The 288,358-nt window shown below is 36.8% G+C and overlaps 13 protein-coding genes across 23 annotated transcripts; 7 read left to right on the top strand and 6 right to left on the bottom strand.

Moving 5' to 3' along the window:
• Positions 1 to 14,032: 14,032 nt before the first annotated feature.
• Positions 14,033 to 43,950, top strand: LOC127804823 (uncharacterized). Of its 2 annotated transcripts, none has more exons than XM_052341856.1 (15): positions 14,033 to 14,194; positions 14,904 to 15,026; positions 15,156 to 15,267; positions 15,346 to 15,465; positions 17,767 to 17,871; positions 18,644 to 18,727; positions 18,821 to 18,936; positions 19,208 to 19,309; positions 19,404 to 19,517; positions 20,071 to 20,127; positions 21,847 to 21,913; positions 22,084 to 22,137; positions 23,396 to 23,470; positions 43,296 to 43,331; positions 43,518 to 43,950. In XM_052341856.1, exons 2-15 carry the CDS (start codon positions 15,007 to 15,009, stop codon positions 43,611 to 43,613), a joined length of 1,158 nt encoding a protein of 385 aa, XP_052197816.1. In that variant the 5' UTR covers positions 14,033 to 14,194; positions 14,904 to 15,006; the 3' UTR covers positions 43,614 to 43,950. The 2 variants fall into 2 exon arrangements, with proteins under 2 accessions (XP_052197816.1, XP_052197825.1); XM_052341865.1 differs by having other exon boundaries at positions 14,048 to 14,194; positions 14,943 to 15,026.
• A 1,845-nt stretch (positions 43,951 to 45,795) lies between these two features.
• On the top strand, positions 45,796 to 48,159 carry LOC127797074 (UDP-xylose transporter 1). Its single transcript, XM_052329583.1, has 8 exons — positions 45,796 to 46,045; positions 46,344 to 46,470; positions 46,660 to 46,844; positions 46,928 to 46,995; positions 47,088 to 47,220; positions 47,354 to 47,515; positions 47,634 to 47,906; positions 47,998 to 48,159. The coding sequence occupies exons 2-8, from the start codon at positions 46,344 to 46,346 to the stop codon at positions 48,091 to 48,093; spliced, it is 1,044 nt and encodes a 347-aa protein (XP_052185543.1). The 5' UTR covers positions 45,796 to 46,045; the 3' UTR covers positions 48,094 to 48,159.
• Positions 48,160 to 58,298: 10,139 nt separating this feature from the next.
• LOC127790507 (protein ENHANCED DISEASE RESISTANCE 2) lies at positions 58,299 to 67,733 on the top strand. 2 transcript variants are annotated; one of them, XM_052320053.1, is made up of 21 exons: positions 58,299 to 58,784; positions 60,614 to 60,688; positions 60,822 to 60,875; positions 60,955 to 61,020; positions 61,096 to 61,154; positions 61,368 to 61,498; positions 61,568 to 61,614; positions 61,688 to 61,785; positions 62,559 to 62,654; positions 62,756 to 62,820; positions 62,902 to 62,973; positions 63,490 to 63,636; positions 63,733 to 64,040; positions 64,570 to 64,636; positions 64,762 to 64,937; positions 65,695 to 65,796; positions 65,934 to 65,984; positions 66,070 to 66,213; positions 66,781 to 66,876; positions 67,083 to 67,184; positions 67,383 to 67,733. In XM_052320053.1, the coding sequence occupies exons 1-21, from the start codon at positions 58,632 to 58,634 to the stop codon at positions 67,473 to 67,475; spliced, it is 2,202 nt and encodes a 733-aa protein (XP_052176013.1). In that variant the 5' UTR covers positions 58,299 to 58,631; the 3' UTR covers positions 67,476 to 67,733. The 2 variants fall into 2 exon arrangements, with proteins under 2 accessions (XP_052176013.1, XP_052176020.1); XM_052320060.1 differs by lacking the exon at positions 60,614 to 60,688.
• A 5,059-nt stretch (positions 67,734 to 72,792) lies between these two features.
• On the top strand, positions 72,793 to 102,029 carry LOC127789979 (protein-tyrosine sulfotransferase). Of its 7 annotated transcripts, XR_008020708.1 has the most exons (15): positions 72,794 to 72,940; positions 80,728 to 80,818; positions 81,550 to 81,727; positions 81,861 to 81,932; positions 82,883 to 83,171; positions 89,774 to 89,914; positions 93,770 to 93,874; positions 93,986 to 94,133; positions 94,215 to 94,250; positions 96,682 to 96,731; positions 96,817 to 96,879; positions 96,983 to 97,102; positions 100,567 to 100,701; positions 101,342 to 101,430; positions 101,541 to 101,679. XR_008020708.1 is itself a non-coding variant. In XM_052319146.1 (14 exons), the coding sequence occupies exons 2-14, from the start codon at positions 80,770 to 80,772 to the stop codon at positions 101,682 to 101,684; spliced, it is 1,530 nt and encodes a 509-aa protein (XP_052175106.1). In that variant the 5' UTR covers positions 72,793 to 72,940; positions 80,738 to 80,769; the 3' UTR covers positions 101,685 to 102,029. The 7 variants fall into 7 exon arrangements, 6 of the variants coding, with proteins under 6 accessions (XP_052175106.1, XP_052175096.1, XP_052175144.1 ...); XM_052319146.1 differs by lacking the exon at positions 101,342 to 101,430 and having other exon boundaries at positions 72,793 to 72,940; positions 80,738 to 80,818; positions 101,541 to 102,029; XM_052319136.1 differs by lacking the exon at positions 101,342 to 101,430 and having other exon boundaries at positions 101,541 to 102,029.
• A 5,723-nt stretch (positions 102,030 to 107,752) lies between these two features.
• LOC127789975 (auxin response factor 18) lies at positions 107,753 to 112,085 on the top strand. The gene is made up of 4 exons (XM_052319128.1): positions 107,753 to 109,213; positions 110,520 to 111,328; positions 111,477 to 111,542; positions 111,753 to 112,085. The coding sequence occupies exons 1-4, from the start codon at positions 108,155 to 108,157 to the stop codon at positions 111,832 to 111,834; spliced, it is 2,016 nt and encodes a 671-aa protein (XP_052175088.1). The 5' UTR covers positions 107,753 to 108,154; the 3' UTR covers positions 111,835 to 112,085.
• A 2,740-nt stretch (positions 112,086 to 114,825) lies between these two features.
• LOC127807768 (ubiquitin-like protein 5) lies at positions 114,826 to 132,884 on the bottom strand. Its single transcript, XM_052345842.1, has 2 exons — positions 132,522 to 132,884; positions 114,826 to 115,085 (listed from the first exon to the last, which is right to left on the bottom strand). The coding sequence occupies exon 1, from the start codon at positions 132,770 to 132,772 to the stop codon at positions 132,551 to 132,553; it is 222 nt and encodes a 73-aa protein (XP_052201802.1). The 5' UTR covers positions 132,773 to 132,884; the 3' UTR covers positions 114,826 to 115,085; positions 132,522 to 132,550.
• Positions 132,885 to 135,586: 2,702 nt separating this feature from the next.
• On the bottom strand, positions 135,587 to 160,753 carry LOC127805995 (uncharacterized). The gene is made up of 19 exons (XM_052342913.1): positions 160,325 to 160,753; positions 157,602 to 157,705; positions 157,349 to 157,435; positions 157,179 to 157,254; positions 157,010 to 157,084; positions 156,816 to 156,869; positions 147,643 to 147,702; positions 147,364 to 147,480; positions 146,605 to 146,696; positions 146,290 to 146,495; positions 145,097 to 145,194; positions 144,685 to 144,788; positions 144,377 to 144,542; positions 142,811 to 142,933; positions 141,842 to 141,924; positions 140,502 to 140,643; positions 140,374 to 140,403; positions 140,149 to 140,219; positions 135,587 to 136,598 (listed from the first exon to the last, which is right to left on the bottom strand). Exons 1-19 carry the CDS (start codon positions 160,361 to 160,363, stop codon positions 135,782 to 135,784), a joined length of 2,544 nt encoding a protein of 847 aa, XP_052198873.1. The 5' UTR covers positions 160,364 to 160,753; the 3' UTR covers positions 135,587 to 135,781.
• Positions 160,754 to 170,230: 9,477 nt separating this feature from the next.
• Positions 170,231 to 185,024, top strand: LOC127809819 (CASP-like protein 5A2). The gene is made up of 3 exons (XM_052348949.1): positions 170,231 to 170,768; positions 182,696 to 182,828; positions 184,616 to 185,024. The coding sequence occupies exons 1-3, from the start codon at positions 170,551 to 170,553 to the stop codon at positions 184,805 to 184,807; spliced, it is 543 nt and encodes a 180-aa protein (XP_052204909.1). The 5' UTR covers positions 170,231 to 170,550; the 3' UTR covers positions 184,808 to 185,024.
• A 2,720-nt stretch (positions 185,025 to 187,744) lies between these two features.
• Positions 187,745 to 202,445, bottom strand: LOC127804601 (homeobox-leucine zipper protein REVOLUTA). Of its 3 annotated transcripts, none has more exons than XM_052341493.1 (18): positions 201,344 to 202,445; positions 200,904 to 201,063; positions 200,333 to 200,415; positions 200,123 to 200,213; positions 199,881 to 199,979; positions 199,644 to 199,757; positions 199,469 to 199,552; positions 198,880 to 199,035; positions 198,719 to 198,793; positions 198,511 to 198,617; positions 194,332 to 194,515; positions 193,684 to 193,866; positions 193,341 to 193,421; positions 193,069 to 193,236; positions 192,111 to 192,442; positions 191,047 to 191,152; positions 190,169 to 190,318; positions 187,745 to 188,136 (listed from the first exon to the last, which is right to left on the bottom strand). In XM_052341493.1, the coding sequence occupies exons 1-18, from the start codon at positions 201,574 to 201,576 to the stop codon at positions 187,984 to 187,986; spliced, it is 2,559 nt and encodes an 852-aa protein (XP_052197453.1). In that variant the 5' UTR covers positions 201,577 to 202,445; the 3' UTR covers positions 187,745 to 187,983. The 3 variants fall into 3 exon arrangements, with proteins under 3 accessions (XP_052197453.1, XP_052197438.1, XP_052197445.1); XM_052341478.1 differs by having other exon boundaries at positions 193,102 to 193,236; XM_052341485.1 differs by lacking the exons at positions 200,904 to 201,063; positions 201,344 to 202,445 and having other exon boundaries at positions 193,102 to 193,236; positions 200,315 to 200,415.
• Positions 202,446 to 207,995: 5,550 nt separating this feature from the next.
• On the bottom strand, positions 207,996 to 215,056 carry LOC127804592 (double-stranded RNA-binding protein 2). Its single transcript, XM_052341468.1, has 3 exons — positions 214,519 to 215,056; positions 209,869 to 210,088; positions 207,996 to 209,039 (listed from the first exon to the last, which is right to left on the bottom strand). Exons 1-3 carry the CDS (start codon positions 214,762 to 214,764, stop codon positions 208,321 to 208,323), a joined length of 1,185 nt encoding a protein of 394 aa, XP_052197428.1. The 5' UTR covers positions 214,765 to 215,056; the 3' UTR covers positions 207,996 to 208,320.
• A 1,232-nt stretch (positions 215,057 to 216,288) lies between these two features.
• Positions 216,289 to 267,406, bottom strand: LOC127804582 (vacuolar fusion protein MON1 homolog). Its single transcript, XM_052341457.1, has 14 exons — positions 266,656 to 267,406; positions 254,610 to 254,689; positions 254,392 to 254,463; positions 254,227 to 254,266; positions 229,794 to 229,895; positions 229,024 to 229,145; positions 226,035 to 226,167; positions 225,850 to 225,941; positions 218,995 to 219,076; positions 218,727 to 218,791; positions 218,222 to 218,503; positions 218,028 to 218,119; positions 217,080 to 217,144; positions 216,289 to 216,521 (listed from the first exon to the last, which is right to left on the bottom strand). The coding sequence occupies exons 1-14, from the start codon at positions 267,199 to 267,201 to the stop codon at positions 216,426 to 216,428; spliced, it is 1,869 nt and encodes a 622-aa protein (XP_052197417.1). The 5' UTR covers positions 267,202 to 267,406; the 3' UTR covers positions 216,289 to 216,425.
• Positions 267,407 to 273,523: 6,117 nt separating this feature from the next.
• Positions 273,524 to 274,387, bottom strand: LOC127795121 (uncharacterized). Its single transcript, XM_052326583.1, has one exon. The coding sequence runs from the start codon at positions 274,256 to 274,258 to the stop codon at positions 273,797 to 273,799; it is 462 nt and encodes a 153-aa protein (XP_052182543.1). The 5' UTR covers positions 274,259 to 274,387; the 3' UTR covers positions 273,524 to 273,796.
• Positions 274,388 to 282,066: 7,679 nt separating this feature from the next.
• On the top strand, positions 282,067 to 282,834 carry LOC127794111 (60S ribosomal protein L12). The gene has a single exon (XM_052325048.1). The coding sequence runs from the start codon at positions 282,140 to 282,142 to the stop codon at positions 282,638 to 282,640; it is 501 nt and encodes a 166-aa protein (XP_052181008.1). The 5' UTR covers positions 282,067 to 282,139; the 3' UTR covers positions 282,641 to 282,834.
• The last annotated feature ends 5,524 nt before the right edge of the window (positions 282,835 to 288,358 follow it).

Below are 288,358 nucleotides of genomic sequence, written 5' to 3'. Positions count from 1 at the left end.
TTTCCAAATAAAAACCCATCACAAAAACCATTCCCCGAAGATCCCGTTACACCTTCTCAGTATATCAACTATGAACCATCAATAAACTAAGATAGGTTCACCAACACAAATACGAAAACTAGATCGAAACCTTAACAGGTCATAACCGAAACCACTTTATTTATAATATAAAGTCAAACCAACATTTACAAGACGTCCTCAAAATAAACAACATTATTGAAAGCGACATATTACAAGCTATCAACTAATCGTCGTCACTCCTCGGCAATTCTCTTTCCTTTCGCACCGCTGCCTTTACTTGGAACGTTTGAATATTCTAGGGATATAGTCCAAATTAGATGATGAATCATCTAAGTGAGAGTTCAAAACACATTTTTCATGAATGAATACAAGACATGAAATAAACCAATACACCCGGTAAGCCCTAGCCCAAGAGAATCCCCAGCGTTTAACCCTACCACGGGAAAAGAGCAATCTCTCTAAAAGCTACGCCATCATATCAACTCGACGACACGACGCGATTCTAGCTTAAATGGGGCTGCCAACACATCTCACCAGATTATGTTGCCACCTTAAGAATCCAGGAAACACCATATAATCCCAACTCCAAAATTTCACATGGACCACCTAGTCATCCTAGTGCAACTTCCCTGGCCAAACGGCCTGACACGAAAACCAAGGCAGTTATCTTGACATGCACACTAGCATCAGATACCCCTATTATTCCGCCATGCCCTTGGAGAATTACAACTACACTATCCAGACAACATCCTAGACTGACATCCCACATGAACAACACAGTATGGACCACCTGGCTGTCCTAGTGCAACTTCCCTGACCAAACGATCTGGCACGGAAACCAATGCGGTTATCCTGACATGCATACCAGCATCAGATACCCCTTTTATTCCGTCACGTCCTTAGAGAATTATGGCTACACTATCCAGACAACATCCGAGGCTGACATTTCATACGTACACAAAAACGCAAGACAATGTCACATTTCACAATTCAAAGCATCATATAAACAACATTTTATAAAATGCAATGCACAAGTTCAAAACGTTTAGGGATGAACCTCCTTCATAAAACCAACCGTCACCGGTTACCGTTTCAATGCACAAAGCCATTTTGCATGAAATCTCCACATGTTTAGATAGAACAAGCACAACAAATCAAGTTTTGGGGGCAAACACTCACCTCAAACGCCTCAAATCTTGTGTCGAACCTCGATTTTTGTGCAACTCCTCAAGTATTTTGACCAAACCACCTTCTTACATGCCCTCACGTGCTGCCCAAGTGCTCTACGCATGTGATGCTTCGTGTATGCTTAAAAAGCCCTCTATCCACTAAACCAAAGCACTCTTGTCTAGCACGAACTTCTCACAATTTCGAATGAGAAACCTTTAGCCATGAACCTCTATTTATAGGTTTTGGAAACTTAGCCACCAAGAAACATATATTTTGCAATCATTTCAAATTTTCCAAAATCTTTTCAATCATTCCAAATCTTCTAAGATCTTCTGCAATAATTGTAAATCTTCCAAGATATTATATAATTATTATCAAATCTTCTAAGATATTCTGCAATCATTCTAAATCTTCTAAGATATTATAAAATCATTACCAAATCTTCTAAGATATTCTGCAATCATTGTTATCCGAATCAAATCTTATTCAAATCAAATTTTTATCCAAATCAAATCATATCCAACAAAATCATATCCAATCAAATCTTATCCAAATCTTATCCTTAGAGTCATCATTAGCTTTCATCTTATTTCTAACGTTATCATAAGGCTTCATCTTATCTCTAACGTTATCATGAGACTTAATCCTTATCTCTAAAGTCATTTATGAAGCTTTTCTTGAATCTCCCAAACGCACCTAGTAAAAAGGTTTCAAAAATTATATTTTGGCCTGAACTTTTGGATAATTACACTTAGACCCTTTTCAACATGGTCCCCGGGCTAATTTTTATTTGCATTTTAGTCCTTGAAAAATAGACTAATTACGCTAATGCCCCTAATTTTTAGGTAAATTACATTTTTACCCGAACATCAAAAATTACAATTTTGCCTCTGGCTCAAAAATTGAACTTTTATCTCTAAACATCCACAATCCCTTAAAACATTCTATTTCTTCAAGTATCTAAATCTAAAAACCTCAAGTATTACATCCCTTACGTTCATTCGATTTTCTCAACCTGGTAGATAGTTGTACTGAAAATTATTCCTGATCCAACTTCTTTTGATGCCTAAAATCATAACTCGTATTACTCGTCATTACCATATTATTTTCCTTGGCTATCTAGGGTCCGGGGTACTCCATTTGTCTAATTCGGCAATTAGTTAAATAAATTCTCAAATTGATTTTCAGTTCCTTGAACTTACTTGACATTTTGCAATATGGGGTATTACAACTAATGTAACATCCCGCATCGAACAATAGGAATGATCGGAACAACTTACCTTAATCGGCCTACGCGAACTTCCCAGATGGGTCACTCATCTTTGGATTTCTCCAAGTCAAGCACGCTTAACTTGGGAGTTCATTGCCTGCATTCAGCCCAAAAGATATCCAGCTGGTGTTGTTTTCTTCCTTACTTATCCTCGATATATACTACTCTTCTCTGGGCTCTTGAGGTATTACATTCTCTCCCCCTTGAGCACATGACGTCCTCGTCATGCGACCTTACAACTGGTCCCAAATCTCCCCAATTTGCATGGTCGTTGTGGAATTTGCCTAAGGTGCCTACACGCACCCCCCTTAGGGACTCAGCGTCCTTGCTGAGGTTTGCCTTACCACCGGGCTCAGAGGCTCGGGGGTCGACTCTGATACCACCTGTAACATCTCGCATCGAGCGATAGGAAGGACCGAAACAACTTACCCTAATGGGCCTACGTGAACTTCCCAGGAGGGTCACCCATCTTTGGATTTCCCTGGTCAAGCACGCTTAACTTGGGAGTTCCTTGCCTGCATTCAGCCCAAAAGGTATCCAACTGGTGTTGTTTCCTTTCTTACTTATCCTCGATATATACTACTCTTCTCTGGGCTCTTGGGGTATTACAACTAAGTACCCCATCATTCATTAATCTTTTAATTCTCTCTATGGAGATATATCCTAATCTCCGATACCATAATGAAGAGGAGTCCTCATTAATAATACACCATTTAGTACCAGTATGAACATGCATTGAATTGTAAGTGGCATTGTCTTGTAAATTAATAAGATAAAGACCATCAAACAAAATACCATTCCCAACACAATTCGTATGATAAAATAAACTGAATGATGTGTTTGAAAAATTTAAGGAATATCCCAAAGGTACAAGTCTGAAAACTGAAATCAAGTTTTATGAAAAACTTGAAACATAGAAGGTCCTTTTCAATTTTAAAACAAAACCATTACTTAAAGTCAAAACACACATCCCTATAGCCTCCACATGTGAGCCCATTTTGTTTCCAGATAAGATGTTTTGCTCACTTCCCACTGGTTTCCTTAGGTTTTGCATACCCTGTAAAGAGTTTATAACATGGATTGTAGAACCAGAGTCAATCCACCAGGTGTTAAAATTAACATTAACCATATTAGATCCATAACAAACAAACGAGGTTGGATTACTTTTATCCTCAATCCATTTCTTGAATTTAGTGCAGTCCTTCTTCATGTGTCTCTTCTTTTTACAGAAGAAACACTTGCACTCCTTCTTGATATTAGCCTGGGGTGGTATATTACCTTTTCCCTTATGATTGGCATGAGGTTTGCCTTTTCCCTGTGTTGTAGTCAACATTACATTTTCACCATGCTCCATCATAAGCCTCCCTCCCTCTTAAACACACATGGTTATTAATTCATTGATTGACCATTTATCCTTATGTGTGTTTTACGAGATTTTGAATGGCCCGTATTGTGGTGGAAGAGTGTTCAGGATATAGTGCACCAAAAAGGAATCAAACATTGTAACCTCGAGTTTCTTAAGTTGAGCTGCAATGTCCCTCTTCTGCATGATGTGCTCACACACACCTTTCACGCTAGTAAGCCTTAAGGATAAGAATTTCATAATTAGGGTGTTTGCCAGTGCCTTATCTGAAGTGATGAATTGATCATCAATGGATTTCAGCCAATCCCGGACCTTTTCATGCTGATCGACAGAACCACGTATACCAACCAAAATTTTAGTCTTAATGAACATCACGCTGAGGCGATTAGATCGCTCTCATCGTTCATAAAACGCGATGTCCGCTGCAGTGCTGGTATCAGTGATTGCTAGTGGCTCGTCTTTCCTAATAGCATAATCAATGTCCATCCACCCTAAATGGAGAAGAATTCTCTCCTTCCATATCTTAAAGTTATCACTCGTTAATTCAGGAATATAGCAACGAATAACAGAGAAATTAGCAAGTTATGAAGCTGCATAAATATCATAAATGCTTATGTCAAAATTTGAGATCTAATTAAATAAATTATATGTTTTACCAATGTAAATCATACATGATTGAATCTAATGACATAAAAATTGCATGTGGGCTAAATTTTTAATTCAAGCAGATTCATTTGCTTATTATGATAGAATTATCAAATTATGTACTTAATTCAAGATTTATAGGTACATTAATTCTATCAAAAAAAACTTTATGATAAAACCATTAAATTATATATTATCTCATAATTCTTGCGGAAATATTATGAGAATAATTTGATATTTTATCCTAATTAATTATATAAATAAATATAATAAAAGTTCATGTGGGATAAAATTTATTATATTAAGTGTAATTAATTACAATTAATGTCTATGAATCTTCATGTAATCCCAAATATATAATTTTATTTAATTAAGGGTGTTGTGGTTAATCCTTAATTATTTAAAATTATATGGATCACTAGACATTTAAATATTATGCATAAAACTAAATTTTATGCAAATAATCTAAATTGCATGATTTAACTATGCACAATATGTTATCTCATGCATAAAAATAATATTGTATAATTAAATCATAATATTATGCACATATTATTTTAATAAATTTATTCAACATATTGCATAAATTAATATAGAATGAATAAATTTAACTCATGCAAATAGGTTGAAGCAAATAATCACAAAGTTCCTGTAAATTTTTTTTATAACAGAAATGGGCCAGCAGTTATTCTCAATTTTGCAGGCCTAATAATGGATTAAACATACAACCCAATATTTAAAACATTAAATGGCCCATGAATGAAATAGGTTCAAATTGAACCGCCGGTTCCGGTTCATGAACCGCCGGTTCCGGTTCAAGAAATCTTTGAACCTGAACCGAACCGCCCAAGGGCGGTTTGGGACGGTTCAATTCCGGTTCCGGTTCGTGCCAGTTCGGTCAACGGTTTGGACCGATTCGGTCAACAGTTTGAGCCGGTTCGGTCAACGGTTCCGGTTCAAATCGAATTTTTTTAATTTTTTTTAAATATTGTTGTATTCAATTTTGGTCCTTGTTCCGTTGTTCGGTTCGGTTTGGTTTCGATTTTTAATTGTTAAATGTAATTGTAAATATAAATATTCTCAACCATATTTTTAATAAAAAAACACTACTAAAAATTGAAGAAATATAAGTAATAATTTCATTAAAAATAATTAAAACAACTAAACAAGTATGTAATACAAGTAATTAATTTTTACAAATGTGAAAAATAAAAAATAAAAAATAGAATTAGACTTAATTTCATTAAAAAATAATTACAACAAAAATGTAATACAAGAAATTAATTTTTACAAATGTGAAAAAAAATAAAATATGGACTTGGATGAGTTGGATCCTACGCATCTTCATTGGAGTCGGAAGTCGCCGTTGTTGAACCATCATTAACCCATTCGTCAGATGATGATGAATGGATAAGTTCTTCTTGACGTCGCATGTTAGCTCTTTCCCAATCATCGAGGCAAACTTGAGCTTCCAATGATTCTGGAGCCAATCTTGATCTTCTTTCGTCCAAAATGTTGCCTCCACTACTGAATGTTTGTTCAACGGCTACAGTTGAAGCTGGAACTGCAAGAAGTTGACTTGCAATAATTGCAAGAGTTGGAAATGTCTCCTTGTGCCTTTTCCACCACTCCAAAATTTCAAAATTTAAACCTGTATCATCACCAAACTCAAAAACTGTGGTTTGATAAGTTTCGAGCTCCGAATGTGAGCTCGATCTAGGTTTTTTCCTCCTTTGATCTAAAAATTTATGACCCCATTTCATTGGTTGGGAGGAAGAGGAATGCGAAGCCATGGATGGAAATGATTATTCACTACTAGGAGCAATAACATATGCTTCATATAATTGATTGCATAAAGTTCTAACCTTAGAAATTATAATATTCACATCAATTTCTTCATTATTTTCTAATCCTAACAACGAATAATAGTTAGACAAACACTCAATTAAACCATCAAATTTACACCTAGGATCAAATACCATAGTAACAAGAGAAATTTCAGGAATAAATTGATAATAACGTAACCATTTTTCTCTCATTTCTAAAACAGCATGACAAATTTCTTCAACATTAATTCCTTCAATTAATACACCGGCCACATTCATTGCTTCTATTAAAAATTGATGTGAAGTTGGTTTATAAACACTACTAAGTGTATGAGTAGCATCATTAAAAATTCGTAAAATATTCAAAATTGAACTACAAACATTCCACATAGTTGGAAAAATAGGATATTGTGGAATATAATTTGCTACAAAAGAACACAATAAATCTTTATATTCAAAAGATTGATTAAGTAATTTAAAAGTTGAGTTCCAACGAGTAGGGACATCTTTTGAAAAACGTTTTGGGGTTTGACCATTGGAGGTGCAAAAATGTGCCCATGCTTTTGCAGTTCGAGGGTGTACCCAAATATAAGAAATAACATTTCTAATTGGATCTAAATAAGAATTAAGTGACTTAATACCATCTTGAACACATAAATTTAAAACATGGCATGCACATCTAACATGAAAAAATCTTCCACCAAAATTTGGTTGGCAAATTCTTTTCAATTCATTAATAGAAGCAGTATTAGCCGATGCATTATCAAAAGAAATTGAAAAAATTCTATTAACTAATCTATATTCTTGTAAAATTTGTTGAATTAATCTACAAATATTTTCAGCATTATGACTTTCATCAAAACATCGATACGCAAGAATTCTTTTTTGTAAAACATAATTTTCATCAACCCAATGACAAGTAATACCTATATATGAATGAGTTTGCCAATGATCACTACAAATAGAAACATTAATATTATTGTTTTGAAAATATGTTATCAATTCAATTTTTGAGTTTTTAAACAATTTTAACAAATTCATTTTCAAAGTATTTCTAGGAATTGATTTAAAACTAGGATTAACAAAGTTTTGACAAAATCGAGTAAAACCTAATTTTTCACCAAAACTAAAAGATAAATGATCAATTGCTACCATTTCAGCTAAATCAGACCTACAATTAGCTTCATTATAATGAAATAATTGAGGAGAGTTTGAAGAGGTAGCAAACCCGGATATTTGTGTTTGATCGCGGCTCAATCCAACCTTGAGCGGGTGCTTTGTTTGCAAATGTCGGGCGAAAGTACTATATCCACCTCCTTGCTTGAATTTGTATACCTGATTACAATAATTACAAGATACATCAAATTTACCATCTCCTTTTGGTGTTTTCTTGAAATGAATATTAAAAATATCAGAAGTAGAAATTTTTTCACCTCCCTTTTGTTGAGTTTCACTCTCTTGTGTTTGAAAATTTTGAGCTTCAAACTCAACATTTTCAACATTTTCAAAATTTCTACCTTCACTTGCCATTTTTTTGAAAAAAGTATGATAATAAAAAAATATAATAATGATAAAATAATATAGTAACAAGTAATAAATAATTAACAATATAATTGAATAAATTGATAAATAACAAAATGAGAAGATTGAAGAAATTGAAATTGAAATATTAAATGAGAGACAAAATTGAGAGAATAATAGCTTGAGACTTGAGAGAGAGAGAGAGAGAGAGAAAGTGTGAAAAATGAGTGGGGGAGGGAAGGGTATATATAGATAGGAATTATAAAATTAAAAAAAAAATTAATAAAATTGGCTTGGGGGGGTGGCAGCCAACGGTCCAATTTTGGACCGTTGGGGGAGGGGGGGCACGGCGGGGGGGTTTTCCGGTTCCACGGAACCGGAACCGCGGAACCTTGAACCGAAACCGAACCGAATTTCACCGGTTCAGTTCGGTTCCGATTCCGGTTCCGGTTCGGCCGGTTCCGGCCGGTCCGGTTCAATTTTGGCCATGTCTAGGTTCAATAATAGAGCAAACCCAATAGTTAATTAAAACAGCTCACTCAATTGTTAAATTAAAACATGAGTCCATGAAAAAAAAACAAGCCCATTGAAATAAAACACCAGCCCATGAAATGTAGGTCTATTGAATTAAAACACCAACAGTGTACAGTGTCGTCTTCAACCTCCAGCCGGGTCATTTTGACCTGTTTTGAAAACCCAGTTAAATCTCATGATTTCAGCCATAAAAATTGATGATTTAAATTGTAGATTGCTCACAAAACAACTTCTCAAATATTTCTAAACTTAAATCATCAAAATATGTCACAACCATGTAGATTTAATCAAAACGTTAACATATATTCTTGCTGGAAAAAATTTCAAAATATTGAAAATGTCATGGCAAGGGCTAACAATGGCTCTGATACCAACTGTTAGATATTTATATATAGATGATCTAACATGCTACAAACACCAAAAATAATATTTAGATTAATGGGAAAAATAAATGAAAGTTATCTCCAGCCATTGTTGTTTTCTTCAGTTCTAGTATTGGCTATTCCAAGCTCTCAAACACCCCAAGTGATGGTGTATGATGAAGAGAATGGATAATAAGCTTAGGGACCAAAACCATGGATTTATACAATGTTCTTCCATCAAGAACGTGCACCCATTACCACCTTTAATCAATGAGAAAACGTAATCATGAGAGCTTATGGGCCAAAAGTAATCAAGAGATTACTTTACAGCCTATAGCATTATATACGTTTGGGCCACAACTAAGGAACTTTACAGGCAATGGTTAATGCTAGTTTACTGGAAAGCCTCAGCTTCGTAGAGAGACTTATCAAGGAATCAGAATGGCAAAAATGTTCTCTTGCCTGTAATCTTCAATCTCTTCTCTTTCTCTTTCCTAGGTTGCCGCCCCAACAAGCTCTAGCACTCGCTCTCACCTTCCTCGCACCAACCGTCGCTGGAGCTTATTGTCGTTGTAAGCTCTAGCACGCCTTCCTCGCACAGAAGACGGCAGCAAGTGCTGGAGCTTGTTGGAGGCGACGAGCATAGGAAAGGGAAAGAAATGAGAGAGAAGGTTACAGGCAAGCAAGTAAGAGAGTTTTTTTGTTATTTTGGTCATTCTCGATAAGTCTTTATGTGAGGCTCTCGGGTAAAGTAGCCAGGTTGTTGGAGAGTTTGAGCCTCGTAGAGAGACTTATTGAGAGGAGTCAAAATGAAAAAAATGTTCCTTGCCTGCAATCTTCTTTATTTTCTCTCTCTTCTTTTCATAACCGTCACCTCCAGCAAGTTCAAGCACTCGCTATCGTCTTTCTCACATCGATTATCACTACATCAACGAGAGGCGACACAAGAAAGGCAACGATAGGTGCTAGAGTTTGCCGGAGACAACAGTAATGGGAAGGGAAGAGAAATAAGAGAAGATATTGCAGGTAAACAGGTTAGGGGGTATTTTTATCATTTTTGTCCCTCTCAATAAGTTTTTATGTGAGGCTCTCGAGCAAAGTAGTCAGGCAATACACCTCACCAGCTAACGAAAGACAATGATGAGATGACCACCTTATAAAATCGAAACCAAACATAAACTTCATTCTAAAATTAAAATTTTTTAAAAGACTTTACATCTAAATAAAAAGAAAATTATATGTAAATAAAATAAAATAAAACTATTTAAATTGAAGACCTTATACCTGCCTTTGGTTAGGAATTTTTTTTTCATGCCTTTAGTTGAAAGACTAACTTACTAATCAAGATATTAATCATTATCACTATTTTAAAGGTCACGTAATTCTCATTTTTTTAACACTTTAAGTGGTAATGTAATTTTCATTTTAGATCGAATGCGACCCATCACCCAAAACTTTGATTTTGTGATTAATCTTACTTTTGTGTTCTTTTTATTCAATTTTTTTAATAAAATAAACATATAAAAGTGATAGATAAGAGTAAACATATGAGAAGAGTGACAAAAAATTGTTAACCAATTTAATATTTTTAATGAATAAAAATAAGCCAAATCCATAAATTTTCCCTTAAATTTTACATAAAAAGTCTACCATTATCCTAAACTTCAAATTTGATCTATTAAATATTTAATCTTTATAATTTATATCTATTGACTACATAATCTACTTTAAATTAATACGTGAGTTACACACAATGTGAGATGAAAAAAATAAAAATAGAAGAAAAATCGACCAAACCTACCCTTCCTTTTGCCTTTGACCGTCATCTTCATTCCCGTCTCCTGTCTCTCTTGTATACCCAAATAGAAGAATTGAATCTTTGGCCAGCTATCACCGTCTCGACCGATCTCGATAGTTACATGCGATGCGAGCCAGGGAAAAGAAAAACTAAAGAAAGGAAAAACAAAAGAAGAATTGACCAAACAGATATTTCATTTTGTCTTCGATTGTCGTCTTTGCTCTTATTTCCCATATCTCGTCAACCCGAATGGAAGGAGCTAGTTTCTCATCGGTTGCCGCCATCTTGATCGATCCTAACCCTTTCTTTTTTTTCCAACCGACGACCTGTGAGTCACAACCGACCCATCTTTCCTCTTTTTCTACCAGCAACTCGTGACCAACCCACCATTCTTCTTTCTCTTTGCTTCAACCAGCGACCCTTGATTGACCTATATAAATCTCTATCCTCTTTGTTCCAACCAACGACACACAACTTATCTATTGGTGAGTTTGTAATATGGTGGTTACTAAACATAGTGTTTTACTACTTTATTTTTACGTATTTAATGACATGTCTATTACACATTCAATATTAATTATAAATTAGGTAGTCAATATAAATAAATTATAAAAATCAAACATTTAATAGGTCAAATTTAAAATCAAAGAAATGATAAAGTTTTCATATAAAATTTGAGACAAAAATATGAAGTTGCGATTAAAAATATAACTTCATTTTGAATTGCAACCATCAATGGCATGGGGCCGTTGGACCCCATAGATGTACCTCAAAGTTAAAGCACTTGGTATAAAAGTGAATTCTACTTTTGAATTGTATTATTAATAAAAGTAAAAAAAAAAAAAAAACTCAAAAACAATTTATAATTATTATTATTTAATATATTAGTAATCTATTTATTTTTTTAAGTAACGTTCGTTAAAATAAACAAGATAAGGGATTATTAAAATAAAATTAGAATACTTTTTGGACTAAAATATGAAATGATTAAAATAAAGTTGTAAAATATTTCAAAATTTCTATGTTTGTTAAATTTTTAAAAATTTATTGAGAATTATTTTTTTTCTATTTGCTTGTTAAATGCATATGATAAGTATCGAAATAATATTTTTTGCTAAAATATCTCTATTATCAAATTCATTTAAAATTGTATGTTAATATCAATAATAAATTTATAATTGAAATAGTGTTTTATTATCGATGTGAATTGCCAAAAAAAATTAAAATTAAAAATAGTGTTTTATTTTCTAAATTCATGTTCAAAAATAAATTATAAAAAGATTTCAAAAATATAAATAATTATTGGTAGAATTATAATAATTCTGCTTAGATAATTAAAAATTGCTAAAACATATTTTCATAATAAATAATAAAATATAAATTGAATAAAATAATTTAAAAAATTGATGAAAGAAATTTGTATTAGATAATAAAATATATAGAGAGAGAGCAATTTAAAATTTAAAAATATATTAAATGATATTAATTATTCTACAAGGATATATGAGTAATTTGGATTTATTTATAAAATATTAAATAAATTTATTTATATAAAATCAAATAAGAAGTTATCGGATAATTTTTTTAAAAAAATTAATAAATTTAATAAATATATTACAAATAATAATTATTTCTAATATTTTTTATATCTAACATTTTTTATCTTATATCTTACAGCATCTTACTCTAAAAGATATATACACTTGTCACCTGGTTGGAGGCCTGAAGCCTGTGTGGTAAAGTCCAAAAGTGCTCAAGGGCCAACCGCGAAAAGGCCTGGCCACCAAAGGGACAGGCTGTCCAAAATGGCCGGCTGGCCAGATCAGCTATGGTGCCACCGCGTGGTTGGGAGTATATCAAAACAGTAAACTGTTTCATCATTTCCAAACGGAATTAATTTAGGACTCCTCGCCCATTCTTCAATTACAGGTGAGCCATCGCAATTGCACCGCCCCGGATCAACTAAAATTTAAGTTCAGCTAAAAAATATATAGAGAGAGAGAGAAACAAATTAGTTCTTTATTGACATGTTTTACCCCTGACAAAATTAAGGTACATATATATTAGTTATTTATTTATTTAAATAAATAAATTAAAACTAAATTATAATAGTCAAATGCCATCGAGAAAATAATTTATTTGACTGTTTTATTTGTTTATTTATATAGCACAATTTAGGTTCGCTATTAGAGACCATAATAAATTTGATTTATGTACTCATTAAATAATTTATTCAGTTATATAAAAATATAATTTTATTTTAAATTATCTATCAAAATTTAACATGCATATGATATAGCAAGGAAATATAAAAAATAATAGGCTAAAGTCATACTCAACCCTCTTAATTTTCACCATTTAACCATTTTTCCCTCTTAACTTAAATAAGGATATAATAACCCCCTCAATTTTCAATTTTGAACATGTTATGCACTTTTAACTATCATTTTTGTAATGATTACATACTTTAGCACAGTCATTAGTTATACACATGGTTTGATGTGGGCCCCACATTGACCAAGTCAATGAGAGTGCGTCACGTGTTTCGCTCTACCAAAGAGTAAGGGGACTACCAGGCAGCCACCAATGAATAGTTGCCTGAAATGATCGAGGAAGAAGACCATTGTCGGTGACGAGACGACCGCCCACTTCGCTGCCCACCCACCTCTTAGCTGCTGGACGGACCTATGCCACCGCATCGTTGCTCGCCCAATCAAATCAAAGCCATCATCGGTTCCCCCAACCCCAATCAAGGCCATCGCGACCCAGATCTACCCACCAACCCCCTCAACTCCGACCAACATTATTTCAATCGTTGCCATCATTGGCCCCCTCGACTCCAATCGACGCCATCGTCAGCCTTTCCGACCCCATATCTGTCTAGATTTGCCCCCCATGCCATTGCCATCCTTCCAAGTCGTCGACCTCAGATCTGTCCGCCCACACCCAATTGCTACTATCGACGGCCCCCGACCTTGGTAGACACCTTTTATGCCATTAGCGACCACCGATAGAGAGAGCACGCGAGAGAGAATCAAAGAGCAGGAGGTCGCCCACGACAAGGAAGGCCAGGAAAGAAGAATAATGAAAAAAAATATGATGATGTTGCGCGCATCTCAATCGCATGTGTAACACACACGCTAACTCAAGTGTCTAACATGTTCAAAATTGAAAGTTGAGAAGGCTAATAGATTCTTATTTCAGTCAAAGAAGAAAATGATTAAAAGGTGAAAAGTGACGGGCTGGGTATGCCTTTAACCAAAATAATATAACAAATTCAAACAATATTTTAAATTACATAAATCTATAAAGCATAAAACATTTTTAAAGAAAACAAAGTTATTGTACATATAAATATACAAAAGATTAGGGTTTTGTAGCTTTTGTTTTTAATTTTGATTCATTTGGCTTTTATAATTTTTTTAACTTTACCTTTTCATATATATATATATATATTGTTTTTGTTAACATGATTTCACACCCTAAAATGGGTGTTTGCGTGTTATATTAGAATAGATGGTAAAAGGCGTTGATTTCATCATGAGAAGATAGAAATGAAGGGGCAATAAGGTCTGGAAATGTACACAAATTTACAGTTTTTGGGCGCAATAAGACCCATCGGCACCGATCCCCTGGGAAGGAAACACAAACACCCCTCTCTCTCTCTCTCCCTCGTCGAAATCTGTAAGCTTCTGACCTTTCTCTGTTCTTGGACTTAAATCGATCTCTACAATGTTATTTAGAAGATTATTACAGGTTTATCGATTTATATGTATTTATATTTGTTGAACAACAGAATTCGGGGTGTTCAAGAATTGTGATTCGTCTGCAATAAATTTAGTGTCTCTATTCGCCGTTGATTTCTTTCTATCTGACCTTTCTTCTTGTTCTCTAGATTTTCCCCCGAAAATTGAATTCCGTATAGTTTGAACTTTAAACTTCACTATAATACCGGAAGAATTCTAGATCACCTGATTACCTTTCCATAAGCAGTAGAATGCTATATATTCTGGTAAATGGTTACTGCGACGTCTTGGCTAATCCTTCTTGCTCCAGACGCAAATCCAAACTACTTTGGGGTTCTGTTATTAAGTTCTTAATTTGCTGAATCGCAAGATCAGAGTATCATTGCTTGCTAAGAGGAAAGAAAGAAGTGAAAAAGTACTAGTTCAATGGTCTTAGTGCCGAGATTTTAGTTACTGAGAAGAGAGAAGAAGAAAAGATAAAAATACAAGGAAATATTGTTATTGGGTTTTTAGGGTTTTCCTTTTCTTTTCTGTCTCTTTATTAAGGGAGAGGAAAGGAAACCAATTAACTTTCTGCACTACTTGGCCATCTCAGACAAATTAACGATGGTATGTGGGTTTGATTATTAGTATTGGTGTAATTGCAGTTACTTTCCTGGGACTGAAGCATGTTATATATTCTTCAGAAGTTAATCAAGGAATAGGTTTTTGCCCAGTGCATGACCTGTTGAGTTGAGTGACTTTACTAGGATGGGGATCACACACCGCAGGTTTGTACTGGTGGATTATCCCAAACTTCTATACTGAGTTGCTCATTGAATTATAACTTGGCTTGAGTGCTCAAGTATGGTAGCTCTATGTAAAACTGTTGAGCATTGGTTTTCTCATTCTTTTTGCAGTGGAGTCTCTAAGAAATCAAATGACAGAACCAGACTTATGGTTACAACTATTATGGGAATGGTCTTTGGATATCTTGTTGGAGTTTCATTTCCATCCTCTTCTTTAACCAAGGTAATGCTGACTTATTGAAAATGGACCTTTTTTGCACCAATACCTATCATCCATTTGATTCATTGTCAAATTTCGCAGATTAACTTACCATCAAGCCTTATATCATCTCTTGATGTAGCCTTCCACGACGATCATCATAGAACTGTTAGTAACCACATGCCTGAAACTCGTGCTTCAACTGATACAGAGCCACCAAAGGTATCTCTTGTTTTGTGAGTTAATTCTTAGTTCACTTACAGTGCTCGTGTCATTTTCTGGAGACAGCTTTAATTTATAGGACCTATTATTACTATTTTTTGTTACATGAGATGATGTTGTTTTCCTAGCATGATATAAACTGTGAGTTAGGATACTTTCCAAAGTTGGTACCTAATTCAAACTGATGCATGAACTGATTTTCTGTACATGATGTTACACTCCTTGCGCTTCTGAATTATATTTATTAGGCACAGTCACACACATTATTCCAACAGAAAAAAATGCTATTATTTTCATATGAATGTGATTTTAGATTTATTCTTGATGTTTCATTAAGTAGCAAATTGTTGTTTTTTTTATTTGTTCAGTTTACCCAATATTGAGTAAAAAGTATAATGTTTGGCTGATGGTTGACTTATTGTTCTGTTAGATTAAAATGTATTTCAACAGTTTGATTGTGTAGTGCAAGACTACAATGCGGCCTTATTTTGTTGTTACCTTGAAAAGGACAAAAGTGCATTTAGAAGCCTTCTGGTGGAAGTAAATACAACAACAATTTCAAGCCTTAATATCACTAGATGGGGTCAGTCACATGACTTCTAAACCTCGATGAAACTTTATCCATGGCCATATCCTCTGTGAGCCTAGTATATCCCTAGTATATCCCTTTCCATGTCTAAGGATTTCCCACCAATTTTTCTTTGGTCTTGCTATTTTTGTTATGAATTTCATTCACTTGCCTCACAATTTCTATTAGTCTTCTTTTCACATGTCCAAACCATCTTACTTGTGATTCCGCATCTTATCTTCAATTCCAATAGAAATAAATGTTCCTAGAAATATCAACTGTATAAAACTTATGAAGATGAGAACTTATTCAGAATAATTTCATAATCTTTGGTAAGATCATAATGAGCTTGCCAAATTGGAAATATTTGGTGTAAATTGGTTATGGATTCACTTTTTTACAGGTATGATAGCATGATATGGAACAATACCACAAAGCTAATCCCTCGTCACATTTCCAGTTCATGCTTCTCCCTTATTGCTAACACTACGATCAACTTTATCCTAACACCTTTATTTCTACATGGTATCTCCTTAACTGACTTAAATGCGTATAGCATTTGATTAAAAAAGGAATGTGGAGATTTCATGTGTGACATTTTTTTCTATATTCCCAATGTATTATAGGACCTTATTTCGTATAGATCACTTATAAGTTCTTCTTTATGGTGGTCTTATCATTTCTCATACCCCATATTTGTCCTTACATTGAAACATCTTTGTCAATCATAGACTATTTATGTTGGGAAGGGCTGTGCAATCTTAGGCATTTTTGTTGGCAGGGGGCTTATGCTGGACATAAAACACTTTGAGTTTCATGCTAGTGGGCTATGAGGGAATACAACTAGGGAATGTTTGATAACCTGAATGCTTCATGTTACATGCTAGTGGACAAAAAGGGATATGACCTGGGTTTTCTGTGATAATCTGAGAATGTAGTAATAAGAAAACCTTATCGTGGTGTGGTATTAAAATATCCTGTATCGTTTTCTTCATATTGAAAGTTAAAGAAACTTAAAATTAAGATTCTTTATCAGAATTGTTTAAAATACCATATGCTGAGTGTGTCTAGCATGCAGTGGGAATTGATATCCCTAACTTAAAATTAGGAAACATTAGCATAGGTTTTCAATTTTGAGGTCAGGCTAATATTCACATTACAGCAACACGACACAGGCATGAGGTGCAATGGCATAAGGCTAATATTCAATTTTGGAAATACTGTGAATAGCTCTTTCTAGGGAGCTCTATTCATAAATGAATTGTATGTTTTGTGCTTCTTTCTTAAAACTGGTAAGATAAAGGTGTATAAATTCATATTGTTTTTGCCATCTTATTGAATCTAAAAGTACTTGAAACTTGTTATATGTGTTTTAAGGAATGGATACATATGTTACCCCTAATTGTCCCACAATCTGAAATAGAGAAGGCACTTTTGGAGACATGATTTTTCTTTGCTTCATGGCTATTTAATTATTTCATTTTCTGAAATCTTGTGGAAACAGCCTCTTTGCAAAGCAGGGGGTAAGGATCTGTATAAAAAGTGACCCTGCCCCAACTCTTGCTTGGAAGCCTTGTGTACCAAGGACATCCTCTTTTGGAATCTCGCATAACTTACATGGAATGCTGTTCATGTATTTTCTTGGTTGATGCCGTACCACATTATATCTCCAGCAAACTAGAGTTCATGTCCAATATGTGTTGCCAACTTTCTCTTTTTTGGTTTCCATCCAGATATACGTTCAATCAAATCCTCGTGGTGCTGAGACATTACCTCCAGGAATCATAGTCTCAGAGTCTGATTTTTATTTGCGGAGGTTATGGGGTGAACCTAGAGAGGTAAATGGTTTAACAAAGAATAACTGCGTTGCAGTGCTGGACATTGCATTTAGTTACTTTCTAGATTCTGAAGTTGACTATATGTGTTGTATTCTTTTTTTGTTTCTTCTTAGCTCTTGAGGTAGTTCTCATAAATATGACATTTTAGCCCTTAAAATAGTAGTTATTACATATTTAGCATCATATCATAGACTAGTTAGTAAATTGGCTTTACAATATTTTTCTCATGGGTTAGATGTTCTTTCTCTTTCCAGATAAGTCTCGTGTTTAGATATTCTTGTCAAAGTTTAAGCTCCATTGGCCTTTTTAAAGATTGTTTATAATTTTTTTTGTATTAACCTGTAGTTTTCAGGTTTTTGTTTTTTTCTGTCATATGTGATGCGTGGATTTGTTAAGAGAGGCAGGGGAGGGAGATTGGCTGTTGGCTGTTAGTGGGTTTATCATTGTTGATAATAAGAGTGATGGCCCTTTCCATGCTGAAAAGATTTTGCTGCATGCATTTTGAGGTTGCTGGTATAAGTTAAAGGAAAAGAGACATCATGCATAAAATTCAATAATATTAAAATAATTGCATGTGCGAAATACTCTTACCCTTCAAAAGAAAAAGAAAAGAGAGAGGGAGAAAGTGGTACGTACCACATTATATCTCCAGAAAAAAGATAGGAAAAACTAAATGTCTCCTATTGTGACTTTTTGACTCATTTTGCCACGTGCATTTGTTGTAACCCTTGTGACTCAATGTTTCTGATGAAGAATGTTCAAACACCTTCAGGATTTGAAAAAGAAGCCAAAATATTTGGTAACATTCACAGTTGGATGGGATCAGAAGAACAATATTGATGCAGCAGTCAAAAAGGTTATAAAAATGGACCATTTTGATACATGTATTTGTTCTTTTATGATGTTGGAGTATTACTAAAAGTGGTATGCTAATTCTGCTTTTTTATAGTTTTCCGATGATTTCCAAATTTTGCTCTTTCACTATGATGGTCGGACAAGTGAATGGGATCAATTTGAGTGGTCGCGGAATGCAGTTCATGTCAGTGCAAGAAAACAAACAAAATGGTAAGAATGTTTAGCACTTTACGTAGTTAGCATGTGCTACCACTGTAGCATGTTCAAAATGACAATTCATAAAACAGAAATGTCATTATACAATTCTGCAAGAAAAGAAGATGTTATAAAACAGAGAGTGCCTATTTTTTGGTTAATATTGCGTCCTTTTGTAAATTCAAGTGACTGAACTTTAAGATCAGTTCTCATTTATGTTTGTGTGTGTTCCTTACTGACTTGAGAAGTCTGGCTTCTTACATCTGTAAATTTTTATCTTGTACAGGTGGTATGCAAAGAGGTTTCTGCATCCTGATATTGTTGCAGCTTATGACTACATTTTCATCTGGGACGAAGATCTGGGAGTTGAACACTTCAATGCTGATAAGTAAATTTTCCTCTTCCTTTTTTCAAGTCATTCTATTTTAACTATCATGTTGCCATGGTCAAAATTTACATGTTTTCTCCTTGCAATCTACTAGGTACATTCAACTGGTTAAGAAACATGGTCTGGAGATTTCTCAACCAGGACTTGAGCCAAACAATGGGCTAACATGGCAGATGACAAAAAGGAGGGGTGACAGAGAAGTTCACAAGTAGGCTTTATTGTTTTTGCTCTGAAGCTCCCACCAACACCCCCACACCCCCAGGAAAAAAGTAAAAGAAAAAATGAAAATGATTATAACAATAATAAATTTGTGATATTGAATGTTGCATGGACTCCTGAAAGCATGATCTATGCATATGCTGGCCTCATTACTTTGGGCGCCAAATGAATTGTTTTTGACATTTCATATTGGATGTAGACCTTTCTAGGATGCCTTGTGATTCATTTCATGGTGTAATGGTACATAGACCTCTTCATCGTTGTTTTTATATATGACACAGTTGGTTGCTTCCAAGTGAGTGAGGCACCCATGGTGAATATCTTTTATGTACATGAAAGTAATGTTTTTATTAGCTTCCTTGGTCATGATGTTTTGTGCTTTGTGAACTTGATAAATTTTTATGCTTGGATGCATGCCTACATCTGAGCATATCCTCAAGTCCATGAAACAATTGACATTGCTGTGTCATATGTAACACTTTCTCCGTAGTCACCCAATTTAATCAATGTCTGAAGTTCTCCATGTCTGGATTGGTGAATAGGGATACAGAAGAAAAACCAGGCTGGTGCAGGGACCCACACTTGCCCCCATGTGCTGCGTAAGCTCTCTCTCTCTCTCTCTCTCTCACACACACACACACACAAACTCTGGAAGGCCTACCTGCCTGCAGAGTTGGTTCAATATGTTATTATCTTCTCTTGTTCTCATAGGACAAATGTCTTTATGAAATAAATACGTACGGGTTGCATTGCTTTTAAGCAATGGCTGTCTCCTTTTTAGTTTAAAAAATTCTTAAAAGGATAAGTTTGATATCCGACCTCTTTTTTGTTCTTGCATCAAGACTGTCAAGTGTGTCAAAGCTTAAATTTCTGCTCCAATGCTATCTTGAGTTGCTTCTGGATTAATAGTCAAATATAGACTGTTCAAGCTATACATGGGGAGAATGAAGATTGAGAAGTAGTTTCTTTATGCATTATCTGATGGTCCTGTTTCCTTGAATTATTTTGCCTTTCTTTTCCTGAAATTCTTCATCTTATTTTTATCAAATGAGATTACTGTTGCTCATGGAAGAAGCAAAATGTTTTGGCAGATACTGCAGTTCAATTGTGTCTCTTGTTGAAATTTGTTGCAGTAATGGATTTATCTATTCTATTTTCCTTTTCAAGTTCTCAATTGCAATCATGATCCTGGTTGATGGTTATGTTATAAGTTAATTGTGGGTGTTTACAGTACTGCTTCTGACTGGATTGGAATGATTTGGTGTATTGATTCAAATGCCTAGTATGTCTACATATTGTGTTGAAAGGATACAAGTGTAGAACTATGGAAATTACTGAAGATACTCGATAGTTACCTTACATGTTAGCTCCTTAGAATTGAGGGTCTGTATGCATTACCTGATGGTTGAAAATTTGAAAACAGAAGAAATTTTGGCCAGAGCTTTTAGGTCCATACAGGCACCAGTTAAGAGATCAACTAGCCTCCTAGGACACCAGTTAGGAGTTCAACTGCCTTGTAGGGTGCCAGTTAAGAGATTAACCTGCATTCTCCATGCTTTCTTGACTGCATGTATTTTTTTTTTTAATTACACCATTCATCTACTTTCTTTATAAACCTAATTATTTAGGCATTCAACTGTTCCCAACCTGTATCTGTCCATGCTGAGGGGTGAACTGATACCAGTTTGAAGCTGCATGTGGAAAATACTAATTGGTTATTGCTGCATTGGTTTGTGTCACAATAGTTATGGGGTTACATTTCTGCTTTTTGGAGTTCAAGCTGATAGCCAATTAGTGTTTTCCACATGCAGAAATATAACCCCATAACTATTGTGACACAAACCATAACTATTCTGACATAACTATTGGGAGAGAATGTTTCAGTTTAAGAATGCTAATAAACATGCACCGTTGCTGTTGGAACAGTATATGTTGTCCTGGTTAAAGGAAATGTTGTCCATTTGGAAATATATTATCACAGTCAAACCATGCGCAATCTAGCTTTCCCTGTTGGATCAAACTAGCAAGTGTGATGTACTTAGAAGTCCTGTTCCACATGCCAAAGCAATCTACCATCTATGGAACATTGGATGTGTTAGGCAAAGTAAAATTGGAGACTTTGGGCATTAAATTTGGGCAAATTTCGTAAGTAACATTCTAATGATCTGTCGTTGTCTATGAACATGCTAATGATGTGTCTAATACTTAAATTTCTTGATAAAACACCTGCTTCATAATTCATGTATGATAGAGGTGGACCTCACATTGACCATTAGCTAATTCTTTTTTTCTTTTTCTACGTTGTTGCATTTATTCAGATTTGTGGAGATCATGGCCCCTGTGTTTTCTCGGCAAGCATGGCGCTGTGTTTGGCACATGATTCAGGTGTTATTTTAGGTTTTAGGACTTAATATGTGAATCATGTATCTATATTTTCATATACATTGAACTCTCCCTTCCAAGCGTTTTCAAGTTTTCCAGCTGAAAAAAACAAAATCTTCCTTTCCTAACTTATTTAGTATACTGATTTGTCTGCTTGTATTATGCTTTTGTAGAATGATTTGGTGCACGGGTGGGGGTTGGATTTTGCCCTTAGAAGATGTGTTGAGGTAGTTTTCTCCTGACTTGTCATTGCTGATAAATGCAAATGTTTTACCCGCATCTACATTTTCATCAATGACATGTGCTCTTCCAGTTTCTTTATCTTCCCCATTGTAGATATGCGGAATAACATTCATATCTTCGGTATGAAATATAATATCACATTCACTTTTGTAAAAAAATAACTAAAACATGAAACTTAGTTTGGAACAATTTTCTGTGTTCTGATTCAGACCTATAAAAAAATACAGTTCCTCAGGTGGGAAATTTTATTTAATCAAAATAACTGTTTGGGGCTTTGATGCACGGCCGTTTCGGCATTTCCAAAAGGTTTCCTATCCCAAAATGCTAAGAAACACCAAAAAAAACTTTTTCGGTCCCTTTTCATGATTTGAAAACGTTTTAGAGCCGTTTCACAATATTGGGAAAATATTGGAAACACTTTTCCAATTTGGAAATGTGTTTAAACATGTTTCCTGTCCCAACGACCATGTTCCTATTCTGATTTGGAAATGTTTTTCATCTTCTCATCTGTATGTAAATATATTCATGTTCCTAACTTTTCCCAGGTAGATTGTGAATGTGTTAGTTAAGCATGTATATAGCTGTGACTGAATGTATTTACATATACAGCTGTGATCCTGTGAATGTATGTATATATGTAGAGAAAGAGAATGATGATAAAGTGGAGGAACTTTCATAAATTGTATTATGTTTGATTATTTTCTTTCTTCAGATTTATTGTTTGTTTTTAATTATTAAGTCATGATTCATGGATAATAGGACTTGTGTTTATGTTTGTTGAATGGATGATGGAATTTATGTTTATATTTGATTGAATAACTATTTTCTTTATAATTTTCTATATTAAAAATTATATTTACAAAAGGGCCCCCTATATTTCTTTTATTTACACGTTTCCATTTCTTACTTTTTTGGAAAATGTCATTTTCTTGTTTCCGTTTTGTATTGTATCCGTTTCTTGTTTCCATTTCCGTGCAGCCTAGGTTTGGGGCTCCTTTGAATGCTTTCTAGTTTCTACTAAAACAACATTGCATTTTGTACAACATCCTGGACTTGTTTTCACTGATATTGTCTGAGCCAAAATATTTGATTGGATATTTAGGCCCTTGAGTGTGACTGTGCGTGTGTGTGCGCAACACATCTTCTATGTAATATTCCATGTTGGCTTCAGCCAGCCTCTTCTTTTTGTCATTAAAATCATAACTGTCTGACAGTAACTGAATATCTTGTTTTCCTCTGCAGCCTGCACATGAGAAAATTGGCGTGGTTGATTCACAATGGATTATCCATCAAGTAATTCCATCACTTGGGAACCAGGTGAGTTGTCATGAACTTGAACTTTTAAAGACAAATTTCCTCGGTCTTTCTGCTGTATCAAGTAAAGTTTAGTTGTACAGCTATTGTTGGTCTAGTTTCTTTTATGTTTCTCTTTTTTCATTCTTTGGGTAGATGATGTTTGCACGGATGAAAGGATAGGGAGCATAAGGGAGACTGAAAACATAAGAAAAACAATAAATCGTGAAAAGGGAAAGAAAGAGCTAGACTGCTACTAGTTACTATGAATGCTCCTCTCTATTTACTATTACTTGTACATGTATATTTCAGTTTAACCATTCACTAAGACAACCATTCCTCCATCTTTCCTGAAGTGATTGTATATGTATTATAGTTGATCTTTAAACTATACTCAATTTTCTTTTTCATCCCATGAATATTGCCTCTGATTGTTAGAGAATGTTCTCCTATGCAATTCCATCCTTATTCATCATGCCGCCTTTTTTCTTCTAAACAAGCTTCCTGCTTCCCTTATGTAATTTTCTGTTTTTATCAAGTATGGTGGTCACCAAGGTAATGCCTACAAAATTTATTTCATTGTGATAAATGACTTAGAGAAATACCAAAACCCATAGGTCTACATTTCAAAGAAGTACTTATTGAAAAGTACGAGCACAAGAAAGTAAATAAATTTGAACATGAAGTCGAAACTACACATTAGGTTGGATCTTGGGCATCTATTTCTAATGTGTTTAGCTACTTGGATGATTGGAAACATTTAAGAACATATGATGTGGAAAGCTGTGTCATGAAGATAAAAGTGGGGGCTTAAGTAATGGTGTTCATTGCCATACATTAATTTTGGTAAGATTGATGGTTTTTTCAGGAAAATGCAGGCCTTAAAGTTTGAACTTGGAGGTCATCATTATGGAAATTCATTCAACTATGGCTAGTTGAAAAACATTGGGAAGAGGGGATTGAACCTTTGGCGTTTGAACCTTGTTTAGTAAACCTCAGGTAGAACATTAAGATAGCAGCACCAGTGCACCACCAAGAATTTTCAGTAAGAGATGGATGTAAGATGTAGATATTATATTTCTTCGGTGGCTAAACCAAACATTTTTACTTTACACGTGATTATGAGATCATTAATTTTAGTTTGAAGATAATTGGTTGCTATTATGTAATGAGCTTCTTCCTTTATTTTACACCAAACTTGAGCACTTGTTTTTCCTTTTCCTTTGTACTTCTTTTTTGGGGGGTTGTTGTTTGGGGGGGCTGAATTTATGTAGCAATGTTCTGAAAATTAGACCAGGGTATCAACCTAGAAAGTGGAAAGAGTCAAGGATCAATGATTTGAGTCAGGGCTGGGTTTTAAATATTAAATAATTAAATAATTATAACTTTGAAGTTTGATCTAAAGGTAAAAATATATATATATATATTGTGTAATAAACTTAGAATTTCATTAAGTAACATTCTCCTACTCTTAAAAAATAATCATACAACAATGTCCACATAAAGCTTATAAAGAAAATTTAAAAAAAAAAAAAACACTCAAGATTTCATTACAAATCAGTAATTATACAAAATTGCCCATGCATCTAAAACAAGTTTATGGGTTAATTCCATTATCATCATAATTGCTTCCATTGTGCTGTCCTTCATTTCCAATAAAATTTGCAAAAGAAAAAGAAAATAAATGACCAAAGCAGGTTGACCAGGCCTTTTTTGCAGCCACCCAGATTGGTCTAACAATTGGTTGCTGGCTAATTGGATCTGACTGGCTGATCTGGTCAAGTTTCCCAACAATTGCCATGTAGAGGGGCAGGAACCAAGACATATATATACTGTGCGGTTATCTATTATATATGATAAACTTTAACTTACACATGTTTTTAACTTTTAACCAGGAAAAAAGAGGCCTGGAAGGCTTTTGGTTGTAAACTTTGTGCTATTTGAAGAGTGTATGATATATGATGGGAACTTCCCCAATGAATGCTTAGCACTCTAAAATAGATATGATGTTCGTATTGTTAATTCTCAAATTTGAGACTTGAGCAATTCGGTAAATATAGTAGTCGTAGGAATTTGAATTGAGAGAGGGAGAGAGAATTAGAAATGGGAGAGAGAATTGAGAGAGAGAATAGGAGGGAAAAGAGTTTGAGAGGGAAAGAATTATGTTCAATTCATTCATAATTCCCATCCTCAAGTGCCCGATTCCTTTTATAGGCTGCCTTTGGTTGTAACCGACAATGTACAAGCGGCCCACAACTATAACCACTAAGTACAACAGTAGCTTATTACATGTATTCAGCTAATTACAACCTTACCCCCAGCTCTACTTATTACAATTGTACCCCTATCCACCCTTAGGGTCGTGACAAATTCCCCCCCCCCTCCGGCCTTTCTTGTCCCTAAGAAAGGATAGAAGATGAGCTGATCAGGGGTACTATCTCAGTAAATCCAGAAGGTACTCCCAGATAGTGTTGTTCAGGTGTAGGTGGCTCCCTTAAACAAGTACCTCTGTTCATTGCTGTGTGTCTTTGTAAGTAATCCTCCGGTCCACGATAGCTTAAGGGCTCCATAGTCATGTCTTGGTCCTCATCTACTGTGGGGAGGTTTTGGCTGGTAGTGGCTACAAGTTCCACTGCCTTTTTAAGCAGTGATACGTGGAACACCAGGTGAGTAGTGTTCCCCTTTGACAATTGTAGCTGGTATGCTACCTTGGCCAATATTGTATAGGGCCCAAAATACTTAGGGCTTAGTTTAGATACTAGGGTTGTTGAGAAAGAATGCTAGAGAAACCTCTTAACCTTCAGGTAGACCTTGTCTCCCACATTGAACTCTCGGTCACTTCTTCTTCTATTAGCCACTTGCTTCATTTTGTTTTGAGCCATGGCAAGCTCCTTCTTCAGTAACTGTATCATATTTTGGCGTCGTTGTAGATAATCCTCTACTGTAGATACTGTAGTAGGGGCATTCATCAAGGCAAGCAGGGTAGGAGCCTTGTAACCAAATAATGCTTCGAATGGGGACTTCTTTAGGGCACTATGGTAGCTAGAATTGTACCACCATTGTACCATAGACAACTATCGATTCCAACTTTTGGGCTTGGCAAAGCACATACACCTTAGATAGGACTCCAAGCACTGATTTACTCTTTCCGTTTGTCCATTGGTCTTCGGGTGGTAGGCCGTGGACATATACAGCCCTACTCCCAATCCTTTAAACAACTCCTGGCAAAAGTGGCTTGTGAAAATCTTGTCTCGGTCAGACACTATTGATTTGGGAACCCCGTGTATCTTTGCCACAACATCTAGGAACTGTCTAGCCACCTCTTGAGCCGTTAATGGGTGAGTAAGGCTCACAAAGTGAGAATCTGTCCACAGTCACCAGTGTTATGTCCTTGCCCTCTGACTTAGGTAGCCCTTCGATAAAATCCATAGATTTCCCTTCCCAAGCCTGTTCTGGAATGGCCAATGGTTGTAACAAGCCTGGTAAGGCCACGTGTTCATGCTTGCATCTCTGGCAGGTAAGGCAAGCTAATACAAACTCCACTACTTCCTTCTTTAGTCCTAGCCAAAAAAAGAGTTGTCTTACCTTGTGATAAGGAGCTCTAATTCTCGAATGGCCCCCTAGGGGTGAATCATGGAAGGATTGTAGGATTCTTCTTCTCACCCCTTGATCATTTCCCACCACTATTCTGCCCTTGTATCTGATCAATCTGTTTGATAGTATGTATCCTCTATTCCCCGTTGGCTCCATAGCCAATTGCTCTTGCAACTCCTTAAGCCACTCGGTGTATCAGTGATCTCCTTCACCCAATTTAGTATCACGACAGTGATGGCATTACAATAGACCCCTCCTTCCCTCCTGGAGAGTGCATCAACCACTTTGTTCTCTTTCCCTTGTCGGTAGTGGATTGTGTAATCCAACTCAAGAAGCTTGGATACCCCTTTCTTCTGCAGTTGGGTATGTAGCATTTGCTGTAACAAGTACCCAAGGCTTTCATGGTCAGTCTTTATTATGAAATTGTTACCCTTCAGGTAGTGCCTCCACTTATCTACTGCCACCAAAATTGCCAGTAACTCCTTATCAATTACACTTAGTTCCAAAAGGTTGTAATTAGTGCCTCTCGGGTAAGAGGGGTGCTTATGTAATAAAGATATACTATGAGTAGAAGATAGTATATTAGGAGTTTGCATTAAAAGGTTGTAATTAGTTTGTTGCTGCTTTGGGAGTAGTACATTCCCAGCAACGGCATTCTGTTACGCACATGGGCGTTGGTGGCTGGCTTTATAAGCAGCTGTCTAACTCGTGAATAGGCATGAATGAATGAATATTCTTAGAAGTTTCTATTCTCCCTCTTCCTTTCTCTCTTCTCCCTACTGATTCTCTCTTCCCTAAACCATTCGTATCATTCTATCGGAAATTCATAGTCAGCTCCTCGGAAGCTAACATTTGGTATCAGAGCGGTCTTCTTGGGCGCAAGCAAAGGCAGAGAAGAATATCCATATGGCCGAAGGGACGAGGATGAAGCAGATGGAGTCTCAATTACAGCAAGTGGCTACAACAGTGGCGGAGGTGCAGACGAGAATGGGAACTCTCGAATCTTCAATTGGAGCAGGGGTAGATGCTCGGATTGATCAGGCCATGGAGAGGTGGCAGGATGAGAATCGAGAACAGAATGCTCGGTTCCATGAGCAAGTAATGGAACAGATGCAGCAGATTATGCGAATGTTCTCAACTCAACAACCGGTGAGACTTTCCGCTGATTTTCCGCAAAGGGAGCGGTCGGAACCCATTCTTCAAGGGGTAGGAATGGAGCGCCGACCAGTGGGAATGTCGGAGATGGAATTCGAGCCGGAAGGGACTGGCGATAACATAAGGGAGAGAAGAGCGAGAGCTCAGGGAGATCGTTATCAACCAAACTTTCCGGTACCCAGAGATTTCGCTCTTCGATGGAGAAAATTCTAGATGGTGGGTAAGGAGGTGCGAACGGATGTTCGCCTTGTATCAGGTGCAGGAACAGCAGAAGGTCACCCTGGCCTCTGCCTACCTGAACGACATGGCTGATGCATGGTACCAGGGGTGGCTGGCGGAGAAAGAAGGCAGCCCATGGAACGAGTTCGCGGATGACTTGTGTGAAAGATTCGGAGATCGGAGTATGCGGGATATAGTTGAAGAGTTTAACAAGCTCAAGCAACTTGGAACGGTACAGAATTACCAGCTCAAGTTTGACGAGCTGAGATCCTTAATGATGATACACAATCCCCATCTATCAGAAGAGTATTTTGTATCGAGTTTTATTAGTGGCTTGGGAGATGAAGTAAGACCCATGGTGAAAATGATGCAGCCAACAACAGTAAGGTTGGCCGCCGAGAGTGCAAAGTTGCAGGAAATGATGATTGAAGCACTGTTAAAAAAGTAGCGCAATCAAGTGAAGGGAGTGATCACTGGGGGTTGGCAGACTGGTAGCAGGACTCAAGGACGAGATGCGGTGCACAGTGGTAAGGGGGTCCTGGCATTACCTCCTGCAGCCCCTAATCCGACGACTGGAGGAGGGTTAATGGAGCAGAGACGCCAAGCTAACCTATGTTATTGGTGCGGGGATAAATACTTTCCGGGACACAGATGCAAACGATAAATCTTGTTGCTGGAAGTGGAGGACGAGGAAGGACTCATGGAGGAAACTCCAGGAATGGAAGAAAGGTGATCAAGGAGAAATCTCCCTACACGCCCTAAAAGGGGTGGCACATAGCAAGATCATCAAGGTGGAAGGGCGAGCTCACCAATGTTCGCTAATGGTACTCATTGATAGCGGAAGCACCCACAGCTTCCTGGATGAAGGCATGGCGAAGAAGTTGGGATGTGAAGTCTCAGATGCCCACCCTCTCTCGGTAACAGTCGCAAACGGAAACAAGGTACTTAGTCAATCCTTGTGTTTGGGATTCTGTTGGGAGATGAATGGGGAAGCATTTGTGGTAGATTTGAGGCTGTTGAAATTGGGGGGTTGTGATGTGGTACTTGGGGTTGATTGGATGAGGGGTGTGAGTCCCATCAGCTTCGATTTCAACAAGATGGAGGTGACCTTTGAGAAGGATGGAAAAAAAAGGGTGCTCAAGGGCAGCCAGGAAGCAGGTATGTGCAAAATGATAACGGGAAAGAGACTTCAACGGTTGCTCAAAAGCAAGTTCTCCCAAGTAGTGCAGCTGTTTTCTATCCAGGCTTTGGAAGTGTTCGAGAAAGAACCAGAACAGGGAGGAGAATTGGCAATTACAGTGAGTAGCCACACACATGACCAGTTAAAGGTGCGCGAAACTAACGCTCTTAACATGCTATTATTTGAGTTCGAAGACCTCTTTTCCGAACCTAGCTCATTGCCTCCAAAAAGGCCCTGTGACCATACCATCCACCTCAAACCCAATTCAAAACCAGTGAACGTTAGGTCCTATCGTTATCCTCCCAAACAGAAAACTGAGATAGAGAAACTCATCCAAGACATGTTGCAAAAGTCGATTATCCAACACAGCCATAGCCCTTTCGCATCTCCCGTACTCCTTGTCAAAAAGAAAGATGGTTCATGGAGATTTTGTGTGGACTATAGGCAACTCAATGCCATAACCATCAAAGACAAGTTTCCCATACCCATTGTAGAAGACTTGCTTGATGAATTGAAGCACGCTTCAGTTTTCACTAAGCTGGATCTTAGAGCAGGGTACCACCAAATTCGGGTACCACCAAATTCGAATGGAACCTCGGGATATCCCTAAAACTGCTTTTAAAACTCATCAAGGGCACTACGAATTCAAGGTAATGCCCTTTGGACTCACTAACGCCCCAGCCACTTTTCAAGCATTAATGAACCAAATATGTGAGCCCTACTTGCGTGTATTCATTCTAGTCTTTTTCGATGACATTCTGATCTATAGTTCCACTTTCATTGAACACCTAGCCCACTTGAGAACTACCCTCGAGGTCCTTTGACTCAATAAACTATATGTTAAGAAGTCTAAGTGCTCCTTTGCACAAAGTCATGTGGAGTATTTAGGCCATATAATATCTCATGCAGGAGTCAGCACCGATCCTAGCAAGGTAGCAGCCATGGTGGAGTGGCCGAGGCCTCAAAATGTCAAAGGCTTACGGGGATTTCTAGGCTTAACTGGCTATTATCGCCGGTTTGTCAAGGATTATGGAGTTGTCAGTAGGCCACTAACGGAATTGCTGAAAAAGGATGGCTTCCAATGGAATGACCGGGCTGAGGAGGCTTTTGTTAAACTAAAGGGGGCTATGAGCGAAGTACCAATATTGGGCTTGCCGGATTTTGACAAGCCATTTGTATTGGAGACAAACACTAGCGCTGTTGGAATTGGAGCTGTCCTGGTACAAGGAGATAGACCCTTGGCCTTTCTTAGTAAGGCATTGGCTCCTCGGCATCTCGGGTTGAGCATTTACGAGAAGGAGCTGTTAGCGGTGCTAATGGCGGTAGAAAAGTGGAGGCATTACTTAGAAGGCAGTAAATTTGTGATCAAAACCGACCATGAAAGTCTGAAATTCCTACTTCAACAGAAATTACATACACAATTGCAACGAAAGGGGATGACTAAGTTGATGGGATTGGATTATGTTATCCAATACCGGAAGGGAAAAGAAAACTTAGCTGCAGATGCCTTGTCAAGGTGTCATGAGGAAGGGCATTCTGCTGCTCTTACGGTGATGGTTCCAGACTGGCACAGGGAAGTGGCCTCGAGTTATGAAAATGATGAGAGTATGCGAGAGCTACTACAACAACTGGTGGTGGATCCTAGTGCTAAACCAGGTTACACCTTGACTAATGGACTTATCAGAAACAGAGGGAGGCTGGTAATAGGAGATGATGAGAATTTGAGGAAAAAAATTGTGGAGACGCTGCACAGTTCTCCAATAGGGGGCCACTCCGGAATAGTTGCTACCTATCACAAAGTTAAGCAACACTTTCATTGGCCCGGGCTAAAAAAATATGTGATGGACTGGGTGTTGAGTTGTGATGTTTGTAAACGGTGTAAATCAGAATCGGTGGCCCACCCCGGGTTATTGCAGCCACTAAGTATTCCAGGAGGGCCTTGGGAAAGTATCTCAATGGACCTCATTGAGGGTCTACCCAAATCGGAGGGGCGAGATTGCATAATGGTGATAGTGGACAGATTCACCAAGTATGCCCATTTCATCGGATTGGCACATCCCTACACAGCTCAAGAGGTAGCAAAAGTGTTCCTAGACCAAGTGGTGAAGTTACATGGAACCCCTAAGACTATAGTGTCGGACAGGGACAGAATTTTTACGAGCCTCTTGTGGAAGGAATTGACTGGAATATTGGGAATTCAACTCAGCATGTCAACGGCCTATCATCCCGAATCCGATGGTCAGACCGAGCGAGTAAACCAATGTTTGGAGACCTACTTAAGATGTGCTTGCTTCTTACAGCCGAGGACTTGGCATAAGTGGCTCGCATTGGCACAATGGTGGTATAATTCTAACTACCACAACTCCATAAAGAGGTCCCCGTTTGAAGCCCTATATGGTTATAAACCGACCTTACTGCCAGACCTAGGAAGTTCTTCGACAGTGGCAGCCTTGGATACTTACCTTCAACAGAGACAACAAGCCTTCCAGTCAATCAAAACGGAATTGGCCAGCGCTAGGAATCGTATGAAACAATTTGCTGATAGAAGGAGAAGTGAACGAGAATTTCAAGTGGGAGAGTGGGTGTATCTTAAGCTTCAGCCAGGCCATCTGAAAGCTCTACTTGGGAAGCCCAGTTCAAAGCTCAATCCGAGGTATTATGGCCCTTTCCTGGTGTTAGCTTGAGTTGGGAATGTGGCTTATCGTTTACAGCTGCCGGAAAATTCCAATATACATCCGGTTTTTCATGTGTCCTTGCTAAAAAAGGCAATTGGGCAGCAAGCGGTCAATCCAGAGCTACCTCGCCTTCCAGATTCAAATGACAGCCCAAAGGAACCTATAGCGATACTTGACAGGAGAGTGATATACAACCAAGGAGCTCCCATCATCCAGGTGCTAGTGCAGTGGTCTAATCTACATTTCGACAACAACACTTGGGAATACCTTCCAGATATTCTCAAACAATTTCCCAAGGCAGCGGGACTTCTCACCATTTCTTGAGGACAAGAAGAATTTAAAGGGAGCGGAGATTGTCATGTGTCTCGGGTAAGAGGGGTGCTTATGTAATAAAGATATACTATGAGTAGAAGATAGTATATTAGGAGTTTGCATTAAAAGGTTGTAATTAGTTTGTTGCCGCTTTGGGAGTAGTACATTCCTAGCAACGACATTCTGTTACGCACATGGGCGCTGGTGGCTGGCTTTATAAGCAGCTGTCCAACTCGTGAATAGGCATGAATGAATGAATATTCTTAGAAGTTTCTATTCTCTCTCTTCCTTTCTCTCTTCTCCCTACTGATTCTCTCTTCCCTAAACCATTCGTATCATTCTATCGGAAATTCATAGTCAGCTCCTCGAAAGTTGACACCTAGCTGATGTATGCTAAGGGTCTTCCCTCTTTTATGAGCAATGCACCTACCCCCAAATCACCAGCATCAGTTTCCCCCACAATTTTTTTTGAGAAATTAGGCAGGGCTAAAACTGGTGCTTGAGCCTTGGCCTCTTTCAGTGTTGTGACCGATGTTTTTGCCTTGGGGTTCCACTGAAATTTATCTTTCTTTAGCAATTCTGTAGGGGTTTATTGATTACCCCATAGTGAGAGACAAACCTCTGATAATACCTTGTCAATCCCAAGAAACCCCTCAATTCCCTCACCATGGAAGGCCTAGGTCGCTATGCCATGGCAAATATCTTCTTTGGGTCTGTACTAACAGCTTCACTCGAGATCACATGCCCCAAGTATTCCACCACCTCCTTGGTAAATAAGCACTTAGACATTTTAAGATACAGTTAATTGATTTTAAGGATCTCAAAAGCTATCCTTAGGTGGTTTAAGTGTAGCTCAAGGTTAGGGCTATAGATGAGTATGTCATCAAAGAACACCAATATGAATTTCCTTAGGTAGGGTGCAAACAGTTGGTTCATTAGGGATTGGAAAGTGGTAAGGGCATTGGTAAGTTCGAAGGGCATTACCAAAATTCGTAGAGGCCCTGATGGGTACGGAAGGCTGTTTTTGGGATAACAATGGGGTGCATGCAGATTTGATGGTACCCCAATCTCAAGTCTAGTATAGAAAAAATGGTTGCTCCATGTAACTCATCCATCAAGACTTCTATGATAAGTATGGGGAATTTGTTCTTGATGGTGAGGTCATTTAGTTGGCGATAATTCACATAAAAATGCCACGTCCCATCCTTTTTCTTTACTAATAGGACTAGTGAGGCAAATGGACTCTGGTTGGGTTGAATAATGGAGGTTGAGAGCATTTGTTTCACTTGTTTTTCGATTTCAAATTTTTGCATAGGTGAATAACGGTATGGCCTAACATTAACTGGTTTAGAATTGGGTTTAAGAGTAATAGAGTGGTCTAAGGTTCGAGTAGGAGGGAGCGAGGTAGGCTTAGCAAATAGATCCGTAAACTTTGTCAAGAGTACATTGAGGGAGTCTAGTGTGGTTACCTCATCTTGGGGCAATGTGGATACTGATGTTTGCTTCCCCTTGTCACTTTTAGCCGTGCATTCTCCTTCCTCTACCTCTATGGCTTGAATGGAGAATAGTTGAGAGATTTGAACCTTCCTCTTTTTCCACAACTTTTGTAGTCGTTTCCTTGAAATAAGCTTGCACTCCCCTGTTTCCAGACTCCCCACCAAGGTTAGTTTTTCATTAGCCACATTCATTGTAACTTCCAACTTGTTGAAATCAAATGTCAGAGGACTGACCGTTCTCATCCAATCGACCCCCAAGACAATATCACATCCTCCCAACTCTAGGACCCTTAAATCCAGTGAGAATTCTTTCCCCTGCATAAACCACGTGAAGTCAGAACACCTATAGTGGTTGTACATGCGATTACCATTGGCTACACTGACCAACAATGGGGTAATGGCCTTCACTTCACACTTTTGATCAGTGGCAATGGCCTCATTTATGAAGCTATGTGTGTTGTCACTATCTATAAGGACCATCGACCTCCTTTTCCCTGCTTGTCCCCTCATTTTAATGATCTTCCCTGTGGATTCCCCCCTTAGTGCATGGAAGGATATCTCCCCTCCTTCATCTTCCACTTCTACTTCCTCTGCCATCTCTACAACCCCTTCATTGTCTTCCCCTTCTTCATCATCATCCTCCTTTTCTTTGCCTTCCATTTTCAATAGTTGTCGTTCACACTAGTGGCTTGGACCAAACATATCACCACATTTGTAGCAAAGCCCCAACTGCCTTCCCTACTCCATTGTAGCCCAGTTCATTCCATTATAATTGGTCCTAGGGGCTCCCAGTGCTAACCCAACATTCATCCCCTTCGAATTCATCCCCATAGGTTGTGGAGGGTTCATGCTACTCTAAGGCCATGCCTTGCCTTTACCAAAAATGGCTTCTAATGTCAATTCCTATAACATGGCCTTTTCTGCCGCCTACCTAACAATGGTAGGCATCATCATTTTGACCATAGATTGTAGTTCTCCCTTCAGGCCACTCACAAAATTAGATACGAAGTGTTGTTCCATGAGATATGGATGTGCATTCCACATTAAGGCCCCCAATTCTTCAAACTTACCAAAGTATTCAACCACTGATCGCGTCTGCTTCAACATCTTGAACTCTTCAACCACATTAGACATGTTCTTCTCCCCAAACCTCACACATAGCTCTTTCGCAAAATCATTCCATCCAACCTCCACCTCTCTTGCCTTGGTCCACCCTTGATACCAGGAGCCGGCAGTATCACTGAGATACGTCGCTGCCATGGTGACCCTCTGCACCTCGGGTACATTATACAGTTGAAAAAGCCTCTCACACCAACGAATCCACCACCTAGGCTTGGATCTGTCAAACAGGGGAATATCCAAATGAAGCATAGGGGTGCGGACAATAATGTGCGAATTCAAGCCTCTTACCAACGCTCTGGTGTCCGCCTCCGACGATTCACTTGGTTCCTCTAATCCTTTTGGTCGTGGAAGTATCCCATGGCCGAAGTGATTGAGATCCGTCATTGACTAGGGTGGGAATTCAGTTGGTAGCCTGAATTGTGGAAGGGCAGAAAGCATATTGAATATATTGTGAATTCTCTGCCCGTATTGATCGATAGTCTCTCGTTGTTTTTCTAATTCCCGTTGCATAGCTTCTTTGGCAACGGCTTGATCTTCCCTTCCTTGAGCAATTGCCTCGTGAGTCTGATTCATTCTGAACTCCAGTGCCTCCATGCACGTTGTCACGACCCTAGGGAATAGTGTGTAATATTGTAAAATGTTAGGGTTTAAATGAGGAAATAAAGGAGTTAGTAGAAATGTTGTGAATAGCTCATTGAAGCCGTTGGGTAGTTAGAAGGTAGTTGATGTAGCTAGAGGTCCTATAAACATGGACCTACGACACTTTGAGGGATATCTTGGAAGTGAATAATCAATTTCTCTCTCTCTTGATTCTCTCTCTCTCTCCTTCTTCTTTATTTATGTTCTCTTTCTTTCTATCAATTCTCAAGTTCATATATTACCAAATTGCAAGCCCTAATTCAACGGGGCTTGACAAAGTGGTATCAGAGCCGGTTGGTCTGGCAGTGACAATAGCGAAAAGAACAAACGTAGCCCAGTGCAATCGAGGATCAAGAAGCAATGGCTGAAGGGACACGCCTGAGGCAACTGGAGGTGAGGTTGGAAACCATGGAATTCAGCATGAATAACACCCAAGAGGCTCTATGCCAAACGAGGGAAGAATTGACTGAGTGGAAGGAGCTCATGCAAGCGGCCTCAAAAAAGCAACAAGAAACAGTTGAAAGATGCCAAGAATCGGTCCAAAGGTGTCAAGAAATTGTTGAACAACAAGGGCAGAGGATCAACAATATGTTAAATATGTTAGCCTCTCTGCCCCAATTCCAGCTATCACCGAAATTTCCTCCAAGACAGGCATCAATATCGATCTTGCCGCACCACGGTGATCGATGGAGGAGGTGGAGCAGCAGTTAGTTCAAGAAAACCTGGGAAGAACTGTGCAACCGATGGTGCACGACCATGCACCCATGTCGAAGTTGGAAATACTATTGTTTGAGGGAAAGAGCCCAAGTTGGTGGCTAAGGCAATGCAAACAATTCTTCCAGCTCTATCAGACGACTGAGGATCAAAAAGTGACTCTAGCGGCAGCCTATTTGAACGAAGTAACAGATTCTTGGTACTAGGGGTGGGTCTAGGATGGAGGGTTGCAAGGGGGGTGGAGAGCTTTCGCGGATGGCCTTTTGCGAACGCTTTGGAGAGAAGAAAATGACGGATGTGATTGAAGAATTTAGTAAACTAAAGCAAAAAGGTACTATAATGGAGTACCTTGTCCGTTTTGAAGAATTGAGATCATTGGTATTTACCATTCAACCCGGACTTACCGAACAGTATGTGGTATCAATTTTTATGAGTGGGTTGAAGGAGGAACTATAGCCCATGGTAAATATGATGACTCCGACAACAATGGGTCAGGCGGCAGAAAAGGCGAGGCTTCAAGAAATGACCTTGGAGGCCATTTTCAAGAAACACAAGATCCCTTATAAGCCAAGTATCTTGGCTAGACAGTATGGGGGAGGGAGCTCTAGACCCTTGATAACATGGCCAAACCAATCAGCGACCAAGCCAGTAGTAAACAACAATGGAGGGAAGGGAAGTCTAATGGAACAAAGGAGGCAATTGGGGTTGTGCTTCAAGTGTGGCAACAAATACGGGCCTGGTCATCAGTGTAAAAGACAACTGATGAAGCTAGAGGGAATGGATGAAGAGGAAGAAGTGGCAGAAGGAAAAGGATTGCTAGAAGATGAAGAAAATGTGCAAAGGGAGGAAGGAGGGGAGATCTCATTTCATGCGTTAAAAGGCAGTCCAATGGGACAGATAATCAAAGTAAAGGGCCAGATGGGAAAAAGGAAGTAAATGGTGTTGATTGACAGTAGAAGCACCCATAGCTTCCTTAGCGAAGCAACAGCTACAGACCTAAAGTGCCCTTTGATAGCCACGACTCCCTTGTCTGTCACTGTAACTAATGGCAGTTGAATGTTCAGTCACTACAAATGCTTGGGATTCACATGGATTATGCAAGGGCAGGAATTTGTGGCAGATTTAAGAACTATGGAATTAGGAGGGTGTGACATCGTTCTTGGTGTGGATTGGATGAGGACAGTGAGTCCCCTCACTTTTTACTCCAATAAATTAGAAGTGACGGTGGTAATTGTAGGTAAGAAATTGACCTTACTGGGCATGGGCAGCCTAGAATAGGGAGAATTCAAGCTCATTAAAAGGAAAAGGCTGTAGAAGATGATGGGGAAGAAATGAGGGAAGATAGCACAACTCTATTCCATAAGAGCTGTAGAATTGGAAGATGACAGCCAGCCCAAAGAGGGGACCCCACCTATAGACTCTCTAGAGGCACATATCGCAAAGAAGGTACAATTTTTGGATAGCTTACATTCAATTTTGGTTGAGTTTAAGGATTTATTTGCGGAACCAAATTCCTTGCCTCCCCAAAGACCCTTGAACCATGCAATTCATCTCAAACCTAACTTAGCTCCTGTTAACATTCGAGCATATAGGTACCCCCCTATTCAAAAAACAGAAATTGAGAAATAAGTGAAAATCATGTTAGACTCAACTATCATTCAGCTAAGTCAAAGCCCCTATGCTTCTCCAGTTCTCCTTGTCAAAAAGAAGGATGGAACTTAGAGGGTTTGCATAGATTATAGGCAACTCAATTCTAATACAATAAAGAACAAGTTCCCCATACCTTTGATTGATGACCTATTGGATGAGTTGTTTAGTGCAAAAATATTCTCCAAGCTGGATTTTAGGTCTGGTTACCACCAAATTCGAATGGCACCATCTGACATACCTAAAACAGCTTTTAGAACTCATCAAGGCCTATACGAATTCATTGTTATGCCATTTGGCTCAACCAACGCCCCTGCAACTTTTCAAGCCTTGATGAACCAGATTTTCTTACCCCATTTGAGGAAGTTCATCCTAGTTTTTTTTTATGACGTCCTCGTTTGTAGTTCCACTTTTGACCAGCACTTATCACACCTTCGCACCACATTTGAGATCCTTAAGTCTCACTAATTGTTTGTTAAGCTCTCCAAATGTACTTTTGCTGCCAAGGAAGTTGAGTATTTGGGCCATATCATTTGTGATGATGGAGTGAGAACGGATCCTAAGAAAGTAGAAGCTATGAGAGAGTGGCCTAGGCAACAGTAAAGGAGTTGAAAGGATTTTTGGGCCTAACCAGTTATTATTGGAAATTTGTTCAGCACTACGGTATGATCAGCAAGTCACTTACTGAGCTACTCAAGAATGAGGGTTTTCAGTGGAATCCAAGTGCAAAAGCAACTTTCATTGCCCTCAAGAAATCCATGTCTATGGCCCTGGTCCTTGCTTTACCAAATTTCTCCAAGTCTTTTATAGTGGAGACGGATGCGTGTGAATCGGGGATTGGGGTTGTTTTGGTACAACAAGGGCGACCCTTGGCCTTTATAAGCCGAGCCCTTTCCCAAAAACACTTGGGCTTAAGTGTTTATGACAAAGAACTATTAGTGGTGCTAAGAGTTGTCGATAAGTGGTGTCATGACCTAGAAGGGAGTCCATTTGTGATCAAAGCAGACCACGAGAGCTTGCAATTTTTAGTTCAACAGAAGCTGCACAAGCATCTCTAGCGAAAGGGAGTTTCGAAACTTATGGGTGTGGATTTTACTATTCAGTACAGAAGGGGTAAAGAGAATGTAGTGGTCGATGCCCTTTCGAGATGATATGAGAATGTAGCTTGTCAGTCTATTACAGTTGTAGTGCTGGAGTGGATGAAGGAGTTGAAAGAAAGCTATGAGAAAACTGAGTGGCTCAAAGAGATTTTGGCGCAACTGGTAGTTAATCCTACTGCAGTCTGTGATTATACCTTGGCTAATGGGTTGGTGAGATACAAAGGACGATTGGTGGTGGGAGATGACACTACCCTAAAAGAGAAGATTCTTAAAGCTCTGCATTGTTCTCCCATAAGTGGTCATTCAGGAATTCATGCCACTTATCAAAAGGTAAAGCAACTGTTCTTTTGGCCAAGACAGAAAACTTAAGTATTGAAGTTTGTAATGGCATGTGCAGTATGCCAGCAATGTAAACACGAGTAGGTCCCATATCCTGAGTTACTACAACCTCTGGAAATATCAATGTTATTAAAGGCGCGCAAGCTTAGTGCCTAGAAACAAACTAGGCGGCCGAGATTTGCCCAGGCGTGCCTGGGCGCACCCAGGCCCTCAGGCGCAGCCTTGCGCTCATAGATGTTAAAGGCACCTAGGCGCACGTCATGAAATTAGCTGTCAAGCAACCCACCGCCCACCGAAACCAGTTGCCATTCTTGGTTCCAGCCTCCCCTCTTCTCAGTTCCAGCATGTATACATTATAACATATTTACATTTCTTTAATTTATGTATTTACTTTAATACAAAAATGTAAATAAGAAAGTACCTCCCATTTGGATTCAATAAAAATATCTAAAAAATCAAAATCCATAATAATAAGAAAATAAAATTTTGGTTTTAGTACAAACTTGGGATTTAGCGATTTTACCCTCCCCCCTCCCCCCCCCAAAAAAAAAAAATACATACTTACTATTTCTTGAAAAATTCATTAAAAATCATTTTAACAACAATGAATATTAGCTATCAAAATACCGAGAGATAGTTTTTCAAAATGAAAATATTTTCTTATATGTTTCCTTATAATGTGGTAATCTTCCAGACTTAGAAAAATAGCATTTTTCAAAATGAAAATATTTTCTTGATTGTGGATTTGTAGTGTTTATTGATTGTGGACTTAGTGTTTATGTGTTTGTTTAGAACTTTGCATGATGATTGGTACCTGTTTGAGTTTGAGTATTATCTCTTTGTTTTTCTGATGGTCTTTAGAGTGGTATTGTTGTTGACATGTTGTGAATCTTGCAAGAATAAAAAATTTAAAATGTCATCCAACACTATTGATCCTAATCCTGATAGTAGCTTTGCTGATAGAAGAAAATATCTAGCATGGAAATATCATAGTTAACATATGTTGAATTTTATATTTTTTTTATAACATGTCTGTTAAAATATTATTAGAAGTTAGGACCTATTTTATACATTTTTCTTCAACTAGGATATATATTTTTATTTATTTATTTTTTATTAACTTGCGCTTAGTTCCACCAGGCTCGTGTCTCGCCTTGTGCCTCAGGCTCTAAGACCCTTGTGCGCCTTGGGCCTTTAATAACACTTGGAAATACCACAGCAAACATGGGAAAGCATTTCTATGGACTTTGTAGAAGGCCTTCCTAAATCAGAAGGTAAGGATGTGATTATGGTGATAGTCGATCGACTGACTAAGTTTGGGCATTTCCTTAGCTTATCTCATCCATTTACGGCCCGAGAAGTGGCCAGGACATTTTTGGACAGAGTGGCCAGCTTCCATGGTATCCCTAAACCATTGTTTTGGATAGAGATAAGGTTTTCACAAGTTCATTTTGGTAGGAGTTATTCAAGAAGTTAGGAGTGGAATTATGTATGTCAACAGCCTACCACCCTCAAACGAATGACCAAACAGAACAAGTGAACTAGTGTTTGGAGGCGTATTTGAGGTGTATGCGCTTCAACCACCCCAAGAGTTGGAATAAGTGACTATCGTTAGCACAATGGTGGTATAATTCCACTTATCAGAGTGCCATCAAAAGAAGTCCTTTCGAAGCTATGTTTGGATACAAACCTACTTTACTACCTGCACTATCAAGGTTTCAACCTACTATGGCTAATGTGGAGCATTACTTCCAACAGCTACTAAAGGTCCTAAAAAGAGAATTAGCTACTGCCCGTAACAGGATGAAACAAGCAGCAGACAGAAAACGCAGTGAGAGGACTTTTGAGGTAGGAGATATGGTCTACCTCAAGGTATGATAGTTCTTACAGTAGCCCTACACTTCTATACCAATTTCTAAACTAAGTCCAAAGTATTTTGGACCTTATCAGATTGTAGCCAGGGTAGGTCCAGTGGCATACAGGTTGTTGCTACCTGAAGGGGTGAATCAACATCCTATATTCCATGCATCTTTGCTCAAAATGGCAAAGGGAGTGGTTGTTTTTGCTAGACAGGACTTACCCTCTAGTGCATAAGAGGAGATAATTGAACCTCGCGGGGTGTTGGAGAAACGGGTACAATACCAAGGGCAACTACCTCTAGTTCAAGTGAGGGTGCAGTGGTCTTATTTACCACCAGACAACACTACATGGGAGTATCTCTCAGATCTCATGAAGAAGTTTCCCCGAGTTATAGGCCTTCTTTGAATTCTTGGGGATAAGAATGATTTGAAGGGGTGGGGATTTGTCACTGCCTGTCGTTGTGGGCACCGGGCTGCAGAGCGTGGTGGTATGTTACGGTCCACTGCAAGGTATGAGGATTGTCCCATGTTGGAAATTCAGACTTCTAGTGTGGGGTTTATAACTTCTTGGGCACCCTCCCCTTAATAGCTAGCTTTTTAAGGGTGAATTCTACCTGAGAGTTGTAACACACATCTCCAACTGCTTCATGCGTGTGCCTTCTGCCATTGATCTTGCTCGAGTTGATGCCACCTTCAATCTCCGAGGACAATCGGCTCTAATACCAAAGTGTTAAAGTCTCATATCTGAGACTTGAGCAATTCGATAAATATAATAGCCATAGGAATTTGAATTGAGAGAGGGAGAGAGAACTAGAAATGGGAGGGAGAATTAAGAGAGAGAATAGGAGGGAAAAGAGTTTGAGAGTGAAAAAGTTATGTTCAATTCATTCATAATCCCCATCCTCAGGCCTGATTTCTTTTATAGGCTGCCTTTGGCTGTAACCAACAATGTACAAGTGGCCCACAGCTATAACCTCTAAGTACAACAGTAGCTTATTACATGTATTCAGCTAATTACAGCCTTACCACCAGCTCTACTTATTACAATTATACCCGTCCCCCCTTAGGGTTGTGACACATATCAAATTCACATTGGACAGACATATTCATTGGATATGTCAAACTACATGTTGCATGGCTTATCCACTTGCGGCAATTTCTTGGACACATGAACACACAGCATACACCGTCTCATGTATTGAGTGACAATGACTTTGTTAAAATTTGGTCTACTTGAAAGTTAGAATGCTATTATGGGTGTGATTTTGGACACTTGTGTTGGTACCTTTCAAATTTTGACTGTCTGATTTTGATGGATAAATGATTGACTACTTAAATCTTAATTTGTCTGTATTTATGGTACAATCGTATATGATTAATGAAACTGCTACTTTTAGATTTTGAATTGAATTATTGTTCTATTTTCAATATTTTTTGGTGATTAATGCATATTATTTTTGTAGATGCAAATAAGAAATACATAATTGTATATTTTTTATCACACCTGCTCTTTATGTATCCCTATTTTCTCAAATTATCATATCTCGTATTTGTATTCTTGTCTGTTTCGGTGTCTCCTTGTGTGTCCTAGACTTATTTTTTTATCTTTCATCTTGTTTTTTCTTTTCTTTTTTTCCCTGCCCAAAGTATAGTGCTTTTTCAGTTAGACTTGTTACTATCTATCTATAAGGCCGTATTGATATTTAAATGTTGTTAGCATTTTTATCTTATTATAAACTGGGGAACCTACTTTTAAGTTATCATTGTCGTTAATCTGAAACTTTTCCGTGAAATTCAGGGAAACAGCGAGAATGGGAAAGCTCCATGGCAAGGGGTATGTTGTAATGTACATTTTAGAGAGCTGTGTCCTGCTTTATTTTTTTCTTGCAAATTAGTCGGCAGAAGATTTGCCTTTATTTTTTATCTCCTGTCGGTGTTGCTAGAGTTTGAACTTGCTGATGCATATCTTTATGCATTTTAACAGCAAGATCATCACAACCATGTTTAATCTTAATGTCAGGTGAGAGAAAGGTGCAGAAGCGAGTGGGCTATGTTCCAGGACCGGCTTGCTGACGCAGACAAGGCATACCTTGCGCAGTTGGGAAGGAGGGGTTAACCTTCACAGGTTCCCTCCGGGATGTGAAGTGTGTCCTGTACATTGCTTTTGTTTTTCTCTCCACTGCTATCGTCTTCTTCAGAGGAGGGGTTTTTCGAAGCCCAATTCTTTTACGTTATGCGCTGTATTTTTGGTAGGAGATGCAGTAGCCATATTTGCGGGTAGCCGTAGAAATACTCACAATCAGACGTGACAAAAGTTTTCACATTTTGTGCAGATAAGCTTAGATTTAGTTGTAATAGTTTTGTGTATTCTATGGTGGTTTCTTGTGTGCTTGATCCCTGTACCTGTACTGTCACGTCCTTAACTGCTATTCAATGATTTTCTACTTTTATTATTCTTTTAGGCAAATGTGAGGTTCTTGTTCCAGCCCCATGTCTAAAAGAAGAGGGTATGCCAAAGACTCTCTTGGGCCATGCTTGCAACAAGGATGGATGGATTGTTCATCAAAATGGAAATTTAAATTTTCGTGTGTATAATGAATTTTTTCTCTTTTCCTTTTCATGCATCATAGTTCCCCTAACAAGATGGTGCGTTTGAAGCCAAATGGCCTGAGCAATCACCCACGCTATGTGAAGTGTTGTACAAGTAGTCAAACAGCCAAGTAAGGGTGTTCGAACTGGCTGAGAGGTTTTCAATTTGAGTTCTTGTAAGTTATTTCACCTGTCTCAAGTACCCAGTGTGGATGGCTTACTGCAAACAAACTTATAAGGAATTATTAGATGGTTGAAGTCCCTTTGGCGGCCTGTTGGTTTTTCTTGTGTATCGAATTTTTCCTTTCCTTTTGGAGGAAAAAAAAAAAAGGGATCTACAAGTGGCTTTGCCCTGCAGCTCATGAGCCGCCCTCCCGCCTAGGCATGGTCCCAATTTGGGCCTCTTATTTGGGTTCCCTTTCCGCCAATTCTGGGGGGGCATGTGTGAACCCAGGGGCCATTGACAAATATATTTCCATAAATATCCACAAAATGTCAATCAACAGTTGGAATGTCACTGGAAGGCGAGTGAGATCAAAATGATTAATTATAAGACAAAGAGGGAGTCAAACAATCGTCTTATTCACTAATAATTATCACAATTATTAACTTAAAAACATATTGAGCATTCAGGCCAGTGGTGAAGTTGACCTCATGGTGTTGACAGACGACAATAATAAGGCGTTGATCGCCTGAGCTTTCATAGCCAACAACTCTAATCATCCATCCCCTTCCCTCCCAAGGAAAGTTCCGGCCGCCCAACCCAGCGGCCAAGTGAACGTCGCCAATGTTTCCTTAATCATCATCGTCATGGCATAAAAAAATGCCCAGCAGCTTGAGCCTCCTGGTCAGGCCATGTGGCAAATTCTTCTTTTCAATATATCCAAAAAAAAAATGTAACTAATAATCAAAAATTCCCTTTTCCTTTGGACCACCCGTGAACTGAACCACCCAACTGCTTCGTGATGCTTGGCTCGTGATGTTGACAGCAAAACAGCAAATCCAACCAAGGGTTCTGATCAATCCAATCCATGCGTCTCAGAGAGTGAGATTGAAGTTTGTTATAATTTTCTCACTCACCGAACACCCGAGAGAGTTTGTGGGTCTCTTTCGCTTCAATTGCCAGCCAATTCCCCCATATCACATAAATTAAACGTTTATTTCTCACCTTCCTGCCTTCTGTCCCAAGCTTTGACAATTAATTAATTTTTATTATCATCCCCGTCAAACTCTCTACCACGCAAGTAAACTAGTTTAAACTAAGTACTACAGTGAGAATTCAGATGAACTTTTGGACCAAAACGCCCTTTGCTAGACACCCTTAATATTCAGTATTAATACAGGAAACACCGAACGCACTTGTCAAAAATTACACTGAACACATTTATGGTTTAAAAAAGTTATATCAGATTATTATACTTGCATTACCCAGAACACCCTTAAAGTTTTATAAAAAAATTAAAAAAAAAATAGTACTATTTACTGTAATTTTCAGGATGTCAAGGGTACAGTTAAAATTTAATAAAAACTTCAGGGGTGTCGGACGAAATTTATCCTTGAAACTATGACCGTTCTTAAGGAGGAGGATTAAATAAAATAAATTGACGGCCATGTGAACCTCCCCTTTGCTTCTGCAGGCCGTCAACTTCCCCCTCCCTCCTGGCAGTACCAATAAAACCAACGACCGCGGGAACCGACGACAGCTTGAACTAACGCCGTTATTGACCAACAACCCCTCAGAATTTAAAAGAGACCCTGATGATCAACATTCTCACACAAGCCGCTGTTCTCTCTTCCCCTCTCTTTCTCTCTCTCTGAGAGTAGCTTCATCGCCGGCCGGCGATACCTCACCATTTCTTTGATTTTGGTAGATTGAAGATAGTTTTGGGTTTCTTTTCGGACTTTCTCAGGCTCCCACGTCGCAGCAACACTCCTGCGGTGTCGCCAAATTCTTTCAAGGTACCTACCAGTATTCATTTATATTGTATTTTTCATTCTGTAAACGAAGCGGATAAGCGTGTGCGATGTCCTCCTTTATCTAATTTTTATATAAAAAAATGATTTTTAAATTATATAGACGTGATATCAGCATGTTCTCTTTTCAAATTAATTAATTGTTAATTTAATTAGCTCCATTGTTCAATGCTGGCTGCTGAATGATTTCACAATTAGTCATGGCTACGTATTATCTAATAATAATCATGGGTTAATTTGGTTTCTTCATCCTTTGGGTTTGGGTTTCATTCGTGGACTTTAGATGGGAGAAATGGCATCGGGAGGCTTCCAGTTGGGTGTTATCGGCGCCCTATTTCTTTCGGTCGCATCATCCGTTTCCATTGTCATCTGCAACAAAGCCTTGATGAGCAATCTGGGCTTCCCATTTGGTAACTTAAAACTTTTTTTTTTTTCTCTTTTTTAAGGTTTTTGTCGATGCGTGTTCATGATCGTCGTCTTATCAACTTTTCTAATTTGTAATTTCAATTGTTTAAGAGCAGTGAAAGAGTAACTCAAACTTCAACTCCAAATCTAATGATCGCTTAATTAATCAATTAATTTGTTTTTTGGGCACACAGCTACCACACTGACTAGTTGGCATCTAATGGTAACATATTGCACTCTGCATGTGGCGCATCGCCTCAACTTTTTCGAGAACAAGCCGATCGATCTCAAGACTGTCATTCTCTTCGGCATTCTTAATGGTGTTTCCATAGGCTTCCTCAACTTAAGCCTCGGATTTAACTCCATTGGCTTCTACCAGGTCCACTAATTAATTAATTACATGTTTACCCAGTTCATTAATTGGCAAAATATTTCATCCTGGTTTGTTAATCAATTTTGCAGATGACCAAACTTGCAATCATACCCTTCACTGTACTGCTGGAAACCATTTTCTTGAAAAAGCAATTCAGGTTCATTAACTACTTTGAGAAACCTTTTATTAATAATTACTAGTATTTTCAGCTGAAATTGATTACCGAGAGTGGTTAATTAATTAATGCAGCCAAAATATTAAATTCTCTCTCTTACTCTTACTTGTCGGAGTTGGCATCGCTTCTGTGACTGATCTTCAACTCAATTTTGTGGGCACAATCCTTTCTCTTCTAGCCATAGTCACAACCTGTGTTGGCCAAATTGTATCCTTTTTCTATAATTATTGTCTCCTTCCATTATTACTTTTCTTGTTAATTATTTGTCCTTAAAATTCATTACAACTAGTGGCTCATCATCAATTTTAGTCTTTGCTTAATCCCTAATTAATATATTTAGCTGACAAACACAATACAAAAGAGGCTGAATGTGTCTTCCACCCAGTTGCTGTATCAGTCTGCGCCATTTCAAGCTGCCATTCTCTTTGTCTCCGGCCCCTTGGTGGACAAGTGCCTCACCAAGCAAAATGTCTTTGCATACAGATACTCTACTATTGTGTTGGTACGTTTTCTTATCTTTTTTTAACTTTTTGTTGATGACAACCCACAAACAATCATTACCCATATTTTGTCCTTGTGAATTGAGTACCTACGGTGAATGATTTACTTATATAATGCAGGGATTCATCATCCTGTCATGCTTGATAGCAGTATCAGTGAATTTCAGCACATTTCTGGTGATTGGGAAGACATCACCAGTGACATATCAAGTGTTGGGCCATCTAAAGACATGCCTTGTGCTTGCATTCGGGTATACATTGTTGCATGACCCATTCACATACAGAAACATCATTGGCATACTGGTGGCCATCCTTGGAATGCTCGTCTACTCTTATTTTTGCACCCAAGAGAACAAAAAGAAGCAACTAGGGGACCTCTCTGCTGCCTCTCAGGTACCCCACCCTCAAAATTAAGGGCTAAGGGTTTAAAATGTGAAAGTAATGTCCTTGTGAATTTATGATGGTTTTGAGTTGGATTTTTCAGGTTAAGGAGAAGGAGGCGGCGGCACTTTTGGTGGGGCAAGAGAAAGATGGGCATCATCATGAGGTGAAGAAATCAGCCAAAGACTCCCTCGTTTAATTTGATGTGTAAATCAATCAGTCTGAATTTTTTGAAATAAAAATTAAGCAATTATTTCTTGATTCAGTTGGCACTACTCTCCCATATACACACATGCTGCTACGCTATGTACTCCAATTTGTTAGCCAATGGGGCAGACAACACTTATACTTCTCACATTTTCATATCATAATGCAGTTGAAGAACTGACTTCATTTAATATACCACACAATCTTCGGTACAGTACAGACCAAGCAATCCAACTCTTGATTCTGTGGGCTGGGGTTTGGCCTACTCCCTTGGGGGTTGGCTGTGGCACAGCCTGGTCCCAACTACAATGAGATTAGTTGTTAGAGCCAATATTAATAGAGAAAACACAGTATTTCTCAATCCTTACAGGAATTCCATAAAATATAAGATAATAAAATACAGAAAAAAGATTAGCATGGAATATCAAATAAAAATCCTTTTATATATATTAAAAATAAGTGTTTTCAAATAAATATTATTTATACCAAGTTATAATTAAGGTAGAGTGATTACATATAAAATTGCTAGTCATAACATAACATATAGTTAACCAACCAATATCATCTTAATTTAGTAACACTCCAAAACTTTTTATAATGCCTAAAGAAGGAAAAGAAATCTCCATTCTTTCTAATACTATAATAGAACAAATATAATAAAATTATTTGGTAATTTAAGCTGCTTTTCATCTTACATTATTATTTATAATAATCAATTTAAATTACCCTATTACTCTTTAACATACTAATGCTGATAAACAATAGCAAATCTCATGAAGTTTCTACAGTCTGAAAGTAACTATTTATTTCAAGAATTATCAATGATTTGGGAGGACTTCTTGTTTGATCATTTTTGAAATGTGATTTATTTATATGTGTTTAGTATTTAGTATTAATCGATTATATATAATATGTATATTGCTTAATAGATACGAAATTATATATTTTAAACAGACCATTTTTAATATCTTGGTCATCGAATGGTGGAACCCACGAAATACAAAAGACTGTGGGATGATGGGGCGTTGGGCCGCACCCTTGGTGAAATTGGTGGCAGGGCATCGCCGAATTAAATGCTTAAACAGACGAAAGATGTAATCTCCTACACCAAGATCAAGATGCGTGTGGAGAGTTTGTTTGGATGGTGGGAAAATTACAAATTATGCGATGTCATCGGGGGAAAGAGCAAGTGGACCCACCATTGAAAGAAATATGAGTTAGCTCTGCTCTGCTAATCTAAATGACCGCCTCCAACCAGGGATGGAATCAGAATTTTAATTCAGTGATATAAAAAATAATAATAATAAAATAAAATTATAATGATAATAGTAAAATAAAAAAAATTATAATTATTTCTTATAACTTTTCATATTATAAATTATAATTATTTAAGAAAATTATCTTGATTATTTGAATTTTTAAATTCATTATGGGTGAAAGGTTAGTTATTGTCCTAGAAGAAGCCGAACACAATCAATTGATACATTCAGACGAATTCGATAATCATACAATATTTATTCTAATTGCTTGATGAAAACTGTCTTAATATTTTGCTCTTGATTCATTAAAGTTTCACAGTTGTTTCGAGCTTAACTGTGTGCACTATCAGCATCTCCAATATGAACTTAAAATCTATCTTCTTCTTTTTTTTTTAATTATTAAATCATTCTTTCACAAAAGAATCACAATTTCCTTGTTCTTCATTATTTGTTTTAAAAAGATAACGATATAAGCAAAATACGACATATTTCCTTATACTATATTCCAACCAATCACCAAATTCATTAAACCAAGTTATAATGAATCGTCTTGATTTTGAGACTGATACAAACCTCTTTGCAAGTAGGCTCTTCTAATTTGGTCTTGAAAATTAATATTGTAATTCTTAGCTTGGGATCCATAGAAAATTGTGCAACATCAATTTACTTAATTCTTGCTTTGTTAATTTGTTCATTTTCTTCAATATAAATTTCCTCCATACTTGTTTTCTTTGCTTCATAATTTTCTTCAATACTTAGTTTTATTTGCATCATCATTGTAAAAAAATAAAATTATGAGCAAATTATAAAAAATGTTGTGATGGTTACTACTGGACCATTATATACTTACTTTCTTCCATACTTACTTTTTTTTATTTCTAATAGTAAAATATAATATAATATTTTTATGTCTAATAATAAATCATTGTAAAAAATAAATTTTTTAAAAAAAAATCTAGCTAAGTGGGGGCAGTTGCCCCTACTGGGCCTCACGTGGCTCCGCCCCTACCTCCAACAAAGATTCATATTAGATTTTATGTGTTGTATTGTTTTAGTTAGTGGTTAGATATTAGAGTTTGTTGTTGTTAGTGTTGCAGTTTGTTAGTGGCATTTTTGTAAATTATACTTATAGTTTTGGTTTACTATTTAAGTTGAGATCTATATTGAATAAAGGGATTGATGAGGCATTTGCATTTTTGTCTTACAATATGGTATCAGAGCGCTCTCAAAAGTCCTAAGGTTTCAATCTTCGACATCGTGCCCTAGGTTTCCTTTTGTCTAATTCGTTTGATAACTTTCATTGATTTTGACGTCGTCTCTTTCTTTTTTGGTGATTGGTACGAATCTTCTTTGTTCGGAGATCGATTATCGTCTCTGGCGTTCTTCTCTGTTTTGAGTAATTTTATTTCTTTATCTCCAATAGGTTTTCAATGACTTGCTCGAATCGTGTTTACCTTCTTTCTTTATAACCGATTGTTCGTCGTTTATTTTGTTCAATGGCGACTGTAAATCCAAATCTGTCGTCTGCGTAGATGAACAATTCTGCCATCGACGACGGATTGAATCCTTACTTCTTGCATCATTCCAGTAGTCTTGGTCTTCTACTGGTATCTCAGCCATTGACATGGGACTATTATGTCTCATGGAGTCGATCAATGACAATAGCCTTGTCCGTGAAAAACAAGTTGGGTTCATAGATAGTTCGATACAACGTCCAACAAGTGATCAATTTATTCTTAATGCTTGGATTAGGAATAACAATATCGTTATTTCATGGATTCTTAACTCTGTTTCCAAGGAAATTTTGACAAGTATCGTATATTTTGAATCAACTCAAGATATATGGATTGATCTCAATGAGTGGTACCAACAAAGCAATGGACTTAATATTTTTCAGTTGAAGCGAGATCTAATGAATCTTACTCAAGGTTCTTTATCTGTAAATGTATACTTTTCCAAACTTAAAATTGTTTGGGATGAACTCGAGAATATTAGGCATGCTTGTAGTTGTAGCAATTGTTCTTGTGGTGGTATTAAGGCTTTGGTAGAACACCACCAAATGGAGTATGTCATGTCTTTTCTAATGGGGTTGAAAGAGTCATTTGCTCAAGTAAGAGGTTAGTTACTGCTAATGGATCATCTTCCTCCTATTAACAAGGTAGTTACTTTAATTTCTCAAGAAGAAAATCAAAGGAATGTTGTGCTTAATGCTAGTAATCATGTGTTTTTCACTATTAAACATGATGTGCATAAGGCTAGTCAAAATAGGTTTCAGAAGAATAAACCTATATGTACACATTGTGGTTTTTATGGCCATACTATTGAAAAATGCTACAAGTTACATGGTTATCCTCCCAAGTATAAGGTCAAACAAAGGAATCCTAACAATAGTATTCCTAATCACCTAAACTGTAATCAACTAAGCTCAAATATTATGAGTCAAGTTTCAGAGAGCCATCATACTCTTTCTAGCAATCAAGGAATGGGGGATTTTATGCATTCCTTGAGTCCTACACGGTACCAATAGCTGTTGAGTATACATCTTGATGTAATGAAGATCAAGACAAAACCTTATGCTCATTAAGATTAAGCATCAGGTATATGTTTCTATGTTTTGGACATGTCAATTTTTAATCAACCTAGGTACTGGATAATAGACTCAAGGGCCACGAGTCATGTGTGTTTTGATAAAACCTTCTCTCATCAATTAAGGTCAGTTGGGGATGTTTTTGTTACCTTATCATATCAATCTCAGGTGTATGTGCCTTGTGTAAAGATTGTGATACTTAATCCATTTTTGGTGCTGGAAAATGTTTTATATGTGCTTGGTTTCAAATTTAACTTGCTTCTATGAGTGCACTAGTAGGAAAGAATTATGTAAGCCTTTGTTTTTCTCCTTATTCATGTGATATTCAGGTTACCCATCTTTCAAAGATGATTGGCAGAGGTAGGCTTCATGAAGGCCTATATGTGATTGATGTTGAATCTTTGGTTTGTAATTCAAAATCTATTGCTATTGTTGCATATGTTGTAAGTAAACAAACTTGGCACAATAGATTTGGCCATATTTCTTTTCAAAAATTGGATTGAGATATAAAGATGATAGAGATATTCCTTGTACTGTATGTGCTTTAGCTAAACAAATGAGGTTATCTTTTGTCTCTAATAATCATCTTTTTGAGCATGCATTTGATTTAATTCATTGTGATACTTGGGGCCCTTATCATGTTCATACTCATGCTGGTTACAAGTATTTTCTTATTCTGGTTGATGATTGCACACATTTTACTTGGATATTCTTAATGAGACAAAAATCAGAGGCTAGAGATATAATTCACAAGTTCTTTTCTATGGTTGAGACACAGTTTAACATACAGGTGAAGAAGTTTAGGTCAGATAATGCACCTGAACTAAGGTTTTATGATTTCTTTGGTTTTAAAGGGGTGGTCCATCAGTTTTCTTGTGTGGAAATAGCTGAACAAAATTCTGTGGTAAAACGTAAACATCAACACCTTCTTAGTGTAACTAGGACATTGTTATTCCAATCTCATGTACCTATTCAATTTCGGGGTGACTTTATTTTAATTGCAGCTTTCCTAATCAACAAGACTCATGTTCCTATTTTGAATCATCAGTCTCCTTATCAACTCCTTTATTACTCACCAGTGGATTATAACTCTTTTAAGATTGTTGAGCCAACTCGCTCATATTAATTAAGTTTTGATGATTAACAAAAATATTTTTATGATATAAATGTTTTCTCTTATTCATACAAAAAGTAAATTTATTTTGAATTAAAAGATAACTGCTTTTAGACATGTTTTCTTGTTTTAATCATTTATGTCTCAAAAGCTTATATTTGAATTTTTAAATTTTAAATTAAAGAAGAATTATTTTTAGATATGTTTTCTCTTACTCATACAAAAAGTAAATTTATTTTGAATTAAAGGAGATTATTTTTAGACATGTTTTCTTATTTTAATCATTTATGTCTCAAAAACTTATATTTGAATTTTCAAATCTTGATTTCTCATGTAAAAAGTAAATTTATTTTGAATTAAAAGTGAGACATATTTTCTTATTGTTTGAGAAAGTCTAAACATTTTTTGAATTTCAAACTTCATATTAATCCTTTCTTTAGTGGTTAAAATGCTTATAAATACCTCCCAAACTCATTTTTTAAGTATCCAAGTGTTTCCATTGCATATCCAAAGCACCCGAATGCTCTCAAATGCTCTCAAGCAAAGCATTCAAGCAATCCGAGACTCTCAAAATATTATTGCACATCCACCAAAGAGCCACAAGGCAAGAGGAGAAAAGTTCTTCAAGTCTCTTACGACAAATCTGAACTTCTCCATTTGAGGTTACAAATTTATTTATTTATTTAAATATTATTATCTTGTATAATTTGTTCTTAATTATTTATTTGTGTCCAAGTGTGAATAAATTATTTGTAACATTTAAATTACTATTGTGGATTGTATAGGTTTCCTAGAACCATTAAAATCTAGATGAATCTAGTTTCCAAGGTAAGGTAGGAAAAAAACTATGGTGTAGTAGTTGCCTAGAACCCATTGTAATCTAGGTATGTATCTAGTTTCCAATGTGAGCTAGTGTGGAAACCTTGGTGAAATTATTTTAGTGGAACTCTAAGGATGGTTAAATCTTGGGAAAGTGGACTAGGTGTGTGTGAAGACACTGAACCACTATAAATTGTGTTGTGCCTCATTGTATTTATTTTTGTTATATCTTGTGGCATACATTTATTATCAATCTCAAATATAATTTATTATATTTATCAAATATATATTTTACAATAAAATCATTAATCAAGAATATTTATTAAAATTGAGAAAAATTTTAATCACTCAATTCACCCCCCCTCTTGAGTGGTCATACCCTAAGGGACCAACAAATGTGTTTGGTACACTTTGCTTTGCTTCCACCTTGCCTTCCCATTGGTCAAAATTCACTCCTAGAGCTATAGCTTGTGTTTTCGTTGGATATATAATGGTATAAAAATGTTACAAGCTTTATGACATAGCCTCACAAAAATTCTTTGTTTCCTATGATGGTTTCATGAAGATAATTTTCCCTTTCACTCTATTATTTCTAAAGATGCAGTTGTGGATCCTTTTCTTGATTTGGTCTTGCCCAAACCTATTCCTAATATGAATTTTTCTACTACAACTGCACATGATTCTATACCCTCAATTGAACATTCCTCTCTTGTTAATCCTGGCCCTTGTCCCAACAATCATGCTCCTTCTCTTCGTAAATCTACTAGGATTACCAGACCTCCTTCTTATCTTCAAGAGTTTCATTGTTATTTGCTAACTCAGATGCCATTTTCTCCTACATCTTCTTCATATCCTTTAGATAATTTTATTTCACATTCTACTTTGTCACTTGTTCACAGATAGTTCATTCTCAATGTTTCTTCCAATTTTAAACCCCAATTTTATCATCAGTCAGTGCACTGTACTCACTAGAGGGATGCCATAAATGTTGAACTAGAGGCTATGCATCTCAATGGTACTTGGATTGTTACTCTCTTACCTCGAGACAAACATTCCAGTGGGTGTATAATATTAAATACAAGTCAAATGGGTCCATATAGAGGCATAAGGCTTGTTTAATGGCTAAGGAATACACATAGCAAGAAGGTTTGGATTTCTTGGACACGTTTTCCCTCGTAGCCAAGCTAGTTACAGTTAAAGTCCTCTTAACTCTATCTTCTGCTCATAAGTGGCCTCTTGTCCAGCTTGATGTAAATAACATCTTCCTTAATGGAGATCTTTTTAAGGAGGTTTATATGGATTTTCCTCTTGAGTATAAGTCTTAGGTTGCTATTGCTTAGGGGGAACGATTGGTGTGTCAGCTTCATAAGTCCATCTATAGCCTGAAACAAGCCTCAAGGCAATGGTTTTCCAAGTTTTCTACTGCCTTGATTAAGTATGGTTGTCTTCAATCCAAATCAGATTATTCTCTTTTTGCTAAGGGTGTTGGTTTAATTTTGCGATCTTGCTAGTGTATGTTGATGATATCACCATCACAGGTTCAGATAATGTTGTTATAGCCTCACTTAAGGTATTTCTCCATAGTCATTTCAAGCTTAAGGACCTTGGACGCTTATGGTACTTTCTTGGACTTGAGATTACTCGGTCTCATAAAGGTATTTTTCTTTCACAAAGACACTATACTCTAGAGCTCCTTGAGGTTAATCTACTATTAAGTAATAACCAAGGTTTATTATTAAAACAAAGACACTATACTCTCAAAGATTTATTATTAAGTATTATATATGTTTCTTAGATCCGTTAAAATCTAAGTGAATCTAGTTTTCAAGATAAGATAGGGAGAAAATCTTAGTGTAGTGGTTGCCTATAACTCATTGTAATCTATGTGTGTATCTAGTTTCCAATGTGAATTAGTGTAGAAACCTTGGTGATTTTGATTTAGTGGAACTCCAATGGTGGTTAGACATTGGGAAAGTGGACTAGGTGTATGTAAAGACACTGAACCACTATAAATTGTGTTGTGCCTCATTGTATTTATTTTTGTTATATCTTATGACTTACATTTATTATTAATCTCAAATATAATTTATTATATTTATCAAATATATATTTTTTAATAAAATCATTAATCAATAATATTTATTAAAATTGAGAACAAATTTAATCACTCAATTCACCTCCCTTCTTGAGTGACCATATCCTAAGGGACCAACAGTATTCAATAAGTTACCTAAATTTTATTTAAAATTAGCATCTAATTATTGAATAAATGGGTGAGTGGTTAAAATAATCCCTTATCAAAATGAAAAAACAATTTAAGAAAGAATCATGTTAGATGTACATCATTTTTGTACATCTTGGACTACACAAAAAGATATTATGACCAAAATACCTCTCGCATTCATGCGCCTTATGAGAGACATTTTTGTCATTGATACACCTTTGTGTAGTCTAAAGTGCATACAAAGCTGTACCAATAGCATTATTCTTTAAGAAACATTCTTTTTTAACTATTTTTATGGATCGAAACGCTTTTGTATTTAATTTAACTAATTATCAACTTATTCAGTTTATTTTTAAAATATCGCATATTTTAAAAGTGCAACATCTACTTGTTTGTTACCGTAGGTGAGAGCAATTTCGAAGGTGATCACTTTAAAAGAACAAAAATATATACAAATAACATTCATATGAGAATTCATAAATTAGTATATGATATAAATATTGGAGAGGAAATAAAAATATGTGTATATATATATATATAATTTTTACCATTAATGAGAATTCACAAGTACTAATTTTGTATTGAGTAAATTTATCGAACAAATGTAATAATCCCCAAAGAAATTATTTAACATAATAGGGATACATGTTGCTGATATAATATTACTTTATAATATATTATGTGTATTATTATTCACTAATATTTTAAGATTTACGTAACTAACTCCACTTAATGAAATTAAGGACAAATTTTAAGGTACCAATACCTATTCTCTCTGCACTTGCATTGCACCTCACCCTTCTCATGTTGCGCGGCACCCTCTTCCGGGTTGTACCATATCCCCTTTCAATGGTACCTCGAGCTCTTCAGAGTAATTTTACCCTTTGACTGTCCTAAAAACTCATAAGATTGAAACTTTTGGTTGCTATTAAATTAAGAAAAATCCCATATTCAAACTAAAAACAGAGGCAAATAAGGTTGGGTAAATGTTTTGTGCATGAAGTGGCACGTGTTGACTCTAAACATGCAAGTCCTCTACCATTTGCAAAGAACGAAAGAAGGCTGGGCCATGGCCGCTGCATGTCTCATGATGTAGCTTAATTAGGAAGAAGTAAAGAACAAAGGTTGGTGTTATCATATGCAATCGGTTGGTGACAGTAAGCAGCATCAGATTATAGTTGGGACAATATTATTGAGTTAGCTCACCCACACCAATCATGCCAAATTTCTTGCCAATTCTCATCATTCTTTCATAGTCCAGCATTTTTTTTTTTTATCTTTAATAAAGAAATATTCAAATGACTAAAGATACAACACTCTACTTTCCATTCTAGTTTGGCAAAGTATCATCTCCTTTCTAATTCATAAATTAGTACGTTTTGTAATGAGCAATCTCATAAATAATTGAAAGGCATATGACACGATTTTGAGACAATATTTTCTTCTTTAGATGGTTGGATGGTTTATATCAAGGTAACGTTTGTTAAAATAAATAAAATAAGATTGTATCAAAATAAGGTTTGAATGATGTTCAAACTAAGATATAAAATGGCAAAATAAGTTTAGAAAATATTATAATATTTTTATTAAACTGTTTATTAACTTTTTTTAGAATGCATTAGAAGACATATGTATCATTTTTTTTTATCTGTAAGGTTTAATATATATTTATCTTGAAAAAATGAGAAATAAACATATATAGAAAATAATAAATAACAAGTCACGTAACTTCTTTTTTTTAAAATTGTTTAGTAAATTTAATAAATATATTAAAAAAAAAATCTTAAATATTTTTTATATCTTATATTTTTTTATCTATATATTAATTAACAAACACTACAAAAGGTACTTATTAAATTTAATAATAATTTTTCTAATTTTGCCCGTAATCAAATGAATGGTGCAGGGGCAAAATAGTAAAAATACCTCATCAACCTCACACTTTGATGCCTTATATCATTATTCTCTCAAAAAATATGTTTAGCTTTAATTTGTTTATTTATAATTTAAGAAGAATGAGTTTGAATAAATGCACCCCCAAATTTGTTTCACATATTGGCACCGAAAAGGAAAAATGGGGAGAGGGCAAAAGAGTCAATTGACGTCCATGAGTTGGATTGTAGTGTACGCCCGCTGGCGATGTTTTTGTCCCACAATAAGTAGCGATTCTCAGTTGAGTTACTTGGCCAGAGAGCAACTGAGCAACAGAGCCACAGCCAAAAGGAGACAAAAAAAGAGAAAGAAAGAAGGAAAGAAGAAAGAAACAGAAATTAAAGAGCCGCGGCGTCACCTGAAATTCCGAAGAGTCTTTTTCTTTTGATTCTCTGATTCCCCTTTGACCGGGCCCGAACCCAGCAGCCTCTGTGAATTCATTGAATTTATCGGTGGGCCTAATACTGAAAAACTGACCAAAAGTACTGAAAATATATATGCATTTGTATGTATGAAATTGCTTTGAGCGAGCGTCTGATGAGCCAAATTTGAGGAATCTGGGAGGTGGGTTTCTCACTTTCTTGACATTTCTCAAATGGGTGTCTCCCAGAACGATGGCAAGATGGAAGGTTGGCTGTATCTCATTCGTTCCAACCGGTTTGGTCTGCAATACCCGCGAAAGCGCTACTTTGTTCTCCAAGATCACCATCTCAAGAGCTTCAAATCAGTTCCTGCCTCGAACAACGAGGTCCATTCTTGATTTTGGTCCATTCCGTGCTTTCCTAATTTTTGGGTGGATATCTGCCACTTCATTTTGTTGTGCAAATTGTTTCTCTTTAGTGTTCTTGTTTGTTTTACCCATTGATTTACCTACAATGAATGTTCCAAGAAACAATCCTTGCTTTCTTTCTGGTTCGATGGGAAGGTCTATCAGCAAAAATTTTCATCATCCATTATATGATGTGTATATATAGATAATATCCCAATACGCCGTGTTTGTCCGTGTAAAGGAATTTTACCCTTTTGCAACTTCTGTTAATGGAATGGTTAATGGTTCTAGCTGGATTTTTGGTTCTGATTGTCGGCTATTTTTCTTCTTTTTGCCTTCCCATCTTTAATATGGTACTTCTGGTGCATTAGAAGTTTTAACATGCTTTAATTTCAGGTTATTGGGATTCTTTCGTTTGTGAATCATGCTTAAAGAGTCTTCTTTTGTGTACTGCAAGGAATATCCAGGGTAACAGATAAAAAGACAGATACTTCCAAATAGTTGATTTGGTCGTACTTGTCTTGCTAGGAATTGATTCTTGTCTAGTCCATCTGAACCTCACAAAAAGTGAGAAGCATTAGTAGTGTCGTTAGCTTTTCCTTCTTCATCCACCTCTGCCTTTTTCTCCCCCGCTTTTTCTTGCTTCTGTTCCTTTTCCAAAGTGTTCTTTTTTATGCTGCCTACCAGATTTTTGTGGTGTCTTTATTTGGATTCAGATATTGACAAACAAAGGCATAAAAAGGATGATGTAGATCCTGCAACTGGATGGGTAGATCAAGAGTTTTTCTTTTTCCCTTACAGGCTTACACTATGTTCCTTAACACCAAAAATTAATGCAAAAACAAGTGAAAACTTTTCTAAAAAAGAAGTTTTGGGCATGTTATATTGCAGAAAGAATTGATTGTGAAAATAGAATAATAGAAATGCAGTTCATCAGTATCTAATATGGTGTTTGGAGATTATGGGGAAATTTTAGTGATAGAAGATAAGGTCCTAACCTTTTCTTGTTCTCTCTGCCTCGTTCCATTTTATTTATCCAAGAGTCCTAGCAGTGTTTCTTTATTGCTGTTGAGGTGTGTCAGTCTTTTGTGGTGTGATTGTTCTAGCCTCACTATATTTACTTAAAAGGAGTTCCTGTCTTCAAAATGTGATGTTTGTTAAGTATCAGTAGGAATTAGTTGTGAGGTTATTTTGGACTTTGGTCTTGACCATCTTCTGGAGCCCGGTTTGTTGTCATTACACATTGGTTGGTAGAGGTATAAGTCTATAGAGGAGATAGAACACGTGCAGTGTACATTAATTCATGGTAAGTACTGCAAAATAAAGAAAAAAAATTATAATTTCTGCATTTTCATGTGCTAAGCTCATGCTTGACTTGTGTGAAAATCTTTGCTTCACATTTGAAATCTTTCTGTGGGAAAATACATAATTCAACACATGTTCATGGAAACTCAGGACACTAACTGGCATCATCAGAGATATAATTGGTTTCATAGCTCATTTTTATTTGATTTGCACCGGAATCAAGTCCAAGGGCAGGCTGAAATATTACGCTGCTGCCAAGAAAGAGCATATTAGTGTTGGCTTTGTCGAAGTGTTACTATCATGTCACAGTATGGACTCAAGATAATAAGTGGAAAAAATGAATTGTAAAGCATCTTTGCATGAGCACTCGTTAAAATATTTCATGCCATTCATTTGAAATGGGCATACAGCTTTTGCAACTTTGTCTCTTGGACTTCCACATTTTTCAAGTGCACAAAAATTTCAGAATATTAGCTTAATTGGTAATGCTGCTTTTATGCCAGGATCCTATTAGAAGTGCAATTATAGACTCTTGTGTTCGGGTGACAGACAATGGGAGAGAAAGCATTCAAAGAAAAGTATAATGTTGAACCATTTTTCTCTGGGGGCAACCATATATTCTGGTTTAATTTTCTGATTAGTTTGTTCCAAGTTGTGTTTTCCACTCTTTTGTTATTGACTGTCATGGAAATCTAATGTGCAAACTTGCAGGAATTCTTCATTTTCACACTCTACAATACTTCTAATCACAATGATCAACTGAAGGTGGGGTAAATTTCTTGTTGAATATTGCATGATTCAATAGACAACCTAGATGCTTGATTTATGAAAACTATGCTTGTAGCTAGGAGCAAGTAGCCCAGAAGAAGCTGCTCGATGGATTCATTCCTTGCAGGAAGCAGCATTAAAGGTATCAAGCTACTCATTTTTGTTAATCTGGTGAGTTATTGCAAACAAAGAAACTAACTATTATGTGCATGTGCAGGCAGACCAGAACCCAGCAGATGTTCTGGGTGGCCCCAAGAGTGAGAGGCACTCCTGGAGGTAAATTGTATACTTAAAAATGTAATTATCATATTTGAAAAGCATATAGCTTTTCATTATGCCTTACTTTTTGGTAATTGGCATAGATATCTTTTTCTACTAAGAAAATTAGTGGAAATTTTGGAAAAAAATATGGTACCAGCATAAGTTTGTCAGTTTGAGCTGATTTCTTTCTATTCATTGTTACTTTGTTGTATCTCCTGTTGTTCACAGCTTGAAGCATTCTAAAAGGGCACATTGTATGAACTCCATTGACTGGACTCTGTGTTCATCCAGACACATGGATCCAGTATCATCTGATGTTATTGCACCTTCACCTTGGACAATCTTTGGTTGTCAGAATGGTAAGTTCAGGAAAATATCTGCCTTTAAATTCGGCTGAAATTGTGTATTTAATACTGGGTGTTGTACAGGTCTTCGACTATTTAAAGAAGCAAAAGATAATGAATCTAATGGAAAGGTTAGCGGCATCTTAATATGCTACCAAGGTTTTTCAAGAGCAATCATGTTAAACATGCTCCTAATTCATGCAGTGGGATGATCATCCTGCAATAATGGCCGTTGGTGTAGTTGATGGAACTTCAGAGGCCATCTTTAAAACACTCATGTCTCTTGGTCCTTCAAGATCAGAGTGAGTTTACAAAATATCCCTTTATATTTCTGTATTGAAGCATTTATATCCTTAAAATCTTTCAGAATAGTCTGGTTGGGGTGTGATGCCTTACTGTTCACCTTTGAGCCATGCAAAGATGTGACCATAGGTCAGACATCACTATGATAAAAAAATACAGAAAGGAAGAGACTAGATATAAATAGATGACCATAGTGCATCAATAGTACAACTTATGCCGATACATGTTATGCTAGTAATTTGGATCAAAAGCTCAAACTGACAATAGATGTGTTTTTAATGTAATTTATTTGATTAATTTTCTGATTGTGATGGACAATTAGTTGTAATTAATCAAAATGCTTATAATTTTATCTATTGATTCATGTAAGCCTTGTAGCAATTCTAGAATACTCCTACGCTGCTTCTGTCCCATCTGTGTATCACATAACACTAGCTTCACATGCTGAGCATATCTGCTCATGTTTGTGCCTTATGCACCCATAGTAATGAATGCCTCACTTTAGTAGTGATAAGTCTGGCTTTGTTTGGTCTTTGAGGTGTGAATTCTTCTCTGACTCATTTAATGGCATGTCTCAGTATCAATTATGGTATAATAAACCCTGAAAGTAGAAGCCAAGAAGTTGTGAAACTACACTATACCATAGCATAATATTTCTGTGTTCTAAGTTTTTGTTTTCTTGGAATTGTCTACCTTCATATTCATGTCACATTTTGAATTCCGTCTATCATTTTGTGTCCTTTTCCAATGGTAACTATTCTTTGTCTTGCAGATGGGATTTCTGTTTCTACAAAGGCAGTGTGATTGAGCACCTTGATGGTCACACTGATATTGTGCACAAGCTATTAAAAAAAGATTGGTTACCTTGGTATGATTCAAGTCGTACCTTGTAGCAAATGTTTATGATGCTTTTATTCAAGAGCCCATATGTGTAATATAGACCTTTTATTGATTGATCATTGTTTGCAGGGCAATGAAGCGAAGAGATCTATTGTTACGGCGTTATTGGAGAAGGGAGGATGATGGCACATATGGTACTAATATTTTAAAATGCAACTTAGAAGACAACGCATTTATCATCTGAAAATAACTTCTCCATGTGTATTCTCTTGCAGTTATACTCTACCATTCAGTGTTCCATAAGAAGTGTCCACCTCAGAAGCGCTACATCCGTGCTTGCCTTAAAAGTAATGTATGCTTAAAATTCAGCAGTAGGAGAAGATTTTATTTGACATTTTTGAGTTTCTTGTATTGTGTGTCCTCCAAATAAATATGCATACTTGATGCCTGCTGCTATCTCGATCTTTATGCAAGGAACTAGATATCTATGGCTCTTGAATTTATGTGTGTATTCAATGTATTTACACATGCTTGTGACAGTGCGTTATCCACTTTGGAGCAGCTGGTCTGATATGAATTATGCTGGTTGGCTTATTATTCCATTTCTTTTCTGGTTCTAATATTTGTTATTGTGGCTGCTGTCGGGGTTCTGTCCTTTGTGGTATCCGACTTGTACTTTATTTAAAGCTCTCTGGTGTGTTTTCTTTTTAATCCAATGATGGTGTTCCAGTTGTGCTTGATACTGCCTAGCTTGAACAGTACAATAAAAAGCAATATTGCCTTTTCAATAAAGCTCTCTGGAATTTTCTTTTCAATAATCTATCAAGAGAAGAAAAAAAGATAACCTTTTCCTGCTCTTTCAGGTGGAGGATATGTAATATCTCCTGCGAATCAAGGGAAACAATCAGTTGTGAAACACATGCTTGCCATTGATTGGAAATTCTGGAAATCCTATCTACATGCATCTTCAGCTAGAAATATAACGATCCGTATGCTTGGGAGGGTTGCTGGTATTCTTCTTCATGTGCATGCCTTTATTCTGGGCTCTTTTCAAATGTTTAGTTTTTTCCAATACTGAATAGATATTTCCATATTTTCATTTGCAGCATTGCGAGAATATTTTAGAGCTAAAGTAGGAGATTACCCCCCCTCTGATTCTTCATCAGGTGAGTTGACAACAGATAATAGGTTGGCTCAAAATGAAGATGTTATGGTTAAGGTTCAAACAAGAGCGGAGATTGGGAAGGATAAGGAGGATATGGAGGAAGAAGTTATCAAATCACCTTCAGAACAAGCTAGCCTCATGGGATTGGATGATGAAGCAGATGAGTTCTTTGATGTCTCCGAACCACTAGATTACAATCATTTAGAGAATGATTGGTGTTCCGATATGGGTGCAGAAGCATATTCTCAGGTACTTATAGTAGTTCCCAGTGGGATAGAGTACTATGATGTGCCGTTTCAGTTTTGTTGCATAAGATCAACTAGTCAAAGTGTTATTTTTTTAACTAACCTGTGTGTGGTGTTTAGAGCATGATTTGATGATAAGGATAAACTGATTGTGTTTCAAATTCCTCTTATGATATTTGATGATTTAATTGTGGTGTTTTCTTCACTAGCATGTAACTGCATTTGAATGTCTGTTCCAATCATATTGTTAAACCAATTCCTTGGCTTAATGGATAGTCTGCATCAGCATCGTGTGTGTTTTTAGTCCCCTAGATGTAGGCGATGCAATCTACATTCTGAAGCCAAAGGCACTCAGATCCCACTATTTTGTTCTTCTGCCTAGCTCATCCTGGTCAAGTTTTCCCTTGTAAACATAAACACTAGGTGACAAATAATTGTACAGTTTGTTCAGTCATATGTGGGAATGCTGTGTTCTTCTAGGTGTTTCTTGTTTTACCGTACTCACTTTCCTTCTTGGGTGTTGAGAATGACAGGATATCCACCATCCACCAAGATTATCAACTGCTGCCAGTTTTGTGAAAAAATTGCATGATCTTGCAGGTGAGTCGAATTTTACAAAACTCAATTTACTGACTGGTGGTTCTCTTTCTCCCCCTTCACTACTCTCTAGTAGTTTTTGTTCTTTCTGTAAAATGCTGCTTGACTTGGGCTTCTGCTTGCCACAGTCCAAAAGAGGGGTTATATAGACTTACAGGAGATGGCCAGGGAAGATGCTTTCTCATGTTACTACGGTTCCACTCTCCCGAAGGATCCAACTTGCAATATGCCTTGCAGTTGGACAGAAGCAGATTCGTCAACATTTCTAATTCGTGGAAAGACTTACTTAGAGGACCATAAGAAGGTGTGGCGAATATTTTATCTTAATTATCAAACCTCAAAGATTTCATAAACATGCTTTTTGAAGAATGTTATGCTGCATCCATCAAAGCTCAGGATCCTATCATCAGCAGCAATTCCATTATTTCTTCAGCATGATAAAAGTTTTCTGGGGGAAACTTCTTTGGATAGTCCACAGTATGTTCACTATGCCAAGGAACGGAAGTTGCAAGAAGAATATTGCTTGTCCTGCAATGTCTGATAGCTATTGGACTAGATGTGCCCTGTTTCACATCTTGCTTCTGAAATTAGATTTTCCACATTTAAAAACTTGATGGGAAACTATTTGGCATGATATGAGATATAATGGCTTTACAGAGAATCTGGTATCAGGTAGAGATGATTGAGGAACTACAATACATGTAGCCAACCCCACCTGGTGGAATTAAGGCTTGGTATTTTGTTAGTTTTTCTTTCTTCATTTGTCAATAGGTAGAGAAAACCATCTCAACTGATTGAAAACTTTCTGGCTTTCTCTGCATCATGCCTAAAAGTGTTTTGATATGTACTTTTATCTCTCTTGAGATTTTTCAATTAGTAAATTTGTTTCAGTTTTATTTAAAATTGAGCCGTATGTTCCGCATATAATTTAATGATCTCCTGCCTTTATGAAATATACTTTCATTTGTGAAATGCCCCCCCAAAATTACAGTCTTCCTATAAGATATGAACTTTCATGTGCTGCTATTCACTTCATTGTACTGCATTTTTTTTTTTTTCAGTTCAAGGCAAAAAGCACTCTAATGCAAATGGTTGCGGCTGATTGGCTGAGATCTGACAAGCGAGAAGACAACCTTGGAAGCCGTCATGGGAGCATAGTCCAGGCAAGTCTGCCTTTCACATTAACTCTTATTTTAAACCAATATTTTATGCCTCAACTCAGTTCTTGCAGATCTCAGTCGTTGCAATAACTGGATATATATGGTTGAATATAGTTTTAACTACTAGGATCTTTGTGCAGAAATTTGCAGCAAAGGGTGGCCCCGAATTCTTTTTCATTGTAAACATACAGGTGAAACTGGTCCTACCTTGTTGATCTATTTCTGGATAGAACTGAAAGTCAAAATCATTTACCATGAAACATTACAATGAACCAGGTTCCAGGTTCAACAACATATAGCCTTGCTCTGTATTATATGATAAACACTCCCATACAAGACATTCCTCTGCTGGAGAGCTTCGTCAGAGGGGATGATGCATATAGAAATTCAAGGTTTAAGCTCATACCCTACATATCTAAGGTTAGTATGTCACATAACTGTCAATTTGGCATTCAATTGCATGCCTAACAAGGTTGATCTTGTTCTATGTTTTGTTTCGGGAATAGATACAATTAAACGTGTAGGAGTGAGTCTTGTGATTGTTGTTGTTGTTACACAATTTTTGCGCCCCCCCCCCCCCCCCCTTTCCGGGGGGTGAAAGCGGCCAAAAACAAAGGAAAACAAGCTTTATAAAGCATAAGAAATGTAAAATCCATGCTTCATGATGTTTAATGGTCTCGGGTACTAGTGTATTAATAAATGTCTCTTCTTCTCAACCTTGTTTGATGGAAAAGAAATGAATAGAGCCAACACTTTCTATGACATCCCTGCTAAAGAACTTTGGGCATTTTTCTTTGAATGTCTAGTATCACGTCCGTGAAGTTTATGCCCACCAGATGGTTCTTGAAGGAAGAGTGGTTATCTATATATATTAGCTTTTTGCGTTTCGCTTGCAATCTGACTAAAGAATTTGCAACTTGTTGCATAAACTGAATTTATTATCATGTATGGTTCGTACATCACTAGTCCGCTCTTTTTACTTCTCAGGGTTCGTGGATAGTCAAGCAGAGTGTTGGCAAGAAAGCATGCTTGGTGGGTCAAGCGCTTGAAATAAATTATTTTCATGGGAAGAACTACTTAGAGGTAAGGAAGGCACAGGAGTGATCATCACTGTAAAGTATGAACCATGAGTAACTGGTATTAGCGCTGCCAACTTCTTCATCTTTCTTTGCATGCCAGCAAAAAGAGCTCTTGTTAACTACATTGTTAAATGCTCAAAGAGCTCTTGTATTAATATGGCGCTTCATGTTACATAAAGCTAATTCCACAATAATAAATTGTGCTTTCAGCTCGGCATCGATATTGGGTCGTCTACAGTGGCAAGGGGTGTGGTCAGCCTTGTCCTTGGCTACCTTGACAATTTGGTCATTGAAATGGCATTCCTAATACAGGTAAAAGAACTCTACTTTCTGCCAAACAGAGTAAATTTGTCATTCACTTGGTCCATGTTAAGTTCTTAAAACAGGACCCAGCCTACTTTATGAATGGTCATAAGACTCTGTCTAATATTTGAGTATTCTCCTACCACTATAGTCAATCCCGCTAGAGAGATATATCTGTTAATATGAGCTGTCATTTTCTCTTGGCAGGCTAATACGCGAGGGGAGCTCCCGGAGCATCTGCTCGGGACCTGCCGCCTGAACCATCTGGATGCCTCTAAAGCAGTTTGGGTGAATCCATGAAAGTCTGCTCGCTTCTCTGCAGGCCTGCACTGCAAGCATCTGGAATTTGCTCAATGGAACATAATATATGGTTATGCCAACTGAAAATATGCTTTTGTGGAAGATCAATTTGTCAACTCATTCTTAGAACTCGGCAACTTCAAATGGGCAGAGTAAAGGGTGGTGCCATATATGGTGGTTTTTAGTAGGGATGGCCCATGGCCATACTTCACATGGCAGGGACTCTTTGAACTACATTTAATAGATTGAATGTTCTAATATTTCTCTGCTTATAAGTTGCAATATTAAGCACCTATGCATTGTCTTACATAAACAAATTCTGTAATAACCAATTTTAGCATAGTTGACAAAAAACACCAAATGACTAACGATCATCAATTTAATTATAAACATGCAACTAAAAATGATAAGATTGTGACAGTATTATATGCAGTGCACAAGATCCTGACTCTAATATGATTTGATGATATATTTTAGCAAACAAAAATAAATGATAAATTTAAGATGATAAAAAGTAATCAAAAGATATTTAATCACTAAACAAAAAAATCACAATGGAAAATTTAAAAATTAAAGACATATACAAAATAAATAAATTGAAACAAAACTAAGATTTATCTCAGTGCATCGAATTTTTTAAAACATAAAGGTAATAAGTGCAATTTAAACAAATTTTATGAAGAATATATAAAATTTTACCTAATTTTAAAATATATTTAAAATGTATCATCTATTTTTCAATTGTACATTATAAAAAAAATCAAATATCATGTTAGAGTTATTTTATCAACGCATCTTGTATTTATGCTAAAAGGATATTCAACTTATATAATATTTGTTAAAATTAATAAGATAAGATTGTATTAATATAAAATTAAAATATATTTCGCACGAATATATGAAATGGTCGAGATAAGAATGATAAATATTTTAAATTTTTTATCAAATTATTTGTTTAATTTTTTAGAATGCATTGAGGGTATATAGGTTTTTTTTTTTTTATCTATAAGATTCAAAATAAATTTATCTGAACGGATGAGAGATAAATTTATTTGAAAAATCTCAAATAAGAAGTTACGTGTTTTCTTTTCAATGATTGTCAAATAAATTTAATAAATATAATAAAAACCACTTTTGTCCAAACTATTTTTTATATATCACTTTTTTTTTACTCATATATTGGTTAACAAACACTATTTTTTAATATAAATGACTAAAAACATGTTTTTGCCCTTTAGCTCTCACCATTTAATCACTTATGTCCTTTAATTTGAGGGGGATCTATTATGCCCCCATCAACTTGTAGAAAGGGATTTATTACTCCTTAAATCCCAAAGTCCTGCGTGTGACATATACGCAATTGGACCAAAAATTATATTAATATAATATATATGTTAATAGATTATACATAATTATTTTATCATTAAATGTTAATAAATTATACACAATGATTTATCAAAATTTTATATTAATACATACATACATACACATGATGTATAATAACTGTTAAATAAATATATATATATATATACACACACAACGCACAATGATGGGGCGGGCGCCAACAATGGAGGCGTGGGCGATGGACAACAGCGACGAAAAAGCTGTGTGCGACGAAGAAAATTGATGAAACTTGACGACAACGACGGAGAACGGGTTTCACCCATTTTTTTTGTTGAGCCAATTTGTTCATATTGATTAAGTTTTAATAATTAACAAAAATATTTTTATGATATAAATATATTTATTTTTTATATAAAAAAATAAATTTATTTTAAATTAAAAGTTAGTATAAAGAGTAAATTTATTTTGAATTAAAGGTGGATTATCTTTAAACATGTTTCCTTTTTTTAATCATTTATATCTCAAAAATTTATATTTAAATTTTTATTTATTGATAAATGATTTTATTACTTATACAAAAAGTATATTTATTTTGAATTAAATAATAATTACTTTTAAGCATGTTTTATTTTTTTCATACAAAAAATAAATTCATTTTGAATTAAAGAGAATTAGTTTTATACATGTTTTCTTTTACTCATGCAAAAAATAAATTTATTTTAAATTAAATAAAATTATTTTTAGACATGTTTTATTATTTTAATAATTTATGTCTCAAAAGTTTATATTTGAATTTTCAAATCTTGATTTTTTATGTAAAAAATAAATTTATTTTGAATTAAAAATGAAACATGTTTTTGAGAAAGTCTAAATATTTTTTGAATTTCAAATTTCATATTAATCATTTATTTAGTGGTTAAAATGCTTATAAATACTCACAAACTCATTTTTTGAATATCTATTGCACAAATTGTACATCCAAAACTCCCAAAGTCTCTCAAACTAATTTCCAAGCATTCAAAGACTCTCAAAGATTTATTGTTCATTCATCGAAGAGCCACAAGGCAAGAGGAGAAAAGTTTTCCAAGTCTTTTATGACAAATCTGAACTTCTCCATTTGAGATTATAAATTTATTTATTTATTTAAATATTATTATCTTGTATAATTTGTTTTTAATTACTTATTTGTATCCAAGTGTGGACAAATTATTTGTAAACATTTAAATTATTATTGAGGGTTGTATAGGTTTTATAGATCCATTAAAATTTAGGTGAATTTAGTTTCCAAGGTAAGTTAGGAAGAAAATATTGATATAGTAGTTGCCTAAAACCCATTGTAATCTAGGTGTGTATATAGTTTTCAAGATGAACTAGTGTGAAAATCTTTGTGATTTTGATTTACTGGAACCCCAATGGTGGTTAGATTTGGGAGAGTGGACTAGGTATATGTGAAGACACCGAACCACTATAAATTGTCTTGCGTCTTATTGTATTTATTTTTGTTATATTTTGTGGCTTACATTTACATTTATCAAATATATATTTTTCAATCAAATCATTAATCAATAATATTTATTAAAATTGAGAAAAATTTTAATCACTAATTCACCTCCCTCATGAGTGGCCATACCTTAAGGGACCATCAATTCGTCACACACAACTTTTCCATCGTTGTTGTCCACCACCTCCTCCATTGCCGACGTCCTTATCCTCATCGCTATTTGTGTGTATATATATTTAACGACCACTTTTATATATATCAAAATGTTATATTAATACAATATATATATATATATTGACGTCTAATTGATAAAAATTTATCATTAGATGTTGCCTAAGATTGGTGTTTGGCTGCCATGAGGAGATGGGGCGCTGACAGTAACAAAAAAACTAGGAATGAGTTTGGAGAGAGAAAATACATAGAGAGGAAATACCAATTTCATGTCTCATCTTTCTCAATTGTGCATTATTTCAAGCATGGTGTTTGCTAGACAATAAGGTGCATGATAGATCAAAAATTGAAACTTGGTGTAATGTAACAACTTGAAGGGTACAATATATTTCACATTGAGTTAAGGGAGTTAAATGATTAAAATAAAATTTAGGGGTATGAATGTGTTTTTAACGAATATAAAATGCTGCTGCTTGCTTGCCAACTAGATGATGAATTGGTCTTTGAGAGGACTATTTTTAAACCAACAAGAAAAGTTAGCCAATACAATTTATTCTTAAAATATGTTAAATTAAATTGGGTTTTTTTAGAATATATTATACAATTGATATCAAAATTAATAAGAGTTATTAAACAGCAAAGAGGACATCTAATTGAATTTATCATTAAAGATAAAAAAAATGATACATTAATATGTGTGATATGCAATGATAAAATTATTAAATTTAAATTAAAATCAATTTTGCATAATAGGTATTGAACCAACAATTCTGGCAAAGAACAAAATATTTTTGTTAATTGAACTAAAACGTGGTTGACAAATGAGATTATATATGAAAAATATTTTTAATATTTTTTGAAATTATTTGCTGCAATTTTAATTATCAAAATTAATAAGAATAAAAAAAAACAACATTTATGTTGTAATGATTTTTATTTATTTAAATACGTATAATTTTTAATATTAAATAAAATTTAAAATAAAACCTTACTGGTATCAGCCCAGCTCGTGAATAGGTTGGCCTAAGGCTATATTCAACGCAATCGCCAAATTGCTTGCCAAGTCAAGTTATAACGAGTTAATTGGATTTGTCCACCTCCAATGTTGCTCGCCATCCCCAAATATGCTTGGTAAATTTTTGGTGAAATCAAGCCACCATCGCCATCTCTTCCCTGGCCATCTTAACATTGGAAAAAAATAGACTAGACGTGATTAAAGACAAACTTAACTAGAGAAAACAAGGTGCAAACACATCGATAAGTAGATCTGGATAAGACAAGTTACAGATGTGATGGAAGATGAAATCAGGGCGACGACCACCAAATTTGATGGTAACAACGTCCAACGAAAGCAACTACAGTGATGAACAGCAACAACGATGACGAATAGAATGAGCCGCAGTGTCTTGTTTGGTGATGAGTAGATTGAGCACAAAGCTGAGCTGTGATTTTGGAGAATTTTTTATTTATTTTTGTGTTGAATGGGTGATATTGTGTATTTGGTTATTAATTTCATGTATGTGTATATTTGATTATTTTGTATATTTAATTATTGATTTTGTGTATACATGTATCTGATAATTTTATATATTTGATTATTAATTTTTTGTATGTGTGTATTTGATTATTTTATGTATTTGATGATTGATTTTGTGAAAATAAATAATAAATTTTTATAATAGTAAAAATTATAAGTAAGATAAATAAATAAAATTAAAATTTATTAATAAATAAATAAAAATAGTAAGTAAAATAGGGAAATAATAGAGGGTGCTTCGAACCAACATCATTTTTAAGATAAAATTAAAATAAGAAATAAATTATTTATAATAATATAGTAAGAGTTGCATTAGACATATCCTAATTGCCAAGGTCGGATTGTGAGTTGGGCAGGCTTCCATCGTTCCAAGTTCCAACTAGGGACCCGACCTTGATCCATGGGCGTTGCTATAAAATCGCTTCATTGAGGCAGATAGGGTTTGGAAAACCCTTGGATTGCCGTTCACTCACCTTTTCCCGTCTTGTCCGATAGGCGGTGGCGTTCGCCGCCGGCCACCATCTCCTCCTCCTTCCGGCCAGCGCGACGTCGGAAGGCTACCGCGATACAGCCATTATCGCTCACAACTGACTGGCGCATGACCGCCGCGTAGCACCACACGGGACCTCGCCCCTCCGTTTTCTCTCCGGTACCTGCCTCCGTCATATTCCACTCGTGAACCACCGCCCGACCACCATCTGTGTCGACGGACAGCATCGCGAAGCGACCACCGCTTATGTGCGTCCCAGATAACTTGCCACCGTCCCCTATCATCATCCCCAGCCATCATATCTGCCGCTGTCGCCCCTCTGTCGTGTGCCGCCGGTCTCTGTTGCGGGTAATCGTGAAGCGATCGGCTTCTGTCACCAACCGTCCGGGCTGACCTGTCACCGCCATCGATCTCTACTTTAGGTAACATGCTTCGCTTATTATATGTATAATAAATATTAGATAATATATAAATAGATAGATATTATAAGGATAGAGTAAGTGAATATATATACTTGTGTTTTCAAGAGACATTATCATTTGGTCTAAATTTAAAAGACATGTTTTGTTAATTTTAAAAAGATATGTACTTTAGTTTTAAAAGTTATGTTGTGGGTAAATCATACCAAATGTCACAAAACTTTTGTGTCCTTTTCAATTTGGTCACTAAACTTCAATTCTTTGTAAAGTAATAACAAAACTTTAAAATATTTTGCAATATGGTCATTAAAGTGATTTTTGGATAATTTCTCACTAAAATTGCTGACGTGGCAATGGCCACATCATCGCCACGTCAGCAATTTCAGCTAGAAATCATCAAAAAATCACTTTAGTGACCACATTACAAAACATTTTAAACTTTTGTTATCACTTTGCAAGAAATTGAAGTTTAGTGACCAAATTGAAAAGAACACCAAAGTTTTGTGACCTTTAGTGTGATTTACCCATTATGTTGTTCTTGAAAGTTTTTAACGCTCTTTAGGACACATCCATCTTAAAAGACATGATATTTTCAAAGATACATTCAGAGAACATGAACCCTACCAATTTCCCACTAATCAAACCACACAAATTAGATTAATAGAAAAACGAGAAACTCCTCTGGTTTCTCACTCATTAGTTTATAAACCCCTTCTCCGAATTTCATTAAGAGTGAAGAATCAGATTTGTCAATTTATTTCCATTGTTAGAAATTGGGAGCACTGGTAACCTTTAAACACACCCAAGAAACCAATCAAACACCACTCATCACACTCACAACTCACCGGCCAACACACCACAACACAAACATATAATAAAGAACAGAACAAGAAATGAAACACGCAAACCACATGAGGAGACACCGGTTTTTATCCTAATTCATGCCACGTGAATGGCATTACATCTAGCCTTGAAACCACCACCGAGCAGCCTTCTTTATTGATGGATAAAAATACAGGATTTTTCCTCTCCCACAATACAAGCTTGCCCAAGAATGTACAAGACTATTCTAACTCACAATTTTCTCACTCTCTTGGCTCTCATGAAAATAGAAAGAGAACATGTGATTCTTAGAACCTCAGCCCCCTGCCCTATTTATGGAAAATAGGGTGATATTTCCTAGGGTCGGTTATGACATTATTGGATTTGCCCTCCACTAATAACTAATATTACAAGAGTGCCACCCCGCCTGTCAACTACCCCGTAACCGCATACAAAACACTGCACATAATCCTATCACTAACTTGAGACAATCTTTAACATCCATAAAAATGTTACATAACAGGTCTATGAAAGAGACGAGAATTGAGTTGGGGGATGAAATTGGGCAACCTGTGTTTGGTTTCAAGATCTCATGCTCATAAATGCCCTTAACTTGTGTTGGGTCTCCACTAGACAAAGCTTGCAATCGGAGAGGATTGTCAAGACCCTAGGGCTATAACAGTAATTGCAGCTCATTGCAATTACTGCATAATATTTTTTTCTATTACAACTTGTAACCTTTTCAGTTTACAGTTACAACTGAAAGCAACTAGTAACCTTCAGTTACAACTTCTTGTAACTTTCAGTTACAATTGTAACTGAAAGCTAGAAGTTCTATAAATAGGCCACTAATTGGAGAATGGAGGATTGTGATGTGAAAATAACAAGAATTCATTCTCTCTATCTTCTCTCTCTCTCTTTCATATTTCTCTCTGTTTTCTCCGTCATCTTTCTCTCCGTTCTTCTTGATTTCTCTCTCTTTCATATTTCTCTCTGTTTTCTCCATCATCTTTCTCTCCGTTCTTCTTGATTTCTCTCTCTTTCTTGCTAATTACCTTGTAAACCTTAGGTCAGGTCTAGGAACTTGACAATTGGTATCAGAGCAGCCGATCTTCGATTGTTGAATTTAGATTCTGGTGATTATTGGAGGCTGTTTCAGAGGAAGATCCAGGCGATTCTTAGAGGAAGTGTCAGAGGCGAGTAGTGAAGATGGCCGAAGGAAATCGGATGAAACAATTGGAAGCAAGGGTGGACAATCTGGAACTAGGCTTACAGCAGATTCTGGAGAAGGGTGAGTTGCTGTTGAGCAGAAAATGCTGTAACAAGAGAAAGTGTGCAGCCAATAGAGAAAGGAATCGCTGAAGATTTTGCTAATCTTGGCCAAAAGCTGGATGAATTTTTGAATAAGTTCTCAAAGATGCTTCAAGCTAGTCTACTAGTGGATTTTCCTCCAAGATCCACCGCAGAACCAATTCTAGCAGGAGCTGGAATTCTACCCAATATCCACGATTTGCAAAAAGCTAAGGAATTACCTGTCTTGGATTAGGCAATTCCGACTGAAAGATCATTCATCCGTGCGAATATTGGTGCTATAGTGAATGAGGCTACAAAATGTGTTTAGTCTTACAAGAATGGAAATATTGGGTTTTCATTTGAAGAGCTTTTAAGGATAATGAAAACCCTTCAGGCGATCTTCGTCTTTTCAGTTTCAACCCATTGAGGTGCTTAAAAGAATATCACAACTGTGCTGGAATCCTTCCTCAAACTTCTGACTTACAGGAAGCTGAGGAACAATCTGAATTGAATCAGTCATTTGTAACTCAAGATTTTGGTGATTGTGATTTCTTGGTAAAAAACACTGGTTCATTAGATATTTTGGCTATAAATCATGTCAGATATGAAGGTCGCGATGAAGAAATCTTTCATGCATCTGATGAGTGTTGTGTACCTAGGGTTTAGCCTAGGGTTGGATTGGAAATTGAGAGAAATTAGAGGGAAATTAGACAGAGAGGGAGGAAAATGCAACAAGAAATGGGGGAAGGATTACAGAGGAACAACAAGGAGAGGGAATTGTAATAGAGAAGGGAAGAAATTAGAGAGAGCAGAGGGAACGAGAGGGAGATTGGGAGAGAATTCTAGAGAGAGAAATCAGAGCTTCATTTATCAATTCAAAACATGCTTACCCTCCTACAGCAGTGGCTTATTTATAGCCTCCCCCTGCACTCATGTGCAATACAACCGTTTGTCCTTAGCTCATGCACCCATGTGCAGTACAACTGTAATCCTAACAAATTGAAAAATACCTCTTAACAACTATTATATCCCTATTACAATATTGCTTCTCTATTGCTCCTAGGGACATGACAATGAGATGTGTGCCTTTGGCATCTATTCTAGGTTGGATCAAGTTTTTGATGCTCCACAATCCACATGCAGCCAAAGAAGTTCTGATTGGGCAATTTGGGCTGGAACACTCTTATATTGGTTCCCAGGAAACTGATTCTAGGGCTGATGAGGTCCTAAGATCAGAAATTTTGGACCTTTGGACTCCAGAAAATCATTACAGATGGTCTAAATCTTGATATGGAGGTCATGTTTCAGCCATTGCGGAACCTGTGGAACATTTTCGTCTCTTCCTATGCAATCAGGATGTTGGGGAAATTGAGAGGCTTAGGTCCAGAAAAAAAGAACTTGATGAAAATATTGAAGTCCTAGATGGACGTTTGAAGTTTCTTCAGATTGAAATAAGACATGCAGAGGATGAAGCAGCTAAACTTCTCAGGTGACGCGGGAAGTTTATCAATATTGTACAACTTGAGAAGAGAAAATGGCCATAGAAAACCATGTTAATCAAAGGAAGAGAAAGAGGCATGCAGAATCAATTGCTATAATCACTCCAGAACTTTACTGTGATTTCTTGGGGACCAGAAATCTTTTAAAGAGGGAGGATTGTCAAGACCCTACGGCTATAACAGTAATTGCAGCTTGTTGCAATTATTGCATTGTATTTTTTCTGTTACAACTTGTAACTTTTTCAGTTTACAGTTACAACTGAAAGCAACTAGAACCTTCAGTCACAGCAACTTGTAACTGAAAGCTAGAAGGCCTATAAATAGGCCACTAATTGGAGAATGGAGGTTTATGATGTGAAAATAACAAGAATTCATTCTCTCTAATTCTCTCTGTCTTTTCTCTCTCGGCCCTCTGTCTGTTTTCTCGCTCATCTTTCTCTCTTTCTCTTTGTTCTCCCTAATTTCTCTCTCTCTCTCATGATTTCTTCCTAATTACCTTATAAACCCTAGGTCAGGTCTGGGAACCTGACAAGGGGCCCACAGCTGCCACTGGTTGAAGCATGTAGACTGCCCTAATTTCTCTTTCTCACCAATCCACTCTCTTATATGCCTTAACCTCCAAATTTTTTTCAGAAAATCTGAATCCTAGTGAGAAAAGTAACAGATTAAACATGCATACAATGGATGAGAACATCTGGCGACTTACAATGGCAAAATGGTAAATAATGTTCTTTTTTGACAAGTGCTTCGACCACTATAGAAGACTGACTACTTAAATACTGTATCATAAGTTTTCTTTTTTATTTTTTTCTTAGTAACGACTGTCATGACCCAAAGGGCAGTAGCTGTAATTGTACTAGAGTTTGTTAGTTTGTAGTTACTTGAGTTTGTTAGTGTGTTAGTTGATTACTTTGGTAATAACCACAAGCATGTAAACAGCCTATAAATAACCTGTTGAATAGAGAATAGGTAGCTACGAATTGAATGAAATCAATTGGTTTCCCTCTCTCTCATCTCCCTCTCTCTTCATCCAAACCCTTACCTTCTCTTCTCAAATTTTTCTTCTTTCCGTTCTGTCTTCTTCCTCCAAAATTCCATTCCAAACCCTAGGAAACCTAGGGTTGTGACAATGACTTCCACGATATGTATTAGATTAGTATCCAAGGATAAATAATATATTCTCCATCTATCTATTATATGTAATGAAGCCGAAGAAGGGGTTTATAAACTAATGAGTGGGAAATCAGAGAAGGGGTTTTCATTTTTCCATTAATCTAATTAGTGTGGCTTAATTATTGAAAAATTGGAAAGGGTTTTTGTTCTTTGATTCTCTCTTTGAAAAAGATGTATCCATTGAAAAGATCATGTCTTTTAGGATGGATGTGTCTTAAAGAACAATTATAATCTTTCAGGAACAACATAATTTTTAAAAGTAAAGTACATGTTTCTTTAAATTTAACAGAACATGTTTTTTAAATTTAAACCGAAGGACATGTCTCTTGGAAACAATAGTATATATATTCACTAGCTCCTTTCCTTTTAATATCTATCTATCTATCTATTACCTAACATTGAAGATTGAAAGTTTTGTTGTTGGTTTTGCTCTGTCTAACTATGAGCAGTCAATTTATAATTTGATTTCTTTCCTGTTCACCATAATCAATTATAACTCATTATCTATGAATTGTAACCGATTTTAAATAAAAAGTGTTATTACTTATTATTGCATTGATAGAATAATTCACTGCATTTAAATACTTATTTATATAAACACCTATAGGTTATGGAAAGAATTCATGATCATATTAAGTGTGGCTTCATGATCTAGTATTGTTGATGCTTGAAATTTATGTTTAATCATAAATTAGATTTTGTAATTTAATTTATTTTATAGTAATTATTAAAATTTTAATTTAGTCCCTCATTAAAAAATTCATCAAAAAAATTATGATGTGCCAAATACATAAAATGAAAAAAATAAAAAGCATAGAAGTAGTGATTGCCAGCGTTTGTCACTACTCACTAGTAGTCATTGCTATAGACCCAATGGAAGAATCCATCATGGGTTCTTTCTTCTTCTTTAGAAATGTGTTATGTTTTATTTTTAATTTCTCAAAAAACCCTTGCCAAATTTTTTATTTTTCTTTATTTTATATATTTGCAACATGATAATTTTATAGAGCCTAAGAAATTGTTGAAAAGGGATTAAATTGTAACGAAATTAAAAGTTTATTGGTTGTTATAAGACAAACTGAAATAAAAGGACTATTTTGTTAGAGCGCATAAAGTTAAGGGACCAATTGTGTTATTTACTTGTTTAATAAAATTTACAAATTATTTTGTGTATGAGAAATTATATTATTTTTTATTTAATTTTAAAAGATAAATTTGACATAACACTTCTGAAGTTGGTCTAAATTTCATTAATCACCCATGTGTTTTTAAAAATACCACCAACCCCCCTTGAGGTTAGTTATTGTGCATCGCATACCCTTTCTGGGTTAATTTTATTAAAAATTCCAAAATGACTTTGTAATTAAAAAACAAAAAAATGTATTAATGGTGGTTGACTGATGAAATCCCCGAAGAACCCATATTAACTTTGGAGAGAGATTGAATTTGGAACCAATATCTCTGTTTTGGGTTCTTTGAACCTAAAGTTGATATGGGGTCAAAGAACTCAAAATCGTCTAGGTTTGTGTTGTTCTTCGAACCCCAAAATAGAGGGAGATTGAATCTAGGTTTTTCAAACCTATATATCTGTTATGGGTTTTTTGAACCTAGATCTAATATAGATTTGAAAATAAATCTAGATCAATTTGGGTGTTCTTTAAACTTGTAGAGAGAGGGAAAGAGAATTGCTGGTCATAAATAGTAGCTGGTTTGTGGGAGAGGAGAAAGAAAGAAAGATGAGATGGGATGAGGGAGCAAGCGGGAGTAGATAATAGAGAGAGAAATATGGTTTGTATATAGGGGTAAAGTGGTCAATTTATTTTCTCTATTAAGTGGAAGGGAGTTGAGCGACATTTTTGAAAACATAAAGGTAATAAGTGCAATTTAAACAAACTTTAAATTTTAAAATATATTTAAAGTGTATCATCTATATTGCAGTTGTACTTTATAAAAAAAAATGAAATAATCATTTTATCAATACGTTTTTTCTTTATGCTAAAAGGATGTTGAACTTAGAATATAAAATATTCATGCATGCTTACCAACAAGATGTCTCTTAGAAACAGAAGTATATATATTCACTTGCTCTTTCCTTATAATATCAAATATCTATCTATTGTCTATTATCTAACTCTGAAGATTGAATGTTTTCAAAGAGACAATTAGAGAACATGAACCCTTCCAATTTTTCACTAATTAAGCCACACTAATTAGATTGATAGAAAAATAAGAAACTCATTCTTCGGTTTCTCATTCATTAGTTTATAAACCCCTTCGTCGGCTTAATTATAAATAATAGCTACGTAGATAATAGATTATTTATCCTTTATTACAAGTCGTTACTTTAGAAAAATTAAAAAAGAAAAGTTCTGATATAGTATTTAAGTAGTTAATATTCAATTGTGGCAGGAGCACTTGTCAAAAAAGAACATTATTTGCCCTTGCAAGTCGCTAGCTGTTCCTGCCCATTGTATGTATGTTTAATCTGTTACTTTTCTCCCTAGGGTTCATTTTTTTGGGGAAAATTTTGGAGGTGCAGGCATATAAAAGAGAGGATTGGTGAGAAAGAGAAATTAGGGCAGTCTAGATGCTTCGATAGGTGGTGGCTGTGAACCCCTCTCTGATTGCGAGCTTTGTCTAGTGGAGACCCAACATGACCTAATGGAATTTTTGAGTACGAGATCTCAAAGGCCTACACAAGTTGCCCATTTTCATCTCCCAACTCAATTCCAGTCCCTTTTGTAGATCTGTTATGCAACATTTTATGGACATAGATTGACAAATCTGTTTCTTCACTCTTTCTCTTATCTTCAGTTCCTTTAGGCTCTCTTTGGTATGTTACTCTGGACATCAGAACTTAGATATTCAAAGTAGTCTGGAAGTTCCGATATTCAACACTTAAAAGTCTCAAAAACTTCATTGATTTAGATTTTTTCCTCTGTATCTGCTGTTGTTTTTTATCTGGTTAGATTGAATCTGATAGTAACATATTTGCTTTTCTAGTCATTTTCAGGAATTGGAGTAATTAGAGCCAAACCGAGCTGGATGGATCATGTTCCTAAGTTGGCTGTGTTGCTCTTGCTCCTTGGATATGGTATGTTACATTGAGAGAACTGCTATTTTTCTTATTTAGGTTTAGAGGAGCTATGGTAAATAGTGCACCATTCTTCTTGCGACTTTTTGGTAGTTTGTGTGGGAATGTTAGGTTACTAGATACATTAGCAGCCAAATTTGTACAGAACGTTTTGTTACTAAAATGTAATTGACAGCCTTACACTTGCCTTTCATTGCTGGCTGTACAATTGCCTTCACATGAAATGTGTTGGAGTTCATCCTCTGTTAGTGGCCCTCATTTCTTAATGTCTTTGATGAACTCCCAGATTTCCCCATGAAATTTCACTTTACCACTGCCAACTGCACTTATAAATTGGATGCCACATAGTGCGATTTACACTTGTGACAGATACTGGTGAATGACCACATCAGCACTGACATTGGGATGTTCATTAATCTTGATCTTATGTTCCATGAATTTGGAGCAACACAGCTGATCTTTTTAACATTTTGCCATATGTGATAGGAATCGATGTCCCTGCACAAAATGGAAAGATGATTTGAAAGTGCACAATAATTTTTTTAAAGCAAATTGGATAAATGCAGTTAATGTTTAACACACACCAAGGCAAACGATTTTGACAGCTATGATATATATAGGAGTGAAAATTTAGGATAACTACTTGGCTAATAGTGTTCTCTGCATGTTTGTGCTTCAGCTTTTCTATTATTGTTTGATTTATCCTGTTAGTCTTCTTAATATTGTCCCAGTTTCTTTCACAATAAGTGCCTTGCGTGGCAATGATGATTATGAACATTGCAAACATACTGTCAAAAAGTGGGCTTCTTCTTCTGTTGACATAGAACCCAAAGAAGACAAGCATATACTACAGGATTTGCTGTTTTTCCTTCACATACCAAGAACTGGTGGGCGAACATACTTCCATTGGTAATTATTGATTGAGATAAAATCTAGATTTCTTTATGTTATTTCTGCTTCCCTGCCTCCTCTCTCTATTCTTTCAATTGCTAGTTTGATGCATAGTAGAACACTTGCTCATTTAAATGGTACATACTTGCAGTTTCTTGAAAAGATTGTATGCTAGCTCTTTCGAATGTCCTCGTTCTTATGACAAGTTGCGGTTTGATCCAAGGTAATTTCTTTTCTTGTTATGCTGGACATTTTATTATCATGAAAAGAAGGGACAACTACCTTTGTATCTTTTGCATATGTTAATAACTAAAGCCATATAAACTGATACAGAGGTAGGCTATACATTATCAGGCATAATTCTGAGTTACTCCAACCAAAATTACACTGCATTTGAACAATTTGGACTTGATTTTAGGTGGCAGTTCTGATCCTTTTAGGATAAGATAGAAGCATCCAGTTAGTAGATATCCCATCTGTTAGTGGGGAGGTCATCCCCATCCCATTCTTTCCTGAAGTCAGTAATTACTGGATGGGTCCCCCTGCACTGCCAGCTGGTAGTGGATCTTATTTTCTGAGTTCATTTTTGTTTTGTTTGTTTTTGCCTTACAGATGATGAGTCTATAGATATAAATGACTAATTGACCCCACAAGCACATAGCGGGATAAAGTTAAGGCTTGATATGTTGTTATTTTTTGTTTTGTTTGTTTAATTTTTCTTTTTTCATGACATTCTGATTTGTGCAGAAATATCAGCCCTCAAATCATTTTCTTGCTATTTTTTTATATCATTGGAGTAAAGCTGTTACTTGTTTGGTCTTCTATACTAGGACCCATAAGTAAGAGCTGATGACATGAAGCTAGATGAATTCATTTATTTGTTTCTCCTTTCCAGATGGAGAGCTATGAGTTACAATGAAGCAAAAGCATACGACTGCCTTGCTTAGCTAGTAAACATTTGTATTTGATTATTTAAGAAAATGATTACCGTATGAATTTTCTTAATAGTATACAGTTAACAAATTTGTTGTTTAACAAATTAGGATGAAATAAAGACCACAATGGAAACTTAATTAGCAAACTTCTTTTCTAAAATTGTATACCAAATAATATGTGCTTAATAATTTTGCTATATTGGTTATTCTCAATGAGATGTTTTTTTGTTTTGTGCAGCAAATCAAATTGCAGATTATTGGTTAGCCACGATGACTATGGCATCATGTCGAAACTTCTAAGGGAAAGAACTTCAGTGGTGACCATACTTAGGAATCCTATTGACCGTGTCTTTAGTACTTATGAATTTTCAATAGAGGTAGCAGCTAGGTTTTTGGTGCATCCTAACCTAACATCTGCCACACAAATGGCTGGACGCCTGCGTTCAAAGACCAAAGGAGTAAGTACACTGGATATTTGGCCATGGAAGTATCTGGTTCCATGGATGAGAGAGGACCTATTTGCTCGGGTATGTTTTCTCAAAGTTTTCATGTGGATGCTTCTCATTGATTATTCTTATTTGGTTTCTGTTTCCTTATGCTAACTGTTATGTGCTTGTTTTTTGTAAATATCCACTTAGTAGATACAATCTCGAAAAAGGTAGGCAAATTTCCCCAAGCTTGGCTATATATCCTAGTTTCTCACGGAGGTGTCCTTTCTTAAGATGCACCTACTCCAGCCTTATCCTCATCTTCCTAAGGAGTTAGTGTCAGAAAATAAAAATTAACTGCAGTACTCCTTATTGATTCCAAGATCTTCTTTTAGAACTCCCTGATATGGGATTTGCATTTTAAACCAAACATAGTTTAAAGAGTATTGGTCAATTAAGAACAAACAGTTTATAAAATAACTATAGTGAGATGCATTACAAACTAGGTGAGGTAGGGTTGAGAATAAACAGATAAAATGATAAAGTAGTATCTGTCAAATATAAAGAGAGAGAATCAGTTGAGATGGCTTAAGCTTGTATATTAAGGCTAATGGATGTTATAGAAGTGGCAATATCCACATTGAGGATAATGCTAGGGATGCGAAAAACAGAAATTAACTTGCATTCGTATCATAAAAAAAGATGCACCTTTAGCTGAAAATATTTGCCTTGATAGACATAATTGAGAAAGAGGATATATATAGCTGTTAACCTTAGGACTCTTAGATTACAACCTTAGGCGAGAAAACCCTCTTAAACACTCTCGGATGCAATGTAAATGTAAGAACATAAAACTGAACAACAGAAAAGAAAATAACTGAATTTAAAAGATCAAACCAAACAGCATTAGGTGCAGATTTATCCTGGTTCGGAATGCCTTTGGCAATCTTACATCCAGCCTTCAAACACCCACCAAGAGCAGCCTTTTATTAGGATGAAACTGATCAGTACAAAGCCCAAGCCCTCTCTCAACCCTATTGCTCAAGTACAACCCTTGTTCACTCCAAGAAAACTCAAGAACACAATACACATGCCTCACTTTCTCTAGAACAAAGAATACTCACAATAGAAACAGAGAACTTGACAAGAGAGAGGAGTTATTAGACTGCTGCCTTGCCCTCTTATTTATAGAGGAGGCAGACACACTTGGGCAACTAACTAACTTAGGGAAATTACATATTAACCCCAACAAAATGTACTAATTACACTTAACCCCTAGCTGCCTAATTTCTTCAGCCAAAACTACTCTTTTATACTCCTTCTGGTTCCGCTATCTTCTAGGACAAAACTCGAGGCAAACTTCAACAAATCTCCACCATTTGCCTTGAGTTCTTCACCTGATAGCCAACTCCTGCTTTCTCCATGGATGATGAACAAACCTGATCATATCAAACACAAACACATCAAAGAAAACATATCAATGCTGTAAAACATAATAATGGACCACTCTTTGGATAAATTCCAGCTGCAATAACTAACCTGCAACTCTCATTAAAAAATTATCCTCCTCAAGGGTTTTCCTAATGAATAACTTTTCCTAACATCAATATGATTGATATACTCCATGGTGGGACTAAAGACTAAGCCAAATGGACTGTCCATTGGCTGTTTCAACTCCTCCTACCTAGACTATATTTTAGGGTTCCTGTTGCATACAAAATGCAACATATACACCCTAAATGCATAACTTCCAGCTAGGCACACTCCACCATAAACCAAATCCATATATGATGTTACTCATTAATCCCAAAGGGTCTAAACTTTTACACAGCATTTCAACACCAGTGAACCTCTCCCGGAATTGAACTTAACATTGCTAGACTTCCTCCTAGCTTCCAAAACCGGCCTTTTTAGGATTTACCACTGCCTTTTCCTTTATGTTTGCTTCAAAACAAGACTGCTAGACCTCTTTTCTTAACTCTCCTCTATTTCCAGCTTAACAAAGGTATAATTAAGATTTGGGTATTCCTAGGCTGCCATGAGCTGTCCTATTCCTATTCCAACCTCTATGCCTTATCTTTCCAGCTTCCCCTCCTTCCAACAATCTCAAACACTGAACTACCACCTCAGCTACACCTTGAGATTCCCATTGGATAACTATCAATGAAGCTGCCTTACTTTTCCTAGGCATACCATTGAAATTGACACAGCTTTCCTATGCACTCAATTTACCCCTTTAACCTAAGGGATTTTCCACCTGAGTCCAAGACTCTCCCCAAATTTTCATGGCTCCATGCCATTCATTTGGTCATGAGTGCAACCCTCTTTTATACAAGGGGCTCTATATCCCATCCTATCCTTAGCACTCAAACCTGAGCCTAAGCATCTTATAAACCCAAATTTCCATACCTCACTGGAAACTAACTTAAGACCTATCACTACCCATCCTAGGCAGCACTCTAAACCTTCTATTCCCTTGCTCATTTCCTACAAGATGATTCTCCTTCCCTTTCCTTGCTTAATCTGGACTTTTGATCAATAATGGCTACACCATACAAGGAAACACTTGCACACACCATTTCTCCTCACTGTTCACAAGGACCCTCACTGCAAGAGCCAAAGCTATATTAAATACTAGCTTCTTCCCTCTCACAATCTAGCCCAAGCTTACACAATGAATTTGACCAAAATATTTTCCAGATTTCCCTATTGATATACCCTGGTTCATAGGTTAGATCCAGACATCCAAAGGATTTTCCTTACTGGCCAGCATTCCAAATTTCATCCCTTGGCCTTGGAATCAACTAATTCCATGTCCTATTATTAGAGTTTTCCCTCATAGGTAAGAACCCTAGTTTTTGAAAGACCTAGGCATACCTATTCCACAACTCTACTACACTTAACCTTTCACACCAGAAGCAATTTACAGCAAGCTAATACTTAATTCCAGCAAGCTCATATACGCTTGGGAATTCCTTAGGGACACACCATCACCACTAGGTTCACCTCACCTAGTTCCACCATGAGACAAGACCTAGATAGGTTCCCAAAACATCCTAGAAACTGATTTCTAATGGGATTTACTGATTTTGGAGACTTCTACATATGGAGACCTAGTCAAAACTACATGGATTCTATTCCTATACACCTGCAAATTTTCCCCTCCCCTAATATCCCTAGCTTTAGATACCTTTCCTAGTCCTTGCTCACCATTGTGAGCCATCCTCAAGAAATGAGCTAACCTAACTTATCATAGGCTATCCTTAGTGGCTGCAGCTTATCCACAAAACCTGCAAGCATGCACCACATATCCTCTATTCTTGAGGGTTGCTACCATCTCTCTAAGAGATCCTTACAACTTCTTAGGACTCCAATTCTCACTATCTAATTATTCCTAAGGACATTAGGCTTTCTATTAGAACAGAGACATATTTTACAGCTTCTAATATTCTGGAACAGCTCCACCATGCTTCCTATTCTCACATCTCCAATTATCTTGACCTTAGATTGATGCCTAGACAAACCATTTCCCCCTCCACCATGTCTCTATGGGTAAATACCCATTTCCTATGAGAAGTACACCCTAAACCTAGGATCTATGCTACTATACCTGCATACCTAGGAAAAACTATAGGACATCCGCACTCTCATAGACCACACATGGTGCTAGAGCATTCGGGGCTGGTTTTCTCCTAGGTTTCTTTCTTCTTATTTGGGCAGTTTCTCTTGATGTGGCCCTCCTCATGACACAAGAAACACCTAATAGATCTCCTACTATTTCTAGACTTAGATCTTCCCCTACCCTTATTTCTTTGATCCCCCTTTTCCGGCCTAGACCCAGCTGCTAGGGCATCTCCAGGAGAACTATTTACCTCTACCTTTTGTTGCAATTCCTTGGAGTTTAAAGCTCCAATTACATCATCAAATGAAAGGTTTTCCCTGCCATGCTTTAGTATGTCAACAAAGGTCTCATAGGTCTTAGGCAAAGAATGCAAGAGAACGAGAGCCTTGTCCTCATCATCATACTTGATATCTATGTTCTCTAGGTCCAAACACAGCTTTGTAAAATCATCAATATGTTCATGTATTTTCTGACCTTCTCCCATTCTAAATGAGAAGAAGCGGGTTTTCAAGAACAATCGAGTAGAAAGGGTCTTGGTTAGATATAGAGTCTCTAACCTATTCCATAGGGATAAGGCGGTGGTCATCTTGGATACTTCTCTTAAAACCTTATCACCAAGGCTAAGAATCAACGTATTAAAGGCCTTCTCATCAATTTCCTCTTTCTGTTTTAACCTTTCTTGTTTCTGTTCTGCCGAGAGAGTTTCAGGCAATTTTCCTTCCTCTTCTAAGGCTGATTTCAATCCTAAGTTCCCTAGTAAAGCTTCCATTTTAATCCTCCAAAGGCCAAAATCATTATGGCCAGTGAATTTCTCTACATCATATCTTGTTGTAGCCATGGCCGAAGACAGTAGGTAGATTAAATCAACAAGAAATATAAAGAAACCTTGCAAGAAAGCAGTTCTTGATCTTAGGGGAGGCTCTGATACCAAATTGTTAACCTTAGGACTCTTAGATTACAACCTTAGGCGAGAAAACCCTCTTAAACACTCTCAGGTGCAATGTAAATGCAAGAACAAAAAACTGAACAACAGAAAAGAAAATAACTGAATTTAAAAGATCAAACCAAACAGCATTAGGCGCAGATTTATCCTGGTTCGGAATGCCTTTGGCAATCCTACATCTAGCCTTCAAACACCCACCAAGAGCAGCCTTTTATTAGGATGAAACTGATCAGTACAAAGCCCAAGCCCTCTCTCAACCCTATTGCTCAAGTACAACCCTTGTTCACTCCAAGAAAACTCAAGAACACAATACACATGCCTCACTTTCTCTAGAACAAAGAATACTCACAATAGAAACAGAGAACTTGACAAGAGAGAGGAGTTATTAGACTGCTGCCTTGCCCTCTTATTTATAGAGGAGGCAGACACACTTGGGCAACTAACTAACTTAGGGAAATTACATATTAACCCCAACAAAATGTACTAATTACACTTAACCCCTAGCTACCTAATTTCTTCAGCCAAAACTACTCTTTTATACTCCTTTCGGTTCTGCTATCTTTTAGGACAAAACTCGAGGCAAACTTCAACAATAGCTAACCCCAAGTAGTTAGGAAAAAATGATTAGCTGTGTGAGTCTGAATATTTGAAAATTTCATAAAATGTTCTTTAAATGTTTACTTATTAAGAAAATAAATAAATAGAATAAAATAAACACTGTTTCTTGCCCTACTTCTATTTATTATTTGAGTTTTCTAGGAATTTTTACAGTTGTCTTTATTTTAAATCATATCTTGTTAAATCTAAGATAATCATCTCCTTTCTAGCCATCTCAACCTGTCTTGGCAATTAGTTGGATTTTTTTATTGTATCTTTAATTAGTCTGGCTTTATTGTATCATCCTGGTTGTTTTTCGTTTTCTTACTTTAGAAGCAATCACTTATGCATGATAGCTTGTGCAGATACCAGTATTACCCTTTTTCCCATGGGCATTAGCATGTTTGTCCTCCATCCTATGAATCTGTAAAAATCTTCAATTTTGTCCCTAAAAACTCTTCATTACCTAAAATGCTAAAACCCCAAGGATTGTGAATCCTATGCAGACTTCGTATTACCTCTGTTCTATAGTTTCTGGAAAATCTACAATTTGTTTTCCTTCTAAGCTATTAAGTTCCTAAGTTCCTTGGCTGATTTATATTAAATAACTTTTGAAGTAACTTTTCCATTTTGGTTGTTTTCAGTTTTCACTAGTGCTTACTAATGCCAGCTATGATGCTCCTAATTCACTTTGAGTCTATTTTTGTTCTCCTTTACATTAGCAAGTTAATCTGTATCTTTATTCCTATCTTTTATGTTTAATTTAATAGAAACCAAAATAAATATGCACATACGCATGGAGTTTGACTGACGGAAGGGAAGGAGTTTCCTCAATATTTTCCTCAGCTTGGTTTATGTTGAATTGTTAACCAATATCTCATCTAAAAGCTTAACCTGTTAGACAAATGGTTAACTTTATCTTTTATGTTATTATTTTTACTCTCAAATAGGTGCCCTCAAGTGTAGCTAGACTTCACTGCATAATTCGTCCAAACTCGTGCAATAATTTAAATATTGTGTTGGCAGTGACATTTAAACTTAGGGCCTTTACCTACTTTGGTACCAAGTTGAATGGTTAACTACCATCTCATTTAAAAGCTTAAGTTGTTTGATAGAGGGTTAATTTTATTTTTCATATTATTAATTTTACTCTCAACATGGACGTGTGGTTGTACTTAATTGCATAACTCGTCCAAATATGTGTGCAACAAATTAAATATTGGGTTGGCTGTGAGGTTTGAACTCAAGACTTTGCCTGCTTTGATACCATATTGAATTGTTAACCGGCATCTCATAATTTCTACTCTCAACAGTTTCAAAGTCAAATTGTCAAGGAAGGGACTGGTTGTTGCTGTTCTATGGGCAAAGACAATTAAAGAAAAGTTCTTTAACAACAACATTTGTCAATTTTAATACTCACATCCCTGTATGATAATTAATGATTTTTATCCTTTTCTCATACTACATGGTTCAATGCTTTATTATTAACTCGCATTATTTCATCTAATGAGTCTTTCCTCCATCTATTTCATGGGACAGAGAGATGTCAGAGTGCAAAGAGGCCCAACTTATGCTAAGAACGTTAACTCATATAATATGGGGGACATTGTGATGCCATTACATGAATACATTAATGATCCTATAGCTCGGGATATCATCCACAATGGAGCCACATTTCAGGTATTGTAGGATATCACTATCTGCAATTAGGACCTGCTATTTAATTTAAATCTAAGTTCTGGTCTGTACATTAGAAATTTTGCTTTTAAAAACAATGGAGCCACATTTCAGGTCCTGTAGCCCATCACTATCTGCAATCTGGACCTGTTATTTACTTTAATCTTTGTTCTGGTCTGTACATTAGAAACTTTGCTTTTAAAACAACAAAATCTTTGACTAAGGTCCCTTGAACTCAATGGAATTGTTATGGCCAGACTAATGATGCTTTTTTACTGCCTTTAGAACTGAGGAAAATGTGAAGAAGAAAAAAAAAAAAGGTGAACTAGGGAAAAAGAAAAGAAGAAAAATGTTGAAGGTTGAGATTGGGAATGTTGCCCATGCGGCTATGCCTATAAAAGCTGTTCCACTCTTTCTCTTGGTGCCCCTGTGATTAGGTGAGGCAATGTTTTATCCATAGTAGGAAAGTGTCAGGACCCTAGATTTCAAATCTAGGATTTCTAGTTGACAATCATGAAAGAAGAAAGAAAGAAAGAGAGGGAGAAATGAGAAGATTTAGGGCGAAAACAGGGAGAAGAACAGGTGGAAACAGAGAATAGAGAGAAATGGGAGAATTTAAGGAGAAAATAGAGAGAAGAACAGAGGGAAACAGAGAATAGATAGAGGGAAAAATGAGATAACTTCAATATAATTGCTTGATTCCTCCGTAAACTGTGGTATAGCTTTCTATAGGGCTATCCCAGCAGTTACCATTACTACACAATTGTAAAATAACACCCCACTACCACATAACTATAAAAATGACAACCCACTACACATAATTGCTCTGCTTATCTCCTAATTCCTCTCCTAATTCTTTGATTCCCAACAAAAAGTTGGATTATGTTTGCAGCTCACAATATGGATATTCTATGAGACAAATCACCTTCAGTCGAATTGCATAAATTGTTCACGTGAAGCTAAAAATGGATTATATGATTTACATTTGCCTTCCAGGTCAAGCACGCTTAACCCTGGAGTTCTTTGTCTGTATTCAGCCCAAAAGGCATCCAGCTGATGTTGTTTCCTTCCTTACCTATCCTCGATATATACTATAATCTTCTGGGCTCTCGGAGTATTATATTCTCCTCCCTTGAGCACGTGACGTTCTTGTCATGCGACCTTAACTGGTCCCAGATCTTGTTCTCTTGGGGGTTGCCATCCTAGAAGCCTGCCAGAAGTCGCTCCTTGTACAGGCCCTTGAGCCTCGGCGCCACTCCCCGCCCTCATCGGATCGCCTTCGCCAAGGGTCGGCTCTGATACCATCTGTAAAATAAGATTGAACTAGGAGAGGGAAGGGTGTTTAGGATTCCCCATTCAAGGGTACCAAGTGGTGGTAGAAGGCTCAAGAGATTAGCCCAAGCTAGTGGCTTAGCACTCCTTTATGTGATGTCTCAAAGGTATTATGATAACTAATCTGGTTGCTTGGCCAGCGGTGGACTTGTTAAGCTATGTTGATGTACCAGCTGGTTTCTATTAGGATTGCCAGCCGTGGCTAGATTGCTCTGCAGGGAATGTTTTATGGGGTAATGGCAGCACCTCTTATGTCCAAGGCAGGTTGAGAATCCACTCAGTGCTCACACAACCAAGGGGTAATGTCAATGCTGATTAGTTTCTTAGCTACTGATTCAACACAATTTGGCATCTCAGTGCCAACAACAGGGCTCCTAATTGGCAGCATAACAAATAAAAATTGTAATAAAAGCTTCCTCATGAGTTTTTATAACTTCCAGATATCATTTCATTCTCAGGACAACTTTTAGCAGGTATTTCAGTACACTTGGAAAACCTCAATGGGGACTTGTGACTAAAGCAGTTCCTAAAACTTTTGTAGGCCTTTTTGACAATACCCCTCTTCCCCACCCTCTTCCTCCCTCCCAAATAAGAAAACAAGCTAATCCTTGTTATTTTTTGGATATATTTATATACACAAAGAATGCCTTAGATTGGGAAAACCAGTATAAGTTCACCTCTATGTGCAGTTAAGAACTAAAATGTTATTGATGAAATGTAGAATGGAGGAGAAACAAGGAGAGTTCATGTTCACACAAGAAAGAGAGAAGAAACAGTATTCCCTTTAAACAAAAAAGAGAAAATGATGCCTCTATGCCCTCATAAGCTCTCTCTTGTTTCTCTCACACCATATAGACTATAAAACTGAAAAGGAAACAGTGTGGGTAGCCATTTATAATCTGTCTGCAACCACACAAAATGAATCCAAAACTGAGACTAGCATACCCCATTATTTTCCTAGAATCATGTAACAAAGTTCCAAATCTCTTTAGCTATCTTATTATAAAGGAAAAGATGGTCCAGCAATTCCCTACTGCTCTTGCATGTATTAACACCAATAAGACAGCCTGCCTTTGCTCCCTAAGTTATCAAATGTGAAATAAGCATCCAAGAGAGCTGCCTGGACAAAAAAAGGTGACTGAGGAAAAATTGGACTCCGAAATTTGTTTGGTTTTGTACAACTTTTGTAAGATATAATATTCATCGTTCTCTATTATCTTGCTGATTATGTTTCTCTTCTATTTCCAATATTGAAATTTCATCCTTTTGTTCAATGTTCCTTCTGATTTTATGGATTATTTGGCCTTTTCTTCAGGATTTTTTCCCACTAAATGAGGGGATTGTCTTTTTAGGATTTTATCCCCCTGTTTTCTTTTGCACATAAATATTTGGGTCCTTCCTTTATCTGTACTTGTGGGCCTTTTTGTTTTTAACATCTCTTCCTTGTATTGTCTAATAGAAGTGGCTGTATGTATAAAGGAAATTATCTTATAGAAGTAATAAAATAAAGTTTAGAATAAGTTAACATGATGTCATTTGAGGAAGGAAGCTGAGTTCTATTGATATCACACTGCTGGGGAGGTGATAGACAACTTCTTGTGCTGGTTATTCAATTGTTAGGGGTCAGTGCCTCACTAATTGAGTGTGGTATGTAAATGCATGATTGAATTTGGTTTCAGTGGGTTAAGCATTGCTCAGCATTGATGATTTGACTTATTTGCAGAGAGGGATGGTAAGGCATTTTATGCTGTGTAGTGGGTGTCCCCATTCTGTTTGTGGTCACATGTTGGGAAATAAGAAAAAAAAAGATTTTAATGGCATGAATGAGTTGACTCTTGAAGATTTGAGTATAGGAAATTGTATTTTTGGTTTGATTCACATGCCCTTGCTTTTGCCTAGATCTCTTATACATTTTCCCGTAGACCTGATGCTTTATTGGTTATATTTCATTTAATACCATGCTGATGTCTGATGCATGAGGGACATCAGTGCTTTCTCATAAATTATGTCTTATGCAACTTCTTGCTTATGTCTGATGCATGAAGGACATCTGTGCTTTCTGTTATGTGAAGTTTGTACATGTGCAGCAATCGCATTAAAACTAGATGTTGGACCAAACTTAGTATTCCATTAATTTTGTAAAATTTTGAGACCAGGGAAGAAATCAGCTGTAGATGGTGCCAAGTAAGTAAGAACAGTATGCTAGGTATTCCCATTTCATTCGGTGGTTTACTTTGGGAAAGCAAAGTTCCACATCTGTTATGGAAGAGCCAACCTTCACAATCAAACTCATTTTTTTGGTTGATATGTTTATTCTATATGTTGATTAGTCCTTCGTTAGTTTCTTCAGAAGATGAGAGTTTAGCAGTTCTGATTTATTTGGTCTGTGTACTATGGTAGATTGCAATATATAAATGACATACAGTCAACATGTATGCTGTGAATTTCTGATCTAACAGAAATACCCGTCCAGGTTTCCTGATTTACTTTGTTTATAAATTGTTGGCTAATTTCTTGCATGAACAGATTGCAGGACTCACAAACAACTCTAATCTACCTGAGTCGCATGATGTGCGCAATTGTGTACTAAAGCATCAATCTCTTGGTGAATATGTTCTCGAAGTTGCAAAGGTAATGACATTAGTTCCTTAGTCTGTATGATGTTGGATGGTGATGTTTCTCTGATGTAATATTTTTTCTTGTTATGTTTGCAATCACAGTACATCATTGTAAATCTTGCAGAAGAGGTTGGATAATATGTTATATGTTGGACTCACTGAGGACCACAAAGAATCTGCTACGATGTTTGCAAATGTGGTTGGCGCACAGGTGATTTCTCAGTCAATTGTGGCCAGTTACAGCAATGATCCTGCAGCTAATGATAAATCAGGTGAGATTGCTAAATATTTTCTATGGGTTGGCCGTTTAACCAATAATTAATAATTAATAATTATCAATCCCCACTGTGAAGGAATAGGAGGACCAAAAAAGAAAGATGAAAAGGAAGGTAAATGTTCTGGTCACTCTGACCTTTGTTGGTTGTGAGTCCTGGTCTTTTTCTTCTCAAATACTTCCAGAATTGAATTCCCCTTGTGAATTAGATTGTGGCCCGACTCTTTTTTTCTTTTTCTTGTTGATTACTTTATCCATTAGTAATGAGAGTTGGGGAGATCATCGAGTAAAACTTGCTATTAGGCTGGTTGCTTTTGCATTTTGATTTTGAAATTCATGGTTACCGCTGTGTCAATGAATTTTAGAATTGAGATGTGTGCATCAAGATAGATATTTTCTGTATACTCAAAACTAATATATTTCAACCTATATATATACAAACACTACATGGGTCATGACATAGGCCATGACATAAACATAGATCATGACATAAGCCTAAAGCTAACCCTAGGAGAGATATACACACACAACAATATACAATATATAACTCAACGCTCTCCCTCAAGAGAAGCAACATTAGCATGAGGAGGGCGGCCATGTAGCTCATAACACTGTTCCTTAGTATGCCCCCACTTTTGACAATAGTTACACTTGGGGCGTTTGCCCCAATTACCACCACGATCTCCTCCTTGTGCTCCACGACTTTGAATTTGCGAAGCCATGATTGAATTATCACTTGTGGAAGAGGCAGTCATGGTAGGAATAGAGGAAACCTGAAGAATACAGGAATATACTTCATCCATCGACTGGCAATGATCTGGTCACGAATAGGAGCAAGCTCAGGACCAAGGCAGTGACGATCGAGATGCATTCCTTGCACAACCCAAATGACTAGCAAGGCTCTAATACCATTTGTGAGCTGAAATGCCTACAATGACATGTGTTAGTGCAAGGATTAAACCAAAAAACCTGAATACCGACAAGTACAAGAACAAGAAGAACACAAAGAACTCCCTGTTTCCAGCCACCAATGGCTGTAGCAATGAAGCTTTCAAGGCTCAGATCTTGGTATCCAAAACACCACTTAGGTAACACGAAGAATAGGACCACCAAGCATCAACAAGCCCAACCCCCAAATCGACCACTCGCCAAACCCAATTAACTACACGGAGTAGAGTCCACAAAGGAGCAGTAATATCACCAAGATATACGGGTAAAAGAGGTGAACCAGAGAGGGCTGAGAATCGGTCAGGGAGGCGAAGGGCACTCTGCTTCCAATGGATTGGCCAAAACAATATAGAGGGGAAACCAAGAGGCGCAGTACATAGCAGCAAGGAGGCGCTGCACAAAGCGGCAAAGGAGGTGCTACTAACAGCAAGGCAGGCATGGGGAGCGGATTCGGCGCCAAGCTTGAGAGAGCCTTCAAGATAAAGCATATGTAGAGTGATAGCTAGGGCAAGAGATTGGGTTGGGCTTGCCATTCTTGAGCAAATGGGCTTGGGCCCATTTTTTCCTCCAAAGAAATGGAGCAGCAAATACTCGCTTGGAGCACCGACGAAGGTGGACGGTGACAATAGCAGATCTGGGCTAAGTGGATCTGAAATGGCAACAGCAGCGGCAGCGGCAGCGGCAGGTGAGACATAGATGCCGGATCTGGGCAGATCTGAAGGTTGGCGGCGGCTGGATTTGTTCAGATCTGAAGGTTGGCGGTGGCTGGATCTGTTCGGATCTGAAGGTCAGTGGCCGGATCTGGGTAGGTCTGAAGGTCAACGGATGGATTTGGGCAGATCTGAAGATTGACGGCCAGATCTGGTCAGTGGTGGCCGGATCTGAAGACTTGCAGCTGGATCTGGTCGATGGCAACCAGATTTGAAGACTTAACAGCTGGATCTGGGTGATGGTGTCAATGGGTGAGATCACCAGTGAGGCGGCAAGGTCTGCGGCGGCGACTTCGTGAGGTCGGTGACGGCTGATGCTGGTGGCGATTTTGCGAGGTCAGTGGCGGTCAGATCTGTTAGATCTGGGGGCGTCTTTGCAGGCGAGATCTGGTGGGGGCGGCGACTTCACGGTCAGATTGGCGGAAGGGAATGCACGCCAGAGTTGGAGAGACTTGCGCAGTGGAGGCTTACATCTAGGGTTTGTATGATGGCTCTAATACCATGTGCATCAAGATATATATTCTGTATACTCAAACTAATAGATTGCAATCTATATATATACAAACACTACATGGGTCATGATATAAGCCATGACATAAACATAGGTCATGACATAAGCCTAAGGCTAACCCTAGGAGAGATATCCACACACAACAATATACAATATACAACTCAACAAGATGAAACAAACTGCAAATTTCTTAATAAATTAAAGGCATAAATAATTATATGGGAAATGGAAGAAAGAGCAAAATCAGTAGTTTAAGAAACTATCACATCCTTGTTGCCCAGAAGTTCGGGTAGAGTCTCAAGATTTGCTTTTCTCATCTCCAATAGGGAATATCTTTATAACTGTGTTTTTCTTAATTATTTTGTATTGCTCTACAGATGGGAGCTTGTCATCTCCAGATATGAAATCTGATACGAGTCATTATCAGGTAGAATTTTAACATTTGACTGCTCAGTGCTGAGGTGCTTAGACCTTGTTTGCATTTTTAATACTTTATTTTTCTTGTATTGTAGAATCGCACTGGTCAGAACACAAGTAAAATTTCAACTGAAAATGTTAATGCTACAAGTGGAAATGTGAGCATACATTGCGTTATATAATTTCTCCCTCCATATCTGCTTATATTATTTATAACCATTCATTTGAAATAAGTGACCAAGAGCCCCTCTTCTATTGCAGATGACTGTGGGAAAACTTATGCAAGTTTATGAGAGTTGCATTTCTAGCTTAAGAAAGGCCCAAGCACAACGACGTACTTCTTCTTTGAAGAGAATCTCCCCAGCAAACTTTACAAAGGAGGTACTATTGCTTTTCAGTTCCTCAATGACTTGCAGGTTCTGTTTAGCTTCCTCCTTATATATGTTTTGTATTTGTGGTAGTTTTGTCATCTATCTGTTCTGTTGTGGGTCTATTTGTTGTCTCTTCACGATGCATTTTGATTTTTGAGTGAGGTTGATGATATGAAGGTATTATGTCTTTTAAGTTAATAATAGATGACATTAAATTAATAATCCTTATATCAAATGAAACCTGGACCAGGCAAAATAAAATATTAGTGGCGCACAGAAGAAAATTCCTTCATGGTTGACATGGTGCAAATGTGGGAAAATTAGTTAATTTTTTATTTCTCAACAGCTTGACAAATTTCATGTTACTTGCTGTAAATATCGATCTTATTATGCAAAGTATGACCTTTTCTTCTTCTTATTTGTTCCTTTGGGAGAGTTGGGATGGGGTGGGAGGGATATCAGTTTGAACCTTCTTTTCTTGTTATTCTTTTTGCTTCTATGATCAGCAAAGATTAACTAAAAAGAAAGATTACAAGATATCAAGCGTTAATCCTTCTAGGCAAAATTGGCTACAAGAATTCTAGCTTGCCATTCTATCTTATGGTTATACCTTTGTAAGGCTCTTATAACTCATTATACCTAAGAGTCACCCACAAAAAGTTTTTCTTGGTCTTTCTCTACCTCGTTTGTAGCATCTATTTATCTTTTTCTCACATGACCAAACTATTTTAATCATGTCTTATGCATCTTCTTAACTTCAATAGGATTAGGAGCTACTCTTAACTTTACTATATATAATCTCATTTCCAATGTCATCTTTTCTTTTATGCCCTCTCATCCATCATAGCATTCACATCTCTATTATGCCCATGTTTTGCACACTTTTGATGCTTTATTACCCCACATTCTGTCATACAACAAAGCTAGTTGTATAACCATCTTATAATGTTTTTCTAGTTTTAGCAATATCTTACTGTAACATAAAACACCAGATACGCATTTTCATTTTAACCATTCTATTATAATTCTATGGATAACATCCTCATTAAGTTTCACTATAACATCATCTACACTTCATTTTCGCTAAATTTACATTTCATGTATTCAGTTTTCAATCTGCTCAATTTAAGACCTCTAGATTTTAAATTGTTCCTCTGTATCTCAAGCTTTGAATTCACACATTCTTATGTCTCGTCCACTAAGATAATGTCATTTGTTATAGTATACACAAAGGCACCTGGATTTGTGTAGTAAGTTCATGCATTTCTAGGGCAAAGAGATAAGTTCTTAACACATATCTTTGATATAATCTGACTGTAATTGAAAAAGTTTTAGCATGACCTCCAAATATTCTAGCACATGTTTCTGCTCCAAGATACATGTTTTTAATAACTTGTGCATAAGAAAAATTCATTTCCTCTCCAAGACTCTACATAAGACTTCTCTAGGGAATTTGTCACAGCCTTTTTCTAAATTGTAAGCACCATATATAAATCCGTTTGTTTATCTCTATATATTTCCCTTAATGTATATAGCTTCCATTCTTAACCTATCAGGCATAAAACCAAATTGGTTTTTAGACACCTTGATTTCTTTTCTTAATATTTTCTCAATCATTGTCTCCCAAAGTTTCTTGGTGTGGCTTACTAGTTTGATTCCTCTAGAACTTATACAACTTTGAACATCTTCTGTATTCATATAAAATAGGCCACGTTATTGTTTTTCACCATTTCCTCCACTTATCCATCATCTTTTTTGTCCCCAAGGGTGGCTTGGGTGGACATTTCCTGTAATTTATTATGTACCAAAAAAAAAAAAAGGCCGTTTTCTCTGGTGCATTTTCATGGTTTATTGGGATATTATCTAGTTCAATTGCTTTACTATTCTAAGAAAATGTAATTCTTATCTTCTTCAAAGCTAAGACGCTCCAACTTAATACTTGTTTCTCCAATTTCATTAAATAACTAGAAGAAATACGCAATTCATCTCTACTTCTGGTTTAGTCTTTTATACATTTCAGTTGGCTCAAATCCCTTATTTTTCTCTCTTGCCTTAACGCACACACACACATCTTTTCTCATCTTGTCTGTCAGTTGTTGGTATAAATTTAAGCTTTTGACTCTACTGTCTTCTTTACTTCTTTTTTGGCCCAAACCTCTTTAGATTTTCTTTTTTTTCTTTTTTTTGCCAAGACTCTTTAAATTTTCTTTATTACGCCTTGTGTGTAAAGTGTTGTAGTAAGCTATCTTACTTTTGTATGAAATGAAAGATTGAATTAAATTTTTTATTTACTAGGTCTAAATTCATGTTATTCTTTTCTTCTTAAGGTAGCGTTTGTTAAAATGACTAAGATAAGAGAATATTAAGATAAGGTCGGAATGCTTTCCAGACCAAGATATGAAATGGTTAAAATAAGGTTGTGAAACATTTCAAGATTTCTATCAGATTGTTTTTTAAATTTTTTGGACTCTATTGAGAATTGTACTTTTTTTTTTTTTCATATGTTTGTTAAATGCATATGATAAGCACCTAAATAAGGATTTTTTTTACCAAAATATCCCTGTTATCAAATTCATTCAAAATGGTATGTTAACATCAATAACAAATTTATGATTAAAATAATATTTTATGATTAATGTGAATTATTAAAAAATAAAAATTAAAAATAGTGTTTTATTTTCTAAATCTATGTTAAAAAATAGATTCTAAAATACTTAGAAATAATTATTGGTGGAATTACAATAATAAAATATTTTCGTTATTAAAAATTACCAAAACATATTTTCATATTAGATAATAAAATATAAAATAATTTAAAAAATTGAAGGGGAAAAGGAAAGGGGAGGAAGATCGGTGAAGCTTGCGAAGGGGGGAGCCAAGGGCAAGATTAGTGAGCAGGCGAAGGAGAAGAAATGGGTGAGGAAGAAGATGAAGAAATCCGTGATCAGAAATGGGTGAGGGTTTTATACAAGGGCATATGGGTAATTTGGGCTTATCTATAAAATATTAGATAAATTTATCTGAGGGGAGAGGACAGATAAATTTATCTATAAAAAATCATATAAGAGTCAAGTGAGGGCTTTTTTAGATATTATTAGATAATTTTAACAACATATTGGAAAGTTAAAAAATTCAGAATGCTTCCTATATCTTACCTTTTTTGTCTTATAGTGGTTAACAAACACTACATAAATGAAAAAATACTTTTAGCTCTTAATCTTTGTTATGACTTGCAACCATACTGTGGTAAGCATTTCTGCCTTTTACAACAGGCATCCAATTGTGACAACACTGGTTTCATCTGGTAGTGTAGAATGGAAGATGGAGAGGAATGTTAAAAGGAAATAAATATCTCTATGAGATATTTAAGTCAAATTGATTGTTTCAGCTACATTTTAGGATGACATGTTTGGTCTTAGTTGTGGGATAAAACTTGCTTCTGTCACTTTCTAAACTTTTTATTAACTCTTACAGGCACGTCGTCAGGTTCCTGAAATGCTGCTTCAGGAGATTAAGTCACTTAACAGCTTAGATATGAAACTCTATCAGTATGCTCAGAACATCTTCTCAAAGCAACACAAACAGATGGTGGAAAAACTTGGTGGTGCTGTAAGTGCTCATATTTTTACAGACTTGTTTCAGCTGTCTTAGTAGTGCTGTTTGTGCTCTGCTGTTCCGTATTACTTGTACTCCATTGATTGACTTATTGTGACATGCAATACTTGTCTCGTACATGGAATTCTCATGAAACGTAAAGACTAGTTATGAAGGTTTCCTTGGGTTTAAAAAGTCAGCCTATTCAAATTCTGATGTCAAAAGCAAAATTTACCTTCTTTTGTGTATGTATCAAGCACTAAAACTTCTTTCTACTTTTTGACGCTCAGAAGTTCCAAATTCTTCTCTACTAACTAGAGTCATCAGGGATTTTGATAGATTAATCAGCTGTCAAAAATTTTGGCTTCGAAAATATTACTGCTTAATTTGTGCAATGAGTATTAGGAAGATCACGATTAACTTCAAAGATTCAACAGTTTTTGGAAGTTGATTGCTAAATAACCCCCCCTCTCCTTTGTGGACCATGGTATTCTGTCATGGGTTGTTGACACGTACATGCACTAAACGGTATCCATGTTAATTAAACTAATAATCTAATTCTGCTTCTTCCATGTGTTGGTACTGTTATCTTCTAGTTGTTTGAAGTAATTTGTAACTGCCTCCTAATGCATTCATCTCTGACTACAATGCTTAGATTTGGATATAGCACTATACAGTCGTACAATTAGCCCTGCAGACGGAACACTATCTAATTCTTGTCTCTTGCTATCAAGTTCCTTCATGGTGAGGGAGAACAGAAAGAAAAGTTCACCCTTTTTGGCCCACCACCTCTGCTGCCTCGAACATATGTGAAATGCAGTGATCTGTTTTTTTCTTAATATGATAAATTGCAGGGAAGGCAGGAGAGCATGTTCAACAATCCATACCGCGCTGCCTCTTGGAACTTCCTTTACTTGGGAATGCTCATGATCATACTGCTTTTGTTGGTTGCATTATTTGTAAATGCCAGAAGAAGAACGTCAAAAGTGAAAATATGAACATGAACGCAATTTAGTTGCAGTTGCTAGGCATACACGAAGTCCGTATGCTGTAAGTAAGAATTACTTTAGTGTCCATTTATTGTCAGGTGCTGATGCCCCTTGATGTAAAGTCATATTTGGAAATTTTGTTTGTTGAGGTGGGCAATCATGAAAGGTGAAAGTAACAAAGTTTTCTCCATCTCCCTGCATTATCTAAAAGTGTCCTGATGGGTGACATGGAGATTTAAGTTTGCCTCATTGCTACGGTTTTTGTTTTACTTTTGTAGAAGAAGCAATGAGGGGCTAACCAAAGTAGCTTGATCTGACCAACTTGTATCCTATTAGGTTCCCCCCCCCCCCCCCCCCCCCCCCCCCCCCCAAAAAAAAAAAAAAAAAAAAAAAAGAAAGAAAAGAAGAGGTGAATGGATGAAGGTTGTATACCTAACTCCAACCAATTAACACAGGTTGATCAGGTGCGCCTTGCATGATGTTTAGATGAAAAATTGATTTTGAAGCGAATCCCCTTCCTGACCGCTAGTAAGGAGAGCCAGCATGAATTGAACTCACAATGCCCTGGAAGTGATCATCTTAGTACCACTTTTAGCCGTCAATATTGTCCATGGTTTGAAACGTTTAAAAAATATCCCGCTTAACAAAGGTGGACCTTTGATGGCAATGATAATGTTGCTTTTTTTATTTTTGTGATAGAAAACTACATGTTTGAATTACGAGCATTGATTTTGCAGAAGGTGAGTTTACATATAAAAATAACTTATATTTTATTCTTTGCAAAGTGAGGGGTCTTGAATATTTTGTATTGCTAAATACAAAAAAGGTTAGGGGACCAACTTAGCAACTCTTGGGGGTGGTGTGACCATAAGAATCTTTTCTCGCCAAGGAATGTACGGTTGGGAGTTATAATTATTGTTGGGAAGGCTAGTAGTCTCTCTCAGCTTATAGTCGGATGGCTGAATTCTTATATGATGAGATGGTGAAAATGTTCCTATTTTGCATTTCCAGACAAGGCGAGCTAATTAATTGTTGTGTTTGAAAATTAGATCGTGAAATGCATTGATGGAGGAGTTGAGGCTACATTTCATAATAATTCTGAAGATTGATTCCTAAACCGGGGGTTTCTCTGTTTGTGTCATGTCATGTAAATTAGAAAGCGTAGTCGGCCAAACCTTGTCACTAGAAAGGAAGCAGAAATAGAAAGTGGAAGCAAGTTTTTCATGACCTGCAATCATGTAAAATGCTGGGAACAAAATGAATTGACATGAGTTGATTTTTCATGACCTGGAAAATGGAATTGATAATAGACAAGTCTTTGCTTGATTTTGGACATCCTGTTGCATATAAAGCTTGTCTATATCATTAATAATTGCTGGAAATTCATTATCATACTTGCCAACCATTAGCTGTTTTTCAAGATTATATATAATATCCTTTTCTCTTTTGGGAGCCTCAATATCTTCTCATTTAGAGTGAATAAATAAACAATGCAAAGAAAGGTGCTGAAATATTCCATAGGAATCTCACTTAAAGACTCCTTTTTGAGGTCCCATCAGCCTTGCTTTTTCTCGTGTATTAATTTCAAGATAAATTATATTAGTAGTTCATTAATTTTATATTTTGTAATAAATTTATTCTTGTATTTTAATTTTTATTTTCACAATTAATAATTTTTTTTTTTTATTCAGTCTTCATTTTGATTTTTCATTAAATTTTATTAACAATATATATATAAATTTCACATATTTGTGAATTGTTCTAAAAATTTTGGAAGACATAAAATATTTTTAATTTTGCTGGGAATTTTCCTAGAAATTGAAAGAGCAGTGACTTGAAAGAAAATTTAGTGATTTCCATCGTAGAAGAAAGAAAAAATAACCAGGTGATGGGTTCTTTCATTCATTCCTGAGTTGATAGTAGTAATTGGCAATTGTTAATTTTATATTTTTTATTTTATGTCTATCGTATTATAATATTTTGATGAAATTTTTAACAGTGAATTAAGTTATAATGAGATTAAAAGTTTAATGGTTAGTTATAAGATAAATTAAAGTACACAAAGCATAAAGTTAAGGGCTAACAATATTATTTATCCTTAAAACAAAAAGATATCCTAAACTAGACTAGACTAGACAAATTTAGAATTTGGTAATTGCATAATGTTTTGAATGTCATTTAAAAAAAGCAAGCCTTTGTGCCTCAATATGATTTGTTTCTGTCTCAAGGATGATTGTCCTTCATCATTGCCAATTTTCAACATCAATTTCTATATGCATGTGGTTGTCCCATTTATAGAGAATTTCTATTTTATGATATATATATATATATAATGTTCACACTTCACATAAACATACCTTTGTATTTTAGCCATAAACAGCAAGAAGACTTGTAACAAAAAATAAGAATAATATACCTACCCTACCCCTACTCTATACTAGAATAGTAAAAAAAATAATAATAATAAGAATGTGGACATGAATGGAGTGAAAATTTCGGCAGCTGCAGACTGATATTTGGGCTGGATCTAGTGGCCAATGAAAAGGGCGATTTCATGATGCAATGGAAATGCTTTTAATATTAGACAGTTAAATACTAACCTAAAAGAACATAGAAACATATATTACTCGCCCGAGTAGTTGCTGATAAAAGTAGTGAACAGAGAAGACATAAACAAAAAAAAAGGAGCAAAACTGATGTATTGGGTAGAAATAAAAAGTTCAAAATAAACAGGTTTGGGTCCAACATTCATGGGACTGTCTGTCTATCGAGTTGGATGGCCTTCTTTATTTAGGAGTATGTTTACAGATAGGGTAGCCATGGCTTGACCGATTCGACACACCACACCACCAGATAGGGTGGTAATGTGGCCCATTAATGGCAAAAATGCTGTATCCCATCAGCATTACTCGCCCGCCCTAGTCCCCAATCACCACACACCACACCACCAATTACATCAGGGCTGACCATGTCTTGACACGTAGTACATTCTGGTTTGATTGAGAGGACTATTGCGATCATGATTACAGGTAATAAAATTTCTAACTGGAAATCAGGCTGAGCACACAACGCCATGATCATTGATAACCATGAGGATAAGCCTAGTGTTGGGGTGGTGGTGGTGACTGCTGTTATGGGACAAACGACAGAGAAGGCAACGAGCTAGCAGTCACTCTAGGTCGGTCCCTTTGGTTCGGTTCAGCCAAGTTTAATTAATCGCTTCAATTATTTACATTAACATGCTCAAACCAATTGAATATTCCTAATTTTTAAGAGGAGTTAGGTTCATTTCGAGGGATCTTTTAGACTGTAGGGTAAGTTAGTTAGTCTTTATATATTGAGTGTAATAATATTTTAAAGGCCATTTAAAATATTAATCTAATCTCTTATCAAGCTTTGTTAGCAAAGTAAAAGTCCTTTCATTCTTTATACTCAACTAGTACATGACTCAAATGGTCCAGCATTGTTACTTTTATCAGAGTTTCAATCTTTTGGTCGCTTGAATAGTCTAACTACCAACTTCATGGTCAAACGGATTGACTATTTTTCAGCTATTAATTACTTTAAACTTGCAACCTCTATTATCTCTATTGTGACATTTAACACAATAACTCACAAATTAATTAATTAAATCATTTAAACACATCGAAATTAATTATGTATAAGCTCAATTAATAATGATTTAAACTCTAGTTATAAAGAATATCATTATACTTCTTCGCTATAAAACTAACACCGAGAGTTATCAATTCCTAAATATAAAAGATAACCCTTTTATCTTTAGAGCTAATTAATTTGTTCTTGATCAAAAATACCCAAAAAGATTAACTTATTTAGGTAGCGTTTGTTAAAATAAGTTAATATTAAAATAAGATTAAAATACTTTTCAAACTAAGATAGCGAATAATTAAGATAAAATTAGAAAGTATTCTAAAAATTTTATCAATCATTTATTGAATTTTTTGGAATGCACTAAGAATTGTATCTTTTTTTCCCCATATATTTGTTAAAATACTATGATAAATACCTAGATAAGAATTTTTTTTATCAAAATATCCATTTCATTATAAAAAAACATGAGGGTTTTATGAGATGAGTTGGCGCATGAGTCTTTTATTCTTTATTTGTAAATTTTCAAATGAATTTATTTGGAAGTGGGAGAGATTTGCTTATCTAATTTTTGACAAATAAGAAATTATGCGACTTATTTTTAATGAATTGTTATATAAATTTAACAAATATAATAAAAAATACTTTTATTTTAAATATTTTAATATCTCATTTTTTTAATTCATATCTTAATTAATAAATACTAAAAAAAAATGGCAAAATATGTTTCCAATGAAGGGTATGCCGGTTTGAATGGTTTGGATTGATAAGACACAAGACTGGCAATATATTTTGGTCCATCCACGATTTGAGTTGAAAGGCCACTAAGGGCATAATGCAAAGGACACTAAAATGTAAGACATAGTGCATGTAGACGCAGATTAGTTTTAAGGTTTTTGTTGGCTGTCGAGTCTCTTTCTTTTGGCATAATATATGACTGCAATTATTCTTTCCATTTCATCAAATAAAAAAGAAAAAAAAAATGTTTCGTCAGTTGGAGCTTTATGGGCCCTCTTTTGTTATCAAAATTTATTAATTTGTACGAAAAACTCAATTAAAAACTCGTAATTTTGAGAATAATAATTTAAACTTAATCATAACGTAAAGACTCTTTCGTATAATATGACACTCTTTTTTACAATATATCTTTTGTTATACGAAATAAGACACAATTAATACTGTTGCGACTGTAGTTAACATTTCCCAAACGTAAGATCGCTTGCATGCATTGTTGCTGTGATTGAGAATTTGATTTATATATAATTTTGGATTAGCTAATTGATTAATTGGCCGGCCGGCGGTGGTGAGCGCGCGGTTGATGAATGATGCATGAATGAAAAGGCTGTCCTTTTCGTTTCCAGTTCAGTTGTGTGGTGGTGGCTACTTTTGCCCTCATTTTTCCTTAAAATGAGGCACCCCATCTAACCTGTCTTTTCTGAAAGGAAACTAATTAATCCCATCCTCCTAATTTCAAACATATTTTTTGTGAAATGAAATGAAAATAAATAAATAATAGTTAACCACTGTTAGTTAATTAATTAATGATATATATATATGTAGGTATTAAAAAGAAAAGAAAAGAAAAGAAAACAAAGAGAAGCTTGAGGAGATGGGAACTCTTGGCATGAAAGAGCCGTCTTGACAGCCGACGTATTTGCTCCACTATTTATATTAAAATAACAACCCACTAACCTAACTACACCTAAATTTAATAAAATGTGGCTTGTGACTAAAACTATGTTTTCAAACACATATCCTATGTTTTTAAGTTAAGTGATCACATAGAGTTGATAAAAAATAAGTTATGTATAAAAGACTCGATATGATTTTTTTTTTTATATATGAAAGTTTTTACTACGTTTTGAATGATGTATTATTTATTTTGATTAGGTGTACGTGAACATGTATGGTATAAAATTTTGATTGTATTTGGCACCTGACATGTTTGGTAGAAGGTTTGAGGGATAATATTAGCAAGTGTGAAGAGTAATAATATGTTTGAAATTATCCCATGAAAATGTAAACGGGAATAAAATTATCCCACCGACCCGGAGGATAACTTAATCCCGGTGGACAAAAACACCCCTTCTTCAGCCAAACAGCAGCAGCAGCAGCATCATCGAGCAGATGATTGATCGGCCGGCTTAGGGGAAGGAAGGGCGGGCAGTTTAACCGCGGTTGAAGAGGAACTGCCAAAAGAAAGGGATTTTAACCACGGTTAAAAAAGTTTTTGTCTTTTGCCCTATTGGACTTGACAGCCTGCGCTGCCGTGATCCGATTCGGATATCGCGGCCTTTAGCTGTACGAGATTTAGTGGCGGGGGCGGTATTTTGAAAATACCGCGACAAAATTGCTGCCAAAGCATTAAATTCTCTGACTAATTAGAATAATAATTGTTCCAATTTCTTTCTTTAATCAATAATTAATTACTCTTAACATTTATTTACGAGCGAGGAAGGGAGCATAGGGCCTCACCTGTGTTCATTTTGGTTTTCACTTTGAGAGAGAGAGAGAGAGAGAGAGAGGGAGAGTGAGTTATCGGTGGCTCCCTATTGCTCTGCGGCGGATTCTGCGAAAGAAAGAGATAAGAATACAAACAACCAAAATCAGGTCAGAATACATAAAGAGAGAGAGAGAGATAAAAAGGCCTCATCTTTCTTCGACTCTTGCTTTGGTTTTTTTCTTTGGCCATGGCGGAGGACTGGGGCTGCCCGAAATGGCGTCGTTTCGTGCTTGGAGTTTCTCCCAATTAGCCTTTTTCTGTAGACTTATCGAATCTCCCTTCGTTTGAATGTTTGGGCAATGTAAATACGGGATTTTTGCGAGTAAATCTGTTTGGGTTTCGTAGAGACGGTGATTAATAGACGAAGATGTTGAAGGAGGCAGAGAAGAGCTTGGACTCGCAGCTATGGCACGCCTGCGCCGGAGGGATGGTCCAAATGCCGGCGGTGAACTCCAGAGTGTTCTACTTTCCGCAAGGCCACGCCGAGCACGCCCTCGCCGCCGTCGATTTCGGCGCATTGCCGAGGCTCTCGCCGCTAATTCTGTGCCGAGTTGCCGATATCAAGTTCATGGCCGACCCTGAAACCGACGAAGTCTATGCGAAGTTAAGGCTAGTCCCGATCGGACCCAACGAGCCGGAGTTCGACGATGATGGGTTTCTGGGTAGTGATGGATCTGATTCCTCCGAGTCGCCGGAAAAACCGGCTTCCTTCGCGAAAACACTGACCCAGTCGGACGCGAACAACGGCGGCGGGTTTTCGGTGCCCCGCTACTGCGCCGAGACTATTTTTCCGCGATTGGACTACACGGCGGATCCACCGGTTCAGACCGTCGTGGCGAAGGACGTCCACGGCGAAACGTGGAAATTCCGGCACATTTACCGCGGGACACCGAGAAGGCATTTGTTGACGACGGGGTGGAGCAGCTTCGTGAACCAGAAGAAGCTGGTGGCCGGCGACTCAATCGTGTTTCTCAGGGCGGAGAACGGCGATCTCTGCGTCGGAATCCGGCGGGCCAAAAGGGGGATTTCGAACGGGCCGGAGTGGAGCCCCGGCTCCGGCCTTTACGGGTCTTTCTCGGGTTTCATGAGCGGGCACGAGTACAAGCTATCAAGAAGCGGTTGTAATGGGAATTTGAGGGGATTTGGAGGGGTGAGGCCGGAGGCTGTGGTGGAGGCGGCCAGTTTGGCCGCGGGCGGACAGCCGTTCGAGGTGGTTTACTACCCGCGCGCCGCCACGCCGGAGTTCTGCGTGAAGGCGTCGGCGGTGAGGGCAGCGATGAGGGTTCGGTGGTGCTGTGGAATGAGGTTCAAAATGCCATTTGAAACCGAGGATTCTTCCCGGATCAGCTGGTTCATGGGCACTATTTCTTCCGTACAGGTCTCCGATCCAATTCGCTGGCCTGATTCTCCATGGAGACTTCTTCAGGTACTGTAAAATTGTTGATGTGATCGGAGTTTTGGCTGCGTTGTACACGAAGTATTGCTCTCTTTGCCTCAGAGACGTCAGCATCTCTCTCGTGTCGCAACCAAAACTTTGACTACATCAAAATTATTTCTTCATCTAAATATTTAACTTGGCCTTCATAATGATCTTAAAATCAAGGGTTTTTCATATTGTTTCTGTTGATAAATTATTCTGTTTGATGTGTGGATTTTGATTTTCTTGCTGTTTCTGTTCACTTGTTCGGTTTTAAAAATCTTGCAGATGGTATGGTATATGAGCCAGAGCCAGAAGAAACTTGTGTCCTGTTTGGCTATTGAAAACTCTGGAAATCCACATTTTAAACAATAGAAACGTTTCTTTTGTTACAAAAGAGTGCATCTCCAGTCTGTTTCCATCTTTCACTGATGTCCATAGTTACAGTTTGTTATGATTGCTTGATATGCTTACAATTATAACAGTTGATAGCTGAATAAAGATAAAACTACAACAGAACTCTGTTGCTTTTACTATGCGGAGAAAACGACAGTTATTTTCAAACTTTCAGCAAAGACGCAATGCTGGTTTCTGAAATTATTGTTTGGCCTCACTTATTAGCTCCACATGATTGCATTTGTGACTTAAATGCCAGCACATATGTTGCCATAGAAAGAAGCATGTGGCACACATCTTGCATGAAGATCACATGCTAGCATAATTTACTTTTAAGGCAACTGTTTCTGAGCATTCCATCAATGTAGATCATTGAATTATTTATTGAATATAGCCAAGTTGATGGGTGAAATTTCCTCGCATGATGACTGGGCTAAGCATGTTTGCATTTTTCTCAAATGTTCTGTCTGGTCAAATTTTACGTCAAAAGTTAGATTGACGGTTTTGCTGTGGGCTTTCTTCACATGAGACAACTGGTTGTTAGCCCGTTGTCTGGATGCTGGAGTTGGCTAACATCACATTTCTTAATGTTGATGTCTGGTTCGGTTCTCCATATCTGATGCATCAACTTCTTAAATATAGTAACGGATAACAGACAACAGTGTCCTTTCTTGGATCCCTAGGAAGCTCCGTTGTGCTCTAACCGGTATCTCTCAGTTAATTCAGAAAAATAAGAGAAATGATGACTTTTGTGTAAAAGTTAAGAACTTTGTTACTGTAGTCACATAATACAGGTAACCAAGTTCTTCACGAAAGTAGTAGTCTTTCTGGCCCTGCGGTTGACCCTTTTTACAGAGTTCAAGCATTCTTGCTCTTATATTGGGGCTTTCTCATGCTTATTTTCCTAACCGAGTTGCAGGTGACATGGGATGAGCCTGATTTGCTGCAAAATGTGAAGCGAGTCAGCCCGTGGCTGGTTGAGTTGGTGTCGAACGTGCCCATTATTCCCACCTCACCCTTTTCGCCGCCAAGAAAGAAGTGGCGGCTCCTGCAGCACCCGGAACTTTCCCTCGACACCCAATTTTCAATTCCATCATTTTCAGGCACCCCCCTAGGGCCCAGCAGTCCTCTGTGTTGTCTATCGGACAACATTCCTGCAGGCATACAGGGAGCCAGGCATGCTCAATTTGGGATACCCTTTTCGGATATCCACCTCAATAACAAACTGAAGCTGGGGCTCTTCCCATCCAGTTTGCAGCCGCTTGATACACATGCTAAAATCTCATCTCGCAGAAGTAACCATGAAAATGTATCTTGCTTGCTAACAATGGGGACCTCCAATAGTAAGTTGGAGAAAACTGATGATGCGAAGACCCCCCTGTTTGTACTCTTTGGCCAGCCTATACTGACCGAGCAGCAGATCAGTAGCAGCAGCTGTTCCAGCAATGCAGCTTCACGATCTGTCACTGGGAAAATTTCCTCAGACGAAGCTCCAGCAAAGGAAATATCTGCATTTAACCAGCAAGGCCTAGATACTGGTCATTGTAAAGTGTTCATGGATTCAGAGGATGTAGGGCGCACGGTTGACCTATCTGTTATCGGGTCCTATGAGGAGCTGTACAAAAGGCTGGCTAACATGTTTGGAATAGAAAGATCAGACATGCCATGCCATGTGCTCTACCGGGATGCAACCGGTAATGTCAAACAAACTGGAGATGAACCTTTCAGGTATTGTTATTACCGTCGTTACTTGCAGATTTGCAATTGTAATCTGATTAGCATCGAAAGTTCCATAATAGAAATCTTATTTTGAATACTTGGTCTCCTAACTTATAGGTCTACCTCCTAATAGCTAATTCTCCCCTTGTCATAACAGTGATTTCGTAAGAACAGCGAAAAGATTAACAATTCATCTGGATTCCGGCAGCAACAGCTTAGGAAGGTAAATCCATGAACAATCTTGCTTAGCAAAAACAAACAAGCAGACCCGTCGTAGTTTCTCCCTGCTTTCCTTCCGGCTCTGAAGCAGTTATCAGAAACCTCTTAAAACCATGAAAAATTTGACATTTTGCACGATTATTTGTCATCCATGCATCAGATTATCACTTTGGTAATCCACAGAATTGAAGATGGGGAGTGTTTCTTTTGGCAGGAAATGGTTCACTGGGTCGCGAAACGCCGAGAGTGGACTGGATTCTTCGAATCAGACCGGGCCGTTGAGCATCTTTGCCTAGTAGGTTTTCCTCATCTGGTGCAGCATCAATAATTGGTGAAGAGATCACACTCTCTTTGCCGCCTTCCACGTGAAACTCCAACTTCCACTTAGACTTACTGCTCTAAGTATGTTTCCTAAGGCAGATAGACAGATGATATATGCTTTGTTGAATGGTGATGTGATTCCTAAGGTGTATTTACTAAGTCCATAAGACATTGTTGCCTTGACTTTCTATGGATTGCGTTATGTCTATTCACAGCTTATTTCTCAGCTCCATTCCCAAATATTCTCATGCTATTCATTTAAATCAGGACACTTTTAACTTCTTTTTGGCCACCCAGATGTCCGAAACGGGTGGAATCGCCCTTTTGTCCCCGTCGCCTTCGATTTGTTAAAAGACACGAAAGAGGCAAAATGGGAATTCACTGATCTCGGTTCATCTAGGGGACATTGAAATCCTTATCCTATTCATTCATTTCTTTTCTTAGCTGTCTGGAGAAAAAATAAAAACTGAAAACAATGTTCAGAAATCCCAACCAAACAGGACACAACACTAGGCAGAGATTGATAAACACTTTCACCAAGTTCTAAAGAAAGAAAGGAAGAGCAGTTTGGTTAGTGTTTGGCGGGTCAGGAAAACTCCACCCACACGTGAGGGGAAGGTTATTGTTATTGCTTGATGACCAAAAGTGATGTGATGTTTGTACATATGTATATATATATATATAGAGAGAGAGAGAGAGAGAGAGAGAAATAATAATTTATTAAAGAGAAGTGATTGTGATCCACCCTGTTCGATGGTGGCCAGCCCAGGCACCGATGTCCTCTTCTTCACGTGGGTGCCCCCACCGGCGTCGCCGTCTCGGCGGCCGGTTCTCTCTCTCTCTCCCTCCCCTCTCCGTCCGCTTTGTCTTAATGGCGCGTTTGACTTGTCTCGGCCTCCACGTCACCGCCACTCATTACATAATAGAATATATATATATATATAAAGAGAAAGCGCTTCGTTATCCGGTGTCTAATCTCACGGCCCCACCGCTCGATTGTCTGTGTCGTCGTAATGATACTACATACGAACGAATGCGTTCAAAGGCATCTAGTTAACTTGTTCATTCTTTCTAAAATTCTTTTCCTTTCTTTTCTAGTTAACTTAGTGGTTTTAATTCTGAAATTTGTGAGTTTTAATTATTTATTTATTTTTTTAAAAATTTATAGTCAGTTTAAATCTCAAATAAAGAAGAAGAATTGCTTAAATAAGCATCAAATTTGTGGATCAAGTAATATAAATTTGAAACAGAACACACTCTTGAACATAATATAAGTTACAATGATTTTATAAAAAAATAATTAAATAAATTAAAATTAAATTCTTATTATAACAAACTCTGGACAGATATGCTAACACAAAAATAGTAGAGAAAGAGTGTTGCCAGAATCAATCAAGATTGTTCTTTTCATACTCCCAAGAATGGACGCTTCTCTGATTTGAGTTTAGTTGAGAGAGAGAGAGAGAGAGAGAGAGAGATCTTTTGACCACCAACTGGCAAATGCAAATGAGGATGATCTACTACACGAGATCCAAGAGGTCCACCTCACGTGCAAAACATTTTATTATTTTGCTTGGCAAATGGGTAAGCGCCAAGAGGGTAGAGGAGATAGGGGGGGAGACAACGTTGTACAAGTTTAATGGTCAGTTTCTTATTTGCTTTAATTTAGGGCTTTAAACTATATATAATCTTAACTCTCTATTTTTTAAATCTACAACCTCAATTTGGTTTGCTTATTTTTCAAGTTGAGTTGAATTTTTCGATAAAATATTCTATTCTATATATATATATATATGTGTGTGTGTGTGTAATAAAAATAAAAAATGATTGGATAACTTTTTATTAGATATTATGTTACACAGTTATATCCTTCCTGGTATAAAAATTTCTAACTTGGGGTATGTGCTATTTATATGCATCAAATTTCTACTTTCAATATCCAAAACATATGCAATTAATGTTCATTTATGAATTAATGTAAGTTCCTTTCTTAACTTCTTATATGGATATGGATGGCCTACGTTAGTAACTGAAGTTCTATTATCAAAACATGGATCATTCTACTTTTTCACTTGTATATATTAAAATTTGCCTCATTTATTGACTGTCTCCACTAGTGAGGATATTATTCCATTTTAAGAAAAATGTATTCACTTAGCAAACATAAATTTACAAAAATTAGAAGAACTATATCACATATGTCAAAGGGTGTCATGGCAACTCTATCTAGTTACACACATGGTCTTCTTCATATGTCTTTTGAGTACAGTCCAAGTACTTCTAAATATTTAACAAAAAATTTAACAACCCCATATATTGATTGTATTGACAATAAATAAAATAAAAAAACAATTCAACCATTTGAGAGGCATTTGTTTCAATATTTTTTTTCTTTGCTTAATTTTGGTTTCAGCAATACACAAAAAACAAAAGACATATTAGTAATTTAGGTGGTGGAGAGGAACCTAACAAAGTCTTAATTCAAAAACAACAGAAATTGGTTGGGGTATGATATGAAAGCGCTAGTAAAAGAAAAACGAAACAGATTATAAAATAAATCCAAAAACCTTTAGCGTAACGGCGTAAGCAAATCCCCGTGGTGGCGTGGGGCCACCCCACCCATCTCTCCATACGACCTGTCTGCTGTCTCATCATACCCACACCTCTCCCCTCACTATTTACCACACCAAATCCTAATTATAAATTTAATAAAATAAAAATAAAAATTTGTATGGTACCACGACAAGCATCGGATAAGTGAAGCTCATCCATCCACGTCTTTTTGGGCTTCGTTGCCCGCATTGAAGTCATCTTGTCCCATAATTTTTGCATTTGTAGTGAAAAAGCACAAATATCGTGAGCAACCTACAATTACCCACCCAACCTACACCACGCAATTATCCAGAACCGTGGCTGCTTCAGTTGTTCCAATAAATAGGTTTAAACAGAGCATTGCATCCAAGGACTAAAGGCATAAACATTTGCACTTCAAAATCAAAATAACGTTTCAAGAACCGAACACCAAATAAAAAATGTTGTCAATATCCTTTAGAAAGCCTTTTCACAGATTACAAACGGAGCAGAAATTACCAACCCGCACAGTTATTTTAGACCAATCAAATATACATACTACGTACGTCACCCCCCCCCCCCCCCCCCCCCCCCCCGGGGAACTGGTTGAGATACGAACAGCCCTTGCCAATGCATTTCCATACGAGACCCAGACCTGTCAGAGGAAATCCAACGAAAAAAAAAAAGATTGATTAGTTCGGAGTTAATCATCTGATGCGGGAAAAAATAAAATAAAATGAATGGATGTTTCAAGGCAACAATCTCCCAAGCCACAGCAGGCATCAGAAACAGCTCAAGGAGCACAGAGACTGTTGCTCCATGTTGCACAAATAGAAATAAAAACCAAGGACCATACTATATATTCGGTTACCCAAGGCCAGGGGCAAGTGTTACAGGTACACTCAGCCTTAGACTTTAGCAACTGTAGCAGACTTAAATCTTCTTCCCAGACTTTAATGTACAATTAGTAAGCCCTTCGTACAAAAACAGTCTCTTTCCTCGAGGTCCTTGATAAAATAGGTTTTCTGAATGCTTCTGTATTTCTAACCGGGAAAGAGAGTTTTTAAAATTTGACATTCTGAATTAATACCAAAATGGTACTTCCGAAGAATAAGTAACTGGGAGAGACTAAACATCTGCCATAGGATTCGATGGTTCTGTCTACAATTCTAGGCTGATAAAGCAATAATTAAACTTTAAATTCTTCACCAATCTAACAAGAATACAAAGGACTATATGTAAGGCTTGTAGCCAAATGAACTGAGTTTGTGCACCCAACAATTTCATCTCAACCATACTACTAGTCAATGTTAAGAAATGCAGACTGCACTAGCTGGTTCAATCAGTAGAATAACTGGGACACTGGTTTGGTTTTGACCATAAAACCAGAGTTTTTTTTTTTTTTTTAAGAACCAGGTGGTTGAACCAACACCCAGCTGAACTAGCCCAGTTCAACAGCTTAACCCACCTGATTGCCACAGCAACCTGAACACTGTTGTTTAGGGTGTAGGATGGGAAATTAGGACCAAAGGCCCAAAGCCCATTTCCCCTTCACAATTCATTCAAGTCTGTCCGAAACCCAAATGTTTCACTAAAATCTTTTATTTCTTCCTCAATTCCGGAGTGAAATTCTTCATCAATTTCAATCACCCTCTTCAAACCACATCCTCTTCATTCTTGATTCTTCAATTTATTTCTTGATTCTACCTCTTTCATCCCCTATTCTTCAGTTTTTTTATTCTATCTCCTTCACCACCATAAACCACAACCTTCTCTGGCACCTGCAATAGGTATGTTCAATTTTCCTCACTTCCCCTTCTGTCTTTAATATTTAATAGTTCATTGTTGAAAAAACTTTGGGTTTCTTTATCATCACTGCACAAGGCCTACAACACAGCAAGCCATCTGTTTTGGAATTTTTGGCCTTCTGATTCTTCATATTTCACTGAACGTCTACAACTATTTTCATATTATTGCTTTATGTTTTGGAATTTTTGGCTTTCTGATTCTTCTATTTGTAGAAGGAATTGATGTTTGACTAGCCGCCGTATATTCTTTTATGCTATGTTGCAATTGTATTGAGTCACTGTAACTGTTATTGTTATGCTTTCTGTTATGTTATTATAAGCAGTGATTAGATTTGTTAGGCAGTTAGTCTGTTGTTGCAAGTTGCAACAATCATTTGTTATCAAGGTTAGCTGAGCATAAATACTCAGCTATACCTTCTTTTCTGTATTGTTTTCGATCATTTTATTCAGTAAAGATTTCAGCGAAGTTTTCTTTTGTCTCGCATTTTTCTTCCGTTCACCTTGAAGCTCTTGCTTCATGGTATCAGAGCCATAAACTTGCGTCAATGGCCTCTAATCCAAAATTCAGTTCTTCCTCCCTATCTCGTTCCTCCTCTACTCTGTCGTTGGCCTCACAGTCCGATTTCTCAAGTGGCGAAAGCTTCTAATTTCATACCGATCAAGCTAGGTAACAGCAACTACCTATTCTGGAAGGCTCAGATCTTGGCAACGATTTGGGCTTTCGATCTCCTTCCTTTCATCAACAAGTCTCCGCCACCTTTGAAGTATGTCTTTGATCTAGCCTCCTCCGATTCTGAATCTCAGGTAGTCAATCCCAAGTATCTTAATTGAATCAAGATAGATCAATTATTGCTTGGTTGGTTGTTTTCTACGATAGATAAAGAAGTTCTTGCACAGATGATTTATTATGAATTATCTGCCGAGGTATGAAATGTTCTTGAAAACCATAATTCTCAGCAAACTGTTGCAAAATCGTTTCAATTAAAGCAACAATTGAAATCTATAAAGAGGGATGCTCTTTCTGTCAATGATTATATTTTGAAATTAAGACCATAGGACATGCCCTAGCAGCTATTGGTGAATTTCTAAATGATAAAGATTTGTTGCTGGCTATTCTTAATGGATTAGACAATGACTATGAGATTGTGGTTAGTCTCATTACCTATCAGATGAATGATATAAACTTAGAGAAGGTTTAATAGCTTTTGTTGATGCATGAGCAAAGGCTCGCTGCAAAGAATATGCCTAATTCCCCTGTTCTTAATTTTGATATTGGTGCATCGCCATCCATGCATGTGAATATTGCCTCTCATTGGCCTAGAAATGGCACTGATTCTACTAGAGAAGGTTTTCTTAGTAGAGGAGGTTTTGTTTCACGTGGAGGTGGTTATATGCATAGAGGAGGAAGAGGCTGTGATAGGTCTACAGGTAAGAGGATATATTGTCAGCTATGTGGTAAACCTGGTCATTTTGTGGACAAATGTTACCATAGATTTGATAGAAATTTTCAAAGAACTTCAAATCAAAACTTTGGCAAAAGTGGTAGTATGGTGCAGTTTGATCCATAGGTGTTTATAGTTGCTCCCATTGAGTCTAATGAAATCTTCTTGACTGAAGTAGGGTCTACATCAAGCGCTCACTGTGGCCATTTGCCCCAACTTTTAGAGAGACATCCTCAATCTTCCTTGTCTTCCAATCATAGTGACCCTTCCTGGTTTGTAGATTCTAGAGCAACAAACCACATTACTTCCAGCCTTAACAACCTGTCTATTCACTCTCCATACAACAGTGTTGACAAAGTTGTCGTTGGTAATGGTAAGAAACTTTCTATCTTTAATGTTGGTCTTAGTCAATTATATACTCAAACAACTCCCACACTTCCATCATTTCTTTACCTAATGTTCTTCATGTTCGTCATATGAAGAAAAATCTTATTAGTGTTTCTCAACTTACTAGGGATAATAACGTTATTGCTGAGTTTTATTCTGATTCTTGTTTGGTTAAGGAAAAGGATTCAAGGCTGGTGCTACTTCGAGGACTTCTTAAAGATGGGCTTTACCAGACGGCCCCAGCATTTGGTCATGTTGTATCCAAGGTTGTTCCATCCATCAAGCCCAAAACCTTTGCTACTAATGTTTCCTACTTCTTTGAATAAATGCAAAGGGCAGAGTCTGTTCTCTCCTATTCAGTCTTCTAGTGTAAATGTAGCCCACATTAACAATGCATGTCAGCAATGGCATGCTAGATTAGGGCATCCTTCCTTCCATGTACTTCAGTTCATTTTGAATAAAATCAACATTCCTTGTTCCACTTCTGATCTTTCCTTTTGTGATTCTTGTAAAGTTGGGAAATTACATCATCTTCCTTTTGCTAGTTGCGAAATTACAACAAAGAAGCCTTTAGAATTGGTTTATTAGATTATGTGGAGTCCTTCTCTGTCACTTCTACTAAAGGGTACATATATTATATCATTTTTCTTGATGCTTACACTAGGTATACATGGCTATATCCCTTGAAACTAAAATCTAATGCCTTGACCGTTTTTAAAACCTTCCATAAATTTGTTGAATTACAGTATCATTCCAAACTTAAGGCTCTACAAACTAATAATGATGGAGAATTTAAAGCCTCTTTACCTTATATTCATACCTATGACATTCAGCCTTGTTTTACTTGTCCTTATACATAGCAACAAAATGGTGTAGTTAAAAGAAAACATCGACATATAGCTGAGATGGGTCTTACATTATTAGCCCATGCTCATATACCCTTGAAATTTTGAGTAGAAGCATTTCAAACATTTGTCTACACCATAAACCTGTTACCAGCCTCACCTCTCAAGTTTCATTCTCCTTTTGAACTACTTTACCACAAACAACCCAACTATTTAGAACTTCAGCCTTTTAGATGTGTTTGTTTTCCTTATATTAGAGCCTATAACAAGCACAAGTTTGATTTTCATTCTACCAAATGTGTGTTTCTTGATTATATTCATGTTCAACCTGGATATAAGTGTTTGCATCCATCGGGTAGAGTCTATGTGTCTAGGCATGTGTAATTTAATCCAGATGAGTACCCATTTTCTATTTTATTTTCAACTTTTGCTTCTTTGTTTTCTCACTCCAAGACAGCTTCCAACAATTCTTCCACTACTTTCCTTCATTCTCTTCCTTCCTTCTCCTGAAGTAGCACAACCCTCTATCCCTACCTTATCTATTTCTGTTTCTGCTGGTCCTTCTCCTCCTTCTACCTATCCCATGACCACTGCCCCTGATTAGCAGCCAATTCCACCCAAGTTACCTAAACATAAACCTGCTCCAGCTCCCTCCATTCACCCTATGATCACCAGGTCTAAATCTAAGCAGCTTGTTGTCACTTCTCCTCATGCCTTAGAGAGTTCCCTAGAACCTAATTCTATTCATGAGGCTCTCTTAGATTCTAATTGGGCTAAAACTATGAAAGAAGAATTTTCTGCATTGCAACATAATGATACATGGGAATTTATTCCTTTTTCTCCTGATATGAATCTTATTGGCTACAAATAGATGTTAAGAATCAAGGCTCCTACTATTCGGGTATTGTTATCTTTGGATGTCACTTCTGACTAAAATATTCAGCAAGTAGATGTTTTCAATGCTTTCCTTAATGGTGACCTCAGTGAAGAGGTGTTCAAGTCATAGCCTGAGGGCTTTGTTCTCAGTTTCCTTCGCATGTTTGTAGACTGAAAAAGTCTCTTTATGGTCTTAAACAAGCTCCTCAAGCTTGGTACACCAAACTGAGATTTGCCTTGCAAGAATGGGGTTTCATAAGAGTTGTTTTTTATGTTTCTCTATTTATTAAAAGGACCTCCAAGTATGTACTGTTTATTTTGGTGTATGTGGATGATATTCTTGTTACGGGTTCTAATTCTATAGCTCTTCAAGCATATATTTAGAATTTTGATACTCATTTTGCCCTCAAGACTCCAGGATCTGTCAATTACTTCCTAGGGTTCGAAACTTATAGAGACACCACCGGTGTGTATCTCAGTCAATCTAAATATACCTTAGATTTATTGAAAAAGATAGCAATGCAAGATTGCAAGCCCTATGCTACACCCATGATTAACTAATGAGGGTGATTTATCTTTTGAGCCATCCCTCAATAGGACCATCATTGGTTCTCTTCAATATTTGACAGATACTTGACCAGATATAGCATTTGTGGTGAATAAGTTAGAGTCAATTTTTGCCCTCTCCAAAACTGCAACATTGGTTAGCTTGCAAACGGTTGCTTCGGTATCTCAAGGGGACTGTTGGTCTAGGCTTGTTGTTTGTGTTGTGTTTGCCTCGAGTTCAAGCGATAGGAAATCAGTGAAATGTTGGTGTTTCATCCATTGGAAGTTAGAACAATTAGGTTTCAAATTCTAAGTGTAATTTACTTAGTTTTCGGGGTCTAATTGTAATATCCCAATGCCAGTTAGTTACATTGGGGTGTCTGCCCTTTCTATAAATAAGAGGGTAGTGGGCAATCAAGTGATCGAAGGGGATTTTTCACTTTTATCTGTGATTGAGTGATGTTTTCATTCTTGATAAAAGAGAGGCTAAGCGATAAGGATTTAGCTCTTGTGTATTCTTGAGATAATGAGAGGTTTGTACTCGGGGATATAGATGAGGGCGAGAGGCTGATGTACTGATCATATTTCCGACTAAATAAATATTGCTCTGTGGATGTTGGATTGCTGGATGTAGGTTTGCCTAAGTGCATTTCGAACCAAGATAAATCTCGTTCTCCTGTGGTGATGCTCTAGTGAAAAAAGAGAGGTATCAAAAGTTAGTAGGGAGATTGATCTATTTGTCACTAACAAGGCCAGATATAGCCTATTCAGTTAGTGTAATCAATCAATACATGCATTCTCTTACTCAAAGACACATGAGAGATGTTCATCATGTTCTAAGATACCTAAAGGGTGGGGAAGGGATTGATATTTAAGAAAACTGAAAATAGGGGAATTGAAGGCTATGTGGATGTCGGTCAACTCAGGGTATTGTACTAAGGTTTGGGGAAATATAGTTACATGGAGAAGCAAGAAGCAATCAGTTGTGGCTTGTAGTAGTGCCGAAGCTGAGTTTCGTGCAATTGCTCATGGGATATGTGAGGTCATTTGGTTGGAAAGGCTAATGGAAGACTTGATGATGTCTTTATCTCAACAAACAAAGGTATTTAGTGATAGCAAATCAGCTATCAATATTGTTAAAAATCTGGTGCAGCATGATTGAATGAAGTGTGTGAGAATAGACCGAAGTTTTATAAAGAGAGAAATAGAATAAGGAATAAGTTTGTCCTATATATCTTCCACTAATCAAGTAGTTGATGTTTTAACAAAGGCAGTTGCAAGACCATATTTTGAGTACTTAATTAGCAAGTTGGGAATAGCTTCCATCTATTTACCAGCTTAAGGGGGAGTGTTGGACGAGAATGAGGTTTCAAGTGAAAGGAGAAGTCTAAATTAAAGAGGAGTGTGGAAGCTTTGCAACACTTGGTGAAGAGATTAAATCAGATTATATTAAGTTGTTTAAATTATGTTTTTAATTGTAGATAATTGTTGTAAATTTGTATTTTATATCTGTTTTATCTTCTAATCTTTATGAGATAGTTGTTCCTATATTTTATTTTCCTGTAAATTTGTATTTATAGGAAAGAGATTAAGTTGTAAACCTGTATATTTTTTCAAAGTCCTCTCAATATCAATCTAAGCAAGCATTCTTGATTTCCTAAGGCTTGTTTCAAAATGAAAGCACTTCTAGGGAACTTAGGACTAAAAGGGGCACTAGAAGAAGAAAATAAATTGCCCGAATCTAGCATTGCTAAACATAAACAAGAATTAAGTAAACAAAAGGAAGAAATAGATGAAAAAACCTATAATACTTTGATTCTTAGTCTCGGTGATAAGGTAGGTCTCCAAGATGACCACTGCATTATCCCTATGGAATAGACTAGAGACCCTATACTTGACCAAGACCCTTTCCACCCGATTGTTCTTGAAAACCAGATTTTTCTCATTTAGAATGGGAGAAGGCCAGAAGCTGCAAGACCATATAGATGACTTTACAAAACTTTGTTTAGATCTTGAAAATATTGATATATAGTATGACGATAAGGATAAGGCTCTCGTCCTTTTACATTTCTTTACCTAGATCTTATGAGACTTTTGTTGACATATTAAAACATAGAAGAGAAAACTTGTCTTTGGATGATGTTATTGGAGCTTTAAACTCCAAATAACTTCAACAAAAGATAGAAGTCAAGAATTCTATAGGAGATGCTCTGACAACTAGGTTAAGGCCGGATAAGAAGGATCAAATAACTAAGGGTAGGTATAGATCAAAGTCTAAAAATGGTAGGAGACCCGTAAGATGTTTCTTATGTCAGGAAGAAGCTCACATTAAAAGGAATTGCCCTAAGAAAAAGAGGGAATTTCATAATAAGGGGAATGCTAAAATCTCATCATCAATCTGTGAGTTTGAGTATGACAGTACAGATGCACTTGTTGTGTCAAATACTGAGGATAGGCAGGCCTGGGTATTAGATTCTAGTTGTTCATTCCACATGACACCTCATAGGGATTGGTTCCTAAGTTTTAGGGACATGAATGGGGGTAAAGTGCTTCTAGGAAACAACCAGGAATGTAAAATCAAAGGGATTGGAGATATTAAAATCAAAATGTATGATGGTAATAATTAGAACACTGTCTGTTTTAAGATATGTACCAGACTTGAAGAGAAATCTAATATCTCTTGGAGAACTAGACAAGAATGACTAGTCCTATAGAGGAATTGGTGGAGTCCTTCAGGTAGCAAAGGGGTACCTCATATGCATGAAGGTTATACTTCAAAATGGCATATATATGTTGCAAGCATCCACAGTGGGTGGAGAGTCAGCATTAGGAGAGGTAAAATCCTATAAGCAGTCCAGGTTATGGCACTAGAGGATGGCTCACATTAGTGAGCAAGGGCTTAAGGAATTGGCTAAGCAAGGGATTGCAAGTGCTGGAAAGGTAACAACTATTGACAAATGTGAAACATGCATATTTGGGAAATCTGTCAAGGTTAAATTTCCTAAGAAGGTTATTCATTCCACTAAGGCTCCTCTAGAATATATTCATTCTGATCTTTAGGGCCCTTCCCAAACCTTAACCCATGGTGGAGCTAAGTATTTTCTATTCATAATTGATGATTACTCTAGGATGGTTTGGGTTTATGTTTTAAGTTCAAAGAATAAAACTTTTGAAACCTTCAAAACCTGGAAAACTATGATAGAAAATCATAAAGGAAGCAAAATTAAGATCATTAGGACTAATAATGGATTGGAATTTTGTAATAAGGAATTTGCCCACCTATGTAATCAAAGATGGTATCCTAAGACACCTATATGCTCCAAAAAATCCCAAGCAGAACAGACTAGCCGAGAGAATGAATAGAACTCTCTTAGAGAGAGTTAAGGTGCATGATTATTCATGCTAGGCTTTCCAAATCTTTTTGGGGAGAAGCCTTATCTACGACAACCTATGTTATTAACAAATCACCATCCGCAGCCATAGGGTTTAAAACCCTTTATGAAATGTGGACTGGTCAAAAGCCTACTATAGACCATTTTGGGGTATTTGGGTGTATAGCCTATGCTCATTCTAAGCAAGGCAAGTAGGACCCCAGAGCAATTAGGTGCTTGTTTATAGGATACCCGAAAGGAGTTAAGGGTTATAATTGTGGAGTTTAAATCCAAATATGCCTAAAACCTTTGTGAGTAGAGATGTCACTTTTGATAAGGGATCTAATATAAAAGACTTTGAGAAAAAGGAAGAATCCAAGGACGCCGAGAAAGGTAAAGCATTAGATGTAGATCTATCTGAAGAACCATTAGATAGAGGCCAAGATAATCCTCAAGACCAGGACCTAAACCTTCAAGAGGAAAATGAAGGGTATGGAGAATCTTCTCTAAGTCAACAGGGTGACTATGAAGCATCCTCTTCTAGGCAACAAGAGGATTATGAAGAATCCTCCTCCTTAGAAAATCCTCCTGATGTGGAGAGGTACAATGTAGCTAGGGATAGGCAGAGGAGGGTTTCCAAACCTCTGGTCAAATATGGTTATTCTGATTTAGTGTCTTAAGCCTAGACAAGTGCAACTGCAGAAATGGGGGAGGAACCCTTTCATATGAAGCAGCAATCAGGTCAAGAGATTCTCAGAAGTGGTAGGAAGCCATGCAATCTGAGATGGACTCTCTTAAACGAAATAATACTTGGGTTCTTGTAGAAAAACCATTAGGGAAAAGGGTTGTTAGCTGTGAGTGGTTATACAAAATTAAGGAGGGTGCTAGGAAAGAGGATAAACATAGGTATAAAGCTAGGCTAGTGGCTAGAGGCTTTACTTAAGTGGCCGGTGTAGATTTCAATGCGGTATTCTCACCCGTAGTGAGACACAAATCAATAAGGATTCTACTTGCAATAACAGCCCATCAGGACTTAACTTTAGAGCAAATGGATGTCACCACTTAATTTTAGAGAAAATGGATGTCACCACAGCTTTTGTACATGGAGACTTAGAGGAAAATATTCTTATGGAACAACCAAAGGGGTTTGAGGTGAGAGGAAAGAAAGAATTGGTGTGTCTTCTTAAGAAATCTCTCTATGGTTTAAAGCAATCCCCTAGGCAATGATATAAGAAATTTGACTCATTTATGTTGTCCCAAGGGTTTAAGAGGAGTTCATATGATAGTTGTGTCTACTTTAAGCATATGCCAAATGATGTATCTATATATCTTCTCCTATATGTAGATGATCTATTGATTGCTAGTCAATCAGCTATAGAAATCAGGAATTTAAAGCTGAGTTTGAAATCAGTATTTGAGATGAAAGAACTAGGAGAAGAGCTAGGAAGACATTGGGCATAGAGATTAAAAGGAACAGGCAGCATAGGCAACTAATTTTGTCTTAAAAACCCTATCTTAGCAAGTTGATTAAGAGATTCAACATGAGTGATGCAAAGGCTGTATCGGTTCCCTTTGCCCAACACTTTAAATTATCACATGAGCAATCTCCTAAGAATGAAGAAGGCATTAAGGAAATAAGTAAAATTCCCTACTCTAATGTGGTTGGGAGCTTAATGTACATCATGGTTTGTACAAGACTTGATTCATAGATCTGAAAGGCGCAACGAGGCGCAAAGGGTCCTGGAGCCTGAGGCACGAGGCACCTTTGCGAGGCTCACCTTTTAGAAAAAAAAAAAAACTCAAAATCTTGAAAAATCATAAAAAACTATCAAATTATCAATAATAACACATGCATATCATTAACGATTCATTATCTTCAAATTCTAAACTAACATCATCAAAGTTGTTTCATTCATCATGCAAATTCTAAACTAGAAACATCATCAAAGTTCAAACTTAAAGTCTCAAACTCAAACAAGTACCAATCATCATGCAAAGTTCTACACAAACATATAAACACTATAAGTCCACAATCAATAAAGAAGTTTTAATCAATCATCATCAAGGAGATCATCAACATCAAGGTCAATATCTTCATCATCCCCTTCAATCAAGAAAATATTTTCATTTTGAAAAATGTTATTTTTCTAAGTCTGAAAGATTAGCGCATTATAAGGAGACATATAAGAAAATGTTTTTATTTTGAAAAACTATCTCCCGGTATTTTGATAGCTAATATTCATTGTTGTTAAAATTATTTTTAATAATTTTTTCAAGAAATAGTAGGTATGTATTTTGGGGGTGGTAAAATCGCTAAATCCTGAGTTTGTACTAAAATCAAAATTCTATTTTCTTATTGTTATAAATTTTGATTTTTTAGATATTTTTATTGAATCTAAATGGGGGGTACTTTCTTATTTACATTTATGTATTAAAGTAAATGGAAGGTAAAATATAAATAAAAGAAAATGTGGACATTTACTTAAACTAAAGAAATGTAAATATGTTGTAATGTATACATGTTGGAACTGAGAAGAGGGGAGGAATTGGGCTGCCTAAGTTTTAATTAAAACCTAGGTTTCATGAGGCGAGCCTCGACGCCTCACCGTGCAAGGCATGCGCCTCACTGAAATCGCCTCACCTCGGTCCAAGCGAGGAGTTGAACTGGCGCCTTGCGCCTAGGCGCGCCTTTAACAACTATGACTTGATTTTGCCTATTCTATGAGTGTATCTAGTAGGTTTATGGCCAATCCGAGTAAGGCCCATTGGAGTGATGTAAAATGGACCTTTAGGTATGTTGTTAAAGGGACTTTAGGTACAACTTTGGTTTATGGTGGAGGGAAGCCAAAAGAAAAACCTTGCATCTTAGGGTTCACAGATGCAGATTTTGCTGCAGACATTGATAAGAGGATGTCTTCAACAGGTTATGTATTCCAGCTTTGGGGATCTTCTATTAGTTGGAAAACAAACTTGCAATCGGTGGTGGCATTATCCACAACTGAGGCAATATATATTGTTGTTACTGAGGCAATATATATATATATATATATATAAAGGAAGGACTTTGGCTTAAAGGAATCATTAGTGAACTACTGGGAATACATGTTAAGGTTAGGCTAATGTGTGATAGCCAAAATGCTATTCACTTGGCTAAAAATCCTTCACACCATGAAAGAACCAAACACATAGATGTTAGGTATCATTTCATTAGGGAAATCCTTGAAAATGAAGAGATAAATCTAATAAAAGTTGCAGGAGAAGAAAATGCAGCTGACATGTTTACCAAAGTTGTCCCTATGTCTAAATTACAGCATTGTTTATCTATTCTTAATGTGTTTTGTGTCTGATATGATCAGTTTTTTGTCTTACATTCTAGATGAGAGCAAATTCAGGCTATCGAGTGAAGAATTCAAGACAAATGGTGGAGTATTGTTGTGTTTGCCCCGAGTTCGAGCGATAGGAAATTAGTGAAATATTGGTGTTTTATCCGTTGGAAGTTAGAACAATTAGGTTTCAAATTTCAAGTGTAATTTACTTAGTTTTTTGGGTCTAATTGTAATATCCCAATGTTGGTTAGTTACATTGAGGTGTCCATCCTTTCTATGAATAAGAAGGCAGTGGGCAATCGAATGGGAGTTCTCACTTTCATTTGTGATTTGAGTGCTATTTTCATTCTTGAGAAAAGAGAGGCTAAGTGATAAGGATTTAGTTCTTGAGTATTCTTGAGAGAATGAGAGGATTGTACTCGAGGATATAGATGAAGGCAAGAGGTTGATGTACTAATCATATTTCCAACTAAATAAAGATTGCTCTGTGATTGTTGGACTATTGGATGTAGGTTTGCCCAAGTGCATTCCGAACCAAGACAAATCTCATTCTCTTGTGGTTTGATCTTTTCGTTTACTGTTCTTATATTTTCTTAACTGATTACTTTCATTAGCTTTCTGTTGGGTTTTTGCATGGAGGAATCTGTTTAGAAGAGGAAAAAAAAAAAAGATCCCGTTAGAAGAATGAAGTGCGATTGGATTTCTAATTTTTCTAAGTTTAAGTAGTTAACTTAGATGTTATATTATAAAGGTTATTTTAGTCATTAGATATATAAAATAACCAGTCTTGTAATTAACGCCCCTATGGTTTATAAATAGGAGGCGAGGGCTAGGTGATCAGATATCAACATTCATTCACTCAATTATGTCTCTGAATACAAGTGAGATTGCTGAGAGGGAGAAAAGGCTTTGAGAGTGGGAGAGTCTTTGTAATCCCGTGGTAAGGGAGGTGCACTTGTGTGATAGAGAGTTATGGGATCTTGTAATTTGTTTTCTCTGATTTCTAGTGGAATTTGCTCTCGAATTGAAGGCTAGATGTAGGACTGATCATTGATCAGTTCAAACCAGGATAAATCTACACCTATTGCTTGGTTTGGTTGTCTCTTACTTTAATTTCTTTGTTCTTTCATTTCCAGTTTATATCTTTCTGTTGTGGATGTTTCTCGGGTGAGGAGTGTTGAGAAATTGGCAAACTAAGAGTATTGAATTGAGTTTCTACGAACTCCTAATCCTAACACTTTCTAATTTCATGAGTGTGAAAGGGTTTGTGTGGAAGTTTTCTTCTCATTGTTCCTGGTTTGTAAGTCCTAATATCAACAGTTTGCTCCTTCTCCTGGTGATTTGTCTTATTTGTCTTTAACTGTTTACACTGATGTGGATCATGCAGGCTGTGAGGTCACTAGAAAGTCTACTAGTGGGTTGTGTGTCTTCCTTGGCAAGAACTTATTGGTTTGGGGCTCAAGAAAACAGTATGTGGTGGCTAGATCTGTAGGAGAAGCTAAATATAGAGCTATAGCACAGGGGGTGGCTGAGGTTTTGTGGCTCAAGTCTCTGTTTTCGGAGTTAAGTTATCCATGTGCTCATACTCCAATTCTATGATGTGGTAACCTAGCAACCAAAAGCATATCTGAGAATCCAATGTTTCATTCCCACACCAAGCACATTGAGATTGATATGCATTTTGTTCGAGAGAAAGTAAAAAATGGTGAGGTTGAAATCAGATATGTTCCTACTCTTCATCAAGTGACTGATATTTTCACTAAGGGATTGTCAAGGGACATATTCTTATTTCTATGTGATAAGCTTGGTCTCAAGTTGTCACCTATGTATCACAGTTCTATTGCTACTTCAGACAGCCTAAAGATCAATTCTTCATCGTCTACCATGGAGTCCAATTTGAGGGGGAATGTAGAAGGAATTGATGTTTGACTAGCTGCCATATATTCTTTTATGCTATGTTGCAATTGTATTGAGTCACTGTAACTATTATTGTTATGCTTTCTGTTATGTTGTTATAAGCAGTGATTAGATTTGTTAGGCAGTTAGTCTGTTGTTGCAAGTTGCAACAATCATTTGTTATCAAGGTTAGCTTAGTATAAATACTCAGCTATACCTTATTTTCTGAATTGCTTTTGATCATTTTATTCAGTAAAGATTTCAGCAAGGTTTTCTTTTGTCTCTGGCATTTTTCTTCTGTTCACCTTGAAGCTCTTGCTTCACTATTTTCATATATCACTGAATTTTTGGAAAAGGGAATGATGACCTTGGGTTGTACCAAGTCTGACACCAAATGGATTTATTTTTTGTCCCATACTCCCTCACTACTATACATATTATGATATATCATATTGGTATATTTGTTTTTCCGTCCATAGAAGTATTTGCCCCTTTGCCCCAAGGAGGAACCCTAGAATTCCGTCTGTTTTCTGGGTTTGGAAAAGTGTGGATTTCCAAGAACGAGGTTGTTTAATGCTTTATAGATATATAGATATTCTTGCCCAATTTGACAGCAATAATTTGGTTTTTTGTTGATTAATTTGATTTCATTTAGTGTCCAGTTTGGCCTATTTGATTTCATTCACTTTTCACTTCAATTTAACTTGATTATTGGAGTTTTTTTTTTTTTTTTCCTGTTTGTGTGATTAACTTAAATTTGTTTTGATTAACTTGATGTGACCAGCACACATTTGGTTAAACCCACTAGATAGGGTTGCTTACATGAATTCCAAAGCACTTTTGACTCCCACAATATATTTCTTAATTTTTTTTAAACCTAATTCTTAGAGAAAATATTTATCAGAATCATTAACTTTGTTGTTCTAGCAATGACAACGTATTAAACCTCAATAGTAAGCAAAGTAATACATTTCTAATTTCAACATCTATATGTTCCTTCAAGTTAGGAGCTCCAAAATACAGTCACAATCTGAGAATACCTTTCAAATGTCTAATAATCCACTGAACTACAACATCATAAGCATTAATCCCACTAGGAGGGGCCGCCTACATGAGTACTACATCTCTATCTATGGTCAGATACTTTGTAAGAACATTATATCTTATATCATGTTTAATACTTTTCCACTAAGTTTTCCCCCTCTCATATGTTACAACCTCCCTCTATTTAATCCACTGGCCACACTAGTACATCTGTTGATTTTCTCCTCACATGTTCAAACTATTTTAATTGTGTCTCTCTCATCTTATCTTTAATAGAGGCCATTCTAATCTTATTAAATATAATCTCTTTTTTTATTTTATTTTTTCTTGTATGATCACACATCCACCATAACCTGTCTCTAAATATTCTTTTCTCGAATTATTTGTCGAGTCCTCGCCCTTAATTGGATCAGTGGACTCAAGCTAACTTCTCTACAATCAAATATGAAGATTTGTTATGTTGGCCTATACAACTACCAATAGAAAATCTTAGGCACCCAAAATTAGATGTTGATAAATATTAAGTCAAAATGAAGATTTTTACATTGATCAAAGCAATCAAATCCTCTCATATAAAAGATCTGAAATGGAATGAAGCATCTTAACCCAAACCCCCCCGGTTTCACAATATCGACTATGTGATGAAACATGGCTGTATCAATTTATCTTCATTTGCTGCCATCTCAAAAAACTTTTTCATTTGAAAATGATGTTGACTCTTCATCTCATCATTCCCTCACTAGAGAGCTGCATCAGGAAGGGCATCTGGTATAAAATTTTGTTGCATTGTTCTTTTACATGGATTGGATTTGTATTGTCAATGTAACTTTTAGAAATCAATTGACATTATGAATGCTATCCCACCAATCCTAACTTGGTTAGAATAAGGTGCTAGTGATGATGATGATGATATTTTTTGTATACCTTGTCTGCTTTGTGGGAAAATGAATTTAGTTTATTCCTTCAATTTTTGGTAACTCCTTGGGCAAGATTTTTTGTGCACACACTGTATTTGTTTACCAATTAATCAAGACTTTCTATGCCCATTATTTTATTCAAGGTAGAAAAGTAATATTAGGCTTCTGATTGCTTCATCTTAATTATTGGTGAGATTTCTCATAAATTTGATGTCTACTTAATTATTCATTTTTTTTCTATCTCTACTCGCAATTGATGTCTTTTAATTTCCCAAAAATACTTACCACCCAACAAACATATCACAGTGTCACATCCCTAGGGTTAGCTAGGATTGTGATAGGAATTAGGAGAGAAATAAGAATTAAAGGAAGGGGGGAATCAGTAGAAAGAGGGAGAGATATTGAGAGAAAGGGGGGAGAAACAAGAGGAATGTGAGGGAGATTGGAGAGAGTCTTAGAGAGAAATGAGAATTAAGAATTCATTCAAATCAAGTATAATCCATCCAACCTCAACTAAGACTTATATATAGCTTAACAGCCTCTCACATACTCCCATGTGCAATATAACAACTAGTCTAACTACCTATAGAATAGGACAAAATACTATAACAGAAAGAAAGAAAAGAAATTACAATTATTGCATATTGTATGCCAACTCCAACTATTATATTTACTAATATATCCTTGGGTAATTCCTAGGGTCATGACATATAGTAATTGGAAAAATAGGTGTCACGGTAAACATGAAGATACCTAATCCTCGATTACAATCAAAGCACCACAATTAATTTTCTCTTGCCTTACTCAAGCACATAGAGAATACTATTCACAAAGAGTAGCTCAAATCTTGATCCAAAAATCAAGAGGAATATCAAGTGGAATCCTTTATAACATAGACCTTGCATGTGTGTAACTATATAAGGAGAAATTCAGCTTACAAGCATTTCAACTTGAATACAGGAAGCAATAATATATACAATATGAGCAACACAATCGTGTAGCCTTCCAATTTGTCAAGAAACAGGAACACAATCCTCATCACCTCAAGCGATGGTGACCACACTAGAAACAAGTGATCCTCTAAAGATCTCATAAGCGATCAAGAACCCATGATACTTGATTGGTTTGCTCCTCTCATGAATTTCAGGTAAGAATTCAGGTAGTAGTCCACATAATATGGGATTAATGCCTGTCCGTATGCGGAGAATTTCGTAAGAGATCAGGATTAATGCCAGGCATAGTGGCTGCAGGCTGATTTATTATGTGTATTCTGTTGCTTACGACATTAGAACATTATGACGGTGCGGTGGTTAATTCCATTTATAAATAAGCATAGTTTAGACTAATATAAGGCAATACTCGCAATTCCACCTCGTTAAGGGACACATTACGTTTAGGTCTGGACTAGCTTGAATCATGCATTAACTTACTCAGATAAAGTAAAGCCTGACCAGCCATTGCTATTCTACCGCATTGTCAGTTCTATGCCGACGAATGAATAAAATTTGCAAGACACGTAAACAAACAACTCGCAAACGAGCAAACTTAATCTAGCCAGAAACATAAATTCAACAGCCTCAAGAAACATCACGATCGCATACAGGAAGGAAAAGTTACAGAAATTGCGTCTTACTTGAAGGTTTTGAATAGATTGGATGAAATTCAACTGTAGTAGAGTTCGAGACCCATGCCGTCGTGGATTTCGTAGTCCTTGAGAGTGATGTGGTCCTTGTAGATGGTGTACCACTTTTGGATCCTGATCTTTTCGGCACGGGTGCCGGTCTGGGCGGCGACGAGCTTCTTGAGGTCGCCGATGGTGTCGTCCTCGTTGCACTTAACCCTAACTTTCTTCCCCAGCCGGTCGTTCAAAACCACCTCGATCATCTCCGGAACCCTAATCGCCTGGCGCAGAGTTGATCTCGAATACTCGCTGATTGATGAATTGCAGGGATGGAAACGGAATGCCGAATGCGTAGGAGAGAAGGGTGGAAGGGTATGTTATTATAATCTATGTCTGGCCTAGGCCTAGCATCAACGGATTTTCGCTGGGCCCCGCAGGCTTCGAGAGTTTTCGACGCGTTTCTAGTGATTCAATTTCAAAGGATACTTGAAGTATTTTGATTATTTATAATAATAGAATGAAATTTATATTTATACGAGGGGGTGTTTGGCTTACCCTTTATCTAAAATTTAAAACCTAAATAATATTTAATTTGATAATATATTTAGATAAATATATTTTAAATTGTCAGTTATATAATTATGTGTTTAATTTAAAAAAACTAATAAACTATTAAAATTTAATAAAAAGATAAAAATACACATGTTATTAAATAATATAAATAAAATTTATAAAAATATTAAATTTTAATAAAAATAAATTATAAATTAATATTCAACTAATAAATTTTTATTATTAAATATTAATAAATTACACATAATTATAAAAAATATATTAATACATTATATATATTATATATACATATATATATATACACGTACACAAAAAGACTATCAATGGAAGACTGCGGAGTTGGAGGTGACGATCGACCAAGATGAAGGAGTTGGAGGTGACGACCAAAGCTAGAGGGAGAGACCTGGAAAGAGGCGACGATAGCAAAAGCGAAGGCAATAAGATGAAGAAGATAGATGGATTGGAAATTAAAAAATTATGTGAAGATAAATCTATTTTTTATTTGATCAACGCAATAAACTGCTAAGAGTTTATTTGAAAAAAATTGAGAATGTAACTTTTAAGAAATGCTACTAAATTAACTTAAAAACTACATAGCATTTAAACTCTTAAAAATATTGTCAAACACGTAAAAAAATAAGATTCATAATCTATAAACTATTTAAATAGTTTATAAGCGATTAGGGGTGTGCATTCGATTATAACCAGATCGAATCGAGCCAAAATACCATACATAATCGAACTGAACATAGACATAAAATTGAACCGAACCAATTAAACATATTCACTAATCGAAACCGAACTAACCGAATTTAAATTTTTGGTAACCGAATCGATATAATTGTCCCAAAAACTGAATCGATTAACATAATAACTAACCATAATCAATATATCAAACCAAAAATAAGCTACCGATCCGAATTCAAATATAATAAACTAAACACACAACATCCAAAGCACAATGCATCAATCAATCTAAACACAGATATATGAATATAAACACACAGTAACAGCATCCATCCACAACATCAATCTAAATATCAACGTTCATTATTTAGAGAAGCCTTTGCATCAAAATCTAAAATTGAAAGAAAATTGAATAAATTTTATTCATGGTTAATAAAATGACATTAGTTAATTTCTACGATCATTCACTTAAAAGTTACATAAAACCTACCTTGCAATACAACCTACCTTGCAATACATATCATTCACCTATATATGCATTGTACAACTATATAAATATACACATATATGTACATGTTAACCTTCGAGTCTAAATCGATCAAGAATTGAAGCGAACAAAAACTTTGATACTGTCTCTCTTCTCTCCCTTTATGGTTTGAATATGATTGCTCTAGAGAGAATGGATGAAGGGGCAACAGCAATAGTGTCGGGTCTATGCATCTCATCTGTTGGTGTCGGTGAGGTGGGTGACTATTCAGAAGTCGACGACGACAACAATTAGTTCTGACAACAAGGGCGAGGGTTAGGGACTTAGGTTTCGATTCACTCTCTCTAGTGGGATTTGGGATTCGGGTGCAAAAGGGTTGGGCTAGGTGTTGGGTGGGGGGCAACAGCTAGGTTCCAAGTCTTTCGACGGACTACGACTCGGCGAGGATTAGAGTTATTGGCTCAATGGTGGGATTGGGGATTCGGGTGTAAGACGGTTGGGTGGGGTGGGTGTTGGGGTTGGCGGGGGGGGGGGGGGGGGGGAGGGGGGGGGCGAACAACTTGGTTCGATTTTTGTGTTTATTTATACCGTAATAACCAAACCAAACCGATTATCCAATTTTTAAAAAAATTAGTAACCGAAACGAACCGTTTATCAAGAATAATCGAACCGACCTGACCGAATCGATTGATATATTTGGGTTACCTAAACTTTTGCACAGCCCTATAACCGATCAAACCCGTAAGCTAAACACCCTCCAAACCGAATCCAACAATTCGAATACTCAACTTCATCTTATTCTTATTCCATCTAACCCGGAATTGGTCAATTCGTAATTAGTTAATTCAAGAATTAATTTTCCCATGGGAGCAGAATAATTTACTAATAATCAATACATGCATTCATCAAACAGATCAATGTTCTTATAATTTCATAAATTCTGTAAGTTCCGGAGTTGATTCCTCTCGCTTTCTGAAACGCACTACAATATATTAATAATATCACAAGACCCAATACAAGAAACATCCCCCTAAAATAAAATTGTAAAAAGGACGATTACGTTTATCCATAAACCTTTGTTTTTTTTTCTTTCCTCCTTTTTCTCCCAAGAACCCTAATTCGAAATGTTTTCCATGGTTCCCGTTATGTACAGCACGCATAAAGCGCCCCCCCCCCCCCCCCCCCCCCCCCCAAATATGATCTGCTGATGAGGGGAAATTACAAACATGGACAGCAAAAGAGTTACTAATGCCAGAATGAAGACGGATCACCTAATCGTGAGATGGGTAACCTAACCCCACAAATCAAAAGCTGCAACAAGACATAACCATGGACAATGAACAAAATTCAATTAACAATCAATGAATACTAAAAATAATCATAGCACAACCTAGAATCCACTTCTTTACTAAAAACAGAAACAAAATTATACTGTACATATGTCTGCAGCCAAACCAAGACGGGGCACCCTGTCTGTGCCATCCTGAATTTTGAGTTACAGATTCTAAACACAATGAACTCACTACTACTCGAGAACTGTTACTTCTTGATCAACCCTCCAGTAGTTTGCATCATTAAACTCATTTACTCCCGACCCATTCTCGTCCGCATTATCTTTCTCATGCATACTAGAGACAATGTGCCTTTTCAAAGGTCCTGCTTCTCCGACAATCCCCTCCTTCAGAGCCTGTTCCATTGCCTTTTCTGTGCCCTCTAACTCCACTCCAACAAATTCAACATCATCTTCAAATAACGATGGCACGATATCTTTCTGACTTGTATCAGATACCACTGGTCCATCACTTGTGTCCATGCCAGTTGAGGTGCCATTTGCTATGATCTCAGTTGATGGGGAACTAGCCTGCCATGTTTCTGACTGAGCTGGGTCAGCTAGATCAACAGTGGAGTTGATAGGATCTTCAAATGGATTTACACTTGATCTACCAACCTGAAAATCCAATGACTCCCCCCATCCCACCCATTCAGGTAAAGGCCTGTCTCCAAATGGGTCCTCTTCTGGCGTCTCAAATTGGAAGAAGCCTGTATCACCTGAAGCACGTGTCCTGTCATTCTGCTGGACCAAGTCCCGGTTTGAGGACTCTTGTCCAGAAAATTCATTTAAGATGACTCTACTGGAAGTTAATGTGCCATTTCCAGAACTGCTGCTTTCAGCCAACTCCTCATCCTCTCCAACCACCACCTCATCATCACTGCTCCCGTTACCATTAATTGATGTTCCATTCAAGTTTATTTCATCCATCACCTCAGTGGGGGAGGAACTCATAGGAGCATTACCAATTCTATCATCTTGGAAAGCAAACCAATTGGAATTTGTGAACAAACTGCAGCAGCAGGGAAAAAAGAGTAAATATAGAAAGATTAATTGCTTGAAAAGTCTATCTACGCTGAATTCTAAGTTACACAATATATGAAAGGTAGGAATATGCTCATTAGCATGAAATTGCTCAAAGCACCAATACAGGCCCAATTTGGTGTTCTCATAAGATGTACCCAAACATAGTATAGATGCAATGGTAAAAATAAAGTCATTTATTTCCAGATACAATAGTTAGGTGCAACACATTCCTGAACTAAACAGACATTTTTCCCAAATTAAAACATTGAAGTAGGCAAAGAAGCCAATTCAATTTTATTAAAAATATAATCTAGTAAAGCAAAGTCAATGGCATAGAGATATTGAAGGGAGCACTAGTGACTGCACTCTAGGCAAAAATATTCTACTCACAAGGATAGTCCCCTAATCTGATGCTACCCATGCATCAGTTCATACGATCAGTACCAATACTAGGACTTTACTCTCACTTACCAACTTGTTCTGTGGAAAGAAATCCAGGATAGTACAAACAGGGGGTGGTTCTGGTCCATATCCATTCATTTTGAGGGAGCAGCTAGAGTGCACAGGCAGTCCAGGGAGGTAGTCTAGCATGTTTGCCACATTTAGGGCACACCCATGTCAGAACCCAATGGGGACACATATTAGATATGTGATTATCCATGTCATAACTTTTTTATTGGAACCTTATTCACATCAAACACCACATCCATTTGTAAGTTATAGGATTGTTTTATTTTCTCATTCAAATGATTTTTATTTTTGCATTCAATTTATTCTAAATTGATTACCATTATCCTCGTGTAAAAGGTTTGTGTAGAGGTCAAATGTGTTCAATTTTTTAGTTATTGAATTGATATGAACATTTACATGAATTTTAATTTTTTGCATACAAACATTTTCTTGTGCTTTTTCATATGAACATTTATGCTTTTTCTCTCCATTACATAAATGAAACCTTCGTACAGTGTCTCTGCCGACTCAACATCAGGAATTGGAACGAATGAAATGAAACCTTTGCTTCCAAATGATTTTTTTTTCCCCTGAACAAAAGGGTTCGATACCCAAAAACGTAATTGTAGGGGAGAGGTAGATTTTGAATTTTCTTGTTGAAAATGAATTGAGTGAAATCTGAGCTTCAAAGGAAAATGAGCCGTCTCATCTGCAAGTTTCGTTTAGAGATAAATAATAACCATGTGAATATAGACTTTATTTAGAGGATAATGCCTATAATAAAGGAAATGGATTTAGCAGGGCATCTCCATAGTCAACTCTTAGCTTTATCATAAAGCAAGTGGGATGCCAAACAAATTTGGACTATTACTCCAAATGATTGAGGATCTCCTAAAATCCACCAAGCACAACCTTATCCACAATCCAATTCAGAACCTCCACAATCTGAATATCAGGATCCCTTAGTATAATACATATAGGCTTGTTTAGTTGCAGAAAATGTTTCTCAGTTTTCTATCTCTAATTTGCTATAAAATTTCTAGTTTCATTTTCCATATAATCTAAAAAACACGTTCAAATGTTAGAAATACAAGGAACTAATTTCCAATCTAAAAAGTAGAACATATGTTCAAAACAGAGAGAGAGAGAGATTTTGGGGTGGGGGGGCAGTTCTTGTGTAACTTGTGTTAAAGAAGCAGATGGAGTGATTTGAGAAAAATTTTGTGGAACCAAGTTCGGTTCAATTTTGAAAAATTAGATAATCCGATTTTCCATATTCAATTTAGACAATTTTTGTATTTGAACAAATATTCTAATTTTTATTTTCTATGGAGTCATTTTTTAAGAGAACCGGGGACAGCCCCTAATTCTCTAGGAGTTCCAGAAAAACATGTGAAATACCATTAATGGTAACTAGAAGTGAAATCATAACCATAAAGACACGCAATCAGATCAATTTTCTCCAACTCTAACCAAATACATCAGTTATTACACTCAAAGACAATATGCCAACAATTGTTATTCATAAGCATTATGTACAAAAAGCTTATAAATAAGACTTTGAGGACTCCTCTCACAATCTAAATGTCACACATTCAGTAGCAAGAACAGCATGCAATCCACAATACACCTGCTGCAAACAAATGTAATCTGAGAATTCCAAACCACCTTATGCAATCAAGGAGACTTTTACTAGCAACTTATCAGCACCGCCATTCAAGCTGATAGGCTGAAAATTGACATTATCTATTCCCCCTTTCTTCGGAAGCAAAGCCATGTAAGAAGCATTTTAGGCTTTGAACAACCCCATGATATCACTGCAAATCACTCTCCAACATTTTTAAGAAATGACTGATTAGAATTAGTCAGAAACTGGCTCTTATTCCCATTTAATAACTCTAATGCCATCACATCTCCTCCTCTGCGAAAGGACACTTCAAGCGACTACTATTTCTAATCAAATAAGTAACTGAGACCAAGGCATCAATCATTGATGCCAATTCTGATCGCCAAAATAGTCACCAAGAACCACTGCATCATCCAGGATGTCCTCAATTTCCAGATCTCATCCTAATTGTTATGGATCTAAACCTCAATGGAAGCAGCTTCCCATCTTTGTCTCATCCTCTCAAAGAAATGCATTGCTTTTATGAAGATCTAACTGCTACATCTCCTCCAAATAGTATTGCTTTTTGCACCCGTAAGTCCTGAAATCCTACCATATCCATTTTATCAACTCGGCTGTTTAACAATTTCAGGAAGTGAGCTATTAACAATTTCAACTTCTTAGAACAACACAAAGGCTGGGAATCCTGAACACAAGTCCTTTTCTTTTCCATTTCAAGGTATAAATACCCAAGAAAAACTTATCTAGTACCATTCTCCTCACATCTAAAGAAATAGAAAGACAGTACACTCCTATCTCAAACCCTCCAAAAAAGTACCCTCAACCCACTTAATCAAAATACGTACTACCTACCTCTCCATGACACCCAAAAAGATCAAATCCACAAGTTACCCTAGAAACTCCTAGCAACCTCAAACTGAACTTCTAGGGGTTTTGTTTCTGATCCATTTTTTCTTCTTTTTTGTTTGTCTGTATGTGTGGGGTGGGATGGGATGGGATGTGTGGGTATTATTATTTTCAGATGTTATATCAATGACATTCAAGCTATAAAATGTGGCTTTTAAATATAACTGGCACTATATTGCGTTTCTTTATTAGCGTATATGACAAAATATGCCTACAATATACGTATATATACACACTGTGTCACTAGCATTTCAACTAGGACAAACTTCTAAAATCATCATGTCCATGTGTCTATGTTTTGTTCTGCTTATCCTCATCAATAGGGAGAATACACAAGCAAGGATGTCCAAGGACCACACAAGAGCAACCATGGATTAGTTGCAATCTTCTAAGACAATCAAGAATAGCAGGCAGAGGAATATTCTAGCTACAAAGGCCTATGTGGGACCTAGTCATTTGGAAAATACTTTCATGCTTGCAAGTTGACAGCTTAGGTCAATTAGGAAGCAATTCATAAATATAGTCAGATACAAAGCAGCATTGAAAAACCTACCTTCCCTGGTCATCACCTAGTCTGAGAGATGATATCACAACCTCAGCAGATTCATCATCAAAGTAGACATCCTGCATTTGTGTAATCAAAATAAGATAACTCATATGGTAAAATATTCTGACTCCAATTTAACAATACAAATTTTTCTGAACGACCTCTTAGTTTCTCCCTCCCCCTATCTATTAGATGGTAAGATATCATTGACTTGGGAAGGAAAAATATTACCTCATCATCTCGATCAAGAGCCCCATTACCCTACAAATGATGACAATTTAGAGCATGTCAAGACTCCTCCAGAACACAAAAACAGGCAGGCATTCTAAGAAATAGGGATAGATTGAGTCCACCAATACCTCTTGAGCATCATCATTATCATATATTTTATATCTAAACGCTTGGCTCAGATTATTTGCTAAAGCTTCTACATCATAATCTCTGTCATGAAGGTCATCCTCGTCACTGTCCCTTGTTCTATCATGCAATGCAGTTGGGCGCCTGTAAATACCAAATGGAACTTATCATCATGAAGTGAACAAGCAGAAAGTTCCTTTGAAAATAGAAAAACAGAAATATAAGCAAGATTTACCTTTTGGTGGCATCCCTAATTGATTGGAATTTATTTAATTCAGTAATTTGTTGCTTGACCACTCAACATAGACTTACGGTCATTGGCATCCATATCAAAAAATGGAGACATAATGATACAAAAAACGAAGCTCAAGAAACAAATGGTGGGATTTAAAATGTGAAAACAAGGCTATTTTCAAGGAACAGGTATATGGCAGAAGATATCAAACTTTAGAATGAGGGGGTAACCAAATGTGGATTGAAATGCCTATTTCAATTCAAAATATGGAAAAAAAAAATGGTTCTGGGAGAGTCAAAAGGGAAAAGTCCCAACTAAAAAAGAGCCTTGGTAGTCAAATGAAGAAGTACAAGAAAAAAATCAAAACTAAAAGAGCTTGCCACAAGACTTTACATAAATGTTAAATAAAAAAAGAACTAAAGAGGTATATTTTGACCAAAAAATGAAGCAAAGAAGGTAGCTAGTGAAGCAAAGTCAAAAGCTTTTGAAAATTTAGACTACTGAAAAAAAAATATATATATATATATAACTAGGTAAGGCAAGACAAAGAAAAACATGGGATTTGAGCCAAGTAAAATGCATAAAAGATGAAAATCAAAAAAGGCAATTGTAAACAAGAGGGCAATCAAGGAGGGAGGGAAGGAGTACTTCTCAAATTTATTCAATGAAAATGAAGAAACAAATGTTATGTTGGGACATCTTAGTGAAGAAGACAGGAATTAAATGTTCTATAGATGTACATGTCCAAACAAAATAAAGCAAATGTTGAAAAAGATGATGCATTGTAAAGTAGTTGGACCAACAAATATCCCAATAGAAACATGGAAATGCACGGGAAAAGTGGGCATTTTTTGGTCAACAAATCATATAGTCAACCCCACATAGTTGGGTTAAGGCTTGACATGTTGTTCCAGTAATTTGTTGGAGAACACTGGTCCTCTTTTCCTCTTATAATACTTTTATGACAAAGCATAATCAACCTCAAAATCTTAAGAAAAAGTAGAACCCAAGGTTGATTATCAAGTTTCATTAGAACAACAAACATGGATAAGCTCCAAGACTGTTATCAAATTTGCAGTAAAATGCAATGTATGTGCAAGAGCATACCCACAAGCCCACCGATAGACATTTTCCACCACATTACGCTCCTGTAAAACAGTAGTTTGCCAATCATTCCATTCGCTGTTGTCCTGAAAAGGACAATTGAACTTTGTTATACTCAAGAAATGTGTACACCATTCAACAGATCAAATAAAAGTATATTTGCTAGGTCTAACTGACATAAGAAAATTCAGATTTCACATTTGAGATACATGAGAGCATTTCAATTAGGAGTTTTGAGGGAGCCAACAGTTAGAAAGAGTAGTCATTTGATTCGTTGTAGATTTTAACTGCCAACATTAGAAACATTTAGACACATACAAAATCATTGCAGAGATGCTAAGAAACAGAACAACATATTTAACATCAAACATGAATTTTCTAGTGCACAATCCCAAAAATCAATGTCATTCATTATATCAGTATCATTATGATCCAAAGATGCATCATGTGATTAGACCCAGTGTATGCCATTTCAATACTCATCCTTCTTGTTCTAGGATGGCAGTCATTTGGATAATCTCATCTAAAGAACCACACTTAGATCTACACACCAATTTCGCATACACAGATGAGTTAAGCCAACCAGGCCAACACACGCAAAATAGACATCTCCGAGTTTTTGTGTTCTTCAACCTTTATAATATCCCATACAAAAATTGCACCAGAATGAGCCCAACTTCCAGGCACTAGGAGCCTACAAACTGATAGAGAAAGTGCACCGAGGATGCTTATTTTACTCATACAATGGAAGATTTGCCAACATTAGTCAATCATAAACAACAGGCAAAACCTTATAGCTGACTTTTCATGAATACAAACCATTCATATATTTGGAACTATTTTCAGGTAAAATAAGTCAAAACTTGAACAAAAAAATATATAAAAGTATGACCTTTAGAATCCTTCATTGTAAGTCAAGACTGAGAAAATCATATAAACATACTTTTGTCCAGTGTCCTGCCTGTTACCCACCTGAAGAAATGCCTCGATTCTGTGGTTACTTTGTCCCAACTGAACAAGCCTGTTAGAAATCCGTGTGATGTGTCCAAGGTTTCCCGCTCGAGGAATCTGTTTCCCAGCAACAGGTAAAGTTGGCTGCATAATCAAGATATTCAAAATATCAGCAAGCAGGCAACTTCTTTAGGAATGATCCTAGACACATGATATCAGACAAAGCAATGGAACTTCGAAAATTTCCTGTTCCAAGTCATGTCATAGGAAGATTACAAAACCTAAATGCATTCTTTAGAGTTCTCTCATCTGTCTCAAGTAGGGTTGCAATCGAATTGAGCCGAGCCGAGCTTCACTAAACTCAGGCTCAACTCGCAAGCCAGTTTTTAGGCTCCAGCTTCGCTCGAGCCTTAAAGCTTGAATTGGGTTCAGCTCATCAAAAGGTTAACAAGCTGAGCTCGGGCTCAAGCTCAACACAAGCTTAGGCTCGTCAGAACCTATTATTTTGCTTAAACTTGATTTGCTATTTTGTTTTATTATATATACATATATTATATTATGTTAAATGAATAAATTAATATACATAATAATTTTAAACATATTCAATTTAATTATATTATTATAATAATTTAAAGTTTGATAAATTTATGTTAAATAATATATTTATAAAATTATAAATAAATTTATTAATGTATTTATAAAGGAGCTTGTGCATGAATTATTCGCGAACTTCTAATTAAACATGTTTACAAGTCTCTAATCGAGCCTATTAGTATTCACGACCCTCTAATCTAACATGTTTGCAAGCTTTAACAAGTCAAGTTTTGCTGAATTCAAGCTCGACTCATTTAAAAAATGAGCTACAAAGTTAGGCTCAAATTCATCTTGTTTACCTTAATGAACAAACTAGAATGAGCTTTTGTCGAGCCGAACACTGAGTCACTCACGAACGGCTCGACTCATTTGCAACCTTAGTCTCAAGTTCTTAATTCAAGTCAACAACCATAGTTGTCAAAGGCTCAAGGCACACTGAGGCCCAAGAGTGCTTGGAGCCTAGGCACAAGGTACAAGGCGCAAGTGTGAGCCTTTTGGATGCAAGCTACACATTTAAAAAATCTATATAAAAATACTTATACATCATTATTTTCAATATATGCCTATAAAGAGATAAACACAAACTTATAAAATCATAAATAACAACTTACCAACATTATTTAACTAAATAATGGGGTGTTTCATTGTTTTCTCAAATTTCTTTCAATATTTTCTAGTTATTACTGGTTAGATTTTAACAAGTCCATCAAAAAACAAAAAAAAAAAAAAACAAAAAAATTACATAGAAGCAAAAGGGGGTTTGCTTTGCGCCTTCAGCATGAGGCGCACCTTAGCGCCTAGGCACACGCCTCATAGAATGAGGCACCCTCAATTGAGCCTTGAGCCAGGGCGCGCCTTTGACAACTATGCCAACAACAAAATGAGGATCAAGTCACAAGAACCAGCAATGTACTATGATCATAAGTTGTACATCTGGCAGGAAAATGCAATAAAAAAATATACATTTATCATTAGAAAAATGTTTCTACCTACCTGGTTCTGATCACTAGAAAGAATTGGATGTCTATCAATATGGAGAATTTTTCCAATCAAATTACACTCTTGGAGAACATGATCAACAATTGTATTGTTTTTGCTCTCTAAGCATGAAAGGATAATGCTCTCCACATGATGATGCAATGAGTTATTGAATGGATACCTGCATCAATCAAAATGATACTAATATAAGTAATATGGGGTCTAGCAAAAACCAGGGAAAATAAAATAAAATTTTACTTGAGAAAAGATGTTCACTAACTTAATCAACTTGCTATGATTCATGACAGATAGTGATAACCTACTCAAGGAAAAGATCAATGACCCTCTGAATTGTCCCAGATCTAACCAATTCCTTCTCAGCAACTTCATTGCCAGTTTTCAGTAGCACCGCAATGAACTCCACAATCTAAAGACAAAGCATTGAAAACTTTAGAATAAAATCACAAAGAGTGAAAAGTTATGAAGGAAGTCTGTCAAATGAGCAATCAAAATACAAGTCAGTAGCATATTTCTTCTGCAAAGATCAAAATAATAGATTTTTTTTTTTGGCTGGGGCATAACAATAGAATTTAACACTCCTGATAGACAGTTAAATTTATATTAAATAATTCACATATATTCTCATTTATCATCATCTTTAGTTCCAAATAAAACACCTACAAGCAACAAAAAAGATGCAGCATAAAACTGTCCTTGTTGGATGGAAAACCTAACCTTTAGGCGATGCTTCCCAAGAGGTGGCCTCAGTTCACCATATGTTGTAGGCAAAATCTTCTCATCAGATGAAACATTCAATAGCATCAGCAGATCACCTGCAATTCCAGATGTGAAAAGCAAAAGACTGTTAATTTGTCACAGCATAAGAGTGTGCAACAAGTACAGCTTCAAAAGGCTGAACGTGTATGCTCTCATTAGTACATTTAATTTTTGAAGATAAAAAAATTCTCCAGTGGCTCTCACATGTCTTAACAATTTCAATTGGTCAGCTGGATGTGCAAAGTAGGCATCATCACTAGTAGTTTCAAAGTTGTGTCATGTGAACTAGATGACAGTCTTGCTACCCTATTAAGCTGTCCCCATTGCAACTTCTCAACCTATATGGATTCTATGCTTCTGAAATGATAGAGTAGATAATAAATGATAGAGTAGTTAATAGTATGGTCAAGACTATCGCTAAAAATTCATAGAAAAAGAATGGTAAGCCATACTCATGTTACCCAAAAGGACATATTATAACTTTTCTACATGCAGCAAAAATCAAAACTTAATCCCCTGCATAGAAAATACAATTAATTCGAGTTCACTGTTTACAAAGGGCATGTTCAGTTTAAAAGCGGTGCAAATTCTTTTGGAATAAAAACAGATAACTGGACATCTGTTTGCTCAAAGTCTTGTTTCATCTAATTCTACAAAGTGGCTCAAAGATTTCACAACTTCAGGTATATAGGGTAAAATTAGATCAAAAAATAAAATAAAATAAGCATAGCAGCATGAAATATAGGGGAAGATATATATATTGTGGGGAATGAAAAGCCTCCCGTATTCTAAGAAGTGCAGATTTGGATCAAGACATGGATGTGACACAAAACTGACATGAGACATTGGAATTTTCAGATAAAAAAATAAAGAATATGACATAGCACATTTCACATTCCCATACCAAACATAAGGAAAGAATCATTTTCCATATTCTAAGCATTGAACAGGAAAATAAAACAATAACCTCATGCCCAAGCAACAAAAGGGAAAAAATATCATTTCAAAGAAAAGAGGAGGAAAAAACATTCCCATTTAAGCTGAGTAAAAAGTGTCTCATATGTGAACAAGTTGGAACAAAAATTCAAATTGGGTATTTAAAGTAGGTATAGGGAACTAAGACCAACATATTCAAACTTTATTCCACTTACCAAGCTTAGGCAGCATTGCACCAACAGTCTCAGGATTAACAGGTCTAGATGACTCAAACATGTGTTGACTTCGGATTGGATGCATCATGGGAGGAGGAATTGATCGCTTTGGATCCAACAAAGAAATACACACAGATAAAGAGTGAACAAGACTCGATTTTGAATTTGATTCCTCCAGTACATGACCAAATATCCTAGCTATGAAACTGCCACAAAGAAAAACAACCAAACCAATTAATAGGTCATAACCAATAAATGCAAACAACTGACACAAAACTACACCGAAGGATATAGCAAAGGCCAATGGCAACAAACCTTGGGCTAGAAAGTTTAGCAGAAAGGGCTGAAGCATTACGAGTTATAGCACATAAAGTCTCTGCTGCATTAGCATGAACTTCAGGCGGGTTCTGATGAATATTGAAAGGACTTGAGTGAGTCATTGGAAAATAAATAAAACCAAATTAACTACAAAATAGTGTTCACATCCAGAGAATAAACCAAGCAACTAACTGAACATGAACATCAAGCAAACTAAAAAATGATATTTAAACTACACCTTCTTGTCAAAACATGGCCAAATAAGAAGAACATAATTCCAGATAAGTGCTTATGAGAAATAAAGTAAGTCAACTGAATATGTACAGCAAGTGAACTCAATTTTTTTTACAAATTCAAATGTGGATGTCTCACAGCTCCTACAACATCACGAGATGTGCAGTCTTCTAAAACATAATTGAAAGGAACATTTCTCTGCTTCTCACAAAAGCTCAGGAGATGAAGCAGAGTGAAAGCACCATATATGAATAAAGAGTTCTTCCTTCATAAGGGGGCAGATGGAGAATGAAGAGTATTCAAATTAAAAGAATGTCCTACAAATTCATTATTCTTTAAAAACAATATATTAAAGGACATGAATAACAAAATATTACGACACAAATGACTGATTGTACTGTGAACACGCAAACATATAATGACCATTAGTTGACAGTTGAAGGGCCCATTGGTTAAAGGACCTCTTACAAAAGAACAATGTTATGAAAGAAATTCAGATACATGATTCAACTTTTTACTTACAGATGGACCCAGTTTATCCACAATCATTTCTAGTAAATTGCTATCAGCCAACCAGAGCATTCCATCCACAGAAGTGAGATAGATATGGTCATCAGCACCTACAAGTCGTATCAAAACCTGTGAAAAGAGTTCATCAGTAGATAAACTAAAACTGCAAGCCAAAGTCAACACATAACAAGGTGAGGCAATGAGTACAATTCATAAATTACATGCAATATTATATAAAGAGGGACCAAACTGAAACTTTTAACAGTTTACGGCTAAGTTATTGTTTCTAACCTCCATTATGGATGTGATACCAATTAAATCAACCAATTGCTGGAAAACATCATGATGGGCCTGTATCAAACCAAGAAAGAATTAGAAGATAGAGGTGTGGAAACAAACAATGAAGACAAACTATATCCCCTTTTCATTAAAAAGTTGTTGGCACTATGCAACAGGTAGACCATAGAGACTAGCAATTCATGGACAGAAGCATTGACCTGGAAGGAAAAACAGTAATTCTCTTCCCCTTTTTCCTTTTCTTATTAATTTCCAAACATGCAAACAACCAACCACCTGGGCACCCTAAATCCATCCCCCACTATAGTTCTGAACCTAAAATCTGGTTTTTACATTCATCTGAATAGCAATGACCCAATTCTCGGATTAACCATTTCAAGTTTGTCAAATCTTTGGGTAAAGATGGTACTTCTATATTTGAGCTGCTCTTGGACTCTAATTTTATGATACTTTCAATATTTGATTTCAAGTTTGTTAAACCTTTGGTTTCAAAACATATGGCAGTTGATCCTTGTAGTGCCTTTTAATGATAATGCATTCTGCTTGTCAACGTTATATTTGCAAATACAAACAGATTGGGAACTCCCTACTTCCTTCTGAATAAAGCTTAATGGTTAAAAAATCAAAATCCTACCAAAAGAACCATATAGATGAGGTAAATGTTGACACCCTTTCAGGTAGAACAAATGTGGAAGCCCTCTGATCAGCCTATAAGCATAGTTGACACATGAGAGGTGTTGAACCATCAAACATGGGCCACACGAGAGGTGAGGCATGTTAAAGACACACACACAAACATACAGGGAGGGCGGGAGGGAGGGAGAGAGAGGACCTGCAAAGCCTGGATGGGGGCAAGGCAAACTACAGTCTTCAGGCTAATCCATGAAGATTGCCAGCTTTAAGACAATAGAGGAGGCTTAAGATAGGTAAGGTGAAGAAGAAGATGGCCTGCTCTAGGAAGCTTAACAGCCCAATTATGAAGCAACCTCACTTGGTAGTGGAGGCTGACTATGCAAAGACTGAAGGATTGGGTCTCAACCACACTTAGTACAGAGCCATATTTACATTCATATTACAGAGTTATTAAAATATATCATGCAAGTTTGGTGAGCTACTACTACTGAAACCAAGCATATCTCAAACTCTTCCCTATCCATCAAACCTATGTAGATTCTTTTCCTTTTCCAACCCTGAAGATATTTCATATTTGGTTCACATAACTTCCACCAACCAAAAATCAACTTTACAGAATATCATTCCAGGTTTTCTATAGTTATACTCCACCACTATATAAGAATGGATTGTGGGACAGATTAGTGGGGCCTCAACAAAGTGCCACCCAATGGGTTTGTTGTGGAGAAAGGAAAAAATATTTCTTCACTCGTAAATGGGAGCTGTACATAGCAGGAAAATATAAACAAAGAGGATTCCAATCACATCCCTAACAGATTGTGATCTCCGAAGAATCATCACTCAACTAAAAAGGAAACAAAGAAAATCAAACAACTGTAAATCTCCCTAGCTGTACTCCTAACTGTACATAGCCTAAATAGAGATGATTTGGGATATAAATGCTGAGATATTCGGATATCTACAGTTGTCCATTTGCATAAGAGTTTGGCATGGTCAGTGTTAACCCTACCTAACATTGCAACTGTGTCAATCACTCAAAATCCATGGATCACTAATATAGCATTGTGTCAATCAACTTTTTATTGTCTTAGTAATTAGTAGAGTATAATAGACATTCATAATATCTATTACAGCTTTACCCATATCTGGAATGCAGGTACAAATCCAGAGCCATTCCAGAGAACTTGAATTTTCCAATCATTGATGTTTTAACGTATCCATTCCCTTTCATATCAGTCCATGTCTTTAACATGTATACAACATATATAAATCCTTGGAAGCATTCAATCATACAAGTTTTCTACCAGGGTATTATAGCAGATCTTTTCAGCTTCCATTTTTTATTTTAAGTATTGTATTTTTTATGATTTGTAAGTATTATTTTCATATACTTATAAAAAAGACATCTCAAGTGCACAAGGCTCCATGCTTTGAGACAGCTGGGGGAGGATAATTTTTGTATGCGAAATTACCTTTCCTTTGCAAAGAGGTTCTGTCCACAACTTGAACCCAAGACTTTCCAATCACAAAGAAGCAATCTCATTGTTGACATTCATAGAAATAACAAATACAAAAAATAAACCATCATCTAAGGAGAATGGATGGAATGGAAAAAGTTAGCAACAAAAGAGGCCGGGGAAGAGCAAAGAAGAGAACTAGGGAGGCATAGCATAGATCTAGAATCCATGTAGTCGACATCCCATAGTGGAATTTAGTGGTGATGGAGAAAAAATTTCATCTTGTGTTCAAATCATCATACCTTTATCTATACATTAGTATATGTACTTATGTGTCATGTACGCAAGGGCAATAAGGGTAATACATTGTATATGAGCTGGAAATAGCAGTTACAGCTCCTATTACTTGTACCTAAAGATAGCTTAGGGTGGTTGTACTTGGCGAGCGGTTAGCGCGACATGGAGTGTTGGATCAATATACATACAACTGACCACACCCAAGTTGAGATCATGCAATACAACAATAGAGATCTCTTTTCCCGCCTAACTCTATCTCTCACTCTCTCCTTCTCGATCTTTCCTGCTCTCTGCTCTCTAATATCCCCCCCCCCTCTCCCTCAATTCCCCAATTCCTCTGAATTCTCATAGTCTTGGTGAGAGTTTCCCTTGTCAAATCCCTAGATCTGACATTTTGATATCAGAGCAGCATTCTTGAACAATAATCTCTTTCGAGTTTCCCTCAATGGCCGACGAAACGAGGATGAAGCAGATGGAGTCCCAATTACAATAGATCACAGCGATTGTGGCGAATATGCATATTAGGATGGGTTCGCTGGAGTAATCGGTGGAATCAGTGGTGGAGAAGAGGATTGAAGGTGGCGAGAGGAGAGCCGTGAACAGGGCAACCTACTGCGCGATCAGAATGTGCAATGGAGGGATCAAATGCAGCAATTCATGAAGATGTTCACCAGCCAACACCAAGTAAGGCTCTCTCCTAAATTTCCCCCAAGAGAGAGGTTTGATCAGATCCTTCCCGACTAAGGGATGAACCATCGTCCAGTGGGATCATCAAAGATGGAAGCCGAGCCGAAGATTATAGGTGAAAACACAGGAGATAGGAGGCAAGACCATCAGGCCATTAGAAATCAGGCCAATTTTCTTATACCAAAGATGGAGATACCGTTGTTTGATGGGGAGAACCCGAGATGGTGGGTGAGATGTTGCGAATAGATGTTCTCAATATGTAACATCCCCAATCAGCAGAGGATCATGTTGGGCTTTGCCTACCTCAATGACATGGAAGACACATGGTTCCAAGGATGGATCTAGGGTAAGGAGGGTTGTCAGTGGATGGAATTCGCAGATGAGGGATGTGGTTGAAGAATTCAACAAGCTTAAACAGGAAAGGTCGGTACAATCTTACCAACTTAAGTTCGAGTTGTTACGTTCATTGATATTGATCTATAATCCCCACTTAACAGAGGAATACTTTGTTTTGAGTTTCATGAGCGGCTTAAGTGATGAAGTAAGGCCGACTGTGAAAATGTTACAACCAAGGACTATTATGCAAGTGGCAGAAAGTGCCCGACTACAAGAACTCTAACAATGGAAGCTTTGATGAAGAAGCAAGGAATGCAAATGAAGGGGATGGGTACTAACAAATGGCAAGTGGTAAGAAGAGGGAGCAATAAGGAATCCGAAAATAAGGTGGCCAAGGGTCTAAGGGAATACTAGACTTGCCCGCAGCCAACCCGGTGCAAGCTCAAGGGGGACAACTGCTAGAACAAATGAGGCAGGCAAGGTTGTGCTTCCAGTGTGGAGGCAAATACTCATCAGGACACCAATGTAAGAAACAATTACTTTTATTGGAATGAGAAGAAGATGAAGAAGGGGATGAATCCACAAACCCATTGGGGAGAGAAGGAGAGGACAATGGGGAGATTTCTTTACATGCCCTCAAAGGTCTTGCTGACTACAAGATCATCAAGGTTGAGGGGAAGATACAAGACTGTCAACTAATGGTGCTCACTGATAGTGAGAGTACCCATAGTTTCTTAGATGAAACCACAGCCCAGAAATTGAATTGCAAACTTACAAGCATTGACCCCCTTTCTATGATCATGGCTAATGGAAACAAGGTGTTAAGCCACTCAACTTACACGGGGTTTTGCTGGCGAGGAGTTCGAGGCTGATTTGAGATTGCTGAAATTAGGGGGTTGTGACATTATATTGGGGGTGGATAGGATGAAGGAGGTTAGCCCCATCAGTTTCAACTTTAACAAAATGGAAGTTACCTTTGAGAAGGATGGCAGAAGAAGGACCCTCAGAAACAGCTTGGAAACTAGGGTTTGTAAGATGATTTTAGGAAGAAAATTGCACAAAATGTTTAAGAACTGTTACGACCCTAGGGTTTGGCTAAGGTTTAGGAAGGAATTTGGTAAGAATGCGGGAAAGAAAGAGCAGCAAGGGAAGGAGAGAAAGAACATAATAGAGAGAATTGAAGGAGAAGAGAGCAAAACCGAGGGAGAGTTAGGAGAAAAATTCATTGATCAACATGCCTCCCATCCTCCTACAAGTAACTTTTATAGGCATCAGTTAGTAACTAACTAAAAACATACTCTAGAATAACAGCACTCATGTGCTGCTAACATAATTACAAAAGGTCTCCTAACAACAATTGTAATTCAATTACAGCTTTACCCCTCTAATACCCCTTGGGTTGTGACAATCCCCTCTCCTTGAAAGGTTTCTTGTCCCCAAGCAACTTATTACAATCGAACCATTGTTTCTTCATCCAATGCCCATCTTCACCATTTGCTTTCTTCTGCGTCTTTTCTTGTTCTCATCTCTTATCTTCCTTCTCTTTGGCTTTCCCTTTTCTTTTTCCTCAACAATAACAGTATTATTGTACTATTACTTGCTGCAACACCAAGTCCAACCATCCACCTCTTCCCTATTGCCATTGAAAATGGTTCCAATTAATCTATCATTCATGCAACCATAGCATTTCCAATCACATAAAGGAATTCAAACTTCTCTGCAGGCCAAAATTGGATTTGATGATGCAGCTCTCCAACTGAAATAGGAATAAACAAAACGACGAGAGTCTCATTCCCTTCAACAAAAATTTCTTCCAAGCACAAGCATCGTCTATCAATCTCTGACCAACCTTGAACTATATTCCATTGGACATTCACTTTGATTAAAGCACTGATTCCTCCAACGTTGTTTGATTTTTTAGTCGGCATTACCTAATCCAATGTAGGTAATTCAACAACTACTTCAAGTCCTGGACATTAAGGGACTATGCCTTCACACAAAACAGACTTACAATCTTCAAACTCCGAGGTTGGTGTAGTCATATCCTTTTCCATCTTCACAACCTCTTCTCCTTCCTCATCTTCAATAGAGACTTCCAGGATCTCCCTGTCAACGCTCCCTTCTCTAATATCTCCTGAACCGTCTAACAGTAGCCTCCTTTTCCAACATCTTCTAAACCACATGATTGTTCTCATGTTTAGTCAGCTTCAATTGTAAGTTCTCAGTCTTCTGTTTCTTTCTTTGGGCCAAGTCCTCATTGCATGGTTGTATTTCATCAGTGGCATGGGACTTATCTATAACTCCAGCCCCATCTTCCAATGCTACTTCATCAGCTTCCTGCAAATATAAAATGCGATCCCCACCAATATCCTTGTTCGATCTCTCTTCCTTGCCAGAGTCTTTAGTTACAACTGGCCCATCCAACTCCATGTTTTCCTCATATTCCTGCTCGACACGATTTGCAGCCTTAGAGGCTCTTTCAATCTATTAGCTACTCTCAGTAGATCCGTTAGGCTTGCAACCCATGCTTTCTAAAAATGGCTTCCAATGCGAGTTCCTACAACCTTGCTTTCTCGGCCACATGTTTCACAGTTGCAGGCATCATCATCTTGACCATTGACCTTAGTTCTTCTTTCAAACCACTAATAAAATTGGAAATGAAGCACCGCTTTATTAAGGCAGGTTGCAAAGTCAACATCAAGGACCTTAATTCTTCAAACCGGTCCTAACACTCCATAATTGGTCCAACCTGTTTAAATTTATGAAATTCATCAATAGCATCGGACATTGACTTCTCTCCAGACCGGTCACTTTGATCCTCCCCAAACTTAGTCCAATTAACCTTAATTTCATTCGAAGTATTGACTAGATACCTCCTAGCAAGCTGAATCAGCAATGCATCCATTCGGTCTAGCTTTTGGCCAAGATTATCAAGACTTTCTCTATATTTATTAATTTTCCCTTGCATCATGTGGTTGCCTTCCACCATTTCCTCAAGTTACTTACCTCAAGCAGTTCGTTGTTCCAAGGACAGCCTTCCAAAACTCGATTTAGCAACCTGAGTAAGAGCCGTCGAGATCTACAGAGACCACCTACTGATATTTCAATCCACTCTGTTGCTGCCATGACAATTGGTCATAATCAGAGTCGGAACTCGCCTGGCCTGACTCACCTTCAAAAGTCAAACACAAATTACCAAAGTTCCAATCCAAGGATTAACCTGTAGGCACTGCCTCTTGGATTGGCTGCTCTAGATCTGCTTCGTCTCCAACTTCTTAATCGCCCGAAAATCACACTACTCTCCTTGGAATCGCGCACAAAAGCTACTCCCAAACCTGCTTCCACTTCACCTTCAAAGGATAAGCTATTCTCCTCAGAATTGCGCCAAGAAGCTACTCCCAAACCCGCTTCCACTTCGCCTTCAAAGGATAAGCTATTCTCCTCGGAATTGCGCCAAGAAGCTACTCCCAAACGCGCTTCCACTTCGCCTTCAAAGGATAAGCTATTCTCCTCAGAATCGCGCCAAGAAGCTTGGTCAATGGATTACAGTGACCTACCCTAATTGCCTTCGCCTTAATCAACACCTTTCGTCTCACCCAATCACTGACCTCTGATTGAAATTCCTGAATTCTTGAATCGCTCAAGGCTCTGCTTCAATCATGCCTTCCTTCTCGCCTTGGTCACATGCACGCCTTCCTTCACGCTATCTACTCATGATCAGAATGAATTCAAGATCGCCTGTGGAGATGTTGCCCAATCACCGTCCACTTCAAGCTTGTATCGTTGGAAACTACTGCTTCTTCCCAAACCTATTGCCACAGATTGTCGGAATTACCGCCACTTTCGGAAATGCCTACCGCCTCAATCAGTTCCACTTCCGGCCGCACCTTCCTTCTCGCCTTGGTCACATGTAATGACCTAGATCCAATTGCTTTGGAACAACAGCGGCTTGGGTCAGTGTCACCTTCACACGTCTTCAATTCCAAGCCGAAGTTTGCCTTGCTCGACTTCGCCTTCCAACTCCAAGTTCAATTCTGCCTTGCTCGCTTCGTTACGATCAACCCTTGGTTCCTTCGAAATCAGATCATAAATGTTGGTCAATCTGATCTGTTAAAGCTCCTCGTGCGTCAAAATCAAATTTCGAGATTCAATCCTCCGTCAGAATTTGTTGCATAGAATCGCCTTGGTCAATCGCTACAACTTTTGGATCACAGCCGAGAATCATCGGCTCTAATATCAAATGTTACGACCCTAGGATTTGGCTAAGGTTTAGGAAGGAATTTGGTAAGAATGCGGGAAAGAAAGAGTAACAAGGGAGGAAGGGAGAGAAAGAACAAAACAAAGAGAATTGAGGGAGAAGAGAGGGAAACCGAGAGAGAGGAGAATTGAGAAAGGGAAATGGAATTCAAATTCATTCATCAATATGCCTCTCATCCTCCTATAAGTAACCTTTTATAGGCATTAGCTAGCAACTAACTGAAAACATACTCTAGAATAACAACACCCATGTGCTGCTAACAAAACTACAAAAGGTCTCCTAACAACAATTGTAACTCAATTACAACTTTGCCCCTCTAATACCCCTTGGGTCATGACAATTTAAGAACAAACTGTCACGTAAATCACACCAAAGATCACTAAACTTTAGTATTTTTCATTTTAGTCACTAAACTTTAATTCTTTTCAATGTAATCACAGAAATTTAAAAAATTTTGCAATGTGGTCACATATAAGATTTTCCAACCACTTTATAGCCAGAATGGGTGATGTGGCGCTGATGTGGCAAATAATAAAAATATTGTGTAATAATATTTTAATATAATATTATTATATATTGACACGTGGCACGTTCTAATTGATTGTCATTGCACAATAATTTTTATTATATGTCACATCAGCAGAAAAATCTTATATGTGAGCGCATTGCAAAACTTTTTAAACTTCTGTGATCACATTACAAAGAATTAAATCTTAGTGACTAAAATGAAAAACACACCAAAGTTTAGTGATCTTTGGTGTGATTTACCCACAAACTGTCCCAGGTTGCACAGTTGTTCTCCATTCAAGCGGTGGACTATGGGGGAATCGAACAGGAACAAGAACGTGAACTATGGGTGACAGTGAGCAGCCAGGTGGAGGATCATTGGGAGGTAAATGAACTTGACTCACTTAACATGTTCTTAGTTGTATTAAGGACATATTTGATGAGCCTAATTCCTTACGTGAAATCATTGGGGTCAAGTCTAGTAAGTTCTTCTCTACCAGCCTCATCCAACATACCTATGGAACCGGCAACCGTACTCTCTCTCTCTCTCTCTCTCTCTCTCTCTCTCTCTCTCTCTCTCTCAAGCTTTCCCGCTCTCAACTCTCTAATTCCCCCCCCCCCCAACATTCTCCCTCAATTCCCCAATTCCTTTGAATTCTCATCGTCTTGGTGAGAGTTTCCCTTGTCAGATCCCTAGACCTGACATTGTGTTTCTTAAGTTTGCACCAAAAAGCAGTCACTATATAAGAATATTCTTTTGGGCAAGGACAAAACCATCCTTGCAAATAGGGATCATCTATTACAGAATGTGAAATGAAGTGTAAAGACAGCAAAATGAAGTCTAATTCTCAAAAAACCCAATTGCACTCATTATTAGTGATAGGTGCAAATTTTGATAACTGAAGAAAGGATTCCAAAGTTTTAATGCAAAAGAAGGGATTAAAACTAGGAGAACTTGCACAACATCAAGATAACTTAAAGAACCCACTCACTTGAACATAATTCATAAGTGAAACTGTCCTCCGCAACATAAGGCATATTACAACCTGCAAGGATGTAGCTACTGGCTTTAGCCAACACACAAATGGCAAATATTAACAAAAATAACAATTTTGTTTCTTTTAATAAGTAAAAAATGATGACAAAATATTACAGGTAATGAGTTTATAATTTAACCAAATTATACCTTGCTGAAATATCCAGCCAACAAAGCACTATGTGGCCGGTTTGGATCCAAGAAGGAAAAAAGAAAGTTCATTAGCTGCAATTGAGAAGAAACAATATCAGGATATAGATTAAATAAATCAACTTCAGAAATAATAAAGTGCAGTTCTTCACCATAGTGAAGCACATACCTCTTCTTCCTCAACTAAACTCTTGAGGATAACATCAATTTCACACGTAAATATCTCACATGCAATGAATGGAAACCTAGATAAAAAGAATAAAATCTCATGAGCAATAAAAATATTTTCTTGTTAAAGCACATGATAGAAATAGGAAAGGAATGGCAAAACAACATTACTTGAAGGTTCTTTTGCTATCAGCATCCTCTGGAGGATCCTCAACAATATACCGCAGTAACTGCTCTACTTGGGCCCTATCTCGCAAACTGAGAAAACAATTTTGTTTAGTATCTTGAAGAGTCAACTTTAGCATCACTTAAAGAGTTTTTGTGAAGCAAGCTGCTTAAAATGGACCATAAAAATCTGTGTGATGGACTAAAATGTGTTATTTGTATGATATGCAGAACATAGTCTATGTATTAAATTAATTACAAATTAATGAGACGGCTGTTTAAAGCTTTGCATTCTTGGATAATATCTTCTTCATCCAAAAGCTCTTCCAATGTGAAATTTTCCTTGTCTAACAATGACTCGACCTGCAGTGAAAAGGAATAGTTGATGATTGAGTGACCAGGTAATAGCAAACAAAAAAATTCAAACACCAACTATAAGGATCCAACATCATCCTGGAGTGACTAATCAAACATAACATAATGGGATTAATACATAAACATCTATTCATAAAAAGGGGAATAGGAAGAGAGCAAACTGCCAGAAGTGCCACATACATCTACTTCAAAGCATGTGCACAGGCACTATGGCAAAATTATACATAAAAAAAAATCAAAAAAGTTCTCGGTCGGGCAAGTACTAAGATGCCAATAAGAAAATTAATCAGCAGTCTTCCCAAAAAATATATTTCTGGCAAGATTATAGCAAATATAATGTCATCCACCAAGATAAAAACTTAAAACCAAAAAAATCAAATCAAATAGCAGCAATGGAAAAAATCTTCAAGCTCTGCCAATTTATTGCTCAAGCATAGGGGATATAAGATAACAATAAAACTATGTTTAACTTTGCTGCTTAAACAGGAAGCCTTTTGTGGGTGAGTGCTTTCATTTCACTGGCAAGAGTTGTGCCTAGTTCCTGTCTTCCAAAACTAGGAGTTGATGTGATACCCTTTTTGGTTCACTTCATGATCACTCTACAGATGGGTAGTTTGAGGATAGATGGGTTTGGAAGCCCTCGTCAAATGCAAGATTCTTGGTTAGATCATTCTATGGCACTCTCTATGATCACAGCAAAACCTGAACAACCTGTATTATTTTCCCATTATAAGCAAATTACTGTTGATAATTGATTGGATATGGCATGACTAAGTATGGAATGATGAAAACTAAGCAAAATCAGGTTCGAAAAATGGATAGCCGAATGAAAGCAGACTGTGGGATCAACTAAGCCTAGGTATGACTGAAAGTCGATGCAAGAGTCGACTTTGATATCGTCTTCCAAAAGTAATGAGCTAGAAAGCCCAAGAATCAATGTGAGGGTTGACGTTGAGATCAATTCTTGAAAACAGTCATTGAATAGATCAACTTTTAAGATGAGATCTGACTTTAAGATTAACTATTGAAACCAGTAACTCAAGGAGATTGACTTTAGAATGGTAATTCAACTTTTAGGTAGACTCCTAGAGCTATTTGGCAGACTTTCAAGAACTCTCCTTAAACCAACTTTGAAAGCCCATTTAATGGCCTCTGTGAATTCATTAAGTACAGCATTTTGATATGTTGTTGGCCTTTTTTTATAGGAATGTTGTTGGCCATGCTGTGAAAAGTAAATATTGAAGATTTACACATTTATTTTTGGAGAATTAAATATTGATCTAAATTGAGAGATCTTGAGGATGACTAGGAGATCAGGTGACACTCAATTTAGATCCAAATATGTGGGACTTAGTAAGGCCCTTTGAAAGGGTATTTTAGACTTTTGAGTCATTACACGTATATAGGTGTTCATTTACAGAAAAAAAAAATACATGTATATGCATGGGTAATACCCCCCCCCCCCCCCCCCAACAAAAAAAAACAAAGAGGATGAACAACACAGCAATTTTGAAGAAGTTGGACTTACAGCTGAAGAGAAAAGCTGGGAGGGGGAACAACCAGGAGCAGAATTGTAGGTTATGACAGGGGATGGTGTAGCAACATGAGAGAACACGGGAAAGCATGAAGATATGTATGCGTGTTCATGTGTGTGTGTTTCTGCTAGATAAGTCCTGAAAAAATGAATTAGTGGCTGCAATGCAAGAGTTGTTGACCCTTAGGCCTTAGCTGCAAGATTAGCCTGTAAAAGGCGAGCGCGCACGCTAGAGAGAGAGAGAGAGGGAGAGACTTTTTAGGACTGACAAATGGAAGATACGGCTGCACAAAAGCTGGAAAAATCCCTGAAAAATGAGATCTCCTGCACAAAGCTGAAGGAAGACTTCCATTTGCTAAATGACCAAAGTAGAGTTCATACAGTAAACATAAGTCGAAAAGGAAGGACATATTAGTCCTCAAGCATCACTCCCAGCTAATGCCTATATAAGTCTTGGAGGATTTGGAGAGTAAGGTTCATACCCCTGTTCTTGGATTTGGATGTGCAATTCCGTTGATATATATGAATTCGTTTTCAAACTCGATCAAAAATAAATACATAAATAAATAAATACGTAACTTTAGCCTAATTAAATTACACTAGGTTGTGAAATGGCAATACACTGGGTATTATATTAAAGATCAGCCAAGTGAGTTCTCATTGAACAGCATTACCTAAAAGTCACTCGGAAAAATTAATGACCACTAAGTGAACTCGCATCAAATCACTATAAAATGTAAAAGGCTGAAATCGAAAGAAGATCATGGATAATATTTCCACATGACTTTTTCCACCAAATTGCGAAGAAAAGTAAGACTACAGCTGTCGATGCATCGTTTGGAACTGCAATTAGAGTTATCAAAACCACTAGAACTCAACAACTCAACTCAACTGGATGCATCCACAACAAATACCTAAACAACAGTAGAGAGGAAAAAAAACAAAACAGCAATTGGAATTCCACTATTCCTGGGAAGTGAAAACTGATCGCGTGAATAGAGACGTCACTGTGTCTCCAATCAATTTGACAATTAAGGAAAACCAAAAACATCACGAGCAGCAAAACAACTTACAGGAGACGACGCAGAGAGAACCGGTAATTTCCAAAACATGCTGAACGATATATACGGATATATGCGCGGCAACAAGTACACAGACAGCAAAGAGAGCCGAGGCGAGCTTGATTTTAGATCTGTGAACCCTAAGCTGAGATTGAAGAGAGGCAAAGGAGCGAGCCCGATATTCCGAGGTGCGTTTGAACTTTTTTGGAGGCAAAGAGAAGAAAAACCCTAGTTCTTGGAGCGGGTGAAGATCGAAAGCATGTCGAGCCGTAAAGATCGAGAGACAGAGGGGGAGGGAAGAGTACTTTCCTAAAATCGCAGCTGGAAAACGAGGCCTATGCTGATGATGGAAAGGCCAGGGCAAAAAGTACCGAGCGAGCACCGCAATTCACAAACCTAAAGGATGTGCTACGTTTTGTACGTCTGCCCCATTGTGTATGTGCATCATGTTCGTCGAATGATAATGATGATCGTGATTATGACCATACTTACCAGCCTAATTAAGACTTGTCAAATGACCCGAGTCTAATTGAGACCAACGGGGCTAGATTCATTAATATGATAAATAATATATATATTATAAACGAAAGCAATGTATAAATAACTTTTGATATAAAATTAAAAGAATAAATTATTTTTCATTAACACAATGTATATAGTAAACAGGTGACCCCTTACTTGTTTTACATCTTTAATTTAAAGGTGATCTTTTTATAATTAATTTTAAGATATTTTCTCAACAAATATGCTGTGGAACTGCAATTTTCAGGAATCCTAGCATTTTGTATGTTGGAATTCGTGAAAATAAAAATAAATATATTCATATTTTAATTATTTATTATCGTTGACTCTTAAAATATAAGAGTAAATTTAAAGATAAATGTAAATTTAACTTATATCTTGAAATAAGTTCGTTAGGATAATAATTGTATTTAATTTTGTTATAAATCCAACATTAAATAGTTGAAAATAACAATTTTCATCTACAGTGTCATTTTACGTATCAAATTATTTTTAAAAAATATTAATATTTTTTTATAAATCTTCTATATTTTTTAAAATATGAGTATTTTGTGATAAATCTTCTATATTTTTAAAATTAACCATAACACCTTTTGAATAAACTGTAATACTCTTCAATTTTGGTCATATGGGAGAATGTTATGATTAATTTTAAAAAATTATAAATTAATTAAATATATTTTAAATTTTAAAAACTGTTTTAACTAACAAATTAAATTCAAATGGGCCCCAAGCATTTTACCCATTTATCTTTTATAAAAAATCATTTCACCATGTGGATGATGGGTATGTGTGTCATATGCCACATGCATAGCTTGGGGAGTCACGTGATCACATGCATGCATGAGTCTCGCTTGACGTGACATGACCATTGAACTACCTGCCATTAAAACTTAAAACGAGAGGCATTGAAAATTATGCCCTTCGATTAATGCTATTTGATAGTTATTTATGGTTTAGAATCCTACATCCATCCATGGTCCATGACATTCATAGCTGAAAGACACATCAAGCAGGATATCCACAAGAGTCAAGCTTTGCCTGAAATGGCCGGCGACTTTGGTGTTATCTTAATACATTTTTTAAGAATATGATATTATATTTTATTGTTACTGACTTATTATCACTTTCATTGATGTTTTTTTTATATATAACTTGAATGAATCATCTTATCAACTTATTGTGTCAAAAATTAGTTTTCATCTGTATATATTTGTATTTTAAATCATGCGAGTCAAGTATTTTTTAAAATATTTAAGTCTCGTTTTATTTAAATTATTGTCTAGAACACTTAAAAGTAAATTGTTACTGAATGAATTAATGTATGGTAGTATGGATAAAATTAAAATTTTTATGTGCATCTGACATATATAGCGAAAATAATAAATACACACTTCACACATAATTTGGTTATTTAAACTATACATTATTTCATCATATAAAATACAATAAATGATTACTTAAAGTTCGATGTTAGGTTGGATATAGGAACTGTTTTTGTGTCAAAATTGAATCGACCTCAAGTTGTGATGGTTATAATATGTCCACGCCTATCGTGTTGTTGGGTATCACTATGTGCACTTCTTCTCGTGCTAACCTAAGGATTTCATACCACCAGCACACATGTGTCTTTCACACGTGACAATTATATACCTATAATTTGAACGAAAATATAGTAGAATAAGGCGAGAATAACAAAGGTTAAGCAACAATCCAAGATCCTTTTCTCCTTCACATCAAAGTCCTTGCCCAGCTACCTCATTCGCACCCTCCCAATTGGCTGCTACGTGATTGTTAGGAGGCTGAAATAGCACCAATAGTTGACTCATATCCACTAGTAGTCGATTACCAAGACATAAGGCAATTGGCTCTCAATGCTCCACCAAGTCAATATTTGACCTACTATTATCATTAACATTCATGAGACACATTGGGCGCATAGTGTTAACACCAAACGCAACACTATATGGTGTATGATTTTATAGTTTCACTGTCCGTTATTAAGTAGATAGCACCAAAACCTATTTGGCACTGATCAACACCTTGACCCATCGCACGAATTTCTCAATATCCCTGTGATGATTTGAGAGGTCATGAGAAGCACCTGGTAGCGATTCAGGACAACATAGAATACAGTGAAGTCACTTAAAGTTAACTTATTACAATTGACAATTATCATGTGTTATAATCATTTCATCACTTAACATCCTAATCGAGTGATAGTTGTTTAATGATAAACTCACAAACTCAGTAATCATATATCATATTTTATCAGTATGACTAGATGACACGTCGAGAAACACTTTTCCTGATAATCAATATGTCATGGCCTATGAATTGTTATGTTATACTAACAATGGACCGCATAGAATGCTCACCTTATTAACAACAATGACGTGAATGGATCTTATTCTTGGACACCTACATCCATATACTAATAATATGAAATCACACAAATGAATCTCTCCACCTTGCAATTTGATAGTTCGATCCATTAACAAATCATACACACCAATATACAAAACAACTATATCAGTTCCAGTATAATGATCAGTTACACTATCGCAACTAGACAATATGACCATTATCCCAATGTCACATGGTCAGTCATCAATGTCATATTCTATGCATTGTACTCTAACAACCATCCACGAGTTTACTATAAATATCCTCATATCATATGGTATATGGCTCACCGCCTTTTACTATTAGTAACCCATACAAATCATAGTAGTAAACTTTGTGTCAATACATACTAAACTAATTAGAGTCACCATTTGATTAATTTAAGGATCATGAATCATTTAAAAAGTCATGTCATCATACAATTTCATCATGTATTCTTAACACCTTAAGAATAATAATCTAAAATATAAAATCTAATAAATTATTCATATAGCAAACTAGAGAGTTTATAAACAAATATAAACTTACATTTTATTAATGTATATACAAAAACTATGTTGCACAAAAATGGAAACGGGAGACGCAGAAATGCGGAAACGGTATTTTTCAAAAAAGTTAGGAAAAGTAAACGTGGGGTAAACTATAATTTTAAAAAATATAGAGGTGTATGTGAAATTAATATATAATTTATATACTATAAATAGATTTGCAAACCCTGGATCTGCTTTTCTCTTAGACCCACACCGCTTGCTGTTAATGGCTGACTGCCGTCGTTTCCTCCGTTTGCCACTGTCGCCGACTCGCCGCCTCTCTTGCCGTCGACGCGTTTGTTGCCCTCACCCTCACTGTCGATCTCACATCTCTCACAGTCGATATCTACCATCGTTGTTGCCTCTCTTGCCATCGACAAGTCTCTTGCCCTCACCCTCGCCTTCATCTCGCATCTCTCACAGTCGACACGTCTCTGCCACCGTCGTTCGCCTCTCTCGCCATCGACGAGTCTCTTGCCCTCATCATCGCATTCGATCTCGCCTCTTTCACAGTCGAAGCGTTTCTGCTACCGTCGCTTGCCTCTCACCCTCGTCGCCGCCCACCACCGTACACCATATCTCGCATCGACTGTCACTGTACACTCCATATCTCGTCTCCCCACCGACTACTGCTGCCTCACATCTCAGTGACCATTGTCTTCCTCGCTGCAGGTGATCGACCGTGGTCGCTGGAAACGCGTTTCAAGTGTGAAACGTGTTTCCCATATTTTCTGTAAATTGTGAAATGTCCCCCATAACGTTTCGCAATTTTCAGAAACGGCCCGAAGACCGTTTCGGGCCGTCTTCGTGTTTCCAAAACAGGAAACGGTTCGAAAACGCCAAAACGACAGCTCTGAGCCATTTTCACGCTTCATAGTACAAAAATACAATAAATATATTTATTACAGTGGATGTTATTCAAATCTATCATTATGGCATATTGCACTAAAGTTACTACCAATCAAACATCATGAAATTAACTTTTATTTGTTTTTTCATTTTACATATATTTGATTGTTATTTATTTAAAAAATAAAGTATATATTTTAAATGGATAATTGCTAGTCAATTTTATTTTTCATGACTATTTCTACTGATTTGCCACAACGTTTCATAGGCTGATAAGCAGATGAGTTAAGTAATAAGCAATGCCCACCATGCTATTTACTCCACTTGATTACGAAAAATAAATTGTATCTGAAACCATGATATAAATGAAAATAAACAAATAGTCTATCCATATTATCTCAGTACCTAAATTAGATTAAAAGGTTAATATACATCATTAAGTTTTTTAATTTCAAATATTAAATATACTGAATAAAAATGATGAATTACACTTAATGGCACTAAGAGTTGTTGGAGAGATTTTGAAAAATAATTTGTTATAACATAGTTGACATGTTTGAAAAGAGATCAAAGTGGATATAATCTTTCATTCGTTTTGAATTATATTTATACACATGAATGGTTATAACATTTCATTTGTTTTTAATCTTATTTACACAGATAAGTGATTATAACATTTGATGAAGGGGTGTACATTTGGTGAAGGATTGTAATATTATCTACAAATAAATTGATGTATTATTGGATCAAAATATTTGAGAATTTATATTATTTGTTTATCTCTCATTATTCTCCTCCTATCTTATTACATAAAACTTCATAATTTTCGAACATTTAAAGATAAATTATTTGTATTATTTTACTACTGAATTATAATATAATTTTTTTTGTATTTATTATTAATTTTGTGTGTTCGAGTTTATTGTCAAGAATTGCACATTCGCCAACAAACATTACTTTTGATTCAATTATATCTTTGAGACTTGTTTGGATCTATTGTGTATTGTATTTTGAAAAAAACAAAATCTTAAAAAATTTGAATTTTCATTCTTTAAAATTTGTGATTACTACAACATATTTATTATTACAACACCACAATTTTTTAACAAGAGTTTACTAAACTACAGTGACTACCCTCCTAACCACAATTCATATTAACCTGTCCTGTAGTATAGGGTTTGCATAGTTTGATTTGTAAAATTATAGATCAAATCATAATTACGTCTGTAACATACTTCAAATTAAAACAAATATTTTTTAATGGTGAAATCAATTTAAATCATAAAATTATGGTTGGGTTTAGTTTAAATCACCAATTAAACATTATAATCAATAAAAATTAAATAGTAATTAAATATTTGTTATTATATGTTCAAATAAAAATATTTGTAGTAAATCTTTATATACAATTTTAAACAACAATTTTCATGTAAAATGAATCATTAAAATATTTGTTGCTCAATATTTATTTTTTGGGTAAATATCACATACAATATAATATATAAGATGGCTTTTAATTTGATTTTAATTTTTCATGACACAAACTAAAATAACCAAATCGTAAGGTCTTTTTTATAAAAAAAATAAATTTAACCAACAAGGAATGTGTAAAATTCTGGTTTAATTGAAATAATCAAATCAAATAGATCGAAATTGTTGGTTTGGTTTGGTTTTTGATAAAGTTCGATTTGGTTCGCTCTTAATTTTTTATAATTTCAATTATTTTGATTCAGTTTAGTTTTTATGTTGAAAATAATTAAAATAATTAAATTAATTGAAATTTCAAAACTACGTGTTTTTTACCTACACAATCGCACTTAAAAATAATTTAAAAAAAAGAAAAACATAAGAATAATCGATCGAACCAATCATTCATAATGACTTTTTCATTACCTTCGGTCGTCATCTTTGCTCCCATTAACTCGGATGGAATAACCAAGTCTCCCATTGATCGTCGCCATCTTAACTGATCTCGACATTTTCTCTTTGCTTTGACCAATATCTTGTAAGTTGCAACCAACCTACCTTTCACTCTCCTATTTGCTCTGATTGACAACTTGCGATCGACCCATATTTATCTGTCATCTCTGCTTCGAACAATAACCCACAGAGATGAGTTTTAGAGTTTGTAATTCTCGTAGGCTCATTTTGTTAGTTTATTCGGGTTTTTTTATTTGTTTATTTTTTTTTTAACATTTGTTTGGTTTTTTCGATTTTCATTTTGTTCGGTTTTTGTTTTGTTTAATTACTTCAATTTGATTTTTTGTAAAACTTCGATCTATTAGATTTTAATATTTTGGTCAACTTAATAATCGAATCAATTGAATGTTCACTCCTTAATCCAACTAGATCGAACCAAATGAGCTATAGAGGAGATTAAAAATATCATATTTTTTTATACAGTCAGGCAAACATAAGGGCTTGTTTGATTGGAAAATAAAATATTTTTAAACTTTTCTAGATAATCAAAATCAGCCATTCCTAATAATTGATTTTTCTTTTTTTGTGTGGAAAATATTACACTTTTATACTTAGGTGGAAAACAAAATTAATGGAAAAATTTGTTAATCAAAATACTCAAAATTGAAATTTGAGAGTAAAATATTTGTTTTTCTATATCTTTCATGTCAATCAAATGCACCAAAATTATAGTACAATATGCATTATTATGGAATAATATGAGTGTCAATTAATTACTCATAATTCTCACACATCGCCATCAACAAGACTATTAGTGGATTTGTTAATTGAAATTTTCTATTTTGTTACTTAAACAATGTTTCTCGCCCTTGAAATGTGAGGGTTTAGAATGTGGCCACCAAAGCAAGTTTTGGCTGCAAAAGAAGTCAATTAACTTATAAAGAGGAAAATGACAACAGCCATGTTATCAATATTATTAATTGTAATGTTGAGTATTAAGGAGAATGACATTACGTATCATATTTAGAACATGATAAAGACATCAAACCAAATTTTGAAAAATGTTCCACGACATAAATTCTGCTAACCAAACACAAAGTATTTAAGGAATAGAGGAAAAATACTATAAATTACTTCTCCCAAACATAAAATATTTAGGTCTTCATGTAATATCCCTTTGTATATAAATAAAATCAAAATATATCTTAACACTGTCATAAAAAGTCTATCAAATTATATTTGAGTAATGCTATGGGTACGCCGTGGGCTACGCCCTCGGCTACCGAAATAATTTAAAAATAATTTTTACTTTATTTTTTAGATTTTGCAAGGCCCAAGAAATGTACCCTTCTGCCCGCCCATTCAAAACTGTCTTCTTCATCATCTTCTCTTTCCCTGCTACCCGCCCAAACCCAAAACCCAAAGTCATATTCTTCCTCATTCATTTATTCACTCTCTCTCTCACGCCCATTTCACTCTCTCTCCGACACTTTCTTTCTCTCAAACCCACCACTCTCTCTCTCAAATCGTCGCCCTTCCTCGCCCCACGACAACTGCGAGCATCATCGTCGCCCCCTTTGGTCGCGAGCTGCACTTGCTGTCTGTTGCCCCCCCTGCCGCAAGCATCGCCTCGCCCAGTCGCCCTCACCACCGGCCACAGACAGCCGTCGTCACACCTCCCTCCCCACCAGCTCTCAGACCGCCATCGCCCCCTTTGCCAGCCGGTCGCAGTGCCTCGTCCCCACCCGTCCTCGTCCCTCCCTCCGCCACGAGCAACCGTGCGCACCCACCACACGGCCGCTTGGACGGCCACCCATCTCAAAATTTTGCTTCTGTTGTTTTTTTAGTTGATTGTGAAAATGAAAAATAAAGAATATGATTTATTTTGAGTTATAGAAAAATATATTTTATTTTTTTATTTAATTGTGAGAGGAGTTTGGAGTTTAAATTTATAGAATATCAAATTTATATGATGTGGTTAGGGAATGAAATTTATCAGTTAGCGAATATAGTTAGAAAAAAATTGAGAATGATGTTAAAGAAAAATAAAATGTCTAAATATTATTTTTGTGCTAGAAGATTGGAATTTAGACTTTGTTTGTAAAATATATATATATATTATAAATTAGTTAAAATTATTCAAGGAATAATATCTGATCATACATACATAATTTTAGTCATTTATCAATTTTACAATTACGTCTCTATAATTCTTTTATCAGTTTTACAGTTACGTATCTGTAAAGATGTAAAATTTTGAGATTTAAATACTTCATTAATCATTTAATTTTAAATTTAATAATTAATTTGATTGTTTGAAAATCGACTAGGAGATCGAGTTCTGCCTTCTTTTTTATAAGTAGAGAAATTCCAAAACAATATTCTACATTGAGGACTTAGCATTGAAACTGAGAGAAGCCAATCAAAGGCCAGGCATGACCATTGGACAAATTGAACAGTGATCAACAAGAAAATTATAACCATAAATTAAATTATTTTATTATGAAATTAAACTGAAGCTACATAATCAAAATTTAAAAAAATCAATGTCGTATATTTACTTCATAGCTTGTTAGGGTAAAAATCTAATTTATAAAATAATTATATATTTCTGTCAAATTGGTTTATTCAATTTAAAACAAAAAATACAAATAACTAAAAAATCAAAACTTAATTTGAAAAACAACTGAATAATTAATAAATTATTTTTCTTCTCTTAATCTAATTCAAATCCAACTTCTGCAGCCACGTACCTATTCATTTGTCACTAATTAGCATTGTTTTGATTCTAATTAGCATCTCTTTGATTCATTGTCAATAACTTGAAAAAATAAATTTGCTTAACTTTTTTTGAAATGTAAAATCGTTGAGCAAGCACCAATTCATCTATATACAGGCAACCAAATGCTAGATTGAGATTATACCACCAGCCAATCCCTAATATCAGCATAATATTTGCATTTCCAAGTTCCATCTCTGGCATAAGCTAAGGAAAGAAAAAATAACTTATTGAAACAGCTGAATAATTTATTAATTTAAAAGCTAAATATTACAGGGGGCGATGGCGGTCCCAGAGGTGGTTGGGGGGGACGGCCGTCTGTGGCAGGTGGTGGGGGTGACCGTGCGAGGCTGTGCTCGCAGCAGGGGGGCGATGGACAGGACAGCAAGCGCTGCTCACGACCGGGATGGAGGGACGACGACGGTGCTCGCAGCGATCGTGGGGTGATGGTTTGAGAGAGAGAGTGTGTGAAATGAACATGTGAGAGAGAGAGAGAGAGAGAGAGAGAGAGAGAGAGAGAGAGAGAGAGAGAGAGAGAGAGAGAGAGAGAGAGACTGAATAAATGAGTAAGAAGATGGCTTTGGGTTTTGGATTTAGGCAGGTAACAAGAGATAGAGGATGGAGAAGATGACTTTGGATGGGTGGGCAAAATGATTCATTTTTTGGGCTTGCAAAATTCAAAAAATAAAGTAAAAATTATTTTTAAATTGTTTCGGTAGTCGTGGGCGTAGTCTACGGCGTACCCATAGCATTACTTATTATATTTTGGGCTATTCTAATCCGAACTAATCATTTATTTAAAAAATAAATAAAATAAGGTGAGAAATGAGAATAAAAGGGGGGTGTCCGTATCGCCGCTTTATATCTCTTATTTTCGACTTTTATCTCATTAAAACAATAAAAATGGTCATTACTGTGATTTATCCAAGAAAAAAAAAATTCACATCCTCCCTGGAGCAAAACAAACACAGCCCAAATCCAATATTCTGCATTCGTTCTTTCTCTGCACGCAGCCGAAGTCCCAAAGTACTGATTCTTCTGCAACGCGCCGTAGATCGGAGCCGCCTGCGAAGTTAGGGTTCCGTCTCACACGTGACTTGATCATCAATTGTCGAATTCTATAGCACGGATCATCGGGACAAACGTATAGATCAGTGAAACCACGCAAACGTACTTTTGCGATGAGGTTGAGATAGAGACAAAGATTGCTGGGATAACGCGGTGGTGGAAAAATGAGCTTGAGCCGGCCATCGGTGCATCCAGTGGAAGAGGCGCCGCCTCCACCTCCGACGGAGGGCGACAATCCGGGGAGACTAAGGATGAAAGACCTCCAGGGTATGCCGGGCACGATCGGCGGTCTTGTCCTGCGTTCCTTCCAGTTCGTGTTTGCCGTTGTGGCCCTATGCGTCATGGCCACCACCAGCGACTTTCCCTCCGTCACTGCCTTCTGGTACTCACTTTATTAAGCTCTCGGGTGTCAAATTGTTTTTACAATTATGAGCCCATTTATATGATTGGGTTTGCTAGGCCTGGTTTTGTGACTTTGTGGCGTTCGGACTTGTTTTTTTTTTGGTTGACTATCATTTGGCCAGACTCTAGTTTTCTATTAATTGATGCAAGAAGCTGTTTGATGCTGCTCTATGGAGGATGTATATATATATATTGTTTCAAAATCCAGGCGCTGCCACCAAATATGACGCAGCGTAGCAGTGTGTGAAAAAAAACACAGCAAAATAAACTCTTGAAAAAACAAACGAAGTTTAGTTTTTAAGAAAATACAAAAACAAGATTGTTTTTCTAAGAAAATCCAAATTGTTTGTCGAAATTTGTATTGAAAAAAACTGATTACAAACTCTAGGTTCTAGGCATATTTATAATGTTTGGCTAATCCAAATTTGTCTAATATTTATAAACAAAATTTAATTAGAATCCTAATAAAAATAAAACCCTAATCAAATACGAAATAGAATTAAAATCCTAAAACATATGAAGTAGAATAGAAGTAAAAATCGTAAAAATATCTAAAATCCTAAAAACTTATGGAGTTCTACTGTAGCGCTACTGTTCCGGCTGGTTACTATTCCGGTTTGGGCCGGGTCTTGAATATTAATGATCGCATAATTCACTTCCACTTGAGAAAAAATTTGACCTCAAATTTTGATCCGGGTATGGCAACTTAACATTCGACAAATACAAAGAAAGATCAACAATATTAAAGGTTTTGAAAATACCCATATGATTAAACAAATCCACAACATAAGTATTATTATTGATCTTCTTTGTAATCTTGCAATGATTATATTTCTTTGACTTGAACTTGTTTTATTTTTCTATTGGAATTTATTCATTCTTCAAAAATATCATGATTTCATCTCCAACCTCAAATACCTTGTGCTTCCTATGCTTGTCAGCTGCTGCCTTATACCTCTTATTCACCTTGTGCAACTTTTGCTTGACATGTTCTTGAACCGCTTGAATTTGCTCGGCTAAGTCACTAGTTGCAACACTGAAACTTGGTACCTTTGGCAACTTTACCAAATTCAATGCATGATTAGGAGCTTTCATGTATACGATAGAAAATGGTGATATTCTTGTTGAGCTATGCACGACGTTGTTGTAGGCAAATTCCGTTTGAGCTATGACTAGGTCCCATTGTCTTGGCTTCTCTTTGCAAACACTGCGAATTAGATTTCCCAAGGTACGATTCATCACCTTTGTTTGTCCATCAGCCTGGGGATGCGCGGTGCTGCTGAAATTCAAAGATGAATCGAACATTCTTCACAAGGTAATCCATAAATGACTCAAGAACTTTGTATCACGATCTGAAGTAATAGTTTTAGGGACTCCATGTAGTCTTAACAACTTCCCTGAAAAATAGTTTGGTTGTAGCTACTGCATTTCCTGCCTTCTTGCATGGAAGAAAGTGTGCCATCTTGGAAAACCTGTCAACCACTACAAAAATAGAATCCATTCCTCGTTGGGTTCGCGGTAGACCCAACACGAAGTCCATAGACAAATTTTCCCAAATAGCATTGGAAACAGGCAATGGCATATAGAGACTGGCGTTAGAAGATTGCCCCTTAACTGTTTGACATACATAATACCTGACCACAATAATAGAAACATCTCTCCTTGCTCTTGGCCAATAATACCTTCTCATAACAGCTTCAATAGTCTTGTCTTTGCCAAGATGCCCTGCTAAGCCACCACCATGCAAATCCCAAACAATTTTCTCACGAAGGGATGTGCAAGGGATGCACAACTAATTTCCCTTCATGAGAAACCCATCATGCACATAGAATTCTTTTAATAGTTGTTAAGACATGCATTGTTCTCACACGTGTTTGAAATCATCGTCTGTCGCATATAATTCTTTCAAGCACTCAAATCGAACAATCTCAATACTAAGGGTTTTGATCAAATCCACACGTCTACTCAAAGTGTCCGCCACTCGATTATGCTGTCCCGACTTATGCACAATTTTATATGAAAATTTATCAACAAAAGCAGACCATCTAGCATGCATATCACTTCTTAGTTGCCTTTGGCTACTCAAGTACTTAAGAGCTTGGTAATTTGCATAAAGAACAAACTCTTTGGCAATTAAGTAATGTTTCCATGTTTTAAGAGCCCTTACTACTGCATAAAACTCCTTATCATAAGTAGACCACTTTCTTCTAGCTTCACACAACTTCTCATTGAAAAATGCAATTGGTCTCTTCTCTTGGGATAACACAACACCTATTCCCACTCTACTCGTATCACACTCAACCTCAAACAATTTGTCAAAGCTTGGTAAGGCTAAGACAAGAGCGATGCATAACTTCTCTTTTATCAAGGCAAAACTCTGCTCTTGTTCTTCACCCCCATGGAACTCCCCTTTCTTTAAACACTTAGTCATTGGTGCCACAATACTACTAAAGTGTTTGATAAAACGCCTATAGAAAGTTGTTAATCTATGGAAACTCCTCTCATCACTGACATTTTTAGGGGTTGGCCATTCTCTAATAGCTCGCACTTTTTCCTCATCTACCTTCATGCCCTCTTTGCTTACAACAAAGCCCAAGAACAACAAGCTCTTGCTTATAAAAGTACACTTCTTCAAATTTGCATAAAGTTTGTTTTCTCTCAACACACTCAACACCTCCCAAATATGCCCCACATGCTCATTAGACTTACTATATGTCAAAATATCATCAAAATACACCACAACGAATTTACCAATGAAAGGAGGTAGTACCTGATTCATTAGTCTCATGAAAGTGTTCAATGCATTGATTAGTCCAAAGGGCATGACTAACCACTCAAACAACCCATCTCTCGTCTTGAAAGCTGTCTTCCACTCATCTCCAGGTCGAATTTTGATTTGATGATAACCACTTTTGAGATCAATTTTGGTAAAAACCACAACCCTATCAAGTTGATCAAGCATGTCGTCGACCCTAGGAATTGGAAACTTGTACCCAATAATAATCTTGTTGATGACTCTGCTGTCAACACACATCCTCCAACTCCCATCTTTCTTTGGTGTCAATAATGCTGGCACTACACATGGACTCATGCTAGTCTGAATGTGCTCTTTTCTCAACAATTTCTCTACATGCTCACGCAAAATCTGATTCTCCCTAGAACTCATCCTGTAGTGTAGTAGGTTAGGCAAGCTAGCACCAGGAATGAAGTCATTGTGGTGTTGAATATCCCTTATAGGAGGTAGCTCATTAGGCAACTCCTCAGGAACCACATCGTGAAATTCCTCCAACAATCCTTGCACCTCCTCTGGAATTTGATTCACCTTTAGTGGCTCCCTCACGCTTGTCACGACCGTAGGAACCCCAATGATATATTTGTAATACATGTCATGTGTTTTCCTTATTAGTTGCATTTTCTGTTGTTGTTGTTAGCATCTTCAATTGTAAGCCTATAAATAGGCTTGAGTAGTTAGAGGAAGTTAGCTTAATGAATGATTTGAATTCTCTCATTTTCCCTCTCCTAATTCCCCTAGTCCTCTTTCTCGTCTTTCTTTCTTCTTTCTCAATTTTGTCCATTATGTTCTTTCCCTCCCTTTATGCACTATCTTTCCTTTAATTCTGATCAAATTCCTTCCTAAACCCTAGGCAAATCCTAGGGTTGTAACTCCCCCCTAACAACTAACAAGTAAACCTCTCGGATATCCCTACACTCCCTCACAAACTCAGTGTGCTTATGCATAATGGTAAGAAAATTACGCCCCTCCACTTTAGAAGCTTTGGTTTGGTTCTTTTCCACTATGGATAACAAAGTATAACGCACACTCTTTTTTTCAAGCTGATATATGTTCTTCCTACCCGAGTGCTTAGCATCCACATCAAATTGCCAAGGCCTCCCAAATAAAATATGGCAAGCATCCATATCGACAACATCACAATAGACTTCGTTAGAGTACTTACCAATAGAGAAAGGCACTCTGCAACGTTCATCCACATGTATGCCACCGACTTCTTTAATCCATTCAATCATGTAAGGGCTTGGATGTTTTTCAGGAGTTAACTACATCTTCGCCACCACTTCTCTTCCTATGATATTTTCTTGACTTCCACTATAAATAATCAACTCAAAGATTTTTCCTTTCACCGTGCATCTCATGTGAAAAAGCTTATGCCATTGAGTAGTATCTTCATTCTTTTGAGATAGCATTAACTTCTTCACTACACAGGTATACTCTCCATGTCCATAATCTTCTTCGTCATCCTCCCCATCAGGCCCGCAATATACTTCTTCTTCATCAACATCTTCCTCATCCCTTTCTACATTGTTAACCGTTTTCCTCCTTGGGCAATCATTAGATCGATGCCCAACCTCATTGCACTTGAAACACTTTAAAGGAATAGGCTTTGCATAAGGATTAGGGGATTTTGGAAGATTAGAAGTAGTACCTCAAATGTTTCCCCCCGTTGTAGCCTTATTAGGGTTGACTGTATGAGGTGGATTGGAGAGTTGCGCTCCCTGAACCGACTTGCTTTTATCAAAAGCTGCTTGTTTATTTTCATTCCCACTATATCGACGATAGTTGTCATTACAGGCTCTCTCACTCAACATTAACTCAGTCTTTAAAGCTAAGTTCATTGCTTCTTGCACACTGAGAACCATCTGAACCCCAATTTTATCACGAATAGCAGGCTTCAATCCATTCAAGTAACGAGCTGCTTGTTGATTGTCACTTTCTAACAATTGGTTTCTCTCCACCAATCGCAGAAACTTAAAGGTATATTCATTCATACTCTTCATTCCCTGTGCACATCTTTGATAAGTTTCAAACATGTATTGTTTATAGTCAGGGGGTAAAAACCTACCTCTTAACAACTGTTTCATTCGTTTTCATGTTTGAATTGGCTGTCGGCCTTCCCTCAATCTCGTCTCTCTCAATCGCTCCCACCAAACAGATGCACTACCTTTCAATCTGTAAGCCACTGACTTTACTTGTCGCTCATTTGGGATCTCCATGTATTCGAAAAATTGGTCAACCTCAGTGATTTAATCTAGAAATTCCTCAACATCAAGATCTTCACTAAAGGTAGGAATATCAACCTCTAGTTTATACTCATCATTACTCCAATGGTTGTGCTGATGCGCATTTCTCCTAACCCCTCTACTACTAGGATTAACTATTGTTCAACCAAGATCATCTTCTTCATTGCTATCTTCAATCATTGGTCTTCTAAGATTAACAAGGACATGATTAATGGGTGGTCTTCCCGCTCCGGCTTGATTCACGTAGTAAGGCGCCCAATTGGTTGCTGATTTGCTCCAATTGCTACTGGATGGTACGAGTTACTTCCCGCTATTCTTCGATTGCTCTCCAAATTGCGGACAACCCTTGATCACCATCACGAGGCTGGTTATTACTGTTACCTTCAAGATTGTCCATCTGATTGGTTGATTAACAGCTCTGATACCACCTGACGTAACGTGTAGCGCGTGTGTGAAAAACACACACCAAAATAAACTCTTGAAAGAACAAATTTCAATGGCTGAAGCTTGATTTTCAAGAAGACGCAAAAATAAGATTGTTTTACTAAGAAAACCCAAATAAGTTACTGAAATTTATATTGAAAAAAACTGATTACAAACTCTAGGTTCTAGGCATATTTACAGTGTTTGGCTAATCCAAATCCATCTAATATTTGTAAACAAAATCTAATTAGAATCTTAATAAAAATAAAACCCTAATCAAATATGAAATAGAATTAAAATCCTGAAATATATGAAGTAGAATAGAAGTAAAAATCCTAAAAAAATGTAAAATCCTAAAAACTTATGGAGTTCTATTGTAGCGCTATTGTTCCTGCCAGTTACTATTCCGGTTTGGGCCGGGTCTTGAATATTAGTGATCGTATCAAAATAACTGCTTTCAAACCCAGGATTGTTATGATGGATCCTCAAAGGGGCATTAAGAGAAGGCTGGGGAAGTTTGCAATTGCAACAGTTTTATTAGCGGATAGGTGGATGGCGTTTTCTAGATTGGCACATGGGTTGAGATGATGTCTTATAAATATATTGGATCTTTTTAGGATTGCAACAAAAAAAGCTTCTACAATGGTCTTCCCTTAAACTTATCAGCGAAAATGAACAGGACTTCTGCTGTTGATCATGCTAGTGATAGGACCCTTGTTAGTCACATGTACCAGCAAAGAAATAGGAAGGAAGAAGCAGGGGGCATAATAGGATATTGGGAGAGGGGGAAAGTGACAAAAACAGTTGAAGGGCAAAAAGGGGAAGAGCAGCCAAGGGAGCATGGCTGATAGCCGAGGCCGTTGGAGGGGAGAGGCCGTTGGAGGGGAGTGTCGCTGGATAACAAACTATAAATAAGAGAGGCTAGGAGAATATTGAGAGGATGATTTTGGTATTGAGTCTTAGGGAGAGTTAAGGACCTCTCGAATGCCCTATTGTTCTTATTTTTCCTTGCTGCAAATTATTGGAAACCATTGATATTTGATTGCTGTTGAATTTTCTATCTGGTATCCTATCAGCTAGCTCCCTCTGTACAGTGTCTTTTGCAATATTACCATTCAGGACAGTATAGGATTGGAAAGTGTAGAACTGGATGCCTGTTTTCTATCTTGCATGATGTTTAAGCTGGGATAAGTTTTGTGTCAGAAGCATGAAAGGCTTGAAATGTTAGGTTTGAATTGAGACCCATTGTGTGCAATGATGGCTGGCAAGATAGATGGTAGATCTGCTTGGAAGGTCACTTCCTGAAACGAGACATCATCAAATATGTATGTGTGTGTGTGTGTGTGTGTGTATAATATAATGCAAATATGAACTATGATAATGGGCTATTGACCAAGGCAAGTCAAATTGAAGCTTGAGGTTGCATGTGCAAGGGATCAGAGATAGTCATCTCAAACTGCACTGCTCATTGTCAATGGAAGTTTTCCTTCTGTATACTCTTTTACATCCAAAAAATAGTTTAAGGATTAATAGTGGATGTATTAGAGGCTTCCCATGGTTGATGGGTCAGTAAAATAGCTACATGGGCTTGGAGATTGCTGTCAGTTTTCTTTTCACTCCTTTATTTCTTTTTTGTCTCATTTAGACAAAGACAAATAGTTCTTGTTCAGATGGTGTTTGGCTTAGCTTATTTTTTGGTCAAATGAAGCTTATAAGCTCTTCAACTACTCAAAATTTTTTGTTACCTGTTTGGCTAACTTGGAAGAACTTATAAGGTCTTCTAACAGCTTTTTTCAAAAGCTGGTACATCCTAGCTTTTTTTTTGGAGTGCTTATAAGCTATCTCAAAAAAGCTCTTGTTGATCAAGTAAAGGACCAAAATGCTCTCCATAAAATTTTCAAATAAGCTCTTACAGCTTATAAGCTCTAAGTATCAAGGTGAGTTTATTCATTCATTCAGGAGTGATTTTTCTAACAACAATTTCATTTCTTAGGTGACTTTCTAGTTACTTTGTGTTTTCTGTGTAGAGATTGGGACACTTTCAAAGTATTTAGATTGTGGTTACTTAAAGGAGTTATTGGCAGTGAATAATTAACTTAAAATATTGTCTAACTTGGAAGTTGTAATTTTTTTTGGTTTCTATAGGGCAAAGGATCTGGTTATAGGGAAAAAGTTTTTTTATATGAAAAAGAGTGGGAAAAAGGAAAAAGGAAAGAAAGAGAAACAACAAACGACAGTTGAGTGAACAAGCTAAGCAGGATCCAAGCCTAGATGGGTAAACTAAGCAAACATTCATGCATGTAAAGACCATTAATCTAATAAAAATTCACTTCATGGTGTGCTCACTGTTGTTTTGGGTGCAACAACTAATTGATTTGAATACTAGATTGCTGCCATTACAAGAAGAAGAAGAAGAAGAAGAAGAAGAAGAAGAAGAAGAAGAAGAAGATTTCAAACCTTAATCCCACTACATTGGGTTAGTTGCATGGATTATAGCTTGCTAATCATTTTTATCTGTGGCCTTCTTATTTTTAGTAAGGCTTTTATAACTCATTTTATACCTAAGAGTCATCCACCTAAATTTTCTTGGTCTTGTTTATAACTCATTTTATACCTAAGAGTTAATCACCAAATTTTTCTTGGTCTTCTTTTACAACGTTTGCTAGGTACTTTGGTTTCATTCCATCCACTCTCTTCACAAGTCTCTATTGGTCTTTTTCTCACATGACCAAACAATTTTAATCATGTCTTATGCATGTTATCTTTAATTCTAATTCCTAGTTTATTATGTGTAACTTGATTTCTAATTTTATAATTTTTTCATGGTTGCACATTCTTCTTAACATTCTCATATTCTTTACACTTATATTTTGCACATATTGGTGTTTTACTACTTAATATTATGTGTCATACAATGAAACTAGTCTTACAATTGTCTTATAAAATTTTCTAACTTTAAAGGAATCTTAATGTCACATAAAGTGCTGGATGCACTTCTCCATTTTAACCATCTTGCCTTAATTCTATGGGTAACATCCTCATTACCCTCCATTTCGCCTTCCCCCCCCCGGTGGGGGGGTTTGGATGATTGATCCAAGATATTGGAATTGATCTTTTTTTTTTGGATGACTTGACCTTCAATCTGGTTGAGATCGAACTTATAGGAACTTTTGATGCAGAACAATAGAAATATTGCTTTGATACCAAATTTATGAAAGATTGAAGAAGAAAGAGAAGACAGTAGGGGAAGAAGAAGAAAAGAAGAAGCTTAAGAAAGAAGAAGACAGAGAAACTGAAACAGGGAAATTAAGAGGGAATAATCAGGAGTGGAAATCAAGAACTGTGTATTCAATAATCAAAAAGTGTTGAATTTCTGAATACATCATATACCTATTTATAGGCAAAAACAAATACTAACTATAATATAATTATGAAATATTATTGTAACTATAATTAAAGATAAGCGTAACTTGAAGATAACAATCTAAAATCATTATTAACATATGACTCTAAAATCTAAACCAAATATAACTCTAAAACCTGAGAAGTAGAAATAAGATAAATCAATCAATCAGCAATGTCCCAATCAAATTATGCATAAAATCTCATTCTATGCATAAAAAAATCCTATACTAGTGTATAAAGACAGTTATATGTTGAATAAACCAAAAAATTATCTATGAATTTGAAATTTAGCCATATATTTGTGTAGTTGTACATGAGAATTGGATGCTTGGACAGATACCACACTCAACACCATACTTGAGTTGGATATATTGAGGTCTCTTCCTCTTTTGTCCTGTGTTGGCAAATATGTTGTGGAACTTATTGGAATTGCATGTGATTGGTGTACTATGTCAATTGTCATCTCTCTCTCTCTCCCCCCCCCCCCCCTTTCCTTTTAAAGAGAACCTGCTTTGACCGTATATTTGAGGGCTCTTCCTATTTTGTCCTGTGTTGGCAAATATGGTGTGGAATTGCATGTGATTGGTGTACTATGTCAACCATTGCCCCCCCCCCCCCCCCCCCCCCCCGAAAAAAAAAAAAAAAAAAAGAGAGAGAACCGGTTAAAAGGGGAACTGGGTGCACAAGGATCCTGCATTGCAAGCCCTAGGGAAGGTCAATTGTACACAACCTTACCTTAACAAAAAAGCTGTTTCCTGGAGCATCTGTTACTTGAACTAAATCTGTGCAGCCCATCAATTGCTTTTTATTCAGTTAGTAAGCTTGCAATAAGAAAATCCTAGCATATCTGTTTTAGAAATGTTTCATACATATGAAAGTTTATTACAGTGTCGAACTGTTGCTTATTGCAAGCTTGACTTGGGATGACCGCCCTTGCGCGGCCCTCGGTGCTCATGCTCTTGATTACGTTAGGGGAGGTAAATTGTAGGTTGAGCCTTTGGCCTTTGCGTAGGGTGAGGATCGAATTTACAACCCATCGATTGACATCAGCATATGGCTCATCTGACTGCTCGACTTATGCCTTGGGGCTATTGCAAGCTTGACTTGGTATTTCAGATAGTTGATATTAGCTAGTTCAAAGCCTCAAAGAATATGATTGTATCTTCTATTCATTAGAATTTTGTCTGTTGGAGAATCACCGTGGTTTAGGCTTTTAGCTATATCATACCACGATTCTTATTGGATTATTAGAACTCTTTTTTTGTTCTTCTGGTTCTCCTCAGAATGTTGTTGCTTCATAATCATTTTATTCCATGATTATAAGTTCACAAACTTTGCACAGGAACTTTTGTTTCACCATTCCTAATTGCCATAAGTTCTTGATATTAGCTTAGGGACTCTTCATAAAACTTGCTTTTTCAAGGGAGATCAATTTAGAAGTTAACATCTGGACTCAGTATGGACTTGCTAGATTTTTTATTCAACTCATATGTTTTTGTTTAGTCCTGTGTTAAACTGCAGGATCAATAATTCAATTATAAGGTGCCTATTGAGGGTTCTCCTTCTGGTTAGGTTTTGGATTCTTGCACTCTGATTGTATATTTGTTGCCTCCTCGTCTTATCTTTATATCTTGAACTTACAAAGTAAAGGTTTTAATCAACCATTTGATTATCTTGTATATGTATGTGTGTGTCCAGGGTTGTAACTGGTGGATTTTTGTGCTAAGCCCGAACAGTTCATCTTAGTTTTAACATGCTTACCTGCTTGCATATGACATTTATTAATGCACCAGTTGCCATGCATGATATGCAACTTTATGAAGGCTCTGTTTGTTTGGGGGGAAGTGTTTTCCTGAGGGAAAACAGTTTTCAAAGAAAACAATTTCCTAGAAAGAATTTTCCTGAAATGTGTTTCCTATTATTTGGCTGTAACCTGAAAATTTTGCTGGGAAATCATTTCTAGTGTTTCAATAATTTTGCTGGCACTTAGAAAATTACAATAATTTTTATTTCTTATAATCAAATCTTAGAAAATTAGGACAGTGAAGAACAGAGAGAGAGAGAGAGAGAGAGAGAGAGAGCCAAATGGCAGATTGCAAGAGGCAGAGCGAGACAGAGACAGTGACGGTGACGACTATGTAGGCGGAGATAGAAATGCAGATGGAGAGAGGTAGAGTGCAATGGAGATGGCGACGCAAGCGGGGAGAGGCAGATTCCGTTAACAGAGGTGGAGCAGGTGCGGATGCTAGGTTGCTGATGGAGCGAGATGGAACGGTCACCGATGGGGAGAGGCGAAATGGAGATAGGGTTTCTGTGAGGGAAGATAGGGAAGATTGCGGTTCTGGAAAATGATTTTCCCTTTCGTAGATGGGAAGTCATTTTTTGGAAGAATGAAGCGTTTTATCAGTTGCTTTTTCGTTGACTGGAAAACACTTTCATTTGACTTCCTTATTTTCCTAGTCCCAAACAGAGGAAAATAGGGAAAGTGTTTTCCTCGAAACGGAGCTGAAATTTGCATTTGTCTTTGGAGTTATATATTCTTCCAGTTCTGATAATTACTGTCATTATCTTAGAGTCCTGGGGATGCATTGAAGAGGTATTGTAAACAAGAAATTAGATAAGATTTAAAAAAGAGTAAAAATGTGGTTATTTTTGGTCAGTTAACTGATTTCATATTTTATCAATGGGTAAATGATATTCAAGCTGTAATGCTGAAACATCTCATTTTTACTATCAGTTTCAGGATGACAACTATTGGTATTTTGTGTATTGGAGGCTCTATGAAATGCATAGTGCAGCTGCTTATGGTGCATGCCAATATTAGGGCCATAAATCACAAACTAATAAACTCAAAGACACATCAATTTCCTATGCATGTGTTTTATTTTACAGCCTTGTGTTCGGTTCATTTGCTTATGTTTTCCCCACCAGGATGATTTAATACTTTCATGTGTGATCAAGTGAAAAAAAATATGTTTTACATTTATGCATAGTTGATGCAAGTGTTGGTAATAAAAGATTTATGATATTTGCTGTTGCCAGCTACCTTGTTGCAGCTGCTGGTTTGCAGAGCCTGTGGAGCCTCTCTCTAGCCATAGTTGATATATATGCCCTTCTAGTGGGCCGTTGCCTGCACAATCATTGCCTTGTCAGTTTATTTGCTATTGGTGATGGGGTAAGATTACTACCAGCCAGTACTTAGCATTTTGCATCATTTCAAAATATGCCAGCAGTGTTCTTATTTTCTTGTCATATGGGTCTGGGTCAAATTCCAGGGAAAAAGCTTGCATTTATGCTCTGTATCATCAGGTGGCAGATCCACCTTATATTCAGTGGGGTCAATTGATCCCACAAAAAATGAAAATTTTCAATTGAATCCCCTCATAATTTTAAGTACTTATGAAAAAATTGTCATTTGCAATTGATCAAATCCTTTGGTTTTGTGTTTAATTTACAATTAATGGAAGGATAAATTCCATGGGACATCCCTGAGGTTTGCCAAAAAAGGCATCTATACCACCCTTGTGTTTCTAGAAATGCCATTGATCTCCCTTGACTTTATTTGCCATGTAACTTTTTTCCTCCTGCCATCAAGAAATGATTTTTAATTTTTTGGAAATCCTCAAAATCCCCCTCCTTTCTCTCAACTGTAATTACACAAAAATAAAAAAAGTAAAAAAATATTGGTGGTGGCCAGCAACCACCACCATGGTTGTGTAGAGAGAACCCATTGCCTATGGGTTCGTGGAACTAGAGAGAGAGGAACTCTGTCGCACGCGATGTCAACTCACCTTTTTTGGCAAATCAAACCTTAATAAGGTTTGATTTGCGATGCTGGTAGGGTTCTTTGGAAATTAAACCCCCATGGTGGGGTTCAATATGTAGAGAACCCCCCACCCCATCCTTGGGGTTGCAAAGCATGTGTGAAAGAGAGAGAGAGAGAGACTTACCTTCGCTATTGTTGCTTAGATCCTCCCCCCCTTTCGTTTGAACCCATTGCGATGCCAGTTGTTGGATGGAGAGAGGGAGATGGGGGTTCACTCTTGTCGAGATGGGGGGGGGGGGGGGGAAGGTTCGTCACTGCTGGGAAGAGGCAGAGGGAGATGGGGGGGGGGGGGGGAGGAGGTTTGTCACTGCTGGGAAGAGGCAGAGAGAGCGGGGGAGGAGAGTAGAGTGAAGGGGAAAGGAGAGAGAAAGATAATGGAGAAGGGAGAAATGAGAGTTTAAAAAGAGAGGCAAAATGGTTAGCTTCTTTGATCTGTTAACAACAAGGGACATCAATGGCATTTTTGAAAACACAGGGATGGTCAGTGCCTTTTTGCCAAACCTTAGGGGTGTCGTGTGGAATTTACCCTTAATGAATAATGTGCTTAGAATTAAAAATGAATTGTCAAAGGCTTTGCGGAAGAAAGATCAAGAATTTTTTTTGGCTAAGGTTTCTTCATTTCTGAGAAACATGAAATTAAGATACTTGTTAGTTAAGCTTTCTTTGTTTCGTGATAAACATGAAATTTGTTATTATGTGCTTAATTTTTTGGTTACTTTATTTGGTTTGATAATTGTACTTAATTGCATTTGTAAAATTAATACTAATTTAATTACCGAAAAAACTAGTTTAATTGTATTTTAATAATATTTTAAACCTTTATCTATTGACCCCATTGGCCTCAAATCCTGGCTCCGTCAATGTGTATTAATGCTGTGGATTAGTTTAATAGTATTTTGGCATGTGGATGTTCTGAGGTGAGAGTATTTACAATAAAAAATATTTGCAGATCCATTATCAGAAGAATCATCTAGAGATGTTTCTCCTTTGCCTTCCCTTTTTCATTTTTGTCACTGGTTTTTGTTTTTGTTTTTAACAATTGACATGGCAATTATGGAGCTTGTGTGTGTTCGATTACCATGCAATTTTTCCCCCTTTCTTCTTCTAATATAGTGATGTCTCTCTCTCACCTACAGATCACATCCACCCTTATATTTGCCGCAGCCTGTGCTTGTGCTGGTATCACAGTCCTTATTGGCAATGATCTTGGTATATGCTCTAGGAATCACTGCACGGAATTTGAGACGGCTACAGCAATGGCTTTCCTTAGCTGGTTCACTGCGCTGCCATGCTTTTTCTTGAACTTCTGGTCACTGGCATCTCAATGAATAGAATGCGATTTGTGCAAGCAAGGGAAAGTCAATCTGGGAATATTGTAATGCTTTGTTGGTGTGATCGTTTTTGTTTGTGCTGTTATGCATCCCGATTGCTTTATTTCTGTCACGTGTGTATATATTTGGTGAATCAGGCCGAAGATAAATCCTTTTGATATTGAAGTTGTTAATTCAGCTCAGACTACGGAAACTTTTTTGTTGTTGGATGAGATATCAATTGCCATTGGTTAATTCACATTGACACAAGTTTGATCAGCATACTCTGGATTTTGTTGCAAAGATCAGGTTTCCAAAATCTTAACTGATTCTACATTGTGTTAGGTATAAGATCCAGCTTTCTACCTACTTTCATTTTTGTAAAATGCGAGGCTGGGTATGCTCTTATCTTTGACAATTCCAGTGAGGGACAATGTGTTTAATTGCTTTTATGCTAGCACCTGAATCTGCACAAGACTGGCCTCCAGACCTCGAGATTATTGGTGCAAATGGCTGAAAGAGAATAATGATCGAACCCACTTTTGTTTCAATAACATCCCATGGATTTAGAGTTTATTTTTGCTATATTGCTGGTGTAGGAGCTGGATACACGCAACCGGTATTTGCAACAGAATGCATAGCAGACTATTGCTGACACGGAAGAGCTTCTTCCAGCCTCTGCAAGCTTCGGTTGTGCTGCTCTCTCTGGGGTTTGGTTATTACTGACGACTGGTATTTTGGCTTTCTCTATTTAGTGGTTGCTCGTTATATTTTTTCAAAGTTTTTTGGCTTAGTCTAAAGTATAGTATGGAGACTCAGAACACCAATGCCTTCCATTGGGAGAATATTGACTCCTTGTTTGATAATTTGATATGAATAGCTAGAACACTCTTGTGTAGATGGTAAATAGCCAGATACATATTTTAGTCTCTGTATATTTTTTTTTTATTTAGGTATTCGATTTTATTAATTATATTCTTGAACTGTAATTGAAATAACAAAAAGTCTAAAAATGTAATTGACTTGAAATTGTAAATTGGTGAGTATAATTGAAATAACTAAAAGTTTGAATATTTAAATAAAAAAAACATGCAAATACATGAGTTAAAATATGTATTTTGCCTTGGAAAATTGTAGCAATTTGTAACCCACACTAAAGCTTCTTTCACCATCACTTGGTTGTATTTGTGCTTCTTTAATTATCACTTTATTTTATTTATCCACTATCCATCCCTGAGTTCTGAAGGGTGATACTCTGTTTTAATGGCATTGTTGAAAATTCCTCTTATAAGAGAAGAAAAATGGTCTCTAGCACAAAACAAAGATGGCCCGAAGCTCATCTGCATTTCAGAATATAAATGTTCTATAATTTCGGAGCTTAGATAAATAATAATAAATTCAAAATGAAACAAGCACAGAGGAAGCAGGCGGTTGTTTTACTGGGATGATTTGGGCACCAAAATAGCACGTGGATCCTTGTATTTGGAGCTACTTACCATTTTCTGTTAGCGCTATCATGAACTCCGTACACGTTACGGTTTGACGTTTGTGATGAACTCAAAGGGCGAGGAGGACTAATTAAAAGATTGTGCTGACCTTTTTCTACCTTTGCGACTTATTTTTATCATTTTATATAATTACAATCAACAGCTAATTAATAAAACTCTTCAGTATTACACGGATATTACATAAAGAAGTGGAACTGACAAAAAGAAATTGAAATATAAGGGGGCGTTTGTTAAAATGAACAAAATAAGGTGATATCAAGATAAGATTGAGATGCTTTCTAGACCAAAATATAGAATTATCAAGATAAGGCCGGGAAACATTTCAAGATTTCTATCAGACTGTTTGTTAAATTTTTTAGAATCCACTGATAATTGTATTTTTTCTTTCCATGTGTTTGTTAATACATATGATAAGCACCAAGATAAGGATTTTTTTTACCAAAATATCCCTATTATCAAATTTATAATTAAAATAGTATTTTATGATTAATATGAATTGTCAAAAAAATTAAGATTAAAATTAAAAATAATATTTTATTTTTCAAATTCATGTTCAAAAATAAATTTAAAAAAAGTTGAAAAGAGTTAAATAAAATATATATATATATAGAGAAATTTAAATTTTAAAAATCAATGAAATGAATAATGTCATTAAATTTTAAAAATTATCAAAACATATAATAATTTAAAAATATATTAAAAAATATTAATTATAAGAGTTAAATAAATAATTTTTTTTAATAAATTTAAATCTTTAAAATGTACTAAATGGCATTAATTATTTTACAAAGGGCAGATAAGTAAGCCAGATAAATTTATCCGATGGGAGAGGTCGGATAAATTTATCTTGAAAGAGGGAGATAAGAGGTCACGTGAGATCTTTTTCAGAAATGGTCAGATAAAATTAACAAATACTTTGGAAAGATCAAACATCCAGAATGCTTCTCATATCTAACATTTTTTCCCTCTTATCGTAGTTAACAAACACCCCCTAAGTGAACTAAATCTAAACTAGTTCCCATCTCTTGGGCTCGTGCGAGTAATGTTGATATGCCTACCCGCTTACCCAAACCCATAACAGCATATCATGGCTATTTGGTCCCTCATGGTTGCCAAAAATTGCAACTTAATTATTACTAATAGTTGTTTTATCTTCGAACATACATCATGGTCCGCAATGACACATCCAAATAGACGAGAGTTTATACTTGGTTGAGGTGCATCACGATTCATGTGAATGGCCATGGAATGGAACTGAATAAGAAAAACCGGCGTCATGATTCATTGGTCAAATAGCCTTGGCGTATACCTAACCTTTGAACCTGGCGCCCGTCGTACACAACACCGTGGGGGCAACCCTTGCAGGTCACCGTCCTATTCTTGGCGCGGGCAAGAATGAAAATCAACATCTTCCAGACTCGAGAACTAAGACCACGGGCCGACTGGATAAGAGGTCTAACTGAAACCCACTTCCGTTTTCATTTCATTTCCAAGTAAATTAACCAGTACATATCCATGAACAAAATTTACACCACACCATGAGATAACCCTTTTGACTGCAAACCTCAAGCTGGTACTACATAATTTTTACAGCAAAACTTAATTCCCCCTTTCTCTCCAAGCTTCCCCAAGCCACACACGGGGGAAGGGGCAGTGCCGGATAGAATAAATACATGTAATAGGGGCTCACACAAAGGACCAGTTAACAAATGAGAAGGCAAGGCAATGGACAGTGTTCTCGGAGGCAGCTGCACGGACTTTCCATGCGATAGCTTGTTCGTATGAAACATGACGCCCCATTATTGACATGCAGATTCCGGCTGGCAAGCAGGTGAACCCCTGCAATGAAAAAACAGAAGATTCGAACACCCAGACATGCCACAAAATACCCAATAATGAAATATTCGGCCTTGCCCACTGTTCTGTAAAGAAGTTTTTTCTATGTGGCCTATCTTTCAAAAGTTCAAATCACAGAGTTAGAAGATTAAAGATTGTGGAGCAGACAGCACCATATATCAGAAGAATTTAGACTGGGACACGCGATTAGTACAATTCAAAATGAAGTGCAGCAGATACACGTTTGCAACATTTTGATCATAAAGCAATTATAATGACTGTTTTGAGGGGCAGGAAGGAGAAAAAGATATAGTTCCAGTGGATATAATAGCTGCCCTTGGTCTTCTGAAGGGAGACTCGTACCATCTCTTGGTTGTAATTATTTTGCTTCTATAAAAAGCAAGATGCAGTATCCCAGGTACTTAAAAGTCATTCTTAACTTGGTTTTCTGAGTATTTACCTTAGGGGGCTTCAAATAGATAAAAGCCTCCAGAGAATTAACAGTTACTTCAATAACCATGCCAAGCTTAAGTACACTGTGACATGAATCTAATCTTAATTAGAAAATGTATGCATGCACTTACAAGCTTGTATATACACAACTCAATCGTAAAGTTTGGACATTTAGTCTCTTATTCTAGGTATGGGAGGTTTCTAATGAGAGATTCATGGCGAAAGTTGCATGTCTTTATGTCCTATTAGACAACAGATTTATATACTAATCTAAAATACTTGTATATATACACGTAACAATCAAAGGAGTTCTATGAAACCTTGTATTGCCTGAGGTGCTAGGCACTAAAAAAGTGTTCGCTTGACTAAAGCAGCAGCTCAATTTAAAAAGAATATCAATAAAAAATATAGTTAATATGAGAAAGATAATCAGACAATATAATATATAGCACGAACACAAAAAATATAAGTTACATAGTTTATATAAAATTATATAATATATAATATTAACATACAGACAATATCATATGAAGTTATAGGTTACACTGTTAAAGGCTTACAGTTGTAGCAAACATATATAGCTCTTTTGTTGCAAATATTAACTTGAGTATTGACTAAAAGTCTAGAACAAAATATATATCATAGCAATAAACAGTAACTGTCCAAGAAACAATTAGCAGATTCTGAAAAGTTAAAACATTAACTGAGAAACAGTGCAACAGTGACTAAAAAGGAACATCAACAGCACACAACACAAGGAGGACCCAGGTGCATCTGCTTTTCTTCTTTGTTTTTCATTTTGCTCTTCATTTTACTCTTCCTAATACATGGGTATGTACCTTTCACATTCCTTCTGCAGATGACTCTTCACTTTCCTTCAATTTTTTCTTTTGATTTTGATTTGCAGTGCTTGACACCTCAGTAGAGGTCCTTGACCTAGGCGGTGCATGAGTGAAGGAGCCTCGCCTAGCAGTAGGCAATGTGCTTCCCCGGCACCTTGCGTCTGAGTGCCTAGGTGAGCCAGGCACTCACTTTTGACAACACTGGTTGTAGTCTAGTGTGTTTCTGTACGGGGGCAAATTCTCTTTCTCAGCCTAGGTATCCATATAAAAGATAACTATTTGAACATTAGGTGGCCATGATTCCTGGTCAAGCCCCTCCTCTCCGTCCTTTTCTCTCTTGACAAGTATAACTACACCCCCCCCCCTAAATTAAGTACATCAGTTATGATGGTTCCTATGAAATATAATAGCATAACCTTCCATGCCAATGTACCAAGGCAATCAGATAAACCATAATCACAAGCTAGAATATACATCAAGGACATTTGATGGGTATAATGCAAAGAAGGAATATATCCTGTTTTTATCAAAAAGTTGGTATTTGATTAATTGCAAACAAGGAATACTCCACTAGGAAGCACCTGCAGCAGGAATTATATTGGCACAGTTAAACCCAAACTATAAGATATTTGTTTTCATTGAAAAATTGATACGGACAAAATGCATTTTTTTCCCTTTTAGTTTCTTCTTGCTAATAGTTGGAAAATGTGAACAAGGAATATTATTGCCATAGGAAGTACCTGCTGCATTATCTTGGTAAAGTCACAGAATAATGCCTTTTGCCCAGACTCATCAAATATCTTATCCAATGTGATATCTTGTAAAGCCACAAGAGTTGTTTCAAGCATGTCGAGCCCTGCCTGGTTTGCAAACATGAACACTGGCAACGACTGCAACAATTAAAAAGTACTTATTAAATATCTTGATTTCCAGCACCCTTCAAATAAACAAATTAGCCAAGAAATTCACAATCAAACAACAGCTTCAATGAACTGTGTCCAAAATTACAATTAACTTGGGGTATTACTCAATTTTACTTGATAACTATGCTTATTGTGTAGGTAAAAGATTACAAAACAATGGAACAAAATGCTATGTACAAAAAAACAAATAATTAATTTTCTGCAAAGCTGTTTAATTGCTTCATTGACTTTAAATTACAGATTCAATGCCATACTTAATATTGTGATACAAAAAGTAGTCCTTTTGTATAGTTAATCCTCTAGTGACATTGAAATGCAGAGAATTAATTCAAGCATTTTGCTTCTTTTTTCAAGTAATTTTGATGTCAAAAGGTGACAAGTTTTCTGCTACTTCTGTTTTTCTTACCTTTTATAAACATTCCATACCTAATTATCCAGAAAATAACTCTGTTCTTGTATTATGAATTTGTTCAATAACACATGGCACCCAGGAAAAACATGCATGACTACAGCACATACACATCACTTCAATTACTATCCATTAAGGTTACCAGATAAACATATCATTATCTTGCTGAGAAGAGAGGACATCATAAGTGATATGACAGCAAAGCAATATAATCAATATGCCTTGAGGTATAACTGAATATATAAAACATTTTATGGTAGGTAAAGAGGAGCTGATGGATCATTACCTTCAATGAGCAGCACAATATTGCATCAGGGTGATGCCAGAGATGTTTCAATATTGAGTCACCAGCCAGGGAATCAGATCTCAGTAGTTCCGTCCCTAAATGGTAACTGACAAGAAAAAGTAAATAGATTGGGGGTGGGAGGAGTCAGATTCCTTTTCAGAAACAAAAATGTACAGCAACTTATGTAGTCATAAAGTAACAGATTACTTGATATAATATGACGTCAGCATTACTTGCAGCAACTTAGTCAATAAAGCAAGATACAGGTGTTATTCCTCAATTTCATTTTTAGTACATTCCAAAGGAGCTAAAGAGGAAATAACATTGAAACTAAACACCCGGATTCACTTATTCTAAATTGGTTTCTTAAGGAACCATTGACAAGGAAGGAGCCACAGGACTGCTCCATCATGTTAGCTTATTTGCGAAATGCAATCACAACAGCTTCAACCATAAAAACATGAAATCCACAAAATAAAAGCAGCACTTGCCTATAGCTCTAAAAGTGGCCTTGGGCAGATCAGCTTTCTCGGAGGGATGGTCTTTTCCAGGATCAGAAGGGATTGCTCTAAGAAAGGACACTGCTCATGATGTTTGCAACTTGCAACATGATATGGATGAGTCTTAATGAAGTTTTGCTCATAATTCTAAGTCTTAAAGAAAGATGGTCCCTGCTCTTAAAAATTGGAGCATGAAGATTGTATAGAAATTCTATCTGTTGGGTTTGGTCAGCCACATTTTGATCAACCTCACATTGGTCTCTCTTTTTGATTGCAGTTTTACCAGCTTTATTTTGGTGGGGAAGGGTGGTATACAGTGGTTTGTGATTCTGAAGGCATTATGGTTTTGAGCCTCATTTCCTTTTCTAGTTTTGGGGTTTCTGCTGCTCTATTTGTGGTTTTGTTGGGATGTTTTTGGTAGAAGCTGCCTGTGGACCTTTTGGTGTTTTTCAGTCCCATGATGGAGTTAGTTTTGGTATCTTGGGTTTGCTCTGCTCTGTAATGGATCTCTTTTTAATTTCATTTGATAAAATTAAACCTTGTTTCAAAAAAAAAAAAACTTGCCTATAGCTCTGGCAGATCCAGTGTGCTAAAGTTAGTGCTTCTGGAGATCCGGGAGATAGCTTTGGCCCCACAGTAGGGCTAAATTCTGGAGATATAGCCATTGCAACTCTCTGCACGGAGGAAATAACACTGCGGAGATATTGGCGAGCCATTGAAGCAATATTGTCCTGTAGACCATTCTCAAACGGGAACTGAAAAGCAATAGTCAAAACTGATCTCGTGTTGCAACTTGAGGATGTATCGCCAGAAGTCTCATTTGTTGCTGGGGCCACTTCAAGGCTTGATGCCAGATCTAGGGTCCGATTTACAGCCATAGTATCCTGCATATCAGACTGGAAAACAAAAACATAATACTCCAGCTGGATTAAGATCAGTCAACAAGAACCTTCTAATGGTCTAAGCAAACAACAGTTTATATTTTTAAAATTGAATTCAGTATTTGAACATATTTCATAGTCAATCTGCTCATTCTGTTTGCAATATTGAGGAAAGGCCAGTAACGGACTAAAGTTTCCAGAATAAAAATAAAAACCAGCTTGGATTCACAGAATAAAAATATTACCTAGTTACAAGAATATATTGTCAAAATTTTTCTATTGTTCAGTACTCACTATAAGATATACCCTGTGAGGAATAGAACTCTGATGAGTCCTTATTATTGACCATAACCTGGATTATCATTTAAGTATAGTGTTCATATTCTGTTAGACAATTTACACAGATGCCTTAGAAAGGATATGTCAACAGATAAAGATGGTTGGAAGTCTAGAATTCATGTAGGCAACCCCATCCAGTGGGATCAAGGCTCATTACTAAATCAGGTACATCGATTAAATGGACTGTGTCAGCAAAATGAAAAGAGGTTAAATCAAAATGGTGATCAGTAATTACAATTACACTCAAGAAAAATGGTCTTGTTATCAGATACACCTAATCAAAAAGATGTCTAGTACATGACACATGGAGATCCAGGTGCAGAATGCAACTCAACTGATTTTGAATCCAATGGGATAATTCGAAACCCAGAGGGTAGCAGAGGGGCATCATCTGGAAACATTTCATCAATTGGAGCAAAAATAAGTTCAGAGCAGGCTCCCACAGCATTCTCATCGGTACCTCTACATATCTGCAACAAAACCAACTCTCTTGCAGGGTCAAGAATCCAATATTTCACTTTAAGTGATCGAGTTAATTCCCTTGGATAATCTAACAGGAAATGAAAGAGAGCACCTGCAGGAGATGAATGCCCCTCGACATAAAAGCATCTTCTTGGGTAAGAGAATGGCCTTCAAGACGGATTACCTCAAGCATCTGGATGTGGTAAAACATAGTATGAGTAAAAGAAAGTGGGGAGATGGAGCTTGTATCTTATTATGTGCAATATTCAGCAAGCATGAACAAAAAAGCGTTTGTTGGTTAATTTGTTTGCATAGGGAACTTAGATTTAACACAAAAAAAAAAAGGAACCAGGAAGAAAACAAGAGTCAAAGTTTCAACTGCTTTCACTAAAACAGATTGAAAAATATTGCTTCACATTAAATGGGTAAGAAAAACATTAAAATTGAAAACATACCTCTTCATGTTCAATTGTGTGACCAAGTGGCATGATGATTTGGCTCCCAGTAAACCTCATGGGCCTTGGATATGCAGATGTGCTAGTTTTTAGAGCCGCAGCCGAATAAGCATCAACATTGAAATCAGCCCACTCAGAGCGATGCTCTCTCAGAAAGAGCACCAGCACTGCAGGTGGAACATTCTGACAGCCAAAGCAATGCTTATAAGACAATGTTATAATAAGAATATGCTATTACTTATGAAGTGTCATCTGAAATTAACAACTGCAATCCAAGTCCACAAAAGGTGAACTGACGTGAACCAGATAGAAGATTGAAACCTGAAAGGTTATGAGGAAAAGAAGAACAAACATATATTTGCTAAACCTTTTGCAATTTAACACGTTAAGATGCTCAAACATAATCAGGACCTAAAGTTTGATGTACAGCTCCTGAAAATATAATTAGGACCTAAAGTTTGATGTACAGCTCCAGAAAATAAAATTGCCAACCTTGACAGAGACAGATATCAATCAATGGTTAATATACGCCAGATTTTTAATTAAGAACCATAGATTAAATTATGGCTATAAATGAGACCAAGTAACAGCCAAATAACAGAGGAACAGTATACTTATAATAATAGTTCAAATAATTTCACAACTCACTAGGAGAAGCATGGATGCCTTTGCGCAGAGAATGCCTCCAAGAAATGAAAGGGAATTAGAATGACTGGGACCAGCAACCAAATTTTTTGTTGAATTAACTGCAACTATAACATCTTCAGCACCGTCACCATTCATTATTGACCAGCCATCATCATTGAATCCATTAACAGCATCATTGAAGCTTCTGAAGGTAAGAGAATGGTAAACAGACAATAGTATTGAAATGTTAGCACCAAGTCAGTTTGTTCTAATAATCAGTTGGTCAACATACAAATATGATATTCAAGAACATGAGAAGAAATAAATAAAGATACAAGAACAATCACAAGCTTAATCCCACTAGGTCAGGTCTGCTACATGAAATATAGAGTTGAGATATTTAACTAGTTTTTAGTTTGTTCTTTGTCCTTGTTCTTGGTTCCGCATCAGAATGTTATTATGAATTCCATAAACTTGAAATAAAAGTGTAGGAAACTTTGAAAATCATCTAGGGCACATTAGTGATCCAAAATGCAATTTCCAAAACTCAAGGGAAACTTCTAACAATCTCTTCAGAAATCATTTGGAAACTTGATTTATTCACTCTTTTTATGTATTTTTCTTTAAATTTCAAATGAATATCATCATAATTTATTAAAGTTGCTCTAATATATTATAAATTTAGAATAAAAGCTGATAAAAGTTAGTAAAACAGAAAAGGTAAACCTAGTGCAGGAGACTCCTGCAATTTCTGTTTGCCCTATATTTTTTGGTTTGCATTTCCAACTTCACATGCCTATGCTGATTCCTAGTTTCACTTTTCTTCTTTTTTATTATGGTTACCATGATTGTGACATTTTAAAAGCCTCTATAGTTTTTTCCCTTTTTATAAAAAATAAAGCACCAAAAACGAAATATATTAACAATGGGAAAAAAAAGTTCAAAACAATCACACCAGATTAAGGTTTGTGACAGTGGTTGTTTGGAAAAAAGTTTAAAACAAGAAGCAAAATAAAAGTCATGAAGACACTAAAGTCTAAACAGAACTTCTATCCCTAAGAAATTCTGAAGGTTACCTAGAGCAGAGCATCCAAACCAGACTTTCTTAACCCAACAAGTGTTATATTTCTTCTTTTTTTTTTTTGCTAAACAAAAGAGTTATATTTCAGGGTAAGATGTTATATATTGAGATTTTAGTAAGACCCTAGATGTGGACTTCATAATTGAGATTGTCCTGAATTCATATGTGGTTAACCCAACTCAGAATATGATACAAAGATATAATTTTTGTAATAACTCCAGAACTCGGTGAGTTCAGCAAGGATATCTGACTTATCTTATCCTCTATAAATAGAGCCACATATTTGATTATTAGACTGTAGAGAGTGTGCAAATTAGCATGCAGGTTGTAGACTGGCAAATCTCTGTGAGATTGTGAATTTGAACGTATTGGCATTTTAGGGTTGAGAGTGAAATAGTTATCCCTTGTAAACCCATTATTCACTCAGTGAATTTATATTCCTCATTCGCCCATGGATGTGAGAACATTGTCAAACCACATTAAATCTGTATGTCTTTGATTTTGAGCTTTTGTGGGCATTACGAAATTTATTTGTTTGCTTTATTTCCCAACAAGTGGTAGCAGAGCTAGGCTATCAAAATCTGATATCTGAACCCCAATAATCAGAACTTGTTTCAGTACATATAATTTGTTCATTTTTCTGTTTTCAAGAAGACTTGTTTTCTGTTCATGCAAGGCAACCCATTCGTCAATTGAAAAAACAATTTGGTCCAACCTGATTTCAGCCCATCACTTGAGCTTGATGTTTGTGTTTGAAGGCCCAAAAGCAATTTGGGCCAACCGAAGCAGTAAGGAAATCTTCGTGAGAAGCAATTAACCTTAAAAAGGAGCTATCTGCCATTAAAGTTGAGAATTTCAATTTTGGGAGCAATTGCATATTTGGAGGGACCGCATCCATCATTGTTCTGGTCCAAATCAAATTTCACATGCCTTGGCACCCTCATTGTTGCAGTGCCAAAGCAAGATTGGGCCTTGGCTCAATCACTAATTGCAGCACCACTTGCCTCTCTTCATAGGGAATAAAACCAGTCAAGCCTCGTTGATTTTGCAATGTAATGGAAAAAACAAGGGTAGAAAAGCGGGAGCCAAAAGGCTGAAAAAAAAGGCCCACTACAACGCAGCAACTATTGGTGCCTCCTTGTCAATCATCTCTGTTATGATCAAAGAAATAACAAGAGACAACCGTTGTTGGTCTTCACATCAACTGAAGTGTTGCGAAGGAGGAGGACTTGTTCATTACCACAATGAAGCTGTTCATCACCAATGTGTGCAATCAGAGAGCCAATGGAGCTAGATTTTAATTGCCCATCACAAGTGGAATAGAAGGAGATTAGCTGAGGACACCATTGCTGCATCCCTGTCTACGCCAGGCCTGGCTGTTGTTCGCATATCCACCATTTGGAACAAGCCGCTATTGAAGAAGGCAGCCCTGACACCATTCGCTGTCGTTGTGACACTCCAATCAATTGAGTGGCAAGCCGAAGCCATGGCCACAGCTGTCATTGAGGAACCAAGAAAATATTGTTCTGTTTTAGATGGACCTACGGGGGACCCAATAGGAATAAGGGTGGAGTGAATTAGGTAACTTGACCCACTACGCAATGGAGAAGACACACTTAATTTTTTGAGTGTCCTGAAATAGCTGATAACCAGACCAATTGTTGAAGACCCAGGTTTAAGTTTTTTTATTCAGGTTGATAGGGCATTTCAATTTAGCTTCTAATTTGGGAATATTGGTTCAATTCGTGTGAACCATTGACTCATTTTGTCTGTCCATATTTGCATATGACCAAGATGAGTTTGATGATATCTAGATTTGATTTGAATGGGTATTGTTACCCAATGTGGCATTGTAGTCTGATAACTGAATCTATTAGATAGTTTGACATCGGGATTTAACCCAATGAGGCGGAGTCTTATGATTCTGTTTGAGCTATTGGCTATCTAAATCGATTTTGGATTGCTGTCCCAATTTGAGTTGTTAATCCAATTTAGATTTAACCCAATTCTGGTTTGAGCTATCAAGGTTTGACAATGTAAAGGTTGGTTTGATCTGACTCAGTTTGGTTGGAATTTTACTAGGTGCAACACCCTGGAGAAGGTGAAGATTTTGTCTTATTTCGCCACGTTTAAGGAATTCAAGCCAAAGTGGATAATTGTTGAAATTGTCTTGAACTCATATTTGGATAACCCAACTCAAAAGTATGATAAAGATAAGACCTTTGTGATCAATCTAGAACTCAGTTCAGCTAAGATATTTGACCTATCTTATTCTCTCTATAAATAGAACCGCATGTTTGATTATCAGACTGTGACAGGGAGGATAGATCATTGTGCAGTTAGACAGTAGCAAATATATGAGTTTTAGTGTATTGGGGTTGAGAGTGAGATAGTCTCCCTCTTTTATGAACCCATTACTCACACAGTGAAGTTATGCTCCTGCTTGACCCATGGACTTAGGAACACTGGTAAACCATGTTAAATTTGTGTCTGATTTTGATCCCATGTGGTTGTGAAAGAATTTATTTTTGTTTGTCTTGTTTCTCATCATATTTACAAGTAAAGATCTAGTAGTCTTTGACTTTGTAACCTTAGAATGTGAAAAGTAGAGTGAGGATCCAGACATCTGATAAACTTGGTCATATTAGAATACACTTGTCCTATCAACAAAACCTAATTCTTGCCTACTGCATGAACTTTTTTGGACAGTCAATATCTCATCAAGATTCTATGAACCATAGTTCAAGATCAAATTTAGACACATTCACTTCTAGGGCATTATTGATATTAATAAAAAATTTAAAGAGGACTTCCAAGTTGGCTACTTTATTCAACAAGAAAGACATATATCAGAGTTGAGACATGTTGCTATTGAGTTGCCAACTTATAGTTTGAGATGCCCTTTTCATCATGATCTTGGTGTAGCTATTAGAATCCAATATATGACACAGCCAATGACATGCACATGAATCCTTGATACTAAAAAGCTTGAAAAATCATGCAACCCAACAATCAACAACCTTTCTGATAAACTGGAAATAAACCAAAAGTACAAGCCAACTACTTCCTAAAAGGATTGCCACTGAGTAGGACAAAGGAAGTCATAAAATCAAAGCTACCTGCTCAATCTTTGGCTGAAAGTTCGTAGAATAGCTGGCTGCCGGCCCAGGCCATACACCACCTCCCCACTTGTCTCCTTAGCAATTTGTCGGGCATAGTACAACGCCTTCACAAGAAAACTGACAATTACTCTCATACAAGGTGTACCTTGAATTCATGCTCATTTAAAAAATAAAATAAAAGAAAGAGGTGTAGCATGGTACTCACTGCCATAGTCATTTTTTGTCCAACAACTTTTGAAGATTCATAAAGTGGCCGGAGCACCTCTGGCACACTCCAAGCCTATTAAGAAAAAATGTAAGATATACATATATCAATTGTAGCCAGGTAGCAAAGAATGAACAAGCTCTGAGCACAGAAAACAAAACCTCAAGATTCAGGTGATCCACTATATGAATAATTGACCCTCCGCCTTCACATGGCCGAATCAAATAGCCACTTGGAAGCATTTCAGCCCTCACAAACTGAGTAGCAGCAGCTGCACTTGGGCCAGCACCAGAACCCGACAGAGATCTCTCACAGACCTTGAAAATTTGATGATGGGAAAGAAAAATAATAAAAAAGTAAATTAACATCAACTTTCCCCTATGCATATGATAGCAATTTATATAATAATTAAAAGCCATCACCTTAGGATAACTACTGGAGTGAGAACAATCTCAGGCAAAAAAATATAAATATACAAATAAAAAAGAAACCATACCCCTAACCAGAACAAATCTGAGTTACTCAATATTGAGATACCTTTAAGTTTTAATATGTCAAAATCACAAAATAAATAAATAAATAAATGGTTGTTCCAAACTCCCATGACCTGGTAATTATTCTTTTAGCAGCTTCAACTACAAGATAGTTTAACGTTCATGCATGAAGTTGTGCAACTAAATGACCCAAACACATTAAAATTAATGCCACCAAGTACGCAGAACTTTAATCTATTTGACAAGATGTGCACACCACAAGACTGCCATTGTCTAAGCTTGTAGTGTATCTCAGAGTCCAGAAATCCCTTGCAGCGGCCAGCGTAGTTGGAGCAAACATCTGAAAGCAATTGCAGATTTATTTAATTATCTGACAACACAGAACATCCCATAAAAAAAGCAAGAGGAAACCTAAAATCACTATAATTCACCTGCGTGTATATAAGTTCAATTGTTCCTCCATTTCCAGCAGGAAACATCGTGAAAACTTCCAGGCTCCGACAGTCCCGAAGCCAAGATGGGCGATCCTTAAGTATCTCGGCAATCTGTTGAAAAAATTCAAAATAAGAATAGTGAAATGGAACATCTTGGATTAACCAGCTGATGTCAAAGATATAAACATGAGTGATATCAGAAACTGACATCACTATAAATTCGCTAAAACTTACCTTCGTAGGTTCTAAACTTACTAGACCGCAGACACGAGCTGCCACTCCACTACAACTACTACGTGAAATGGCAAAGATCCCAACCAAATCCGGACCAGGCTGGCAACAGAGAGAAAATATTGGTTTATAAATTCTATGGCTACATGGAAGGACCAAAGCATATTGTTGTCTATTACAGACTTAAAATGAATTAATAAATATTTAGCTAAAAACAATAGCTTAGTGCAACACAAATACAAAACCTTCATCCCAGGCATCTGGACCCAATCGACAGCAGTTCCCGTAGCCTTTGAAAGGAACTCTGACATGGTCTCCTCTGCAATGGAGAGGAGTCTGCCAAAAGCACCAAAACTAATACATAAGTAATAGCTCCAATGCCATAATGCAATTTAGAATTGAGATATATGTAATACAAAGATGGAAAGATAGTTCACATCAATACTGGAGATTACCCAGCAGGGTTATTAGCATCTCTTAGAGAATGAGGAGGGGTAACAGCTGACTCACAGCTTCCATCAGCTGTTGAAGCTGGTGCCTGGAGAACATAAACACGCCAAACCATAATAGTGCAACAAGAAAACTATTTTATTTTATTGCAGAGCAGTTGAATATAACTGGATTGCGAAGTCAAAATGGAATAACCATCAATTTTACCAAATATTAAAGCAGGCATTGAGCTACTATTTTTTGTCAGGTGATTAAAAATGGACATGCCCAGTATAAGACATAAAACAGACGTGATAAGCACGTAAAATGAAAGCATGAAAAAAAAAAAAAAAAAACACAAAGTATGCAAATCCCAGAAAATTAACGAATTCAGGTTGTTCAGAGCTTCTGCAATGACCTCACTGTCGCGGTCTCAATATCTGAATTCTTTATATTACCTCTATAATAATATAGTAAGGGTCGACTCAATGACCCTCTTGATAGCATATGCTCCCATGTTAAATTGACTACGAGAAATAGCAGATGATCCACAATATTGACAGTAGTATTATAAGTTATTAGGGAAACTTGACGTACACTTTGCACTTGCTGCCGCATGTAGCCATTTTCACAAACCAACTGTGACACCTGTTTCTGCAACCGATCATTTTCCTCCATCAGTAGCTTGTTCATCGCAGTGAGTTTTCTATTCACAGTCTGCAGCCGCGAAGACTCTTTACGTTGCTTCTCCCGACACCTGCTTGGGCAAAAGGAACGGGCGCTATCAGCCCCTAGGTGAAATTTACCCTCCCGACAACCATAAAATAAAAAATCAGAAACCATCCCAGAAACTCAGAACCTTAGTCAGATTCAATTACACGGAAAAAATGTTTATAGTTTATACATAGCCGAAATTGCTATCAAATCAATTAAATAAAGGCAAAGGTTTACGGTGACCGATTGAAGACACTAAGAAGGAAGGCACATGTCGAGAGGCAAACAAAAAGCCTAAGTAAACAAATTTACTCTTCCTTAACCTGCGATTCTGAAACCAGACTTTGATCTGCTTTGGGTCAATGTTGGATAAAATGGGATAATCGCGGATCAATTGCTGTCGACGCAGCGAGCTCGGCTTTGGACACTCGGCATAAACTCGTTCAAGAGCTTCAACCTGCTCGGCGGTGTACCGTACATATTTTCCCGCATCAAGATGCTTATTGATGCTAACACTGCTACTCTCTCTATGCTGCTGTGCCACTGCCATCGCCATTTTCGACTCTCAATTTCGAAACCACGGCAACTTGAAATCCAGAATAACCACGAGCAGTTTTGCCCAAACAACTAAGATAATTAGATTCTCCCGGGTAAAGCCCGATCCTCCTGTTGTCCGAAGGCTAAGCGGACGAGCTTAATTGCACCAGCAGATTCGTTGGATGAGGGCTACGAATTATTCAGTCCTATCTCACTAAAGAAAAGCCATTCAATATAGCAGCAAAAATAAAGAGAAATAAGTAATTTATTCTACGAAACGTCCCGTTTCTGTTTGATGCAGCTACGAACAATGCTCAAAGGAGCTCCGTTTAATTCCCCGGGCTCCAAATTCTCACTCATTATCCTTAAAACTCTACTCCTTTCGAGATAAAAAAAAAAAAAAAAGAACAAAGCGATTTCTCTTGTAAATTTCCAAAGCAACAATAAACTCTCTCCAACTCCGATTTCTAACCGAAGAGACAATCAGACTTGCTCCTCCCCAAACACGAGTCCCTAGAAGCCTAATATCTTCCCGATTTTACCAAGAACTGAACTAAAATCGAACGAGCAACGCCGACGTTGAAGAACACAAATCAAACAAGCGTTTCACATCTACGCATGCAAACAAATAACTCCGCCAAAGCTAGCTTGGGATAAAGAAAATGCAAACGATAGACAATCCATCGCATCGCATTAGCGAGCTCCTGAAAATCTGCGACGGAGAGCCGAGAGAGAATAAACCCTAGGCCTGTCTAGGCAGCCGGCAAACGACAAACGACGAGACAAGGTGGAGCGAAGAGAGAGAAAAGAAAGCCAATGAGAGAGAGAATGTGTGCGCGTTCTGAGAGGATGCTCGGAAATCGAAAATACCAGTACTGGTGCCGCTGTTGCTACTGATGAGCTGCCTCCTACATGTATTATTATTTAATTTGACCTCCATTAAATTACAAGCATCTGCCCTTCAAGTTTTGTTTTAATGCAATTGGTATCCTTACTTATGAAGTATAAATTACTGTAAAATTGTTGAATTTTGGGTTTAATTTTAATTTAATAATTTTTTTATTTTCTAAATTCGTATTTGAGTTTAATTTTATAATAATACTGTAATTTTTTGTTTAATCAGAAATAATTATGATATGGATGGATGGTAACTTAAAAACTAAACTACTACTTCATGTATATATATACATATATAAATCAAATAAATATATTGAAAAAAAACAAACACACAATTTAGTGTGATTTACAGGTTGAAAACTTGTTTAATTTTTTAAAATATCTTTTAAACTCAGGGTAACAACTGTAATTTTTCAAAATGAAATGGCAACAAATCAGGGGGGGTAGGTTCGGGTATTTGATCTTTGGTTTAAAAATAGAATAATGCTGGTATTCATATATAAACAATCCAATCTTGAATGCAAAGTGGCTGTTTGGTACCTGGCTTTAAGGGTGAAATTATAAATCCAAAACAAAAACGAAAAGCAGATTGGGATAGGGAGATTGATTTGATTAGACATCGCACCAACGCCATATGAATTAGATTAGATTGGATTAGATTCAGGAGTTTGAGTTGAGCAGTGAGCCAAACAGCACCTACAAGGCTACCTGTGCCCTACCCAGTGCCACCCCCCAAGACCACCTCCCCCTCTCCTCCTCCTATCTTTTGTCCTTCTGTTTTACTTTTTCTTAATTTTTCAATAAAACTTCTAATTTTATTTAACTTTGAACCATCCACTAATAAATAAATTTATTAAATGAATTTTAGTTTGTATTTATGGCGGCTACACTTAAATCCTTTCCCCCCTGCCCACTTCTGAATTCTTCCCAGTCACCCTTTGTCAAATAGAGATTGAAAAGAATAATTTAATTTCAAACTAAAATTATAATAATAATAAACTTTGTAGCATGACGTATTTGTGAAAATCCTATAATTATATAAATTAAGTTAAAATAATGTAAATTTAGATTTGGGGTCAAATATTTTAATTTTTTAAAATAAAATATAAAAAATACTTGCCAGCTAAAAAAAAAAAAACATTGAATTCCAGGTTAGGTTAGATAAATGGAAACCTAGGATTCAACCCAATAGTTTTTTCTATCTATCGCCACTTTCAACTGTGTCCCTTTCACAGGAAAGAGTCAGATAAAACCACGTGAATTATTGCGAAAGAAATGGAAAGCAACTCAGAAATTGACTTTTGAACATTGAAAACCCCTCCATACTTATATATCACATTAACATTATTATTATTATTATTATTATTATCATTGTGAGTGCATTTTGATTAGACATAATGTTGCCCCCTTAATCCCCCTCCCCTTAACCGAGCATGATACACATGGAGTCATACCATGCATATTGTCATTTGTGTAACAATAATTATATTATTAAAATTGTTCAAGAATCATAAATATTAAAAATGTATTGGTGGGCAACCGAGTGTTATTTTAGACAAGAGATGATTATATGAATGTAATTAAGAGTTGTTTATGTGTTTTATACGAGGTATTATTTATTAATGTAATTCGTATCGTTTTATTTTAAAAAATATAATAAGTTATAATATGTTAAAGATATGTCATAATTTTTAGATTAAAAAAATGTGTGATTTTAGAAAAAAGAGATGTTTTGGATAAAAAGAAAGATACAAGTGTGTTTTGAATCAAATGTTGCCTTTTGGATCAAGGGATACGATGTAGATCAAAAGGTGTGTCTCTTGGATAAGGGGTGGGTGCCCTTTAGAATTGAATTGAAGGTGCCTCTTGTTGGTCATGCCCCACTCAATTTCTATAAAGGGTAGCCCTTCATTTGGGTGCTTCTTGGTCATGGTCTCTCATATTTCCTTTTATAGAGTTTTGTATTATTAAGTGAATTGATGAATATAAGGGCATTAACAAGGGATAAAGTGTTTTAAAGCTTTATTTTTATTATTTATTAGAGGTCAATTTATAACAAAAAAGACTTTATGGTGTCATCTATCTATAATAAAGTTTTTAGTTCAAAATGTACTATGTGTTTAGGGATTTTTGTGAGTTTTTCACAAATAATATTATATCGGTCTAATATACATGATAGGTCTAATACACATGACAGGCTCGATCTCAATAATTACAAAATATGGTTTGATTCATGAAATGCAAAATGTTAAGATTTAGTATCTCAACTATATTTTTTTTTAGTTTTAAGTTCTTATTATGACTAAAAGTAATTATGATCGTTATCAACGTCACATATGATATCTCATTACATAAAAAATGTCATGTCAACAAAACACATCGATTAGGCCTAATATATAAATATAATATTTGATCACTTAACAATTAAAAAGTTTGACATTTGGTATTTCATTTGAAAAGAAAGACAAAAATTGATTTAAAAAATAATTAAAAATAACTACAAATTTAATGAAAAATATTTTTAAATATTCAAAAGACTGTACATAAATTTCATAAAATACCTAAAATTTTCATAGAAAATACCTAAAAATAATCCAAAAGGACATAAATTTAGTAAAAAAGCCTTAAAATATTAAAAAATGATTTTAATTTCATACAAGACTTAAAAATAATTAAACATAAATTCATAAATTTTAACAAAAATACAAAAAATATGTAAATGGAATTTAGGTATTTTATGATTATTTTTAGGTATTTTTTGTGAAATTTTTAGGGTTTTTTTTTTATGAAATTTAGGATTTTTTTAATCAAATATATATTTTTTCCATATCAAGAATCAAATGTCATATTTATATATTAAGCACAGTATAATATTTCTTATTGACGTGATTTTTTTTTATATGATGTGTCATCCTACGCAGAATAGATAAAAATTTCGTTTATTTTCAATTATAGTAATATATTTAAAATAATAATTTTTAATAATTAAAATATTGAATTTTGACATTTTATATTTCAAACACCAAATGCTAAATATATTTTTTAATTATTGAAAGACTACTGTATATATTAAAGCTTATTATATCATATGGTAAAAAATTAGTTATTTCTTGTCAAAGATATTAATTCACTTTAGTCAGAAAAATATAGACATTATATGCACAATTTTATATTAAACTAATCATATTGGGATTGAGAAATAGCTTACTATTTTTGAACCTGAACTCTTCCTTCATCTTGCAATATGGAATTGTCTTTTCCTAACATGTAAAGGGCTCTAATTAATAAAATTAAAATTTTACATGCATTGTGTTTATATATATATAATCTCCAACTTCTTAAAACAAGGACAAAGAGAAAAAGAAAAAAAGAATAAAGAATAGGGGAAGTAAACCAACAATCTACATGGAAGGTATGGCAGCAAATACACCGAGGAGTCCATGAATCACATGTACCCAATGCTCCCAAAAGTCCAAAATATGGAGTAAAATCAATGGGATACAATGACCCCCCACAAAGTCAAAATGGGCATATATGTCCTATCTATTCTTCTTTAAACTTTATGTGATGGGTTGATTAAACATCCTTCCAATTTGTCCCCCCTCCCCCTCTCTCTCTCTCTCTCTCTCCCTGCGACTTGTTTTCTCTTTTGTTTGCTTGCTTTTGAGAGAGAGAGAGAGAGAGAGAGAGAGAGAGGGGTTAATGGGTGGAGGGTTCCCATCTGCTTTTGCTTTGAGCCACTGCTTTTGTCATAGGGAAGGAATAAATGGCAGTGCTTCCTTAGCCTCATTTGGGCCCCCATTTCAGTCCTGTCCCAGGGCCCACCTGTCTGGGCCGGATCAGCAAATCCCCAATCTCCATCTTCCCTCATAAAAAGAAAAAAGATATATTGCGTAAATCAACAGAATGATGACGTGTACACTGCCCATCCTTTCATTTGTATTCAGAAAAAAAGTTTAGAAAAGTAGGGAGGATTTTCAATTTGAGTTGAGATTTAATAAATTTTAATATTTAAAATTCATTATATTAATTAAAAGGTAACTTCTAATCTATCACAAGAGTGAGTTTAAAAACTCAATTGAATTTCCAATTATTTATTATCCTTTATCTTAAGGATTATTATTGTTGTTGAAGTGTGAGGCTGACCCCACCAACCACCTCAGCCCACTTCCACTTGAATCTCTCTCCTCTCCAACTTTGCTTTGATTGTTTGGCACATAATTGTATTTCTTTTGCTACTCTTTTTTATTATTATTATTATTCATTTCGCTAAGGGCTAGGCCTAGGCCTAGGAGGCCATTGTCATTGTTCTTTTCACCATAAAGATTAAACTCCGATGTGGATAAACATGGCAGTTCTGAATCTTTGGTAGTTGGGGTATTGCTGAAGCAAGAAATGGAATAAAGTGAAAATGGTCTTTGTTCTTCCTGTTCAATGATTTATAACTACTTGATGTAATGCCACCATGCACAATAAAGATGAGATTCTAAGCTCGTTAGGCCTATTTCTGGTGCTTCAAGCCCCAAGACCCCTACCAATGTCTACCCAGAAATGTTAATGATTTTAAGCGGGTTTTTTCAAATACATACTCAAAAAAATTATTTAATTTTGTAATCATATTGATATAAACTTGTTTAGAGGCAAGCGTAGGTTAAATGACGATTTAACACTTAAAAGTTAAACTAAATTGAATTGTTTGATTAGCAACATGGAACAAATATGACTGAACATATTATATACTTTTTTAAAGGATAATTCATTCGCTCTCTCCCACTTATTGTTAAAGAAAGTAAACTTGCTTGTGATATTCGCTTCTTAACCTTTCATCAAATGAAACGGGATAGTCAATTCTCACTTACATTTTTCGTGGGGTTAACTTGATAAGAATAGAATTCTTTCAAATCACAATTTGACAAAAAGCTATCCTATTTGTCCCATTCTTGCTCCTCCTTTTAAATGCTCAAGAAGGATTCCCCTCACAAATTGATTATTGAGCATTTGAAAGCTACCTTTTTCTTGCGTTCCTGTTCTTACCCTTAAGAGAAGGAAGTACATAGAGTCCATTCAATGCATTCATAAATAATAATGCGGTTAGGTAACAACATTAATCAAGGGTGAGAAAAGAAATGTACCCTTCTCCAGAATTTGGATTAGAATTGTGTGGCACAGCCCAGTACCTGAGGATGAGCTTGGCTACACCTTTAAATGCAAATTTCTATACAAACTTAATCGAGTTTGTCATTGCATGCCTCACCTATTTATGATGATCATAATAACAAAAAATATAAACTAACTAAAAATGTCTTGGTTCTAATTAAAAATGTTTTGGTTGAACCTTTCTAACAAGACGACAACAATCATAACACATAAGCGATCTCTTTGTCTCATAAGAATAGAAACACTGATCTCTATTAAAAATAAGCAGGCGTAACGCTACACTTTAGGATGTTTTGGGCAAGATAGACACGCAAGGAATATGAAAAGATCAGACATACGCTGCCAAGAATAAGAAAAGGCCATGAGTGAGTTGTGGACATGATGTTACAGGAAAGCTTGAATATATAGAGTATTATCACCTCACAATGAACACAAATAGACAATAATGTCGTCACTCAGAATGAGTTATATCATCTACAAGAATAAAGCAGTAACAGCTACCATGGAAGAAGTTCACAGATATGATTGGCATCGCTAATACTGACTTACCCTGGAAGATGACTGACTGGGGTGTTCAAGTAAGCAAGGAGGATAATCATGAAGAACAAGACGTGACAAAAGAACACTCGAGTACCAGAATGAGATGAACAACAAATACAATCAAATACAAAACCATGTATATTAGCTCTAGAAGACTTCCTAACCGCCATCAGATTTCAAGTTGTTCCAGGAGCTTTACTGCCTCAAGGCCTTCAGGGCCATCCTCACCTTTCTTGTTCCCAGTTTGGCCTACCCGAGCAGGTGATCCCTGAGGCACAGCAGGAACAATGACCGTTGGTGGTTCTTCCTTGCGAACAGGTAGAGCAGAAAAAACTGGCACGGCCTGCCTGATACATACAGGAGGGGCGACTCGCACAGGCCGGGGTGGAATCACTTGAGACGGGCGCATGGAAGGAGGTGGGAGCGGCGGTGCAGAGAATACAGGAACAGCATTTCTTACTGTAACTGGTGGGGCAATCCCCCGGTATGGTGTTCTGCAATGCCGAATGGGTACATAAGGAGATGCCCCAGCTGCAGGAAACCTTTGAGGGCGGATTGTACGACCTTCTGGTGTTGTTGGCAGTGATGGTGGTTGAAGCTGTGAAGGGCTGTCATTTGCTGTTACAGATGTGGATTTATTTTGAGATGTCGTCTTCTGGCATATGAAGGGGAGGATTTTAGACGTAGCCATCGGGCGATGCTGTGGACTTGATGGTCTTGGTTTCTGAATTTGGAATTTCTTTCCAAATGATATTGGAGCATTGAAGGAGTTAGCCAAACCCATTTTTTCCTTCAAACGATAATTTAATAATGCTCTAGCAATTTTAATTTGTTCTAGCTCATCATTGTTCTCTGTTTCAGACGATGAAGTTGTATCTTGTTGTGCCACTGCCAGGAAAAAAACATAGAAATCAATAAGGAACAAATGAATTAAGAAAGAAAAAAAGTCAGTTTAAATTGCAGTTAGTTGTGAAGCATTATTTTCTTTGATACTACAGCTGCAAGGTTTAATGTAAATGCAGCAGTAAAAAAAGGTCCAATAACAGAGGATCTCTTTGAATGATGAAAATTGGTCAATTTTGATCTAATTCAACTAATAACCTTTTATGGGACAAATAACTTAAGATAGGACATATAAGTCAAATCTTTATAAAAATTGTAAAAAGAGAATAACTCACGGTTAGCTGGTAAGATTATCAACTGCCATAATGAACGGAAACACAAGCTGAACATGTCAAACAAAATCTCATTGACCAAAAATCAAGTTCTGCGAGGAATGATGGTTTGGTGCATTAAGCTATGTTGACACTTATTCCAGCTTGGCATGTGAACTTTGTTTCCATATGTAGCACAAGTGATCAACAACTTGAATCCGATTCAACACAGAACTAAACCATGCACTTAATAAGAAACTCAAAATGTTAGGCTTAGAGCTGGACAATTTTTTCTCTATCCTATTGCATTTTTTTTACACATCTAGCCTATATATTGTCTTTTTTTTTCTTTTCTATATCATCTCCCTTTATCAGTTTTAAGTACAAATTTGGTATCATATGCAGTACAACTATACAAATAAACCTGGCATACTATGCAGTAAAAGCATAGCAATGTCTGGGTTCTGAATCCTACGAAAGATAAAAGTAAGAACTGATGTCTATAATAACATACTTAGCTTGTATGAAAAGGTCACATTAAGAAATTGGAGGATTTGACTCACATTGCTTTAAAGATGTCCAAGCTGCCATGGCTGCATTCTTCTCAGCTTGCTTTTTATTCTTAGCAGGTTCCCCAGTGAATGTAATTCCAGCTAGTTCTACCATCCCTGTGAAAATTGGTTGATGCCCAAGCCCTGATCTGAAAGTCGTGTATTGGGGCAATGGGGCTCCAACTCTCTGGGAAACCTCCTGTAGGAGGTTCTTATAAACACCTGTCTCATCCTGTAGCACAGTAAAGGCTGATCAACACCCTAACAGAAATTTTATTATCAGCTCTGAAACAACTATAGTAGTTAAAGTGAATTAAGTAGTGAATATCAATAAAGATGCCAATGGATATGAAGGTGCAGAAATATGCACTACTCGAGAAGCTAAGCCTTTGTCTTAAGGACGCTAACAGGAACACATAAAAACAACACTTGTTTAGAAATTCATGTGTTATTTGCATTCTCTATTAAGAACAATTTTTGCATTAACCAATGAGAAATTATGCTACCTTACATGGACAGGTTGATTAAAACAAAAATCCAACTGGTTGTGGTTCTGAGCTATAAAGCGCAGATACTCCGCTGAGGCTATGACATCCGTACCAAAGATGTTGGATACTGATGGACATTGGACACAGACTCAATCCACACTGGATATGCACCACAAGGATCAGAAAATTATGAATCTAGTTTCTAAGGCTTTGATATGTTGTTGCTAGTTCTACAAAGCCCATGCATGACCAACATTAAATGCCAAAAACAAACCTAATGATTGTTCAAGACCACCAATCTTCAAACACACAGAACTTTAAAAGAAAAGAGTTGATCAATAATAGTGATTACCATATTAAAAAAAGACTACATATTCAGCTAGTCGACCGTTGCTGTATTTTATCTTCCTAACATTCTGTCCATCACCCTGTACCATACCACATCTCCATCTGTAACATGTCTAAGTTCCATTAAGTTCCAAGGTACTATCTAATATCAGTATATCGCACAACCTTATCCATAAAAACGATGAAAAAGTAAATTGACTTCATCCTCTGTTTTGTATTTCATCCTTGTCATACAATACAAAAGAAGTCACGAATAACAATGAAGGTGCTGAAGGACTCAACATGAAATGATCACAAACTTGAACAGTTAAGGATCCAATCCTGCCTCTTATTATGGAAATCCCTCATTCCTTCAAATCCTGTAAAACCTAGCAACCTAAATGGAGAAAACTAATTGTTTAGCTGATGGACATTCACCAATGCCTGTCATGTGTCCTCCAACGGACAGAATAAGAGAACAATCAATAGATAGACAAATATAAAATTTTTCCAGAAATATATTGCCATGAGTTAAATTAATGAAACTCTGCTGAATGCTTAGAAAAGCACTAATCTATAAACCATTTCCCTTATTATGCAGGGTTGCAAGACCAATTCAACACCAATTCCTTTTCTACATTAAGCTCAATCAAGGGCCATACTTTTGCTTGAACCATAATATAACATGTTCTTAGTTTCCATGTTCATAAGAAATCTGAAAAATGTTAAATCAATCGTCTTACAGCAACAAATATGTGAGATGAAATAGTGAGATGCATCCTAAGCAAGAATTATGCATAATTTTTTATAGCAAGTAAAACTTGAATACCTAAGAGCAAAGTTGAGATGCCAAACAGATAACATTTGACCTACAAAGCCAATGGTTGGGAACACATGAACCGATAGAAACTGCTCTTTATATAGCATGTCAAGTAAGCAAGACAGATTAGCTTGAAATATCAAGCTGCCCTCTTCTGCAAGATCTGTTCACTGGGCATCATACACTAAATTGAAAGAGTTTTGGGTGAATGGATGATTATTTAAATTAAAAGCTAAAATTATGTACAACGTGAGAGCTAATCCATATTGTTCCAGGAAAATGATTTGCACCAAAAGTCCATCACCACAAGTACATCAACCTGTGCATGAAGTGCGCAGCTCATGCACTTAGGCTAGGGCTTCAAGATGACACCCCATGCCCAGGCATGCCACAGGTGTGCCTTTGACAACCATACAACAGACCCTAGATTTCTTTCCTGGTTATTCTTCAGCTTATCAACATATAATCAGCAACAGAAATGTGGTCAAATTGCTTAAAATTATAACAACAACAATCATAAGCCTTAATCCCACCAGGTCTATAATTCACATTGCCTGTGTCACAAAGTGACACATTGTTAAGGCTTATGATTGTTGTAACTTTAATGAACTGATATGACATTAGAAATGAAATTAGTAAACATAGCCAGTGTCACAAAATGACCTTCAAACATACAAGCAAGAAACATTATTCTCTTATACCGCTAGCATTGTTAATTTAAAGATAATTTTCAACAAAACCCCAGGGGTTTAACTCATTTTGGTGGACACACCCTGTGCTTTAGGTCCTTACGTATTTTTTTTAAAAAAAATAAAAAATAAAAATCAGCCTCTTTAATTTGGAGCCTAATGTCATAAGCATACTTGTCTAAACTACATCCTTTTAGCTTGTCCTTAACCACGTTGGAAATTTGTTAACAGACTTCAGAATCCCAACTTTTACCAAATAACACCAAGGAGATTTCCTAGACATTTCTTCTTTCTATACATCAAGGCATAATAAGAGAGAGAGAGAGAGAGAGAGAGAGAGAGAGAGAGAGATTATGGACCATTTGTTATGGAGAATGGCTGGTGAATGTGTTTGGTGAAAGTCAAAAGAGAAGGCCGAGATTTGCAATCTATTTGTCCAGGACTCTGCAGGAGCTCCATGTTCTCACTGTGAACTACAATCAAGTGAACCATAATGTTATGGAGCACCTGGCTCAAGATCTCTTCCTGCAGAGATATGTTAACTCTCTGGCTCCAACTATGATCTGTTGTTGAAACCAATTGGACACAGGAAGTTTCAGTGACAGTAGCAGAGAGTGGATCCAGGGTTTGCAGTATCTAGATTCGGAAGGAGAGAAAAGTTTCATTGGATTAAATGGAAGATGTTCTAGATCCAAAATTTTAAAAATAATGGATCTTTTATCTGTTTGGATCCAGTCCTTTTCATTCACAAAAAGTCTCGTTTAATCTGGGAAATCTACTTTTAATATTTCTAGAAGAAGAAGAAAGAAAAACAAAGGGAATTAAAAATGAATAAATCCATGAGAGATATCCATAAAAATGAAGTCCTAAACTGCAAGAGTTTTCCTTGAAACTTACCCTTAATTTTAAGGAATTAGATGGGCAAAAAGAAGATACTCAAATCAAACCTAAACTTGGTCAAGAAACAAGACCACTGGTCTTATGCAGAAGGCCAAAAAACTTAGAAATTTTAAATAGAATTTTTAAGAATCAGCCAATAATTGTGATTGCTACTTGAAATAATCATGTATTTATCAATGTCATATAGAAGTATTTCTATTACTTTAAAAGGATTTGTTATAGTGCTCCGTTAGCATATTGCATCTGCATCTGCATCTAGGACCATGTCTATGTTTCACTTGCCCTAGGTTATTTTCTACAAAATGTAACACAAGTCAATCCATATAAATCACACTATGCAATCCTACTGCCTCGGGTGTGCACACTGCCAGGAACTGAACAGATTCCTGACATAATAAGGGGCAATGATTCATATAGCTCAAATTTCGAAAGGACTTAAAACATAAATTGTCAGACAGTATCATATATGGGGTTCAAACCAACGAACAAATTTGTGACGCCTCCAATCAAGCAATCACATCCCAACCCCAAAATGTAGTACGACATGCACTCTGCAGCTAGGCCTGCAAGCATGTTAAACTGAGGGAGACAGATCCATACGCTGAAACCCATGTGCCTTATTGAAATTTGCCTATATTGAACTCCTTCCAGTTAAATTATTTCAGAAGCAGTTCCTAAGATTTCAAGATATTCATATTTATCCCAGCTACTTCTATTCACGCGTCAAAAAAATATCAACACAGTCAGTAATTCCAATTATCTGTCTCTATCATGGCACAATTACGTATATGATAATCACAACTCAACAAATGCAACATTAATGCATGACTTGACTTTACAACACGGATGCCTCTGTATAATAGTTTTAAATGCCTCACCTTAAATAAAATACAACTAGTGCTATATAGGCCCTAGCTTATTAATTCACACCAGCAGGAAGACCAGGTCCAAGATGCAGAAGAAGAGGAACTAAGTATTTTAGAACCGATTTTTGTGTGGCAGAAATAGCCCTCATTTAGTGAATTAAGTGTGCTAAATTGACAATAGACACAGAAACATAAACAACTATTAAATATATAATAAAGACTAGCTGGGTCATGACTTTTCCCTCAGAAACTTCCCAGTTTGACCAATGTGTACCAAAATTAAAGCCGTACTTTAGTCGGCTTTCCAGAAAAATCCCACTGCCTTGCAAGCAATTATACAGGGCAGGGGCAGTTCCGTCATTTAACTCCACACCGGCACCCAAAGGGCCTCAACCCTAAATCGGCGGCCGGCCCGATTCAGGGAAGCGAGTGGAAGTGCACCATAGCTCATTCTTCTTCGCCAGCGATTTCCTTAATCGCCGGAAAACCAGGAAGTAAGCGGTTCATAAATAGTTAAGAATCCGCCATTTTCAAGAAAAATTGCAGAGACCAGAGATCGAAGGGGTGCTTACGAGGATTCTGGCGGCAAGGGAGTGGGACGGCGCTTGGTTGGAGAGGGAGGTGAGGGCGACCTCGGCCGCGGCGTGCTCGGCGAGGCGGAGGGTGGGATAGTAGTGGGGACTCTCGAAAGTCTCACCGTTGAAGTTGACGGTGGCCTTGAAGCGCGGCGCGTGGTCTGGACCTTCCCTTATGCAAGTGTACGAAGGTAGGTTGAAGCAGCTCCTCTGCGCAAGCTCTTGTAGCTGGTTCTTGTACATCTCAAACCCGTTTCCCTCTCCTCTCTCTCTCTCTCTCTCTCTACATAAATTTCCCTAAAACGTCCACGCCCTCTCTGCAGAGCAATCGGAGTTTCACCGGCAAAAAACTCCGGAAAAGATTCGCGGAACTAGATCGAGCGGCCGGACCTTCCGAGTAGGAATGAGCGGAAAATTTGAGGGTTCGATGGCGGGTCAAGGGTTTTTAGGGTTTTCCGGTTAGAGAGAAAATGGAGGAGAAGAGTGAAGAAAGGGTGGGGCGGAGAGAGAGATGTTGGAGTTATATTAATTGGAATTTTTATAAACAGGAGTCAACTGAACGTTAGGCTGCATGGATTTGATGTGATCTGATCTTCTTTTTATTTTTTTAATTATTTAAAATTTTTATTTTTGTTGTATTGGAAATTTGGAACTGTTAAAAAATGGGTAGGTCTCCAGTTTTTATTTTTTTTATCTTTTTAATTCTGAAAAATATTTATATATTTTATTTTAATTTTTAATGTATTCTAATGGTCAATGAAAATAAAATTTTAAAATACAAAAAGAAAATATGAAAAAACAGAACTGCATTTTGTTCTCCCATGGCATCGTAGCTATTATATATATATATATATATAGAGGGGGTAGGGTATGTATGACTTTTTGACTAGTTTAGTTTGTCATTTTGTGTACTTGCGTTGCGTTGCGTTGCGTTCGTATAACAAACAATGTAGTTTGTATTGGTTGTCTTGTCTGTCTGTAAGGCTCATACGAGTTGCTTTGCGAGGAAGAAGGAAATGATTAAAATAAAGTCTGCGTAGTTCTACTCCCTCCTCCTCCGACGACTCCATCTGCCATCTGCCACTTGAGAGAAATTGGCATTTTTCTTCTTTCTTTGATCATTTATTTACAAACAAATTATTTATTTTAGTTAACGAAGGAGCTTCCACTCAACCACCCTAAATTAATGAGCGGATGTGAGGGTCAATTCCCTCCCCCCCCCCCCCCCCCCCCAAAACATAAATGAAAAATGAATCTCATGAATGCAGGAGGGCACCCCCAGTTTAATCTGTAATTTACATGCAGCCACGTGACTCCTATTAATTATGGGTCCGATAACGTGGTCCCACTGCGATGCAGTCACTCCACGTGGCGCCATCTTAGAGGCTCTGCCGACGGTGATATGAATTGACTTATTATTATTATTATTATAAAACACTTGAAGAATGATTCTTGGTATTCCGATTGAGTGAGTGAGTGAGTGATTAAATCAGCTTTTAGATAGACAGGAGGGAAATGGACTGGACGGCTTCAAATTCATTCACTCGACTTCATAGACAAAAGGTAAACTGAGACTGAGAGTGAGTGGGAGACAAAACTTTTGTAATTTTCTCGGATTTTGATCCAAATTTGACTTCCATTGAAAAAAGATGGCTCGGAGTGGAAAAGAATTCCATTACCATGAAACCCAATGATTAGCTAATTGCCACCCAAACACTCTCTCACCCATTTCATCCATCTACTCAAAAAAAAAAAAAGCCAAACCAAGAAACAAATTAAATAATTAAATAAATAGATGAATAATGTCTAAGCAAAATACATGGGGGGGCAGCATATAGGGAGGCCTTCAATTAGAAAACAAAACTTGAATATGTCCTGAGTTACAAAGATACTAGGCGGGAGAATCACCATGAAAAAGGGCTAGCTCCCAACAAGAAAATCTCATTTTCCACGTCCTTCACCCATTGGCACACCCGGTTGCATGCCTTTATCGCCAGACCCTGCAATTTTAAAACCACCTAGCAGATCTGAGGACCAACACCCCACATATATATATATATATAAAGTATAAACTACATACTACACACACCCCATCTTGCCCTGCAGCATCAACTACACAGCTTGCTTACCTGCTTTATGCAGTTTCATAATTAAGTTTTAGTGTTTTTTTTTTTTTTTATATATTATTCACCCATAACAAAATTTTCACCTCTTTTTTATTCCTTTTATATAAAAAAAAAAAAATTGCAATATCCAATTTTCTCAAATTGACCCTTGTTCACACATAGTGAACGAGCAGGCCATTTATGGCAGACCATCCAGATGATTTTTCTGTTCATCCAGATAATCAATATTTACAGTAAATGGGAATTCAATTCCTGAAGAATTGCCTGAGACAACCTAATATAACATGCAGGTACATATTGAAAATTATTTTGATACTAGATATAACATATATGTGATTAGGTGCAATCACAAGATATGTTATTAAGAAATAAGTAAATTTAGTATATCATGATATAATACATTAGTTGATAAGTATCAGCAAAAGACCAAACCTTGTCCGCCAGGGGATCAAATGCGGCATACAGTTCGAAGTCCTGGGTGACCCAGCAGAGTAGAACTGCCAGATGAAAAGAATCAACATAATTTCCGAAGGTGTCCATGAACGTTTTATTACAAGAATTTGGGGGAAAGAAAAACAAAAACAACTCTAAACACTATACCAAGGGAAAAACATTCTAAAGGAAAATATTATGTCCTTTCAGACAACCTTTTCCTTTAGGACAGTTCAACATATAGAGAAAATATCCTTACTATTTGTACTTTACCTAACTAAGAAAAAGAGCTTCAAACGTCCTCTAGTCAACCCATGCATAATGTAAATATAAAGAAAAAGGAACCAAGTAAAGACAAAAGCTTGCACTTTGACCATTGGACAATCTGGACCTGGCTGGCAAATCTGATCTCAAAACTTAAAAAGTTGCAATATTCTAATCTCATACTACAGGGTTCTGGTGAACAAAGCTGCACTCTTCATAACTTTTATTCATCCTCTTCTAGATATCTTTATGTTAACCACAATACAAGAACCGGAGCCAACTTAGCAACCATAGTTCCTATAGTTCAGGTTTTAAGTTTCAACCATATTTTTTTTATTAAAAAAAAAAAAGTTTCAATCATATTTAACCTCCAGTTGGATCTATGCCCTTTGTTAAGATCAAGAGATTATGTTTCTTTCATGCCTGAAGCCATTTCCCTACTGTTCCTACACTAATCTTATTGAATCCCCTTGGGAGAAGAAACCTGAATGGCTTAGGTTGCATTCCCATGCAAAAAAAACGCAGCCTCAAGTCTCATTTAAGTCATCTATCAATATAATAACAACAAAACAATAAAAAGAAGAATATGATAGATCTCTACCGTGACAGTTAAAAATTGGCTGCTCCGATAACTTGAAGCTGCATAATTGAAAATAGATTTAATTAGAATAATGATGTTCTTACCATAGTTCTCATCTCTTCTAAACTGAGTTTTGTGGGGCCCAATTTCTTTATCATGCATGGAAGCATAAAGCTTTTGATAGGCTCTATACAATCTGTAAAACAAAAAAACCAATTGATATCACTGGCTCCCAAATCGAATGACACCTAAAGGCTAAAGCATCTGCATAACTTGCCAGAAAGCTTAACACACTCACCTTTTCTGCTGTTGCAAACTGTTGATTGGTGATGAGAATTCAGAAGACACATACTGGTCCAGAAAAATACTCCGGTACATGAAATGCCAAAGTCCAGCAGGACCACCAATACCAACAAACGCTTCGCCGACTCTCTCAAGTGAATCAGTTGAAAGTCCAGGCTGACCTAAATGAGGGGATGGATCAACAGGCAAACCCTCAACAAGCATGCCGCCGTCTATCATGGACCTCTGAACTTCAGTGAGAACATTTGACTTCAAAAGGATCATTTCGATACGAATCCTATAGAATGGGCACATTCATTAAATACAATAATGAGCGAAGAGAACCAACAGTTTTGTTCTTATCTTAGGAACAAATAGTCAGTCAATTTTTATTTCATTTTTTTAAGTAGAGAGATGCAGCATCTTTCTTCAGGCTAAAGTTGTATTGTAATTTCAAATAAGAAATTGTAACTCTGACATTCTATGCTCTCAATGCATCAAATTAATGAACCATAATTTACCTGCAATCTTTAAGATGAAAAAAGGCATCTGAGCTGGTAGTGAGCAAAACTAGGTATGTCTCAACCTGGCACAAAGAGTATTATTACTTGTAATTTCTTGCAAAACTGATGATTTTGAAGTCTAATACAAAGAAAATATCTATCTAATAAAATTGCAGTATCAAAATTCAGTAATTTCTGTGGTTTTGAGATGAACTGCAATCTGTGACCAATTCCAGTCAATTAAGCATTGGATTTGGGAAAATATTAGAATCCAAGCCTCACTTACATCAAGATAATGGACATAAGCATACAAGAATGCCGCGGCATTATATCTTGGCAGGCAAATTGGTGAGAAAGATTCAGATGTCCTGCAGGCAGAAATTTATGAAATCCACGAAAAGATAAAAATTGCTCAATTACAAGATAAATTCCATTTTGCCAACATAATCATGGATGTTTACTGGTTTTTCTGGGGCCACTAATACTAAGCTTCAACGGAAATAAAGTCATTGACTGCTGTCATGTTCTTAGTACTTATAAAAGTTGAGTTCATGTCCTTCACTGATTTATAATGCAGCTATAAAGCAATAGGGCTTTGATAAAGGAAAATGCTATTGGTAAATCATGAGCTACATAATGTAGCTAAAATGTCTAAAATACCCTTCATCCAAGATGGTGAAGTGAGGCGGTGAGGCGGCGCAAGGGGTATTTTTGACATTTGTGATGCATTGTGTAGTCCAAGGGGTACCAATAGCATGGTCCTTTGATAAATGATGTATACTACATCCTATAAGCAATGCAGATTTCATTTTGGGATTCAAAGTACATAATTAATATATGAAAACAAGTCAATTCTCAAGGCATTTTAATAATGATCCATACTCTTTTTTTTTTTTTTTCCTGTTTTCTTTTTTGAGCTGTAACAAGTTAATGTGTGTCCCTCAAGAAATACAAAAGCAAGTAAGAGTTCAACCTTCTAGGACCAACACTAAGCAGTACACATCCTGTGATATGTTAAAAGGGTATAAATAGAACGGGCACTCTTTCATTTAAATATCAATTACTTCCCACAATCAGGTCAGGGAAACAACAAATGAGGGGACATTGTCTACCTCATCAGTCACTAGCAAATGAGGGTGGGCATGGGAAGCTAAGAGCATCAGTAGATTTAGCAAGCTGATAAATAAATTCTATGTAGTTTGTCTTAATTTCTGACCACATAACAATCCTACCTGCATGGATTCTAGCTGCTCAGGACAGATGTCAAAGTAATCTGTCAAATATTCAGAACAGTTTAAATTATTAAATCAAAATTTGTTTCTCTAGAGATGAAATAAAAAATAAACAACATTCATGGTTCACATAACAATGAGTTGTTCAGCCCCATTCGGATGCGAAAATAACTAGTTCAAATGTTACAAACTGCATAGTTTCCTTTTCCAAGATTGCCACTCCCCAGTTACAAGGAATCAAAGTCATTTAGTACCCCCTATCATGCGCAGCCAATTTGGGTGACAGCCAGTGTTGCGCATGAGCAGTGGAGCATGATTAGGACATTCAACAGGCATTATGTGTAGCTAAGGATGAGTGCCTGGGTGTGTGTCATGCTAGGGCCAGCAGAACCCCATGGCCACACGAAAGCAACTCAACATGCAGCAATGGGGGAGCTTGGCAGGATGAAGAGCCCTGTGGCAACACGGAGGCAAGTTGGAATGCACCAACATGAGGGAATGGCTATGGAGTATGCCTACATGCATGGGAGATGTGTGCCAAGCCATGTTGGTGACGCTGGCTGCAGGCATGGTGGAGGCAGAAGAAGGAAGAGAGCAGAGGTTACCTAGAAGGTTCTAGAACCTTGTGGTGTATTCTAGACGATCTTGGATGGTTCCAAGAGGATGTAGAATATCCTAGACTAGGCTGTAAGTCTCCAGGAGGTCCAAGGGTTTTTTGGGGCGTTCTAGGGACTTCTAGCTGTTGGAAGGTTCTAGAGGATTCTAGGAATCATAGAATCTGGATGATGCTAAAGTATTCTACTATGCTCTAGAGTGTTCTCTTATACTCTTGCATGTTCTTCTATATTCTGGAATATTCTCTTGTAATATCTAGGGGTAGTTCAGTCATTTGGTAGGAAGGTTCTAGAATAAGTTAGGAGTCCATACAAGAGTTGTAAGCTTTCATTTGTAATCATCCTGGAATAGAGTGAAGTATTCTTCTGAAGGATCACAGTTAGTTTCTCTATCTAGAAGGATGTGCCTCCATCCTAATAGGTGTGGGGAAGGGTGACTTAGCCACCAAGGTGGGCTTGAGTTGTGTCAAGTGCCGCATGTCTTAGCTTGGGAAAGTTGTGGGGGTGACACCCCACTCAAAAAAGTCAAGGACACGACCAAGATGCCTAGCCAAGCCATCTAATCCTCACCAGAAATCAAGATGACATTTTTGAGTGATGCATCTTCAGAATGGATCTTGGGGATTTTTAAAGTTAAGGACCAGGTCGGGATACATATGATAAAGGTATGTGGACTACATGAAGTCAACCTGCAGAGACAACCCATGATTGGCCCAGAATTTTCAGTTATAAACCAAGAAAGAAAAAGGAGTTGCTAACATGGCAATGCATGTTTCTCTCATAAAGTGCCAATAATTTGGGGACACAACCATTTCCCTTTGATATACTTCCTCCACCTCCAGCACAACATCATAAAAACAATGTTATATTGGGAGGGTGATATATGGTAGTGTCATGACCCTAGGAATTACCCAAGGATATATTAGTAAATATAATAGTAGGAGTTGGCATACAATATACAATAATTGTAATTTCTTTTCTTTCTTTATGTTATAGTGTTTTGTCCTATTCTATAAGTAGTTAGACTAGTTGTTATATTGCATATGAAAGTACGTGGGAGGCTGTTAGGCTATATATAAGCCTCAGCTATGGTTGGATGGATATGCTTGATTTGAATGAATTCTTAATTCTCATTTCTCTCTAAGACTCTCTCCAATCTCCCTCAAGTTCTCCTCATTTCTCTCAATATCTCTTCCTCTTTCTATTGATTTTCCCCCTCCTACAATTCTGATTTCTTCTCCCAATTCCTATCACAACCCTAACTAACCCTACGGTTGTGACAAATGGTATCAGAGCATGTTCCTCGGCTGCGATTTCAATCTATTCTAGATGGAATTGAGGCAAATATAGTGATATGGGTGGTTTTCTTTGTTGATTAAATTCCGATGGATACTGTCCGATGCAATTGAATCTCGGAATTTGATTCCGACGCACGGAAGAGTGACTCTCGGCTAAGAGTGGTGGTAACTCTGTTCGGAATTGAAGACAAACCGTTCGAAAGGTAATTCTCGCGATCTTAGCAGCACGTTAGGATCGGCAGAGCAAGACGACTAGGGATAGATTCGAACAATTTCCTAGTGATGGTCCTCCTATTGCTTTGTAATTTTTGACGCTAATTCATAGTCACTACATGTCGAAGCTCTGTTGTGTTGCGTGAATTTCAAACGCGAAGCAGGAGGATTGGCTTCCGACTTGAGAATTCCGAGAAGTGTTGACTGAGCAAGGAAGGCGAGCAGCCCCAACGATTCCCTTGGTGAATTCCGATCGATTATTTGCTGTCATTTCTGTTCGGAATTTGAAGGCCACTGGGCCAGGCGATTCCGACGAAGCTTCCAGCAACTCCTAGAGCAATTTAGGTTGATCGAAAATTGCAGTCGAAACAGATTTGGAGTGTTGGACAATGATTGGGTGAAGCGGATGATGATTAGTGTTGGTTCTCGACTGAGATTTCGACAAAAACGGTTCATTCGATCATTGTAAATTGGTCACAGGAAACGAATTCCAACAGTGCTTCTTGGCTGTTGAGAGGTTGTTCCGATCCGATTCAGAGCTGACATTTCAATGAGTAAGGAATTACTCTGGAAGCGATTGTTGCATCTTGACAATTGCTGTTAGAACTTGGAGCAATTTTTAGAGTTGCAACCGGCCAGTGATTATCAAAAGGGATTTTTTGGAAGCAAGGCGATTCCAGGCGAGATAGTGCGACTCAAGAGGGTGACCTCAAAAGCAGAGTTGCGCAGTAGGTTTCCGAAATCCACGGCGAGCAGCTATTTCGATCGAAGCTGCTAGAACCAAGGTGATTTAGCGCATCTAACTCTGACGAGCCAGGTGATTGTTGGTGCTTCGGGCGATCTAGGAAGAGGACCCAGATCTGAGGTGCTAAAATTCAGATCTAGGAGCGCTGTTGTGAATGCTGCGTTGATCGGGAGGCGGCTCTCGGTTATGTTCTGACGCTCCTTGACGGTTAATTTCTGATTATTCATAGGCTGTTACTTCTCGACGGCTCTCGGTTCAAATTGGTGGAAAGGAAAAACAGATTTGGTAAATTTTGTGGTTGGTCAATCAGCACAACAATCGGATTCAAGCAGCCAATTGCTAAGTTAGAAGCAGGAAGTGTGAGGAATTATGATGGAAAGGGCTGCGTTTTCTTGGCCTATTGCTTTTCTAGCCAGTGAGATTTCAACCAGGAGGAGTAGTGCACGCACGAGGACATTGGAGTCTCAATCGCAGTAGAAGGGTGTTGCATTTTCAGGGGGGACGACCTGCTCGTGAGGGCATTGGGAGCAGTGCATACATGGAGTAGATGAGCCCTCAATTGCAGTGCAGCAGAAGAATGTTTCATTTTCAGCTGAAATGGAGCCTCAATGGCAACCAAAGAAGGCTGCATTTTCAGTTGGCAGCAACAAGAACAAAGGAACAACCAATGGGATACGGGATACGAGCAAGGAATATGGTCTTATGATACGCGAGAAGCTGCAAGAGTTTGCGATGATACTTATTAAGAAGTATCATTACAACTTTTAGATAGAATACTTTGATGATTATCACGGAAGTTTTAACAAGGAAGAATTCCTTGGAGTGGAGTGGAAGAAGGATGCTGGTTTCGGTGGAATTGACAAGGATGGTGGTTGTCAGGACAGTGCTGACAGCAACAACAAAAAGTTTGAGGGCTTGGCTCAAGGTGTTTGGATAAAAGAAGAATTAAAGGAGTACTCTGATTCATTTGGAAATGAGGTTGTTGATGAGGATGATCCAGATGATAATAGCGGAAGTCCAAAACAAGAGATGCTTGAGGCATTTAATCAGTTGTTGGGAATGACAGGAGACACCAAGGAATCTCTAGAATCGGAGAGTGATTCAGCTGCAGTGATTGAGGAGTTAGAAGAAGAAATAATACCTCAGGAAGTACTTACTGAAAGGCTGGAAGAGGAAAGTGGAGAAGATAAGTATGGTGTGTACGACAATGATCAGGAAACAGCTCTGGGAAAGGAGTTTCCTGTTGTTGCAATTGTTCAAATTCCGATTGGTGAGCTACAATATCAGGGCTGGTTTTGGTTGGCAAGGAAGATTGAGTCCCTTACTATCACTGGAAATGGCATGATTGAGCATGTATCTCTAGTGGAAACATCTTCTAACATTGTGAAGATGTGTGGATTGGACAAGGAATTTCAAGGACAGCTGATAATTGGTGGGAAGCTGAGAGAGATAACTGAAGAAGTCAAAAGTTTGGTAGTAAGGGATGGAACTACAGCTGCTCTAGTGGTTCTTGCTCCAGCGGTAAAATTCATGTTTCTATCTATTGTATTGACAGAGGAATCGACTGTTGGAATTGGGGTTGTGGCAACACCTAGTTCTGAAGCTTACAAGTAAGCCTCATCTAAGTATCTAAGGCAAGTCAGCAATTTCCCATTGCTGCATTTCCAGGATATTGCTGGTAACTTTGCAATAGAACATGGCAGTGGGATGGATGGAAATGCAATAACTGCAGCTAGGGATACTTGCTTAACTTACTTACTTGTATGGGACGGGGATGGACTATCCAAGGAAGCCATGGGTACAGTTAACTCTTCCTTTAGACTCCAAGTTCCAACTACTAACAATATCAGGCCAGGTGTGGCTTATCATGTTCTTCAACGGAAGACCAAAATTGATTGGATAGCTATAGGGGATGGGGCTTGCATCCGATAAAGTTTCTCCTATGGAAGTGGGGCGACTTAGGCTTGGAGTTGATCTTGGACACTTCAGAATGAGGAAGAAGAAGAGGCCTAGAAGGAGAAAGAAAGATAGATCAGATAGCAAAGGCGGGAATTGGATGAAACAATGGCTACTTGTTGCAAGTTCTTGAGGACAAGAACTCTCTCAAGGAGGGGGGAATTGTCATGACCCTAGGAATTACCCAAGGATATATTAGTAAATATAATAGTAGGAGTTGGCATATAATATACAATAATTGTAATTTCTTTTCTTTCTTTCTGTTATAGTGTTTTGTCTTATTCTATAGGTAGTTAGACTAGTTGTTATATTGCATATGGGAGTACGTGAGAGGCTGTTAGGCTATATATATAAGCCTCAGCTGTGGTTGGATGGATATGCTTGATTTGAATGAATTCTTAATTCTCATTTCTCTCTAAGACTCTCCCCAATCTCCCTCAAGTTCTCTCCCTTTCTCTCAATATCTCTCCCCCTTTCTATTGATTTTCCCCCTCCTACAATTCTGATTTCTTCTCCCAATTCCTATCACAACCCTAACTAACTCTACGGTTGTGACAGGTAGCAACATTAACCAAGGATGGTGCGCTTTCTCTAACACGGACACAAGCAAAACTGTGAGTCAATGAAAAAAATTGGCAATGATGGTGAAGCAAATGCTAAACAGGATGGTTGGGTGTTTCCTAGTGACTAGACCTAAATAACAAATATGCTGTCAAGACCCTGGGAATATGATTGTAATTGGGGGGAAAGCCAGCTGTTAGGGCTAACTGAAGAAGTTAGGCGGGAATAACTAGCTCTTGTATAAACAGCTAGCATGGTTGTTAGAGTAGTTAGTTGGTTGGAAACTGATGGTGATGTGGCTAGACGCTCTTTAAAAGGTGAACATTTTGCATTTAGGGCATGTGACAAGTTCTACTAAGCACATTGGACAAGGTATCATAAACACACTTGCCACAAGAATCTCATTTGAATGACAGATTCTTGCAGTAGCACCAAAGCTTTTAAATGTCCAGCCAGTATTGAGTGGTGTAGCTCTTAAAAAGAATTAAGATATTGTTTCTCAGTTGTACAGATTGTACTTGCCTAAATGATTCAGATGACATAACAAAATTGGAGAGTAGCAGTATATCATCAGGATGGAGAGATTCTTTTTGTGCGCCAACAAGACTCACAACCTGCAATTTAAGCTTTCAGTTTAGCAAATTTTCTGACTATTATTGGTATCCGTAAGGAAGCAGAACAGTAGAATAAGAAGAAGAAAACAAAACCTTGTGTTTGCACATCAATATTGCAAACAAGACCCCTGAATCAGCAACATCCTGCAATATGGCACTTGCAGTTTGCCTAGTTGAGTAAGCAAGGGGAAGACAAGTATATGCATGAAGAAAAGTGCCCGGGTTCCTGAAACGAAGAAATTAGCAAGATTATATTGGAATCAACTGAGTAAACAAACAAAAGAAATATATACATCTTTTACAATCTGCTAAGCTTATCAGGTTGAAGTAAACTTCAGTGTCATAATTATTCTGAAATAGTAAAATGAATAATATAATCAAATATCTTCTAACTACTACCTGAGAATATTTAGAAGGCCAACATATGCTATGGGAGAGAAGTTCAAAGAACTACAGATAGTAGAGAGAGGAAAACGAAGCATTATTGAATGAACTATAAAGGCATAACTGGCAGAATTTATCAATAGATTACATTATATGCAAATCACTAGAGAGTTGATTTGTTGTCAGTAGAACCATCCATTTTATGAACACATTTAATAAAAAAAATTACATTCATGGCCAGTAATATCACTGCTTACTTAAATCTATACTTATCCATTTTTAAGAAATTTAACCCCCCCCCAAAAAAAAAAAGACATTCGTGATTAGTAAGATAACTCTATGCTTTAATCTATACTTAGTCATAACATCCAAATAAATGTAATGATCATCTATAGAAACATATCAAAATTCAATATGTTATACTTCCAAAAAAAAAATTGTTGGTGATGTATCATCAGACAAGTACAGACAGATTTTATACACCATATTGAATTGGCCTGTCCAGATATTGGATTTCAGTAGACATGCATGAAGTAAGAAACTGATAACCAAAAATTGAGTAATTGGCCAAATCCACTGAGCACATAACCTATTGTCACCTTCTCAAATTTTCACTATAGGCAGCAGTAATGCCACACCATACAAAACACAACAACACAACAATCCTTAAACCCACTAGATGGCGAGTAATGTCACCCACTAAGAGCCAAATATCTGAAATAGGATTGTAAGTGGTGGGGCACTACCGAAAACTCACACATTACTATTCTCTAACTGCATCAGATAGAACGGTTCAGAATCTTTACCCTGTTGAAATCATCAACTTTTTCATAAAATATACTTCTCAGAAAAATAAAATTATGTTGTTCAAAAAACAACACAATCATAAGTCCTTATATTTTCTTGAAAACATTTGATATATCAATTACTCTCAATATAACTCATCTTTTGGAGAAAGCCGTGGTTATAGTTATGTCTAGGATGGCATTTCTTGCTCCAATGACAAAGATCTAATGTCTAAATCAGAGTATAATCAAACTCTAAACAGGAAGAATTACAGAACAATCATTTAGAACTCTGATTGTTAAAATATGTAAAACTTGAAAGGAAGGTATGAAAAATATCATCAACAAAACTAGAGTCAATTCATTGTTCACGGGAAGGGAGAGATGGGGAAACGATAAGGTTCACGAAATCAATCTAGTTGATTTTATTTACTTTTTATCCTGGCAGCAAGGAGAGTTTTGTAGAGTATCATCCAGTTGACATATACCACTGAATTGGATGGAATATTCAACAAAATATTTATTATAGCCACTCTCAAAAGGATAAAATGGACACTTGAAAAAAAAAACGTTAAGATAAGACTTAGCAAAAGTGGATGTTGGAGATAATATGTTACCATAGTCATTAGTTGCACCCTATCCTATCCAAGCTAGGGTTTGTGGCATGTCATTCATAATGTTAATTGACTTCTAAAAGTCATTGACAATACATATTCATGCAAAAGAATAATGTGGCAAAATTTTACACCGGACGCCCTTTTTAACACAAACTCTCTAGTGAGGGAATGATGAGATAAACTTCCAACACCATCTTCATATGAAAAAGTTTCATTAAATGGTGGTGATGATGATAAGTAAATATGGTCATGTTTCATCACATAGTTGACATTACGATACTAACCTATACAAGAAGGAAACATGATTGGTCGGGGATTATATGTGCTAAAATTAAAAAAAAAAATCAGTAATGAACAAAAATAATTAAAGAAGCGCTAAAATTGAAGACAAAATGAGATAAAACTAACGATTATGTCATCTGTGAAAAGACAAGCAGTGACAATGATGATGAGTTACATAAACATCACAACATAAAACTTCAGATCAAAATTAGCAATGAACATCAAATAATTAAATTAGTCTGAAGATAAAGTAAGACAAAACTATGCCATCTGCCAAAAGCCCAGCAGCAGCTCTTCTGAAGATTGGGTAAAATAAATACCATCAATGAAATGCCAGAGCAAGGGGTAGACCAAAATTAACATGCCTTAAGTAGCAAAAAGAGAAGAAATATTGTGGATTAACAAACATATTGTCCCTCAGATATAGCTGAGTGACAAAACATGATTTCCGTGGCTTAAGAATACATAGGAAAAGTCACAAGGCTAGATCAATTTAAGTTGGCAGTCTTATTATTTTCCTAATTCAAAATCTATTACATAGTTTCTATATATTTTTCACATGTGCACTGTCCATTGTACTTTGGATGATTGCCTGGACCAATCCTCTAAACATTGGATAATCATCACCCCAGAAAATGTTTGCTGATAAATCCCAAGAAAGTTCATAGAAAGGATAAGTATGTCTAAACTGAAGTTTCCAGATCTTTAAACAAGAACATATCAAAGCCACTAAGCAGGGCTAGCTACATGAATTCTAGTTCGCTAGTCATTTCTCCAGGTCTACACAAGAAAAAAAAAAAATATCACGGAAATAAGACATCCAGCAGATATCTGTTATTAAGGATATGAATTGGAAATTTGGAAGTCGTGAAGATTAAAAACAGTTTCCTTCATATCAGGAAAGAACCTGATCTCTTTGCTTCATCAAGTTAGCTAAATAAGGTAGCCATGAAATTCAATAGACCATAAAATTTTTCATGTAGTAGTCGTCCAAGAAGAGAGTGGAGAACAAACCAACTGAAAGAATGGATGAGAGAAGAGAAGACATCATCTGTTCCTCCAAGCAAAGGTGTCATGTCAAACTTTGGATTCTTCTCGAAACATCTGTTTACAGACTTTGTGAGAATAAGTATCATCTGCATTCACATCAACAATAGAATGAGGAACTGAGACGCTAGCATATTTAAGAGAAAATGTGAGATTAAGCAATTACTAAGACACTGCACAAATGCACAGTTGGTAGTTCAGACATATTTAAGAGAAAATGTGGGATTAAACAATTACTATGGGCCCTTTGGTAAGGCTTCTATTTAGTTCAACTGTTTTGAAAACAAAAATAGAATTGATGTTTGATTACTTGTTTTTATTTTCAAAAAAATTGAAATTTTTTAAAAATTTCTGAAAAAGAAATCAAAATAACAAAAATGTGCTTTTACAATTTGCAACTCATTTTCACTTTCATGCCCTCCCCTTCCCTCTCCAGCACTGGCAACCTTAGTCACCAACAGTCATCAGAGGTCAGTCCTGGAGAGGAGAAGGGAAAGAAGGGAGGAAAAAAACAAAAAATCAAAAGGAAACAAAAAAAAAACCAAAATTTGCAAACAAAATGTTAAGTTTTAATTTTTTTAGTTGAAAATGAAAACAAAACTACACCAAAAGAAGAAAATGAAAACCATAACTGAAAACTAAGAACAAAAAATCAAAGGCTTTGTGAAATGCCTCGTTAGTCTTTAAAGACCATAAAAGATGCAAAAACACACTTCAATGGAAGGACAAAACTCTACCTGACCATAAATAAGCTCCAGTTGCCCCCTTAATGACTCGTAAGGCTCCTCCGTACAGCTTATGCAAACCAAATAAATTGGTCCTTTCACTAGAAAAACTACCTGACAAAGTGCACAAATTCAATGCCAATAATGAGTAACAAATACTGAATACCATGATGCTAATTCCATATAAAAAGACAAAGCAATGAACAAAAGCATCAACTGCTGGTTCATTTTATGTGGAATCTCACTAACTCTTTCTAAACTCTCCAAATTTTAAGAGAAAAAAGAGACCTCCCCACTGCACGAGGCTCCCTGCATTGCGAGTGTCAACTGTATTATTTAAGTGTCATGATCCTTGGGTTGAGCTAGGGTTTTAAGTGAGAAATTGGAAGATATCGAGCAAGAGAGAACAGAGAGGGAGGGAGAAATCAGAGAACAAAGGCAGAAGTTCAGAGAGAACAGAGAGGGATCAGGAAGAACCGAGAGAAATTAGGGAGAAATTAAGAGATAGAAATCAGATTGACTGAATAATATTTCTTTGATGATTTGTATTTGTTACTGTTTTGCCTAAAGTAATTGAATGCTGGATTTATTGAAGAAATCAGGAAGAAATAAAGATGTCTTGGCAACAGTTAGTTAATAGGACATAAATGTAACTAATTGTTTTATTAAGGGTAGATTTGACTTTTATAAGTTAGTTATTTTCCCTTAGGGAGTTCCGCCCATCTAGTCTATTAATAGAAGGGTGCGGGGGTTAGCCATGATCATCAAACTTTCATATCTTTCATTCCTTGTGTTCGGATTCAGTGAGAGGCGAGAGTAAGAGCTGTGCGATACTAGTTCTTGTTGTCTTCATTAGAGTATTGTATTCGAGAGGCAAGGTGGAGTGAAAGAGGGGTATTCTTGTACTGGTTTCTTATTCGTTTCTAGTGGATTGGTTGCTTCTTGAATTACTGGATGTAGTGCCATGTAAATGGCATGAACCAGGGTATATCTTGTGTGTTGCAATCTGGTTTGCTTTTCTCTATATTTAATTCTGTTTTTATTTTCTACTTTCAGTATTCAATGTTGGTTTGAATTCAGTGAGGTTCTTGAGTGATTCTTGAGAGATCATAGTTTCGGTTTTAACAGTATTAGGCTGGATCAGTTCTTATATACTGATCCTAGCAGCAGGGGTTGGCACCAACAAGGCTGCCAAATTCAAAATTAAGTACAACCATAGGCAGACCTTCTAAGTACAACTGCTATAGCTAGCCTCTAGTACAACCGGTAATAACTGCTAATACAAGGTACATGATAGGCTGCTGGTGCATTGGACCTACCAGAGACGCAGCAAGCAGAAAGCATCAAGGGTAGAATAGTGATTTGGCATATGCTAGTGTAACAACCAGCATGTGTGCAAGAGGGTAGAAATGTAATACAGCATGCAGATGTAACAGTCAGCATGTGCACAACCAATTCTGTTAAGAGGGAGCAAAAGAGAGGGTAGGAGGAAGATATAAATAGGCGGAGGAGAAGAGAGAAGGTAGGCTGGAATTAAGTGTAAACAGAGGAGAGTCTAGGCCTCTTGAACGCCCAATTTTGTTTTCCGTTTATTGCTTGTAGTCTTGGATTGAACTCAAGCAGTGTTTCTTCTTTATAATATTGGAAATTCTATACATTTTTCGATGAACCCATCAATTTGGTATCAGAGCCCAACAATCCTGATGGTGAATCTGACAAAAAGAGTAAGGGAATTGGAGGTGAAGATGGAAGGTATGTAGAAGGGAGTCAACGCCATGAGAGGAGAGGTGCAGACGATGGAGAAGAATGTCGTGATCATGCTAGAGTAGTTTGCATACATGAGGACTAGATGGGAGGAACAAGAACGAGAGAGGAAGAACAAGGGGAAAGCGGGGGATCGGCCTTCGGAATTCATCTAGAATTCTGAGGTGTCACCTGGGATTGGATTGAGCAAGGAGTTTGAGGGTGAAATCAAAGGAAATTGGTGGCCGAAAGTTTGTGGACGAAGGCTGGAGATGTCAATTTTTTAGGGGGAAAATCCCAGTGAATGGATTTTCCAAGCCGAACGGTATTTTATTGTAAATCAGCTATCGAAGGAGGAGAAAATTGAGATGGTTGCTCTGTGTTTTGAAGCAGGGGCTCTTGCGTGGTTCCAGTGGGAGACAAGGCGAAAGGGAGTCTTGGGAAGAACTCAAACAGGGGATTCTAAGCAGGTTTCCTTCCACCCAAGAGGGGACGTTGGAGGAGCGTTTTTTGGCTCTCTGGCAAGAGGGGTTTGTCAAAGACAACCGTTTGTTGTTTGAAACGTTGGTCATGCCCGTTGCAAAAATTTCGGATGTGTTTCTGGAAGGCCATTTCATCAACAGACTCAAATTCGAGATACGGGTCGAGATCCGGGTACTACAACCCTGGGGGTTGGAGCAAATCATGATAATGGCCCAAAACATTGAAGATAAGAATGCAACTCTCCAAAATTGTTTTGGCTTGAGTGGACCAGCAAAGGGTAAGTATTCACTCATCTCTTTATCAAATCCCACCCGACTCTCCTTGGTTCAGGCGAGGAGCCCAATTTTCTCCCCCAAATCCACGACCCCACCAGGACCTAGGCCTCAGGCCACTGGAGGCACCAGTAATCCCCCCTTTTAAGTGGTGAAGCTGAATGGAGAGCCAAATGCAAGAAGGGCATATGTTTTTGTTGCAATGAGAAGTATTCTAGAGGCCACAGGTGTAAAAACAAAGAACTCCAGGTCATGATGATCTATGATGAAGAGGTAGGAGGAGTTGGGATTGAGGAGGAAACATTGGAGGCAGTAGAAGAAGAATTGGTGAGTAGAGGTAGGTAATTGAACTCTCAATGAATTCTGTTGTGGGATTGACTACGCCATAAACGATGAAACTTAGGGGGCATATAGAGGGGCAGCCAATAGTGGTTCTTATTGATGGAGGAGCAACCCACAATTTTATAATGTTTGAGTTGGTGCAACAGTTAAGCCTACCAAGACGGAAACGGTAGGGTATAGAGTGATAATGGGAACTAGAATGGCAGTGCAAGGGGTGGGAATTTGCAAGGGAGTGAAGCTGACCCTGGACAATTTGCAGGTAGTGGAAGATTTTCTTCCACTTAAGCTGGGAAGTTCTGATGTGATTCTTGGGATGAAGTGGCTAGCTTCGGTGGGAAAGATGAATGTGGATTGGAGAACCTTGACTATGAAGTTTCAAGTGGGTGGAATGGTAGTAACCTTGCAGGGAGACCCAATCTTGAGTAAGACCTTGGTCTCCTTGAAGGCGATGATGAAGGCCTTTAAGGAAAATAGAGAGGGAGTGTTGTTGGAATTAGGGATGGTGGTTGCCGAATTCAATGAATTTCAGGTAGAAACACCATTTTGTTTTGAGGAGGTCTCGACTGAGTTTGAGGGGGTGTTTACCACCCTGGAGGGGCTACCTCCTCCTAGAAACAAAGACCACTCCATCAACCTATTGCCTGACATTGCTCCGGTTAGTGTTTGGCCCTATCGCTATCCTTACCTTTAAAAAATGAAATTGAGAAGATTGTGCAAGAAATGCTGGTAGCTGGAATTATATAGCCGAGCTCTAGCCCTGTGCTGCTCGTTAAGAAGAAGGATGGGGGTGGTGTTTTTGCGTGGATTACAAGGCCTTGAACAAGGTGACGGTCCCCAACAAATTCCCAATTCCGATAATCAAGGAGCTGCTAGATGAATTACACAGGACCACGGTTTTCTCCAAGTTTGATCTTAAATCGAGTTATCATCAGACTTGAGTCAAGGCAAAAGATGTTTCGAAAACAGCTTTCTGGACACAAAAGGGCCATTATGAATTTCTTGTCATGCCTTTTGAGTTGACGAATGCACCAACCACTTTTCAATCGCTGATGAATGACATATTTGTCGACAATTAAGGTTTTTTGGTGTCGGCAATTAGGTCTTGTTCCCAATCTCGAACAAGACTCAATCAATATTGATTGATTGATTGATGATTGAATGATTATGATTGTATATATTTCCTAAATTAGGGTTGTATCTTCTAGATCTAGATCAGTATATATTTTCTTAATTTGTTTTATCCTAAAAGTTGTATATTTCCTAATCTAGGTTTGGAAAACTTTCCTAAGCTAGTCTTTGGCAACTTCCTAATCTTGTAAGGAAGTCTATATAAATCAAAATTCTCCCGTGAGAGATGAATAAGATTGAAGAGAAGCATTTTGACTATTTTTCTTGACATGGTATCAAAGCCCAAGGATTTCTTAATAGATTCCTTGGGACGTTCGTAGCCTATCTCTTTTAATCTTCTCTCCGTCTGTTTTTCACTTAAACTTCATTGACAATGTCTACCATTCAATACCCTACACCCGATTCAACAGATTCTAGCCATACCTTAGAGATTCCAGTTACTGGAACTCAAAATAGGGGCTTGAGAGGGGGGCGGATTACAAAATCTTCAATCAGTTTACCGTTTGAACGGTAAGAACTACCTGAAGTGATCACGATTGATCCACACCTTCCTTAAAGGAAAGGGGAAACTCAGCCACTTGTTGGGAATTAGCCCAAAGGAGAATGATCTGGCGCTTGGAGCATGGGACGAAGAAGACTCCTTGGTGATGTCCTGGCTCTGGAATTCCCTGATTCCAGAGAAGAACGACACTGTCATGTTCTTGACAACAACCAAGGACATCTGAGAGGCCATAAAGTTGACCTATTCAAAGGTCAAGAATGCAGCTCAAATTTATGAGATACGGGCAAGGGTGACAACAACCCTGCAAGGTACGAAGATCATCACAGAGTATGCAAATTTGTTACAAACTTTACTGGACCACTACCAGTGTCTAAAGATGAAGTGTAGTGAGGATGCTACACTACATAAGAGATTTGTTGAAAAGGAACAAACATACGACTTCTTAGCCAGCCTCAACATAGAATTTGATGTAGTCAGAGTACAGATCCTTGGCAAGGATGACTTACCTTCCTTAAATGAGGTAATTTCTTTAATACGAGTAGAAGAAGTGAAAAAGAGTGTAATGTTGGAACCTATCCTGAGTGAGAGCTTTGCTCTAGTGTCCTTGAAAGCTCACAATCAAAGCAAAGGGCCTAGAGACGAGAAGAAACCCATGGATAGGGATTCTCTATGGTGTACCCATTGTAAAAAGCCTAGGCACACCATAGAGAAGTGTTGGAAGCTTCATGGAAAGCCACCCAAAGGAGGACCAGCAAGGAGCCAAGTGTAGGGATAGGCTTATATGGCAATCAGTGGCCAGCAATCCGAATCAAGGGATTCAGAACAAAGAGGAGAGACCCTTAAGCTCAACAGGGCAGAAATTGAAAGGCTAAGGAGTTTTTTGGGGTCCCTAGACAAGAAGGCAAAAAAAGGTACCAACTCTCTTGCTCTCACAAGTACTCCTTCCTCTTTTTTTTTCCCTACATGCTTCAAAAACTTAGCACCAAAATTATTAGGTCCTAGACACGGGTGCTTTAGACCACGTGACCTCCTATCCACACTTGTTTATTTCCTATAACCCTGTCCTAGCTCAAGAAAAATCATAATGGCAGATGGCTCTCTTACCACTGTTGCCGACCAAGGAGATGTTCTCCTCAATGAGCATCTAACCCTTAAGAATGTTCTTTATGTTCCTAAGTTGTTCACTAATCTCATATCTATTCAAAAACTTATTAAAAACACTAATTGAAGTGTATTTTTTTATTCTAATGTCTGTGAGATACAGGAACATGGCAAGAAGAGGATGATTGGGCTTGCTAGAGCTAGAGAAGGACTTTATTACCTCAAGAAACTAGGTGGACAAGACAAGGAGTCTCTTCCCCTTATGTCCTGCCTAGCTCAATCCAACGAAGATAAGATGTGGTTACAATTATGGACTTGGTCACCCCTATTTTCTCACTCTCAAGTTAATGTTTCCTAATTTAGCTAAAGGTCTCGACTTTGAACATTTTAATTGTATTGTGTGAACTTGCAAAACATAAAAGAGTGTCTTTTCTCCTATCCAATAAAAAGACTGAATCTCCTTTCTCTTTAATTCATAGTGACATTTGGGGTCCATCAAATGTTCCCAATATTTATGGGGCAAGATAGTTTGTTATATTTGTGGATGATTGTACAAGGGTGGTTTGGTTATATTTGCTAAAAAACAAAATCAAAAGTAAACCGTGTATTTCCTATATTTTACAACATGATTAAATCTCAATTTAGAGTGAAAATAAAATGGTTTAGATCTGATAATGCTAAGGATTTTTTCAACCTATCTTTATCTATTTTCTTTTAACAAAAAAGTGTCATTCATGAATCCACTTGTCCCTACACTTCTCAACAGAATGGAGTGGCCAAGGGGAAAAATGGCCACCTTTTGGTTGTTATTCGAGCTCTTCTCTTTCACCATAATGTACCAAAACATTATTGGGGGGAAGTAGCTCTGATAGCCACCTCCCTAATCAATAAACTTTCATCAAAAACCCTAGAATCTCATAATCCTATTCAATTGTTGACTAGCCATTTTCTTGATTTTCATGTAGTAATTGGCAGTCCGAGATATTTGGGTGCACAACCTATGTTCATGTTCCTACAGCCAATAGAGGGAAGCTAGATCCTCGTGTCTTAAAGTGTGTGTTCATTGGATATTCTTTTACACAAAAAGGTTATCGATGCTACCACCCTCCTTGAAAGAAATTTTTTGTATCTGCAGACGTGACTTTTGTTGAGAGTGAATCCTACTTTAAATCCTCTAGTACTCAAGAACAAAATCTAACCTTGACCAATAGGGATTCTCCTTTAATTCTTTCTAAACATGATCTGTCACCTTCCTTGAACCCATCTTCTAATTTGAAGAATTTGGCAAGTGTGACACCAGAGGAAGTTTCACCATCTACTCCTCGTCCATTATAGGTATACTCAAGGAGAAAGAAACCTAAATCTAATCCTATGCAAGCCCCAGCATCCACTGCAAACCCTGCTAGTCTTGAAATCTCCACATGCAAAAGTGACATTGACAATTCTACCACCATTTCAAAGCCATCTCCAGGTGTCTCCTCAACCAACACTCTTGATAATAGCTCTATAAAACCTATTGAACCCACACTCGAGATAGATACATATGACTTGGATTAGTCCATTGCACTTAGAAAAGGAACTAGAACCTATACCAAACATCATTTACACCTATTTCTTTCCTTTTCTAAGCTATCATCTACCCACTGAGCCTTTCTTACCAGCCTACATACTATTCCTATCCCAAAATTTTTTTTTTTTTGAAACTATAAGGAATAAGAATTAGAAGGATGCCATGGAAGCTGAGATGGCAGCCCAAGAAAAAAGTCCAACTTAGGATTTGGTGAAATTGTCTAAGGGAAAACATCCGATGGGTTGTAAGGGGGTTTATATTGTGAAATATAAGTCTGATGGGTCTCTAGATTGGTATAAGGCGAGATTGGTTGCCGAGGGATATACACAAGTGTATGGGACACCACGGACTATTTGGACACATTTGCACCAGTGGCAAAGATATATATAGTTAGGGTTCTCCTTTCTTTGGCTGCTAACCTAAATTGGCCACTACATCAATTTGGTATCAAAAATGCATTTTTTGCATGGAAATCTCGAGGAAGAAGTATATATGGAAATGCCACTAGGTTATGGGACAACCACACAAGAACCAGTTGTATGCAAACTAAAAAAGGCCCTGTATGGACTGAAATAGTCCCAATAGGCTTGGTTTGGTAGATTTACAAATGTAATGCTTAGCATGGGATAAAGGTAAAGCTAAGGAGACCATACACTTTGTCACGCTATGAACTTGACCCTAGGAAGAATTTTCAATTTCTTAATTTCTTGTTCTTTTTCTGTTGTAATTTCTTTACTATTATTTTTACTTACTGCTATAATTTTAATTATGTTAGAGATTGTTAGCCTATGGAATCCACATGCATGTGGATATATGACACAACGTGTAGTGCGTGTGTAAAGAAAACACACAAAAAAACACTTGAAACAATAAGCTTCAAGTACCCTTGAGAGAACAAACTTTAACAACCAAAACTGGACTCCCAACTAGGCAAAAGAACCGAAGCTGCTTGCTAGAAAAAAACCGAACTGCTTTGCTAGAATTTATTAAATAATAAAACTTATTACAAGCCCTACCTTCTAGTTATATTTATAGAGTTTGGCTAATCTATCTAATACTTGTAAATAAAATCCAACTAGAATCTTAATAGAAATAAAACCCTAACAAACATGAAATAGAATTAACATCCTAAAACATATGAAGTATTAAAATACTGTTTCGCTACTATTCCCGGCTGCCCAGTTTGGGTCGGGTTAGCCTTGGGTCGGATCTTGATCGATGACCGCATCATTCACCTCTATTTGAGAAGAATTTGTCCTCAAATTATGATCCGAGTGTGACAACTCAACATCTGGCAAATACAAAGAAAGATCAACAATATTAAAGGTTTTGGAAATACCCATATGATTAGACAAATTCACAACATAAGCATTATCATTGATCTTCTTTGTAATCTTGTAAGGACCATACTTCTTTGGCTTGAGCTTGTTTTGCTTTCTTGCTGGAATCCGTTCATTCTTCAAGAATATCATAACTTCATCCCCAACCTTAGATACCTTGTGCTTCCTATGCTTGTAAGCCGTCGCCTTGTACTTCTTATTCGCCTTGTGCAACTTTTGCTTGGCATCTTCCTGAACCGCTTGAACTTGCTCGGCTAAGTCACTAGCTACAACACTGAAACCTGGTACCTTTGGCAACTTTACCAAATCGAATGCATGATTAGGAACTTTCATGTATACTATGGAAAATTGTGATCTTCCTGTTGAGCTATGTTGCAGGCAAATTCCGCTTAAGCTATAACAAGGTCCCATTGTCTTGGCTTGTCTTTACAAACACTACAAATCAGATTTCCCAAGGTATGACTCACCAACTCTGTCTATTCATTAGTCTGCGGATGCGTTGTGCTGCTGAAATTCAAAGATGAATCAAACATCCTCCACAAGGTAATCCAGAAGTGACTCAAGAACCTTGTATCACGATCCGAAGTAATAGTTTTAGAGACTCTATGTAGTCTAACAATCTCCCTGAAAAATAGTTTGGTTGTAGCTACTACATCTGTCGTTTTCTTGCATGGAAGAAATTGCACCATCTTGGAAAACCTGTCAACCACTACAAAAACAGAATCCATATCTCGTTGGGTTCACGGTAGACCCAACAAGTTCATAGACAAATCTTCCCAAATAGCATTGGGAATAGACAATGGCATGTAGAGACCGGCGTTAGAAGATTGCCCCTTAGCTGTTTGACATACATAACATCTGGCCATAATAATAAAAACATCTTTCCTTGCTCTTGGCCAATAATACATTCCCATAACAGCTTCAATGGTCTTGTCTCTGCCAAGATGTCTTACTAAGCCACCACCATGCAAATCCCGAATAATTTTCTCACGAAGGGATGTGCAAGGGATGCACAACTAATTTCCTTTCATAAGAAACCCATCAGGCACATAGAAATCTCCTGACGGTTGCTGAGACATGCATTGTTCCCACACGTGTTTGAAATCATCGTCTATCGCATATAATTCTTTCAAGCACTCAAACTCAACAATCTCAATACTAAGGATTTTAATCAAATCCACACGCCTACTCAAAGTGTCCACCACTCGATTATGCTGTCCCGACTTATGCACAATTTTATATGGAAATTTATCAACAAAAGCAGACCATCTAACATGCATATCACTCCTCGCCATTACAACCTTAGTTCCTGAGTAGTGCCAAGAGATCATAGCTAGCTATGAAGGGGATGAGAAGGTAAAGGCCTTGTTGGAATATTAACAGGGAAGAGAGAGATGAATATTCCTTGGTTGGGGGTATGCTGAGGTACCGAGGAAGGCTGGTAGTAGGGAACAATGGTAAACTCAAGAGGAGGATAATACACTCCCTACATGAGTCAACGATAGGGAGACGCTCAGGGGCACAAAATACCTACCTTAGAGTGAAGCAATTGTTCTTTTGGCTTGGACTCAAAATAGAAGTGAAGGAGTTCGTAACAGCCTGTGACATCTGCAAGCAGTGCAAAAGTGAAACTGTGGTTTACCCAGGCCTTTTACAGCAATTACCAGACCAAGCATGGGAAAGCTTATCTATGGATTTTATTAAAGGGCTACCAAGGTTGGAAGATAAGAACAACATTTTGGTTGTAGTCGATAGGCTGACTAAATTTGCTCATTTTATAAGGCTCACTCACCCCTTTACAACCCAAGATGTGGCTAGAATTTTTCTGGATCAAGTGGTGAAAATACATGGGGTTCCTAAGACCATAATCTCAGACTGTGATAAGATTTTTACTAGCCCCTTGTGGCGGGAACTCATGAACAAAGTTGAACATGTCCACAGCCTATAATCCCCAGACTGATAGCCAGACAGAAAGAGTTAATCAAAGCTTAGAAACGTACTTGAGGTGTGTGAGTTTCCTACATCCTAAGAGTTGGCATAGGTGGCTAGTGTTGGCCCAGTGGTGATACAATTCCAACCACCACACATCCCTTAAAATGTCCCCATTCGAGGCCCTCTTTGGATACAAGCCGCCTATCCTACCAGCAGTGGGAAATTATTCAATAGTGGCCACCGTGGAGGATTATATGCAACAGAGAAAGAGGGTTTTACAACAGTTTAAAAGGGAGTTAGCTTCAGCCCAGAATAGGATGAAGCAATTTTTAGACCGCAGGAGGAGTGAGAGGGAGTTTGTTGTGGGAGATGGTTTACATAGATCTCATCATATGCGCAGCGAAATAAAATTTAATTTGCAAGCATCACATTTTTCAAAAATTATGGTTTAAAAAAATTAAAGGCAAAAAACGAAATAATACCTCTTGATGAAATTCGATTTCACCATTAGGTTCCCAGCCGTATAATCCTCTAAGTGTAGGATGCCGAGTCGGTTCACCTGAAATTACTTGGATCCAAGAATCTCAAGAGAAGAAAAAGTAGAAATTTTCTCAAAATTTCTAACTCACTTTTGAATTCACACACACACTTCTTGAAGAGTTCTCTCAACTCTCAAGTGTTCCAAGAAGAAGTAAATGAAGGGTTAATGGAGCTATTTAGAGAGTTCCAACATAACCCTATTCCTTTAATGGGTTGGGCTTCTTAAGTCCATTCCATTTAATACTATTGGGCTAAGCTCAATCCAATGGAGTTTAATTGTGTAAAGTCCAATCCAATAGTGTCATTGGGCCAAGCTTAATGTGCTAGCAAAAAGCTCAATCCAATTAATAATTAATAATTATATTCACAATATAATCATTTAATTATTTTTATTTATCCAATAAATAAATGCACTATTATTAGTAATTCTAAAATAACTAATTTATCTTTTTTCTCTTTGAAATTGATTTCTTTTGGGTGAGACCTTCTGGGTTCACAAATAACTTGGCAACGAGAATAATCAACTATTAATTCTTGTAAATCATGAGTGACATCTAACAATATGTCATGATTACCCAGTTTATTGTAAAACGGGTACTGTGAACCTTTTACTACGTTACTATGTAATACAGTCCTTCTATCATCTTATATCCGACAAGATATGAGATCATGATCAATAGGTCAAATCTTGTTATATGACTAGACCCAAAATCAATCTTGACAAATGTGACATAACCTTATGGAACAAATTTCATCGTTATATTACATTGGCCAATGATTTATCGTCAAGTGATTATTGGATCACATATGATATCTTCCTCATATATCTCGAGGTGATAGATTCCATATCTGATGCACACATATCTCATGCATCATTGAACTAGGCACATAGATACTTATAATCGTTCGTGATTAGAACAACCATATAATATTGCTAATATCCTAATCCACCAATACATAGATATCCATGTCAAGTCTAAGGGCTAATTGCACATCTGTAGCTAACATTGAATCATTAACCTGTGAGATAAAACCCATGTGATTTAATGTTCACAGTCCAATGCGATTTATGAGGAGTCTATCACCTCGAGATTTATGAAGAGGATATCCTATGTGATTCAATAATCACTTGATGATAAATCATTGGCTGAGATAATATGACGATGGAATGTGTTCCACAACCACAAGCTTGTGTCATAATTAGTCAAGATTGATTTTGGATCTAGTCATATGACGAAATTGAGAGATTTGACCTGTTGACCATGATCACATATCTTGTCAGGATATAAGATGATAAAATGACCGCATTGCATAGTAATGTAGTAAAAGATTCACAATACCCATTTCACAATAAATTGGATAATCATGACAAATTGCTAGATGCCATTCATGATTTACGAGAATTAATAGTTGATTATTCTCGTTATCAATTTATTTGTGAACCCAGAAAGTCCCACAAAAAAAGAAATTACTTTAAAAGAGAAGAATGATAAATTAGTAATTTCAGAATTACTAATAATAGTGTATTTATTTATTGAATAAATAAGAATAATTAAATGATTATATTGTGAATAAAATTATTTAATTATTAATTAGATTGAGTTTTTTGCTAGCACATTAAGCTTGGCCTAATAGCACTATTGGATTAGACTTAACACAATTAAACTCCATTGGATTAAGCTTAGCCTAATAGCATTAAATGGAATGGGCTTAAGAAGCCAACCCATTAAAGGAATAGGGTTATATTAGAACTCTATAAATAGCTCAATTAACCCTTCATTTAGATCTTCTTGGAACACTTGAGAGTTGAAGAGAACTCTTGGAGAAGCGTGTATGTGAATCTAAAAGTGAGTTGGAAATTTTGAGAAATTTTCTACTTTTTCTTCTCTTGAGATTATTGGATTTAAGTGATTTCAGGTAGACCGACTCAACATCCTACACTTGGAGGATTATACGACAAAGAACCTAACAGTGAAATAGGATTTCATCAAGGGGTAATCTTTCGTTTTTACCTTCAATTTTTGTAAATCATAATTTCTGAAAAACGTGATACCTGCAAATTAAATTTTATTCTGCTACGCATATGATAAGATCTATGTAAATCCAACAGTCAATTTATGCACAACCCAAAAGAAAGTCATCTCAGAGCTGTGTACAAAATACTTCACCATCTAGAGGGAGCACTTGGGAAAGGCATTTTATTCGAGAAAGGATAAGCCATGACACTAGAGGCCTACACAAATCCTGACTATGCAAGATTTGTTGTAGGTAGAAGATCAATTTCTAGTTATTGTACCATGTTAGGAGGCAATTTGGTGATATGGAGAAGCAAAAAACAAAATGTGGTTGCTCGGTCAAGTGTTGAGGCGGAATTTTGATTGATGGCTCTAGGTATGTGTGAATTATTGTGGCTAAAAATTTTACTAAATGATCTCAGAAATGAATGGACCACACCTATGAAGTGAAAACAAGTTGGCAATCAACATCGCTAATAATCCAGTTCAACATAACTGGACAAACTATGTTGAAGTAGACATACATTTCATAAAGGAAAAAATGGACAATGGATTGATATGCACACCCTACATTTCATCACATGATCAGTTTGCACACATACTAACCAAGGGCTTTCCTGCAACCATGTCCAGAAGAATGATGAGCAAGATTGAGATGCATGATATTCACGCCCAATCTTGAGGGGGAGTGTCGACAATTAAGGTTTTTTTGTGTCAGTAGGTCTTGTTCCTAATCTCAAACAAGACTCAATCAGTATTGATTGGTGATTGATTAATTATAATTGTATATATTTCCTAAATTAGGGTTGTATCTTCTAGATATAGATTAGTATATATTTCCTTAATTTTTTGTATCCTAAAAGTTGTATATTTCATAATCTAGTTTTGGAAAACCTTCCTAAGCTAGTCTTTGGCAACTTCCTAATCTTGTAAGGAAGTCTATATAAATCAAAATTCTCCCGTGAGAGATGAATAAGATTGAAGAAAAGCATTTTACTATTTTTCTTTACAGTATTCAGGGAGCATTTGAGGCGCTTCGTGTTGGTATTTTTCAATGATATATTGGTTTTCAACGGAGATTTTGAGCAGCATACGCAACATTTGCGTTGTGTTTTGAAAGTGTTGGCAAAAAATCAGTTGTTTGCTAACAAGAATAAGTGCTTATTTGGGCAGTTGGAGATTGAGTATTTGAGCCACATCATATCCCAACAAGGAGTTTCAGCTGATTGCAGCAAGGTGCAGGCCATGCTAGATTGGCCCACCCCTACAATGTTGAAGGAGTTGAGAGGGTTCCTAGGGTTCACAGGGTATTATCGAAGATTTGTGAAGGATTATGACATATTGGCATGGCCCTTGACGAAGAGACTACGGAAGAATAATTTCTTCTAGGACGAGGCAACAGAACAAGCCTTCCAACGTCTCAAAGTTGGATGGTGTCTCTCCCAGTTTTAGCTTTACCTAATTTTGGTAAGCCTTTTGTCATGGAAGCGTTGGGGCAAGGATTGGGGGCAGTATTAATGCAGGATCACAGGCCTATTGCATATTTCAACCATGCTCTTAATCAGTCGGGAAGGAAAAAATCTGTTTATGAAAGAGAGCTTATGGCTATCGTGTTTGTGATACAAAAATGGAGGCACTACCTTTTGGGAAAGAAATTTGTGGTGAGAATCGATCAAAGAGTCTGCAGTTTTTGTTGGAGCAATGGTTAGTGAGCCTGAATATCAAAGATGGATGTTGAAGTTAATGGGGTTTCAGTTTGAGATACAATATCTCCCTGGATTGGAAAATAAAGCAGCGAATAGCCTCTCAAGAATTAGTCATTCCGTAACCCTATTAGCCTTAACGGTTCCTAAAGTAATTCAACTAGACTAGTTGGCCCACGAAGTAGGGAAAGATGCCCATCTGCAAGGGGTTATCCAGGATCTCCAGCGTGACCCTTCTTCCGGACCAGACTTCCAACCGGTGGACAGCCAACTCATTTACAAGGGGTGGTTGTTTCTACCTAAAGGTTCTTCTTTAATCCCTCTACTACTTCATGATGGACACGATGGAAGTGTTGGAGGGCACTCGGGATTTTTTAAAACATATAAAAGGATTGGAGCGAATGTGTATTGGCCTGGCATGAAACATGACATCCATCAGTGTGTGAGTTGTTGTCATGTCTGTCAGCAAAACAAGTACTTATCCCTAACTCTGGGGGGACTTCTACAGCCTCTTCCTATCCCAAGGGCTTACCAAGGTCAGGCCATATGGACTCAATCTTGGTGGTAGCGGATAAACTCAGTAAGTATGGCCATTTCATTGGCCTCAAACATCCTTTCCCAGTAGGAGGAGTGGCAAGAGTTTTTATCAAAGAGATTGTGAGGCTTCATGGCATGCCTCGCTCCATTGTCTCAGATAGGGATAAAGTTTTCATGAGTAGATTTTGGGAGGAAATGTTTTGCCTCCAAGGCACGAAACTCAATCGCAACACTGCGTACCACCCACAAACGGATGGCCAAACTAAGGTCCTTAATAGAACCCTGGAAGCTTACCTATGTTGTTTTGCTTCATCCAAACCTAAGGCGTGGTACATGTGGCTGCCTTGGGCTAAATTGTGGTACAACACTTCATACCACACAGCTTCGAGGCTAACTCCATTTCAAGCGGTATATGGGTGGGAACCACCAGCCTTGTCGAGGTTCGAAAAGGGATATACTCTCGTCTCTACCGTGGACCAACAATTGGTTGAAAGGGATCAAATTCTAAAAGAACTCAAAACACAATTGTTAAGGGCACAAGCTGTTATGAAGAAAGGGGCCGATAGGAAAAGAAGAGATGTACAATTCGAGATCAGTGACTTAGTTTATCTGAAGCTAAGGCCTTATCGTCAAAAGACATTGGTTGTCCATCCAAACGAAAAGCTGGCCCCTAGGTTCTATAGACCATTTGCAATTGGGCAGAAGATTGGGCCAGTAGTCTACAAATTAGCATTGCCATCACATTGCAATATCCACCTCGTTTTCCTTGTGTGACAATTACGGGAGGCAAAAGGTGTAACGACCCAATAGTGGGGTCTAGAATATATTGGCCATGGTTGGTGTGTGTTACACTTTGGTATGATTGATTTGGAAGGTTAAAATATTTCAAGTGTTGTGCAAGATGAAAACTAAATGAAAATTATGTGTTGAATATTCAAAGTCAAAGGAAATGGAAAAGGGAAGGAAGTCAAATGCAAAGGATGTGAAAAAGTCAAAATTGGGCCTTGAGATTTGAGGAGAAATGGGATTGGCAGCAGTGTTGTGTGGGTGTATGTATATATAAGCATTTTCTATTTAATCTAATGGAGGAAAAAGAGGAGTGGCAACCTTATAAATACTTGCAAGTGCAAGGGTAATTTGGAAAAGGGGAGAAGTATATAAGGAAGCCTTGTGCAATTCTTCTTCATTTCTCTTCCTCCTCCTCCCAATCCTCCTCCTCTTCTTGCACCATCCACTTTTCTACTTTATCTTCTTCTTGTTTATGCCAAAGAAAGGGGATTGGTTGTTGGAGTTAGGGGGCTAATTGTCGGTTTGGTGGCTTGGTTTGTGGCTTGCCTTCTCCTTTGGATTCATCCATCAACTAAGGCAAGTTCCTATTCTATCTCTTTTCCATGACAAGTTCTCTTTTTGGATTCTTGTTGATGTATGCCTTGACTCTCTTCTTCCTTCATGAATCCCGAGTCAGTCATTTGTGGGTAAAGATTTCATAAAACCCTTCGCTGGAAGGGGGTTTTATGTAAATCTGACTGATTGTAGCTCATGTCGTCTTTCCTGTATTTTTTATAAATTGTGCCTATCATCTGAACAGGGACTTGACTCACCCCGTATTTTTAAAAGGAATGGCATGTTTGATGCTAGGGTGTAGTTGCATGCAAGAGTTTGGTGATTGCTTGGTCTTTTGTGAGTAATTTTCGAGTTGGAGAGGCTATTTGTTGACTAGGATGGTTGGATTGGTCGATAGATTGGGGTTTGGCCTTCTGTTGACACTCGACAAATTGAGTTTTATGAGGGGTAATCGGTCGACAGATGGGAGTTCATTTGTCGATAGATTGAGGCTTGGCTTCGAGCGGTCAACAATTCTCTTCCATCTGTCGACAATTTGCTTCCCATGGTTGCTTAACTCTACATCTTATGCTTCTAATGTGCCCCCAATTCATTATCCAACCTTCTAGCAAGCCCCTCCATATGCTCTAACCTTGTTTATCATCTTTGGAGGGTGGGGAAATGATTGTTCAACTATGTGAGCACTTATGCAAATACTCTATGGAAGGGAGTGTTGGGGGTTATAGTTGTGGGAAAGTATGAAAGAGGGAAATATCTACATAAAACACGCCCTAAGGAGATGATGAGAATGGATTCATAAGCACGCATGGTGATGCTTGTTGTGTTTGGGTAAAGGTGTGTGTACACCCATTAACTTATATGGAGGCCTATCCGCGTATCATTATGATGGTATGTCCGTGTACCCTATAAGGCGGTGTGACCGCGCATTTTATGTGGTGGAGTATCATTATGGCGGTGTGTCCGTTGGCGATACATCCGCGTATCACTATAGCAGTGTGTTCGTGTACCTTAGAAGGCGGTGTGTCCGTGCATTTCTCTAGCAGTGTGTCCGCGTATCCTATAAAGATGGTGTGTTTGTGTATTTTGCATGATGATGTGTCTATGTATCTCACATAGCGGTGTGACCACGTAATTTTGTAAGGCAATGGGTCCGTGTGGAACTAGAAGGAATCTCCTAGGGCCGGTGGGCTTATGTCCAACAGTGGGAATTCGACTCATAATGCCACCAAGCATGGACTGGGTGGTGGGTGTAAGCGAGTCTGCAATTGCATATGATGTGTGTTCATTGATATTCACTCACGGTAGGGGAATTCTTAGTTAATCTTATATATGTTGTTGGCCACTGTGGTTTCCTCCTTAGTGAGATGATCTTATGTAGTTGTAGTTGTTGTATAATGCTCATTTTCTTATGATCCGTACTTATTTTATAGACTTGCTAAGCCTTGTGGCTCATATTGTTTATTGCGCCATTCCAAGTAAAGATAAAGGGAAAGCTAAGGAATGTGACGGGTCTAGCCGCTGGTGAGTCTGATGTTAGATATGTGTACATATGTCTTCTCAACCTAAAGATCCTTGGAGGTTGTCTTGAGGGCATGACAATGAGTTTTATTTTGTAATTTTTCGTAGCCCTTTTGATATTTTGTAATGTATGGGCGGTTAAGCCCGAGAGAAAGGTTGTAATGGCATGGCGATGTATATATATGTTTAGGGTTTGTTGATTACAGTACTGTCCTTGCGTTTGGCTTTTGGTTGTGGATGGTGTTTCTGTACCTTATCTTTGACAACCCTCTCATGGATCTCCTATGCTAGTGAGAGCTTTGGAAAGCAAGCCATTACAAAAGGAGAGTTGAAAGCTGGTGTGGAAATTCCCGGTCAACTTAGTGTAGACCTGGAGATGATGGTTGAACTAGAAGCTGTGCTTGGAGTTAGGTCGGGAAGGAGTAATAATCTGCATGGCTTGGATGTTTTAATCCAATGGAAACATTTACCCCCATTGGAAGCGACTTGGGAGCCCTACAACATGATTCAACAACAATTTCCCACTTTTCACCTTGAGGACAAGGTGAAAGTTCAAGAGAGGAGTAATGATAGGCCGCCGATGCATCAGGCCTACCAGAGATGCAGCAAGCATCAAGGGTAGTGTCGTGAAGTTAGGGTTCATAACAGGTTTAAGAAGTAATTGGGGAGCAATTGAGAGAGTTAGATCTCAAGAAATGGGGGGGGGGGGGGGGGAATTAAGGAAGACAAAACAGAGAGGAAGATTAGGAAGAACCAAGAGAAAGAGAGGGAAATTAAGAGAGAGATTAAAGGGAATTTGGAGGGAGATTGAGAGGATTCAAGAGAAGGAAATGAAAGTTATTCAATTATCAATTCAAACATGATTAACCTCCTACAGTAGTGGCTTATTTATAGCCTCAGCCCATGCACCCAAGTGCTATACAACTGTACTCCTAACAACTATTATATCTCTATTATAATATTATCCCTCTATTACTCCGAGGGACATGACAATTCTCCCCGCCTTGAAACATTTTTTGTCCCCAAGAAATGCCAAACCTCCACAGCTTCCAATATGTTTTTTCCTTCTTTTCCATAGTTTGGATGAAGAAGTTTTGAAAAAACTCTGTATGCATAACAAATTTGAAGTGGTTCTCATGTCCATCTTGACTAGAACACGACCAAAATTGATCACTCTCCGTTGGTCGAAGAGAGCAGATGAAATTTGTTGGTTGTTGTCCTTACCAACCTTCCCCACCACAGTTTCTTCAATGTGGATTGGTGCACGTCCAAAAGATGGCCTAACTGTGACCCCAGCTTCCCTTAATATTTCATCACCCTTTGCAACAATATTTACAAGCGCCTTTAAATGCAGCAATGTAGTGATGTCGGGTTTAGAAGTTGTTGCAACATCAATTCCCATCATCACTTCATCCCTCATTGCAATAGGCAAAAATCCCAATCGGACAGCTGTAGCACTAACGCACAAAGTAGCAACAGCTTTGTTCTCGATGGCCAAATTTTTTACAGCAGCACGATGACACCATTTAGGATCAGTAAGACTTCCTCCTGCTAGTGCTGTCTGCACTTTATCGTTAGCTAAGGAATCCTCAACATTGTCCGAAACCATAGGCAATGGAACAATATCCTTAGGAACTCCACCATCAATTCCATTTCTTATAGAATTATGATATGGGACACCATCCCATCCTTCGGTCCCTGCACTAGTCACCAGAGGTAACGAATGGCCTTGGCTTCCTCGATCACTTCATCAAGTGCTACCCCAGTTTCCTCTCTTAGCCGTTCAGTAGTTGCATCTTGAGGTAGTACTTCTACTTTTAACTTCTCAATTACTACAGCAAAATTCCTCTTCCCTTCTAGAAATTCCTTGTTGCCTCTTGTTATTCCTGCTAACTGATTGACTGCATCAATCATCTCTTGTTTTGGACTTCTGCCATTATCACTCGGAACATCCTCATCAAGAACTACTTTTCCAAAGGAATCAGATTGTTCCTTCGTACTTGTTGTCCCAACCACCGGATCATTACAGCTTCCCTCTAAGTAATGCTATTCACCGCCAAAACTACTCCCGATTTTGCAGTCATCCTCCTTGTCATTGTTGCCTAAATCTGAATACTTCTTCTTTTGCCCAAAATCTAAAGTAGGTAGTGACTCGGCCTTCCACAAGCTTGACTTCTCCTTAGGCGGCTTCATTTTCAGAAACTCATGAGGTGAATAAGGATTACTCATAGGGTATGCCAGCTTCCCTATAATAATTGGATTAGAGTATTCTCTGGAAAGCAAACAAGTAGGTAATCTAACCTGGTTTTGTCTCGCGAACATTATCATGTATTGGTCAATCATCCATCTTCTGAATTCATCCCAAATTTCACGGGTGTGACTGAACTCCTCACGCAACATATAGGCAATAGTGTCTAGCTTCTTATCCACCACCGATTCTATAGGTCCAATACGGTTCGGCCTCTCCGTCATCGTTCCCGACACTTGCTGCCATTGAGATTCCATTTGCTTCATCCCCATGTCATTTTCCATTAGAATTCAGATCGCTAGTGGATAATCGATTGCCTCGAGGATTGATAGCTAAGAAACCACCTCCGCTGGAATTAGGGAAACTAAATTCGCCTGAATTCAGTTCGCTCCACCTACAACTCGCACCACCTGCAATTGATCGACTCAGTTGTTCGATCAATCCTACAGATGCTTCCTGAAACTCCTACTGCAACTTGATCAGCCTCCTCTAAACTGCCATTACTATCTTCTTTGATCTGCAATTGACAGTCAATCAAGACTAACAACAGTTGCAATCTCAACGATTTCCCAATCCAAGCCGATCGCTGGAAATCACTACACCCAATCGCTATGGATCAACTATCGTTCAAGATCTACTTCACTGTGGATCAGCGAGTGTGGTTAGCATCTAAACTTAACAGCTTCGGACGTCAAATCTGAGATTCAACCAGAGATCGCCTGGTTGCTTCTCAGTCTCGAATGCTGAAAATTCACCAGAAGTTGGAATTGCCTAGCTCAATCCCTTCAAATTTCAAACTGAAATTACAGCCAATTAATCGATCGAAATTCTCCTACCGGAATTGCCTGGGTTGCTCGCCTTCCTTGATCGATTAAGCCCAGCACCTTCTTCAATCGACTTTGTTACTCCGTTGGCGCCACTCTAACACGTTACTTGACTCTGGTGCAACCATCGCTTGCTGAATTTCGCCTTCTCACAGCCTACTACAATCACCTAGGGTTACAGAATCTCCTGAACTTGCTTCGCCTTCCTTAATCAATTGTAAAAATGTTTAGAATCTCCATCAAAACCACTGCAATTCTGAGCTGAGAGTTGCTTCTACCTTTCGATTAGGATCAATCCTTAATTTCAACAGCTAAGACCAATTGAACTTGCTGGAATGCTTGAATTCACAGACTCACCGAAATTTGCTGCTCAACCAATTTCGCCGAGAGTGTTGGAATTTTGCCAAACTCTGGTTACAGTCGAGTTCACCTCACTGACAGTACACTGCAACAGCCTCGAAAAACCACCCAAACTCTACCCGCTATTCCACTTCTATGAGTTGGACTTCCAATCAGAGTTGCTTGGCTAGCTCGTCTGCTAATTCTAATCAGCTGAAATTGCTCCAGAAGTTGTCGGAAGCACCGTCGGAACAGCCTGGCCAGGTCGTTTTCACACACCTTCACAATCTGAACCTTAATCTAGATTCTCAACCAATAATTCCTCCGACGGAATTGCTAAAGCTGATTTAACCTGCAAAATTTGAACACATGCTGCTAGAATTCACAACTTGAATTCTCAGCTCTCTTCAAATTGAATCAAATCACAGCCAAAGATTGGTTGCTCTGATACCAATTGTCATGAACCTAGGGTTCATAACAGGTTTAAGAAGTAATTGGGAAGGAATTGAGAGAGTTAGATCTTAAGAAATGGGGGGGGGGGGGGATTAAGGAAGACAGAACTGAGAGGAAGATTAGGAAGAACAGAAAGAAAAAGAGGGAAATTAAGAAAGAGATTAGAGGGAATTTGGAGGGAGATTGAGAGGATTCAAGAGAGGGAAATGAAAGTATTCAATTATCAATTCAAACATGATTAACCTCCTACAGCAGTGGCTTATTTATAGCCTCAGCCCATGCACCCATGTGTTGTACAACTGTACTCTTAATAACCATTATGTCTCTATTACAATATTGTTCTTCTATTGCACCTAGGGACATGACAGGTAGAATAGTGATTTGGCATATGCTAGTTTAACAACCAGAATTTGTGCAAGGGGGTAGAATTGTAATACAGCATGTTGATGTAACAGTCAGCATGTGCGCAACCAATTCTGTTAAGAGGGAGCAGGAGAGAGGGTAAGAGGAAGATATAAATAGGCAGAGAAGAAGAGAGAAGGTAGGCTGAAATTGAGTGTAAATAGAGGAGAGTCTAGGCCTCTCAAACGCCCAATTTTGTTTTTCATTTATTGCTTGTAGTCTTGGATTGAACTCAAGCAGTGTTTCTTCTTTATAAAATTGGAAATTCTATCCATTTTTCGGAAACCCATCAGTACACTCCCCTCAACAGTAGGTACATGACATTAAGGTAGTGTCTACATTCAAATAGGGCACCGTATCCCACTTATGTTTACTTCTGCTGCCATCTAATGACATATCTAGAGCATTTATTATGTATCATTCAAATAGGGCACCCTATCCCACTTATGTTTACTTCTGCCGCCATCTAATGACATATCTAGAGCATTTATTATGTATCATTTATCGTATGAATGGTTTTGTTGTGATTGAGAGCATTTCCATAGAGTTATATGCATTGCCTAATTATGAACAGGAGTTGCCTATGAGAGATGAGAGTTCAGTGTTCCTTTTTTTTTTCTAGTAATATTCATATATAGTACATGCTCAATAGGAAATATGATTTTGATTTTTGATTTGTTCTAATTCTGAATTTAGATTTCAGATTTTTATTTTCAGTAAGATTTGAGTAGGTTTTATTTTTAGAATGACTTGTTTAGGAAGTTGATATATCTTTAGCCCGTAAATAGGCATTATGGATGTGATAGAAGGTGATGCATGGATTTTGAATTATAATTGAGATTTCTTCCTTGCTGATTTCTCTCTTTCCCCCTCTATTTTTTTCCTTTTTCTTCCTCCTCTCTTTGCCAACTTTCTGCTTCTCTCTCTTTGTTGTCCTTCATCAATGCTCCTTGTATGAAGACTTATAGCCCCTCAATGGCATCAAGTAAATTAATTTAATCTAAGGATGTGTTTGATAGCATTTAGTTGGAAAAGAAAACATTTTCCAACTTGCATGGAAAACAAAAACCACCTCCCCCTAGATGGAATTTTCCATGGAAAAGAGGCCAAAACATGCTTTAATGGTTGTGCCATGAATTGAATTCCATGGAAAATATAATGTGTCAAACAACAAAGATGGAATCCAATTCCTTAGATGGGACATTTTCCATGGACTTTTCATGCTATCAAACACACCCTAAAAGGATATTAAGACCCAACTTCCAATCAGCAAGGAATGGAATGGAGATGAGTGCAACAACGGTAAACATGCTCTCCTCATTTGGAAGAGTAGAGGAGGGGAAGTATGTAAAATGATTCTCTTTATTTGGGAGGGCAATGGAAATGGATGGATATTGAATAACAAATTGCCATTATACCCTCTTCACAAGAAGATGAAGTTTTATTAAGTTAAATGTTGTTAATATATAAAAATTGAGTTTTCAATCCATTCTCCCTCAATTTGAGGGAGACAAAAAAAATACGGCTTTGGAGGAGAATGCATGGAAAGTGTTTCCATCCATTTCCATTTCATTCCATCACTGTAGTCTCTCTCCCAAACGAGAGCCTTTTTCCATCCACTCCATTCCACCTCCCTCTCCCAATCACACTGTCAAGCTAGGGGTTGTCCTAATGGTGTTCCAGAAATTGTCCAAATATTGTCTCTCCCAAATGAGGAGAACCCTCTTCCATCCCTTTCCATTTCATCCCCCTCTCCCAAATGCACTCAGGCTAGAGGCTGTCCTCGTAGTATAGAAGAAATTTGAAACCCAGCCAAACATAAAAGCACAATGAAACTAGGCAAAAACTATTACATGTTGCTATGCTAGTGTGGGCTTTTAAAATAACATGCACAATTACACCTCAAAATGTTTTGGATGACATCATCCAAGTGAGCAGAAATGCCAGAATTAGACCATGTAAGATATTTGGCAGTATCAAATCTGAAGCTCCTTAGCAAACATGCCATCACCACGATACAAATAATTCACCCCATATGGAGGGACTATGTCAAATGCACTCACAAAAACTACAAATAATTCAAGTTTTCTAAATAAGAAAGAAGCAGACCTGGTGTTTGCCAGCCTTTACGGATTTCAGATGGTCTCCCCTGAAAATAGAGCAATGCAGGAAACTATTGAAACTCCTCTCAGAGTTATCCTCATTAAAATATTAGCCAAAATAAGCTCATATTAAAGCAATCATAAAATAAAGTTGTATAACCAGTATAAATACCCATTCTCCACAAAAGAAATGATTGCTTGCAAAGTTGCTGAAAATCCTGCCAACTTGTGCTCATCTCCATATCTTTATGTTTAAATTGAAAAAAGAAAAGGAAAGAATATTAAAAAAAAGATTAATGAAAATATTTTTTTAAAACAAAAAGGAAATTTTTGCTATCATGCACCAAGAAGAATACCACTAAAATTACAGCCACTGTACAATATACATACCTGGAATATATTGGTTTACCAGAGTGACTCAAAATAAAGAAGTGCTTCTTCCTTTTCCTCCATGAAACAGAATCATCATCCTGCATTTGATTTATTAGTCAAATAGGATGTGATATAACAGGAGTCACAAATTGAACAATTTCTTTCATAGCAATCCCTACTTCATCATTTCATTTGGAACAATATTTAATCGGTCAGGAACTATTAAAGAAGAAAATAAAAAATAAGATGCAACAGGTTTTGAAAACAGAAATAATATATTGTAACATGTATAAGCATTCACTTACCCAAAAAAAAACACATATAAGCATTGCAACAAGTTTTACATTAATTAATAAGGGGTTTAGAATCACATACTTTAATAAAATGCAAATTTTACATCAACTAAAAAGATCAGAGCAAAAATCCTGTGCCAAGTATACTCATCAACAACGAAGCTGTAGAAGGACTTTTGGAAATCCTTTTAAATGCTAACGTTCAAGAGATATGGATAAACAGAGATACTTGAGAAACCCCTCCCAAGGCACTGGGGAAAATGAAAAAAATATTCCATACCACCTTTCTGTGGGGAACTCACAGAGGCGAAAGCAGCCTGCAATCACTGAAATTCCTAAAAAAGTTTGAACATGTACATCTAGACATATGGTAACATGAAGCTTCTGTAAGAACTGTGAGCCAAAAATTTGTGATATACTTTAACATGTGGCATAGTATCTCAGATCTGATCCTAATCCAAGTTCCTCTTGCAGTCTTTTGTGAAGTGTCTTTATTCATCTAATGAATTAATCTATTACTTACTAAGGAATTTATTTATTTTCCACATGTGAAAAAGGACTAAATCATGCTGATACCTCATTTCAAATGGCAGGTGTCAGGCCCACCCACGACCACATTGAAGCCCAGCCCCAACAGCAAGAGAAATATATAATAATAATAATAATTGTTGGACGAAATAAGGAAGATTCGAAAGTTAAATCAAGAAGATTCAAAAGTTAAAATAAAGGAATTATCCTTGTGAATTATTGTTGTATTTCAAGTTTATATTTTAAGTTTGAAATTTGTATTTCAAGCTTGATTTATTCCTAGTTTTTAGGAAATAAAGAATCCCAAATCTCCTCCTAAAATATAGGAGATAAGATAGGGGACTCGTGTATATATGCAGCTGTATTTACTGAGAATTAATCAATCAAGTATTTCAATTTTCTGCTTGTTTCATGGTATCAGAGCATAGGCTCGATAGAAAATCCTCAAGATTTCCACTGTTCTTCTCCTTCCTCAAAATCATGGCCGATAATCACCAAAACCCTACCCTAACTTAAGTTTCCGCCACAAGCACTCCAAATCCTCTTCCTTCTCCGGTTCCAGCCCTTTCTTCCCAGTATTTATCAGCCAGCTCAATCGATAATCATCCCCTTCAAATTACTCACTACAAGTTGAATGGTAGTAATTTTAGGGAGTGGTTTCAGTCCGTGTTATTGGTGATAAAAGGGAAAGGAAAATCCGGCTACCTCACAGGGGATATTCCTGCTCCTCCAACCGATTCAGCCGCCTATGGCACGTGGGAAGTAGAAAATTCAACCATAATGGCATGGTTGATTAATTCAATGGAGCCTAGACTTGGGAGGACTTATCTATTTCACAAAACCGCCAAGGAGACTTGGGATTCGGTCCAGGAGACGAATTCCGACCTAGAGAACTCCTCTCAAAGTTTTGAAATAAGATAAGCCATTAGGACTACAAGGCAAGGTAACATGAGTGTTATTGATAGTTTTAATATATTGGTTGAGTTATGGCATGAAATGGATTTATTTCATACCATAGATTGGGAATGTAAGGCTGATAGCAACAGGTATTATAAGATGATTGAAAAGGATAGAATATTTGATTTCCTTCATGGATTAAATTCGGATTTAGATGAAGTAAGAGGCCGGATTTTAGGGACAAAACCTCTACCATCTCTTAGGGAGGTTTTTGCCGAGGTAAGAAGAGAAGAGAGTCGAAGGAAGGTAATGCTACATCAACCTAATGATCTAAGTATTACTCACCAGAATTTTTCTGCTCTAGCAGCTGTTAACAAGGAGAAAATTTCTTAAAAGGATCAGGGAAGGCAAAACCTTGGTGTGATCACTATAAAAGTGACGCAGCGTGTAGCGCGTGTGAAAAAATACACCAAAATAAACTCTTGAAAAAGCAAACTTCAATGGCCGAAGCTTGACTTTCAAGAAAACGCAAAAACAAGACTGTTTTGCTAAGAAAACCCAAATAGGTTGCTGAAATTTGATTGAGAAAAACTTGATTACAAACTCTAGATCCTAGACATATTTATAGTATTTGGCTAATCCAAATCCATCTAATATTTGTAAACAAAATCCAACTAAAATCCTAATAAAAATAAAATCCTAATCCAACATGAAGAAGAATCTTAAATCAAGTAGAAACATGAAATTGAATTATAAATCAAGTAGAATTCTAAAACTTAAGAAGTATTAAAATAACATGAAGTAGAATCCTAAATCAAGTAAAATTCTAAAACTTAAGAAGTATTAAAATATTGTTCCGGCGTGATCGGGTCGGCTTTGGACCGGGTCTTGATTGATGTCCACATCAAAAAGGCCATATCACACCAAAGATACTTGCTGGAAGATTCGCGGCAAACCTGCCAACTGGAAGTCAAGAAACAAACGAGAAAATGTTCGATCAACCTATGTTGCCGAGGCACCTAGTGAAGAAGAAAATAAGACAGATTTAAATTTGTCAAAGGAACAAATTCAAACTCTTTATCGGCTGCTAGATCAAGGTACCAATGTTGCTAGTTCCCCTACACATCGGCCCACTGCTTCCATGGCCTTGCAAGGTAATCCCTATCTTTCTTTGATGTCAAGAAGACTTCCTAAGGACACTTGGATAATAGATACAAGGGCATCTGATCATATGTCATGTTCTACAAAGTATATGACAGAATATACTCCCTATAAAAATTCAGTTGATATTTCAATGGCTGATGGTACAGTATCCCCTGCTATGGGTCATGGGAATGTTTGTATCTTGAATTTGAAACTGAAATCAGTGTTATATATGCCTAGGTTAAATTATAATCTCTTATCAGTGAGTAAAATTACTAAAGATATGGATTGTAGAGTGATATTTCTTCCATCTTGTTGTATATTTCAAGACCAAGCATCGGGGAGGATGATTGGCAGTACTGAAGCAAAAGATGGACTCTACTGGTTGACGAAGAATACTACAAACTCATCTTTTTTCAATAAAACAGTCCTAATTGTTACCAAAAAGGCCAAGGTTATGTTATGGCACAAACGGTTAGGACACCCTAGCTTTTCGTATCTTAAATCTTTGTATCCTCAGCTTTTTATCAATAAAGATCAGTGTTTTTCTTGTGAATAATGCACTCTTGCAAAACAATCAAGAGCACATCATCCCATTCAATCTTATAAGCCTTCCACACCATTTCACTTAATCCATAGTGACATTTGGGGACCTTCTAAACATCCTAATCTTTCAGGTTCAAGGTGGTTTATCACTTTTATTGATGACCATTTTAGGACATGTTGAGTATATCTTATGAAAGATAAATCAGAAGCGAGTGGCATATTCCAAAGATTTCACAAATTTATTTTGAATATGTTTCAAACCTCCATCCATATTTTTCGAATTGATAATGGTCGTGAATTTTTTTCCCATGACTTGACCAACTATTTACTTGAACATGGTATTGTGCATCAAAGTTCTTGCCCTTACACACCACAACAAAATAGTGTGGCCGAACAGAAAAATCGACATCTTTTAGAAGTGGCAAGAGCTATGATGTTCACTACTCATGTGCCTCATTCATATTGGGGAGAGGCCATTCTTACAGGTGCATATTTGATAAACCGCCTCGCTTCCAAAACACTCAAATTCCAAACCCCTCTTGAAACCCTTTGTGGCTCTCATCCAAATGCATCTTTCTTTCCTTCCCTTGAGCATAGAATTTTTGGGTGTGTTGTGCATGTTCACAACCACAATGTGTCTCAAACAAAGTTAGATCCAAAAGCCCTCTAAGTGTATTTTTATTGGCTACCCTCCTTCACAAAAAGGATATAAATGTTATTGTCCAATCACTAAGCGGATATATATCTCCTCTGATGTTACCTTTTATGAGGATCTTTCCTATTATCCAAACACTGATTCTCCCACCAATATCACTGATTCTCTTCTACTTCATCCACCAACACCATTTCCTCTACCTCTACCAGCATCTTCTCAAGGGGGAGAATTAATCCCCGAAAATATGCTGGCAGATTTTGAGCCCTCTATTCAGCAACCAAACCCTAAAAATGTGCAGCCTATGCCTCATCAGTCTCCAGCCTCTCTATCCCCTCAGTCTCCAGCCCAAAAACCTGCCAGTCCTCCCTGGTTTGTGTATTCTCAAAGACCTAAAGGTCCATCTGAAGCCCAGCAGGGTCAATCATCTTCTCTTGATGATGGTCTATCAGAGGACAATAAAGCAGATGCTGATTTAAGCAGGGAATGAGACTGCATTAATGGAAGAAACCAAGGATCAACAAAAAATTAACAGCAGTGATATTTCAGATGATGGGCTAGACTGGGCAGTTCCCATAACTCTCCGAAAGGGTGTAAGATCATGTGTTAAATATCCAAAGTATCCTCTGTCCAATTACTTAACGTATGCAAAATTGTCTCCCCAACTTAGAGCATTTATTGCAAGACTTGACAGTGCTGAAATCCCTAAAAACATTCAAGGAGCTATGGAAGATTCAAAATGGAAGGCAGCTGTTATGGAGGAAATGAAGGCCTTAATTGCAAACCATACTTGGGATCTTGTTGAATTACCTCCAGATAAGAGGGTTGTGGGATGCAAATGTGTGTTTACCATTAAGCATAAGGCAGATGGCAATATTGAGAGGTATAAGGCTAGGTTGGTGGCACAAGAGTTCACACAAACCCATGGGATCGACTACGAAGAGACCATTGCCCCAGTTGCCAAACTCAACTCTATTCGGGTAATACTCTCAATTGTTGTTAATTTGGATTGGCCTTTGTATCAATTTGACATAAAAAATGCATTTCTTAATGGGGACTTAAATGATGAGATCTACATGAAAATTCCACCAGGCTTTGAAGATGAAATGGGCTACAGAAGGAAGGTTTGTAAACTGAAGAAATCATTATATGGATTGAAGCAGTCACCTAGGGCGTGGTTCAAGAAATTTAGTCTTACCTTAATCCGGCTTGGATATAAACAAGGATAGTCTAATCATACTTTGTTTATCAAAGTCACCGAAAGTGGAAGAAAATCTATACTAATTGTCTATGTTGATGATATCATTGTAATAGGTGATGATGAGGAAAATATCAAGATACTAAAGGAGCAATTGAGATCCGAGTTTGAAGTGAAAGACCTTGGCCTTATGAGGTACTTCCTATGAATGGAGGTAGCTAGAAGCAAGGAAGGTTTGTTTATTTCACAAAGGAAATATACCATGAATTTACTCAAGGATACAGGGATGTTAACCTGTAAGCCAGCTAGAACTCCATTAGACAAAGGCTGGAAATTTGAGGTAAAGGATGATGATATCCCGATTGAAAGAGAGAGATACCAAAGGTTAGTGGGCAGGTTTATCTATTTGTCCCTTACCAGGCCAAACATAACATATGCAGTAAGCAAGATCAGTCAATACATGCATACACCTACAAAGAAGCATATGAATGTTGTATTTCATGTGCTTAGATATTTAAAGGGGACACCTGGAAAAAGATTGATACTTAAAAAAACCAAAGAACAAGGAATTGAAGGTTTTTTTAATGCAGATTGGGCAAACTCTATTGAGGACAATAGGTCAACAACTGGTTATTGCACCAAAGTATGGGAAAATATTGTGACTTGGAGAAGTAAAAAACAATCCGTAGTGGCTTGTAGCAATGCTGAGGCAGAGTTCCGAGCAATAGCACAAGGAATTTGTGAAGTAATTTGGTTGGAAAGGTTAATGGAGGACCTAAGAATACCTTTGACTCAACCTACAAGGGTATACAGTGACAATAAGTCTGTTATTTGTATTGTGAAAAATCTTGTCCAACATAATCGTATGAAGCATGTAAGGATAGACAGGATTTTATAAAGCAAGAAGTTGAGGAGGGAAGGATAATTATATCCTATATTCCAACCACTAATCAAATTGCAGATATGTTCACAAAAGCTATGGTGAGGCCAGGGTTCGAATCTTTAATAACCAAGCTTGGAATGACTTCTATCTATTCCTAAGCTTGAGGGGGAGTGTTGGACGAAATAAGGAAGATTTGAAAGTTAAATCAAGAAGATTCAAAAGTTAAAATAAAGGAATTATCCTTGTGGATTATTGTTATATTTTAAGTTTGAAATTTGTATTTTAAGCTTGACTTATTCCTAGTTTTTAGGAGATAAAGAATCCCAAATCTCTTCCTAAAATATAGGAGATAAGATAAGGGACTCATGTGTATATATGTAGCTATATTTACCGAGAATTAATCAATCAAGTATTTCAGTTTTCTGCTTGCTTCAATAATAATAATAATAATAGATAGATAGATAGATAGATGGAGATAGAAAGACAGCTGGAGAAATAGGAATAAAGCATAATAATAACGTTAGATTTACGGATAAAGACTTATTATTATTATTGATTGGTGTCGTTGCCCCCTGCCCTCCTGACACTTGTTTCTGAACGGTCCTTGCTTTCCCCTGTTGTATCAGTCCCATGAATGTGTTGCTCACATTTTTTTTTATTCCAAAACAACTATTTTTTTTGGTAGCAAAGGGGTTTGGAGCTTTGCTTAACTAGGTACTCTACATGTCCTTGCACGCCAATCCACACAATATGGACCGGGTAAGACTCCATTGAAAGGGTGGTGATTATGGCCCAAAGAATTAGCATGCACACTAACACTCCCATGATTCGAACCTAAATTAACTTCTTGTTCCTTCCACCTCCACATCAACCAAGCGAACAAAAATTATGAACAATGAAGGGTAAGCATCCATGAGTAGGTACACAGTTGACCCACAAAGTCATCATAAAACGCTATGGAAGAATTTCCTCGACCAAAAATGGGACTTGAGAGCCTCTCGGTTTCTCTCCCTTCAAATATACCATATCACAGGCAAGGGCTTGCCTGTTCATCTCATTGAAGAACCCTGGGTCAAAACAACTTATATGGCATCACTGTCTAAACTCAAAATACCAAAAACACAGAACTCCGAAAACAATAAGCAACTGAACAACGGAGGCATACTTGTGAATTTGGCAATTTTGAAACATTTGAAGACTAAGAAAAAAGGTTTGTCAAACCATCAACATGAATCCAGGAAAACTCTTCATAAAGGAGAACCACCACAAGTCACAGATCCCAACCACCCAATGGGGTTAGAATATATTATTGAGTTTGCTGAAAGTCCCTTCAGATGGAAGTTCTCTACTACATACAACAAGACACAGCAAATTATATAAACATCAGTCTTCCTAGGACAGAAATATTTAGTGAGGCCAACATGTTTTTGTGAATACCATGGCACATTCAGTTTTAGCCTTGGTGATCAAATTCCTTCAATCATTGTAGCTGCATCATGCATGCATGGCTGAAAGCACTTTAGCTACTAAAAGAAAATACCAGATGCGGCTACATGCATCCAAGCGTGGGCAAATTAAGGTTCACATGCACAATGGGCACCAAGATAGTCCTTTAATACTTCTATCCTTTACATATCCACACCCTTTTAAGCATTTGTTACCAAATTCCCTTAATCACCATGCTGTCACATAGGATATGGTTGAGTGCCCATATCTATCTAAAAATATATCAGGTGCAGACCACGTGTCAACTTGAGTTAGTTAGCATGCACAACAAAACTGAGATAATCCTTCAATAATTCGTTCATTTCTGAGAACTAAATAGTATTTATAAACCAAGTAGATGTGTTAAAAGTTCTGTGAATAGTTTCAGACTAAACTACAACAACAACAACAATAATCACAAGCCTTAATCTCGTTATTTAGGATTCATTGAAAACTACCCTATTTATGTCCTTGTGTCACTAAAACCCCTGAACTGTAAAAGAGTATATTCAGAGCCCCATCCAGTATCACAGCCCAGTTGTAGGATTCATAATGTAGCGGTAGATGTGTACCATACCAGAGAAAACCTAGCACAAAATAAAGAAAGCTACATTCTGACCAAAATTCCAGTCAATACTGGAGATACTGGTCGGTACTGGTGCAATACAGGTGTTTCATTAGTATGCCCAGTACCCCCAATTTAATCAGTCAACAGCCAATCAGAGGAGGAAGAAGAAGAAGAAGTGCCAGAATTGATACTGATCAGATCTGATATTGCTTGCTGCTGCATCAGAGAAAAGAACAAAAGGAATAAGAAGAAGACATAGGAAGACAACAGCTAACTATCGAAATCCAGCAACCTGCCTCAGAAATCTGGCAGCTAACTATATAGAACTGATGTTGTTTGCTATTGTATCAGAGAAGGAAAGGGAAAACAAGAACATAACCGAGAAGGAGAAGAAGATGCTGCTGGCTGCTCCACCAAAGAAAGAGAAGAAGGAAAATACAATACAGGACAAAAGAGAGGAGAGATAAGGAAAAGGAGAAAAGAGAAAGGAAAAAAAAAAGGAATGGGGAGGAAAGTAGAAGCTTCTGGAATCTGAAAAAAAGATAACAAAAAAAAAAAAACAAAACAAAACAAGAAAGTGAAAATCGGAGAACACGAGCAAGTAAATGATTCAGGCATCTTGCCTTTGTTGCACCAAACAAGAAAGAAGAAAGAGGTAATAAGAAGAGTAAAAAGTGAGTCCCTAGTGCACGAGACTCCTTGGTCTCAGTTTATGGGAGTAGGAAGAGGATTGTACTTGTACATAACTTTCCCCTTATGTTTTTCCAAAGAGGCTATTTTCGCAACAACTCATCACCTTCTGGTCACAAAAAAACAACCTTACCATCACTACCAAAATTCTGAATAGGTTGATTTGCATAAATGAATGAATTTATCGAATCATTAATGTACTTCTAAATTTGTTTTATTATGTAAAAGTTGGAAATGTATCACTCATAGAACAGTAAGATAATAACAATTATTTATTAATTAATATACCCCAGAACACCTAAAAGATGTTGCTTTAGATGAGAATAGTGTACTAAACTAACTAAACTATATTTTAAAAATTTATTCAATAATTGTTTGTCTTGAACATGTATCACATGCATGTGCTTCATCAAAGTACTTGAACCATGCGTTTAATAACTTTGAAGTTCATCTAAACCACTTTAACTATGTAGTACATGTTATGCTTATTTGTTTGCAATATATCCTCAATAATAAAGGTGTTTTTATGTCTTTAAGTACATTTTTGTGTTGTATAGTATGATTTCTTTAATATTGAAATCATTACTTCTTTAAAAAAAAATACTTCATATGTTTATATAATATCACCATGTATAGAAAATTTTATTATAAATATACGTATTTAAATAATTTACATTACTAATTTATTATAATAATATATCTTAATGATGCCTCGATACTAGTACCACGCCGACACCTTGTCTGATATGGCATTTACAGTTATGATCAAAAGAGGTTTCAGACAATAACACCATTTAGATAAAGTCATTGAAATTATGATTTTGCCCCTATCAACAGAAATGATTAATTACAAGGGGCCATACATCTATTCCTTTTGTATTATTTACTTCCCCCTCCCCGCACAAAAGAGCTGCACATTACATTTTATATTTTTATTTGAAATGTCATAAACAACTTTCTGAGATGAGCCACTGTGTCTTATATTCAAATGAGTCTTTTCTAAAATTCTATTTTTATCTACAAATTTTGAAGTAAACAAGATTAACTGGAAAAGTTGAAATTGTGATCTTGCCCCCGTTCAACCAAAAAGACAAAAGGATATTTTGATTGAATGTGATCAATCATCATAGGGTTGTGTAATAACAAAAATGCCCTAATAACAGAGAGTATTCTCTTATGTTTAAACAAGGAACATGCCCTCAGAAAGAGCAATGATGAATAAAATTAATATATTTGTTGTAAAATTTTTGTTATTTTATTAGTAAAAAAAGTATTTTTAGTAATCTTCAATCATGTACAAGTCAAAGATTTATAATCCTTTAATTTTTTTGAATGGATAGACGATAGAAGGTTATTTATGACATTTTAATTAAAAATAGACAATATAAGTGCACATTCATTAATTTAGGGAGTTAAGTGATGTAAAAGCCAAGATCGAAGGTCTCTACAATGAATCCTTCTTGCTAAAGAGGAAATGAAACTAATTTTAACTTCTTTATTTTATGGTATTAATATTCTTAACCCCTTCTGACACAAGAAGAGATATGGATATAAATTTTTGTGGTTTATGGAAGTTAATTGATACAAGTATAAATATGAGAGGCTTTCTTGTTATTATTCATACTATTTAAAAGTATTCATTATGTTAAGGCATTCAAACATAGATTTTATGTACGTGAAACAAAAACATTTGTTTCAACACTTCTAGGATGCACTATTGTTTGTAATTGACAATTGTTGAACTGATACACTTGGTGCACCACGTGTGTGGGAAAGCTTTGTTTACAAGGCCATTAATCCACAATTAATTTGGACATAGAGCGAACAATGTCACATATCTCAATTGTGGGAAGTACAAATACATCCTTCTAGGCATTGTAACCATTTTTTACATGTATTTGAACATGGATACTCAGACATTGCAAAATATTTGTTGAACATGCCAATGGCGTATCCTAAATTTTTGTTTTTATTTTAGTTATTTGAAGTATCTAGGAGAGACGATGAACACGTGCCAATTGGACACTGAACAGACATGCATGCAACTTAATGAGGGTTCGAACAAATTTTCTAAAATTGAGTAAAACCTAAAATTCCAGTAAGTATTTGGATGATGAATAAAAAACTAATGGATTCAAGCTACAATGCTAGCAAATAGCTACTTTTTTTATATATGTCAAATGATGATTATATTATCATCATTATATACCTAATGGTACTTTTATATAGGATTACTGGTATTTTTCCATATTTTCATAAATTGTTATTTTCAAAATGAATTATTTCTTCATTTGGGGGTAAAGGTACTTTTCGACATTTTGCGATGCTTTTTAATTATTATGTTCATGAACACTACTAATAAAAATATTTATTCTTTTTTTGTTACATGTTTGTTGTATCCATGTTGTTACTTTTTTCAATCATTACATCCCACATCAGTCTTCATATCCATATGTATATCAATGATGCATAATCTGAAGTCTCAAATGCTTCCTCTTAGACCTGGAGAGGTTTAGAGTCCCCCTTTTATTCTTTTCTAGAAATTCCATGTTATACCTATGGAAACAACAAGATAAAGCTCCAAGTCAGCACTACTTATTTGGAATAAGGGCTCAATACAAATGTAGTTGTGATCCAGTTTCTATGGTACTCCAAACTACATATGGGAACAATACTTGCATGTCATCATGTCTTGTCATGAAAGTACCCAAGTTTTTACATTTTATTTTGAGGTTCAAGTCATATTAAGTGTCTGTCATATGTCCGAGTTCCTTTGTGCTTAGCAGATATTTTAGTGTTAATATTGAGAAAGAATATAATGTGGTTCATCATTCCAGGACTGCGACGGTAATTAGAAATGCCCTTAGAAGAACAGAAATGGATAGGATAGCAAAAATACCTTTGACAGCAACTATATAGTTGGATTAGATATTTGATAGTCAATTATGCATTTATTTATTGGATAACTGAATAAATATTTGAGGAAGTTAAGTAATCCTACCGATCACAACTAGAATCCATATGAAACACTACATCAGGCCAACTGTATACTTCCCCATAATACCCAGTTTTTGTTCGTGCGCGATATTTTTCTTCTTTGTTTTTCTTTTCTATTTTCATGACATCTGAAAGTATGAAATGGCAGAATAAATTGACCTATTATGATCATGTTTTCACTCACTTCATCCCCGTGCCGCTTTCCTGGAACCCACGGCGTTTGCGAATTCGAAGCTCCAACAGAATCGCCATTCCCAGCTTCATGAGTTCGACCTTCTCCAATCTCCTCAATCTCGGAGGCGCTGGTGACGCCGCTGCTCCCCCTCTCACCAGCGTATCCACTGCTGCTCGGGCTCGACGGTTGCCGCACGTCGACCTCCGAATTGGTCCTCCTCCACACACCACCGCCAATCTCCGCCTCCACAACCTCAACCTCCACAGACGACTCAGACGCTAAATTCCCACCAGCCCCCTCTCTAACCTCACCTGCCGTGATCTCCTGGTGATTGCCCTCGTTCGACAACGAACCATTTGGGGTGTCCTTGAGCACCGCTTCCTCCGCTGACTCGCGGGGGGCTACGGAGTCGTCGTATTGGGCCAATGCGATCGAGTCTAATTGATGTTCGATGGCATCGAGCGACTGATCAATTGAACCAGCGGTAGGGTTAGGGTTAGGGTTTTGGTCTCTGGGATCGTCAAATGAATCTGTCGAGCTCGAATCGGACCCCATCGCGGCGTGATTGTGAGTGAGGACAAATCGACTACAATTTGCTGGGGGCTTCCATGGATAAAACCCTAAACATAGCTTTAGCAGAGAACTAGTAGAGGGGGTGGGAGGCTTCCTCCACAACAGTGTTTCTTTCGTCTGCAAGATGGATCGATGCTCTCGATGCGGAGAGCCGGTCTCTGACTCTGACCAGCAGATGAAGGTCTGCCCAGAGTGGTTCCACACGTGCCAGTTACCGGTTTTTTTTAATTTACTCTCTTGAGTCGGGCCGTGACCGTTACTTTGTTTTTTTTTTTTATAATATTTTTAAATTTCTCAAAAAGAATCTATTTCGTTTTATTAAAAAATTGTTTACACGTGACAAGATATATTTTTTAGTTTAGTACATGATATAACAGTTGCCTTAAATATTTTCTAATTTCAAATCACTATATATTATTTAAATAATTTTCTTCATAATTTCATGAATACTATAGATTTTCTTTTCAAATTAGGTTATTTTCTTAATTTTTACACAATTAAAAAAAAAATCATCAGTACCATTGAATGGGCCACGTTCATTTAACAATTGGGTTGGGTATGGCACAAAGCCCAAACCCATGGCTACCATGGCATTATGGGCTCCATTGTACCTTGTCATTGAGAACTTTATAGTAAAATCATTTAAATGACTTTCGTTAATTTCAATTAGTTTTTTTTATCCTAAGTGAGGATAGAAACCCAGTAACCAGCAACCAAATAGAGTTGTATAAACATCTGGATGATCGAAAATATATAAGACCAGTAAATGTATCATAGTTTTCAAAACCAAACGGAGGAATTTATTATTAAAGTCATCATTAACATAATTTGAACTTGTAACCTAGAGATTTCGTGGACTTTGATGATTAATCTCATTTACATGGATCACAATTTATAAGAATTATAAAAATTTATTATTTTTTATCATCAGCGCTTATTGGGGATTCTTATTCCCAATTGAGAGTAAAATTGGGGTTTAGTATCTCTTAAGTTGCTAAGGTACTAGGTAAGGTATAAAAAGTTGGGCTCGGGGATAGACAGAGTGAATCCACCCATGCCCTAATTATCATCCCTAGTAATGAGTGTATATAAAAATAATTCTTATTATCAGTCTTCTTTATCCCAATGAGGCATAAAAGTTGTAGAATCCTGTCTTTAGGAATCTGTAATTGATGTGCCTTTGATTTGGGTACGAGATAATGTTTACCTTTAATTATTTTAGATTGTGGATGAGACCAAATTTTGTTTATCATTATCTCAATATATTCTTCTTCTTTTTTTATGACTAAAATGTTCAAGTTTCAGTTATTTAGTCCTTGAAGAGACCATCATTCTCTTTTGATCCAATTTTTTAGTAAATGGGATGCAATTACAAATTTATATATTTTTAAGTGAACATGGAATCAATTTTTATCAAATGAAATATTTTGTCTTCATCAAAAATTATGCTCCCACCATATTTAAAAAAAATTATAAATTTTATCACTCGTGTCATATCTATCATATCTAGAGAGCTACCTCAATATATTTTTAGGATGCTCTCATTTGCGGGTACCCTCCACCAAAGCCCCAATCATGCAAAGAAGAGATAAATCTCAGCAGACCCAAGCAAGCGGCCGCTGGAAGATTCGACTCCACAAAATTATTCTTACGGGAGATTGATGCTTAGTGCTTAGGGACACTTGATACCAGGATGGTTGTGTGTCAAAATTACTACACGTGGTTGCTAAGGATGTTTAGGGTGTTTTTTAAATTTTTGGGACAGATCTGACTCCGCAAATTCCAATTAGATAGAGGTTGATGTGAGCTTATTTGGTAAATATATTTTCACAAATAATATGTCTCTTAGTACTCATATGTTTTGAGTAAAAAAAAAATTATATAAAAGGGGTAAATTATCTAATCCTATAAAGATTATAGCATATTATCTATATCGTTTTAATGGAGAATTGATACGTTATCCACGTCCAACAACTTTATGTTACTTGATGAAGACTCGTCCACCACTCAATCCCCCCCCCCCCCCCACATATTTATATATATATGAAAATAGTTTTATATTTTTAAAATATTATTATAAATTTTTATTTAAATACATTACTGTTCAATTAAAGGTATAGTTATAATTATAATTATTTATACTTATATATAATTATAATTAATAATTTATTTACTTTTTTAATCATAATAAAATGTATACTCATTTTATATTTTTTTAATCATGTCTGTGAGATAAAGATTTAACTGAATCGATCAAATTATTCAGAGAGCCCCAACATGATTTAATTTGGGGGCGAAATGAATGATTTAATTGGAGGAAAGTTTTAAGTATGTTACTCTCTAGATTACATCAATCTCGGGCAACATAAAGGGTTTAATTTTTTTTATTTTTCATTCTATTCAATTTGAGAATCTATTTGATCAAGTTGGTTTGATTTAAAAAAAAAAAAATATTGATCTATTCAGTTTGAAAAATTCTATTAATATGTTCAATTTAAATAATTCAATTAATCTGGTTAATTTAATCATTTATGTTGCTGAATACTAACGTAATCGAGACTCCTCAATTTCGCCTCCCTCAGATTAAATCACGTTAAATCATTTTGAGTAATTTGATTAATTCAGTTGCATCCCTATCTCATAGACACGATTAAAAAATATATAAAACGAGTATAAATTTCATTATGATTAAAATAATTATAATTGTAATTTTAACTGAATAGAGAAAAAAAACTAATAATGTATTTAAATAATAATTTATAATGATATTTAAAAAATATAAATTTATTTTCTTAGGGGCGGGGCGGTGTTGAAATTTGGGGGTGCTGGGAGGAGTGGTGGGGTGTTGAAATTTGGGGGTGCTGGGAGGAGTGGTGGTAGGGGGCGGGCGACATAGGGGGCCGCGTCGGGCAAGATATCAGTTCTCCTATAATAGACTACTGAGATATCACTTCTCCTATAAATAGACTACTTGCGAATATGACATGCCAGCAACGAAATATAAGTTTTTGTTAGACCGACGTGCAGCTGCAAACAAAACTTAAACACTGCTTTGTTATCTTAATCATCAGTAAGTGGTCATCAAGCCCAAGGGGTCACTTTCACGAGGCATTACTTCCAAAGCGGCCTTTTAGAGGGCAAAGAGACATATTTGTGCTCTGCGGCTCGTCCTGCCTCATTAATTCAATAGCAAGCTGGCTGTCCTTCTGCTCTAACTCCACTGTATCTGTGTTTTGAGAAATATTAAAGTTCTGTGTCAAAATAACATTTCCCTTTGAAAAAAGAAAATAAAGGAAACAATCCGAGCAGCCAAACGGATTGAGCTAAAATGGTGACACGTCCACGATCTTCAGCTCTATCACTTCCATTGAAAAACACTTTTCAAAGCCTCACCATAACCCATTTACAACCCAAATTCTTGTAGCGAAGATTCCAAATTTTGTTTTCTTGTATTTATCCACTATTTTAAATGGTTATACAAAAACCCATTTTAAAATGATATAATGATAATAATAATAATAATAATCACACTTCCATTAAGTGGACAGACGGATTTAAATATAGTTCAAATTTAAACTAATTAAATCAACATGATTAGGTAAGTTTGATTTTTGATTTAGTCTTTTTTATTAAATTAGTACTATTCTGATTCTATTTTTTAAACCCAACTAGCATTGAATTGAGTTCGACTTTGATATAATTTCATAAACTCTGGAATTGGTATGGTACCAACCCCCTGATGTCATTCAGTTTTCTTTTATAATTAAATTAATTTTAAGGTCGAAATTTTTAGACCCAATTATAATTAATTTAAACTTAAACTTATATAAAAAAAACATAAGTAACTCTACTCACAATTAATTACTCATAAGTTGAATATATAAATAGAAAAAAGTCACATCATTAATTGATATATAAAAGTTTATGTACTTATTTTGGTGTTAGTTATCCTAGTAACGTCTATTGTGGGTAGTGGCGGAGCCTAGTGCAGCTCACGACAAAAAAAAAAAAAAATTAATGTAATTTTTTAGTAATAACTTAACCTTAATTTAGTTCGATTCACCCATAATTTTACCCAACCCACTCCATTCCACTTTCCTGGATCAGCCCTGATTGTGGGGTTACCATTACATAGCTGTGTTGTTGGCTTATCGGGTGGAATCACAAATTAATTAATTAATTAATTAAAAGGCCACATTAAATCGCATGGGACCATTTCGATACCCCACTGCCCCCAGCTGCCTTAATCAACATTTGTTATCAACACTTTGTGGGGCAGATAATTATTTGTTTAAGGCCACAATAATATTCATCTCTCACCGTCATGTCACCTTTTGCATTGATACCAATCAGTTTTACCTCTTTCCTCAGTTTATGCTCTCATGTTGTGTAAAGATATACCTTCGCAATTATCATGGTTTAAAAAATTATAAAAAAAAAAATTATCATCATAGTTTAAATAGAAGGTTAGTGAGAAAAATAATGGAAGACATAATCATAGTTGAAAATTGTACGTTGGAGTGCACTCTTGACCAACACTAATGTGGATTTCTTATGACAACGGATAGAGATAATGTTCTCTCTCTCAATTTAGATTAGGTATTTAGTTTATCTTTTCTTTTTCTTTTTCTTTAAAAAATTAGTAGTTGTTGGCAGTTGATGACGAGGCTCGATTATTTTTTTATTAATAAATTAGAAGAGGGAGAAAAAGAGAAATTAAAAATAAGATGATAATTTTATTTATTTATTTAATAATAAAGAATATTATTTTTAAAAAATATAAGAAGTAATTTTTTACAAAATAAAATTGAGAAAACACCGAACGACAAACCAGTAGATGCAAACGCCCGCAGGGAATGCGGGAGGAAGAGGGGGGTGAACAAGAATTCCGTGAAATCACAGGTGATAGCATCAGTGTCGACACTTATCCTCATATGTCGCCATAAAGCGAGATAGCGACACATGGCGTGAAAACGACGCCCCAACTCAAAACAGGCGACACCACGACGCTACAGCCTGGACACCCACTGTTCCAAACCTACGTTAGTCAACCCAACCAAACCCAGCCCAGCCCACAATCCTTATCCTCGGATCCACCGAGCCTCCGATCCGACGGCCCCCATCTCCCCGCCCCATCAAAAAGCGACGGTGATCAACATTACTTATTTCCTAAATCACTTGCTTTTCTTAGTTACAGTGACAGGAATGTCCTCGCCTTCAGTGGCAGGAAACTCAAAAGGCCAATCTTTTCTTGTCCTCAAACTGTCCGGTCATTTTTCTTGCGGAAGTGGGAGTGTGATGGTGAAATAACCGGAATGCCCTTCAGGGTTTGTGGCTGGAGGGGAAGGATAGGAGCCTGGGTGCCAATAATTAGTGGGGTTAAGTTGGTCCATCAAGGTGGGGTGGACGGATTGATGCATGCCTAAGGCAATCATAAATTCCCCTAACGTGATTAGTTTCTAGTCCCTATCTAAATAACTATAGTGACCACCAAAAAAAGAAAAAAAGAAACATTGGGGAACTTGGCTCAAAATGATCAGAACTTGTAGTCCCCTAAAAGACCACCAGGAATTGGGCACGAAATAAGAAATTCTGATTTAATTAAAGGGAGAATTGCTTTTAATTTGGGTATCGGTTGAAAAGACAGAGAAGACCACGAGGGTCTTGGCTTGGCTCCTTTTTCCCCGTTTGGAAGCAAGTGAGAAGATAACTTTTCCAGCTGGCATGAAATTAAGGTGAAATATGCATGCTTTAATATATACCGTATTGTAGCTTCTCAGGACTTGCTGCTACATTCTTTTTTTTCTTTTTATTCGATGGTGCACATCATATAAGACAAAGTACCGTGGCTTAAGATTCGCATTAAGAAACGAAAACTGATTGGATTTGGGCATTATCCAGTTGAGATTTTATACCATGTATATATATATCTAGTTAACTACTTACATTTCGTTGACGAGTGTGGTGGGGTCTCCAGCCGTCGGACCGAACATTGGGGTTATCCAACGAACAGTATTCATCATTACGTTTTTAGGATCAGATCAACCAATACGGATGAGGTTTGGACGAAGATGGCGCGTCTTTGAATTCCCATTTTTCTGGTCAATAGTCATCGACTTACTTGTCATAAAGAAAAAGGGCATGCAGGGATAACACCGTCATTTGCAGAGAGACGGACATTTTCAAGGCCAGCCATGCTCGATTTATAGCCTCTGGCATTTCTCCCCCGGCCCCAGGCCGATATCCACCCCCCAAAGACTCGAATGCTCCGTTTCCAATGACTAAAATGCCCCTGAAGATTCAGTTTCTTGGGAAAAAATTTCCATTTCACGATCTCTGGCTCAAGAGTTATAATTACATGCACTAATAACCCGCTTCGGCATCAGCAACCACATCCCAAACAACCCCCAAAAACAATACCCAAATCCGGAATCCGAAAGCAATAACATAAAATAATAAAATAAAATACAGGAAAGAAACAAAAAAGGGGTTAAAAGTAAAACTGTGGATGATTAACAGTAACTAACTGATAATCTCTCTCTGTGTTATGATACTTTACTGGTGGGTGGCCCTGTGGTTAGTCTTGGAACCCAGTTTTCTCAAAAATTGCATTTCTCACCCTACTCAGATCCCTCCCCTTGAGAGTCCTCCCGACGCCTTCGTGCACCGAGAAGGAAGCGATCCGCGTCCTCGCCAACTGCCTCGCCAGGAACTCGTGCGGCGGAATCCGGTTCCCGCCGTCGCCGTCGTCCAAGTCGTCGTCACTGTCCCTCCGCCGGTTCTCCTTGTAGTCCTCCTTCAGTATCTTCGACCAGTCCGGTACGTTCACCGGCAGCGATGACGCTGCTCCTCCGGCCTCAGTCCCGCGCCTCGCCGACGGCTTTTTCCTCGAACTCGCCATCGGCTTCCGGAACTCCGGCGACGAGGAAATCCCCGAGTTCCAGACGTCGGATTCGTCGAGCTCGAACACGGAGTCGGAGGCGATTGGAGGCGGCTCCCGGTCGCCGCAGAGGAAGCGGTAACTCTTTGAGGCCGCCATTAATGACTTCTGTATTCGAACGAATCGGAGATCGTTCCTTTCGCTTACTTTTATGTATTTCCCTCTCTCCCTGACTCTCTCTCTCTCTCTCTCTCTCTTAATGCCTTGATTTGTTTCTTTGCATGGCCATATCCATCTGAATGAATTTATAGAGGTTTCAGTGTAGTACAAATGGATAAGGTTCGCCATCGAAACTGTACTTTTTCTTATTTTCTCTGCGACTCCTTGGCATAATTACACTTCCACCCCTCCATTTCCAGTAAAAATGTCACGTCCTCGTTAAACAGAGGCGCCTGGACAAAAGAGGCCAGGGGTATTTCCGTGAAACCAACTTTTGTGTCTCCTTTGTTACGAAATAAATAAAAACTTTTCCTCCTCGGTTTTTATTTTCATCAGAAATGGTTTCAAATTTGTCGCGACTCGAAGCGTTGGGGGGGGGGGGGGGGGGGGGGGGAGGGGGGGTTGTGAAGGAAGAAAAGAAGACAACGTGGGCCCGCTGTGAGGCGTTCGATGATCGCGACACGTGGCCTGGGATGGTGTGGTTTCGCCACGTGTTGGGGAGAGGCGTGGGGGGCACGTGAAGGGAGGACGCTTACGCTTGGATCTAGCGCGTCCACTCTGCCAGCTGGCCCGCGACAATCTAAAATCTCGTCAGTTTATCGTCTGGTTTCGGTCCTCATATACTATGTTATTTTTTGTATTGTTATTATTATTATTATTATTATTATCAGTATTGAATTAATTTGAATAGTGGGGGGGGGGGGGGGGGGGGTGGGAATAAGATAAATTCGGGTATTACATAGCGTACTTCGTAATGAGTCGTGGTTGAACGTTGAAAAGAATATCATATCGTGCTTTACCAACGTGAAGAAGAAAACGATGTTAATAATTAAATCGAACCAATACCATACCATTAAAAAAAAAAAAGCCGAATATTCTAATCCACTGACCTGGGCGTGGGTGCCCCAATAGCCTCAAATATGTATCCGTCCCCCTCCCCCCAATATTTCTGCTTTTTCTCTTATTATTAAGAATAAAACCAAACTCGTAACGCTTTTTATTAATATATTAATTTAATAAAGATGAATGTAAAGAGAGTAGTAAGTAGGTCAGGTGGGTGGGGGGTTATTCAGTAGTATGTCACCACATGCAATGCAACGAGAGTCTAATTTGGCCGCAGTTGGAATAACTGCGACATAATCGTGACAATCTTTTTACCTATCTCTTTTTAACTTTTTATTTTTATTTTTATAAAAGATCTAAGTGATTGTTGGCCCAGGCAAAGCCAAAGCAACGCCACCTAGCTAATTGGGAGACTAAAGTAATCGCTTTTGCTTTGCACAATTTACCACTAAGCACTCATCTTGAGTTTGTTTAGGAGTGCATTGGAAATAGGAATCGAATATTTTTTTTGTTTTGTTTTCATAATTATATGTTACTTTAATATATGTTTTCAATTTTTTTATCCTGCGAATATTGTTAAGTTAGGTCGTGTGAAAATTTTATGTATTTGATGGAGTCCCAAATAGTGGGTATATATATTCAACCAATTATATAAGGTTTTAGACATTCAAAATAGTGGTAAATTACATTACCAAGTTTAGGATTTTTTTATTTTCTAATAAATTATTCTTGATATTTTAATTTTAGGTACCGTTATTACTAAATCTCGATTTTTATTAACGATTGGATATTTTTTTTAATTTTTTTTTTACCAGAAGTTGATTTAACATATATTAATGTAAAGTCTAAAATTATTCACTCGTAGGGTTTAAATTGATTTTAAAAATTATATTAATGTATATCACCCTACTTTTTATTAATAGAATTTGATAAAAAATTGAATTATTAAGTTATTAATAAGTGAATTTTTAAATTTATATTGTTATTGATTAAATAAATATTAAAATTTACGAAGGTTTGGTGATTAAAGATACTTTGACCATAAACACGCATTTTAAAGTGTGGTAAACCCATAAACACGAGATGTTAAGTAAGTAAATGAATGCCAACTGCATGAATAGTATTACTCTATTATTGTTGTGTATTATGTTCAGTAATGTGATTGGCGATTAGGTTAATGTTGTTAATTAGTTGTTCCCCCACACCTCCCAATAAACTCGTATAAATCTCGGGATTTTCACTGACGTCGTCCACGAGACCTACTAGCTTTGATTCGAGACCACCCCACCCAGAGCACTAGTGCTAAAATATTTTAATTTAATTAATTAATTTAATAGCAATTATATTTGCCACAGTTTGATTAGATTATTATGCTTAAGCTTAATTATTTATTCCCAACAACGATTTTTATCCAGAAAAGGTCCCGTGAATGAACAAAATGATTAAATTCTTAGATATCATATGAATTGATAAGAATGTGACAGAAAGATAGTGCTATAAATAGGAATAATGAATGAATAAAATAATAATATTCGTAAATTAATTTTAAAATTTGATAGAATGATATACTAATAATATTATTATAGTATGAGTTGTTCCAATAATTGTTTGGACAAAAAGATGTTTTGTTTTGAAGCTTTCTTCACGTGGCAGATGAAAAGGACAGAAAATGATGAGCATATATCTTCTAAATTTTTATCTACACGTAATATACGAAACAGGAACATCTGTTCGATAAGAGTTGGCATTTGGCAATGGTCATAATATTCAATACAATACAAACTTTATCCTTATTTTACACACGCAAGCAAGCAAGCGTAAATCAACCAGTCATTGAGGCCCTTATCATTCATTCACGAGGAAGGAAGAAGCCCCACTTGAAGTCGAAGGCACACATCGGGCGGGCGGGCGGGCGGCAGTCTTCACAATTTAATCCATTAATTAATATTCGAAAAGAATCAGTATGACTTATATATTGGGTTGGTTGGATTTGGATGTTTGAAGTCAAAAAAAGGGAGTGGGGGATATTACAACACGCGTAATGCTTGCTGGGGTGTGGGTACCGTGCAGTTAATAATAAGTGACCCACACACTCCTCAACTTCAGGAGGGGGACTGGGCAAGGACCTGCCTGTGCCTGGGCTTGTCGTCTGCAAGTGAATTGGAGGAGGGGGATTGGCGAAGGGGGATTGCTTTTGCTTGCGATTCTCACATTCCCCTTTGGCTTTGGCATGGAAAGATGAGTGAGTGGTGTGGTGTGATAACAACTACTGATAAGGCACCTTTATCCTCCTTTTTCTTTCAGGGAGATTTGTTAAAATGAGCAAAATAAAATATATCAAAATAAATTTGAAATGAATTCCAGATAAAGATATGAAATGATCAAAATAAAGTTGAAAAACATTCTAAGATTTCTATCAAAGTGTTTGTTAAATTTTTTAAAATTCATTGATAATTGTATTTTTTTCTTTTTATGTGTTTGTTAATCCATATGATAAGTACCAAAATAAGAGTTTTTTTTTATTAAAATATCCTTATTATTAAATTTATGATTAAAATACTATTTTATGATTAATATGAATTTTTAGAAAAATAAAAATTAAAATTAAAAATAATATTTTTTTCTAAATTCATGTTCAAAAATAAATTTAAAAGGAGTTAAGAAGTAGAAATAGTTATTATTAGAATTACAATAATTTGCTAGATAATTAAAAATGGTCAAAACATATTTTCATAATAGATAATAAAATTTAAATTAAATAAAATAATTTAAAAATTGGTGAAATTAATTATATTAGTTAATAAAATATATATAGAGAGAAAGAGAAATTTAAATTTTAAAAATTGTCAAAACATATAATAATTTAAAAATGTATTAAATAATATTAATTATAAGACTTAAATAAATATATTTTTTAATAAATTTAAATCTTTAAAATGCATTAAATGACATTAACTACCCTACAAGGGGCATATAAGTAATTGAAATTTATCTTGAAAAAGTCAGATAAATTTATCCAATGGGGGAGGTCGGATAAATTTATCTTGAAAGGGAAGATAAGAGGTCACGTGAGATTTTTTTAAAAATAATTAAATAAATTTAATAAATACATTAAAAAAATTAAATATCCATAATATTTCTTATATCTGACATTTTGTTCGCTCTTATATTGATTAACAAATACCTCTAAAAAAAATACTATAATCTTTACTACAAAATATTAATACAATCATTTCAAGTTTCGCATCAGCTCGCCGTGGGTTTCACGCGACACCATCTGCTATTAGCCTGTTATTATCACTCAACCACTTATTGGTGTCAAAATTTGGTCAAGTATTGGGTTTTAAGGAATTTGTTACTTCCATTAACAAGTTTTGCTTGTAAGAAGTCAATATTCCAACTCTATTTCTAGTGTATGTAGAATATGTAGGTTGATGATTTATAATAATTTATTAACATGGCTGATATATTATCCAACACAAGATAATATGGAATAGTGTGTGGGCCCACCACTCTCCTCATGGGCCCACACCTCTCTCTCAAATTATTTGCGTCAATCAATTGGTGTTGTCCAATGCGAACAACATAATAATAATAAATTTATTAAATTATTTGAAAAGTGAACTATTTTGTTAGATAATTTAATCATTTATAATTCTTTAATTTTTTTTTACTATTATACTATACTTAAATTTTAATTTTAACAAAACTAACGATTATGTAACAATCAACTTATCTCAATTAATTATGATTGATGGATTCTCACTATTTTTTGTATTGTATTTTAGTTGAGGATAAATCTCACCCGTTTCTCCTGTCTTTTGAGTCATTTGTTTTTGGTGTATCAAGATTTTGTAATTTATTTGTTTTTAAAGGCATTTTTGCATGCTAAATGCATTTTTACTTGAAAAAATTGATTGATTTTTTTTTATAAAGAGGTGAACATGTAATATACTAACAATTAAATTACAAGGGTAAGGGAAATTTTGTCACAAATTATGAGTATAACATAAACATATGTATGAATTTGCTTAAAAAAAATTAAATCCTAGTGTGAATAAGAGCAGGGCACCATAACTTCTTATTTGGAGATCTTCAATTATTGTTTCATATGTAAGATATATGCAGCAACAAATTTAAAAAATACCACAAACTTATGTTCTTTTTTTTTTTTTTTTTTTTTGAATAAATACAACAAACTTGTCGAGTATAAAAAATTGATCTTGATCTCATGGGCCGTCACATGACAACACCCACGGGCCGGCCCAATAAAATGCTGGTAGAGCCCATTTGACATTTAGATGCGCTTGAGTTAGGTTTAAAAGTTGATCAATATCAATTTTTAAAGGTAATCATCAACATTTTAAAAAAATTAGAGGTGTTGGCTAAAAATGCTACCTATCTTCGAAACTTTCGTATTAGTGCTTCTAAAAAGATACATGGGCAAACTTTTTATTTTTGAATTTAAAGTAAAGTTGATCAATAAAAAGATAATTATATCTTACAAAATAATGAGAAATTCCAAGCAAACCTATATTCACTAGTGATCTTTGTCATTGTCATTACTTATTATCATCGTCTTTATTTTTGCCTTCGTCAACAACAATAACATTTATTTATTACAACCGTCCCATTACAATAATCACCCATTACAATCATCTATTTATTTATTTCCCTTTTTCCTCTTTTAGGTTTTAGATTGCTAGATTTTAGCTATTTGGAACCCATCACTGCCACAAAGTCTTTTGGCTCAACAAAACCTATGAGTAAGGATGACAATTGCAATCGAAATCGTGGGAAATTGAACCAAATTGGTCAACGCAGTTAAAAATTGTTTCACTGGGTAATGGTTTGATTTAGGAAAAAATCGAACACTATTTCAATGGGTATGGTTTACTTATGGTTTTCACTAAAATCAAACCAAAACCCGAACTGAAATTGAACCATTATGTGGGTAATCGAACCAAACCAAACTAAACCAAACCGAATCGAATATATAAAATATATATTATATATTAGAGGGGCGGCTGTGAAACCCAGCCCCAAACCAACCCCACCCCAACCCACTTGCAAACCCTTATCTTTTCATTCCTTTCTTGACCTCGCTTTCGCTCTCTCTCATCCTCACTGTCTCTCGCTCTCTGCCTCCTCTCTTTTGCTCGTCCGCTCGCGCTCGCCCTTGCTCTCTACTTCTCTCTTGCAGTCTCCCTCTCGCTCGGCCTCGCTGGTTCTCGCTAGGGCTTGGCCCCTCTTTCTCACGCTCGCCCTTGCTCTCTATATCTATTGCTCTCGCTCGCCCTCGTTCTTGGCCTTTCTCGCTCGTGCTCGCCCTTGCTCTCTGCCTCTCTCTTAGTCTCGCCCGCCCCCTCCAACAAACAACAACAAACCTTTCTTCCTTTCCCTTCTCTCTTAATCCGTTCTGTTGCTCGCCCTCGCCCTCGCCCTCGCCCTCGCCCTCGCTCTTGCTACTACCTATCTCACCCTCCATCGCCCTCTCTATAATACAAATACAGTTTTGAGAGCAATAATCGAAACACAAGAAACGTCGACCCAGGGGAGTCGGGAGTCGTGGACCTTCGTTTTCTGAGCATCACACTTGAATTGCATTATGCAATTTATCTCTATATGCCGACAGCAAGGTCTCCCCCTCTCTCTCTCTTTCTCGGCAACTCACAAATTAGGGTTTCTGATTTGATTTATTATTTTTGGTCTGATTGATGTGCAAATGCCTAAATATAAATCTAACTTCCATTCTATATTTTTATGTAAATCTGTAATGTTTAAAAATGTGTTTGTGTTTGCTATTTCTTTCTTTACTCATCTGTTTTGGTTCTTTTTCTCCTTACTGTAATGAATTGGAAGGTCAAACTTTTTGTTTCCTCCCTCCGCACTTACATCGATTTTTTTGATCAAATATTAATATATATTGTGGGTGTGTTTGTCACTTAGTATATAAATAAATTAAATTATTGCAATTTAGGAGGCACTATCAATTTGAAACCAAAAGCATGGGTTAATGTTAGAATTTTCATCTAATAGTCAGATATATGTTTACATAATGTTATTGTTAGTTGCCACGACTATGAAAGGCATAATGTAGTGCATGCAGATCAACAAGTTTTTATAAATACTATTTGCAAGAGTTTGTCTTTATTTGTTGGTATAGATCAAACTAAAAAAATCATAGTTAAAACTGAACTGAAACTAAATGGTTTGGTTATGATTTTTAATTTTTAAAACTAATGGGTTAATGATTTGGTTTTGGTTTTAGTATTTTAAGTTTGATTTGGTTATGATTTTAGTAAAAATCGAAACCAAACCGAACCATTGCCACTCTATCTATGAGTTCCATTGAGTTGTTTATCTAAGGCCCTTGGGTTTTTATTATTATTATTATATACATATATAAATATATGAAATTGACCATTTTCAATTATGATTGTATTTATTTTTTGTAGTTTGGCCTATAAAATATTTTTAATGTTGATATTTAAAACATTTCATAGGCTGTATTGTAAAAAACAAATATAATCAGAGTTAAAAGTAATTTTATTTTATATATATAGGTAGAGATAGTTTGTATACATATACATATACATATCTATTATATATAGTTTCTTTATATAAATATAATAGTTTATACAAATATATAAGTCTAAACTATATAAATATATTGTTTGATATATAAAAAGGTTGTTAAATTATAATATATGTTATACTAAACCCTTGATGGGCCGAGCAGTAGCGTTAGCATAGAGGCCCAAGTTCATTTTCCGGCCCCCTGCATTAGAGTCTTAAATTCTACAGCCCATCCCAAAAGAATTGGGTTTAGTAAGAAGCCCACTAAATGGACAAACTGGACATTTCCTCTCAATACTAAACCCTAGCTTATATCACTCCCCCTCTCCCTTTCGTTTTGTTTCTGACGCCTCTCCCCCTCCCTCTCTCCGAAACCCTAGTTGCTTGCTTCCTGCAACAATGCCTCCGAAGTTCGATCCGACTCAAGTCGTCGACGTTTACGTCCGAGTCACTGGGGGAGAGGTTGGCGCGGCGAGTTCCCTCGCTCCCAAAATCGGCCCACTCGGTCTCTCCCCGAAGAAGATCGGTGAGGACATCGCGAAGGAAACTGCCAAGGACTGGAAGGGCCTCCGAGTCACCGTCAAGCTCACCGTCCAGAATCGTCAAGCCAAGGTCTCCGTCGTCCCCTCCGCCGCCGCTCTCGTCATCAAGGCCCTCAAGGAGCCGGAGCGCGACCGCAAGAAGACGAAGAATATCAAGCACACCGGCAACATCTCCCTCGACGACGTCATCGAGATTGCTAAGGTCATGCGCCCCCGATCCATGGCCAAGGAACTCTCCGGCACCGTCAAGGAGATCCTGGGCACTTGTGTGTCCGTTGGATGTACTGTTGACGGCAAGGACCCCAAGGACTTACAGCAGGAGATTACCGACGGCGACGTCGAGATCCCTCAGGACTGAGACTACTTCAGAAGTGAGAAACGAGAAACTTTTTGTTTTGATATAGCTTTGATTTCAATTCGATCTCTGTTTTGTTTTCGGATATCTGGAGTATCGTCGAACTTATTTTTAATGTAATTCCAGCTTTAAGTTTATGACTATTATCTGGATACAGTGTGCTATTGGTTAAAAGTTGGATGCTGATTCGGAATTTAGTTCAGTGTTTTAGTTAAATGCTTTTTTGGCATTTAAATCGCAGTTAGCAATTCTCCTGGTTTTTGGGTTCGATGTTTCAGACTTGGAGTATGGTTTCTTCTCTTATACCTTTAGGCTCTTGGATGCATTTACATCGATTCATCTGGCAGATATGTTTTCGAACTCGTGTAATGGATGTTAGAAGTGAAATCTTATGATTGATATGGAACCTATTTGTCAATCCCTGGCGTTATGGCGTTTAAGTCTGCACTATATGCTTGTTTATTCTCTATCTTGTTGTAGAAACTTAAGCTCCGAAATAGTTTGTTGGAATTAAACCAAATATATAACTATTTCAAGTGCCACAATTTTGTCATGTTTTTAATCCTTAATTACAGAGTTAGCATGAGTGTGATAACATGGATTAAATCCAACGATGGGTCTGTTCCCTCTGAAACAAAATTGTGTATAACGTATGCCACATTTTTTTAACTGGTGACTAGGGAGGGGATTGCTCTTTTGTTCTGTTTCTTTTGTGGGGGTGTGCGTTTTTTTCTCTTTTTTTTTTTTTGGGGGGGGGGGGGGGGGCGGTGTGGGGGTGACTCTGTTGGCTGAATCAGTATTCTCAAGCTTTCTGCCAGTGGCTTAAGCATTCAGGTTTTCTGTCAGGGGCATAAAGGATTTTCGCTTTTAGAATAATGATGGACTATTCAGATGATAACTCGGTCCCCATTTTGGACAGATTCAGGATTGGTGAAACTTCAACCATCAAAAATCCATTTGGATTCTGGTTGGGATGGAGAAAGGTGGCAATCCCACACTCTGTCTTGCTGAACTTATTGGTAATTTAAAGCCCTTGTTTGTTGGGTATATTCCCAAAGAGTATGGATAATGGTCCTTTGCTTTCTTTATGTCATGAATTTTTGAACTTGTAGTTAGTTTGATACATGTAGTTTTTATGCAGTTGATGCCCTCTCTCGTTTGACCCTGTATATTGTTACTAGTCTATTTTCTGTTGGTTTCGTGATTCTTCAGGATTAGTAGTGCCGTGGTTTGCTAGCGTGGCCAACTTTACGGTATTGTATAATGTTTCTCTGCAACGGTTGCGGATTTAGAAGTTTTCCATGTTGGTCATGAATCAAATGGTCTCGAGGGAAATCACAATTCACTGTGTAGAATATCTAGGGTCTGAAAGAAATAGACAAAGGCAGATAGAAGTTGTTTCTATAAACGTGTATAAAATGTTGATTGTAATGGTTCATGCGCATAAATATGAACTGTGAAGTTGGAACTCTCTCCATTAAAATAGTAACCATGATGAGCTTGTTTCACATTCTTGCATTTGTTACGTTAAAGCATAGAAGTAATATTACCGAAATTCTTGGGAATTGTCTGTTAAACCCTATTGAGTTTAAGTGAAGTTGTGGTCAATCAAGAATCAAGACAAAGGAGACTGCTAGAGCAAGTAGAGGTGGATGCTGAAGATTCTATTAAGAAAAAAACTAGTATATTTTCCAGAAAACAAAGACTCCATTCTGTTTTCTGGAAACAAAGAAAGTAGAGTGGAGTGGGGGTTTGAAGTTTGAACTAGCAAGCTAGAATTTGTGTATTTGTGATGAAGTTTAATATAGGAGTCATATTATGCCATGTTATGTGCAGTATCGTATGGAAATTGAATGTTTTTATTAACCATTTAGACTTTAGTGCTCTGATTGAATGAGATGAAAGAAGATTGTTTTGTATGTATAGTCCGCATGATGAATGTTGAAAACATGTGTCGAAGGGCTGGCCTAGAAATGCTGTGAGTTGATGAATAATAATATTCAAACATTAGAATTGAGTTAATTGTCGAGAATGAATCACGCATATCTGCTAGTTGATTCGTTGTTATGTTTAGGTCTAATTGAAGGTTTTGAGACCAATTTCAAAGTAGAAGTCGGCGAAAATTTACGGATTAGTGTAGAAAATTTTCATTTGAAGGGGAACATGACAAAATATATGATCCATGTATGAAAGAATTTTCCAAAATATTAATTTTAATTTGATGACCCACGCGACGTGGTAGAACGGTCCAGCCGAGCGTTGTTTGTCCTCGGATTTTTTTTAAGATAAATAAAAAGGGCCACATGGCAGCAGATGCGTACAAGTGTTTCCTCAGCTGCACATGTGGATGATGACTTTTTAATATGTACTTCTTAATTATGTTGCACGAAAACGAAAAATGTTTCTGATAGAAAATCGAAATGTGGAAACAGACGTTTTTTTTAAAAAATAGGCATACATAGGGTTCGAAACGAGAATAGAAAACGTTTTTGAAACATATTATCTCAATATCTAAGAGCTCTACGTTCTACTGGTAGTAGCCCCTGTCAATTTTTTCGGCAAATGCATTTTTACGCTCTTAAATTTATATATATATATTTTGTGAATTCTTAAACTCCTTTGAGGTTTTAAATATACTCTTTAAACTTACAAAATTGTTACATTTAAATACTTTTTTAAGTTTCTGTAACACACGCGTGCTTTCAGCCCTTGAGAAGCAAAAATGGCCGACAAATTTCAACAGCCAGACAAAGCAATAGACGAAAAGCAACAAAGAACGGCACTGTCATTGGCATTGCTTCAAGCCCCTCTACATTCTTGAAACCCCAACAAAATAGAGAACGACATCGGTGTTATTGTCAATCTCCTCTCTTTCAAATTGAAAGAAAATTGAAAGAAACAAAAACTCAAAAAAAGAAAAAAAAAAATAGGAGGGAAAAATGGAGTGGAGTGGATTTCATCCAAAACTGGGGGAGTTCATGGGGTTGAAGGTAGAGCGCTACAGAGTCGGTGACGGCAATAGGGTTTAGGAATCTTGGTGAATCGAGCGAAAGAGGAATTTTCGTGAGGCCACAGAGGCAGTAACTGGAGGAAGGATGGATATTGATTTTCTTGGAGTTGGGTTGTAGGGGAGAGGAAGATGACTGTGTGGGTCTCTTCATGGCTCTGTTGCAGGCGTTGCATTGCTCGACGAAGAGGACTATACCGTTCACAGCGTTGGCAAATGAAAAGCTGTTGAGGAGGAGCTTAATGAGGAAGTTGACGGCGGTGCTAGTGCTGTTCTCTGCTTCATCGACGATTCAAGAATAGGGATGGCCCTCAGGGACACAGTTGGGTGACAAAGAAAGGAACTGTAAAGTTACGTTAGAGATTATTAGTGTGGGATCGATTTTTGAGAAAGGTAAATTTGTATTTTTTGGGGAATAGTTCTTGATAAATGTCAATAAACATAGTTTCAAATCTATAGCACATAATCTAAAAAAAAAAAAATAGAGATAGGTGCTAGTGCACAGTGTTGGTGCCGTTCTCTATTGCTTTGGACTTCGTCAATCATTTTTGTTTCTTAATCACTGAAGACACACGCGAGCATTGCAGATGCTCAAAAAATGTTTAAATTTAGTGATTTTACAAATTCAAGATATATTTGAAATCTCAAAAAAATTAAAATTAAAAAAAAAAACAAATAAAAATTTAAGGGACATAAATATTCACGGTGCAGCAAATTTTTTATTTTTTTAAAACAAAAAATCTTTGCGGTACTACTAGCTAGTGTAGTGCGCAGGAGGGAAGCGTGTCGCAGATATTTCTAGTGTTCCTCCAAATTCTAATTTTTGTATTTTCTTCATCTTCCTTCGTCGTCCACTACTACTGGGTTAGCGCCACGTGGATCTGTTTATGAGATATTCTGTTGGCAATCATATTCATATTTGGGCCACAGCCGGTCCAAAGCGGTATTCATATCGTAACCAGCTGTCCAAAAGAAGCACAATTGGGGCCGTACATAAATGACTGTTCAGTAGTCTTCACTCATGCGTATGCTTCTTCTGGGACAGCCACGTGTGCTTGGCAAGCACCGTCACTTGAATCACTTAACGTTAATGATATTTTCATTAATTAATTCATGGCGGTTGTTGACATGCCAGGACAGGAACCACTGCCCTCTCTCAACCTCAGCTCAATCAATACCACCACCTGTATAAATCCAGTCCCAACCTCTCTCATATAGACCTCGTACGCATTCCATCTTGAGCCTGATCACCTGAGCCCCATATATACACATACAACAAACAATTAATCCGTCTCTCTCGATCGTCTCGTAGATTAATTATTTGTTAATATTTAGGTGTTGGGTTGGATCGATGCGGGTAGTTGGAGGAAAGGAGAATGCGATGATGATAGTGGCGGGGAAATCAGGAGGTCGGATGGAGATGGAGATGGCGCCGTCGGCCGTGGTTTACCCTCAGAAGCCGTCGACTGCGATTGCTGCTCCCAAACTGGAAACCATCAGAGAAGAAGAAGAAGATTGCCTCGATCACGACTCTACCTCTCTGCCTAGTACGTCTATGGAGGTTAAAGAAGAAGCAGCAGCAGCAGCAGCCCCCAAGAAGAAAATACCTTGATAATTTATTTATATAAAAAAAATGCACAGACTTTGATGGATCCTAGGTAGCTAGCTAGCTTAATTAGTTCCAAATTACTTAGCAATGAATTGGGGATGCATGAGATGGTTTGCTACGTACGTACGTCAAAGTGATCAGTGTGTATGTAATTAAGGTTTTTGTTAATTAATGTTTAAACACTTTAAATTAAGAATATGTTTAATCTTATTAATTAATTACCCCCTTCGTTCTTACTTTATGGACTCTTTAATTATTATGTCTTTTCCTATTCCTACTTCCTAGCAATTGAGATTGGTGTTGGACTGAGTTTTATTTATTCCTTCCTTCCTTCCTACTAGACTGTGGACGCGCGTGTTGGTGTTGCTGGGTAGTTAATTAATTTATTTGTGCTGGTTAGTTGGTTTAATTATTCATTCCTTTGTATCAAGGATCAAAGTTGTTTCTGTTCTTCCGTTTGTTCTCTTCTTTTATATATATAATATATATATACGTATGGGATTCATCATCTGCTTCTGCTTTGTAAAATTAAAATTGTGTTAACTAGACAAGACACTAGACTAGAGTAGACTACACATCTTTTCAATGAGTTTTAAGAAAAGTGATAATTATGACAGGCAAAGTTCTATTTTCTATAGATAGATAGATACATACATGGGCTGTGCTATTGGAGATTTAACCTCCATTCGGCAAATGGCAATGCAATTGTGAAGTAGAAAAACTCTTGTATTATTATTTGCCATTGTTATATGGATTCTCTTCGTACTCTTCATGTTAGTAGAAAAAATAAATTATAGATGAACATTTTGTTATATTGTGTAACGTATGGAATCAAATTCATGACTTATTAATACGAATTTTAATTTATTGTGTCATAATTATTTGACTTGTGCGTTGAAAATAAAAAAAAAATAATGAATGGAGGGTTGAATAGTGTGAGTGAAAACTTATAGAAATTGTTAAAAAATATTTTAAACCATAGAAAATTTTGATATAAATAGATTAAATAAAATGTATTTATTGCACCATAATCATTATCTTAATACTGATAAATAAATAAATAAATAATATAACAAATAGATAATACCAAGAATATTTCTTGTAA

This window comes from Diospyros lotus, chromosome 1 (genome assembly GCF_014633365.1).
Source record: "Diospyros lotus cultivar Yz01 chromosome 1, ASM1463336v1, whole genome shotgun sequence".
Taxonomy (NCBI): Eukaryota; Viridiplantae; Streptophyta; class Magnoliopsida; order Ericales; family Ebenaceae; genus Diospyros; species Diospyros lotus.
The sequence above is the reverse complement of the archived record's forward strand: the minus strand, read 5'-3'. Positions and strand labels throughout refer to the sequence as shown.

What these genes read in the sequence shown, in the direction of transcription:
- LOC127804823 (XM_052341856.1), top strand. Translation starts at nt 15,007, where the DNA reads ATGGGGATCACACACCGCAG. An exon ending in GGTGACAGAGAAGTTCACAA is followed by an intron (nt 19,518 to 20,070) that starts GTAGGCTTTATT and finishes ATTGGTGAATAG; the next exon opens with GGATACAGAAGAAAAACCAG. An exon ending in GGAAAGCTCCATGGCAAGGG is followed by an intron (nt 43,332 to 43,517) that starts GTATGTTGTAAT and finishes TCTTAATGTCAG; the next exon opens with GTGAGAGAAAGGTGCAGAAG.
- LOC127797074 (XM_052329583.1), top strand. Translation starts at nt 46,344, where the DNA reads ATGGGAGAAATGGCATCGGGAGGCTTCCAGTTGGGTGTTATCGGCGCC. An exon ending in ACTCCATTGGCTTCTACCAG is followed by an intron (nt 46,845 to 46,927) that starts GTCCACTAATTA and finishes TCAATTTTGCAG; the next exon opens with ATGACCAAACTTGCAATCAT. An exon ending in TTCTTGAAAAAGCAATTCAG is followed by an intron (nt 46,996 to 47,087) that starts GTTCATTAACTA and finishes TAATTAATGCAG; the next exon opens with CCAAAATATTAAATTCTCTC.
- LOC127790507 (XM_052320053.1), top strand. Translation starts at nt 58,632, where the DNA reads ATGGGTGTCTCCCAGAACGATGGCAAGATGGAAGGTTGGCTGTATCTC. An exon ending in AGTGAGAGGCACTCCTGGAG is followed by an intron (nt 61,155 to 61,367) that starts GTAAATTGTATA and finishes TGTTGTTCACAG; the next exon opens with CTTGAAGCATTCTAAAAGGG. An exon ending in ACTTAGAGGACCATAAGAAG is followed by an intron (nt 64,938 to 65,694) that starts GTGTGGCGAATA and finishes TTTTTTTTTCAG; the next exon opens with TTCAAGGCAAAAAGCACTCT.
- LOC127789979 (XM_052319146.1), top strand. Translation starts at nt 80,770, where the DNA reads ATGGATCATGTTCCTAAGTTGGCTGTGTTGCTCTTGCTCCTTGGATAT. An exon ending in AAGTTGCGGTTTGATCCAAG is followed by an intron (nt 81,933 to 82,882) that starts GTAATTTCTTTT and finishes TGTTTTGTGCAG; the next exon opens with CAAATCAAATTGCAGATTAT. An exon ending in ATGTTCTCGAAGTTGCAAAG is followed by an intron (nt 93,875 to 93,985) that starts GTAATGACATTA and finishes TAAATCTTGCAG; the next exon opens with AAGAGGTTGGATAATATGTT.
- LOC127789975 (XM_052319128.1), top strand. Translation starts at nt 108,155, where the DNA reads ATGTTGAAGGAGGCAGAGAAGAGCTTGGACTCGCAGCTATGGCACGCC. An exon ending in CTCCATGGAGACTTCTTCAG is followed by an intron (nt 109,214 to 110,519) that starts GTACTGTAAAAT and finishes ACCGAGTTGCAG; the next exon opens with GTGACATGGGATGAGCCTGA. An exon ending in GGCAGCAACAGCTTAGGAAG is followed by an intron (nt 111,543 to 111,752) that starts GTAAATCCATGA and finishes TTCTTTTGGCAG; the next exon opens with GAAATGGTTCACTGGGTCGC.
- LOC127807768 (XM_052345842.1), bottom strand. Translation starts at nt 132,772, where the DNA reads ATGATCGAGGTGGTTTTGAACGACCGGCTGGGGAAGAAAGTTAGGGTT.
- LOC127805995 (XM_052342913.1), bottom strand. Translation starts at nt 160,363, where the DNA reads ATGTTTTGGAAATTACCGGTTCTCTCTGCGTCGTCTCCT. An exon ending in GATAGCAAAAGAACCTTCAA is followed by an intron (nt 157,255 to 157,348) that starts GTAATGTTGTTT and finishes CTTTTTATCTAG; the next exon opens with GTTTCCATTCATTGCATGTG. An exon ending in CTCTTGATCGAGATGATGAG is followed by an intron (nt 140,220 to 140,373) that starts GTAATATTTTTC and finishes ACACAAATGCAG; the next exon opens with GATGTCTACTTTGATGATGA.
- LOC127809819 (XM_052348949.1), top strand. Translation starts at nt 170,551, where the DNA reads ATGAGCTTGAGCCGGCCATCGGTGCATCCAGTGGAAGAGGCGCCGCCT. An exon ending in CCCTCCGTCACTGCCTTCTG is followed by an intron (nt 170,769 to 182,695) that starts GTACTCACTTTA and finishes TGCTGTTGCCAG; the next exon opens with CTACCTTGTTGCAGCTGCTG. An exon ending in TATTTGCTATTGGTGATGGG is followed by an intron (nt 182,829 to 184,615) that starts GTAAGATTACTA and finishes TCTCACCTACAG; the next exon opens with ATCACATCCACCCTTATATT.
- LOC127804601 (XM_052341493.1), bottom strand. Translation starts at nt 201,576, where the DNA reads ATGGCGATGGCAGTGGCACAGCAGCATAGAGAGAGTAGCAGTGTTAGC. An exon ending in GATGCTAATAACCCTGCTGG is followed by an intron (nt 200,214 to 200,332) that starts GTAATCTCCAGT and finishes TGCTTTTGGCAG; the next exon opens with ACTCCTCTCCATTGCAGAGG. An exon ending in TTACCAAGATAATGCAGCAG is followed by an intron (nt 188,137 to 190,168) that starts GTACTTCCTATG and finishes TTTTCATTGCAG; the next exon opens with GGGTTCACCTGCTTGCCAGC.
- LOC127804592 (XM_052341468.1), bottom strand. Translation starts at nt 214,764, where the DNA reads ATGTACAAGAACCAGCTACAAGAGCTTGCGCAGAGGAGCTGCTTCAAC. An exon ending in CCCTTGCCGCCAGAATCCTC is followed by an intron (nt 210,089 to 214,518) that starts GTAAGCACCCCT and finishes ACTGTGCTACAG; the next exon opens with GATGAGACAGGTGTTTATAA. An exon ending in TTGGACATCTTTAAAGCAAT is followed by an intron (nt 209,040 to 209,868) that starts GTGAGTCAAATC and finishes TTTTCCTGGCAG; the next exon opens with TGGCACAACAAGATACAACT.
- LOC127804582 (XM_052341457.1), bottom strand. Translation starts at nt 267,201, where the DNA reads ATGGGGTCCGATTCGAGCTCGACAGATTCATTTGACGATCCCAGAGAC. An exon ending in TATTGATGTGCAAACACAAG is followed by an intron (nt 225,942 to 226,034) that starts GTTTTGTTTTCT and finishes CTTAAATTGCAG; the next exon opens with GTTGTGAGTCTTGTTGGCGC. An exon ending in TTTCATCTTAAAGATTGCAG is followed by an intron (nt 218,504 to 218,726) that starts GTAAATTATGGT and finishes CCCATTCTATAG; the next exon opens with GATTCGTATCGAAATGATCC.
- LOC127795121 (XM_052326583.1), bottom strand. Translation starts at nt 274,258, where the DNA reads ATGGCGGCCTCAAAGAGTTACCGCTTCCTCTGCGGCGACCGGGAGCCG.
- LOC127794111 (XM_052325048.1), top strand. Translation starts at nt 282,140, where the DNA reads ATGCCTCCGAAGTTCGATCCGACTCAAGTCGTCGACGTTTACGTCCGA.